Source organism: Triturus cristatus, chromosome 1_1 (genome assembly GCF_964204655.1).
Source record: "Triturus cristatus chromosome 1_1, aTriCri1.1, whole genome shotgun sequence".
In the NCBI taxonomy this organism is placed as follows: domain Eukaryota; kingdom Metazoa; phylum Chordata; class Amphibia; order Caudata; family Salamandridae; genus Triturus; species Triturus cristatus.
In genome coordinates, this window is record NC_140579.1 from 122,001,161 (window position 1) to 122,289,518 (window position 288,358).

General features: G+C 48.7%; 2 protein-coding genes across 3 annotated transcripts; both read left to right on the forward strand.

Annotated features, from left to right (window-relative positions):
- The first annotated feature begins 28,647 nt into the window (after positions 1-28,647).
- Positions 28,648-223,044, forward strand: LOC146869736 (antigen peptide transporter 1-like). Of its 2 annotated transcripts, XM_085613821.1 has the most exons (13): positions 28,648-28,728; positions 28,795-28,854; positions 36,906-37,413; positions 40,082-40,196; positions 74,484-74,614; positions 75,720-75,925; positions 76,868-77,065; positions 96,229-96,357; positions 106,960-107,148; positions 113,718-113,891; positions 134,113-134,272; positions 174,382-174,518; positions 219,994-223,044. In XM_085613821.1, the coding sequence occupies exons 3-13, from the start codon at positions 36,918-36,920 to the stop codon at positions 220,225-220,227; spliced, it is 2,169 nt and encodes a 722-aa protein (XP_085469947.1). In that variant the 5' UTR covers positions 28,648-28,728; positions 28,795-28,854; positions 36,906-36,917; the 3' UTR covers positions 220,228-223,044. The 2 variants fall into 2 exon arrangements, with proteins under 2 accessions (XP_085469947.1, XP_085469957.1); XM_085613831.1 differs by lacking the exons at positions 28,648-28,728; positions 28,795-28,854 and adding an exon at positions 29,509-29,870.
- A 41,415-nt stretch (positions 223,045-264,459) lies between these two features.
- Positions 264,460-275,595, forward strand: ZBTB12 (zinc finger and BTB domain containing 12). Its single transcript, XM_085613843.1, has 2 exons — positions 264,460-264,585; positions 271,757-275,595. The coding sequence occupies exon 2, from the start codon at positions 271,819-271,821 to the stop codon at positions 273,400-273,402; it is 1,584 nt and encodes a 527-aa protein (XP_085469969.1). The 5' UTR covers positions 264,460-264,585; positions 271,757-271,818; the 3' UTR covers positions 273,403-275,595.
- The last annotated feature ends 12,763 nt before the right edge of the window (positions 275,596-288,358 follow it).

A 288,358-nucleotide genomic window follows, 5' to 3' on the forward strand; every position in this document is an offset into this window, starting at 1 on the left:
GCCTAACGACACACTACCATAAACTCCAGGCGCAGTGGGTGCCTAACGACACACAACCATAGACTCCAGGCGCTGTGGGCACCTAACAACACACTACCATAGACTCCAGGCGCAGTGGGTGCCTAACATCACACTACCATAAACTCCAGGCGCAGTGGGTGCCTAACGACACACTACCATAGACTCCAGGCGCAGTGGGTGCCTAACGACACACTACCATAGACTCCAGGCGCTGTGGGCACCTAATGACACACTACCATAGACTCCAGGCGCAGTGGGTGCCTACCATCACACTACCATAAACTCCAGGCGCAGTGGGTGCCTAACGACACACTACCATAGACTTCAGGCGCTGTGGGTGCCTAACGACACATCACCATAGACTCTAGGCGCAGTGGGTGCCTAACGACACACTACCATAAACTCCAGGCGCAGTGGGTGCCTAACGACACACTACCATAAACTCCAGGCGCAGTGGGTGCCTAACGACACACAACCATAGACTCCAGGCGCTGTGGGCACCTAACGACACACTACCATAGACTCCAGGCGCAGTGGGTGCCTAACATCACACTACCATAAACTCCAGGCGCAGTGGGTGCCTAACGACACACTACCATAGACTCCAGGCGCAGTGGGTGCCTAACGACACACTACCATAGACTCCAGGCGCTGTGGGCACCTAACGACACACTACCATAGACTCTAGGCGCAGTGGGCACCTAACATCACACTACCATAAACTCCAGGCGCAGTGGGTGCCTAACGACACACTACCATAGACTCCAGGCACAGTGGGTGCCTAACATCACACTACCATAAACTCCAGGCGCAGTGGGTGCCTAACGACACACTACCAAAGACTCCAGGCGCTGTGGGCACCTAATGACACACTACCATAGACTCCAGTCGCAGTGGGTGCCTAACATCACACTACCATAAACTCCAGGCGCAGTGGGTGCCTAATGACACACTACCATAGACTCCAGGCGCTGTGGGCACCTAACGACACACCACCATAGACTCCAGGCGCAGTGGGTGCCTAATATCACACTACCATAAACTCCAGGCGCAGTGGGTGCCTAACGACACACTACCATAGACTCCAGGCGCTGTGGGCACCTAACGATACACCACCATAGACTCCAGGCGCAGTGGGTGCCTAACATCACACTACCATAAACTCCAGGCGCAGTGGGTGCCTAACGACACACTACCATAGACTCCAGGTGCAGTGGGTGCCTAACATCACGCTACCATAAACTCCAGGCGCAATGGGTGCCTAACATCACGCTACCATAAACTCCAGGCGCAGTGGGTGCCTAACGACACACTACCATAGACTCCAGGCGCTGTGGGCACCTAACGACACACCACCATAGACTCCAGGCGCAGTGGGCACCTAACGACACACTACCATAGACTCTAGGTGCAGTGGGTGCCTAACGACACACTACCATAGACTCCAGGTGCAGTGGGTGCCTAACATCACACTACTATAGACTCCAGGCGTAGTGGGTGCCTAACATCACACTACCATAAACTCCAGGAGCAGTGGCTGCCTAACGACACACTACCATAGACTCCAGGCGCTGTGGGCACCTAACGACACACCAACATAGACTCCAGGTGCAGTGGGTGCCTAACGACACACCAACATAGACTCTAGGTGCAGTGGGTGCCTAACGACACACTACCATAGACTCCAGGAGCAGTGGGTGCCTAACGACACACTACCATAGACTCTAGGCGCAGTGGGTGCCTAACATCACACTACCATAGACTCCAGGTGCAGTGGGTGCCTAACGACACACCACCATAGACTCCAGGCGCAGTGGGTGCCTAACGACACACCACCATAGACTCTGGGTGCAGTGTGCGCCTAACAACACACCACCATAGACTCCAGGAGCAGTGGGTGCCTAACGACACACCACCATAGACTCTGGGCGCAGTGGGTGCCTAACGACACACTACCATAGACTCCAGGCGCAGTGGGTGTCTAACGACACACTACCATAGACTCCAGGCGCAGTGGGTGCCTAACAACACACCACCATAGACTCCAGGAGCAGTGGGTGCCTAACAACACACCACCATAGACTCTGGGCGCAGTGTGCGCCTAACAACACACCACCATAGACTCTAGGCGCAGTGGGTGCCTAACATCACACTACCATAAACTCCAGGCGCAGTGGGTGCCTAACGACACACCACCATAGACTCCAGGCGCAGTGGGTGCCTAACATCACACTACCATAGGCTCCAGGCACAGTGGGTGCCTAACGACACGTTACCATAGACTCCAGGCGCAGTGGGTGCCTAACGACACACCAACATAGACTCTAGGTGCAGTGGGTGCCTAACGACACACTACCATAAACTCCAGGCGCAGTGGGTGCCTAACGACACACCACCATAGACTCCAGGCGCAGTGGGTGCCTAACATCACACCACCATAGACTCTAGGCGCAGTGGGTGCCTAACATCACACTACCATAAACTCCAGGCGCACTGGGTGCCTAACATTACGCTACCATAAACTCCAGGCGCAGTGGGTGCCTAATGACACACCACCATAGACTCTAGGCGCAGTGGGTGCCTAACATCACACTACCATAAACTCCAGGCGCAGTGGGTGCCTAATGACACACCACCATAGACTCCAGGCGCAGTGGGTGCCTAACATCACACTACCATAGACTCCAGGCACAGTGGGTGCCTAACGACACACCACCATAGACTCTAGGCGCAGTGGGGGCCTAACGACACACCACCATAGAATCTAGGCGCAGTGGGTGCCTAACATCACACTACCATAGACTCCAGGCACAGTGGGTGCCTAACGACACACTACCATAAACTCCAGGCGCAGTGGGTGCCTAACATCACACTACCATAAACTCCAGGCGCAGTGGGTGCCTAACATCACACTACCAGAGACTCCAGGCACAGTGGGTGCCTAACGACACACAACCATAGACTCCAGGCGCTGTGGGCACCTAACGACACACTACCATAGACTCCAGGCACAGTGGGTGCCTAACGACACACTACCATAGACTCTAGGCGCAGTGGGTGCCTAACATCACACTACCATAAACTCCAGGTGCAGTGGGTGCCTAACATCACACTGCCATAAACTCCAGGCGCAGTGGGTGCCTAACAACACACCACCATAGACTCTAGGCGCTGTGGGCCCCTAACGACACACTACCATAGACTCCAGGCGCAGTGGGTGCCTAACATCACACCACCATAAACTCCAGGCGCAGTGGGTGCCTAACGACACACTACCATAGACTCCAGGCGCTGTGGGCACCTAACGACACACTACCATAGACTCCAGGCACAGTGGGTGCCTAACATCACACTACCATAAACTCCAGGCGCAGTGGGCACCTAACGACACGTTACCATAGACTCCAGGCGCAGTGGGTGCCTAACGACACACCACCATAGACTCTAGACGCAGTGGGTGCCTAACGACAGATCACCATAGACTCTAGGCGCAGTGGGTACCTAACGACACACTACCATAAACTCCAGGCGCAGTGGGTGCCTAACGACACACTACCATAGACTCTAGGCGCAGTGGGTGCCTAACGACACACTACCATAGACTCCAGGCACAGTGGGTGCCTAACGACACACCACCATAGACTCTAGGCGCAGTGGGTGCCTATCGACACACCACCATAAACTCCAGGCGCAGTGGGTGCCTAACATCACACTACCATAAACTCCAGGCACAGTGGGTGCCTAACATCACACTACCATAGACTCCAGGCACAGTGGGTGCCTAACGACACACCACCATAGACTCTAGGCGCAGTGGGTGCCTAACATCACACTACCATAAACTCCAGGCGCAGTGGGTGCCTAACGACACACCACCATAGACTCTAGGCGCTGTGGGCACCTAACGACACACTACCATAGACTCCAGGCACAGTGGGTGCGTAACATCACACTACCATAAACTCCAGGCGCAGTGGGTGCCTAACGACACACTACCATAGACTCCAGGCGCTGTGGGCACCTAACGACACACCACCATAGACTCCAGGCGCAGTGGGCACCTAACGACACACTACCATAGACTCTAGGTGCAGTGGGTGCCTAACGACACACCACCATAGACTCTAGGCGCAGTGGGTGCCTAACGACACACTGCCATAGACTCCAGGTGCAGTGGGTGCCTAACATCACACTACCATAGACTCTAGGTGCAGTGAGTGCCTAACATCACACTACCATAGACTCCAGGCGCAGTGGGTGCCTAACATCACACTACCATAGACTCCAGGCGCAGTGGGTGCCTAACATCACACTACCATAAACTCCAGGAGCAGTGGGTGCCTAACGACACACTACCATAGACTCCAGGCGCTGTGGGCACCTAACGACACACTACCATAAACTCCAGGCGCAGTGGGTGCCTAACATCACACTACCATAAACTCCAGGCGCAGTGGGTGCCTAACATCACACTACCAGAGACTCCAGGCACAGTGGGTGCCTAACGACACACAACCATAGACTCCAGGCGCTGTGGGCACCTAACGACACACTACCATAGACTCCAGGCACAGTGGGTGCCTAACGACACACTACCATAGACTCTAGGCGCAGTGGGTGCCTAACATCACACTACCATAAACTCCAGGCGCAGTGGGTGCCTAACATCACACTACCATAAACTCCAGGCGCAGTGGGTGCCTAACGACACACCACCATAGACTCTAGGCGCTGTGGGCCCCTAACGACACACTACCATAGACTCCAGGCGCAGTGGGTGCCTAACATCACACCACCATAAACTCCAGGCGCAGTGGGTACCTAACGACACACTACCATAGACTCCAGGCGCTGTGGGCACCTAACGACACACTACCATAGACTCCAGGCACAGTGGGTGCCTAACATCACACTACCATAAACTCCAGGCGCAGTGGGCACCTAACGACACGTTACCATAGACTCCAGGCGCAGTGGGTGCCTAACGACACACCACCATAGACTCTAGACGCAGTGGGTGCCTAACGACAGATCACCATAGACTCTAGGCGCAGTGGGTACCTAACGACACACTACCATAAACTCCAGGCGCAGTGGGTGCCTAACGACACACTACCATAGACTCTAGGCGCAGTGGGTGCCTAACGACACACTACCATAGACTCCAGGCACAGTGGGTGCCTAACGACACACCACCATAGACTCTAGGCGCAGTGGGTGCCTATCGACACGCCACCATAAACTCCAGGCGCAGTGGGTGCCTAACGACACACTACCATAGACTCCAGGTGCAGTGGGTGCCTAACGACACACTACCATAGACTCCAGGTGCAGTGGGTGCCTAACGACACACCACCATAGACTCTAGGCGCAGTGGGTGCCTAACGACACATCACCATAGACTCTAGGCGCAGTGGGTGCCTAACGACACACTACCATAAACTCCAGGCGCAGTGGGTGCCTAACGGCACACTACCATAAACTCCAGGCGCAGTGGGTGCCTAACGACACACAACCATAGACTCCAGGCGCTGTGGGCACCTAACAACACACTACCATAGACTCCAGGCGCAGTGGGTGCCTAACATCACACTACCATAAACTCCAGGCGCAGTGGGTGCCTAACGACACACTACCATAGACTCCAGGCGCAGTGGGTGCCTAACGACACACTACCATAGACTCCAGGCGCTGTGGGCACCTAATGACACACTACCATAGACTCCAGGCGCAGTGGGTGCCTACCATCACACTACCATAAACTCCAGGCGCAGTGGGTGCCTAACGACACACTACCATAGACTTCAGGCGCTGTGGGTGCCTAACGACACATCACCATAGACTCTAGGCGCAGTGGGTGCCTAACGACACACTACCATAAACTCCAGGCGCAGTGGGTGCCTAACGACACACTACCATAAACTCCAGGCGCAGTGGGTGCCTAACGACACACAACCATAGACTCCAGGCGCTGTGGGCACCTAACGACACACTACCATAGACTCCAGGCGCAGTGGGTGCCTAACATCACACTACCATAAACTCCAGGAGCAGTGGGTGCCTAACGACACACTACCATAGACTCCAGGCGCAGTGGGTGCCTAACGACACACTACCATAGACTCCAGGCGCTGTGGGCACCTAACGACACACTACCATAGACTCTAGGCGCAGTGGGCACCTAACATCACACTACCATAAACTCCAGGCGCAGTGGGTGCCTAACGACACACTACCATAGACTCCAGGCACAGTGGGTGCCTAACATCACACTACCATAAACTCCAGGCGCAGTGGGTGCCTAACGACACACTACCAAAGACTCCAGGCGCTGTGGGCACCTAATGACACACTACCATAGACTCCAGTCGCAGTGGGTGCCTAACATCACACTACCATAAACTCCAGGCGCAGTGGGTGCCTAATGACACACTACCATAGACTCCAGGCGCTGTGGGCACCTAACGACACACCACCATAGACTCCAGGCGCAGTGGGTGCCTAATATCACACTACCATAAACTCCAGGCGCAGTGGGTGCCTAACGACACACTACCATAGACTCCAGGCGCTGTGGGCACCTAACGACACACCACCATAGACTCCAGGCGCAGTGGGTGCCTAACATCACACTACCATAAACTCCAGGCGCAGTGGGTGCCTAACGACACACTACCATAGACTCCAGGTGCAGTGGGTGCCTAACATCACGCTACCATAAACTCCAGGCGCAATGGGTGCCTAACATCACGCTACCATAAACTCCAGGCGCAGTGGGTGCCTAACGACACACTACCATAGACTCCAGGCGCTGTGGGCACCTAACGACACACCACCATAGACTCCAGGCGCAGTGGGCACCTAACGACACACTACCATAGACTCTAGGTGCAGTGGGTGCCTAACGACACACTACCATAGACTCCAGGTGCAGTGGGTGCCTAACGACACACTACCATAGACTCTAGGCGCAGTGGGTGCCTAACATCACACTACCATAGACTCCAGGTGCAGTGGGTGCCTAACGACACACCACCATAGACTCTAGGTGCAGTGGGTGCCTAACATCACACTACCATAGACTCCAGGTGCAGTGGGTGCCTAACGACACAGCACCATAGACTCTGGGTGCAGTGTGCGCCTAACAACACACCACCATAGACTCCAGGAGCAGTGGGTGCCTAACGACACACCACCATAGACTCTGGGCGCAGTGGGTGCCTAACGACACACTACCATAGACTCCAGGCGCAGTGGGTGCCTAACGACACACTACCATAGACTCCAGGCGCAGTGGGTGCCTAACGACACACTACCATAGACTCCAGGCGCAGTGGGTGCCTAACAACACACCACCATAGACTCCAGGAGCAGTGGGTGCCTAACAACACACCACCATAGACTCTGGGCGCAGTGTGCGCCTAACAACACACCACCATAGACTCTAGGCGCAGTGGGTGCCTAACATCACACTACCATAAACTCCAGGCGCAGTGGGTGCCTAACGACACACCACCATAGACTCCAGGCGCAGTGGGTGCCTAACATCACACTACCATAGGCTCCAGGCACAGTGGGTGCCTAACGACACACCACCATAGACTCTAGGCGCAGTGGGTGCCTAACATCACACTACCATAAACTCCAGGCGCACTGGGTGCCTAACATTACGCTACCATAAACTCCAGGCGCAGTGGGTGCCTAATGACACACCACCATAGACTCTAGGCGCAGTGGGTGCCTAACATCACACTACCATAAACTCCAGGCGCAGTGGGTGCCTAATGACACACCACCATAGACTCCAGGCGCAGTGGGTGCCTAACATCACACTACCATAGACTCCAGGCACAGTGGGTGCCTAACGACACACCACCATAGACTCTAGGCGCAGTGGGGGCCTAACGACACACCACCATAGAATCTAGGCGCAGTGGGTGCCTAACATCACACTACCATAGACTCCAGGCACAGTGGGTGCCTAACGACACACTACCATAAACTCCAGGCGCAGTGGGTGCCTAACATCACACTACCATAAACTCCAGGCGCAGTGGGTGCCTAACATCACACTACCAGAGACTCCAGGCACAGTGGGTGCCTAACGACACACAACCATAGACTCCAGGCGCTGTGGGCACCTAACGACACACTACCATAGACTCCAGGCACAGTGGGTGCCTAACGACACACTACCATAGACTCTAGGCGCAGTGGGTGCCTAACATCACACTACCATAAACTCCAGGTGCAGTGGGTGCCTAACATCACACTACCATAAACTCCAGGCGCAGTGGGTGCCTAACGACACACCACCATAGACTCTAGGCGCTGTGGGCCCCTAACGACACACTACCATAGACTCCAGGCGCAGTGGGTGCCTAACATCACACCACCATAAACTCCAGGCGCAGTGGGTGCCTAACGACACACTACCATAGACTCCAGGCGCTGTGGGCACCTAACGACACACCACCATAGACTCCAGGAGCAGTGGGTGCCTAACGACACACCACCATAGACTCTGGGCGCAGTGGGTGCCTAACGACACACTACCATAGACTCCAGGCGCAGTGGGTGCCTAACGACACACTACCATAGACTCCAGGCGCAGTGGGTGCCTAACGACACACTACCATAGACTCCAGGCGCAGTGGGTGCCTAACAACACACCACCATAGACTCCAGGAGCAGTGGGTGCCTAACAACACACCACCATAGACTCTGGGCGCAGTGTGCGCCTAACAACACACCACCATAGACTCTAGGCGCAGTGGGTGCCTAACATCACACTACCATAAACTCCAGGCGCAGTGGGTGCCTAACGACACACCACCATAGACTCCAGGCGCAGTGGGTGCCTAGCATCACACTACCATAGGCTCCAGGCACAGTGGGTGCCTAACGACACACCACCATAGACTCTAGGCGCAGTGGGTGCCTAACATCACACTACCATAAACTCCAGGCGCACTGGGTGCCTAACATTACGCTACCATAAACTCCAGGCGCAGTGGGTGCCTAATGACACACCACCATAGACTCTAGGCGCAGTGGGTGCCTAACATCACACTACCATAAACTCCAGGCGCAGTGGGTGCCTAATGACACACCACCATAGACTCCAGGCGCAGTGGGTGCCTAACATCACACTACCATAGACTCCAGGCACAGTGGGTGCCTAACGACACACCACCATAGACTCTAGGCGCAGTGGGGGCCTAACGACACACCACCATAGAATCTAGGCGCAGTGGGTGCCTAACATCACACTACCATAGACTCCAGGCACAGTGGGTGCCTAACGACACACTACCATAAACTCCAGGCGCAGTGGGTGCCTAACATCACACTACCATAAACTCCAGGCGCAGTGGGTGCCTAACATCACACTACCAGAGACTCCAGGCACAGTGGGTGCCTAACGACACACAACCATAGACTCCAGGCGCTGTGGGCACCTAACGACACACTACCATAGACTCCAGGCACAGTGGGTGCCTAACGACACACTACCATAGACTCTAGGCGCAGTGGGTGCCTAACATCACACTACCATAAACTCCAGGTGCAGTGGGTGCCTAACATCACACTACCATAAACTCCAGGCGCAGTGGGTGCCTAACGACACACCACCATAGACTCTAGGCGCTGTGGGCCCCTAACGACACACTACCATAGACTCCAGGCGCAGTGGGTGCCTAACATCACACCACCATAAACTCCAGGCGCAGTGGGTGCCTAACGACACACTACCATAGACTCCAGGCGCTGTGGGCACCTAACGACACACCACCATAGACTCCAGGCGCAGTGGGTGCCTAACATCACACTACCATAGGCTCCAGGCACAGTGGGTGCCTAACGACACACCACCATAGACTCTAGGCGCAGTGGGTGCCTAACATCACACTACCATAAACTCCAGGCGCACTGGGTGCCTAACATTACGCTACCATAAACTCCAGGCGCACTGGGTGCCTAATGACACACCACCATAGACTCTAGGCGCAGTGGGTGCCTAACATCGGGGAACAACCTTTACAACGCAACTTTTACAACGCACTACCATTACAACGCATTTTTTACAACGCATAATCCATTACAACGCATGACATTACAACGCATGACACTACAACGCATTTTTAAAAACTACCTTTACAACGCATTCCATTACAACGCATACTACCATTACAACGCATACCATTACAACGCATAATATTACACTATACTATCCAACACTTACCCTACTGATGCACCCCCTGGAGTTAGAATAGTAATTTTTACCCCTATACTATCCAACACTTACCCTACTGATGCACCCCCTGGAGTTAGAATAGTAATTTTTACCCCTATACTATCCAACACTTACCCTACTGATGCACCCCCTGGAGTTAGAATAGTAATTTTTACCCCTATACTATCCAACACTTACCCTACTGATGCACGCCCTGGAGTTAGAATAGTAATTTTTACCCCTATACTATCCAACACTTACCCTACTGATGCACCCCCTGGAGTTAGAATAGTAATTTTTACCCCTATACTATCCAACACTTACCCTACTGATGCACCCCCTGGAGTTAGAATAGTAATTTTTACCCCTATACTATCCAACACTTACCCTACTGATGCACCCCCTGGAGTTAGAATAGTAATTTTTACCCCTATACTATCCAACACTTACCCTACTGATGCACCCCCTGGAGTTAGAATAGTAATTTTTACCCCTATACTATCCAACACTTACCCTACTGATGCACCCCCTGGAGTTAGAATAGTAATTTTTACCCCTATACTATCCAACACTTACCCTACTGATGCACCCCCTGGAGTTAGAATAGTAATTTTTACCCCTATACTATCCAACACTTACCCTACTGTTGCACCCCCTGGAGTTAGAATAGTAATTTTTACCCCTATACTATCCAACACTTACCCTACTGTTGCACCCCCTGGAGTTAGAATAGTAATTTTTACCCCTATACTATCCAACACTTACCCTACTGTTGCACCCCCTGGAGTTAGAATAGTAATTTTTACCCCTACACTATCCAACACTTACCCTACTGTTGCACCCCCTGGAGTTAGAATAGTAATTTTTACCCCTACACTATCCAACACTTACCCTACTGTTGCACCCCCTGGAGTTAGAATAGTAATTTTTACCCCTATACTATCCAACACTTACCCTACTGTTGCACCCCCTGGAGTTAGAATAGTAATTTTTACCCCTATACTATCTAATACTTACCTTAAATGTAATTTAATATTATGCGTTGTAATGGTATGCGTTGTAAAGGTAGTATGCGTTGTAATGGTAATGCGTTGTAAAGGTATTTTTTAAAAATGCGTTGTAGTGTCATGCGTTGTAATGTCATGCGTTGTAATGGATTATGCGTTGTAAAAAATGCGTTGTAAGTGCATGCGTTGTAAAAGTGTGCGTTGTAACGTCATACATCCCCTAACATCACACTACCATAAACTCCAGGCGCAGTGGGTGCCTAATGACACACCACCATAGACTCCAGGCGCAGTGGGTGCCTAACATCACACTACCATAGACTCCAGGCACAGTGGGTGCCTAACGACACACCACCATAGACTCTAGGCGCAGTGGGGGCCTAACGACACACCACCATAGAATCTAGGCGCAGTGGGTGCCTAACATCACACTACCATAGACTCCAGGCACAGTGGGTGCCTAACGACACACTACCATAAACTCCAGGCGCAGTGGGTGCCTAACATCACACTACCATAAACTCCAGGCGCAGTGGGTGCCTAACATCACACTACCAGAGACTCCAGGCACAGTGGGTGCCTAACGACACACAACCATAGACTCCAGGCGCTGTGGGCACCTAACGACACACTACCATAGACTCCAGGCACAGTGGGTGCCTAACGACACACTACCATAGACTCTAGGCGCAGTGGGTGCCTAACATCACACTACCATAAACTCCAGGTGCAGTGGGTGCCTAACATCACACTACCATAAACTCCAGGCGCAGTGGGTGCCTAACGACACACCACCATAGACTCTAGGCGCTGTGGGCCCCTAACGACACACTACCATAGACTCCAGGCGCAGTGGGTGCCTAACATCACACCACCATAAACTCCAGGCGCAGTGGGTGCCTAACGACACACTACCATAGACTCCAGGCGCTGTGGGCACCTAACGACACACTACCATAGACTCCAGGCACAGTGGGTGCCTAACATCACACTACCATAAACTCCAGGCGCAGTGGGCACCTAACGACACGTTACCATAGACTCCAGGCGCAGTGGGTGCCTAACGACACACCACCATAGACTCTAGACGCAGTGGGTGCCTAACGACAGATCACCATAGACTCTAGGCGCAGTGGGTACCTAACGACACACTACCATAAACTCCAGGCGCAGTGGGTGCCTAACGACACACTACCATAGACTCTAGGCGCAGTGGGTGCCTAACGACACACTACCATAGACTCCAGGCACAGTGGGTGCCTAACGACACACCACCATAGACTCTAGGCGCAGTGGGTGCCTATCGACACACCACCATAAACTCCAGGCGCAGTGGGTGCCTAACATCACACTACCATAAACTCCAGGCACAGTGGGTGCCTAACATCACACTACCATAGACTCCAGGCACAGTGGGTGCCTAACGACACACCACCATAGACTCTAGGCGCAGTGGGTGCCTAACATCACACTACCATAAACTCGAGGAGCAGTGGGTGCCTAACATCACACTACCATAAACTCCAGGCGCAGTGGGTGCCTAACGACACACCACCATAGACTCTAGGCGCTGTGGGCACCTAACGACACACTACCATAGACTCCAGGCACAGTGGGTGCGTAACATCACACTACCATAAACTCCAGGCGCAGTGGGTGCCTAACGACACACTACCATAGACTCCAGGCGCTGTGGGCACCTAACGACACACCACCATAGACTCCAGGCGCAGTGGGCACCTAACGACACACTACCATAGACTCTAGGTGCAGTGGGTGCCTAACGACACACCACCATAGACTCTAGGCGCAGTGGGTGCCTAACGACACACTACCATAGACTCCAGGTGCAGTGGGTGCCTAACATCACACTACCATAGACTCTAGGTGCAGTGAGTGCCTAACATCACACTACCATAGACTCAAGGCGCAGTGGGTGCCTAACATCACACTACCATAAACTCCAGGAGCAGTGGGTGCCTAATGACACACTACCATAGACTCCAGGCGCTGTGGGCACCTAACGACACACTACCATAAACTCCAGGCGCAGTGGGTGCCTAACATCACACTACCATAAACTCCAGGCGCAGTGGGTGCCTAACATCACACTACCAGAGACTCCAGGCACAGTGGGTGCCTAACGACACACAACCATAGACTCCAGGCGCTGTGGGCACCTAACGACACACTACCATAGACTCCAGGCACAGTGGGTGCCTAACGACACACTACCATAGACTCTAGGCGCAGTGGGTGCCTAACATCACACTACCATAAACTCCAGGCGCAGTGGGTGCCTAACATCACACTACCATAAACTCCAGGCGCAGTGGGTGCCTAACGACACACCACCATAGACTCTAGGCGCTGTGGGCCCCTAACGACACACTACCATAGACTCCAGGCGCAGTGGGTGCCTAACATCACACCACCATAAACTCCAGGCGCAGTGGGTACCTAACGACACACTACCAGAGACTCCAGGCGCTGTGGGCACCTAACGACACACTACCATAGACTCCAGGCACAGTGGGTGCCTAACATCACACTACCATAAACTCCAGGCGCAGTGGGCACCTAACGACACGTTACCATAGACTCCAGGCGCAGTGGGTGTCTAACGACACACCACCATAGACTCTAGACGCAGTGGGTGCCTAACGACAGATCACCATAGACTCTAGGCGCAGTGGGTACCTAACGACACACTACCATAAACTCCAGGCGCAGTGGGTGCCTAACGACACACTACCATAGACTCTAGGCGCAGTGGGTGCCTAACGACACACTACCATAGACTCCAGGCACAGTGGGTGCCTAACGACACACCACCATAGACTCTAGGCGCAGTGGGTGCCTATCGACACGCCACCATAAACTCCAGGCGCAGTGGGTGCCTAACATCACACTACCATAAACTCCAGGCACAGTGGGTGCCTAACATCACACTACCATAGACTCCAGGCACAGTGGGTGCCTAACGACACACCACCATAGACTCTAGGCGCTGTGGGCACCTAACGACACACTACCATAGACTCCAGGCACAGTGGGTGCGTAACATCACACTACCATAAACTCCAGGCGCAGTGGGTGCCTAACGACATACTACCATAGACTCCAGGCGCTGTGGGCACCTAACGACACACTACCATAAACTCCAGGTGCAGTGGGTGGCTAACGACACACTACCATAGACTCTAGGCGCAGTGGGTGCCTAACGACACACCACCATAGACTCCAGGCACAGTGGGTGCCCTAACGACACACTACCATAGACTCCAGGCGCAGTGGGTGCCTAACGACACACCACCATAGACTCCAGGCACAGTGGGTGCCTAATGACGCACTACCATAGCCTCCAGGCGCAGTGGGTGCCTAACGACACACCACCATAGACTCCAGGCACAGTGGGTGCCTAACGACACACTACCATAGACTCCAGGCGCAATGGGTGCCTAACGACACACTACCATAGACTCCAGGCACTGTGGGCACCTAACAACACACTACCAAAGACTCCAGGCACAGTGGGTGCCTAACATCACACTACCATAAACTCCAGGCGCAGTGGGCACCTAATGACACACTACCATAGACTCCAGGCGCAGTGGGTGCCTAACGACACACTACCATAGACTCTGGGCGCAGTGGGTGCCTAACGACACACCACCATAGACTCTAGGCGCAGTGGGTGCCTAACGACAGATCACCATAGACTCTAGGCGCAGTGGGTACCTAACGACACACTACCATAGACTCCAGGCGCAGTGGGTACCTAACGACACACCACCATAGACTCTGGGCGCAGTGTGCGCCTAACAACACACCACCATAGACTCTGGGCGCAGTGCAGCTAGTAGGGGTGAAGGGCCTCTCAGCTGCCGGAGGAGCAGGGCCTCTCAGCTCCCAGATCAGCAGCAGGGCTTCTCGTCTCCATGACAAAAGGCACGGCCTCTCCTGCTGCTAGTGAGGGTGCAGGGCTTCTCAGCTGGCGGAGGAGCAGGGCCTCTCAGCTCCCAGAGGAGCAGGGCCTCTCAGCTGCCAGAGGAGCAGGGCTTCTCCACTCCATGACAAAAGACACAGCCTCTCCTGCTGCTAGTAGGGGTGTAGGGCCTCTCAGCTGCCGGAAGAGCAGGGCCTCTCAGCTGCCCAGTGCTTCGTTTATAAAAAAACGTAGTGCCGGGTCCTCGACAGGAGGACACTAGAGCTTGCACCATCTGTTGCCCCTGGCAGCACTGCCAACGACAGCACCAACACACCACTAATCATCACACTCTTAAAAGTGTGACAATTCATACTATTACAGGCCCCCAAAGCTATAAGAATGGCTTTGGAGGTAAATACTAATAATGGAAAATTTAAATTGAACTAATAAACAGAAGTCGTTGTGCTCGTACCTAAAAATTGGCAGACACCACTACCATGTGGCAGACAGTCATAAGCCCCGGTGCTGGCAATTCAGTGCCGGTGCTGAGCACCGGAAAGCACTGGCACAAATTAAGCACTGCAACAAACTGACCATCTCCAGAAAAGAGAGTCACGCAGCCACTCCTTGGCCTGAATACTAAACCCTGTTAATTGTATGGTGTTGCCTGGTATCAAGAATTCCCACCTCTCAGCGCATACCTACAACCTGTTCCAATGCATCACCCAAGTCAGCTGAACTGTACGCAAAGAAATCACCTGCCCTTCCGAGCAGACCAAGCATCCCTCGCTCCACGAGCCACCTGGACTGTCAATGATACATATCAGCTGTTAGGGTGCGGGCCACCCAACTTAAACAGGGTGAACGTGAACAAATTTTAGGTCGAAGAATAATTGTCAGGGGCATATCAGAGTCAGGCCAATTATCCCTTCGAACTGACACAAGTATTGATTAAAACAAGCACGTTCATCTATTGGCCAGATCGTCCCCATTTGTCCGGCACTAAATATACTTTAAGGAATAATTAGCATGTACCACTTGCACATGTGCCAGCTGCACGTTTGAAAGTATTTTGTCGTGCCATCCGGTGGCCTAATGATTCTGGCCCGCACACTTGAGGCGCTCTCTTTGGCATTGGATAAACACTTAATCAACACGTAACATTGCACCTACAGCAAGACAGAACTATTGACTTTGTCACTGGGTGATAGTTGCATAAAGTAAATAAGCAACAACTATGGCTTCGTTCTAGAATATTGAACATGCTTCAGTTCAGAAATGATGAGACTGTGCAAGATCCATAATGAGTCACTTTGAAGTTACATCACCGTCACAACAGTCCATAAGATGACAACTTTCTTGTAGTGTTACTCCAGTGCACGCACCCTGAACGTGGGCCACCGCCGGCACTCATAGGAATAAGCTACTGGGCAGCTACGTGTGCACTGCATACATGGTAGCTGGGAGGCATTCACAATCTTCAGTGGAAGACCAGGTGCTTTCATGGCCGGACTCGAGTGCAAGGGGTGTCCTTGAAAAACTGTTCACTGCTCACCTCGCACAGTGTGTGCAGTGTGGCACGGGTGACGCTTCACTACAATATAGTTTCAGTTCACTAAAGCTGGTGCATTTCAAAGCCTCTGTCCCCTCCACCCACCTGTTTATCAACAGCACACTCTGTAGGAAGGTGGAATCTGACTGCATGGTTGCCCCCACTTTTTTCCTGGTGTTTTGCTGGTTTTCGACTTAGTTGGACTTGGATCCTGCTAATCAGGACCCCAGTTTATCTGCTTTCTCTTTAAAATGGATTCCATGTACCTTAGGTACACTCCAGATTGGATTCTGGGGTACCCTTGTGGGTCCCTAGTAAATGGTATACTATGTACCCAGGGTATAGGTACCCAGAGGCCTACCAGGGGCTGCAGCATGTATTATGCCACCCCTGGGAAGCCATGCAAAATGACACCACAGGACTGCTACTGCAGCCTGAGTGAGGTGGTGCATGCACCCCTTACTGAGGTATAGTTTCACTATATCTCACCCTATCACTGCACATATAAACCTATCAGTCACCCCTATGGCAGGCCTTATCAATCCTGAAGGTACGGTGCTTGGTTTTATGTGAGAGGATGCCCATGCATGAGCAGAGCCCCTCTACAGCCTTCGGAATCTATTCTCCGGGGTTGTCTGTGATGCAGCCTGACAATATACTCTTAAGTGCATTATAACCTCGTGGAAAAAGCTTACTTTGGGATGGCTGCTCGGAAACATGTTGTTTTTGGTGTCAAACACCTTGGAATCATACCCCCACACCAGTAACTGATGTGGGAGTATGATCCCACCCTTCTAGAGGGAGAGACATGACAGCACCGGTATACCTGGTACCAGCTAAAAGAGCCCAGGCATCACAAAATGGATGCTGCCAGCCACAGACACGAGTCTGGCCTCCTGCTGCTGGACAAAACTCTGGCAGGGGAGGCCTGGACAATAGGTTTCCTGTCACAGGGAGGTGTGACCACCTCCCAGACAGGCAGATGTGTATTGGGGCTGGGTGGGTGCACTCCAAGAGTGCTTTGAAGTCTGCACTAGGGACACATCTGGTGTCCCCGTGCATAGTCCAGCTCAAACCGGTTGCAGGGGCTACCAGCCCCTGCTCTGGCACGAAACTGGAAAAAGGAAATGGGTGTAGCCACCCCTCTTTACAAACCCTCCCATAGGTGGGTCCCCAGAGTTAGTCCAACCCCTTCCTTGGGTATAAAGTAGTAACCCCTGACTACAGGATTTTAGATTACATCTGGACGAAACTCTGATACTGAATCCTGGAACTTCGACGATCTGCATGATGCTAGATGACTGAAGAATCTCCCTTGGAGTAAAGGAGTTACTCCCCTGCTCGGCAGGCACCAAAGACGCAATGGCCCGGTTTGCATCTCTGAAGCTCCTGAGGACTCCGAAGAATTTTGCAACACAGGAGGTGGGTTCCCGTGGTCTCTGAGGTCGATCTGTAAGCTCAGCAACTCTGAGGCCGGTATCCCTCGTGGAGACCGTGCAACCTGAACCCCTGGACACCGCGACCATTTGCACAAGCATCAGCTATGAGGCGACCTCTGAAGCTGAGCTTTGGGTTACTTGTAGCCGTGACCCCGAACAGCATTTGCACTGAAGATTGCCAGGCTACACTCCACGAGTGCTCCTTGAGCTGGCCCTTTGTGTTTTCTCTCGAGGTCCCTTCGCGATCCCTGGTCCGTCGACTAGTGGGTCCCTGTGAAGGCAGTTCTAACTTTAATTGGGATTTCCTGGTTGTTCCAGAGCTGCCATGACTCTCCATTGCTTGGGGAGACCCCTGTACCTTGCTGGTCCACACCGAAGCCTTTTTACCCTAACCGCGTGGATTGCAGTTGCCAAGGCTTGTTGGTTCCAATCCGAAAACTGACACCCCTGCACTCGACATCCTTCGTGGGACAGCTCGCCTGCAGATCCTGGTCATCGTCGACGTCTCCTGATCCCCATGGCAGTAAAGTCAAGCTTCACCTCTTCACGCCTGAAGCACCCGACATCGGTGGGCATTTATCTATCGTGCCCCTGGTCACTGGCTAGTGACCCAGACTCTGTCCCCTCTGCTTTCAGGTTCTTCACATCTTTGAACCAGGCTTGGATCACCCCGGACACTTCTCCCCTTCACGGCAGCAGCACTTTGCAGCATCTCGCCATTGTAAGCGACGAAGACGCTCGACACTATTTGAAACCTATGCACCCAGCTTCCCTGGGTTAGATAACACGAGTACTCCAGTGCTTTCGTGGGTGCTGGCCCTAGAACCAAAGGGGTTTGTTCTTAGTCCACCTCTAAGTGTCCTTAACTTCAAATTTTCCAACCGCGACTTTCCCATAGCATTGTACGGGGCTCGCGCCTGTGTTCAAACACTGCACGCGTCCCCCGTGGGTCTCCTGTGGCACTACCTTGGGTGGTTATGTGGAGTCCCAGCAATTCTGTGTGCTCTAGGCACTGTATCTAGTCAAGTCGTGGTTCCTATACCGCTTCCTTATTATATGGTTTGGTCCCCCCCCTTGGGCCTGTCGTATATTGTAGTAATTTACTGTGATATTTTACTTGTAACATATGTGCTTTGACCTCTAGCCTCTTAAAGAGACTAGCAGGGTGTGTTTAGTAATAAATACACATATTTTATATATATACCTTGTGTGGTTCTCTTTTCATTTGGTCATTCAAGAGATTATAGACTGGTAAAACAAGATGCTTTACATTCCTTCAAGACTTAGACTAAAGGCTGCTCTCCATAGCTGCCACTAGGATAGCTTTCAATAAAGGTTATCTTTAACCTACCATCAATAAGGGTAGTATGGACTAGTACAAGGTACCCACTATAAATAGTGGACAGCATATACCAGGCCAACTTCTCACATACTCTCCCTTGCACTATTTAAACCAGGTCTGGGTGGAGCATGGGCACCAATCCCCTACCTGCAAAATGACTCAACATACTATACAACGACTCAACGTACTATACAATGACTCAAAGTACTATACAACCACTCAACGTACTATACGACGACTCAACGTACTATCCAACCACTTAACGTACTATACAACCACTCAACATACTATACAACCACTCGACGTACTATACAATGACTCGTGGGTCCACTGTCAGGCTTGTTTGAAATACTATACAATGACTCGACATACTAACCAACGACTCGACATACTATGTGACTCGACATACTATACAATGACTCAACATACTATACAACGACTCGACATACTATCCAATGACTCAACATACTATACAACGAATCAATGTACTATACCATGACTCGTGGGTCCGCTGTCAGGCTTGTTTGAAATACTATACAACGACTCCACATACTATACAATGACTCAACATGCTATACTACGCTAAAGACATTTAAGGGCATATTTACTGTTAGACGGCGGCCTCAGAGGAGCCCGGAAAGGGGTCCTGACTTCCCTGAGTCCCACCCGTGTTGTATTGTAGCCGGGCACTGGCGAGAGATTCCCCAGGGGGAGGAATCTCGCAACTAGGATCGTACTTCTGGCACCACACGACACAGAGAGACCACACTGGGTATTCTCAGAAACAAGCTTTATCAAATAGGTATCACTGCAAATATGTACAAGGTGAGCACGGGCTCAAGAGTCTCGGAAAGGTAGGGGGTAGCAGGGCTGTCTCTGGTAACGGTTCAAAGCAGGGACGTATCCGGCGCACAGCTCACAATCCTCGAGCTGGGGGATACGTGGTCGGAGGCGGGGTCCGGCGGGACCGTGAGAGTCTGGGGGAGCCGCGAGTCACTCAGCAGGGCTCAGGTACAAGTTCGGAGGTCTTACGATCTTCAGGGAGCCGCGAGCCACTCAGCAGGGCTCAGGTACAAGTTCGGAGGTCTTACGATCTTCAGGGAGCCGCGAGTCACTCAGCAGGGCTCAGGTACAAGTTCGGAGGTCTTACGATCTTCAGGGAGCCGCGAGTCACTCAGCAGGGCTCAGGTACAAGTTCGGAGGTCTTACGATCTTCAGGGAGCCGCGAGTCACTCAGCAGGGCTCAGGTGGGTTCCAGTTCCAGGAGCCGCGACCACGTCAGCAGGCTCTCGTTGTTCCAGCGTCGAATCTGCCGGACAGTCTCAGAGCATCCCTTGTTATAGGTCGACCCCGCTTTGATGTCCGGAGTCTGCGCAGGCAGGGGTCTTGTCACCTGGGGGCCGCTTGTCGGGGTTTCCTGCTATTGTCTTTTGATCCTTTCAGGGCCGGGTCGGGAGGAGTCCCAGACACCCAGCAGGCACGGAGCCAGCCTGCAGGGAGGCCGGAGGGCCGATCGAAACCCATCGTCCCAGGGGAGTTCAGAGGTGCGATAGAAACTGCTCCTCCCTCTCTCATCCCCTGGAAGCGTGATGTCCTCCAGCCGGAGTGGCGCCTCGAGGCCCGGGTCGCGCTGGAGCCGGGCGGCCATCTTGTTGCAGGGAGTGGGCACGCGGGCCCGGGGTGGCCGAAAGGAGAGAGGCCATGGACGGGGATGTCCGGGGTTGGTGCAGGTGTCCTGGTGGGAAAGGTCGGCTGGGCCGCGTGCTTGGGCTGCAGGCACCAGGTTTTGGTGGTGCGGGGGCACGGAGGGCCATTCTACGAGGCCGGGTCCAACACGCGTCCCCCCCAGCTGAAAGCCGGAGAGAACTGCCCATCACCTTGGGGGGTTCTCTTCGCTGAGGCGGAAGAACCGGGAGAGGCCGTCAGCGTTGGCGTGGTCCGTGCCAGGGCGGTGTTCTACGGTGAAGTCCATTCACTGGAGGGAGATTGACCACCGCAGTAGCTTGGGGTTTTCTCCTCGCATCTGCATGAGCCATCGCAAGGGCCGATGGTCAGTTTGGACCCTGAAATGAGTGCCGAACAGGTAGGGTCGTAGTTTTTTGAGTGCCCAGACCACGGCAAAGGCTTCGCGCTCTATGGTGCTCCACTTCTGTTCTCGGGGTAGCAGCCGCCGACTGAGGAAGGCGACGGGCTGGTCTAGGCCTTGATCATTCACTTGGGACAGGACGGCCCCAATGCCATGCTCGGAGGCATCGGTCTGGACTATGAACTCCTTGGTGTAGTCGGGAGCCTGGAGGACGGGGGCCGTGCACATGGCCTTTTTTAGAGCATCGAAAGCTTCCTGGCAGGCAGCCGTCCATTGCACCTTCTTTGGCTGTTTTTTAGACGTGAGTTCCGTGAGAGGGCCGACCAGGCTGCCATACCCCTGAATGAATCGGCGGTAGTAGCCCGTGAGTCCCAGAAAGGCTCGGACTTCCGTTTGGGTGATGGGTGGGTCCCAGGCCAGGATGGCGTCGATCTTTGGCTGTAGAGGAGCGACCTGGCCACTCCCGACTTGGTGCCCCAGGTAGACTACGGATCCTTGCCCGATCTGGCACTTGCTGGCTTTTATGGTGAGGCCTGCCTGGCGCAGGGCGGTTAGCACTCTCCGGAGGTGCTGGAGGTGCTCACTCCACTCTGAACTGAAGACAGCGATGTCGTCCAGATAGGCCGCGCTGAACTGTTCTAGCCCGGCCATGACCCTATTTACCAGTCTCTGGAAAGTGGCCGGGGCATTTTTCATCCCGAAGGGCATCACGCGGAAGCGGTAGTGCCCATCGGGGGTGGAGAAAGCAGACCTCTCCTTGGCCCCTTCGGTGAGCGCAATCTGCCAGTAGCCGCAGGTGAGGTCGAAAGTGCTGAGGAACCGGGCGGCCCCTAGTCGGTCAATGAGCTCGTCGGCTCGTGGAATGGGGTGGGCATCGGCTCGGGTAACGTCATTGAGCCCCCGGTAATCCACGCAGAACCGGAGCTCGGGGGCGACACCGGGGGCTGCTGCCTTCGGAACCAGGACCACGGGGCTGGCCCAGGGACTGTCAGAGGGCTCGATCACCCCCAGGGTCAACATCTTCGAGACTTCGGCTTGAATACAGGACCGGACCCGGTCAGGAACCCGGTAGGCTCGGTGTCTCACCGGCGGGCTGTCCCCGGTGTCCACATCGTGAACGCACCAGTTGGTGACCCGGGGGGTCAGGGAGAAGAGGTCAGAAAATTGTCTGAGGAGCTGGCGGCAGTCCGCTTGTTGCTGGGCAGTGAGGGCTGGGGAGAGGTTCACTCCCTCCACGGAGCCATCCTGCTCCTTGACACACAGGAGGTCCGGGAGGGGATCCGACTCATCTTCGGCCCCGTCATCGGTGGCCAGCAGGAGGCTCAGTTCTGTCCGCACGAAGTGAGGCTTGAGGCGGTTCACGTGCAGGACCCGGAGGGGATCCCGAGGCGACTGGACGTCCACCAAGTAGGTGACTTGGCTCTTCCTCTCAACCACTTTGTAGGGCCCAGTCCATCGGTCCTGGAGAGCGCCAGGCTTCACGGGGGCCATGACCCACACCTGCTGGCCCGGCTGGAACTCGACCAGAGTAGCATTCTGGTCGTACCAGCGCTTCATTTCTTCTTGACTCGCCTCCAGGTTGGCCTCGGCCAGTTCTCGGAACCTCCTGGTCTGGTTCCGGAGGGCCAGGACATATTGGAACACATCTCGGGGGGTGGTCTGGGGTGCTGCCTCCCACCCTTCCTTAACCAAACTGAGGGGACCTCGGACGGGGTGCCCATAGAGTAATTCAAACGGGCTGAACCCTAAGGACTTCTGGGGGACCTCCCGGTAAGCGAACAAGAGGCAGGGGAGCAGGACGTCCCACTTACGCCGGAGGGGCTCTTCTAGGCCAGCGATCATCCCTTTCAAAGTCCTATTAAACCTCTCTACTAGGCCGTTCCCTTGGGGATGGTACGGGGTGGTGAACTTATAGGACACCCCACATTGTTGCCACAGGGACGTCATATACCTTGATATAAAATTCGTGCCGCGATCGCTCACGACCTCGCGGGGGAAACCCACCCTGGAAAAGATCCCCATCAGGGCCCGGCCCACCACGGGGGCCGTAATGGTGCGCAGGGGAATAGCCTCTGGATAGCGGGTGGCGTGGTCTACTAGGACCAAGATGAAACGGTGACCTTGGGAGGTGGGGGGGTCCAGAGGCCCCACGATGTCGATTCCGACTCGTTCGAAGGGGGTACTGACGACCGGGAAGGGTTGGAGGGGAGCCTTACGCTTCCCCCCACTCTTCCCACTGGCTTGGCACGTGGGGCAGGACTTGCAGTGTGCCTCTACCGCTGCTTTCATCTTAGGCCAATAAAAATGGGTCACGAGACGGCTGTAGGTCTTGTCCTGACCCAGGTGACCGGCGAGGGGGACATCGTGGGCTAAGCCCAGGAGGAAATCCCGGAAGCGGAGGGGTACCACCAGTACCCGTCCGGATCCCAGCTCCACTGATTTCTGCTCACTATACAGGATGTTATTTTCCCAATAGATTCGGTGCGTTCCGGTCTGGTCACCTGCGGCTTGGCCCTCGGCCTGGCGCCGCAGCCCGACCAGGGAAGGGCAGGTGGCTTGCTCCCGGCAAAATTCTTCCCGGGTGGGCCCGCCCTCGTGGCGCCAATGGGCCAACTCGGGTAGATCCCCCAACTCGGGGACCGGGGCGGGGTCGGATGGTGCGGGTTCGTCGCTGGCGACGGACCCTTCCGATAGGGGAACGGGAGGACCTTCGGCGGGGACGGTACGGGCTTCTTCGACCGGGGTGCTCTCGACTTCTCTCCGGGGAGTGAGTCGGGCTGTCATAGATCGGGTGGTGGCACACACCCACTCGGGGAGTCCCATCATTCCTAGGTGGGCCTTGCGCTCTACGTGCTTCCAGGGAGAACTCTCCAGGTCGTTCCCTAAGAGGCAGTCGACCGGCTGGGAGGTTCTTACGGCCACCTTGAGTTTACCTATCACCCCTCCCCACTCAAATGGCACCAGGGCTACCTGACACATACTTTCCCTATTGTCTGCAGAGATTACGGGGCAAAAGACATTGGGGAGGATCTGCTCCTCGGGAACTAGGTGCCTGAGGACACCGGTGATACTGGCCCCGGTGTCCCGCAGGGCCTCTACCTGGTGGCCATTGATCTTGACGAGCTGCCCATATTTCTGTGTGTTGGACGGTAGGAGGCTACCAGGGATCATTTCCCTATCTCCCAGGGATACTAGGGCCATAGCGGCGGGTTCCCACTCCTCGGCTTCCTCAACCTCCTCCCCCAGGGCTACGTTGGCTATCTGTCTCGCAGGGGTGACTTGGGTGGCCATGGGGCACTCTGGGTCATTGGCGTAGTGCCCGGGTTTCTGGCAACGAAAACATGTGACGGTCACCCGGTGTCCCCGTCTCCCAGGGGGCCCTGTTACTGGTGGGGGGGGCGCCGGGAAAGGTGGAGGTGGTGTCTTCGGGGGGCTAGGCTGGGACTCTCTCGGCCCTCCCTGGTTCCCTCCCCCTCTCTGGCGGGGTGGTCCCTGACTGGTTCGGGGGTACTCTCCTACCATGCCCCGGGAGACCCGGGTGTTGGTCCAGCGGTCGGCCTCCACAGCCAGCTTCCGGGGATCTGTGAGCTTGCTATCCAGCAGATGTTGACGTAGCTCTACGAAGCAGTTCGCAGCCAGATGTTCCCATAACATGAGGTCAGTGAGTTCGGCAAGGGTGGTGACCTTGCTGCCCTTGACCCACCCATCGAAGGCTCGACTAAAAAAGTTTACATACTCCACCCAGGTGGTGCCCGGGATCTTCCTGCAGTCCCGGAACCGTTGGCGGTACATTTCTGGGGTGAGGCCGTATCTTGTGAGGAGAGCCTCTTTCATGTGGCTGTAGGAGGTCTGCAGGGAGAGGGGTAGGTCGAGCAGGGTGTCCCTTCCTTCGCTCAGAAACCGCCCCCACAACCCCGCCCCCCAGTCCTTCTGTGGAATCCGATGGGAGGTCATGGCGACCTCGTAGGCCCGAAACCATTGCTGAATGTCATCGTTTTTATAATATTCTTTGACCACATCCTTGGGGATGTGGACCTTCTGTTCCGCTGGGGGGGCCGTCTCTCGGTTCCCCGAGGGCCTCCCGTCCTCATTTCGGGCCTTGAGCTCGAGTTCTTTTAAGCTGCGTTCGTGCTCTAGTTGGAGCTTTCTTCCTTCGTGCTCCTGTTGGAGCTTCTTTTCTTCCAGTTCGCCTTGTACGCGCATTTGCTCTACCGCTAGCTTTTTCTCCGCTAACTTCAATTCGCCCTCGATTTTGAGTTTGGCTAACTCGAGTTCATGACTGCGGCTTCTCTCTCTGTCCGCGAGTTCTCCCGGGGATAGGCCCCCGTCTGGTACAATGCCTTGCACCTGATTGTCGCTGCTTTCACTTGGAGGGGGTTCGGCTTCGTCGGGGCGCTCCCCCGTGCCTTCCGGGCGGGATGCCCCGGTCTCCACCCAAGTTTTCAGTGCTTTCTGCAAGTCTTCCTTAGTGTTGAGGCCAGTGGTAGCTATTTTAAGTTCTTTGCAAAATTGTTTTAGCTCTTTGTGTGTGTATTCTTCCAGATGCTCCACCTGGAACACTCTGTTGGCGTTGGTTTCTGCGGAGCTCATGGCGCTTCCTTCCGCCATCTTTGTTGGTCGTGCGTCCGTTGTTCACTGTACGATCTCTAGGTGATGGGCCCGAATCCCGTCGCTTGCCACCAATGTTAGACGGCGGCCTCAGAGGAGCCCGGAAAGGGGTCCTGACTTCCCTGAGTCCCACCCGTGTTGTATTGTAGCCGGGCACTGGCGAGAGATTCCCCAGGGGGAGGAATCTCGCAACTAGGATCGTACTTCTGGCACCACACGACACAGAGAGACCACACTGGGTATTCTCAGAAACAAGCTTTATCAAATAGGTATCACTGCAAATATGTACAAGGTGAGCACGGGCTCAAGAGTCTCGGAAAGGTAGGGGGTAGCGGGACTGTCTCTGGTAACGGTTCAAAGCAGGGACGTATCCGGCGCACAGCTCACAATCCTCGAGCTGGGGGATACGTGGTCGGAGGCGGGGTCCGGCGGGACCGTGAGAGTCTGGGGGAGCCGCGAGTCACTCAGCAGGGCTCAGGTACAAGTTCGGAGGTCTTACGATCTTCAGGGAGCCGCGAGCCACTCAGCAGGGCTCAGGTACAAGTTCGGAGGTCTTACGATCTTCAGGGAGCCGCGAGTCACTCAGCAGGGCTCAGGTACAAGTTCGGAGGTCTTACGATCTTCAGGGAGCCGCGAGTCACTCAGCAGGGCTCAGGTACAAGTTCGGAGGTCTTACGATCTTCAGGGAGCCGCGAGTCACTCAGCAGGGCTCAGGTGGGTTCCAGTTCCAGGAGCCGCGACCACGTCAGCAGGCTCTCGTTGTTCCAGCGTCGAATCTGCCGGACAGTCTCAGAGCATCCCTTGTTATAGGTCGACCCCGCTTTGATGTCCGGAGTCTGCGCAGGCAGGGGTCTTGTCACCTGGGGGCCGCTTGTCGGGGTTTCCTGCTATTGTCTTTTGATCCTTTCAGGGCCGGGTCGGGAGGAGTCCCAGACACCCAGCAGGCACGGAGCCAGCCCGCAGGGAGGCCGGAGGGCCGATCGAAACCCATCGTCCCAGGGGAGTTCAGAGGTGCGATAGAAACTGCTCCTCCCTCTCTCATCCCCTGGAAGCGTGATGTCCTCCAGCCGGAGTGGCGCCTCGAGGCCCGGGTCGCGCTGGAGCCGGGCGGCCATCTTGTTGCAGGGAGTGGGCACGCGGGCCCGGGGTGGCCGAAAGGAGAGAGGCCATGGACGGGGATGTCCGGGGTTGGTGCAGGTGTCCTGGTGGGAAAGGTCGGCTGGGCCGCGTGCTTGGGCTGCAGGCACCAGGTTTCGGTGGTGCGGGGGCACGGAGGGCCATTCTACGAGGCCGGGTCCAACATTTACAATAGAAGTGATGGAGCGCTGCATTAGCTTTCTTGCCTTAACGCCGTGCTCTGCCAATTCTGAAACGCGGGGCTGCCCTGTATTTATAACCATATAGTGCAGCCCTGCATTTCCCCCTGCGCTGGTGCTAAGTTTAGCTGCCTAGCGCCAACGCAGGCCCACTTGCACAACGGTGCAAGGGTGTCTGTGTTACAGGCTAGTGATTGTTTATGTGCAGGAAGGTGCCCCTTCCTGAACATTAACAATCTTTAAATGGCGTTTGGAAACTTCTATGTGGGCTGCCTAATGCACCACACATAAAAGTTGCAAAACTTCATTTTTTTTTAATGATTGTTTATGTGTAGGAAGAGATACTGGCATTTTACTGTTTCCATGTGTGCTGCACAAAGCAGCAGAACTGCACAATGCAGCACACATGAAAACAGCAAAAACGAGGAGAAATAAAACTTTTCTCCTTGTTGCGCCAGGGTAAAACCAGGTTTTCTGTGGTCTTAATTTTGGCACTTCCCTATATTTACTCACCCTTTTAAATAGGGGGCAGCGTCAAAATCAATGGGTGTTGCAGTGGAACGCCCACCGAAACACCCACTGCCCAGCCCTTTCACTCTAAACACAGCGTGAAAGGGCGCCTTATTCACAAGGCAGCATTAGGTCACATTAAGTGGTTAACGCTGTCTTGTATATAATGCGAAGTCCCTATGCCACCACAACGTCACTGGTGGAGGTAGGGCCTGTACACATGTCCCTCAGTGTTGTGATAACCACATGTAGTGGTATGTTGTTTATACGCTCTATTGCTGCTGTTGCGCGTATGGGCCATAGATGTGTCTTTTCTCACACGTGGTCGTTCTGTTTATCTATAAATATCCAATAAATGCGCCCCCGCCCCCAACTCCAGCTACAACGGATGAGTCAGACCTCTGGCAGTTGGCAGGGTTGGGTGACTGAAGGGGAAACCCAGGGCGGGCAGAGCCGGGGAGGGAGGAGAGACGATTCGGTTACTTTCAGTTTCATTTTCCTGTCAGCGCTGTGACCGAAGCCAGGGGGAGTCCGGGGAGGAGCGAGAGGGGTGGTGAGGAGGTGTGCGGGCAGAAGGTGTCAGAGAAGAGTAGGGAATTGACAGAGAAGGAGGGTAGGGCACAGAGAAAAGGGGAGGACAGAGGGGCTAGGACAGGGGCAAGTATACGACAGGGAGGGCAGGAAGAGAAAAGCGGACATCGAGAGAACTACCTGCCTCACAGCCCCGGGGAGCAGGAGGCGGCCTAGCAGCGCTACAGGTGAACTGGGGCCCCGGGGAGCACGAGGCGGCCTCGCAGCGCTACAGGTGAGTCGGGGACAGGAGGCGGCCTCGCAGCGCTACAGCTGAGCCGGGGCTCCGGGGAGCACGAGTTAGCCTCGCAGCGCTACAGGTGAGGCGGGGCCACTGGGAGCAGGAGGCCGCTTCGCAGCGCTACAGGTGACTCGTGGAGCACGAGGCGGCCTCTCAGCGCTACAAGTGAGCCCGGGGGCTGTGACGCCCGGCAGTGGGGCTTCTCCTCTGGGCAGCCTGTCTCTTTGTCCCTCTCTTTGACACCCCCTTCAGTGCAGTGCTCGTCTCACCCCTTTCTCTGCCTTGCGCCTCCCCCAGTCGGGTCTGCCCTCTGCCTGTCTCCCGCACTCTCTCTGTCCCCCAGTGTATGTGCGTTCCTTTCTCTCTCTACCTGCCCTTCTCCTTTGGTTCTGCCCTCTCTTTACCTGCCCCCTTCTCCTCTGCTCATGCACCCTCTGTATTTACTTCACCCCCTCTGTTCTGCCTCTCCCCCCTTGCACCCGTTCCTCTCTCCCTGCCCTTGTTTCTCTTTCTGTCTCTGACTGCCCTGTTTGTCACACCCACTGTTCTGTCTCTTTGTCTGCCTGCTGTCCTTCTGCCTCTCTTTCGCTTTCACTTCTGTCTACCCTTGCTCCGAGTCCGCTCTGTCTCTGCGACCTCCTTCCTACCAGAGACAGAAATCACTCAGTCCATCGGTCGGCCACTCTTTGTCCCTCTGCCAGTCTCAGGGATAGACCAGACCCACTGTCTGACCCTCTCTGTGCCCCCCTTTCTACCACCCGTCTCTGCTTGCCCCTCTCTCCCTCCCTCCCTGTCCCTCTGGGTGCAAACGCTGCCCTGGCACGAATGCCAATCACAGGCCTACTGTGTGCGTCAGGAGTGCAAGTAGCCCCCGCTCCAGGGTGTGGAAGCCGTCCACGGTCGACGTGGGTATTTCGGCCCCTTCGTTGATATCCGGTTCGACCTGCTGTAACTCACGAGGCACAAGAGGCCAGTGTGTGCAGTCTGTGCCCGGGCGGTAATACCGTGGGGTGAGTGTGCAATGACCCTGTGTTACTGCAGTGTGAAGTCTGTGCTGGGCGGTAATACCATGGGGTGAGTGTGCAATGACCCTGTGTTACTGCAGTGTTGTCTGTGCTGGGCGGTAATACCATGGGGTGAGTGTGCAATCACCCAGTGTTACCGCAGTGTGCAGTCTGTGCCTGGGCGGTAATACCATGGGGTGAGTGTGCAACCACCCGGTGTTACCGCAGTGTGAAGTCTGTGCTGGGCGCTAATACCATGGGGTGAGTGCAATCACCCGGTGTTACCGCAGTGTGCAATCTGTGCCTGGGCGGTAATACCAAGAAGTGAGTGTGCAGACACCCGGTGTTACCGCAGTGTGAAGTCTGTGCCCGGGTGGTAATACTGTGAGGTGAGTGTGCAACAACCCGCTGTTACCACACTGTGCAGTCTGTGCCTGGGCTGTAATACCGTGGGGTGAGTGTGCAATCACTCGGTGTTAGCGCAGAGTGCAATCTGTGCCCAAGTGGTGATACCACAGGGGCGAGTGTGCAATGACCTGGTGTGACCGCTGTGCGCAGTCTGCCTGGGCGGCAATAACACGAGGTGAGTGTGCAATGACCCGGTGTTACCGCAGTGTGAAGTCTGTGCTGGGCGGTAATACAGTGGGGTGAGTGTGCAATCACCCGGTGTTACCGCAGTGTGCAATCTCTACCTGAGCAGTAATACCTTGGGTGAGTGTGCAATCACCCGGTGTTACCGCAGTGTGCAATCTGTGCCCGTGTGGTGATGCCACCGGGGCGAGTGTGCAATGACTTGGTGGTATCACTGTTCGCAGTCTGTGCCAGGGCGGTAATACCACGGGGTGAGTGTGCAACGACCCATTGTTACCACAGTGTGCAATCTGTGCCTTGGTGGTAATACCGTGGAGTGTGCAATGACCCAGTGTTACCACTATTAATGCACTGTGCAATCCGTACCCAGCCAGTATTAGTGGGGTGAGTGGGCCTGAGCTCCTTTTGGATTTGCACTTTTACTTCTCTAGTTTTCCTTTTTAGGCCTACTTCACAACACAATAATGATTGTGAGAATATTGGTAAATTGTTGGGCACAGAGATTTCTCCATGTAAATATGTACATAATTTCATAATTACCAAATTTGTTTGATTACAGACATGCCCCTGAGGGAGGGACCGCAGAGTCCCGAAATGCATCGGGCTTCATATTAATGGGAAGACAAAAACATTTTTGTAAAGATTGTAATATTTACACACAATGACATTTTAAAATGTAGCTTTGGTCAAAAATGTTATGCCTTATTTTATATGTACAACCTGTAACTTTATTGTTATTCATTGATAAAAGAACACTGTATGGCGTGTTTAATGTCATTTGTTTAGTAATAACAATTTGATTATGATGCATAAAAACAAATGACATATTTTGCATGATTCCACAGAGCTTATTAAATTTTTAGCATATGTATGGAAATTGTTACAGGTGAACTCAGAAGAGGATAGAAATTTCAGTTTTTAGTGAACAGTGCTCGCCACATCCAGGCTGTGGTCCCTGTTAGACTTGTAGTGAGTGGGCAACGACCCACTGTTACCGCAGAGTGCAGTCTGTGCCCAGGTGATAATACCGTGGGGGGAGTGTGCAGTTACCCGGTGTTACCGCAGTTCAATCTATGCCTGGGCGGTAAAACTGTGGGGTGAGGTCTATAAACACACACACGTCGCTAGACCCCAGCACACCGACCAGTTAGACACGCAGAAGTAATTGAAAAAAATATTTTAAACAGCTAAGCTTTCCTACCAGAACAGTGTATTTGTCACAGAAAACTTTATCTTGCCTTTATTAGTTCTTCATTGATATCAAACACTTCCATTACTATTGCCATAATCCCAATTGGTCAATATTCCATTTAAGGAATACAATATCAATCACTGTTGCATATAGAACACCTGCCATACAATTGGGAATCCCATTTTTTTCAACTCTTGATTAAACTTATATATTCTGATTGAAATCTTCCCCCAAAGGTGGAGCACCTTTCTTTCAAGTAAACATCACTCATTTCCAATTTATTAATGACAAGATTATTTACTTTTCCATGTAGTATCAGTTCACGCTTCTAATACATTTAAAATAGTGTTATGCTTAAAAATAAGTTTGTCATTGCTAAGTTGCAAGATTTATATATTTGAGTGAGTGAGTATCAATTTTAGAAATCTCATGTCTGCATATTTTATAATAATAAAGAAGAGACTGAATTATTTCTATCTAGCAGTTTAAATATGTTTATTGCTTGTCGTTTCCCTTGTTTCTGTTCACCCACAAGCATTGGGATGCCAAAGAATTTATACACTATACACCGAGAATGCCAACTGACAGCAAGACTAAATGTTGTGGCAAGAGCAAAAGGCGGTTTCTTACCTCAATTTCTCTCTCAAACCAGCTCAAATCTCATCTGAGTCAAGGAGTTTTGGAAAGTCTAACAAGAGAATTTGTTGCAATGACCTTATTAGTAGTAGATAATGGTTGACGCTAGTTTCTAAGAAACTATTGCTAAACCGAGCCACAATTTCCCATGCTCATAAAGTTTAGTTAAATGAGTCATTTAAATATAATACTTTTACTCCCCCTCATAATTGATAATATCATACATATTCATAGTTCAACCTTACTGCATGATTTATTGGAATTGCCTTTAGTTTGAAAAAGTTTGGGATTTAAAATGATAATAGTTTTGCAATTAACACATTTTAATATCATTCCATTCTCTTGTTCCTACCAGTAGAATCTCAAACTGTCTCAGGAGTGTACACTCTAAAATAGTATCATTACACACTTTGTAAGTACTGTTAGATCTCACCCTTTCATTACAACACAAAGACCAATGTAAAACACCAACACTTCAAAAAGATTTTTCTCAATTTCAAAATTATGAAGTTTAAACTGCTTAGCATCCTAAATCTCCTTTGTAGCAATACCCATCATTAATTACTTTAGGACAAAATGTATTTCCAGAGTCAAGAAAATTGACAGAGATATATTCTCTCTATAAAACAACACACACGCTTTGTCCTATTTCCTAACAGTAACACTTCAATATATTGCTTAACTTTTGTCACCACTTGTCAGATTAGTTTAAATATTATTACCGGTAATCTACCATTACTTCGCGGCCACTACTAGGACTTACCATTACTCCGCATTTTTTACTTAGCAGAATCTTTTACTTCGCATGCTTTAAGTTTGCATGGTTCTACTTCGTATATACCGTTACTTAGCAAAGTCAATTACTTCGCACATACCATTACTCCAATGGCGAACTACTAACCAGACTCTACAGAAAACCTACAGAGCGTAACACCTTACTCCGTTACGAAAGTAATCACCCACGAGCACTGTGTGACTCTTTACCATACTCCCAATTCTTGCGGATAAGACGCGCCTGCTTCACCAAAGAAGATTACTTTCGCGAAGCCACAGTCTTATCCACCGAATTGAAAGCGTGTGGCTATCCCAAACGTTTGGTGCGCACGGCACACAAACGAGCCTGGTATTTCCCTAGAGAGATCTTGCTCTCCCCCAAAATCAAGTCTGATAACAATCGCATAGTTTGTGTGACCACATTCTCTCCTATATCTAACCCCATCCGCAAATCTACCATAAACACGGACGTAATGTGCAGAGGGTGCGGTATGTCTCCTGAAACCCTGGAGCATATAGTATGCCTCTGTCCATCTTTTATGTCACAACGCAGACGTAAATTGAAAATTGAGTGTAATAGGCTGGGAATCCGGACGTGTAGACAAGCAATTATTGCAGCTTTAATGCCAGAAAACACAGGTCTAAATATTGCTTTTACAACTTTTTTTACGACATGCTTACCGCACTCTTAAGCAGTAATGGGTTTGGTATATTATTATGCTTTCTTTAAGAGCTACTTTATTTCATCCTGTAATTTCTCAAATGCTGCTAATATTACTTTTACTTGATTGATGCTTTGCACAATCGGTTGTCATTTTATGAAATATTGGATTGCACCTACGGTTGTTGTCAAACATTTGAAATCAAATGTATTTTAAACGTTATGCTTGTCATTGCATTTTGCACACTAAGTCCTTTTACCATTTATATATCAGTGAAGCTTTTATTGCAATTTGAAGTTTTTAACAACCACTGCTCTCATGCTAAGGTTTTCTTTTTTAAAATGTGTATTGCTGTTGTAACTTTGAGGTGTTCTTTTAAGGATATTCTTATATCTAAATAAAGTATATATACACTGGCCCACTGTGAACGCAGGAAATCTTAGCATTGAACGACCACTCTTTCCTTTCCGCAAAAGCCGCAATCTTAAAGACCATCTTGTACGGGCAGCTCTACCTAACCCCCAGCCAGCCACCACCCTTGATGCACACTGGGGTCTTGAGCCACTAATTGGACACGCTAAATGTGGTAATTGTAGTGAAGACCCGAATTGGACAACACCGGAGTAGAGTGCGCTGCAAAACTCCTAACGTGCCTTTAGTGGATCACTTCACTGAGGCCGGCCATAAAGAGGATGACATCAAATAGACAGTCATTAACGTTGTGGAACAACCTCTAAGAGGTGGAGACATTGCGCAACTCCTGAATAAAGAGGAGCTTAGACTGATCATCCGCATGAACAGCAGTAGGAATGGACTGAACCGGAATGAGGATTGGACCACCCTGCTCTAGACCTCTCCTTGGACCCATAGTATGGTTCTAACTCTGAATATGGTTTGCTGCCAACGTGCCACGTTAATACAATCTCATTAACATGTTTATGATTTTAATTGTTCACTCACTATGTCACTTATATGCCATTACTGCAAATTCACTTGTCACATACGGTTTTTATACTAGCATAAATTGTTTTAAACACTTAAAATCTATGGCTTTCCCTGTTCTCTGCTCAATAATTCGTTTTTCCAATTGAATCTGCCCTGAGACACTTCCAACTAACACCCCACGCTTTATTATGGCTCAACCCTGAGCATCTCAAATGCAGCAAGGGCTCGATTCACTCCACGGGGATTCTGCTCCCTTTATTATGATTATCAATAGTATTTTATTAGTACCATTGATTTCGGTTAAATAACCCTCTATCAAACCATGCAACCGATCGGCTCTCTAGTCTTATCTCTGCCGTGGATAGTCTGTCCTCTATTTTCTGCATAAACCCTCACCCAACATGGCCGCCAATCGCTGAGTCAGTGTTCACTATCAATACATGCAACATTATTGGTCGGCTGGTTCCCAGCTATTGAGCATCGGATCTCACATCATTCTGGTAAATGCGCTGTCCCGTTCAGTCACCCGACCCCCTGCTACTCCTTACGATATGTGTCCTAAACCTTTTTTCCTTCCTTACCTTGCAGTGCATCGCCACATGCTAATTTATTGAATATACCTTCATGTATTGCTGAAAAACGCCCGAATATCTTCACCACCTTATCCACAGGTGAGGACTTTCGCATAGCTAATCACCATTTAACACAATATTGGACCAGCCATCACGGCACTGAACGCATGGTTCTCCATTCCCTTAGAATCATCATTACTGCGGCACCGGCCCCTCCTGAGTCCCCGTACGGCTATCCTTTTCCCACAAGCACTTTCCAGGTGAACCTTACCCGTAATCTACTATTGTTCGCCCCTATCACTAGCGCGCCACGTTCTACGCCTTCTGCCTTGGACTTATCTTCAGCCCACACGGCATACCCGTATTTGCGCAGCCTTCACACCATTAATCGCTCTCTTGTACCCTAGCGCTTCCAACACTTCCTGAAGTTCTCCTTGCCCTGCTTGGCGCAACTCTCACGCTCACAACCAAGCCCTCAGGCCATCAGCCACTCGTACCTTCTGGGCAGAAGTACCACGCGCACAATATCACCCGTCATACCCTTGCGCAGCCCACACTGCCTGTAGTTCTCCGTTTCCCGCTTGGTGTTCACTCGCTCACTACCAAGCCCTCTGTCCATCAGCTACTCGTACTTTCTTGGCAGACGTACCACGTGCTTGTTGTATATCCTTTGCTGCAAGCATTCCGGTGATTCTATCCTTTATATAGGCACTTCATTAATTGTCACCGTTCATCACATTCCTAAGTCTAACCTTTCGCCATTTCATGGTCGGAGTGCACTCAACCACGTGCATGTTGCGTCTGCTTCACACCTTGACTGTCCCACGGCTGGCACAATGTTTTACGTCTCTGTATTAGACGTTCCCTAATCTACCTTCCCTTTTCCTCATTTTCCATAGGCTATTTTCATTGATTCAGCCTTGCACCTTAACTGTCCTGATGATGATCCTATTATTGTTTTAAAGGATCGAAACGTAGTCTACTAATGTAAACAGTTTGCACGTTTATCGCACATAATAAACAAAATGCAGTTACTGTTTCTCTAAGCTTGTTAGAAATTGTGCTCAATATTCCACTAGCTACCCTGTCTTGCCTGATATGTTTTTGTTCTAAATGTATTATTTGTCATGTGTTCATGTAGGATGCAGGATTGTATCCCACGTAATTGCTACGTTTGTATTTTTGTTCTTTGACATTTTTGATTTATTAAATTGATTGTCCGGCTGGACACTCGCATTATAGTACTGATTCGAGTCTATAATTATCCTATTTACTCAATTGTTGCGTTTAAGGACCGCTGTTCTAATACTACATGACTTACACCTGGGAGGGCTCTTCGGGCAGTGCCCTTGTGCCCGTATTATCGATCCAACCATACTTTTTTTTATTATACACTTGTGCATGTCTGGTGGCCCTGGTCATGGGGAAGCAGCAGGACTTCCTTGAGATGGGTTTGTTAACCAGCTGGCTGCCTGTGGTGCTGTATTATACACTTGTATGTCTCTAGGTATCAGTGTCTCAGCACTAAAACCTTTGTGTTTCTAGGTGTCAGGATCTCAGCACTAACACTTGTGTGTCTTTAGGTATCAGGGTCTCAGCACTAAAATTTGTATGTTTCTAGGTGTCAGGGTCTCAGCACTAACTCTCCTTTTTTGTCTTTTCTGCACAGCTCACGTAGACGATGGACTTCCTGACCTTGGTGTGGTTCCTTCCAGCCTTGGATGTCCTGGTGTTGCACCTACTTCAGAAGCTCTGTCCTCTCATTGGCCTTCAGGAGCCCCTCCTTGCTGTCTGGGTTGCCTCCCTGGTCCGCTGTGGGCTCCTGACGTATGTGGTCCATGTGCTGAGTGGGTACCTACCCTCATGGCTGGGGCGGGAGCTCCTCGTATCCGCTGCCACCCTCAGCCTCCTCCTGCCATGCTATGTGACTGCAGCTGCGATGGCGGGGTCCCCCATCGGACCAGAATGTCTCCACGGCTGGGGGCGGTGGGATGTCATTGCCTTATCCTACATCATCGCTGCGCTGGTGGCCCTCCTGTGGCATCACTTCTCCCCCTTCGGGCTGAAGGAAGAGGAGGAGAACTCTTCAGCCTCGCTAGGCAGGCTCTTCTCCTGCATGAAGCCACAGCTTTGCCGCTTTCTCATCGTTGGCGTGTTCGTGGTGGTGTCCTGTTGGAGTAAGTTAAAATCACTATGGTACCATACCACATAGAGTAACAATCGAAGGTGCTATCACATGTGTATGGGGTCTGTTGCATCAGAAGGGTGTAGGGTAATTTCAATCTCTGATGGTATGCGATGGGTGTCAGGCAAGTTCAACCTCTGGTGGTCTTGGATGGATGTGGGGTAAATTCAGCCTCTGGTGGTATTGGATGGGTGTTGGGTAAGTTCAACCTCCGGTGGTATTGAATGGTTGTGAGATAAGTTCAACGTCTGCTGGTACTGGATGGGTGTTGGGGTAAGTTTAAGCTCTGATGGTATTATATGGGTGTTGGGGTAAGTTCAACCTCTGGTGGTATTGGATGGGTGTGAGGTAAATTCAACCTCTGGTGGTATTGGATGGATGTGAGGTAAGTTCAACCTCTGGTGGTATTGGATGGGTGTTGGGGTAAGTTTAACCTCTGGTGATATTGGATGGGTGTGGGGTAGGTTCAACCTCTGGTAGTATTGGATGGGTAATGGGGTAAGATCAGCCTCTGGTGGAATTGGATGTGTGTTGGGGTAAGTTCAACCTATGGTGGTATTGAATGGGGATGGGGCAAGTTCAACTTCTGGTGGTACTGGATGGGTGTGGAGTAAGGTAAACCTCTGGTGGTATTGGATGGGGTGTGGTAAGTTTAGCCTCCGGTAGTATTGGATGGGTGTGGGGTAAGTTAAACCTCTGGTTGTGTTGGATGGGTGTGGGGTACTTTCAACCTCTGGATGTATTGAATGATTGTTGGGATAAATTCAACGTCTGGAGATATTGGATGGGTGTGGGGTAAGTTCAACCGCTGGTGGTATTGGATGGGTGTTGGGGTAAATTCAACCTCTGGTGGTATTGGATGGCTGTGGGGTAAGTTCAAACTCTGGTGTTATTGGATCAGTGTGAGGTAAGTTCAACCTCCTGTGGTGTTGGATGGGTGTGAGGTAAGTTCATCCATTGGTGGTGTTAGTTGGGTGTTGGGTAAGTTCAACCTCTGGTGATATTGGATGGGTGTGGGGTAAGTTCAACCTCTGGTGGTATTGGATCGGTGTGAGGTAAGTTCAACCTCCTGTGGTGTTGGATGGGTGTGGGGTAAGTTCAACCAATGGTGGTGTTAGATGAGTGTTGGGTAAGTTCAACCTATGGTGATATTGGATGAAGGTTGGGTAATTTCAACCTCTGGTGGTATTGGATGGGTGTGGGGTAAGTTCAACCTCTGGTGGTATTAGATGGGTATTGGGGTACATTCAACCTCTGGTGGTATTGGATAGGTGTGGGGTAAGTTCAACCTCTGGTGGTATTAGATGGGTGTGGGGTAAGTTCAACCTCCTGTGGTGTTGGATGGGTGTGGGGTAAGTTCATCCATTGGTGGTGCTAGATGGGTGTTGGGTAAGTTCAACCTTTGGTGGTATTGGATGGGTGTTGGGGTAAATTCAACCTCTGGTGGTATTGGATCGGTGTGAGGTAAGTTCAACCTCCTGTGGTGTTGGATGGGTGTGGGGTAAGTTCATCCATTAATGGTGTTAGATGGGTGTTGGGTAAGTTCAACCTCTGGTGGTATTGGATGAGTGTGGGGTAAGTTAAACCTGTGGTGGTATTGGATGGGTGTAGGGTAAGTTCAACCTCTGGTGGTATTGGATTGGTGTGAGGCAAGTTCAACCTCCTGTGGTGTTGGATGGGTGTGGGGTAAGTTCAACCATCGGCGGTGTTAGATGAGTGTTGGGTAAGTTCAACCTCTGGCGGTATTGGATGGGTGTGGGGTAAATTCAACCTCTGGTGGTATTGGGTGGGTGTTGGGGTAAGTTCAACCTCTGGTGGTATTGGATGGGTGTGGGGTAAGTTCAACCTCTGGTGGTATTAGATGGGTGTTGGGGTAAATTCAACCTCTGGTGGAATTAGATGGGTGTGGGGTAAAATCAACCTCTGGTGGAATTAGATGGGTGTGGGGTAAATTCAACCTCTGGTGGTATGAGATGGATGTTGGGGTAAATTCAACCTCTGGTGGTATTGGATGGGTGTGGGGTAAATTCAACCTCTGGTGGTATTGTATGGGTGTGGGGTAAAATCAACCTCTGGTGGAATTAGATGGGTGTGGGGTAAGTTCAACCTCTGGTGGTATGAGATGGGTGTTGGGGTAAATTCAACCTCTGGTGGTATTGGATGGGTGTGGTATAAATTCAACCTCTGGTGGTATTGGATGGGTGTGGGTTCAGTTCAACCTCTGGTGGTATTGGATGGGTGTGGGGTAAATTCAACCTCTGGTGGTATTGGATGGGTGTGGGGTAAATTCAACCTCTGGTGGTATTGGATGGGTGTTGGAGTAAGTTCAACCTCTGGGGGTATTGGATGGGTGTTGGGGGAAGTTCAGTCTCTGGTGGTATTGGGTGAGTGTGGGGTAAGTTCAAGATCTGGTGGTATTCGATGGGTGTGGGGTAAAGTGAACTCCTGGTGGAATCAGATACTGTGGGGAAAGGTTAACCCCTGGAGTTATCAGACAGATGCTGGGGTAGATTGACCCCCTAGTGATATGAAATGGATGTGATGTAAGTTGAACCCCTGACAGTGCCAAATGTAGGGTAAGTTCTCCCTTGGGGGTATGGATGTGGTACTACCCCCATGAGGTGGGAGGGGCCATCTTGAACTCTGTACTTTGATTGCAGGTGAGATGGTGATGCCGTACTACACCGGCAGGATGACAGACTGGATCGGGAACAAGGAAGACCCCTCGGCCTTCGTGAATGCCATCAGAGCCATGACGATCATCACCATAGCCAGGTAACGCATCCTTGTGTTGCGATAGACTTTACCATCAGGTAAAATGTATGTGCTCTCTTGTATCTTGATAGACTTTACCATCAGGGAAGAGTTTATCATCTGTTCAACAAGTATGGTAGTGTCTTTTATGGTGGTACACTTTACCATCCAATATTCGCGTCTCCAACCTTTTCTGTAGTGAGAGCTACTTCTGACCAGTCAAAATCATCGTGAGCTACTGAAGGCCAAGCAACCCGCGCATTGTTACCAGACACCCCTACGCCCAACTCCCTTGACTTTAAGCCTAATGTCCATAGAATCAGATACTATGGTTTGAACAAAATACTTTGACTAGGGGCACTATGGCAGGACTGCCATGCGTGTCAGTGAGAGTGCGTATAAATGGGATAGATGTGTATGGGTGCCAAAGAGCCTATGTTGTATGTACTTGTGGCACTGGAATACCTTTCGTCACATGTGGCACCATTACATGTATAATGCAAATGTTGGACTTGGCCCTTCTGACAGGTTCACCCCTGGACTTTTTGGCTTTTTATTGGTGACTTGGTGTGGTAATTGTTTGGTCTCTGCGCACTTTCCCTGTGTCCCAGGGTAAAGTGCGTGCGTGCTCTGAGTGAATGTGGTGAGATAGGCCTGCCCTCCCATAGGAATGCATGGGGAATATATGTGTCCCTAGTAGTTCCTGATGCGTGGGGTGTGCAGGCCCGAGTTTGGTATGTGCGGACTCGTGGGAGTGAATGCTGCGCGATGATGTGTGCGGCGTGCATGTACCTAGTGTGGAAGTGCCACTTCTAGAAGTGGGCACTTCTGTGTGCAGTGTGTCTGTCGCGTGATTGGCTGGTCGTGTCATGTGACGGGCTAGGGATTCCCCAGAGTCAGGATGAGTCACCCAGTGGTGAATGGGGAGATCAGCAGCTAGATGGGTGGGAGGAGTACACCTGGGTCCTGAATAGGACAGGGTTTTCCACACACAATGCTGGCCCCGCCCCCTGTGGTGCGACTGACGACCCTAGCCCTGCCAGTGAATAGAGTGAGGGGCTGAGCACATCAAGGGTGCTCCCCAACCAGCTGCGACTGGTTTTCCCCCTCACCCTGAACCCAGAACAAAGGGTTTGCCTGTATAAAAATGGGGCTGTGTCCCCACAGAAACTGTTCTCTGCCAGGATCTTACCTGAGGGGGGCTGCTGCTGCTGCCGCTGGACCAGAGGACCGCCACTTGGACTACCTCCCTGCCTGGAGGCCCAGTGAGCTGGCTCTGGGTCCAGCCTTGCCCCCCATCCCTGCCCTGCTGCATGCAGGGGAGAACTTTTCTGGACTTGGTGTCTGTTGGCATCCCTAAGCGCCTGGAAGCGCTTTTTCCTTCAGCGCTCAGGAGCGCTCTGTTGCTGCAAGCCGGTGCCCACCCGGTATTTGCCCCTTTCTGGACTAATCCTGCAGTCCCCTGGCAGGTGCCCACCCTGCCAGGGACATTGCCGCCGTGTCGAGTGCCCACCTCGATTTGCGGTGTTTTGCACGAGCCGGTGCCCACCCGGCGCCTACCCCGCTTATTTGATTATTTGGCTAGCGGGTGCCCACCCCGCGTTATTGGAAATTAATATCCCTAGCGGGTGCCCACCCCGCCAGGGACTTTGACGCTCTTGTTTGGCTCATCCCCCTAGCGGGTGCCCACCCCGCATCACCGCGATTCAAAAATCACCGCTGCGGCCCTGCTCGGCCGATCCGGAAGTCAGGCACTCCTGCCCGTGACAGGGGCGGAGCCTGCAGCCGGTCAGGAAGTGGCGCCAGCATTGCAACGCGGCGCAGGGCTCCCGTGTGTCGGAGGGAAGCCCCGCGCCGGGACGAGGAACGCCGCACAAAGGAGGTACCAGCGGGAGCGGGCGGGAGCCTACCCCGCGCTCCCTCGACTTCCAGGGACTGCCCACCCAAGAGAGCCTCCGTCGGCGAGACCCGGTAAGTGGAGCTCTGGCCCGGGGGAGGGAGCAGTGCTTCTCGAGCCTAGGGAGGCTCAGGCGGCATCTTCTCTCACGTGAGCGGGGCCCATATTTCTACAGAGCCCACGAGGCTCCGTCACCCCCTCCTTGGCACCCGAGTCCAGGGGGACTCCAAAGACGGGGGCGGTGCTCCAGAGCCCCCGAGGCTCCAACGTCGGGGGCATTATTCTTTAGAGTCCAAGAGAAGGGCTCCAACGACGGGGGCATTTATTGATCAGAGCCTGCGAGGCTCAGGGGGCCACAAGTGTTTTTGCGAGCCCGGGAGGCTCCATCCATACGGGGGCATTTCTTTTGTGACTGAGTGGCCCCAGATGGCAGCGGGCCACTCCCACCTTGCCCCACAGAGTTGCGCAGAGCCCCGAAGGCTCTAGGGGGCATTTTGTGCATTTAGAGCCACGAGGCTCCAACCCCTGCCATATTTGTTTAGGAAGGCACAGTGGTGCCCCAGCATTTCACCAGTTGCCCAGCACTTAGTGGGCAACTGCTACGTGTAGGTTGTGCTTTGTGCGCCCTGGTCTGCGCAGCCTGCGCAGTCGCGCCCTGACTTTGCTGGGACATAGGGCGTCCTAGCCCCGACAAGGCCAGTTGGCCTAGGGACTGCCACAGATAGTGGCTAATGTGAGTTTTTGCGCCATTGTTCCTTTCCTGCACCTCTGAATGTGTTTATGCGTCATGTGCTTTGCTTTACACCTCTGAATGTTATGCATCATGTGTTTATGTGCTTAGACCCCTACAGGTATGGTGATACTTAGGTGGTTGTTTTCTCCCTAGTACAGGTGGTGCTAGTGAGGTCCTGATTCCCTGCGCAATATTTTCCTGAGGTGGTTAGGGTTGCGTAGGTGGTACTTACCTGAGACCAGTAGTGACTGGTTGTGTACTAGGTGTAATTTTGTGCAACAGTAATTTTATTTCCTATGTTCTAAGTGCTATGTTCTAAGAGTGCTAATTCCTGACAGTGGTCCATGTGGCCCTGTCCCCTGTATATATAATCCCTTGTAAATTCTGCCCGTGCCTGTTGGCACATTGTAGAGTGTGTGTTTTTATCTAATGTGTTGTGTATGATACAAAGGTTATTTTTATAGAATACCTTGTGTGGAGTTTCCTTTGTGGTGGGCCTTGGGTGTTGTTGCTGGGTGCGCGCGCAAACGCTTTACACATCGCCTCAGAGATAAGCCTGTCTGCTCGTGCCAAGCTACCAAGGGGGTGAGCAGGGGTTATCTTTGGCGTGTAACTCCCCAGCCCTGACTAGAGTGGTGGTTTCTGTCTGGCTTTGGCGCAAGCCCTAGCCAACCAGAAATCGCCATTTCTAACATTGGTGGCAGCGGTGGGATTTGGACTTGCGTTTGCGCTGTACCGCAGCGGCAACTGGCCGCACTACAAAACTCTGCATTTAGATAAATCACATGGTATAGGGATTATTGTTTTAAAATTGTTTTTACTTGTCATTTCTTTGGAAATGTGTTTTTGTGCACTGTGAGTTAGGTGTCCCTAGCTCGGGAGGGTAGATCATCCCCCTTAGTGCATTGTGTTTCTGGATTCACCAGAGGGTGGGATCCAGTGGTGGCAGCGTAATAGTGTCCTGTACATTTGTCCCCCGCCCTGCGCCCAGAGTTGGTACCTGTGTCACGTGGTGGTCAGGTTGAGGAATCAGGGGTGGTAGAAACTGCCTTACCAGTCCGAGGGGAGGGTTGTGTGTGTGGATGAATGGTGTGTGGCACTAGGCAAGTGAGTGTGAGTTCTCTGGGTTAGAGAGCTTGCTGAATCTTTTTGTGAATTGTGTGCTCCTGTGTTAAACGCAGACCCCTAGGTTCCCTGTGTGATCTTTTCTCTAGAACGTCTGCCAGAATGGAGCCTGCTTTTGATCTCAGTGATCTAATTTATTACAGTATGCAGGAGTTGGAAAGGTTCTGTAGAGAGAGAGGCATAGGGGTGAGAGAGTCAGACACTATGTGTGAACTTAGGGGCCACATGATCCAGTGGGTTAAGAGGCAAAGGGATCTTGAGCGCAGTACGGAAAGGGCCCAGGCCTCACACCTGGAGGGTGGTGGGTCTGTGGGGAGCCCTGAAGAGTCAGAAGAGGAGGTAGAGGATGACAATACCTGGACGCCAGTAGAGAGTGAGGACCCCATAGGTAGGGCGTCCCTTGCTGGGTCCAGCGTAGGAAGCAGCGCCTCATCCCTTTCCCTGTCCCCAGAGGAGTGGGAAGATAGGAGGAAAGAAAGGGAGCACCAGCTGGCGTTAGAGAAGCTCAGGTTAGAGCATGCTCAGGCTATGGCGCAGCTGGAGGCCAGGAAGCAACAGCGAGAGACTGAGTGGGTCTTGGCGCGGGAGAGGGTAGAGGAGGCTGAGAGGGCCTCCACCAGAGGCAAAGTAGCTCTGGAGGGTAGACTATCCCCTGCGCGCAGTTTTAATTTTCTGGGCTCCCCAGGGAGGGTTGAGTCCAGTGGTAGTAGCGATGTAGATTCCAGTGTAGGAAATCCCAATCCCAGTCCCCCCAGTCTGGTACCTGTTCCCCAGGAGGAGGAGTTAAGGTTGAAGTTCAGGGGCAGTAGGAAACTGTCTCACCAGTCTTGGGAGGAGTTTGTGGATGAATGTGAGGATGCACTGTTTGATTGGATAAGAGTTCCCGCAGAATCTGACTATGATAAACTGTGTGATCTGATTCTCAGAGAACACCTGCTCAATTGTTGTGCACCGGGGTTGCGCCAACACCTGTTGGGGTGTGGGGTGTCTGCCCCATTTGAGCTTGGAGATGAAGCAGAGCGCTGGGAAAGGGCTAGAGGTTCTCTAGAGTCATTAGGGAGTGACTCCAAAAGTAGTGGGTCAGGTATCTTCCAGCCCAGCGTGGTGGAAGAGGCTCAGTGTAGCCCAGCTAGGTCCCAGGATAGCGAGGAGGGTGTAGGGGCTCACTGCCTGGCTCAGTGGAGCAGGAGTGAGAGGGTGACCGAGGGTCCCCGGACGTACGAAACCCTGCCTCAGGACTTGGATGGTTCCATGAGGGAACACCAAGTTGGGGACCTAGGCTGTCCTGTTGGCCCATTTGAGGAAGATCTCCTGGTGAGTAGAGGACCTGGAGCACCTGTAACCAGGGCTCCTGTGGTTCTAGAGTCTGGCAGTACCGCTCCGGTAGGGAGGGTACAGGAGTCCAGTGTGAGGAGTGATTGGGGGATGAGTTTCCCAGTGGAAGAGCCTGTGGGTCAGGGACTACCCAGTTGGGCTAGGATCCCGTGTAGTGACCAGGGTGGCACCACTTCTGTTCTGGGGGATCTCCGCGCACTGTCAGGTGGACAGGGGACGGGAGATCAGCGCCAGACAGACAGTCGCTCGGCATATGTGTCCTTTGATAGCCTCAGGGGGATGGAGTGGAAATCCCCAGAAGTCCTGGAGTGCCAGGCAATTATTCCACCAAAGGTTCTAGGCCGGAGGTTGGGAGGCCAGGTTCAGGATCAGCCTGACCTGAAGGGTGGGACGTCTGTAACCAGCGTCCCGACCAGTTCTTCTTCCAGAGGTACCGCCCCAGTTGGTAGGGAGCAGGGCTCTGGAAGGGGGTGCAGAGGGTGGGAGAACCCACCTCTGCCCCCGGTACAACCTGAGGGGTTAAACCCTGGGCTGGAATGGCGTTCTAGGTGTACCCCTCGCCAGAGGAGGAGGAACCCTAGGAGAAGAGGTAGGGGGAGGAGAGCCTTCCCTGAGACTCCTGGTCCGCCTGAGGGTGTAGACCCTAGGCTGGAGAACCAGTGTCAGTCTAGTCCTGTCTTTCAGAGAGGAAGAGTGGAGAATGGCCGCTATGTGCCAGGGGTTACTACCCCCCACTCTGTGGTTAGGCAAAGACCAGTGGCACCTGGGTGGCCTAGGGCCTGGTCTTGGCCGCGGACAGCTTGGGAGTACCAGTGGGGTAGCCCAGTTGGTCCAGACAGTGGTGTTAAAAAGAATTCCATGGGTTCACCGTGGCGTAGAACCGGAGGGTGTCCATGCAGTTGCGGGCCCGCGTCCGTGTTCTATCGCCCCAAGCAGGGAAGTCCATCACGGTGGTGATTGGTCTGCCCTGCGTTTTGGCTGGAAGGGGGTTGTGTTGGACTTGGCCCTTCTGACAGGTTCACCCCTGGACTTTTTGGCTTTTTATTGGTGACTTGGTGTGGTAATTGTTTGGTCTCTGCGCACTTTCCCTGTGTCCCAGGGTAAAGTGCGTGCGTGCTCTGAGTGCATGTGGTGAGATAGGCCTGCCCTCCCATAGGAATGCATGGGGAATGTATGTGTCCCTAGTAGTTCCTGATGCGTGGGGTGTGCAGGCCCGAGTTTGGTATGTGCGGACTCGTGGGAGTGAATGCTGCGCGATGATGTGTGCGGCGTGCATGTACCTAGTGTGGAAGTGCCACTTCTAGAAGTGGGCACTTCTGTGTGCAGTGTGTCTGTCGCGTGATTGGCTGGTCGTGTCATGTGACGGGCTAGGGATTCCCCAGAGTCAGGATGAGTCACCCAGTGGTGAATGGGGAGATCAGCAGCTAGATGGGTGGGAGGAGTACACCTGGGTCCTGAATAGGACAGGGTTTTCCACACACAATGCTGGCCCCGCCCCCTGTGGTGCGACTGACGACCCTAGCCCTGCCAGTGAATAGAGTGAGGGGCTGAGCACATCAAGGGTGCTCCCCAACCAGCTGCGACTGGTTTTCCCCCTCACCCTGAACCCAGAACAAAGGGTTTGCCTGTATAAAAATGGGGCTGTGTCCCCACAGAAACTGTTCTCTGCCAGGATCTTACCTGAGGGGGGCTGCTGCTGCTGCCGCTGGACCAGAGGACCGCCACTTGGACTACCTCCCTGCCTGGAGGCCCAGTGAGCTGGCTCTGGGTCCAGCCTTGCCCCCCACCCCTGCCCTGCTGCATGCAGGGGAGAACTTTTCTGGACTTGGTGTCTGTTGGCATCCCTAAGCGCCTGGAAGCGCTTTTTCCTTCAGCGCTCAGGAGCGCTCTGTTGCTGCAAGCCGGTGCCCACCCGGTATTTGCCCCTTTCTGGACTAATCCTGCAGTCCCCTGGCAGGTGCCCACCCTGCCAGGGACATTGCCGCCGTGTCGAGTGCCCACCTCGATTTGCGGTGTTTTGCACGAGCCGGTGCCCACCCGGCGCCTACCCCGCTTATTTGATTATTTGGCTAGCGGGTGCCCACCCCGCGTTATTGGAAATTAATATCCCTAGCGGGTGCCCACCCCGCCAGGGACTTTGACGCTCTTGTTTGGCTCATCCCCCTAGCGGGTGCCCACCCCGCATCACCGCGATTCAAAAATCACCGCTGCGGCCCTGTTCGGCCGATCCGGAAGTCAGGCACTCCTGCCCGTGACAGGGGCGGAGCCTGCAGCCGGACAGGAAGTGGCGCCAGCATTGCAACGCGGCGCAGGGCTCCCGTGTGTCGGAGGGAAGCCCCGCGCCGGGACGAGGAACGCCGCACAAAGGAGGTACCAGCGGGAGCGGGCGGGAGCCTACCCCGCGCTCCCTCGACTTCCAGGGACTGCCCACCCAAGAGAGCCTCCGTCGGCGAGACCCGGTAAGTGGAGCTCTGGCCCGGGGGAGGGAGCAGTGCTTCTCGAGCCTAGGGAGGCTCAGGCGGCATCTTCTCTCACGTGAGCGGGGCCCATATTTCTACAGAGCCCACGAGGCTCCGTCACCCCCTCCTTGGCACCCGAGTTCAGGGGGACTCCAAAGACGGGGGCGGTGCTCCAGAGCCCCCGAGGCTCCAACGTCGGGGGCATTATTCTTTAGAGTCCAAGAGAAGGGCTCCAACGACGGGGGCATTTATTGATCAGAGCCTGCGAGGCTCAGGGGGCCACAAGTGTTTTTGCGAGCCCGGGAGGCTCCATCCATACGGGGGCATTTCTTTTGTGACTGAGTGGCTCCAGATGGCAGCGGGCCACTCCCACCTTGCCCCACAGAGTTGCGCAGAGCCCCGAAGGCTCTAGGGGGCATTTTGTGCATTTAGAGCCACGAGGCTCCAACCCCTGCCATATTTGTTTAGGAAGGCACAGTGGTGCCCCAGCATTTCACCAGTTGCCCAGCACTTAGTGGGCAACTGCTACGTGTAGGTTGTGCTTTGTGCGCCCTGGTCTGCGCAGCCTGCGCAGTCGCGCCCTGACTTTGCTGGGACATAGGGCGTCCTAGCCCCGACAAGGCCAGTTGGCCTAGGGACTGCCACAGATAGTGGCTAATGTGAGTTTTTGCGCCATTGTTCCTTTCCTGCACCTCTGAATGTGTTTATGCGTCATGTGCTTTGCTTTACACCTCTGAATGTTATGCATCATGTGTTTATGTGCTTAGACCCCTACAGGTATGGTGATACTTAGGTGGTTGTTTTCTCCCTAGTACAGGTGGTGCTAGTGAGGTCCTGATTCCCTGCGCAATATTTTCCTGAGGTGGTTAGGGTTGCGTAGGTGGTACTTACCTGAGACCAGTAGTGACTGGTTGTGTACTAGGTGTAATTCTGTGCAACAGTAATTTTATTTCCTATGTTCTAAGTGCTATGTTCTAAGAGTGCTAATTCCTGACAGTGGTCCATGTGGCCCTGTCCCCTGTATATATAATCCCTTGTAAATTCTGCCTGTGCCTGTTGGCACATTGTAGAGTGTGTGTTTTTATCTAATGTGTTGTGTATGATACAAAGGTTATTTTTATAGAATACCTTGTGTGGAGTTTCCTTTGTGGTGGGCCTTGGGTGTTGTTGCTGGGTGCGCGCGCAAACGCTTTACACATCGCCTCAGAGATAAGCCTGTCTGCTCGTGCCAAGCTACCAAGGGGGTGAGCAGGGGTTATCTTTGGCGTGTAACTCCCCAGCCCTGACTAGAGTGGTGGTTTCTGTCTGGCTTTGGCGCAAGCCCTAGCCAACCAGAAATCGCCATTTCTAACAGCAAACATATAACCATTTTTTTTAAATGAGAAAGATTTAAGGTGCAGAAAACGTTCTGCAAAAATGTTCATGATATAGAACATTTTTCTTCACTTTAAATTTCTCCCACTTAAAATAATGACTGTATTTTTCAGTTATAAATATGGCACCGTGTCTACCAGCCGCTGGGAGCAAGATGCCTCCTGTGTGTAAAGGCGGCACTATGCAATGGGAGAAACTTAAACTGAAGTGTTAACTTGATGTTTAAATTGATTCCATAAAACTCATCATTCAAATGTACTCCCATTTCCAAGTCTCACATTTACCAACACTAGGCATCTTGCTCCCAATGGCCTATAGACAAGGTGCCATATTCACAACAGAAAAATGCAGCCATTTGTTTAAATGAAGGAACTTACAGTGAAGAAACATGCTTCATACAACAGTAAGACATAATTGGCTTATTTTAAAGTGGAGAAAAACATTTAGACTTGATGTTTCATAGTAATATTTTTCTTTACTTCAAGTTTCTCCCATGTAAAAAAGAGGACTGTATTTTTAAGTTATAAATATGGCAGTATCTACTTTACCCGCTACTGAGAGCAAGAGACCTGCTGTTTGCACATGTGACACTTTGAAATGGGAGGAAATTAAAATAGAGTTAACTTAATCATTAAGATTACTTTTCATTTTATTTTTCTACTATTTAAAAGCATTTAGAAACATCACTTTGTTCCCACTCTTCAATATTGAGTTGAGAAGGACTTAATTTAAAGGTAAATACCTAGGTGCTTTAGTTCTTCACCTCTGTGCCCGGGGTCATACATCTGACTCCAGCACTGCTCATTATCAGGCCCTGCTATCTGCAGCCTGCAGAAAATACCATAAAATAAACACAGCCTTCCCTCAACTTTAAAAGAACAAGCATTTGCAATGCAATAGTTCTCGCAATTGCGAGATTTTGAGCTTTTGGCATTGTAAATTGCAATGGCTTTTATGTATGTGTTTTAAAAACCTGTAATAATAAAAGGCATTGTCATTTACAATACCAATTGCTTAAGTTTGTAAAATGCGAGACCTATTGCATTGCAAATGCTTGTTATATAGCCTTACTGAAGTCCAAGCAGAAGTCAATGCCCAGCATGGTCACTGTGCACAGAGTACTGAAATGCGCTTTTGCATTAAAAAATTGTTAATTTTCTACGAGGACAGATTATGAAAAGCAAAAATCCCACAAATTGGACATAAACCTGTGCCCGTATCCACCTTTGTAATGCAGTATTGTCCTTTTTCCCGATCAAAAGAGGGACTACATAACACGGTATAGTTTCGACGCTAACAAAATTCCACACATGAAAAACCCACTCGACTGTTTCGTGGAGGTACTGTTTCAGAAAGTATGTGCGCTTTGTTGAAAAGACATGTTCAGCGATAAAAATATTACCCTTTAGCTAAAAGCACAAGTTATTTAAAAAAAAAAAAGGTGCTCATATTAGTGGCTTCTAGAGGGTACACTATTATTGAAAATAAAATGGAGTATAACGGCCGTATAAATACCACAAATTGGACATAAAACTGTGCCCGTATCCACCTTTGTAATGCAGTATTGTCCTTTTTCCCGATCGAAAGAGGGACTACATAACACGGTATAGTTTTTACGCTAACGAAATTCCACACATCAAAAACCCACTAGACTGTTTCGTGGGAGTACTGTTTCAGAAAGAATGTGCGCTTTGTTGAAAAGACGTGTTCATTGATAAAAATATTACCCTTTAGCAAAAAGCACAAGTTAGTAAAAACAAAGCGGATCATTGTAACAAAAGTATTCAAATAACAAGCTGTCACCAATGCGCGAATGCCGCCGCGTGTTTATTTTTACATTGGGCTTTCACTTTAACAATAGCAGTTAAAGTGAAAGCGTGATACAAAAATAAACCCTTGGCTGCCTTGCAAAAGCAAAATAAAAAAAAGAAGCGCTTACAGATCTAATTGAAGGAGACCGTGTCACGCCTCAAGCAAAAGATCCAGTCCGGATGGGCCGTCCCAAAAGGAGACATGGCGGTAACGAAGAAGCCTCATTTTGAATCTGAGGCCAGCGTTTATCATAAACGTTGACGTCAGCCAATAGGAATGATGGGCGTGGCTTGAACTCCACTTCTGAAATCTTATCGATTACAATAAGCCTCGCAGAGCGAGGAGCGCATGCAGTCTCCAGCGCTAGGTCTGCAAGACCTAAAAATTAGACCCTTTGTTTTTTGTGTAAAGTTAAGGCTGTTAGCTACTCTGAAGATGTCTGGGAGCTACTGGTGGTCTTTAATCGACCAGTATTTTGTATAACGCTTCCTTGTATCATTATAGATTTTATCATTGGATCTTGAGTGTGGTGCTCCCTTGCATCATGATACACTTTTAACGTCTAGTATTTTGTATAAATCTTCCTTGTTTCATTATAGAATTTATCATCGGGCCTTGAGTGTGGTTCTCCCTTGTATTGTGATGCAGTTTACCATAAAGCAATTAGTATGGCGCTCCCTTGTATCACAATAGAAGTTAACACTTTGTAACATGTATGGGGCGCCCTTGTATCACAATAGACTTCAGGTAACATGTATGACACCTCCTTGTATCACAATAGACTTTAACACTATGTAACATCTATGGCACTCCCTTGTATCACAATAGACTTTAACACTTTGTAACATGTATGGGGCACCCTTGTATCACAATAGACTTCAGGTAACATGTATGACACTTCCTTGTATCACAACAGACTTCAGGTAGCATGTATGGCACTCCCTTGTATCACAATAGACTTCAGGTAACATGTATGGCGCTCACTTGTATCACGATAGACTTCAGGTAGCGTGTATGGCGCTGCTTTGTATCACGATAGACTGCAGGTAGCATGTATGGCGCTCACTAGTATCACGATAGACTTCAGGTAACATGTATGGCGCACCCTTGTATCACAATAGACTTCAGGTAACATGTATGGCGCTCCCTTGTATCACAATAGACTTCAGGTAACATGTATGGCACTCCCATGTATCACGATAGACTTCAGGTAACATGTATGGCGCTCCCTTGTATCATGATAGGCTTCAGGTAGCATGTATGGCGCGCCCTTGTATCACAATAGACTTCAGGGAGCATGTATGGCGCGCCCTTGTATCACAATAGGCTTCAGGGAGCATGTATGGTGCTCCCTTGTATCACAATAGACTTCAGGTAAGATTTATGGTGCTCCCTTGTATCACAATAGAATTCAGGTAGCATGTATGGTGCTCCTTTGTATCACAATAGACTTCAGGTAGCATCTTTGGCCCTCCCTTGTACCATGATAGACTTCAGGGAGCATGTATGGCACTCCCTTGATTCACAATAGACTTCAGGGAGCGTGTTTGGTGCTCCCTTGTATCACAATAGACTTCAGGTACCATGTATGGTGCTCCAAATCAAAATCAAATAAGGTGTTTGTTAAGCACGACTACTCACCCGTAAGGGTCTCAAGGCGCTAGGGGGTGTGGGGGGGGGGACTTCGCAGTTTCCAGTCCATCAAGGAGGGGGTCTGTCGAAGAGCCAGGTTTTAAGTTTTCTTGCGAAGATGTGGAGCGATGTCATATGTCTGAGGTGGAGCGGAAGGTCGTTCAAGGCTCTGGCCGCGCGGAAGGATAAGGAGCGGCCTCCCGATCTGGTCTTTCTGGTGCGGGGGACCACGGCGTAGGAGAGCTGGGCTGATCATAGGGTTCATTAGGGTGCGTGGAATTTGAGTCGGCTATTCAGGTATGCTGGTCTGGTGTCATGGAGGGCCTTGTGAGCGTGGGTTAGCATCTTGAAGGTGACTCTAGCTTCGATGGGGAGCCAGTGGAGTGTGCGCAGGTGCTGGGAGATGTGGCAGTGTCTTGGCAGGTTGAGGACCAGTCTTGCGGCGGCGTTTTGGATGTTCTGTAGCTTGCGGGTGAGGTTTTGTTTATTCCGGCATAGAGTGCGTTGCTGTAGTCGAGCCTGCTGGTGACCAGGGTGTTAGTGATGGTCTTTCTGTGTTCGAGGGGAATCCATTTGAAGGTCTTACGTAGGATGAGGAGGGTGTGGAAGCAGGAGGACGAGACAGAGTTGATCTGGCTGTCCATTTTGAGCTCCGAGTACAGGATGATTCCCAGGTTGCATGCGTGGTCCGTGGGGGTGGGCGGGCTTCCGAGGGCGGGGGGGGGCACTAGGTGTCGTTCCAGGCATCTGGGTTTGGGCCCATGATGAGTACTTCCGTTTTGTTGGTGTTTAGTTGTAGTGAGCTGTTTTTCATCCATTTGGCGACGGCTTCCATGCCTTCTCGAAAGTTGTGTCTGGCAGTGTTGGGTTCGTTGGATAGAGCCCGTAGGTTCTGACGACGAGGGCGAGCGGAGCCATTTAAATGTTGAAGAGCATAGGGCTGAGGGAGGACCCCTGGGGGACTCCGCAGGTGGTAAGTGTAGGGTCCGAGAGGAAAGGGGGGATTATGACCCGCTGCGTTCTGCCAGAGAGGAAGGAGCAGATCCAGTCGAGTGCCTTGTCTTGGATCCCTGCGTCATGAAGTCTGCGTATTAGGATGTGGTGAGAGACTTGTGTCGAATGCCGCTGAGAGGTCAAGGAGGATGAGGGCTGCTGTTTCTCCTTTGTCCAGTAAGGTACGGATGTCGTCTGTTGCGGCGAGGAGGGCGGTTTCCGTACTGTGGTTTTTTCTGACCCGGATTGGGAGGAGTCGAGGATGTTGTGCTCTTCGATGAATGTGGTGAGTTGGCTGTTGATGGCTTTCTCGATGACTTTCGCTGAGAACGGGAGCAGGGAGTTCGGTCTGTAGTTTTTGAGGTCGGTGGGGTCCGCCAAGGGTTTCTTCAGGAGGGGGTTGTTCTCAGCGTGTTTCCAGTCATCAGGGAATGAGGCGGTTGCCAGGGAGCGGTTGATGGTGTGGCAGAGCATGGGTGCGATGGTGTCAGCGGCTCTGTTGAAAATGTGGTGGGGGCAGGGGTCCGTGGGGGTCCCAGAGTGGATTGACTTCATAGTCTTCAGTGTGTCTTCAGTGGTGAGGGCTGTCCAGTTGTCGATCGCTGGCTTCAGGGTGTCGGGGGTGGTTAGTGAGGGTTCTGTGTGTTGGTTGTCTTCGTCGAAGTTGTCGTAGATGCTCTTGATTTTGTGGTGGAAAAAGGTGCTGAGTTTGTCGCAGAGGTCTTGTGAGGGACGGATGTTGGTGGACTCGCTGGTGGGTTGGGCGAACTCCTTGATGATGTTAAAGAGCTCTTTGCTGTTGTGTGCATGAGTGGAGATTCTGTCTTCAATCGCTTTTTTTTCTCGTTTTTCTGATGAGTTGGTGGTGGGAGTTGGTGGCGGCTCTGAAGTTGTTGTGGGCTTCTGTGGATTTGGTGTTCCTCCAGGCCTTTTCGAGGCGGCGGCAAGTGCGTCTGGACTCTCGAAGTTCGGTGGTGAACCATCTAGCTTTCTTGGCGTGGGTGCTTTTGTTTTTCTTGAGGGGGGCTATGGTGTTGGCGCTGTCGGAGATCCATCGGTGCATGGTTTGGGCTGCGGAGTCATTTTCCGCAATGGTTGGGGTGGAGTTGCTGAGTGATTCTGGTCCAGTTTCTTCGTGGGTGCAGGTGCTGGTGTCTGTGTATGGTGGGTGTTCTGAAGGTGAAGTGGACAGTCCATGGGAGTTCGGTGGTGTGGCTGAAGGTGATGGAGTTTCCTGTTGTGAAGAGGGGTTCGGTCACGATCTGGCGGAGTCCAATGTTGTGGAGGTTGTCCAGGAGGGAGGTCGTGCTGGGGTCCAGTTGGTTGTCGAGGTGGAAGTTGAGATCTCCCAGTAGGGTGTAGATGGTGGACGCGATGGCATGTGGGGAGATGATGTCCGTGATGGAGTTGGCAAAAAGTCTGCGGGGTCCAGGGGGTCGGTCGATGAGGGTTCCTCGGAGGGTAGAGGTAGGGCTGGGCAGTATCTTGAAGTGAAGGTGTTCCATCAGGTCTGTGGGCTCGTCAAGGAGTGTGCTCAGGCGGAGGGTGGATTTGTGGGTGATGGCGATTCCTCCTCCCGGGCAGGTGGGGTGCTCCCTTGTATCACAATAGACTTCAGGTACCATGTATGGTGCTCCTTGTATCACAACAGACTTTATTGTGAACCAGGGCTGACACTTTTCGTGCAGTGGGAGGAGGGCATACATGGGACTCTGCAGAGGTCACCCTGCTCTCGTGTCCTGAAAGATCTGAAGCATTGGTCTCCTATAGGCGCCATCTTGGTCTATATGCCCAGGTGGCCCTCACGTTTCTCTGGGATGCACCCACCTTGTCTAAGGTACTATTTACAGAAAACTGCTGTTGGATGAAGAGGTGGGATGCAGTCATTGTTTGCAGGAATACGATGATGATGGATTAAACCCAGATTAGTTGACTGGGGGTGAGTGCTTGCAATGTTCAACACTCCGTCCAGCATCCCCTTTGGTTTTGCTTTGTTCGCCCTAAGTTGGCAGGGTATGCCCAGATGTGGGTCCCTTGCTCACTTCGCCACTGGATTCAAGCTAGCCTGGCTGATGACAGCTGATTAGGCAGAAACCGGTCCCAGGAGGCTTCTTTCCGGTCCAGGGAAGACATGGCTTGGCAGTTCGGGCTGGACTGTTCCCATGAGGCACAGGGTCAGACTGATTTGCATATGGCCATGTCTGAACTGGGGTGGCGGAGTGAGCTAAAGAATGATGATGGATTAAACCCAGATCAGTTGACTGGGGGTGAGTGCTTGCAATGTTCAACACTCCGTCCATCATCCCCTTTGGTTTTGATTTGTTCACCTTAAGTTGGCAGGGTATGCCCAGATGTGGGTCCCTTGCTCACTTTGCCTCTGGATTCAAGCTAGCCTGGCTGATGACGACTGATTAGCCAGAAACCGGACCAGGATGCTTGTTTCTGGTCCAGGGAAGACATGGCTTGGGAGTTCGGGCTGGACTGTTCCCATGAGACACAGGGTCAGACTGATTTGCATATGGCCATGTCTGAACTGGGGTGGTGGAGTGAGCTAAAGAATGATGATGGATTAAACCCAGATCAGTTGACTGGGGGTGAGTGCTTGCAATGTTCAACACTCCGTCCATCATCCCCTTTGTTATTGCTTTGCAGGAATACCAGCCAGAAATGAAGTTTCCGCCCCCCAGTGTGCCCACAGCGAAATCCAGCCGTCTCGTAATAATAGCCAGAGTGCACAGAAAGCATGGCCGGCTTTAGGGCGGTGCGACCGGTGCCACCGCACCGGGTGCTGACTCTTCAAGGGGGCGCCGCTTGGAAGTATTTTATAGCTTTAAAAGCACCTGCTGCTGCATTGCTAACCTCCGGCAATTCTCATACAGCAATAAAAATGTCAAGATAACTACAGTGATTCATGTTCTTCCTGGAGAGAGAAGGAGTTTTGTCTAGTGAAAGTTTTAACTCATTTTATGGTAGCACAGAGGGTTTATATGCCTGCTGCCAAAAAGCAAGATATAGATTAGAGCATTATGACTTTTCCTCTGTCTTTCATTATTCTAATGTTTCAAAAAGGGTTCATTTTGGTAAGAATAAAAAATCTCTATTATTAAATGTAACCCCAAACCATGAGGATATGTTTTCAATTATGAGTCTGTGCTTCTCCAGACCAAGCACTCTTAAACTATACTGTCTACCAGTATGTATGTCATGTGACTCCTACACCTTGTAGTCTTCTGTCTGATGTAATATTTCCTATACACTGATTTACATACCTATGATTTATTGTCTCTGTGTAGTGTGTGTGTGTGATGTAAAGTGCTCTGACACCCTACACTGGTAAAGGAGGTGCCATCCAACTAATTAAATACATGTCAGAGAGAGAGAGAGTGATTATGGAGACTTGAGGGGGCACTGTGAAAGGGTGGTAGTGAGGGAGTCTGTGGGGGGCGCCAACAAACATTGTCGCACAGGGCGTCACCAGTGCTAAAGCCGGCCCTGGCAGAAAGAGTGCGGGATCTGGTGACCAATCAGCTCATTATAAAATATAATTCATGAATTAGGTTAAGTGTACGAGGTATGTATGTAGGTGGTATTGTGAGTACTTAGCCCATAGGCCGCGGGGCGCTGTGTAGGGTCACAGGTAAGATGAGTACAGTCAACAAGTGACAGGGAGTTAGGTGGGTTCTGGGAGCGAAAGTGAACTGATACTTGTAGGAAGGTGGAATCTGACTATATGGTTGCCCCCACTTTTTGCTTGGTGTTTTGCTGGTTTATGACTTAGTTGGACTGGGATCCTGCTATTCAGGGCCCCAGTCTATCTGCTTTCTCTGTTAAATGGTTTCCATGTATAATCCGTACATTTCTAATTGGATTCTGGAGTGCCTTATAAGCCCCTAGTATATGGTATAATATGTACCTAGGGCATAGGTACCTCAGAGGCCTACCAGGGGCTGAAGCATGTATTATGCCACCCCTGGGAAGCACTCCAAAATGACACCACAGGTCTGCTACTGCAACCTGGGTAAGGTGGTGCTTGCACCCCTTACCGTGGTATAGGCTACCTATATCACTACCATTGCACACACATATAAACCTATAAGTCACTCCTATGGCAGGCCTTAACAATCCTGAAGGCAGAGTGCTTGGTTTTTATGTGAGAGGGTGCCCCTGCATGAGCAGAGCCCCACTGCAACGTTCGGACCACCTCCTCTGATGCTGTTTGTTGTGCAGCCTGACCATATACTCTTAAGTGCATTATAACCTCGCGGTAAATGATAACTGTGGGATGGCTGCAATGGGAACATGTCGTGTTTGTTGTCAAACCTTTGGAATACTACCCCCTCCCACCAGTTCTGGCGGCGGGGGTAGCATTCCACCCTTCTATAGGAAGAGACATGTTCACACTGGTCTAACCCGGAAGGACTTTCTTGAGCCTTGGCATCACAAAATGAATGCCTCTGCCACAGACACAGGTCTGGCCTCCTGCTACTGACCGAAACTCCGGCAGGGGAGGCCTGGACAATAGGTATATTGTCCCAGGGAGGTGTAACCACCTCCCCAGACAGGCAGATGTGTATTAGGGCTGGGCGGGAGCACTCTCTGCTGCTTTGGGGTTCTGCACAGTGGGCACACTTGGTGTCCCTGTGCATAGTCCAGTTGAAACCGGTTGCAGGGGCTACCTGCCCCTGCTCTGGCGCAAAACTGGACAAAGAAAATGGGTGTAACCACCCCTCCCATAGGTGGGTCCCTAGAGTATGTCCAACCCCCAAACTTTGTATAAGTATGGGAACCCAGTCCTTGCGACTTTAGATTACTCTGGACGAAACTCTGCAATATATATGCTGGACCTTCGACGTTCTACTTTGCTTAGAAGACTGAAGACATCTCCCTTGGGGTCAAGGAGTGACTCCCCTGCTTGGCAGGCACCAAAGAAGCAACTGACCGGTCTGCATCGCTGAAGCTCCCGCCGGATTCCGAAGTCTTTGCATCACCAGAGGTGGATTTCCAGACTTCCCAGAGGCTACCCTGAGTCCACAGCAAAGCTGAGGCCCATGGCTATCGTGGGTGACGTGGAACCATGACCCCTGAACATCGTGAACTTTTGCAGCAACATCATCTTCCTGGTCTTCCTCGAAGTTGTGCTTTGGGGTCCGAGTAGCCCCAGCCTTGAGCACCTCCTGCACCAAAGATTTCTGGCCTCCACTCCACAAGTGACCCATGGGCCAGTTTCCAGTGCGACCGCTCGAGGCTCTTTCGCGATCACTAGCCCGTTGGCTAGTAGGTCCCCATGAAGGCAACTCCTCTTCCGATTGGGCTTCCCTGGTTGCTCCAGACGTGCCCTGACTTACCCTCGCTGGGTGAGTCCCCCAGACCTTGTTGGTCTGCACCGACGTCCTTTCTCTGATTGCAAGCGACTTGCCGCTGCCAAGGCTTGTTGGGTCCAATCTGGTCACCGACTCCGCAGCACTCGACAGACTTCGTGGGACACCTCGAATCCAGCTCCTGGTCGACATCGGCGCCTCCTGGACCTCGTGGCTGAAGAGTCAAGACACCCGTCAACTCACCTGAAGCACCCGACATCTGTGGGCATTGGACCATCCTGCCCTTGGTCACTGGTAAGTGACCCAGACTCTGTCCCCTCTGCTTTCAGGTTCCTTCCATCCTAGATCCAGGCTTGGATCGTTTCGGACACTTCTCCTCTTCACGGCAGCAGCACTTCTTCGCCAGCTTCCATTGAAATCGATGACGCGACCCGACACCAAAAGACACCTATGAACCCGGCTTCCGTGGGTGAGGTAACACGAGTACTCCGGTGCTCCCGTGGGTGCTAGCCCTAGAACTTCCTAAGTCCCAAAGGGTTTGGTCCTGACTCGATTCTAAGTGTCCCTAATCTTTAAATTTCCAACTGCGACATTGCCCATAGAAGCTAACGGGAAACCGTGGTTGTGTTTACACACTGCACACAGCCCCCGTGGGTCCCCTGCTTCACTACCTTGGGTGGTTCCTTGGGGTCCCAGCGATTATACAGGCTCTAGGCCTTGTGTCTAGATCCGTCATGGTTCTTATACCACTTTATTGGTATATGGTTTGGTACGCCCCTAGGGCCCAAACGCGTATTTGTGCTATTACTGTTGATTGCTAACTTGTAAATTAAGTACTTCGAACTCCAGTCTCATAAAGAGACTAGAGGGGTGTGTTTTATCTTAAATACATATATTTGAAATATATACCTGGTGTGATTGTCCTTTCCTTTGATCATTCAAGAGATTATAGACTGGTAAACCAAGCCACTTTACATTCCTTCAAGACTTAGCCTGAAGGCTGCTCTCCATAGCTACCACTAGGATAGCTTTCAATAAAGGTTGTCTTTAACCTATTCACCATAAGGAGTTGTTTGGACTGATACAGGGTGCCCACTATAACTAGTGGACAGTATATATCAGGCCAACTTCTCACACTGCTCTGTTGTGAAGTTGTGTTCTTTAAGGAGAAGTACATTCAGCTGCTCCCTAAATTGGAACAGAGTTGGGGCAGACCTGATGGGCACAGGTTTAATACAAAGGCACATGTGCACGGCTGTTACATGTGTCCTGAGTATCAACAGAAGAGTCACGTATCAGCAGCTCAAAACTCCCAAAAGGACAACAGATGACTTTGACATGGGCAAGTCATCATATGCAGCCCTCTAGACAAAGGAAGCAGACCTTGCCTCCCTGATAGGGAGGGACGTATGACAACTATGCACGACCAGCATGTGATACCCTACGCATCATCAGTGTGAGCCTGCTAAAGCTGAGGATTGGCTCTTACCCTCCGCATCATCAACGTGAGCCTGCTGAAACTGAGGATTGGCTCTTACCCTCTGTGTCATCAACGTGAGCCTGCTGAAGCTGAGGATTGGCTCTTACCCTCTGTGTCAACAACGTGAGCCTGCTGAAGCTGAGGGTTGGCTCTTACCCTCTGTGTCATCAACATGAGCCTGCTAAAGCTGAGGATTGGCTCTTATTCTCAGCGTCATCAATGTGAGCCTGCTAAGGCTGAGGATTGGCTCTAACCCTCAGCGTCATCAACGTGAGCCTGCTAAGGTTGAAGATTGGCTCTTACCCTCATCGTGATCAACGTGAGCCTGCTGAAGCTGAGGATTGGCTCTTACCCTCAGCGTCATCAACGTGAGCCTGCTGAAGCTGAGGATTGGCTCTTACTACCAGTGTCATCAACGTGAGCCTGCTGCAGCTGAGGATTGGCTCTTACCCTCAGCATCATCAACGTGAGCCTGCTAAGGCTGAGGATTGGCTCTAAGCCTCAGCATCATCAACGTGAGCCTGCTGAAGCTGAGGATTGGCTCTTACCCTCAGCGTCATCAATGTGAGCCAGCTGAAGCTGATTATTGACCCTTAGCCTCAGCGTCATCAATGTGAGCCTGCTGAAGCTAAGGATTGGCTCTTACCCTCAGCGTCATCAACGTGAGCCTGCTGAAGCTGAGGATTGGCTCTTACCCTCAACGTCATCAACTTGAGCCTGCTGAAGCTCTGGATTGGCTCAAGAGGACCTCCCGCGTGATGGTGTACTGGAAGAGAAAGAAGGAGAAAAGAGATTGAGGATAAAATTAAGAATTTAGATACAGTTAGATTTGTCTAGTGGAAGACAGACATGTATTACACACATTGAGTTTAAATTTGAGGCAATATGAAAAAGATGTTGAGAACTGTTACTCCTAAGGAAGAAGGATACGATTCCCATCTCAAAAAAGAAGGAGGAGGGAATTCAGTAAATCTAATTCACTTGCCAAGCAGAGTAAAATGCTTGACTTGATCACAGAGGGCGAGTTCAGCTGCAGTCGCACGTCTTGGCACAGTGGCAAGGTCGACCACACTCCCACATCTTGGCATTGCGCCGAGGTCAATCACAGTTGCCCTTTTTAGTACAGTAATGCAATCAGCAGCGGTAGAACTCCTTGCCATTGCAATTCCAGGCTGGAGCCACACTGCCAGAGACACTGGTGCCCACCGCTTCTAGGATTCTCAGATCACTCGCCTCTGTCTGCCCTTTCCTGACAGACTCCAACATCACCAGGGTCTCACTGCTTCTGGCTGTCCCTGGACAGTCACTCCTCCGGCACGGTTGGCAGGCTCGTTCCCTTTCTCAGCAGACTAGCTGGCTTCTAGGTGCTTCAGGTCAGATGAACAGATTTTTCCTACAAGATACAACTTCCCCTCGCCTTCTGCCTGCATAACCCACAACAGAGACACAAGAGGTAGGAGCTTTCTGCACCTGGCTATCATCAGTCACACTGAACGATGAACAGGGATAATCAAAAGGCTGACGTCACCCAAATGGCCTCTTTCAACTTGAGCAAAGTGACTGCAGTCCGATCCTTTACCCGAACCGTATAACAAATGGCAGCGGTCCAGGAAGAAGAATCAGCGTATGAAAGTGCCCCTTTTGACATGGTCACCCCCACTTTTTGCCTGGTATTCGATGCAGTTTTGTCAGAAAGTCCCCTGTGTCCCCTCTATCCAGGCCCCTAGTTCCAGATCTGTTTCTCTAAAACTGTACAATTGTACCCCAACCCACAATACCTTTAGCACCCCCTACATGTCCGTAGTAAATGGTACCCTGGTACCTAGGGAGAGGAGGCTAAAGAGAGTTCCTAAGGAATGTAGCATGTATTGTGCCACCCTAAGGGACCTCTCATCTAACTCTTGCAGGCAGCCATTACAGGCTGTGTGTCTTGGCGCAGACACAACTGAAAATACGACATGGCACACTTCCCATGACAGATACTGCATGAAGTATAGATAAGTCACCCCTACAGCAGGCCTTACAGCTCTAAGGCAGGGTGCCCTGTACTACGTGTGGACATATCTTCATGAGCAGATATGCCCCTGTGCTGGGCAGTCCAATTACTGCCAGTACAAGTAACCTGAGAAACCATTTCCCCAAGGAAAGAAGGTGATCAGTCAAAAGACAAAAACAAAGAGTCTTCTAAAGGCCCCCAAAAACCTGTTCAAGAGGCTGGGCCCGAGCCAACACACAGACCAAGGGTGGGTACCAGGGTAAGAACTGGGATCCCAAGAAGGAATGATGCTTTAATTGCATTGCCAATGGGCACCGAACTGACGACCCTATCTCTCCCAATCTGTCCCTAAAAGAGACCCCCTAGTGCACCTTCTGTTCCTAATGCAGTGGTACATCTCCAGATGGGATCCCAGGTATGTCCTGACCATGCCAAAGAGCTCACTGAAGCAACTCTAGTCTGAGGATGGGGTGATGTAACTGCCCTGGCTGTCTGGCCCAGTAACCTAGAGAAATACAGACAACAGCCACATATCAATCGGGTTAAAGGTGATGCACTGAGAGATACAAGTGCAAGTGTCACTATGGTAACTGAAAAACTGATATCCCCCAGGACACTATCTGATTGGTGAGACATTTACAGTCCTCATGCTGACAACTAGACTAAGGTCCAGCCCATGGCATTGGTGTCCTTAGAATGGGGAGGGGTCACTGGACAGAAGAATGTGGCGGTATCTCCTGAAATTCTTGTAGCCTGTCTGCTAGGAAATGATCTGGAGTCCTCGGCATGGGCTGAGGTCGGAAGAAAAACAGTAATAGTTTGGTCTGCCACTTATGGCATGCCTAAGTCAAGCCCATCTGCGCCTGCCCGAGCCTGGCCCGGGCCTAGGGTAAGAGGTCCGGGTCATCCCCCAAAAGAGCATGGACATATTATCAAAAAGCAGCCTAAATCAAATCAAGTGAGCTTGCCACCGGGGTCCATGAGAAGTCCTAGGCTCCGGTACTCATTCGAGCAATTAAAGGCATATTGCGCACCCTTGCCCCTTGAATGTATGAAATTGCACATTGATGGCAAAATGGAAATATATTCTAAGTGCGGCTTCTCCTTTACACCAATTTCCAAAACTATGAAAATCAAAAAATCCACCAGTATTAACCATTCAACTCTACCCAATAAACACTTTTCCTTTATTAGTACAAACTGTCGCTCCTTCCCTAAGCACAAATTCGAATTGTTTGATCTGTCAGTCAACAAACAACCCGACGCAATCTTTCTCATGGAAACTTGGCTCCATGAAAGCTCAGGTCAGGATGTCGCCACCGCTCTACCAGCTAACTACGCAATAGTTAGGAAAGACCGCACCACTAAAACCGGAGGGGGTATAGCCATCATTTTTTTAAAAGGATTACCAATGCAAATTCGAACATCTCTTGTTCCCTAACTGCGAGGCAGCCCTATTTAAGTTGGCTCTTACCCCAAAGTTGACCTTTTCCGGCACGCTCGTTTATTGACCTCCCGGTCCCTCTGCTCCCTGGGCTTCTGCTTTCCCTGGTCATGAAAACAGCTAATTGGTCATGAAATGGTCCATGGAAACAGCAAACGTGAAAACAGGACATGGCACACAGCCCTGTGTGCCATGCCCACAGACACTGCATGCTGTACAGATAAGTCACCCTTACAGCAGGCCTTACAACCCCAAGGCAAGGTTCAATACTACATGGTAGAGCATATCTGCATAAGCAGATATGCCCCTGTGCTAGCCAGTTCAATTACTGCCAGTACAAGTGACCAGGGAAGCCATTCTGAGTACATGTGCTAGGCACTGGTCAAAAACGAGTTCCACAGCTACATGATGGCGTCACTGAAACCAGAGATGTGTGGTATCAAGCATCTTGTATTAATAACTCCACACTGATTCCAGTGATGGCTTTATTAATACATGCGCTCAGAGTGCACCTTAGAGGTGCCCTCTGAAAATCAACCAACTACTAGTGTGATGGCTGATTCTGACCAGCCTGCCACCACAGACGAGTCTCTGACCCCCAGGAACAAAGCCTGCTCCGGCAGAGGGTGGTTCGAGGCATGTGGGCTGCTGAATTCATATCTGTGCATAGATCGCCGCCTAGTGTTGGGTCCGGATGTTTGCACGTTGTTGTCCTGGAAGAGTCTTCGAAGTATCCTGAGATAGGTGACTCCTCCCCTGGACCACAGTGCGCATGGGCATTCTCTCCATCCTCAGATTGTTTTTTTCCGCCATTGGGTTCGGATGTGCTTATCTTGACTCAAGTTAGGAAAACTTTTTTTCAGGCCAAAAGGCCTTTAGTTCGCGTCGGTACTGTTCCCGATCGGTATCGACAGTTACTTGTTAGTTTATTGACTTCAAAAACAACTTTTTCGCATCGTATCCGACCATCGACCCTACATCGACGATGGAATCGAGGACACCATTCAAGCGGTGTCCTGTTTGCAATGCGAAATATCCCCATGTCGACGTCCCCCCGGTGTGCAACAAATGCCTTTCACCAGATCACTACGAATCCACATGTATGGCCTGTGCCCGATTCCGATCCAAAAAGACTCTACGGAATCGACGAGCAGCGAGACTTGAAGCGCAGCAAGCGGCACCGGCCCCGACCAACATCTTCAGCGCCGAGGAGGAAGATGTGGAAGGCGTGGAGAACCTACCCTCCAGCCCCGCTTCCGAACACGATTCCGGATCGGAAGACATCGAAGAACAACTCTTTCACAGGGAAGAAGCCGACACCGATGTAGGAGACTACGATGAGGCCTTAGGGGCCGAAGAAAGTAGCTCCGGTGATGAGCAAGGCCTACCCGTACAGATGGAGGATATCCCAGTGCGTCAGTCTATGGCTCCGGTCGAGGGATCGCCTTCGGGCCTTACCCAAGACCTATCCCGCAGTTCTTCGGCCCCGCCCTCTGGCCCGGCCTCGGACATTCAGCGACAGCCATTAGTACCCAAAATGACTGGTTTCCCTTCCTCGAAACCGAAACCAAAAGTCGTATCGGTTCCACAGAAACCGAAACTGAAACTGACACTGGTCGGATCGAAGCCCACTACACCTTCGACGCCAGCCAAACCCGTCGGCACCGACCGCACCAAACGGGACTTCGGTGCCGAACTCGCAGCAGCCGACGTCGGCGCCGACACACGGATAAAGGCCATCGGTACTGCCAAGCCGCCTCGGCCCCCGGCACCGAAACAATCGACTCCGGGCACGAAGGTCAAAATGGCTGCTGCATCGCACATCGCTTCAAAAGCAGCACCGAAGGCCCAATCATCGACGCCGTCGACAGCTACTACCTCTCCTCGACTCGATGACCCCGTGGCCCCAAAGAAGTCCACGCCTGCCTCTACAGAACTGCTCGGCGCCAAAGAACCGTCGGCGTTACAGGTACGACAAGTTGCAGCGTCCTTGCAACGCATCAAAGAAAAGGCAGCCCTCCAGGACACGTCGGGCTCCGAGCCGAAAAAAGCTCAAAAAGCGCCTCTCCAGCAACACCCAACATCACTTTTGGACTGCCGCCATCCACGGCGCCCAAACTGTTTGAAATCAGGACACGTGTCACCCAGACTAGGATCACACCTGCCGAACGCTCTCCTACGGAGACGTCACCGTCCCACATCATCGATGCCGACACCGGCAGACTTATGCTCCACAAGCGGAGAATATCTTCCGAGCAGGCTTTGGACTCCTACCGGATCCCGCTAAAGAAAAAGCTGCCAGCGGATTCGGAACCAGTTCTTTACGAACGTCTCCATACCTCTTACCTAGATCCACAGCCCTTCTCTCCGACACCCTCCGAAACCGATGCTTTGGAGGACTACATGGGTGACGATGTCCCCTACCCCAGAGAGATGGACCCTGAAGGCCAACAGGACCCTGACCAAGCTTGGGATGACCCTGTAGACCCGGGTGCGCCTATGGATACACAGGACACGCAGCTATATGGTGCGAAAACGTCTCCCACAGAGGACACTGCCGCATTCAACGCCCTCATTGAACGTGCTGCGGCCAATCATGGTGTGCAACTCCACTCTGACACAATCGAGGACGATTTTCTAATGGATACTTTCGCATCCTCAGAAAGGAATATCAAAACTCTACCCATGCTGAAAGGTGTCCTCAAACCAGCAAAGGACATTTTCAAAGAATCCACTAGGGCAAGAGTAATAAACCCCAGGATCGACAAAAAATATAGGTCGGCGCCTGGGGACCCTACGTACATTAGAGGCCAGTTGCCTCTAGATTCCATCGTAGTCGCTAATGCTCGCAAACGGGCGCACTCGCAGACTACTGGGGAAGCTCCTCCCCCGGACAAGGAGTCCAAGGTGCTAGAGACCTCCGGCAAACGGGTTGCAGCCCAGGCAGCTAACATATGGCGTATTGCCAATACCCAGGCGCTCCTAGCTCGCTACGATCGCGCACACTATGACACATTAGAAACCTTACTCCAACATCTCCCTGACCAATGCAAAGAGGGAGCAGAGATCCTCATCAGGGAGGGACAACTCCTCACGAACGCATCCATTAAGTGTGCACTGGATGCCGCAGATACAGCTGCCAGAGCAATAAACACCAGCGTCATGTTACGACGACACGCCTGGTTACGAATCTCCGGATTCAAACCTGAGGTTCAAAATAACATCCTCAATCAGCCGGTCAACCCCGACTACTTGTTCGGTCCAGAGGTTGACACCACCTTAGAAAAAATAAAAAAGGACACAGACACTGCAAAGTCCATGGGGGCTCTCCAAACGCAGACCTTTCGGAGTGGCTCCTTTCGTCGCCCCGGAAATAGAGGAGCAGGTAGAGGACAGGGGTCACAGCAAACCTTCAACAAGGGCAACACACAAAGTACCTACGATAAAAACACCCGGGGTGGATATCGTGGATCCAGCACAAAGGGTAGAGGACGCGGATTCGGCAATACCAGGTCCTCCCCCAAGAACAAACAGTGACGCCCTCTCCCTTCCTCCCGACCACATAACACCTGTCGGGGGAAGGCTACAAAGGTTCCTGTCCACGTGGAACTCCATCACCACGGACAGGTGGGTCAAAGATATTATCAAACACGGTTACTGCCTAGAATTAACCTCCACTCCACCCACAATACCGCCAAAACACCGTCCTATGTCCTCAGAGCACTTAGCGCTATTACAGCAGGAAGTGCTAAGTATGCTGGAAAAAGGCGCAATAGAGGTCGTACCCGTCCGCGAGCAAGGTACGGGGGTGTACTCCCTGTACTTCTTAATACCAAAAAAGGACGGGTCACTCAGACCTATACTAGACCTGAGACCCCTCAACCGCTACATTCTCTCAGAGCATTTCCACATGCTCACCCTACAACAAGTCCTCCCGCTGCTCAAACAGGGAGACTTCCTGGCCACGCTAGACCTCAAAGATGCGTATTTCCACATACCCATTCACCCCTCACACAGAAAATATCTCAGGTTCACTATTCAAGGGCAGCACTACCAATTCAAGGTTCTTCCCTTCGGCGTGACAACAGCACCCAGAGTTTTCACAAAGTGCCTAGCTACTGTGGCTGCACATCTACGGAGGCAACACATTCACGTCTACCCTTACCTGGACGACTGGCTTGTTCAGGCAAAGTCAGCCCAGCAATGTGCCAGCCACATGTCCTGCACCATTCACCTTCTTCACAGTCTGGGGATCTCACTAAATTACCCGAAATCACATCTCCAACCCGCACACGTACAACAGTACCTAGGTGCGACCATAGATACTCTGGCAGCCACAGCTCAGCCAAATTTAGTGAGAATCAACAGCATGCAAATGCTGATTTCCAAGTTCAAACCCCAACACTCCCTTCCCGCGCGAGTGTTCATGCAGCTGATAGGCATGATGGCCTCCTGCATTTTCATAGTCCCACACGCGAGATTACATATGCGCCCGCTTCAGGAGTGCTTAGCACGTCAATGGAATCAGGCTCACGGGCAACTAAAAGACCTAGTGTTGGTGAGCGGTCGGGCATACAACTCTCTGCATTGGTGGAATCCACAAAACCTTTGCAAGGGCCGACCGTTCCAAGAGCCTGTTCCACAAATAATACTGACAGCGGACGCGTCTCTCCAGGGATGGGGAGCTCATGTACTCAATTACACAGTGCAGGGACTATGGAAAATACAGCAAAAGAAGATGCACATAAACTTTCTAGAACTGATGGCAATCTTCCTGGCAATGAAAGCATTCAAAGTACACTTGTGCAACAAAGTCGTGTTGATCCGGACGGACAACATGAGTGCCATGTACTACATACAGAAGCAGGGAGGAACACACTCCACAGTTGTCTCATCTGGCTCAGAGCATGTGGAAGTGGGCCATTCAGAGGAACATATTCCTCATGGCGGAACACCTCCCCGGCAAGGACAACCAGATGGCGGATCTGCTCAGCAGACACAGCCACCAGATGCACGAGTGGGAGCTACATCCGTCAGTACTCCAACCGTACTTCCAACAGTGGGGTCATCCAGAGATAGACCTATTCGCCACAAGCGAAAACGCAAAATGCCAAAGCTTTGCCGCCAGGTTCCCACATCCGCAGTCGCAGGGCAATGCGATATGGATGAACTGGTCCGGCAGATTTGCGTACGCTTTTCCCCCAGCACCATTGATACCGCTGGTGGCACGCAAACTCAGACAACACTCACTGACACTCGTCCTGGTTGCTCCAACATGGGCACGCCAACCATGGTACACCACCTTTCTCGAACTTTCCGTGGTGCCGCATCAAAGGCTGCGGATCAAACCCGCGCATTTGATGCAGAACCATGGAGAGATTCAGCACCCAGATCCGCAACAGCTGAACCTGGAAATCTGGCTCCTGAAGTCCTAGAGTTTGGCTACCTAAACCTGCCACCTGACTGTATGGACATCATTAAGGAAGCTAGACGGCCCACTACCAGAGCTTGCTATGCAGCCAAATGGAAAAGGTTCGTCATTTATTGCAATAACAATGACATTAACCCGCTAGACGCATCCATCAAAAACATAATTTGTTACCTCTTACACCTATACCGATGCAATCTGGCATACACCTCAATACGTGTCCATTTGACCGCAATATCAGCCTATCTCCAGAACAGGCAGCACCTTTCTTTATTCAGAGTGCCTGCCATCAAAGCATTCTTGGAAGGACTCAAACGAGTAATTCCTCCAAGCCACCCACCAGCTCCAATGTGGAACCTCAACTTGGTCCTCACATGCCTGATGGGTCCACCCTTTGAACCTCTACACTCATGCGAGATTCAATTCCTCACCTGGAAAGTAGCTTTCCTAGTAGCGATCACTTCTTTAAGGAGAGTTAGTGAACTCCAGGCACTAACCGTTCAAGAGCCATTCATACAGGTTCACGCCAACAGGGTCGTACTACGTACCAACCCCAAATTCATGCCCAAGGTTATATCGCAGTTCCACATGAAAGAAAGAGCACTCCATACACTAGATGTGAAGAGAGCCCTCATGTACTATATAGACAGGACTAAACTCTTTAGGAAAACAAAACAACTTTTCGTTGCCTTTGCCCCACACCACAAAGGTAACGCCATCTCCACAGCAGGTATAGCCAGATGGATCGTTAAATGTATTCAAATTTGCTATCAAAAAGCTAAACGCACATTAACGATTCCCCCACGAGCCCACTCAACACGTAAGTTAGGGGCCTCCATGGCTTTCCTGGGAAACATTCCTTTGCATGATATATGTAGAGCAGCCACCTGGTCCACTACACATACATTTACCAAACACTATTGTGTAGATGTGCAATCAAAACAGCAGGCATCTGTAGGACAGGCTGTTCTCAAAACTCTTTTTCAGACCGCTGCAGCTGGCACTGGTAGCCGCCGCTAATGGGAGGAACTGCTATGTATTCTATGCACAGATATGAATTCAGCAGCCCACATGCCTCGAACTGAATATGCTACTTACCAGTATGCATCTGTTCTTGGCATGTAGGGCTGCTGACATTCATATCGCCCACCCTCCTCCCCGGCGCCTGTAGCAGCTGCAGCTCTCAGAATTACTGTATAGCATGGTCATCACTTTCTGTATCTACTCCATCACTGCCACAATGGCGAAAAACAATCTGAGGATGGAGAGGATGCCCATGCGCACTGTGGTCCAGGGGAGGAGTCACCTATCTCAGGATACTTCGAAGACTCTTCCAGGACAACAACGTGCAAACATCCGGACCCAACACTAGGCGGCGATCTATGCACAGATATGAATGTCAGCAGCCCTACATGCCAAGAACAGATGCATACTGGTAAGTAGCATATTCATTTTACACCCCGTCCAGCAGGATTAGCATTCCAAGGCAGGGGGATTCAAAGAGCCCATCTCCTTTGGTAAGTGGCTCTGGCATCCCTCAGAGGTAAGTGGATGTCAACCCCCCAGGCCAGGGCCCATTTTGGCACCTGCACTGGTGGGAATATTAGTAGTCGGAGAGGGATGTTCACTCTCAGGCTAGTTCCACCCCTAGGTGGGCTGAAGAACCAGGCTGAATTAGGCCTGGCGGCGCAGAGTACGCCTTAATCTCCTGAGTTCACCTGCTTTGTTGAACAGAGACACAGGACACTCTGTTCAGCGTAGAAGATCAGGTTTATTAGCTGCAGCGAAGTACAGTTGTCCCAGAAGTACACCTGGTATGTTCTTAGGAGACTGCCACTTTACTCCATGGTGCACAATCTTTTATAGCACATAGATTCACCAAGAACACTCCCAATGCATACATGATTAGCCAATGAGAAGAGTTTGAAAACAAGGTATAACCAATGAAAAAAGTTTGAAAACAAGATATCAAGTAACCCAAATAAACCTCTTTTCCAACTGTTTTTGTCACCCCTCCCCACAAGTTAATCAGTGGTAGTATCTACAACTCAACTTGCAGGTGGCAGGACACATTTGTATGCTTTGGAGGACAGTTGTGAAATGAGAGAATACAAGTAGAGACTAGCGAAGGCCAGAAGATAAGATAAAGTCAGGAAAGAATGGTGCGAACCAACAGACAGTTGAGACAGGGATCAGGCGGACCAGACGGGAATTAGTGGACTTAGCTAGTCCCTGACATCAGTCTCGTAAACAGAGGCAGGAGGTTATTTTGACACGTTGCAGTGAGATCAGCAGAAAAACTTTGTTTATTGTGCTGCCTGAGTGAGGGCAACACAAAATGGCAGTGAAACACAAAATGGTGGCTAAATACAAGCAAGATCGAAAATCGAATTTCCTCAGGGCTAATCTGATGTGTACACCAAAATTAAAAGTATGCCATCTTGGTGATGGCAGAATTAGGAACTCTGGGACAGGGTTATGCCCACTTTCCACAGGAAGTCGTCATATAGGGGGGGATAATGACCCAAGGGCTAAGTAGCCCATTGGCTACTACACTACACTCCCCTAATACCCTTAAATCCGATCATGCCGACCTGAAAGAAGAAGACTGACCCCTGAAGAGCTGCAAAAGCAAGAACAGAAGAGCAGCTACTGACTTGGTGCCAACCATGCCTGTCTGCCTGCTGTCCTCGACAATTATGCCACAGATGACTTGACCTGCATTTGCTGCACCTCTAAAAGCCTGAGGGGACTGCCAGCCGTCACCCAAGACCCAGGAACTCTGTAGAGCAGAGGAGATGCTTTCCTGCTCCGTGCAGACACCCCAAGAGACCTGTGAGGACTCCGGACTGCCAAAAACTCGACACGGAAAGCCCCACTGCACCCGTGCCACCTAGCCTGAGTCGAAAGTGAGTCAATGGTGCCAGCGTGGTCCCCAGACCCTCCAGAGATGAAGCCCATCTTGGGTTTGCCAATAGTGGACTTCCTGATGCCGCCTGCAACCTCTTTGCCTATCTTTTCAATTGACTCCCGTTACTGTCCTTGCAAATTCATTGCTTTTCATTCGTTGAATAGGCGTAGTTGTCCCTCCTTGTTACCGCCTTGTCTGCGTTTGTAGCCTCCCATAATGAATGGACTTTTTACTTGTGTTGTTACACGGTCTGCTTTATAAGTTGGTGAGCACTATTTTCTTTAATGAATGCTTCTTTCTGCAATAGTGATTTAAACACCCTGCTGGGGTGCCGCGCACCTTGCGCGTGGCCTGTGCTGGTTTGGTCACGGCTCATTTTGCTTTGTTCAGTTATTATCATTTCATGCTATCCATATTTCTTGGCGCCCCCTGTGGCAAAAGACTGCAGTGGTTATTGATCAATAATTTATAACTACCTTGCTAGGTTTTGTATTGAGTGAGGAAGGTGAGGAAGAGTCCAGTGAGAGAGAGGCAGACAGACAGACAGACACATGCAGTGTGTTTGTTTGGCATGAGTGCATATGCTGCTCTCCTGCTGTGACCGACGTAAGCACAGTGCTGACATTTGTGCAACAGGACAATGAGTTTTTGTTTACAGGGTGGTGGAAATAGGGTGTGTGGCTCCTTGAGGCGTTTGTTCGGCCCGTACCAGTGCCTCGCGCTTTCCTTCCTGAGTGGCTTCAATTTTACGTTTTATAATGCGTTGCTCTTTCATTTGAGATACAAGGAAGACTTTATAATCTACAACCAACTAGTAATAAAAATATACCAAAAGAATATTTACAATTAACTATTATATCTCACACAATACATAAAAAAAAAGCAACATTTGTTCCCAAAAACTGAGCAAAGGGGAGAGCCAAAACAGTGTTAAATTAGTTCTTGTAGGAGAAAAGCCTGAGCCCCCCCCCCCCGGATGTTCTTTCGCTTGGTTGCTCCGGGGTCTTCCGGCACACACAGGTGGTAGGACCCTGCTCATACAAGCAGTCTTCCCTTCATTCTCGTTCTCGAGGCACGGGCTGGGCTTTAACGGACATGAACTGTGTTCATAGACCATGGTCCTTTTGCGGCAGCATTTCATAACAAGCATTTGAAATGCACTAGATCTCGCATTTGGGAGATTTTGAGCCTATTGCCATTGTAAATGGCAATGCCTTTTATTTATGTGTTTAAAAAACGTGCAATAATAAAAGGCATTGTCATTTACAATACCAATAGTTCAAAGTTTTGAAAATGTGAGACCTATTGCATTGCAAATGCTTGTTATAAATTGGTGTGGATCTCCTTATCGAGTGTGTGCATCATTTATTGACCTTGTGTGTGTGTGTTCTCTGATAAACCTAAGGCTTCTTGACCACACCACCCCCTAGAAGGGCACCTTGGGATTGCTAGAGAAAGCCCCTGTCCACTCATAAGGGATACCTGGATCTTTGCACTGTATACCTCTCTTTGGTATACTATATAAAGAGACAGCTTCCTACAGTCATCCGCTCGTCCCAGCAAGATGCCTACATGGATTTCTAAAGGAGCTCTCTGTCCTCTCTTCCCATTTCAGTGTCGATCTCCTCCCTCAAGTTTCAGGAATATCAGCAGTAAAGTACCACGGTCTGTCTGCCGTCCATCTTGTGCCGGAGACCAGGCCAGGGGTATCCAAAATAGAGCCGACAGGCCTACGTTACACTGGTTCACTCATACAATGTACACACAACATGCCCACATACACAAACACGTACACAACCTACAAGTGGGATGGATGTTAGTGCTGGTATCCTGGGTAGCGCATAAAAGCGTGCAAAGATAAAAAGGTCTGGTCACAACTATTAATTCACAAAACATGGTATACTGACACCATCTCTCTACATGCTAATCCCATGACAGGGAAAGTAGTGCAGTCAGCAAAAGGGGGGCACGCTTTCTGCACCTCCCAGGACAGGTCCAGGACCTCACACGTGTCAAGAGAATGGCCTAGACCTCTGCACACACGTTAGATACGTATGAGACTATGGTCGAAATCAGAAACCAGGATACCAGATGTATGCCGGGGACACTCAGGGCAGGGGAACAACACTGCACACCATGCAGGGGACATTCACATCCAGGACGTTTTATCACTGTTTAGTTGCCTGTATTGTGTATCTTGGTTCATTGGTGAAATGGATCGATCTTGTGTTTGACTCGATAGGCAGTCTGGGATAGAATCCACGTCGTATATGAACAGGGTTCTAGTTTAACCTAATCGATAAGGTGGTAGCGCAGAAATCATTCATCTGGATCATGGTCCTTTGCCGTGTCTTCCCTCTTTCTACAACAGCGCAGTGACAGAGTGCGTCTGTGACAACCTCTACTACTTCACCATGAATCTCGTCCACATGGGAATCCAGGGGCAGGTCTTTGAGGCTGTTCTGAAGCAGGAGATCGCCTTCTTTGACACACTATCAACTGGTGAGTATGATTCTCGTAATCCGTCCATATTCTATCTACAACGTGTTTGTGGACAGATCCTGGGAAGACACAGGAATAAATGTCATCACCCAGACAAGATTCAGGGCCTGATTATGAACTTAGCAGATGGAAGACTCCGTCACAAACATGACGGATCTTTCACCCTCCACATTACATAGAATATAATGGAATTGTAATTCGGCAGCCGGGATATCCATCACGTGTGTGATGGAGTCACCCTGTCCACCAAGATCGTAATCAGGCTATCGATGATTCCAGTGTCTTGACAATTAAACTTCAGTAGCTAAGGCACTCTTGTTCCTGGGTCCTGAAATCCCAAGATTTTTGTTTTAAAGTCCCAATCCTGGGTCTGAAAATCACAACTGCAGGGACGTAAAATTCCCTATGCTGTATCTTAAGTTTAAAACTACTGAATCACACATTCTTGTATTATGAAAGTTATTTACCTTGAATTCAGGATCTTCCAGAGCAACCCTAATGGCCTCCCAGCTGATGGATCCCGGGTCTTTAAATCAACATGTCCTTTGTTGTGCGGCGTTATTTGCCTTGACCCCAATGTCATATAATTTAAAATAAAAGAGATTTTAAATTCCCAGGCTGAAGTTCTTAAAAGTCTGAAAGTTTGCATCTTGAAACCTCCAAAACATGTGTTTGTAAATCACTGTCTGGGTTTTAAAAATTCCAAAATCCCGGATATGAAAATGTTCCATGCCCTTCACCCTGGGAAACTGTGTGGAGAAAGACCCAAGTCATACACATTTCACAATCCCTGTTCTTGGGAAAACCCTCACTTTTGAATGTATGAAATCCAAACTTTTTTTAAATACTCCAGTCCTATGTCTCGAAAATCCCCTCATATGAAAAATCCCCACCCGCTGGCTGTTCAAATCCCCAAATCTTCCATATTGTCCTGAATTCCAGATTTTCCGAACCTGTGCATAGTCCCACCCTCTTCCAGGTCTACAGTGGAGGTCATCTCTTTGGTTGAGAGGAGAGTCTTGTCTTCATGTTTATTAAGATTCCATCTTCTCACTTGAGCTCACGCCCTTGTGCGCTGTATGACGTTTTCCATCCTCGCTTACAGGCGCGATCACTTCGCGGATCACGACGGACACCAACACGATGAGCGAGTCTCTCAGCGAGAAGCTAAGCCTGCTGATGTGGTACTTCATGAGAGCCATCTTTCTTTACGCCTTCATGCTCTGGGTGTCCTGGAAGCTGGCGCTGTTCACACTCATCGGGCTACCCATCCTCTTGGTCATTCCAAAGCTCTCCGGAACCTTCTACCAGGTGAGATTTGTGCAGCAGTGGGCTGGGATTGCTGTAGCACGTGACCTTTGCTCAATCAGTGTGGTCTGTGAAGGAGGTAAGCACTAGGAGGGTGCATGATCTATGGTTGTGGTCAGTGCAGAAAGTACGGAGTGGGAAGACATGTGATCAATGAGTGTGTAGTATGTGTGAGAATTAAGCAGCAGTAAAATCTTGATCTGTGTTTGTGGTCTGTGGAGGGAGTTAGGACAAGGAAGATGTTTGACCATTGGGTGTGGTCTGTGAAGGAAGTAAGTGCAAGTAGAACTCTTGATCAATGGGTGTGGTCTGCAGAAGAAGCAAACACAAAGAGAAAAACAACTTGTGTGACACAGCATTGTGTAGTGATGGGTGTACGGTGTGGTGCCTTCTGTGCTGTTATGGCTTAGGCATAGTGTACGGTCGGTTGAGTAGGGGATATCTTTATGAAATACTTGATATCATCTCAGGTTAGGAGGCGCTGTCAAGAGGAACGCAGGAGCACCAGGAGTAGGTGTAGAAGCAATCAAAGGAGAGGTGTGACTGGAGGAAGTAAAGCCAAGTAGTACTGGAGACGGGCGAGGAGTACCAGGGCCTCAGTGGATCTGTGGTGTGGTTAAGATTGGATGACGTAGGCAGAGATAGCAGTAGATGGTAAAGAAGAATTTTTTTGCCATCTAGGACTTTGGTATGGTCTTGGTAATAGGCTGAGGCCTGCAGACGACTACTCTTCTGAGTAAGATAAAACTTCATCGAAGTGTGTGTTTAGGAAGTCACGTCTCGCGCTGGCTTACGAACTGAGGACTGATGGGTACTGGCAGTGCAGTAGTAGCCAATCACTGATAGCTACACATTGATAGCTATTCCTTATCTATCAATTGGCACCATCATGGGGGTCTAGTAGTCTCTGTGAAGTCTGACCAGTGCTGTCTCTCCCCCTCCCAGGATCTGGCTGTGCAGGTGCAAGAGTCTCTGTCAAAGGCCAATCATGTGGCTCTGGAGACGTTCTCCAACATGAAGACCGTGCGAAGCTTCGCCAATGAGGATGGAGAGGCCGCACGATATGCCGAGAAGCTGCAGGAAACGTATCAGCTCAACAAGAAGGAGGCAGCGGCGTACGCGGGCTTCATGTGGACTAGCAGTGTAAGGGGCTGTAGGATCTAAGCTATGCTCGCTTCATGTGGACCAACAGTGTAATGGGCTGTAGGATCTAAGCTATGCTCGCTTCATGTGCACCAACAGTATAAGGGCCAGTAAGATCTAAGCTATGTTTGCTTCATGTGCACCAACAGTATAAGGGCCACTAAGATCTAAGCAATGTTTGCTTCATGTGCACCAACAGTGTAAGGGGCTGTAGGATCTAGCCTATGCCTGTTTCATGTGCATCAACAGTGTAAGGAGCAGTAGGATCTAACCTATGCTGGCTTCATGTACACTACAGTGTAATGGGCTGTAGGGTCTAACCTATGCTCTCTTCATGTGCACTAACAGTGCAAGGGCCGGTAGGATCTATGCTATGCTCGCTTCATGTGTACCAACAGTATAAGGGGCTGTAGGATCCAGCCTATGCTTGTTTCATTTGCATCAACAGTGTAAGGGGCTGGAGGATCTCACCTATGCTGGCTTCATGTACAGTAACAGTGTAAGGGGCTGTAGGAACTAACCTATGCTCACTTCCTGTGCACCAACGGTGTAAGGGGCTGTAGGATCTAAGCTGTGCTCACTTCATGTGCACCTACAGTGTAAGGGGCTGTAGGATCTAGACTATGCTCGCTACATGTGCATCAACAGTGTAAGGGGCCAGTAGGATCTAAGTTATGCTCGCTTCATGTGCACCAACAGTGTAAGGGGCTGTAGGATCTAGACTATGCTCGCTACATGTGCATCAACAGTGTAAGGGGCCAGTAGGATCTAAGTTATGCTCGCTTCATGTGCACCAACAGTGTAAGGGGCTGTAGGATCTAAGCTATGCTTGCTTCATGTGCGCCAACAGTGTAAGGGGTTGTAGGATCTAAGCTGTGCTCACTTCATTTGCACCAAAATCAAAAGGGACAGTTGTATCGAAGTTATGCTCACTTCATGTGCACTGACACTGTATGGGGCCAGTAAGATCTAAGTTATGCGCACTTCATGTGCACCAACAGTGTAAGGGGCTGTAGGATCTAAACTATGCTCACTTCATGTGCACCTACAGTGTAAGGGGCTGTAGGATCTAGACTATGCTCGCTACATGTGCATCAACAGTGTAAGGGGCTGTAGGATCTAAGCTATGCTTGCTTCATGTGCACCAACAGTGTAAGGGGCTGTAGGATCTAAGCTATGCTTGCTTCATGTGTGCCAACAGTGTAAGGGGTTGTATGATCTAAGCTGTGCTCACTTCATGTGCACCAACAGTGTAAGGGGCTGTAGGATCTAAACTGTACTCGCTTCATGTGCACCAACAGTGTAAGGGGCTGTAGGATCTCACCTATGCCGGATTCATGTACACTACAGTGTAACAGACTGTAGGGTCTAAATTATGCTTGCTTCATGTGCACCAACAGTGTAAGGGGCTGTAGGATACAAGCTATGCTTGCTTCATGTGCACCAAAAGTGTAAGGGGCTGCAGGATATAAACTATGTTCGCTTCATGTGCACCAACAGTGTAAGGGGCGTAGGATCTAGACTATGCTCGCTTCATGTGCACCAACAGTGTAAGGGGCTGTATGATCTATGCGATGCTCGCATCATGTGCACCAACAGTGTAAGAGGCTGTAGGATCTAAGCTATGCTTGCTTCATGTGCACCAACACTGTAACGGCCAGTAGGATATAAGCAATGCCTGCTTCATGTGGAGCAACAGTGTAAGGGCCAGTAAGATCTAAGCTATGTTCGCTTCATGTGCACCAACAGTATAAAGGCCAGTAAGATCTAAGCTATGTTCGCTTCATGTGCACCAACAGTATAAAGGCCAGTAAGATCTAAGCTATGTTCGCTTCATGTGCACCAGCAGTATAAGGGCCACTAAGATCTAAGCAATGTTTGCTTCATGTGCACCAACAGTATAAAGGCCAGTAAGATCTAACCTATGCTCGCTTCATGTGCACCAACAGTGTAATGGGCTTTAGGATCTAGCCTATGCCTGTTTCATGTGCATCAACAGTGTAAGGAGCAGTAGGATATCACCTATGCTGGCTTTGTGTACACTACAGTTTAATGGGCTGTAGGGTCTAACCTATGCTCTCTTCATGTGCACTAACAGTGTAAGGGCAGGTAGGATCTAAGATATGCTCTCTTCATGTGCACCAACAGTGTAAGGGGCTGTAGCATCTAGCCTATGCTTGTTGCATGTGCATCAACAGTGTAAGGGGCAGGAGGATCTCACCTATACTGGCTTCATGTACAGTAACAGTGTAAGAGGCTGTAGGAACTAACCTATGCTCACTTCATGTGCACCAACAGTGTAAGGGGCTGTAGGATCTAAGCTGTGCTCACTTCATGTGCACCTACAGTGTAAGGGGCTGTAGGATCTAAACTATGCTCGCTACATGTGCATCAACAGTGTAAGGGGCCAGTAGGATCTAAGTTATGCTAGCTTCATGTGCACCAACAGTGTAAGGGGCTGTAGGATCTAAGCAATGCTCGCTTCATGTGCACCAACAGTATAAGGGGCTGTAGGATTTAAGCAATGCTCGCTTCATGTGGAGCAACAGTGTAAGGGGCTGTAGGGTCTAAGCTATGCTTGCTTCATATGCGCCAACAGTGTAAGGCGCTGTAGGATCTAAGCAATGCTCTCTTCATGTGGACCAACTGTGTAAGGGGCTGTAGGATCTAAGCAATACTCGCTTCATGTGGAGCAACAGTGTAAGTGGCAGGTAGGATCTAACCTATGCTTGTTTCATGTGCATCAACAGTGTAATGGGCAGGAGGATCCCACCTATGCTGGCTTCATGTACAGTAACAGTGTAAGGGGCTGTAGGAACTAACCTATGCTCACTTCATGTGCACCAACAGTGTAAGGGGCTGTAGGATCTATGCTGTGCTCACTTCATGTGGACCAATAGTGTAAGGGGCTGTAGGATCTAAACTATGCTCACTTCATGTGCACCTACAGTTTAAGGGGCTGTAGGATCTAAACTATGCTCACTTCATGTGCACGTACAGTGTAAGGGGCTGTAGGATCTAGACTATGCTCGCTACAGTGTAAGGGGCCAGTAGTATCTAAGTTATGCTAGCTTCATGTGCACCAGCAGTATAAGGGCCACTAAGATCTAAGCTATGCTTGCTTCATGTGCACCAACTGTGTAAGGGGCTGTAGGATTTAAGCAATGCTCACTTCATGTGGAGCAACAGTGTAAGGGGCTGTAGGGTCTAAGCTATGCTTGCTTCATGTGCGTCAACATTGTAAGGGGCTGTAGGATCTAAGCTATGCTTGCTTTATGTGCACCAACTGTGTAAGGAACTGTAGGATCTAAGCTATGCTTGCTTCATGTACACCAACAGTGTAAGGGGCTGTAGGATCTAAGCAATACTCGCTTCATGTGGAGCAACAGTGTAAGGGGCTGTAGGATCCAGCCTATGCTCGCTTCATGTGCACCATCAGTGTAAGGGGCTGTAGGATCTACGCTATGCTTGCTTCATGTGCACCAAAAGTGTAAGGGCCAGTTGTATCTAAGCTGTGCTCGCTTCATGTGCTTCAAGAGTGTGAGGGGCAGTAGTTCCTCACCTATGCTGGCTTCATCAGCATTAACAGTATTAGGGGCTGTAGGGTCAAAGCTATGCTCGCCTCATGGGAATCAACAGTGTAAGGGGCAGTAGGATCAAAGCTATGCTCGCTTCATGTGCACTGACAGTGTAACAGGCTGTAGGAACTAACCTATGCTTGCTTCATGTGTATCAACACTGTAACGGCCAGTAGGATATAAGCAATGCCTGCTTCATGTGGAGCAACAGTGTAAGGGCCAGTAGGATTTAAGTTATGTTCGCTTCATGTGCACCAACAGTATAAAGGCAGTAAGATCTAAGCTATGTTCGCTTCATGTGCACCAACAGTATAAAGGCCAGTAAGATCTAAGCTATGTTCGCTTCATGTGCACCAGCAGTATAAGGGCCACTAAGATCTAAGCTATGCTCGCTTCATGTGCACCAACAGTGTAATGGGCTTTAGGATCTAGCCTATGCCTGTTTCATGTGCATCAACAGTGTAAGGAGCAGTAGGATATCACCTATGCTGGCTTCGTGTACACTACAGTTTAATGGGCTGTAGGGTCTAACCTATGCTCTCTTCATGTGCACTAACAGTGTAAGGGCCGGTAGGATCTAAGATATGCTCTCTTCATGTGCACCAACAGTGTAAGGGGCTGTAGGATCTAGCCTATGCTTGTTGCATGTGCATCAACAGTGTAAGGGGCAGGAGGATCTCACCTATGCTGGCTTCATGTACAGTAACAGTGTAAGAGGCTGTAGGAACTAACCTATGCTCACTTCATGTGCACCAACAGTGTAAGGGGCTGTAGGATCTAAACTGTGCTCACTTCATGTGCACCTACAGTGTAAGGGGCTGTGGGATCTAAACTATGCTCGCTACATATGCATCAACAGTGTAAGGGGCCAGTAGGATCTAAGTTATGCTAGCTTCATGTGCACCAACAGTGTAAGGGGCTGTAGGATCTAAGCAATGCTCGCGTCATGTGCACCAACAGTGTAAGGGGCTGTAGGATTTAAGCAATGCTCGCTACATATGCATCAACAGTGTAAGGGGCCAGTAGGATCTAAGTTATGCTAGCTTCATGTGCACCAACAGTGTAAGGGGCTGTAGGATCTAAGCAATGCTCGCGTCATGTGCACCAACAGTGTAAGGGGCTGTAGGATCTAAGCAATACTCGCTTCATGTGGAGCAACAGTGTAAGTGGCAGTAGGATCTAACCTATGCTTGTTTCATGTGCATCAACAGTGTAAGGGGCAGGAGGATCCCACCTATGCTGGCTTCATGTACAGTAACAGTGTAAGGGGCTGTAGGAACTAACCTATGCTCACTTCATGTGCACCAACAGTGTAAGGGGCTGTAGGATCTATGCTGTGCTCACTTCATGTGGACCAATAGTGTAAGGGGCTGTAGGATCTAAACTATGCTCACTTCATGTGCACCTACAGTGTAAGGGGCTGTAGGATCTAGACTATGCTCGCTACATGTGCATCAACAGCGTAAGGGGCCAGTAGGATCTAAGTTATGCTCGCTTCATGTGCGCCAACAGTGTAAGGGGCTGTAGGATCTAAACAATGCTCGCTTCATGTGCACCAGCAGTATAAGGGCCACTAAGATCTAAGCTATGCTTGCTTCATGTGCACCAACTGTGTAAGGGGCTGTAGGATTTAAGCAATGCTCACTTCATGTGGAGCAACAGTGTAAGGGGCTGTAGGGTCTAAGCTATGCTTGCTTCATGTGCGTCAACATTGTAAGGGGCTGTAGGATCTATGCAATGCTCGCTTCATGTACAGTAACAGTGTAAGGGGCTGTAGGATCCAGCCTATGCTCGCTTCATGTGCACCATCAGTGTAAGGGGCTGTAGGATCTAGACTATGCTCGCTTCGTGTGCACCAACAGTGTAAGGGGCTGTTGGATCTAAGCTGTGTTCACTTCATGTGTACCAACAGTGTAAGGGGCTGTAGGATCTAAGCTATGCTTGCTTCATGTGCACCAAAAGTGTAAGGGCCAGTTGTATCTAAGCTGTGCTCGCTTCATGTGCTTCAAGAGTGTGAGGGGCAGTAGTACCTCACCTATGCTGGCTTCATCAGCATTAACAGTATTAGGGGCTGTAGGATCAAAGCTATGCTCGCCTCATGGAAATTAACAGTGTAAGGGGCAGTAGGATCTAAGCTATGCTCGCTTCATGTGCACTGACAGTGTAACAGGCTGTAGGAACTCGCTTCATGTGCGTCAACATTGTAAGGGGCTGTAGGATCTAAGCAATGCTCTCTTCATGTGGACCAACTGTGTAAGGAGCTGTAAGGTTCGAGGCATGTGGGCTGCTGAATTCATATCTGTGCATAGATCGCCACCTAGTGTTGGGTCCGAATGATTGCATATTGTTGTCCTGGAAGAGTCTTCGAAGTATCACGAGATAGGTGGCTCCTCCCCTGGACTACAGTGCGCATGGGCATCCCCTCCATCCTTAGATTGTTTTTTTCCGCCATTGGGTTCGGATGTCCTAATCTTAGCTCTTTGAGTATTTAGGAAGACTTTATTTTTGTCAAGCCAAAAGGCTTTTAAACTCGTCGGTATTGTTTTAGTTCGGCGCCAAGTATTTTTCTACAGTTGATTCTCTAGAAAAGCATCGAAGTTAGCCGTTTGCCCTTCGACGCCAGAGGCCCGATCGAGATCGACGATGGAAACATCAAATTACCCCTTTAAGCGTTGCCCTCTTTGCAACGCTAAGTATGCTCGCTTCGACGTGCACCCCGTGTGCACTAAATGCCTCTCTCCAACACACGACGAAGCCACCTGTATGGCGTGGTCCATGTTCCGATCGAAGAAAACTCTTCGCATTCGTCGAGCAGCTCGGCTCGAGGCGCAGAAAGCGGCGCCAAACCCGGACAACATCTTCGGGACCGAAGATGAAGAAGTCGTGGACCTTGAAGTTCTGGAGGGACTATCGGATACGGATTCGGAGCGTGAATCCAACTATGATGCCGAAGACGAGCGTATCGTAGATGTCGAGGAAGATTATGCCGTCGATAAGGTAGGAGACGACGAAGAGGCCCTTGGGGCCGAGGAAGATGGCTCGGAAGATGAGCTAGGCCCACGTGTCGGTGCAGGGCCTGAAGAGGCACTCGATAAGGCTCAGGTCGAGGGATCGCCACACGGCCTTACCCGAGATCTTTCCTCCTCTCGTTCTACAGCCCCGCTTCAAAGCCCGGCTTCGAACTATCCTACGGAGCCATCGGTCTCGAAAGCGCCATCATCCGGTCAAGGAAAACCGAAACTGAAGGCTCAGGCACCGAAATCGAAACCGAAAGAGAAAATGACTCTCAGCGGCGACAAGGCCTCGAAGCCGTCGGAGCCGAAGACACAAAAGACGGCACCTAAGACTAAGGTCAAGGTGGTCGACCCGAAAAAATCAGCGTCGATGATCATCGATACGGGAAAAAAGGGCAACCCTCAAGAGCCAAGCCCTTCCAATCCTCGTGCCGAGAAACAAACGTCTGGTACAGGGCTCGATGCCACACCAAGGACGGTCTCGAAGGACCATGTCAAGTCCACGACACCGTCCCCCTTCGTAAAGAAGACGGTGTTGGAGTCGTTATTACGCATCCAAGACCGGGCTTCGCTGCTCACCGCGACAACAGCCCCGCAGCCGAACACGGCCTGCACGGTTCAGACCGTGTCGACGCACATCAAGTTCGGATTACCACCGGCGGTGCGACCAAAGACGTTCGACGCACAGAAGGGTCCCGCACCGAAGAAAGGTGTCGACACGAAGAACGCTGTTGAAGCGCCAAAAGGGGTGTCAATGGGACAAAGGACTGCTGAAGTACCTCAAGAGGATGGGGAGCCGAGGCAGTTTATCTCTTCAGGGACTGGTAAACTTTCACTACATAAAAGAAAGATAGTGCCAGAGAAACCTATGGAACCATACAGAATTCCATTAAAGAAACAGAAAACCACATCACCAGTTCTTCTGGAACATGTTCAAGATTATAGACAGGAGCCTCAATCATTCTCACCCACACAGTCTGATGTGGATGCAGGAGATTATGGTGCTGATGACAGCACTTATCCATTGACCACTGACCCTGACGACCAAAACCAACCTTGGGTGGACACTATTGGTGCGGGGGACCCGCATACTGCTCCAGACACACAAGCATATGAGGTGAAAACATCTCCAACTGAAGATGCTGCTGCCTTCAATGCATTAATTGAGAGAGCAGCTGAGAACCATGATGTACAGCTCCACACTGATCCTATTGAGGATGATTTTCTGATGGATACCTTCTCTACCTCAGAAAGATCTGTTAAAACTCTGCCCATGCTCAAGGGTGTCCTAAAACAAGCTAATGACATTTTTAAGGAGCCCACGAGGGCAAGAGTACTGAACCCTAGGATTGAGAAAAAGTATAGGCCAGCTCCTGTGGACCCTACCTACATAAGAGGCCAGCTGCCTTTGGACTCGTTGGTGGTTTCCAATGCTCGGAAGTGGGCCAACTCACAGACAACGGGTGATGCTCCTCCCCCTGACAAGGAGTCTAAGGTCTTGGAAACATCAGGAAAGAGAGTTGCTGCACAGGCAGCTAACATTTGGAGGATTGCCAACACTCAGGCACTTCTTGCTAGGTATGACAGGGTGCATTACGATACCCTAGAGACACTGCTACAGCACCTCCCAGATCAATATAAGGAAGGAGCAGAGTCACTGATTAGAGAAGGAAAGCTCATAAGCAACGCTTCCATTAAGTGCGCTCTTGACGCAGCTGACACTGCAGCTAGGGCTATTAACACCAGCGTCATGTTACGACGACATGCTTGGTTAAGAATTTCCGGATTCAAACCAGAGATACAAACAACTATACTCAATCAACCTGTCAACCCTCACTCCCTCTTTGGCCCAGAGGTTGACACCACCCTAGAGAAAATCAAAAAAGATACAGAGACTGCAAAGTCTATGGGGGCTCTGCAATCACAGCAGTTTAGGAGTGGGTCCTTTCGTCGCTCTACCAACATGGGACCATCTAGAGGCCAGAACTCACAGCAGTCGCAGTACACTAAACAAGGTACGCAGACCAACTATAATAAAAATCACAGAGGTGGATACCGTGGCAACAACGTCAAGGGTAGAGGCCGTGGAAACAACAGCTCCAGGTCCTCCGCCACCACCAAACAGTGACGCCTTGTCACTGCCCCCCGACCACATAACACCTGTCGGGTGGAGACTCCAACAGTTCCTGCCGGTCTAGAAATCCATCACCACAGACAGGTGGGTGAGAGAAATTGTCCAGTACGGTTATTGTCTAGAGCTCACATCCACTCCACCAAACATACCACCAAGACTCCGTCCTATGTCCGCAGAGCACTTGCACTTATTGCACCAGGAAGTGCTCAGTATGCTCCACAAAGGAGCCATAGAACTAGTGCCTGTACAAGACCAAGGATCAGAGGTGTACTCACTTTATTTTCTGATCCCCAAAAAGGACGGGTCTCTCAGACCCATAATGGACCTCAGACCTCTGAACCGTTACATTCTGTCAGAGCATTTTCACATGCTCACCCTGCAGCAGGTGCTGCCGTAGCTCAGTCAGGGAGACTTTCTCGCAACCCTAGATCTAAAAGATGCGTATTTCCATATACCCATACACCCATCACACAGAAAATATCTCGGGTTCACTCTTCAAGATCAACATCACCAGTTCAAGGTCCTCCCTTTCGGAGTAACAACGGCACCAAGGGTGTTCACCAAGTGCCTAGCAACAGTGGCAGCACACTTAAGGAGACAGCATATACACGTCTATCCTTATCTGGATGACTGGCTTATCCAGGCAAAGTCCACCCGGCAGTGTGCCAGCCACGTCTCCAACACCATTCACCTTCTTCACAGCCTGGGATTCTCACTAAATTATCCAAAGTCCCACCTTCAACCCGCCCACGTACGGCAGTACCTAGGCGCGACCATAGACACTCTGGTGACCACGGCACAACCCAATTCCGTGAGGATCCACAGCATGCAGTTGCTAATAAAAAAGTTCAGACCTCAACACTCACTACCGGCCCGAGTGTTTATGCAGTTGATAGGCATGATGGCTTCCTGCATCTTCATAGTACCGCACGCGAGACTACATATGCGCCCGCTTCAGGAGTGCTTGGCACGTCAATGGAATCAGGCTCAAGGACAATTGAACGACCTAGTGTTGGTGAGCGGTCGGGCATACAACTCTCTGCATTGGTGGAATCCACAAAACCTTTGCAAGGGCCGACCGTTCCAAGAGCCTGTTCCACAAATAATACTGACAGCGGACGCGTCTCTCCAGGGATGGGGAGCTCATGTACTCAATTACACAGTGCAGGGACTATGGACAACACAGCAACAGAAGATGCACATCAACCTTCTGGAACTGATGGCTATCTTCCTGGCGATAAAGGCATTCAAAGTACACTTGTGCAACAAAGTCGTGTTGATCCGGATGGACAACATGACTGCCATGTACTACATACAGAAGCAGGGAGGAACACACTCTCCACAGTTGTCTCATCTGGCTCAGAGCATGTGGAAGTGGGCCATTCAGAGGAACATATTCCTCATGGCGGAACACCTCCCGGGCAAGGACAACCAGATGGAGGATCTGCTCAGCAGACACAGCCACCAAATGTACGAGTGGGAGCTACATCCGTCAGTACTCCAACCGTACTTCCAGCAGTGGGGTCATCCAGAGATAGACCTATTCGCCACAAGGGAGAACGCAAAATGCCAAAGCTTTGCCGCCAGGTTCCCGCATCCACAGTCGCAGGGCAATGCGATATGGATGAACTGGTCAGGCAGATTTGCGTACGCTTTTCCCCCAGCACCATTAATACCGCTAGTGGCACGCAAACTGAGGCAACACTCACTGACGCTCATCCTGGTTGCTCCCACGTGGGCACGCCAGCCATGGTACACCACGTTTCTAGAACTCTCCGTGGTACCGCATCAAAGACTGCGGCTGACGCCCAGGCTTTTAACCCAGAGCCATGGCGCAATTCAGCACCCAGATCCGCAACAGCTAAGCCTAGCGATCTGGCTCCTGAGATCTTAGAATTTGGCTACCTCAACTTGCCTCCAGAATGTATGACTATCATCAAAGAGGCAAGACGACCCACGACCAGAGCCTGCTATGCGGCTAAGTGGAAAAGATTTGTCATTTATTGTAAAAATAATGACATCAATCCGCTGGATGCATCAACTCAAAACATTATCTGTTATCTGTTACACTTATACAGATGCAATCTAGCATACAATTCCATCCGTATACATTTAACCGCGCTGGCAGCTTACCTTTAGAACAGGCAGCACCTCTCACTGTTCAGAGTGCCTGCCATCAAAGCCTTCTTGGAGGGACTCAAACGAGTGATTCCTCCTACGCACCCACCATCACCAATCTGGAACCTGAATGTGGTCCTCACCAGACTAATGGGACCACCTTTTGAACCTCTACACTCCTGTGAGATTCAATTTCTAACCTAGAAAGTGGCCTTCCTAGTTTCCATTACTTCATTGAGAAGAGTTAGTGAACTCCAGGCACAAACCATTCAAGAGCCATTTATACAGGTTCATGCAAACAGGGTCGTCCTACGCACCAACCCTACGCTCATGCCCAAGGTGATATCACAGTTCCATATGAACCAATCCATAGAACTACCCGTGTTTTATCCTAATCCTGAGAATGTAGCAGAGACAATGCTCCACACACTTGATGTCAAGAGAGCTCTCATGTACTATATAGACAGAACACAAAATTTCAGAAAGACAAAACAACTGTTTGTTGCCTTTTCTCCACAGCACAAAGGCAACCCCATTTCCAAAGCAGGAATAGCTAGGTGGATCGTTAAGTGTATACAAATTTGCTATCAAAAAGCTAAGCGCACACTAACGATTCCTCCAAGAGCCCACTCCACACGAAAGTTAGGGGCCTCCATGGCTTTCCTAGGGAATATTCCTTTACAGGAGATATGTAGAGCTGCCACATGGTCCACTATACATACATTTACAAAACACTACTGTGTAGATGTACACTCAAGACAGCAGGCAGCTGTAGGACAGGCTGTTCTCAAAACTCTTTTTCAGTCTGCTGCAGCTGGCACGGACAGCCGCCGCTAAATGGAGGGACTGCTATATAATCTATGCACAGATATGAATTCAGCAGCCCACATGCCTCGAACTGAATATGCTACTTACCAGTATGCATCTGTTCTTGGCATGTAGGGCTGCTGACATTCATATCGCCCACCCTCCTCCCCGGCGCCTGTGGCAGCTGCAGCATTCAGTTATTACTGGTTAGCATGGTCATCATTTACTGTATTACACTCCATTTCTGCCACAATGGCGAAAAACAATCTAAGGATGGAGGGGATGCCCATGCGCACTGTAGTCCAGGGGAGGAGCCACCTATCTCGTGATACTTCGAAGACTCTTCCAGGACAACAATATGCAATCATCCGGACCCAACACTAGGCGGCGATCTATGCACAGATATGAATGTCAGCAGCCCTACATGCCAAGAACAGATGCATACTGGTAAGTAGCATATTCGATCTAAGCTATGCTCGCTTCATGTACACCAACAGTGTAAGGGGCTGTAGGATCTAAGCAATACTCGCTTCATGTGGAGCAACAGTGTAAGGGGCTGTAGGATCCAGCATATGCTCACTTCATGTGCACCATCAGTGTAAGGGGCTGTAGGATCTAGACTATGCTCGCTTCATGTGCACCAACAGTGTAAGGGGCTGTAGGATCTACGCTATGCTTGCTTCATGTGCACCAAAAGTGTAAGGGCCAGTTGTATCTAAGCTGTGCTCGCTTCATGTGCTTCAAGAGTGTGAGGGGCAGTAGTACCTCACCTATGCTGGCTTCATCAGCATTAACAGTATTCGGGGCTGTAGGATCAAAGCTATGCTCGCCTCATGGGAATTAACAGTGTAAGGGGCTGTAGGATCTAAGATATGCTTGCTTCATGTGCACCAACAGTGTAAGGTGCTGTAGGATCTAAGGTATTCTCACTTCATGTGGAGCAACAGTGTAAGGGGCAGTAGGATCTCACCTATGCTGGCTTCATATGCACCATCAGTGTAAGGAGCTGTAGGATCTACGCTATGCTAGCTCCATGCGCATCAACAGTGTAAGGGGCCAGTAGGATCTAAGTTATGCTCGCTTCATGTACAATAACGGTGTAAGGGGCTGTAGGATCTAAGCAATGCTCGCTTCATGTGTACCAACAGTGTAAGAGCCAGAGGGATCTAAGCTATGCTCGCTTCATGTACAGTAACAGTGTAAGGGGCTGTAGGATCTAAGCAATGCTCGCTTCATGTGGCGCAACATTGTAAGGGGCAGTAGGACCTAAGCTATACTTGCTTCATGTGCCCCAACAGTGTATGGGGCAGTAGGATCTAAGCTATGCTCACTTCATGTGCACCAAAAGTGTAAGGGGCTGAAGATCCAGCCTAGGCTCGCTTCATGTGCACCATCAGTGTAAGGGGCTGTAGGATCTAAGCTATGCTCGCTTCATGTGCACCAACACTGTAAGGACCAGTAGGATCTAGGCAATGCTCTCTTAATGTGCACCAACAGTGTAATAGGCTGTAGGATCTAAGCTATGCTCGCTTCATGTGCACCAACAATGCAAGGGGCATTAATATCTAAGCTATGCTCGCTTCATGTGCACCAACAATGTAAGGGGCAGTAAGATCTAAGCTATGCTCGCTTCATGTGCTCCAAAAGTGTAAGGGGAAGTAGGATCTAAGCTATGCTCACTTCATGTGCACTGACACTCTATGGGGCCAATAGTATCTAAGTTATGCTTGCTTCATGTGCACCAACAGTGTAAGGGGCTGTAGGATCTAAGCTGTGCTCACTTCCTGTGAACCAACAGTGTAAGGGGCTGTAGGATACAAGCTATGATTGCTTCTTGTACACCAAAAGTGTAAGGGGCTGTGTGATCTATGCAATGCTCGCTTCATGTGCACCAACAGTGTAAGGGGCTGTATGATCTATGCAATGCTCGCTTCATGTGCACCAACAGTATAAGGGGTTGTAGGATCTAAGCTATGCTCGCTTCATGTGCACCAACACTGTAAGGACCAGTAGGATCTAGGCAATGCTCTCTTAATGTGCACCAACAGTGTAATAGGCTGTAGGATCTAAGCTATGCTCGCTTCATGTACACCAACAATGCAAGGGGCATTAATATTTAAGCTATGCTCGCTTCATGTGCACCAACAGTGTAAGGGCCAGTAGGATGTAAGCTATGCTCACTTCATGTGCACCAACAGTGTAAGGGGCTGTAGGATCTAAGATATGATCGCTTCATGTGCGCCAACAATGTAAGGGGCAGTAGGATCTAAGCTATGCTCGCTTCATGTGTGCCAACAGTGTTCAGGGGCAGTAGGATCTATGCTATGCTCACTTCATGTGCACCGACAGTGTAAGGCGCTGTAGGATCTAAACTGTGCTCGCTTCATGTGAACCAACAGTGTAAGGGACAGTAGGATGTAAGCTATGCCTGGTTCATGTGCACCAACAGTGTAAGGGGATGTAGGATCTAAGCTGCACTTACTTCTTGTGCACCAACAGTGTAAGGGCCAGTAGGATCTAAGTTATGCTCACTTCATGTGCACTTACAGTGTAAGGGGCTGTAGGATCTAAGCTGTGCTTGCTTCATGTGCACCAAAAGTGTAAGGGCCAGTAGGATGTAAGCTATGCTCGCTTCATGTGCACCAACATTGTAAGGGGGCGTAGGATCTAAGCTATGCTTGCTTCATGTGCACCAACTGTGTAAGGGGCTGCAGGATCTAAGCGGTGCTCACTTCATGTGCATCAAAAGCATAAGGGACAGTTGTATCTAAGCTATGCTCACTTCATGTGCACTGACACTCTAGGGGGCCAATAGGATCTAAGTTATGCTTGCTTCATGTGCACCAACAGTGTAAGGGGCTGTAGGATCTAAGCTGTGCTCACTTCCTGTGAAACAAAAGTGTAAGGGGCTGTAGGATACAAGCTATGCTTGCTTCTTGTGCACCAAAAGTGTAAGGGGCTGTAGGATCTAGACTATGCTCGCTTCATGTGCACCAACAGTGTAAGGGGCTGTATGATCTATGCGATGCTCGCTTCATGTGCACCAACAGTGTAAGGGGCTGTAGGATCTAAGGTATGCTCGCTTCATGTGCACCAACACTGTAACGGCCAGTAGGATGTAAGCAATGCCTGCTTCATGTGCACCAACAGTGTAAGGGCCAGTAGGATTTAAGTTATGCTTGCTTCATGTGCACCAACAGTGTAAGGGCCAGTAGGATGTAAGCTATGCTCACTTCATGTGCACCAACAGTGTAAGGGGCTGTAGGATCTAAGATATGATCGCTTCATGTGTGCCAACAATGTAAGGGGCTGTAGGATCTAAGCTATGCTCGCTTCATGTGTGCCAACAGTGTTCAGGGGCAGTAGGATCTATGCTATGCTCACTTCATGTGCACCAACAGTGTAAGGCGCTGTAGGATCTAAATTGTGCTCGCTTCATGTGAACCAACAGTGTAAGGGACAGTAGGATGTAAGCTATGCTTGCTTCATGTGCACCAACAGTGTAAGGGGCTGTAGGATCTAAGCTGTGCTCATTTCCTGTGAACCAACAGTGTAAGGGGCTGTAGGGTTCAAGCTATGCTTGCTTCATGTGCACCAAAAGTGTAAGGGGCTGCAGGATATAAACTATACTCGCTTCATGTGCACCAACAGTGTAAGGGGCTGTAGGATCCAGCCTATGCTCACTTCATGTGCACCAACAGTGTAAGGGGCTGTAGGATTTAGGCTACGCTCGCTTCATGTGCACCAACAGTGTAAGGGGCTGTACGATCTATGCAATGCTCCCTTCATGTAGACCAACAATGTAATGGGCAGCAAAATCTTAGCTATGCTCGCTTCATGTGCTCCAACAGTGTAAGGGGCAGTAGGATCTATGCCATTCTCACTTCATGTGCACTAACAGTGTAAGGGGCAGTAGGATCTATGCTATGCTCACTTCATGTGCACCAACAGTGTAAGGGGCTGTAGGATGTAAGCTGCACTTGCTTCATGTGCACCAACATTGTAAGGGGCAGTAGGACCTAAGATAGGCTTGCTTCATGTGCACCTACAGTGTAAGGGGCTGTAGGATCTAAGCTGCACTTACTTCATGTGCCCCAACAGTGTAAAGGCCAGTAGGATGTAAGCTATGCTCGCTTCATGTGCACCAACAGTGTAAGGGGGTGCAGGATCTAAGCTATGCTTTCTTCATGTGCGCCAACAGTGAAAGGGCCAGTAGGATCTAAGCTGTGCTCCCTTCATGTGCACCAGAAGCATAAGGGACAGCTGTATCTAAGCTATGCTCACTTCATGTGCACTGACACTCTATGGGGCCAGTAGGATCTAAGTTATGCTCGCTTCATGTGCACCAACAGTGTAAGGGGCTGGAGGATCTAAGCTATGCTTGCTTCAAGTCTCCCAACAGTGTAAGGGGCTGGAGGATCTAAACTGTGCTTACTTCATGTGCACCAAAAGCATAAGGGACAGTTGTATCTAAGCTATGCTCACTTCATGTGCACTGACAGTGTATGGGGCCAGTAGGATCTAAGTTGTGCTCGCTTTATTTCCACCAACAGTGTAAGGGGCTGTAGGATCTAAGCTGCACTTGCTTCATGTGCACCAACAGTGTAAGGGCCATTAGGATGCAAGCTATGCTCGCTTCATGTGCACCAACAGTGTAAGGGGTGCAGGATCTAAGCTATGCTTTCTTCATTTGTGCCAACAGTGTAAGGGCCAGTAGGATCTAAGTTATGCTCACTTCATGTGCACTAACAGTGTAAGGGGCTATAGGATCTAAGCTGTGCTTGCTTCATGTGCACCAACAGTGTAAGGGCCGGTAGGATGTAAGCTATGCTCACTTCATGTGCACCAACATTGTAAGTGGGCGTAGGATCTAAGCTATGCTTGCTTCATGTGCACCAACATTGTAAGGGGCTGTAGGGGATCTAAGCTGTGCTCACTTCATGTGCACCAAAAGCATAAGGGACAGTTGTATCTAAGCTATGCTCACTTCATGTGCACTGACACTCTATGGGGCCAATAGGATCTAAGTTATGCTTGCTTCATGTGCACCAACAGTGTAAGGGGCTGTAGGATCTAAGCTGTGCTCACTTCCTGTGAACCAACAGTGTAAGGGGCTGTAGGATACAAGCTATGCTTGCTTCTTGTGCACCAAAAGTGTAAGGGGCTGTAGGATCTAGACTATGCTCGCTTCATGTGCACCAACAGTGTAAGGGGCTGTATGATCTATGCGATGCTCGCTTCATGTGCACCAACAGTGTAAGGAGCTGTAGGGTCTAAGGTATGCTTGCTTCATGTGCATCAACACTGTAACGGCCAATAGGATGTAAACAATGCCTGCTTCATGTGCACCAACAGTGTAAGGGCCAGTAGGATTTAAGTTATGCTTGCTTCATCTGCACCAACAGTGTAAGGGCCAGTAGGATGTAAGCTATGCTCACTTCATGTGCACCAACAGTGTAAGGGGCTGTAGGATCTAAGATATGATCGCTTCATGTGCGCCAACAATGTAAGGGGCTGTAGGATCTAAGCTATGCTCGTTTCATGTGTGCCAACAGTGTTCAGGGGCAGTAGGATCTATGCTATGCTCACTTCATTTGCACCGACCGTGTAAGGCGCTGTAGGATCTAAACTGTGCTCGCTTCATGTGAACCAACAGTGTAAGGGACAGTAGGATGTAAGCTATGCTTGCTTCATGTGCACCATCAGTGTAAGGGGCTGTAGTATCTAAGCTGTGCTCACTTCCTGTGAACCAACAGTGTAAGGGGCTGTAGGATCCAGCCTATGAACACTTCATGTGCACCAACAGTGTGAGGGGCTGTAGGATTTAGGCTATGCTCGCTTTATGTGCACCAACAGTGTAAGGGGCTGTAGGATTTAGGCTATGCTCGCTTCATGTGCACCAACAGTGTAAGGGGCTGTATGATCTATGCAATGCTCACTTCATGTGCACCAACAATATAAGGGGCTGTAGGATCTAAGCTATGCTCGCTTCATGTGCACCAACACTGTAAGGGCCAGTAGGATCTAGGCAATGCTCTCTTAATGTGCACCAACAGTGTAAGAGGCTGTAGGATCTAAGCTATGCTCCCTTCATGTAGACCAGCAATGTAAGGGGCAGTAAAATCTTAGCTATGCTCGCTTTATGTGCTCCAACAGTGTAAGGGGCAGTAGGATCTATGCCATTCTCACTTCACGTGCACTAACAGTGTAAGGGGCAGTAGGATCTATGCTATGCTCACTTCATGTGCACCAACAGTGTAAGGGGCTGTAGGATGTAAGCTGCACTCGCTTCATGTGCACCAACATTGTAAGGGGCAGTAGGATCTAAGCTGCACTTACTTCATGTGCCCCAACAGTGTAAAGGCCAGTAGGATGTAAGCTATGCTCGCTTCATGTGCACCAACAGTGTAAGGGGGTGCAGGATCTAAGCTATGCTTTCTTCATGTGCGCCAACAGTGTAAGGGCCAGTAGGATCTAAGCTGTGCTCCCTTCATGTGCACCAGAAGCATAAGGGACAGTTGTATCTAAGCTATGCTCACTTCATGTGCACTGACAGTGTATGGGGCCAGTAGGATCTAAGTTTTGCTCGCTTCATTTGCACCAACAGTGTAAGGGGCTGTAGGATTTAAGCTGCACTTGCATCATGTGCACCAACAGTGTAAGGGACATTAGGATGAAAGCTATGCTCGCTTCATGTGCACCAACAGTGTAAGGGGTGCGGGATCTAAGCTATGCTTTCTTCATTTGCGCCAACAGTGTAATGGCCAGTAGGATCTAAGTTATGCTCACTTCATGTGCACTAACAGTGTAAGTGGCTATAGGATGTAAGCTATGCTCACTTCATGTGCACCAACATTGTAAGTGGGCGTAGGATCTAAGCTATGCTTGCTTCATGTGCGCCAGCTGTGTAAGGGGCTGTAGGAACTAAGCTGTGCTCACTTCATGTGCACCAAAAGTATAAGGGACAGTAGGATCCAAGTTATGCTTGTTTCATGTGCACCAACAGTGTAAGGGGCTGTAGGATCTAAGCTGTGCTCACTTCATGTGCACCAAAAGTATAAGAGCCAGTAGGATCCAAGTTATGCTTGTTTCATGTGCACCAACAGTGTAAGGGGCTGTAGGATCTAAGCTATATTCGCTTCATGTGCATCAACTGTGTAAGGAACATTAGTATCTTGCCTATAATGGCTTCATGTGAACCAACTGTGTAAGGTACAGTAGTATTGTGCTTATGCTGGCTTCATCAGCACTAACAGTTTATAGGGTGTAGGATCTAACCTAGCTGGCTTCATCAGCACCAGCAGCGTAAGGGGCAGTAGTGGATCAACAGTGTAACTCTTTGTCACTTCCCTGGTTCAATTTGACTCCCAGTTTGTGTGTTCATTATCTTTAACCCCCATGTTTTAGTGACTGACCCCCCTCTATGCGTGGACATTTTCACCTTCCTCCCCAGGTGTGCATATGAGACCATTGTCTCTTTCTGCTGTGACCCTCCCTCTTCTCTGCCCTCAGTTCTCAGGTCTGGCCCTCAAAGTGTGCATCTTGTACTACGGGGGGCGCCTAGTGACGTCTGGAGCCGTCAGCGGTGGGGACCTGGTGGCCTTCGTCCTCTATGAGATGCAGTTCACCACAGCGGTGGAGGTGAGTGCCAAGGAAGTCAACTAACTCCATGTTTAACAAGTTACAGTTTCTAACTCTGGTAGGGGTTGATTTTATTTATTTGACATTAGCAGAATTACACTTCTGGCAGAGATGCCGTACAAAAGAACGTAGGCGCTACATAGCATGGAGGCAGATAGGGTGATTAACACAAACATGAGTGAGTTATTGAGTGACCGTCCAGATATTCTGGTGTGTGATGAGTAGATGCAAAAATAAAGAACACTGAGGCCTTCTTCACCAGTCAGGGTTGGAATATTTATCGCACACGATAAAGTCTGGCACAAGGTACTTGGAACCCCTTGTGTGCAATTGTTAATATCGGTGAATGCGATGTCAATGTAGATTATGATATGAATGTCAATACCTGTAAATATGATGTCGTAGTATGCCATGACAAATATATGCATAATTATGAGAATGACGGTAAATGCAATATGAATGACGGCCATGTTGCATGTACACGTAATAACAAACTTGTATCATTGTTGTTGAATCCACTCCAGATAACCTCCCAATCAACCCCGATAGATACGTGGTCAGGCAGGCCCTGCAACCCAAGCCTACCGATTGATAGGTCACAGGTGGGTTTACACTTAGCCCGAAGATAGACGGGCAAACAGGGAAAACCCAGATCGATCCCGCAGATAGGCAGCCACACCACAAAAGGGGATTGGCCCAATAAAACATTTTCGGCCAAAGGTGCGCGTTCCCAAAATACCACAAAGTCAGATGCCACATGTAGTTAGGATCGCTCAGCCAACCAGAACACAGCATGCACATGACACGCAGTGATCACGCACTCCCCAGCCGGACATCTGGACACATACACACTGGCCCGCATTGGGTCTCCACAAAGTCAAGAGTCGCCTGTGCCCCCTTAACAGATGGTTGAAGTTATGGTTCATAACTAGGCCCTGATCTACTTGCGCTACAAGAATGTGTAATTGGTTTATTGTACTTAAAGAACTGTATATAATGCTGCCAAAATCTCTGCACATTGGGACTATCTTCAGACACGACTCTCAATGAATCAGGGAATTTTGAGCACACTACTCACCCGAGAGGGTCTCAAGGTGAAGGGGGGAGGGGAGGGGTTAGCAGTGCTGTTCAGCTGAAGAGCCAGGTCTTAAGAGTCTTCCTGAAGGTGTTAAGGGAGGGGGTGCGTCTGATGTCTGTTGGGAGCTTGTTCCAGGTCTTGGACGCGATGTAGGAGAAGGATCTTCCTCCTGCTTTGGCTCTGTGGATTCGGGGGGTTTCTGCAAAGACGAGGTTGGCTGATCAGAGGTTTCTTTTGGGTACGTGGAGGGTGACTGTCATTGAGGTATTTGAGTCCGATGTTGTGTTGGTATTCGTAGGCGTGGGTGAGGATCTTGAAGGTGACTCTCTTCTCCACGGGGTGCCAGTGGATCTTCCGTAGGTGTTTACTGATGTGTTTGTGTCGAGGTAAGCCAAGGACGAGTCTGGTGGCGGTGTTCTGTGTCGTCTGGGGTTTGTGGAGTAGGGACTTGTTTATGCCAGCGTAGAGTGCGTTTCCATAGTCCAGCCTGCTGGTGATGAGTGCGTGGGTGACTGTCTTCCTTGACTTGGGGGGGATCCCTTTGAATATCTTACAGAGGATGCGGAGGGTGTTGAAGCAGCTGGAGGTGACGGCGTTGACCTGTCGGTTCATGGAGAGGGATGAGTCGAGTACGATGCTGAGGTTTCTGGCATGGTCCGTGGGGGTCGGTGAGCTGCCGAGGGCAGTGGGTCACCAGGTGTTGTCCCATGCTGAGGGGTTGGTTCTGAGGACGAGGACTTCTGTCTTCTCGGAGTTGAGCATTAGGTAGCGAGTCTGGTCATCCAGGCTGCGATGTCCTGCATTCCGTTCTGGAAGTTGAGTCTGGCGGTGGTGGGGTCTTCGGTGGGGGAGAGGATGAGCTGGGTGTCGTCGGCATAGGATACAATGCTGAGGCTGTGTTGTCAGACGATGGTGGCGAGGGGGGCCATGTAGATGTTGAAGAGGGTCAGGCTGAGAGATGGCCCCTGTGGGACTCCGCAGGTAATTTCCGTGGGATCAGAGTGGGAAGGCGGCAATCTGATCCTTTGTCTTCTACCGGTGAGGAATGACCGTATCCAGTCGAAGGCGGTTCCTTGTTTGCCGGCGTCATGTAGTCTGGCTACGAGTGTACGGTGGGAGACGGTGTTGAAAGCTGCTGATAGGTCGAGTAGAATCAGGGCTGCGGTGTGACCTTGGTCGAGGAGGGTGCGGATGTAGTCTGTGGCGGTGAGTAGGGTGGTCTCGGTGCTGTGGTTGCTTCGGAATCCAGATTGAGATGGGTCCAGGACAGCGTTGTCTTCGATAAATGTTGTCAGTTCTGCGTTGACTGTTTTCTCTGCGACTGTAGCGGCAAAGGGGAGAAGCGAGATTGTCCGGTACTACTTAAGGTGTGGGATCTTGAGCAGGGGCCTGACTTCTGCACATTTCCAGTCGTCTGGGAAAGTGCTGGTTTCAAAGGTGATGTTAATGGTGCGTTGGAGTTCAGGGGGATGGCGGTGGCGGCTCTGTGGTAGATGTGTGGTGAGCAGGGGTTGGTGGGGGCCCCTGAGTGGATGCTTTTCAAGGTTGAGGCGGATTCTTCCGCCGTGATTGGAGTCCAGGAGGAGATGGTGGGCTGGCTGGCGTGACTCCTTTCTTGCTCTCCCGACCACTGCTTTTGATTAAACCATCTTGTTCCTGGTTTACCAAACACCTCTTGTCTTATCATGTTTTCAAGGTAAATTCATAACCGAGTGACACAATAATAGGCACTTACTGTGGTTACTGCACATATCACAATTATAAAGACCGCTCGTAATGAAGGTGCTGCTATAGTCTCACAATAACCCGTCTACAGTGCATCCTCAGTTCTTTTGCCTCAGTTGCATGAGATGGCTCCTCAAACCAGTTTTTAACTCTTTGAGGGAGGGGCAAGCTTGTATCTCAGAAGGCAGCGAATTCCAGTGACAGCGGGCCTGAAAGGCGTGCTGCACAAGTTGGTAAGGTGTGACTGCAGAGATAAATCTCAGAGATAGATGGCACCTCATGTGCTGCTCAGAAATAGAAGAGACCACCACCCTCCTGTCTCGCTCAGAGGTGGAAGACACCAGAGCACTCCTGTGCCACTCACTGATAGATGGTAGCACAGCACTTCTGGAAAGCGGAGAGATAACAGGGGGACAGTGCTCCTGTGCCACCCAAAGATAGCACCACAGCACTCCTATGCTTCTCAAGAGACAGAAGGGGCCTCAGGACTTCTGTCTCGCTCAGAGGTAGATGACACCAGAGCGCTCCTATACATCTCAGAGATAGATGGTACCACAGCACTCCTGAGCAGCTGAGAGATAATCGGGCACCAGTGTTCCTGTGCCACTCAGAGATAGAAGAGACCACAGCACGCTTGTGCTGCTCAGACATTGAAGAGACCACATACTCCTGTGTCGCTCAGAGGCAGAAGACACCAGAGCACTCCTGTGCCACAAAGTGATAGATATACCACAGCACCCCTGAGCAGCTGAGAGATATAGAGGGTCTCAGACCTCCTGTGCTGGTCTGAGATAGATGGCACATCAGGGCTTCGGAGCAGCTCATTGAGAGAGGTAGGGCCACAGTGCTCCTGCGCCGCTGAAGAGATAGATGGTACCATAGCCCTCCTGAGCAGCTGATGTAAAATAGGGCCACAGTGCTCCTGTGCTAACCAGAGATAGATGGCACCACAGCCTGAGACAGACATAACCACAGTGCTTCTGTGCACTCAGAGATGGATGACACCACAGCGCTCCTGGGATAGATACAACCGCAGTGCTCCGGTGCGGCTCAGAGATAGAAACCACAGTGCTCCTGAGGTAGACACAACCGCAGTGCTCCTGTGATAACCAGAGATAGATGACACCACAGCGCTCCTGGGATAGACACAACCACAGTGCTCCGGTGCGGCTCAGAGATAGAAACCACAGTGCTCCTGAGGTAGACACAACCGCAGTGCACCTGTGATAACCAGAGATGGATGACACCACAGTGCTCCTGGGATAGACACAACCACAGTGCTCCTGTGATAACCAGAGATTGATGATACCACAGTGCTCCTGAGATAGACACAACCACAGTGCTTCTGTGCACTCAGAGATAGATGACACCACAGCGCTCCTGAGATAGACACAACCACAGTGCTTCTGTGCACTCAGAGATAGATGACACCACAGCGCACCTGGGATAGACACAACCACAGTGCTCCTGTGATAACCAGAAGATGACACCACAGAGCTCCTGGGATAGACACAACCACAGTGCTCCTGTGATAACCAGAGATGGATGACACCACAGCGCACCTGGGATAGACACAACCACAGTGCTCCTGTGATAACCAGAGATGGATGACACCACAGCGCACCTGGGATAGACACAACCACAGTGCTCCTGTGCTAACCAGAGATAGATGACACCACAGAGCTCCTGGGATAGACACAACCACAGTGCTTCTGCTCCGTTCAGAGATAGATGACACCACAGAGCTCCTGGAATAGACACAACCACAGTGCTCCTGTGATAACCAGAGATGGATGACACCACAGCGCTCCTGAGATAGACACAACCACAGTGCTCCTGTGATAACCAGAGATAGATGACACCACAGCGCTCCTGGGATAGACACAACCACAGTGCTCCGGTGCGGCTCAGAGATAGAAACCATAGTGCTCCTGAGGTAGACACAACCACAGTGCTTCTGCACCGTTCAGAGATAGATGACACCACAGAGCTCCTGGGATAGACACAACCACAGTGCTCCTGTGATAACCAGAGATGGATGACACCACAGCGCTCCTGGGATAGACACAACCACAGTGATCAGGTGTGGCTCAGAGATAGAAACCAGTGCTCCGGAGGTAGACACAACCGCAGTGCTCCTGTGATAACCAGAGATGGATGACACCACAGCGCTTCTGAGATAGACACAACCACAGTGCTCCTGTGATAACCAGAGATAGATGACACCACAGCGCTCCTGGGATAGACACAACCACAGTGCTCCTGTGCACTCAGAGATAGATGGCACCACAGCGCTCCTGGGATAGACACAACCACAGTGCTTCTGTGCACTCAGAGATAGATGACACCACAGTGCTCCTGAGGTAGTCACAACCGCAGTGCTCCTGTGATAACCAGAGACGGATGACACCACAGCGCTCCTGGGATAGACACAACCACAGTGCTCCTGTGATAACCAGAGATGGATGACACCACAGCGCTCCTGAGATAGACACAACCACAGTGCTCCTGTGCTAACCAGAGATAGATGACACCACAGCGCTCCTGGGATAGACACAACCGCAGTGCTTCTGCACCGTTCAGAGATAGATGACACCACAGCGCTCCTGAGATAGACACAACCACAGTGATTCTGTGCACTCAGAGATAGATGACACCACAGCGCTCCTGGGATAGACACAACCACAGTGCTCCTGTGATAACCAGAAGATGACACCACAGAGCTCCTGGGATAGACACAACCACAGTGCTCCTGTGATAACCAGAGATGGATGACACCACAGCGCTCCTGGGATAGACACAACCACAGTGCTCCTGTGATAACCAGAGATGGATGACACCACAGCGCACCTGGATAGACACAACCACAGTGCTCCTGTGCTAACCAGAGATAGATGACACCACAGCGCTCCTGGGATAGACACAACCACAGTGCTTCTGCTCCGTTCAGAGATAGATGACACCACAGAGCTCCTGGAATAGACACAACCACAGTGCTCCTGTGATAACCAGAGATGGATGACACCACAGCGCTCCTGAGATAGACACAACCACAGTGCTCCTGTGATAACCAGAGATAGATGACACCACAGCGCTCCTGGGATAGACACAACCACAGTGCTCCGGTGCGGCTCAGAGATAGAAACCATAGTGCTCCTGAGGTAGACACAACCACAGTGCTTCTGCACCGTTCAGAGATAGATGACACCACAGAGCTCCTGGGATAGACACAACCACAGTGCTCCTGTGATAACCAGAGATGGATGACACCACAGCGCTCCTGGGATAGACACAACCACAGTGATCAGGTGCGGCTCAGAGATAGAAACCAGTGCTCCGGAGGTAGACACAACCGCAGTGCTCCTGTGATAACCAGAGATGGATGACACCACAGCGCTTCTGAGATAGACACAACCACAGTGCCCCTGTGATAACCAGAGATAGATGACACCACAGCGCTCCTGGGATAGACACAACCACAGTGCTCCTGTGCACTCAGAGATAGATGGCACCACAGCGCTCCTGGGATAGACACAACCACAGTGCTCCTGTGCACTCAGAGATAGATGGCACCACAGCGCTCCTGGGATAGACACAACCACAGTGCTCCTGTGATAACCAGAGATGGATGACACCACAGCGCTCCTGAGATAGACACAACCACAGTGCTCCTGTGCTAACCAGAGATAGATGACACCACAGCGCTCCTGGGATAGACACAACCGCAGTGCTTCTGCACCGTTCAGAGATAGATGACACCACAGCGCTCCTGAGATAGAGACAACCACAGTGCTCCTGTGCTAACCAGAGATAGATGACACCACAGCGCTCATGGGATAGACACGACCACAGTGCTCCGGTGCGGCTCAGCGATAGAAACCACAGTGCTCCTGAGGTAGACACAACCACAGTGCTTCTGCGCCGTTCAGAGATAGATGACACCACAGAGCTCCTGGGATAGACACAACCACAGTGCTCCTGTGATAACCAGAGATGGATGACACCACAGCGCTCCTGGGATAGACACAACCACAGTGCTCCGGTGCGGCTCAGAGATAGAAACCACAGTGCTCCTGAGGTAGACACAACCGCAGTGCTCCTGTGATAACCAGAGATGGATGACACCACAGCGCTCCTGGGATAGACACAACCACAGTGCTTCTGCTCCGTTCAGAGATAGATGACACCACAGAGCTCCTGGAATAGACACAACCACAGTGCTCCTGTGATAACCAGAGATGGATGACACCACAGCGCTCCTGGGATAGACACAACCACAGTGCTCCGGTGCGGCTCAGAGATAGATGACACCACAGCCTGAGACAGACATAACCACAGTGCTTCTGTGCACTCAGAGATAGATGACACCACAGCGCTCCTGAGATAGACACAACCACAGTGCTTCTGTGCACTCAGAGATAGATGACACCAGAGCGCTCCTGAGATAGACACAACCACAGTGCTTCTGTACATTCAGAGATAGATGACACCACAGCGCTCCTGGGATAGACACAACCACAGTGCTCCTGTGATAACCAGAAGATGACACCACAGAGCTCCTGGGATAGACACAACCACAGTGCTCCTGTGATAACCAGAGATGGATGACACCACAGCGCTCCTGGGATAGACACAACCACAGTGCTCCTGTGATAACCAGAGATGGATGACACCACAGCGCACCTGGGATAGACACAACCACAGTGCTCCTGTGCTAACCAGAGATAGATTACACCACAGCGCTCCTGGGATAGACACAACCACAGTGCTTCTGCTCCGTTCAGAGATAGATGATACCTCAGAGCTCCTGGAATAGACACAACCACAGTGCTCCTGTGATAACCAGAGATGGATGACACCACAGCGCTCCTGAGATAGACACAACCACAGTGCTCCTGTGATAACCAGAGATAGATGACACCACAGCGCTCCTGGGATAGACACAACCACAGTGCTCCGGTGCGGCTCAGAGATAGAAACCATAGTGCTCCTGAGGTAGACACAACCACAGTGCTTCTGCGCCGTTCAGAGATAGATGACACCACAGAGCTCCTGCGATAGACACAACCACAGTGCTCCTGTGATAACCAGAGATGGATGACACCACAGCGCTCCTGGGATAGACACAACCACAGTGCTCAGGTGCGGCTCAGAGATAGAAACCAGTGCTCCGGAGGTAGACACAACCGCAGTGCTCCTGTGATAACCAGAGACGGATGACACCACAGCGCTCCTGGGATAGACACAACCACAGTGCTCCTGTGATAACCAGAGATGGATGACACCACAGCGCTCCTGAGATAGACACAACCACAGTGCTCCTGTGCTAACCAGAGATAGATGACACCACAGCGCTCCTGGGATAGACACAACCGCAGTGCTTCTGCACCGTTCAGAGATAGATGACACCACAGCGCTCCTGAGATAGACACAACCACAGTGCTCCTGTGCTAACCAGCGATAGATGACACCACAGCGCTCCTGGGATAGACACAACCACAGTGCTCCGGTGCGGCTCAGCGATAGAAACCACAGTGCTCCTGAGGTAGACACAACCACAGTGCTTCTGCGCCGTTCAGAGATATATGACACCACAGAGCTCCTAGGATAGACACAACCACAGTGCTCCTGTGATAACCAGAGATGGATGACACCACAGCGCTCCTGGGATAGACACAACCACAGTGCTCCGGTGCGGCTCAGAGATAGAAACCACAGTGCTCCTGAGGTAGACACAACCGCAGTGCTCCTGTGATAACCAGAGATGGATGACACCACAGCGCTCCTGGGATAGACACAACCACAGTGCTCCGGTGCGGCTCAGAGTTAGAAACCACAGTGCTCCTGAGGTAGACACAACCGCAGTGCTCCTGTGATAACCAGAGATGGATGACGCCACAACGCTCCTGGGATAGACACAACCACAGTGCTCGGGTGCGGCTCAGAGATAGAAACCACAGTGCTCCTGAGGTAAACACAACCACAGTGCTCCTGTGATAACCAGAGATAGATGACACCACAGCGCTCCTGGGATAGACACAACCACAGTGCTCATGTGATAACCAGAGATAGATGACACCACAGCGCTCCTGAATAGACACAACCACAGTGCTTCTGTGCACTCAGAGATAGATGACACCACAGCGCTCCTGAGATAGACACAACCACAGTGCTTCTGTGCACTCAGAGATAGATGACACCACAGCGCTCCTGGGATAGACACAACCACAGTGCTTCTGTGCACTCAGAGATAGATGACACCACAGCGCTCCTGGGATAGACACAACCACAGTGCTTCTGTGCACTCAGAGATAGATGACACCACAGCGCTCCTGAGATAGACACAACCACAGTGCTTCTGTGCACTCAGAGATAGATGACACCACAGCGCTCCTGAGATAGACACAACCGTGCTTCTGTGCACTCAGAGATAGATGACACCACAGCGCTCCTGGGATAGTCACAACCACAGTGCTCCTGTGCACTTAGAGATAGATGACACCACAGCCTGAGAGAGACATAACCACAGTGCTTCTGTGCACTCAGAGATAGATGACACCACAGCGCTCCTGGGATAGACACAACCACAGTGCTCCTGTGATAACTAGAGATGGATGACACCACAGCGCTCCTGAGATAGACACAACCGCAGTGCTCTGGTGCGGCTCAGAGATAGAAACCACAGCACTCCTGAGATAGACACAACCACAGTGCTTCTGCGCACTCAGAGATAGATGAAACCACAGCGCTCCTGGGATAGACACAACCACAGTGCTTCTGTGCACTCAGAGATAGATGACACCACAGTGCTCCTGAGGTAGACACAACCGCAGTGCTCCTGTGATAACCAGAGATGGATGACACCACAGCGCTCCTGAGATAGACACAACCTCAGTGCTCCTGTGATAACCAGAGATAGATGACACCACAGCGCTCCTGTGCACTCAGAGATAGATGACACCACAGCGCTCCTGAATAGATACAACCACAGTGCTCCTGTGATAACCAGAAGATGACACCACAGAGCTCCTGGGATAGACACAACCACAGTGCTCCTGTGATAACCAGAGATGAATGACACCACAGCGCTCCTGGGATAGACACAACCACAGTGCTTCTGTGCACTCAGAGATAGATGACACCACAGTGCTCCTGAGGTAGACACAACCGCAGTGCTCCTGTGCTAACCAGAGATAGATGACACCACAGCACTCCTGAGATAGACACAACCACAGTGCTTCTGTGCAGCTCATAAATAGATGACATCACAGTGCTCCTATGCCAATCTGAAATTGATGACTCCACAGTGCTCCTGTCTTGCTCCGAGGTTGAAGACCCCAGAGCATCCCTGTGCTGCTCAGAGATAGATGGTACTGTAGCCCTCCTGAGCAGCATAGAAAAAGATGACACCACAGTGCTCCTATGCCATTCTGAGATAGAAGACACTGCAGCACTGCTGAGATAGACACAACGACAGTGCTTCTGTGCAGCTCAGAGATAGATGACAGCACAGTACACCTGAGATGGAGGCAACTACAGTGCTTCTGTGCCACTCAGAGATAGATACAGCTACAGCTACAGCAGTCCTGTGGTACACTTAGTTAGGTGTAGATAGACACTGCTTGCCTCCCTATCTGTGTGAGTACAGTAGATCTCCCAAGTCCAGTGCCTCTCACAGGTACCTAGGCCACAATCTGGGGCAGTAAGCCTGTATCCCATTGAAGCACGCGTGTTGAGTACAAGACCTCTGATGACTGACTTCCATTCTCTTTTGCCTCCTCTCGCACACCATGGGGCAGGTGCTGCTCAGGATGTACCCTGATGTGAAAGGAGCCGTTGGAGCCTCTGAGAAGATCTTCGAGTACATGGACCGCAAGCCGCAGATGCCATCACCAGGCACTCATGCTCCACAGACCATCCAGGGCCGTGTGACCTTCGACAACGTGACATTCTCCTACCCCAGCCAGCCGGACACACCGGTACTCAAGGTAAGAGATGGACTCCAGTGTCAGAGGCCAAATGCACCTGGGCGCGGAGGGGAGGGAGTGGATTTCACAACTTCATGGCTCCTTTCATTTTCTTCATGCTTCTGTCCTTCATAATGTTGGAATCCGCCAGTCGCCTCAAGTGTCTTCATTCCCCACAGCCCCATAGTCGGATCCTTTAACAGCACAATTGGGGACCTGCCCACCTTGGAACATGAGGCCTGTGCAGTACACTACATCCATCACCCCCTGCCTACAACAAAAACTCATGAATGATTTATCCAACCTCATGCCCTTTACCTACTTCTCCAGAAAAGATAACCTCTACCTTGGTGACTTCAACCACCTGGATACTCCAAACACCAAAACCTTGAGAGGCTCCCTCCTGGACCAGCCCCTCTCCCCCCCCCGTGCCAAGCTCACCCCCAGAGGTCTGCGCTCATTCACAAAGTCGGCTAAACCTGGACCTCATCCACTATGTCTCTCCTACCAACCACTCCTCCCCTTTGACAGGACTGAACATCACACACCAACGTTCCTTGCCCTACGCCTCCACTCAAACGACAAACCAGACACCCAACGTTTATTGCCAGATCCTTATAAATGTGTTGTGCAAACCCCAAACCAGGCCCTAAGCCCCTGCACCCCAAACCGACATATGGCATTGATTCTCTCCTTGACAACTGTTAGAAATTGTGGTTCTGATTTGCAGAGGTATGCACCCTGTCCAAGTAGGAACCACAATCCTAGTCAGTGTAAGTCAAGCACACCCTAAATTAACCTGTGCTCACCCTCTGGTAGCTTGGCACAGACTCCGGCTTAACCTAAGAGGCATTGTGCAAAGTATTTGTGCAACACTTCAAACAGTACCACAGTGAAAACGCCATAAAAAGACTACACACCAGGTTAGAAAAATGGAACTCAATTTTATTAACAAAACAAGACCAAAACTTAAAAGTAAGCAGTAAGTCAAAGTCGAGATATGAACCTTCAAAGATGAAATGGAAAATAGCACTAAGAAGCAATCGGGATTTGTAAAGTGCAGCAAATCACCCGTGAGCGTCTCAAGGCACCGGAGTTGCTAACTGCTTCGTAGCGATCTGTTCATTCAGTTGCAATGAGGGAAAAACGACGAGAAAGCAGGGAAAACAAGGGGAAAGCAAGGAGAAGGAGAAGTCACACAGGTGCAAAGGCAGAAGAACGTAGTGAAACATGAGGGAAAAGCAAAGAGAAGGCACTCAAAAAAACAGGTGAATAAGCAGGAAAAAAGTGTGAAAACGATGGAAGAGCAAAGAGAAGGCACTCACACAATAGGGAAAAGCAAGGAGAAGACAGTAGAGAATGAGGGAAAATCGAGAATGCTCCTAAAAAAAGGGGGGGAAGCAGTGAAAACGAGGGAAGAGGAGGAGAAGGCACTCAAAAAACAGAGAAATAGCAAGGAGAAAGCAGGGAATATGAAGGAAAAGCAAGTCTTTAAAAAAACGGGGGGAAAGCAGGAGAAAGCAATGAAAAAATAGGGAAAAGCAAGGAGAAGGTGCTAAGAAAATGGGGGAAAAGCAAGGAGAACACAGTAAAAAATGTGGGAAAAGCAAGAAAAAGCAGTGAAAAACGAAGGTAAAGCAAGGAGAAGATACTCCAAATATGGTGGAAAAAGCAAGTAGAGCGATGCAGCTGCACGGCGAGAGCTGGGCTCGGAGCCTGCTCAGTTTGGTCATGCTGCACCTACATTGGGTAGGCCCTGGAAGGAGGACGGAGTTCTGGGAGGTGGTAGCTAAGGCTAGGAGGGAAAAAGCAGGTAGGGGGGAAGTGAGGGAAAAGACCAGGAGAAAACAGTGAAATCTAGAGAAAAGCAAGAAGAACGCACTCAAGATGGCAAAAAACAAGGAGACAGCAGTGAAAACAAGAGAAAAGCAATGAGAAGGCTCCCAAAATATATCTGAACAAGCATTTACAATGCAACGGTCTCGGCATTGTTAAAGTTAGAGCTATTGGCATTGCTCATGACAATGCCGTTTCTTTAAATGTTGTAAAAACAAAAACATAAACAAAAATAATGTCAAGAGCAATGCCAATAGCTCTAACTTTCACAATGCCGAGACCGTTGCATTGTAAATGCTTGTTCTTTACTCTTCCTGGCAAGAGCTCGTATTTTCAATTGAAAGAAGATGTCATTGTGTATGTCCTCTCCGAAGCAGTAGGGGGAGGATGGACTTTGCGGATCTGTGTCTTATAGCTGGTGGTAGAGAAGAAGCGCGGGAGAAGCCTTTTTGTGGGTGGGACGTTGTCGCTTAAGTTATTAACACCCAGATAAGCTACAGGGAACTGGCGAGGGGCTTGAGCAGCCTTCTGGTGTGGCGATGTAGGTAGTTCAGTTGTGTTTTTCATCTCGCACCCCCATTTGCATGGGAAACGTCATCTCCCCACCCTCTCCAAAGCACCCAACATTTCAGCTTAGATCGGGGCTGGGGAATGCTAAATGAAGGTCCAACAACTGTAGCCTGGTGTGCTCCTTGTTGTTTTAAACCAGAATGGGAAAATAAAACCTTTATTGCAAACAAAGGAAGTCCAAACTCCTGCAGGACGGCGTGCACATATTGTTCCCAAAAAGTAATACAAAGTGTACGATTCTTTTTGTTTGCTCTCATCAGCCTGTTTACCATTTCATTGGCATTCCTACAGTTGAAATAAGCTGCAGAGGATGTTCCGCACTTCACAGAGTGCTCGTAGGCTGGCGCCCATGCAGCTCGACCGAGCGCCTCCTTTACAGAGGGGCTCGAGGAAGTGATGTCTAGTGTTTCTCACTCGGCGCCTCTTGTAAACACCCCCCACCCCCTCCGAGAACTTTGTCTGATGTTGGGTTCACGTGCCATCGCCTGTAACCTACCCCTAACGTTTTAAGTTCACCCCCCTCTGTGTGACGTCACATGCCTCGACGCCTCCTGTAAGCGGCCCCTGATGGTCCAGACGGACACCCTCTCTATGCTGTCTGATTTAATCGCTCACAAGGTAATGTGTACATGGCCACTGAAGCTTATCCACTGTCATAAGTATGTCTAATGTCACGTATTCACGCCACTCCTTTTAAATGGTACCCGACGTCTTATGCTTACCCTACATTTAATAAGCTGTGCCAAATGCCCATACGATGACTACAGCTTGTATGAACTTTTCGCACAGTTCAGAGAAACTGAGCAGAGTCACGCCCTTACACAGCATCGGTGAGTGCTTGTGAGACGCTGCTTAGACACCACTCTGCTCCAGTCAGCAATCGACAGCGCTCTGAAGCCCCCCGCCTGCGGGCCGCTGCAGTCAGACCCCCTGGGTCGCTATTGTTGGCCGGCTGCCATCCATACACCATGTTTGGGCTTCACCCTGATCGAAGCGCTCTCCCGTAGCACCAGTGCGCATGGGTGATCTCACACAATCGCGGTCAATCTCAGCCGAGGGGTTTCACTAGGTAGATTTACACAAATAACCCACTCATGCTGCTGTCCCAGGTCTGACCATCGCCCCGCAAGCAAGCGTATCAGCCACCAGTCTTCCATCAGAAAGAAGTCATAGAAAGCCAGGGAAGTGTGGCAAATAGAGAAAGAAGAGATGAAAAAGAGCTACGAGAGTGGAAGAAAGGGAAATGAGGTGCAATGAAAACTAGACAACCTTGGTAACCTCGCCATTGAGCAGCACGCGGAGGTGGAGCGTGGGGGCCTTAGAAAACTTTCCATATTCGTTTGTAGTAAAAAACAGAACATCCCTAAACCACGTCTATTCCTTAAAACGGGGTTTAAAATGCATAGGGACGGAGTGGCGTACTTGCTTGATCGGAAAGCACGTCCTCAACTTGAAGCCATGTGTGCTGTGCAGTTTTTTTACGAACATTTCTCTCCAAGATTAAGTGGCGTAATGTACAATGAGTTAGATGGCTGCAAGTCCCGTCAATCAATTTAAGGTGAGGGAGCAACGCCGGGACACCACCGCCTTTCTCCGAGGCAGAGAAGAACTGCCTCGGAGAAACGCAGCCTCGGTTTCGGATTCGGGGGCGTGTTTCTTTTTCTCTCCTCTTGCCATTGGCTGGAGGAGAGAAAAACACGCCCTGCGAAAAGCAACGAAAAAACACGCCCCCCGATCCGAAAAGGACGGGGCCTCAACGGAGTGACTGGACCTCCTTCTCCAGTGGCTGGCCAGCATTTAAGAGGCCAGCCAATGGAGAATAGGAGAGAAGAGGGGCGGGTGCAAGCCCCTCTTCTCAAAGTCACTCAAAGTCATTAAATCTCGGAGCGAGACTGCGCAAGCGCAGCCTTCGCAGCCGAGACCTAAAAAGCAGGAGAAAGCAGTGAAAACAAGGGTAAAGCAAGGAGAAGGCACTCAAAAACATTGCTTTGCCCTCGTTTTTACTGCTTTCTCCTTGTTTTTCCCCCCTTATATAAGTACCTTCTCCTTGCTTTTCCCTCGTTTTTCACAGCTTTCTCCTTGTTTTTCTCTCATTACGACTGAATGAACACATGACCATGAAGCAGTCAGCAACTCTAGCGCCTTGCGACCCTCATGGGCAATTTGCCACGCTTTAATAATTGTGATTGTTTGATTGAAAGCCAGGAATGGCACCTGTGACTCCTACTGCTATCATTAATGGGCCCACTCAGGAAAGCTGTAGGTTCCTGTAGAGGAGGGACTGTCGGTGAGAGTGCAAAGGCAGAACCACCACTTTGTCTTACCTGTCTCCCTCATCAATGCCCTACTAACAAACCAAGATTAACACAAAAAAGAAGACCAAACCATCAGATCCTTCGAAGACTTCCTTCGGCACCCGGTACTCTAAAGACCTTGCTGACAGTAAACAAACCATCTTCAGATAGGAAAGAAAATGGAAGAGAAACAGAACTCTTCAGGTCCTCTCGATTCTGAAGTCCCTCCACTCAACACAGACAGCTCATCACATTAGTAAAAGCAAAGTACTGAACCAGCTCCATCAATGACACCCCCAACAGAAGCAGAACACTGTCCAAGACAATCAAGCACTGTGTCAACCCCCTGCCAAACCCACCTATTCCTCACTGCACAGAAAAGTGCAACGCATCAACCTCTTCCTCTCTGAAAAAAATACAGAAAATCCAACAGCACATCAACGACTCAAGCTGCTTTATCTCTTATGCCCTACCCTTCGCATGGAATCCCGCAATGTTTATCCTACAAAGCCCGTTCACTTGCAGATCTCACCGACATAGTCATCTCCCTCAAAGCCACTTCTTATGAAGATGATGATGTCTTACACTCGTCCTTCATCACAGCTCTCTCTGGGGCCCTCTACTCACTATTATCAACGCCACCCTCTCTCAAGTTCTCAAGACAGACCACATCCTCCCAGAATTACTCTTCTTGTGTTGATAAGCGTAATCTTGCAGAATTCTTGGTTGATTCCACATGGTTACACTACACTGAATTACGCAAGGCAGACCCACATATAGTTACAATTTCCTGGCTGTATACAAAATTACGATCACTACAGAAAGCAAAAAGTAATTAGTAAATTATTCAGTTAATCCAATCTAAATAGTCAGTCATATTCTGCAAGAGGACTAACATATGGCCAGACTCTGAACAAAATTCAGAGCAAGAACTAATCAATAGACAGGCTAGCACAGTCTGCTCAGATAAAAGGCAAAGAAAGTTCTAAGTGTAAGGCAAATAAACAGACTGACTTAGAGTCTGCTTCCAAATAGCTCAAAGACTAGCCGATCTTCACAATGAACCAATTTGTAAAACGTTTGAGTGTAGAGGCCACACGCAAGTCATTGTTTGGTAAGGTCTGACAGGATTGAACTAGTAATGTTGCAAACTTGCTGACCAATACGTGTTTCAATAAATAGGAAACTACCAGAGACGCCTACTTCCTATTGCGTCTCATTGGTTAGGTTATGCACAACTCATTAAGGAAACTAATCATCATTTTCATGTAACAAAATAGTGTGTTCAGCTTATGAATGGCTTAGACAAAACCATTGGTAGGAAACCATGAAAAGATACAGATTAAAGGAACATCCTGTACATAATTTACTTGACAGTGCACAAATATTACATCACAGACACCATTGTTGAGCCTTCATTTTTTGATGATTTTACTGAAATGGAAAAACATACAAACATAGAAAGAGAAAGAAAAAGGCTTGCTCACATAAAATAAATGTGCACTATCATTCTGCAAAGGTGAACAACTGTAAGTATATGCAACTGGGGCCTAATCACACTAACCATACCATGTCTAAGTAAGGCATTCTTTCTAATTACTAATAGCTCACCTACACATGCACATGTAGCTGGCGTATCTTGGCACATATATCTGAGAATTTTATAAAGTGCTCCACTGCTCTCCAGGGCAAGGTATGAATTAGATAAATACCCCTGTAATATAAGAAATTCACACAATATATAGTGTAAGCAACATGTTTTCTTATCCGTACAGCAGTGATATTTTACCCTGCAGCAGAGACACTAATGACTGTGCTAAACTGAAATGTCTGTAAGTGTCCATGCTGGTTTGGTCACTCACTCAACATCTGCCACTTTTGGTAACCCAGGGTGTATCATTTGAGCTGAAGCCTGGGGAGGTCACAGCCCTTGTAGGACCCTCGTCGTCCGGGAAGTCTTCGTGTGTGGCTCTGCTGGAGGCCTTCTACGAGCCACAAGCGGGCAGGATACTGATAGACGGGAGGCCACTTCAGGACTACGATCGCCGATACCTTCACAGTAAGGTAGGATGGTGAGGTGGTGACCTTTCACTACGGCACGCTGTTATTTTTCTATATTTCTATGATTGCAGCCACCGAAGCGTAGCAGAGGAATGGGAAGACTGCAGCGTCCAACGATTAGACCAGTACTGGTGCCTCCATTCACAGTCTGTGAGTTCAAGTCTATGGACACAAAGGAAGGGGAATACGGAGCCAGAATTAACAATTAAGGATTGCTGCCAACCATCCTCTCCACCTCTGAATCCAGACATTAGGAGTGAAAGTTCCAGGAATAGGCAATAAAGTGCAGACTGAGGGACTCTGGGACCATACCATTGATCATTTCCACTTTCTCTGAGCAGGTGTGTAAGAAACTGGGTAATTAGTTGAGGGGGGTAAGTACCCACCTCAAGCAATAACCACATTCCTTATCAAGGTGAACCGCTACTGTGACTAAATAAACCTGAGCTCAACCACCTCCCAGCTATGGTTTAGAGGAAACAGGCTTAACTTAGAAGCAGTGTGTACAGTGTTTATGCAGTACTAAAACAGTAATGAAGTTGAAATGTCTGTCATGAGCTAGTGGGTGGAAATGACCCTTGGGGAGGCTCTTACTAATGGGGTGAAAATTCCTGGGGTCACCCTCACTCTCTGTGGGAATTTTCAAGATGAAATAAGTCTTCAGCCACACTAAACTTTGGCTCTGAGGGCCGGGAGTGTGTGTGTAGGAAGTGTACTATGATCTAGTGTCCTCTCACATCTAACACCAACTTCCAGATTGTTGCAGCCCCTATACCCACAACATCCTCAGCGATAGTTGTCTGGTATGACTAATCTGAGCTTCCAGCAACCAGACAGTTGAAACACACATATTGTTTTGGAATTATTTTTCCCTTCTATGCTCCCCAAATGTTACATGTAAACCTAGCAGACCTGTCAAAGATGCTGTGACACTGCCATGTCAAAGAGTCCCACTGAGATTGGGGCTTTACTGGCTAGGAAGACAACAGAAGGGTCTTGCCAAAGTGTCAGCTAACATTTTCCTGTGACAAGGGAGGCCTCTTTGAAGTGCGCCCCAAGACTTGTCAAGCAGGATGTAACATTCAAGCAGGACATGACACTTTAATGTCAAAAGGGTCCTCCAGGCACCATTTGCATTTTCTGTCAGGTTCAGTGGGGTCATCTCTACCCATTCAGGTCAGCCTATTGGTTTGCTCCTGGGAGTAAGCAAACACCTCATTTACACCTATATAAGTACTAATTACTTTCAGGCCGAAGTGGGAGAACAAAATACAGATCAGACTTCCAGGGGCTTCAGACAGGGCAAAGGTAACGTTTTACCAGTTACCTTTCTGTAACATTTAGCACACATTTGCATCCCAGTGCTTTCCTATGGTTCAGTCAAACCTTCTACAGTGAAAATAGTTATGACGGCATTTTGACTGTAATGGCATGTTTATCATTAAACGTTTACATGTTCTACATTTATGTACCATGCACCCTGCCTTCATATGCAACAAGGCGTACTTAGGAGTGACCTATAAATATTTAAAAGTTTAAGCATGTCAAGAGGGGTTGTTTTGACAGGCCAAGGTTGTATTTATACCATGCACAGCCAGGCTACTGGTGGCCGGCCTGCAGTCATGTTTACGTTGTCACTGTAGAAGAAAGCACACTATATGCTGCAGTCCACTAGTGACATTTAACTTCAGGGCCCTAAGTACACCTTGCTACCCTATACTAGGGTCTTACAGGTAAAATAAATGTGCCGTTTAGGAGTGTTCGAGGCATGTGGGCTGCTCTGAATTCATATCTGTGCATAGATCGCCGCCTAGTGTTGGGTCCGGATGTTTGCACGTTGTTGTCCTGGAAGAGTCTTCGAAGTATCCTTGGATAGGTGACTCCTCCCCTGGACTACAGTGCGCATGGGCATCCTCTCCATCCTCAGATTGTTTTTTTCCGCCATTGGGTTCGGATGTGCTTATCTTGACTCAAGTTAGGAAAACCTTTTTACAGGCCAAAAGGCCTTTAGTTCGCGTCGGTACTGTTCCCGATCGGTATCGATAGTATATTGTTAGTTTACTAACTTCCAGAACCAACTTTTTCGCATTTTCCCCGACCATCGACCCTTCATCGATGATGGAATCGAGGACACCATTCAAGCGGTGTCCGGTATGCAATGCGAAATATCCCCATATCGACGTCCATCCGGTGTGCAACAAATGCCTTTCACCGGATCACGACGAATCTACATGTATGGCCTGTGCCCGATTCCGATCCAAGAAGACTCTTCGGAATCGACGAGCAGCAAGACTCGAAGCGCAGCAAGCGGCACCGGCCCCAGCCAACGTCTTCAGCGCCGAAGACGAAGATGTCGAAGACGTGGAGAACCTACCCTCCAGCCCCGCTTCCGAACACGACTCCGTATCGGAAGACGTCGAGGAACAACTCTTTTCCAGAGATGAAGCCGACACCGAGGTAGGAGACTACAATGAGGCCTTAGGGGCCGAAGAGAGTAGCTCCGGTGACGAGCCAGGCCTACCCGTACAGACTGAGGATATCCCAGTGATCCAGTCTATGGATCCGGTCGAGGGATCGCCTTCGGGCCTTACCCAAGACCTATCCCGCAGTTCTTCGGCCCCGCCTTCTGGCCCGGCCTCGGACATTCAGCGGCATCCATTACTACCCAAAAAGGCTGGTTTCCCTTCTTCGAAACCGAAAGCCGCATTGGTTCACCAGAAACCGAAACCGAAAGTAACGCTGGTCGGATCGAGGCCCACCACACCTTCGACGCCAGCAAACCCGTCGGCGCCGACCGCACCAAACGAGATTTCGGTGCCGAGCTTGCAGCAGCCGACGTGGGCGCCGACACACGGAAAAAGAGCTTCGGTGCCACCAAACCTCCTCGGCTACCGGCACCGACACAAAGGTCAAACTGCCTGCTGCGTCGCACCCGGCTTCGACAGCACCACCAAAGGCACACTCATCAAAGACGTCGACGGCCGTTGCCGCCCCTCGACTGGATGACTCGGCGGCACCGAAGAAGTCCACGCCCGCCTCTACGGAAACGGCCGGCACAAAGGACTCGATGGCACTCCAGGTGCGGACCGTTGCTGCGCAACGCACCAAACACAAAGCAGTCCTCCAGGACACGTCAGGCTCCGAGCCGATAAAAGCTCCACCGACCTCTTCGGCACCGACCAATATCACTTTTGGCCTGCCGCCATCCACGGCCCCAAAACTGTTCCAGATCAGAACACGGGTCACCCACACCACGTTCACGCCTGCCGAACGCTCTCCTGCGGAGTCGTCTCCGTCACATGTCATCGACGCCGACACCGGCAGGATGGTGCTCCACAAAAGGAGAATAACTTCAGAGTCAGCTTTGGACTCCTACCGGATCCCGCTTAAGAAAAAGCTGCCGGTGACTTCGGAACCAGTTCTTTCCGAACCTCTCCACTCCTTTTACCAGGATCCACAGTCCTTCTCTCCCACACACTCCGACACTGACGTTTTGGAGGACTACATGGGTGACCACGTCCCCTACCCCGGAGAGATGGACCCTGAAGGCCAACAGGACCCTGACCAAGCTTGGGATGACCCTGTAGACTCGGGTGCACCTATGGATACACAGGACCCGCAACTTTATGGAGCAAAAACATCTCCCACAGAGGACACTGCCGCATTCAACGCCCTAATTGAACGTGCTGCGGCCAATCATGGGGTGCAACTCCACTCTGACACCGTGGAGGACGACTTTCTCATGGACACTTTCGCATCCTCAGAAAGGAATATAAAAACTCTACCCATGTTAAAGGGTGTCCTCAAACCAGCAAAGGACATCTTCAAAGAACCCACCAGGGCAAGAGTAATAAACCCCAGAATCGACAAGAAATACAGGTCGGCGCCTGGGGACCCTACCTACATTAGAGGCCAGTTACCTCTAGATTCCATTGTAGTTGCGAATGCTCGCAAACGGGCACACTCGCAAACAACAGGTGATGCTCCTCCCCCGGACAAAGAGTCCAAGGTGCTAGAGACCTCCGGCAAACGGGTTGCGGCCCAGGCAGCTAATATATGGCGCATTGCCAATACTCAGGCGCTCCTCGCCCGCTACGATCGAGCACACTACGACACACTAGAACAATTACTCCAACATCTCCCTGACCAATTCAAAGAAGGTGCAGAGATCCTCATCAGGGAGGGACAACTCCTCACAAACGCATCCATCAAGTGTGCACTGGATGCCGCAGATACAGCTGCCAGAGCCATAAACACTAGCGTCATGTTGCGACGACACGCCTGGTTGCGAATCTCCGGATTCAAACCTGAGGTACAAAATAACATCCTCAACCAGCCTGTCAACCCCGACTACTTATTCGGGCCGGAGGTTGACACCACCCTAGAGAAAATAAAAAAGGACACGGACACTGCAAAGTCCATGGGGGCTCTTCAAACGCAGTCCTTTCGGAGCGGCTCCTTTCGTCGCCCCGGAAATAGAGGAGCAGGTAGAGGACAGAGGTCACAGCAAACCTACAACAAAGGCAACACACAAAGCACCTACGATAAAAACACCCGGGGTGGTTATCGTGGCTCAAGCACAAAGGGCAGAGGACGCGGTTACGGCAACACCAGGTCCTCCCCCAAGAACAAACAGTGACGCCCTCTCCCTTCCTCCCGACCACCTAACACCTGTCGGGGGAAGGCTACAAAGGTTCCTGTCCACGTGGAACTCCATCACCACGGACAGGTGGGTCAAAGACATTATCAAATACGGTTACTGCCTAGAATTAACCTCAACTCCACCCACAATACCTCCAAAACACCGTCCTATGTCCTCAGAGCACTTAACGCTCTTACAGCAGGAGGTGCTAAGCATGCTACTAAAAGGCGCAATAGAGGTCGTACCCGTCCACGAGCAAGGTACGGGGGTGTACTCCCTGTACATTTTAATACTGTAGGAGAGTAGGGTCTGCTATCCTATGGTCACCCCAAATTTTTGCTTTTTGCTTCACTGGTTTTTGACATATTGAGGCTGTGGGCCTGCCAATCAGACCCCCAGCCTGCTGTTCTCTCTACTAAATTAAAACTATGCACCCTAGGTGCATAACCAATTGGAAGTGGATCACCCTGTCAGCCCCTGTACCAGTGTACACTAGGTACCCAGGGCATTGGTGTACCCAAGGCCTGCCAAGGGCTGCAGCATGTATTATGCCACCCCAGGCTTGGCCTAACAATCTGACACAACTGGCTGATCACTCAGCTGGGGTAAGTTGGTGTAATCACCTCTTACTTAGGTGTAGTATACCTATACCTAACCTTAAATGGGACACCTGGTAACCTCTAAGTCACTCCTATGGCAGGCCTTAACAATCCTGAAGGCAGAGTGCTTGGTTCCATGTGAGATGGTGCTCTGGCATGAGCTGAGCCTGTCTGCAGTGGTCGGAACAACTTCCTTCTGCTGTTTCCAGATATCGTCATACCATATACTCTTAAGTGCATTATGAACCTCGCGGTTAAATGCTATCTTTGGTTTGGCTTTATCAAAACATGTCGAGTAAGGTGTCATACGAATTGGAATACTAACCCCTCGCCAATTCTGGCGACGGGGTTAGCATTCCACCCTTCTAGAGGGACACGACATGTACAGTACCTGAAACCCGGGTAAAATCAGACATAGCCTCAGCTCCACAAAATGGATGCTGCCACCACAGACACAAGTCTGCCCTCCTGCTGCTGGGAGTCCTTCCAGCTTGGGAGGTGTGGACAAAGGGTTTCCTGCCAGGGGAGGTGCGTGCACCACCCCAGACAGGATTTTGTGTATTGGTCAGGTAGGGCTTGAAAGAAACCAGACATGCCTGTGGCTCACAAGGAGCCTCGGTGCATATGCCAGTTCAAACCGGTCCTGGGGCACACCAGTCCCGGGCCTGGGGCGAGCTGGACAAAGGATTGGGGGTGTAACCACCCCCCTTCCTGGTCCCACCCTTAGGGAGGGACCTAGCAGGTAGTCCGGCCCCTAGAATCCGCTTAAAGGTAGGAGCTGTGTCCTAAGACTTCAGACATCCTGGAATCAACTTGAAACTAAGAAGAAGACGGGAACTTCGACATTCTGCTGCACAGAAGACTGAAGAAAATCTCCCCTGTGGTCAGGGAGTGACCACCTTGCTAACGCAAGCACCATCCAGCGAATCAACGTCTGCTTTGCCGCCGCCTCCCGCCGGAGCCCGAGCCCAGAGACTGACGAGACCTGGACCTCCAGACCTCTCACCGCCCGATCCACAGTCCCTGCAAAGAGGAGACCCGTGGAGGCACCGAGACACGTGGAGCCAGCCATCTTGAAACGACTACGACAAGCTGACCAGTGCAACAACCGAGGCTCCCTCCAAGTTGTGCTTTGGGTCCTGAGAAGCCCAACCCTCGAGCAGCATCTGCACCAAAGGTGAGCCCTCCAGCATCTCCACGATCTGCGTGGGGCCCTTCTGCATTTTGCCACTCGACGCGCCTAACCGGTTGCTGGCCCGCTGGCTAGTGGCCATCTTGGCGACGAAATCTACGACAAACACCGCTGGTCTGGTTGCTCCAGACTGGCCCTTGCTCCCCTCCAAAGGAGCAATCCCTCTGACCTTGCTGGTCAGAACCAACAGCTGATTTCCGAATCCTCCTACAATTGCTTTTGCCAAGGCTTGTTTGCTTCGATCAAGTCGCCGACACCGCCGACAGCGAGAGCCTGCGTGGGACAGCTCGTGAGCCGACTCCTGGACGTCGTCGACCTTCAGGGACCACGTGGCTGCGGAGACAAGCTACCCCTCATCACCTGTTTGCACCCGACATCGCCTGGTACCCACCTGGTGCCACGCTGGTCACTGGCTAGTGACTGTGAACACTGTCCCCTCTGCTTACAGGTCTTCAACATCTCCGATCCACTCTTGGATCCACTGCATCTCTTCCCGACCGACCGCCTGCAGCACTTTTGTCTACAGGCCCCACGGAACAGATAGAAGAAACCCGACGCACTTTGAGGCCTATGCACCCGCTTCCTGTGGGTGAGGTAAAGCTGGTACTCCGGTGCCCATGTGTAGTAATACATCTCTAGTGCCTGTGTTCCAAATCTTAAGTTCCTAGTCCATCCGGAAGATCCTCTTTGCAGTAACTTTGTACTTTTTACGCACCCATTGAAACCTATGGGAGCACGCGTGTGACTATTTGCTCTGCACACGCCACCCGTGGACCTCCTGGTCACTAACTGACGTTAGCTCCTTGTAGGCCCAGCGATTCTAGAGGCCCTAGGCCTTTTCCCTTTTCTGTTCGTGGTACTTATACCACTATTTTAGTATATGGTTTGAGTGGCCACCAGGGCCTATCCATATAAAGTGCAACTTCTGTGTATTCTACTGTAATCTTGTTTGACGATTTGTGCTCCTGTGCTCATAAAGAGACTAGGGGTTACTTTGAGGAATAAATACATATATATTTTGAATATATATCTGTGTGGTGTCCTTTCATTGGTATAAAAGGGGGTTACATTTGGTAAAACAGCTGGCTTAACACGCTTCACGAGTTTAGCCTCAAAGACTGCTTAGCCTACGCTACCACTAGGGCAGCTAGTCCGAAAAGGTTGACTTACAACCACACCATAAGGGTTGCTTGGCATGGTACAAGGTGGTCACTAGAACTAGTGAACAGCATATACCAGGCCAACTTCTCACATTGGTGAGCAGCGGTTGGATTTGAGCTTGCTGTGTTTTACCATTGTAATCTCTTGGTTACCAATTGAAAGATCACATAGGTACCTGTAGGTACATATAAAACAAGATTAGATATACATAAGTTCTACTGAACTTAGTTGTTGTAGAGCAAAGGGAGTAGCACACCCTGACTACAACTACTAGATAGGTTTAGTAGGTAAACCCAAGTGTAGGTAGATTGCAACACATCCACCCACACTTAAGAGCAATGGCCGGGGCAGAGGGGTCCACTGTACCCATCTCTGTTGAGAGTGACCCCCAGAGGGCACCATCCAGCTTTGCTACCCTTAATCAGAATGAGCTCAGGCATTTGGCAACTCTTAGGGGCCTTAAACAGCCCAAGAACCCAAACTCTGCTGAGCTCAGAGAGCTCTTACAGAATGATGAGAATCAGAGAGCACTCAAGAAAGCTTCCCAGTTAGCCCCCTTAGGGACAGGAACAGGAGGCCCCCCTTCTAAAGATGCCACTGAAGTACCCCTTCCCAATAGTCACCCCTTAGATGGGATGCCTACCACAGAGGATGAGAGTGAAAAGGATACTGACAGTAGTGAGGATGAAGGGAGAACTAGCCCAGTGCCAAGTATTATACTTGGCCCAGCTAAACCAAGGCTATTGGGGACTGACAGTGGGTTCAACCCACTGGATCTCCCCAGTGGACTTAACACAGGGCTTGGAAGGCAAAGGAATCGCTCAGGTGACTCCAATGCTTCCCATGGCTCTAGAGGCTCTCAAGGTCACTCCAGGAGAAGGATGACCACCCCTCAGAGGAGGGAACATGAGGCCAAGATGCAAGAGGCCCAGCTGAGGATCAGGAAGCAGGAGCTAGAAGTAGCCCTGATGGAAGAGAAACTTAGCAAGGCTAGACAGCATAAAGAGAGTGGGTCCATACCCACTGGTGGCAGCATTGTCCCTAAGGACAAAGATAGGGTTTTCGACAATAGAAACCTGTCTAAGGTTGTGCCCCCCTACAAAAGTGGGGATGACATCCACAAGTGGATAACTGCTCTTGAGAGAGCCTGCAAAGTGCAGCAGGTTCCTGAAGATCAGTGGGCAGCAATCCTCTGGCTCTCCTTTGAAGGAAGAGGCAGAGACAGACTCCTCACTGTTAGAGAAGAGGATGTCAGAAACTACAGAGTCCTGAAGAGTGTTCTAGTTGATGGGTTAGGCTTAACCACTGAGCAGTACAGGTTAATGTTCAGAGACACCCAAAAGACACAGACTCAGGACTGGTCTGAATACATTGAATGTGCCACTAAGGCTTTGGAGGGTTGGTTGCTGGGAAGTAAGGTATCTGATTTTACAGGATTGTATAATTTGATGATGAGAGAACAGATTTTAAATAACTGTCAAAACCAGCAACTGCATCAACACTTGGTTGACTCTGATCTGACCTCTCCCCAAGAATTGGGAAAGAAGGCAGACAAATGGGTCAGAACCAGGGTTAAGCAAAAGAACCAGAACCAGGGCCAAGGGGGTGATCAGAAGAAAACAGACCAAAAGGGTGGAGATCAGAAATCTAAAGACCAGAAGTCTTCAACAGGGCCCCAAACTACTGCTAAGGAGGGTGGGTCCCAACAACAGTCCAAAAAGAAGAAAGAAGGTCAAAAGAAACCCTGGTGCAATCATTGTAAAAATACAACTCACTGGACTAGTGATTGCAAAAAGGGTGGAGCCCCCAACACTGTTGCCCCTAAGGCACCTGCTCCCAGTACTACTGTTAGCAGTGTTGGTCCCCAGACAAAGGGTGTAGTGGGAATCACTATGGGAACTGAAGGAGATTCTGACTTAGACAGAACCCTTACACAGGCAGTCTTGATCTGTGATGGGGACATTGATTTGTCCCTGACTGTGAGCCCCAGTAACCTGGGCAAGTACAGACAGACTCCTTTAATTAATGACAAAGTGGCTCAAGCCTACAGGGACACATGTGCCAGTGTCACTATGGTGACACCAGGCTTTGTGGACCCTGGACAGTACATACCAGGTGAGAACTACCTGGTGACCAATGCCAGCAATGCCACTACTTCACACAGTGTGGCAGTTGTTAACTTCTCATGGGGAGGGGTAACTGGCCTCAAAAGGGTTGTGGTTAGTGCAGACCTCCCAGTAGAATGTTTGTTGGGCAATGACCTAGAGAGTTCTCTATGGTCAGAAGTGGAGTACAGGACTCATGCAGAGATGTTAGGTATATCATCACATGTCCTTACTGTGACCAGGTCACAGGCCAAAAAGTGCCTCACTGAACCACAGGTCTTGGATCCTGGAACAATGGACCAAGCACCTACCAAGAAGAAGAACAGGAGGGTCAAGGCTGTGCCTTCCCCCCTGCCTCAGAGTGATGATCAGCCTTCCCAGGAAGCTGATCTAGAGGACCCTGAAGGAACTGTCCCTGAAGAGCTTGAACCTGATCAGGTTGAGTTTCTAGGGACAGGGGGACCTTCAAGGGCTGACTTGAGGCAGGCTCAGTTATCCTGTCCCTCTCTTGAACCCCTCAGACAGCTGGCTGCTGCTGAGGCTGCTGGGAATGCTCAAGGTACCCATAAAGTGTATTGGGATGAAGGGCTCCTTTATTCAGAGGCTAGAGACCCCAAGCCTGGTGCAACCAGGAGGTTGGTCATACCTCTGCAATTTAGGGGCTTCCTTCTTACCTTGGCCCATGACATTCCTTTAGCAGGACACTTAGGCCAGAACAAGACTTGGGACAGGCTTGTCCCTCACTTTCACTGGCCTCATATGAATGAAGATACAAAGGAGTTTTTTCGCTCCTGTGTTACCTGCCAAGCCAGTGGCAAATCAGGTGGCACAACAAAGGCCCCCCTAATACCACTACCTGTGGTGGGGGTCCCCTTTGAAAGAGTGGGAATAGACATAGTGGGTCCCATGGATCCTCCCACTGCATCTGGGCACAGATTTATACTGGTGGTAGTGGATCATGCCACCAGGTATCCAGAGGCAATTCCCCTTAGGACCACTACAGCTCCTGTTGTGGCCAGGGCCCTGCTGGGAGTATTCTCCAGAGTGGGGTTTCCTAAGGAGGTAGTATCTGACAGAGGTACCAACTTTATGTCAGGATACTTGACAGCTATGTGGAAGGAATGTGGTGTCAACTACAAGTTCACCACCCCTTATCACCCACAATGCAATGGGCTTGTTGAGAGATTCAACAAGACCCTAAAGGGTATGATCAAAGGATTACCTGAAAAGCTCAGGCGAAGATGGGATATCCTTCTACCCTGCCTTCTGTTTGCTTACAGAGAGGTCCCACAAAAAGGAGTTGGCTACAGCCCCTTTGAATTGTTGTTTGGGCACCCTGTGAGAGGCCCACTGTGTTTGGTGAAGGAAGGATGGGAGTTACCTCTCAAAAAGCCTAAACTAGACATAGTGGACTATGTACTTGGTCTCCGCTCCAGGATGGCTGAGTATATGGAGAAGGCATCTAAAAACCTTGAGGCAAGCCAGGCCTTACAGAAAGCTTGGCATGACCAAAAGGCTGTCTTGGTTGAGTATCAGCCAGGACAGAAGGTATGGGTGTTGGAGCCAGTGGCCCCAGCAGCACTCCAAGACAAATGGTCTGGACCCCATACAATCCTGGAAAAGAAGGGAGAGGTCACCTACTTGGTGGACCTAGGAACTCCCAGGAGTCCCCACAGGGTACTCCATGTTAACAGGCTTAAAGCATATGTTGACAGGGCAGACATGGGCTTGCTCATGGCTACAGATGAGGGACAGGAGGAAGAGAGTGACCCTCTCCCAGACCTGTTGTCTCAGAACCCTGAAGATGGCTCAGTTGAAGGAGTGACCCTTGGAGGCAACCTCACTGCCCATCAGCAGACTGAATGTAGACAGGTTCTACAATCATTTTCACATATGTTTTCCTTGATACCTAGTCAAACTGACTGGTGTACCCATGTTGTGGACACTGGTGACAGTCTGCCTGTAAAGAACAAACTTTACAGACAACCTGACCACGTCAGGGACTGTATAAAGGCTGAGGTACATAAAATGCTGGAATTAGGTGTCATTGAACCCTCAGAGAGCCCCTGGGCTAGCCCAGTGGTTCTGGTCCCCAAACCTCACACCAAAGATGGCAAGAGAGAGATGAGGTTCTGTGTGGACTACAGAGGACTCAATGCTGTCACCAGGACAGATGCACACCCTATTCCAAGGGCAGATGAGCTCATAGACAAACTAGCTTCTGCAAAGTTTTTGAGCACATTTGACTTGACAGCTGGCTATTGGCAAATCAGGTTAGCTGAGGAGTCTAAGGCCAAAACAGCATTCTCAACCCCAGGTGGGCATTATCAGTTTGTGGTGATGCCCTTTGGTCTGAAGAATGCACCTGCCACCTTCCAAAGGCTGGTGAACCAAGTCCTTACTGGGTTGGATGACTTTTGCGCAGCATATCTTGATGACATTGCTGTCTTTAGTTCCACCTGGGAGGATCACCTGATCCACCTGAAGAAGGCTCTTGAGGCTCTGCAAAGGGCAGGCCTCACTATCAAGGCTACTAAGTGCCAGATAGGGCAGAGTAAGGTTGTGTATTTGGGCCACCTTGTAGGTGGGGGCCAAGTTCAACCACTGGAGAGTAAGATACAGTCCATCAAGGACTGGTCCCCTCCAACCACCCAGACTCAAGTTCGAGCTTTCTTGGGCTTGACTGGGTATTACAGGAAGTTTGTTAAGAACTATGGGTCCATTGTGACTCCTCTTAATGATCTGACATCCAAGAAGATGCCCAAAAAGGTTCAGTGGACAGTAAGCTGTCAAAAGGCATTTGATGACCTGAAGGAGGCCATGTGCTCTGCACCTATCCTGAAAAGTCCTGACTACTCCAAAGAGTTTATTGTCCAAACAGATGCTTCTGAGTTGGGTGTGGGAGCTGTGCTGTCACAACTTAATGTAGATGGTCAAGACCAACCCATTGCTTTTATTAGCAGAAGGTTGACCCCCAGAGAGAAGAATTGGTCAGCTATTGAGAGGGAGGCCTTTGCTGTGGTGTGGGCCCTGAAGAAGCTGAGGCCATACTTGTTTGGCACTCACTTCAAGATTCAGACCGACCATAAGCCCCTCTTGTGGCTAAATCAGATGAAGGGTGAAAACCCCAAACTGCTTAGGTGGTCCATTTCCCTACAGGGGATGGACTTTACAGTGGAGCACCGGCCAGGTACTGACCATGGGAATGCAGATGGTCTCTCCAGGTACTTCCACTTAGGACATGAAGACGAGACTGGTCAAGGCTAGTTTAATGTCCCAGCGTTTGGGGGGGGGTTGTGTAGGAGAGTAGGGTCTGCTATCCTATGGTCACCCCAAATTTTTGCTTTTTGCTTCACTGGTTTTTGACATATTGAGGCTGTGGGCCTGCCAATCAGACCCCCAGCCTGCTGTTCTCTCTACTAAATTAAAACTATGCACCCTAGGTGCATAACCAATTGGAAGTGGATCACCCTGTCAGCCCCTGTACCAGTGTACACTAGGTACCCAGGGCATTGGTGTACCCAAGGCCTGCCAAGGGCTGCAGCATGTATTATGCCACCCCAGGCTTGGCCTAACAATCTGACACAACTGGCTGATCACTCAGCTGGGGTAAGTTGGTGTAATCACCTCTTACTTAGGTGTAGTATACCTATACCTAACCTTAAATGGGACACCTGGTAACCTCTAAGTCACTCCTATGGCAGGCCTTAACAATCCTGAAGGCAGAGTGCTTGGTTCCATGTGAGATGGTGCTCTGGCATGAGCTGAGCCTGTCTGCAGTGGTCGGAACAACTTCCTTCTGCTGTTTCCAGATATCGTCATACCATATACTCTTAAGTGCATTATGAACCTCGCGGTTAAATGCTATCTTTGGTTTGGCTTTATCAAAACATGTCGAGTAAGGTGTCATACGAATTGGAATACTAACCCCTCGCCAATTCTGGCGACGGGGTTAGCATTCCACCCTTCTAGAGGGACACGACATGTACAGTACCTGAAACCCGGGTAAAATCAGACATAGCCTCAGCTCCACAAAATGGATGCTGCCACCACAGACACAAGTCTGCCCTCCTGCTGCTGGGAGTCCTTCCAGCTTGGGAGGTGTGGACAAAGGGTTTCCTGCCAGGGGAGGTGCGTGCACCACCCCAGACAGGATTTTGTGTATTGGTCAGGTAGGGCTTGAAAGAAACCAGACATGCCTGTGGCTCACAAGGAGCCTCGGTGCATATGCCAGTTCAAACCGGTCCTGGGGCACACCAGTCCCGGGCCTGGGGCGAGCTGGACAAAGGATTGGGGGTGTAACCACCCCCCTTCCTGGTCCCACCCTTAGGGAGGGACCTAGCAGGTAGTCCGGCCCCTAGAATCCGCTTAAAGGTAGGAGCTGTGTCCTAAGACTTCAGACATCCTGGAATCAACTTGAAACTAAGAAGAAGACGGGAACTTCGACATTCTGCTGCACAGAAGACTGAAGAAAATCTCCCCTGTGGTCAGGGAGTGACCACCTTGCTAACGCAAGCACCATCCAGCGAATCAACGTCTGCTTTGCCGCCGCCTCCCGCCGGAGCCCGAGCCCAGAGACTGACGAGACCTGGACCTCCAGACCTCTCACCGCCCGATCCACAGTCCCTGCAAAGAGGAGACCCGTGGAGGCACCGAGACACGTGGAGCCAGCCATCTTGAAACGACTACGACAAGCTGACCAGTGCAACAACCGAGGCTCCCTCCAAGTTGTGCTTTGGGTCCTGAGAAGCCCAACCCTCGAGCAGCATCTGCACCAAAGGTGAGCCCTCCAGCATCTCCACGATCTGCGTGGGGCCCTTCTGCATTTTGCCACTCGACGCGCCTAACCGGTTGCTGGCCCGCTGGCTAGTGGCCATCTTGGCGACGAAATCTACGACAAACACCGCTGGTCTGGTTGCTCCAGACTGGCCCTTGCTCCCCTCCAAAGGAGCAATCCCTCTGACCTTGCTGGTCAGAACCAACAGCTGATTTCCGAATCCTCCTACAATTGCTTTTGCCAAGGCTTGTTTGCTTCGATCAAGTCGCCGACACCGCCGACAGCGAGAGCCTGCGTGGGACAGCTCGTGAGCCGACTCCTGGACGTCGTCGACCTTCAGGGACCACGTGGCTGCGGAGACAAGCTACCCCTCATCACCTGTTTGCACCCGACATCGCCTGGTACCCACCTGGTGCCACGCTGGTCACTGGCTAGTGACTGTGAACACTGTCCCCTCTGCTTACAGGTCTTCAACATCTCCGATCCACTCTTGGATCCACTGCATCTCTTCCCGACCGACCGCCTGCAGCACTTTTGTCTACAGGCCCCACGGAACAGATAGAAGAAACCCGACGCACTTTGAGGCCTATGCACCCGCTTCCTGTGGGTGAGGTAAAGCTGGTACTCCGGTGCCCATGTGTAGTAATACATCTCTAGTGCCTGTGTTCCAAATCTTAAGTTCCTAGTCCATCCGGAAGATCCTCTTTGCAGTAACTTTGTACTTTTTACGCACCCATTGAAACCTATGGGAGCACGCGTGTGACTATTTGCTCTGCACACGCCACCCGTGGACCTCCTGGTCACTAACTGACGTTAGCTCCTTGTAGGCCCAGCGATTCTAGAGGCCCTAGGCCTTTTCCCTTTTCTGTTCGTGGTACTTATACCACTATTTTAGTATATGGTTTGAGTGGCCACCAGGGCCTATCCATATAAAGTGCAACTTCTGTGTATTCTACTGTAATCTTGTTTGACGATTTGTGCTCCTGTGCTCATAAAGAGACTAGGGGTTACTTTGAGGAATAAATACATATATATTTTGAATATATATCTGTGTGGTGTCCTTTCATTGGTATAAAAGGGGGTTACATTTGGTAAAACAGCTGGCTTAACACGCTTCACGAGTTTAGCCTCAAAGACTGCTTAGCCTACGCTACCACTAGGGCAGCTAGTCCGAAAAGGTTGACTTACAACCACACCATAAGGGTTGCTTGGCATGGTACAAGGTGGTCACTAGAACTAGTGAACAGCATATACCAGGCCAACTTCTCACAAATACCAAAAAAGGACGGGTCACTCAGACCTATATTAGACCTGAGACCCCTGAACCGCTACATTCTCTCTTTACAGCAAGTCCTCCCGCTGCTCAAACAGGGAGACTTCCTGGCCACACTGGACCTCAAGGATGCGTATTTCCACATACCCATTCACCCCTCACACAAAAAATACCTCAGGTTCACTGTTCAGGGGCAGCACTACCAATTGAAAGTCCTTCCCTTCGGCGTGACAACAGCACCCAGGGTTTTCACAAAGTGCCTAGCTACTGTGGCGGCACATCTACGGAGGCAGCACATACACTTCTACCCTTACCTGGACGACTGGCTTGTTCAAGCAAAGTCAGCCCAGCAATGTGCCAGCCACATGTCCCGCACCATTCACCTCCTTCACAGTCTGGGATTCTCACTAAATTACCAAAAATCCCATCTCCAGCCCGCACACGTACAACAGTACCTAGGTGCGACTATAGACACTCTGGCGGCCACAGCTCAGCCAAATTTAGTGAGGATCAACAGCATGCAAATGCTGATTTCCAAGTTCAAACCCCAACACTCCCTTCCTGCGCGAGTGTTCATGCAGTTGATAGGCATGATGGCCTCCTGCATTTTCATAGTCCCACACGCGAGACTACATATGCGCCCGCTTCAGGAGTGCTTAGCACGTCAGTGGAATCAGGCTCAAGGACAGCTGAAAGACCTAGTGTTGGTGAGCGGTCGGGCATACAACTCTCTGCATTGGTGGAATCCACAAAACCTTTGCAAGGGCCGACCGTTCCAAGAGCCTGTTCCACAAATAATACTGACAGCGGACGCGTCTCTCCAGGGATGGGGAGCTCATGTACTCCACTACACAGTGCAGGGACTATGGACAACACAACAAAAGAAGATGCACATCAACCTTCTAGAACTGATGGCAATCTTCCTGGCTATGAAAGCATTCAAAGTACACTTGTGCAACAAAGTCGTGTTGATCCGGACGGACAACATGACCGCCATGTACTACATACAGAAGCAGGGAGGAACACACTCTCCACAGTTGTCTCATCTGGCTCAGAGCATGTGGAAGTGGGCCATTCAGAGGAACATGTTCCTCATGGCAGAACACCTCCCCGGCAAGGACAACCAGATGGCGGATCTGCTCAGCAGACACAGCCACCAGATGCACGAGTGGGAGTTACACCCATCAGTACTCCAACCGTACTTCCAGCAGTGGGGTCATCCAGAGATAGACCTATTCGCCACAAGCGAAAACGCAAAATGCCAAAGCTTTGCCGCCAGGTTCCCACATCCGCAGTCGCAGGGCAATGCGATATGGATGAACTGGTCCAGCAGATTTGCGTACGCTTTTCCCCCAGCACCACTGATACCGCTGGTGGCACGCAAACTCAGACAACACTCACTGACACTCGTCCTGGTTGCTCCAACGTGGGCACGCCAGCCGTGGTACACCACCTTTCTCGAACTTTCCGTGGTGCCGCATCAAAGGCTGCGGATCAAACCCGCGCATTTGACGCAGAACCATGGAGAGATTCAGCACCCAGATCCGCAACAGCTGAACCTGGCGATCTGGCTCCTGAAGTCCTAGAGTTTGGCTACCTAAACCTGCCACCTGACTGTATGGACATCATTAAGGAGGCCAGGAGACCCACTACCAGAGCTTGCTATGCAGCCAAATGGAAAAGGTTCGTCATTTATTGTACTAATAATGACATTAACCCGCTAGACGCATCCATACAAAACATAATTTGTTACCTCTTACACCTATACCGATGCAATCTGGCGTACACCTCTATACGTGTCCATTTGACCGCAATATCAGCCTATCTGCAGACTAGACAGCACCTCTCTCTATTCAGAGTGCCTGCCATCAAAGCATTCTTGGAGGGACTCAAACGAGTCATTCCACCAAGCCACCCACCGGCTCCAATGTGGAACCTCAACTTGGTCCTCACACGCCTGATGGGTCCACCCTTTGAACCTCTACACTCATGCGAGCTTCAATTTCTTACCTGGAAAGTAGCATTCCTAGTAGCGATCACCTCTTTAAGAAGAGTTAGTGAACTCCAGGCACTAACTGTTCAAGAGCCATTTATACAGGTTCACGCCAACAGGGTCGTACTACGTACCAACCCCAAATTCATGCTCAAGGTGGTATCGCAGTTCCACATGAATCAGACTATTGAACTGCCTGTTTTCTTTCAAAACCCACAAACTATCGCAGAAAGAGCACTCCATACACTAGATGTGAAGAGAGCCCTCATGTATTATATCGACAGGACTAAGATCTTTAGGAAGACAAAACAACTTTTCGTTGCCTTTGCGCAACACCACAAAGGTAACGCTATCTCCAAAGCAGGTATAGCCAGATGGATCGTTAAATGTATTCAAATTTGCTATCAAAAGGCTAAACGCACATTAACGATTCCCCCACGAGCCCACTCAACACGTAAGTTAGGGGCCTCCATGGCTTTCCTAGGAAACATTCCCCTGCATGATATATGTAGAGCAGCCACCTGGCCCACTACACATACATTTACCAAACACTATTGTGTAGATGTGCAATCAAAACAGCAGGCAGCTGTAGGACAGGCTGTTCTCAAAACTCTTTTTCAGACCACTGCAGCTGGCACTGGTAGCCGCCGCTAATAGAGGGCACTGCTATGTATTCTATGCACAGATATGAATTCAGCAGCCCACATGCCTCGAACTGAATATGCTACTTACCAGTATGCATCTGTTCTTGGCATGTAGGGCTGCTGACATTCATATCGCCCTCCCTCCTCCCCGGCGCCTGTAGCAGCTGCAGCTCTCAGAATTACTGTAAGCATGGTCATCACTTTCTGTATCTACTCCATCACTGCCACAATGGCGAAAAACAATCTGAGGATGGAGAGGATGCCCATGCGCAATGTAGTCCAGGGGAGGAGTCACCTATCCAAGGATACTTCGAAGACTCTTCCAGGACAACAACGTGCAAACATCCGGACCCAACACTAGGCGGCGATCTATGCACAGATATGAATGTCAGCAGCCCTACATGCCAAGAACAGATGCATACTGGTAAGTAGCATATTCAATACCATATGTATTGTTAAAAGGAGGAGCAAAGGCACTTTACCTTTGATTATCAGCATCTGACAGGCTGTTATAAGTTCCAGTGTTGGCCCTTAAGTGCAGTGCGGAGCACCGGAAACAACTGGCTCAAATTAAGCACTGGAATAGAGCCAGTATTATTTTTTCATTTGTCACCCTGTCCCTTTACTGTAGCCGGTGATATAAAGCTGGGATTATGTACCCTTATTACCCAGTCTCTTACTGTAGAAGGTGATTTAGAGCCAGTATTGTGCATCCGTGTGGCACCCTGTCCTTTGCTGTAGCAGGTAGTACAGAGTTGGTATTATGTGCCCCTGTCTCACCCTGTCCCTTACTGCAGCATGCGGTACAAAGTCGGTATTATGTGCCCGTGTGTCACCCAGTGCTATACTGTGGCAAGTGATATAGAGCCTGGATTATGTGCCTGTGTGTCACCCTGTCCCTTACTATAGCAAGTGGTATAGAGTCGGGATTATATGGCCATGTGTCACCCTGCCCTTTACTGTAGCAGGTGGTATAGGGTCGGGATTATATGCCCCTATATCACCCTGTCCTTTTTTGTAGCAGGTGGTATAGGGTCGGAATTATGTGCCCGTCTGTTACCCTGCCCCTTACTGTAGCAGGTAGTGTACAGCCGGCATTAGGTGCCCATGTGTCACCCTGTCCCCTTACTGTTAAAGGTGGTATAGAGCCAGGATTATGTGCCTGTGTCTCCTCCTGTCCCTTAATGTAGCAGGTGTCACAGAGCCGGGATTACATGCCCATGTCTGACTCTGTCCCTTACTGTAGCAGGTGGCCTAGAGCCAGGTTTATGTGCCCATGTGCCACCCTGTCCCTTATTGGAGCGGATCTTGCAGAGTTAGGTTTGCATCCCCATAAGTGCTCAGTCCCTTCCTGCAGGTGGCACTGTTGAGTCATTATAGTGTGTCCTTGTCTCTTCTGCAGGTGGCAATGGTACGCCGTTATAGTGTGTCCATGTGTCTGTGTCTCTTCTGCAGGTAGCGCTAGAGAGTTAGCACTTTGTGCCCATGTGTCACCTTGTCTCTGCTGCAGGTGACTCTAGAGAGTTAGCACTATGTGCCTATGTGTTACCTTTTTCTTCTGCAGGTGGCGCCAGAGACTTAGCACTGTGTGTCCATGTGTTTCCTTGTCTCTTCTGCAGGTGGCGCTGGTTGAGTTAGCGCTGTGTGTTCATGTTTTACCTTGTCTCTTCAGCAGATGGCGCTAGAGAGTTAGCACTGTGTACATGTGTCACCTTGTCTCTTCTGCAGGTGGCGCTAGAGAGTTAGCACTGGTCGTCCATGTGTTACCTTGTCTCTTCGGCAGGTAATGCTAGAGAGTTAGCACTATATGCCCATGTGCTACCTTGTCTGTTCTGCAGGTGGCGCTGGTGAGCCAGGAGCCGGTGCTCTTTGCCCGCTCTCTGCAGGAGAACATCTGTTACGGGTTAGGGCTCCAGCCCATGGATGCTGTCGAGAAGGTGGCCAGAGACGCCAACGCTCATGAGTTCATCACGTCTTTCAAGGACCAGTATAAGACAGGTAAGACCCCTCACCCTCCATGAACTGGCAACAAAGTGGTCAGTATCACCACAGTGACCTCATGTGGCCAGTGATGTGGAGCTGAACCCCATCTCTATCCTCTCTGGTCCTCAAAGAAGTCACCGAGGAACAAGTTTATAAGAACATGCACCTGTTTCCAAATTCAAAAAACATGATAAAAATTATGTATTTCACATACAAAGTCCTCGATGTTGGTTCCATGCGAAGAGTATGTGCCTGGGTCCATTTGTAAATACCTGCCTGGTTCCATGTGTACAATTTATGACAGTTTTCTTACATACATCAACTGTCTGGTTTCCTGGGGACTGTATTGTGCTGGTCCCATCAGTACCTTTTCTGGCCTGTTCCCTGGACATTTATAAAAGATGCTGTGATCACAAACAATGTGACGGGTCACCCCGCATCTGCCAAGCAGAGGTGCTCCCAGAGTAAAGGCAGTACAGACATGTAGACCCAACTTTAGAAACTTCTAGAATTAGTGACATGTCCCTAGGAATTTGTGCTCTAGCAAGGTGGATGCAAGTAGTAAGTACCTAGACAGGCGCCTCCAGCTACCCGACATGACCCCTGACCTCAGCTGCGAGGCGGAGGCTCCGTTATTTAGAAAACTCCATTAACTCTCGCAGGTTAAGGGTTTATTTATTTATAAAGTTTTATATAGCGCGAGCATGACCCTGTAGGGTATCAGAGCGGTTACATTATTTAAGCATTACAAGAGGCATTAACAGGGGTTCCCATTTCTGCCTCATAACGCTGCCCCAAGGACAGCCCAAAGCATCTTTACCATAGTTCAATACTCTTCAAATGAAACACTTCCTGACAGTTTCCTTCCTCGCGGTCTTGCAAGACTTCCATATCATCATCATCCTCACAGAGCATGGACAGTGGAAGCATACAGGAGACCTTCCTTTTCTGGGTAAAAACCTTTATCAAGGCCTTGACAGCTTGAAAGAGAAAGCAAAGGAGAAGGAAGACAACACAGGTCAGTGTCACTCCCCAGACTTTTCAACCCTGGCCAAGTGTCCCAGACTTTTAGAGTCTGAAATAGGATGTTCGAGGCATATGAGCTGCAGATTACACACCGTGCATAGATCGCCATCTGGTGTTGGGCCTGGATGTTGCAGTTGATTTTCTCTTGGAAAGTCTTTGGAAGTCACGAGGTATGTGACTCCTCCTTTGGATCATATTGCGAATGGGCTTCAGCTCCATCCTCAGATTGTTTTTTTCCGCCATCGGGCTCGGATGTGTTCTTCACGCTCCAGTTCGGAACCGTTTCAGTTTTCCTGTTCGGCGCGCAATCCTCCCCCCTTCGACAGTATTGTCTCGATCGCGTTCTCCACACTCAACGCGACTCTCAACAATCTAAGTCTTCGATTCCGGTCATCGACGAAGGCCTTCAGGCCTACCTGGGCTCAGGTCCTGGCTGATGGAAAGGACGCCATATAAGAAGTGTTCTCGATGTGGGTCGAAGTTTCCCCACACCGATCTCCATGAGTTGTGCAACCTCTGCCTCTCCCCAGAACACGAGGCAAGGGACTGTCCAGCTTGCACCTCCTTCAGATCGAAGAAGACGATACGGGACCAACGAGCAAGGAGAGCAATGGCTCACTCATCGACTTCGATCCCCGACAACATCTTTGAAGAAGTCGTCGATGTTCCGGAACAACAGCACACCGAAGAAGGCCTCGTCAGCGCCTCCGAAGCTGACGACTCCGACGTCGAGGACATCACTCTTGCACAGAGGGACGTGAGTGCAGACGTCGACCCCAACCCTAAACCCCCCTCCACGCCATTGAAAAAGGCTTCGGTCACGCCTTCGGGCCTAGGTATGCACCAAAAGACTGCTTCCCATACCTCGCTTCCGGTCCCGGTTAAGAAGCCCATCAAGCCTTCAAGCAGCTCGGGCTCGAGCCAGCCTACCCTCGGTGCCGAAAAAGTTCGAGGCATGTGGGCTGCTGAATTCATATCTGTGCATAGATCGCCGCCTAGTGTTGGGTCCGGATGTTTGCACGTTGTTGTCCTGGAAGAGTCTTCGAAGTATCACGAGATAGGTGACTCCTCCCCTGGACCACAGTGCGCATGGGCATCCTCTCCATCCTTAGATTGTTTTTTTCCGCCATTGGGTTCGGATGTGCTTATCTTAGCTCAAGTTAGGAAAATTCAGTCTAAGGCCAAAAGGCCTTTACTTTTCGTCGGTACTGTTCCCGTTCGGTATCGACTAGTTTCTTTACTACTTTAGAGCCTTTCGGATCCATTTGGTCCGACCATCGAACTTCCATCGACGATGGAATCGAGGACTCCATTCAAACGGTGTCCTTTATGCCACGCAAAATACCCACACATCGACGTCCACCCGGTATGCAACAAATGTCTCTCACCGGATCACGATGAGTTGAAATGTATGGCCTGTGCCTGATTCCGATCGAAGAAGACTCTCCGGAATCGACGGGCGGCGAGATTAGAAGCGCAGCAATCGGCGCCTGCCCCAGCCAACATCTTCAGCACCGAAGACGAGGAAGCCGAGAGCGTGGAAGAAGTAGACTCCAGCCCCGCTTCCGAACACGATTCCCGATCGGAAGACGACGATGAGGTGCTTTTTCAAAGGGAAGAAGTCATCGACAAGGTAGGAGACTACGATGAGGCCTTTGGGGCCGAAGAAGATAACTCTGGCGAAGAGCCAGGCCCACCCGTCGATACGGAGGCCGACAAAGTGCGTCATCATAAGGCTCAGGTCGAGGGATCGCCTCCAGGCCTTACCCGAGATCCGTCTCAAAGTTCTTCGGCCCCGCCTTCCGGCCCGGCCTCGAACATCCCGCACGAGCCATTGTTAACAAAAACGACTGAGTTCCCTTCCACGAAACCGAAACCAATCGTCGCACCAGTTCCACCGAAACCAAAAGTGAAACTGACTGTAATCGGCTCGAAGGCCTCGAAGCCCTCCACGCCTTCGACGCCAGCCAAGGCCGTCGGCCCCGAACGCAGTAAAAGGGATTTCGGCGCCAAACTCACTGCAGCGGATATCGGTGCCGACCCGAAGAAAAAGGCCCTCGGACCCCCCAAAGCGCCTCGGCCTCTGGCACCGAAACCGTCGGCCCCGACCACCAAAGTCAAAATGGCCGACCCATCTGCGTCGACGTCGAAGACAGCGGCACACGCCAAGTCGTCGACTCCAACGACCGTCGATACCTCTCTTCGGATCGATGACACTATGGCTCCAAAGCAGTCGACGCCTACCTCCAAGGTGCCGACCGGTTCCAAAGAGCCTTCCGTGTTCTCCATCCAACAAGTCGTGGCGTCTTTGCAACGCATCAGGGAACGGGCAGCCCTCCGATCCATGTCGGGCCCCGACACGCACAAGGCTCCAAAGGCACCCTCGGCGCCAACCAACATCACTTTTGGCTTGCCGCCGTCCACGGCGCCGAAGATGTTCGAGATCCGAACACGTGTCCGCCAGACACAGTCCCCGTCTACTGGACACACAGATTCTGAGCCTTCACAGCCACAATTCATCGACGCCAACACTGGTAAACTGATGCTCCACAAGCGGAAGATCACGCCAGAGAGGGGCTTGGACTCCTACAGAATACCTCTCAAGCACAAATTGCCAGCGGGGTCGGAACCAGTTCTTCATGAACGCTTACAACCCTCCTATCAAGATCCCCAGTCCTTTTCTCCTACGCCTTCAGAGACAGACGCAGTAGAGGACTATATGGGAGATGATACCACCTACCCTGGGGATGTCGATCCTGATGAGCATCTGCAAGACCCAGATCAGGCATGGGATGACCCTACAGACCAGGGTACCGCGCCAGACACCCATGACACGCAGCTTTACAGCACAAAGACGTCTCCCACAGAGGACACTGCTGCCTTCAATGCCCTCATAGAACGGGCTGCTGCCAATCATGGAGTAGAACTCCATTCTGACACTATTGAAGAAGACATCTTGGTGGACACTTTCGCTTCTTCCGAAAGAACTGTCAAAACTCCGCCCATGTTGAAAGGAGTTCTCAAACCTGCAAAGGACATTTTTAAGGAAACAACCAGGGCACGGGTGCTAAACCCCAGGATTGAAAAAAAATACAAGCCTGCACCCGGAGACCCTATGTACATTAGGGGTCAGTTACCTTTGGACTCCATGGTAGTTGCTAACGCTCGCAAACGAGCCCATTCGCAAACAACAGGTGATGCTCCTCCCCAGACAAGGAGTCCAAAGTGCTGGAGACATCAGGCAAAAGGATTGCAGCTCAAGCAGCAAACATCTGGCGCATTGCCAACACACAGGCACTCCAGGCCCGTTATGATCGTTCCCACTACGACACACTAGAAACACTACTCAAACATTTGCCAGATGAATACAAAGAGGCAGCGGAGCTCCTCATCAGAGAGGGACAACTCCTAACCAATGCATCCATCAAGTGCGCCCTGGATGCTGCCGACACAGCGGCAAGGGCAATCAATACAAGCGTCATGTTGAGACGACACGCATGGTTGAAAATCTCAGGCTTCAAGCCGGAGATTCAGAACAACATCTTAAATCAACCAGTCAACCCCGACTACTTATTCGGCCCTGACGTTGACACTACCCTGGAGAAAATTAAAAAAGACACTGACACTGCAAAATCAATGGGGGCTCTGCAGACGCAGCAGTTTCGTAGTGGCTCCTTTCGTCGCCCCGGGAATAGAGGAGCAGCTAGAGGCCAGGGGTCACAGCAGCAATACACTAAAGGAGGCACACAGAGTACCTACGATAAAACCAGCAGAGGTGGATATCGTGGCTCCAGCACCAAGGGCAGAGGACGTGGTTACGGAAACACCAGGTCCTCACCCAAAAACAAACAGTGACGCCCTCTCCCTGCCCCCCGACCACATAACACCTGTCGGGGGGAGACTCCAGCGGTTCCTGTCCACGTGGAAAACCATCCCCACAGACAGGTGGGTCAGGGACATTATCCAACACGGTTACTGTCTCGAATTAACGTCCACTCCACCCCACATACCGCCAAAGCACCGTCCTATGTCCGTAGAGCACTTGACATTATTGCAGCAGGAAGTGCTAAGTATGCTGCAAAAAGGTGCAATAGAGGTCGTGCCCGTCAACCAGCAGGGGACAGGGGTGTACGCTCTGTACTTCTTAATCCCAAAAAATGACGGGTCGCTGAGACCCATACTAGACCTGAGACCCCTCAACCAATACATTCTCTCAGAGCATTTCCATATGCTCACCCTACAGCAGGTTCTCCCGCTGCTCAGTCAGGGAGACTTCCTGGCCACACTGGACCTAAAAAAAGCGTATTTCCACATACCCATACACCCTTCACACAGAAAATATCTCAGGTTCACTATTCAAGGCCATCACTATCAGTTCAAGGTTCTCCCCTTCGGAGTCACAACAGCACCCAGAGTCTTTACCAAGTGCCTAGCGACTGTGGCGGCACATCTACGGAGACAACACATTCACGTCTTCCCTTACCTGGACGACTGGCTTGTTCAGGCAAAGTCAGCCCAGCAATGTGCCAGCCACATGTCCCTCACCATTCACCTTCTTCACAGTCTGGGATTCTCACTAAATTACCCAAAATCACATCTCCAACCCGCACACGTATGACAGTACCTGGGCGCGACCATAGACACTCTGGCAGCCACAGCTCAGCCAAATTTAGTGAGGATCAACAGCATGCAACTGCTGATCGCAAAGTTCAAACCTCAACACTCCCTTCCAGCGCGAGTGTTCATGCAGCTGATAGGCATGATGGCCTCCTACATTTTCATAGTCCCGCACGCGAGACTACATATGCACCCGCTTCAGGAGTGCTTGGCACGTCAATGGAATCAGGCTCACGGGCAATTAAAAGACCTAGTGTTGGTGAGCGGTCGGGCATACAACTCTCTGCATTGGTGGAATCCACAAAACCTTTGCAAGGGCCGACCGTTCCAAGAGCCTGTTCCACAGGACACCTCTCTCTAGGGCTGGGGAGCTCATGTACTCACTTACGCAGTGCAGGGACTATGGACGACACAACAAAGGAAGATGCACATCAACGTTCTGGAACTGATGGCAATCTTCCTAGCCATGAAGGCATTCAAAGTACACTTGTGCAACAAAGTCGTGTTGATCCGGACGGACAACATGACTGCCATGTACTACATTCAGAAGCAGGGAGGAACACACTCTCCACAGTTGTCTCATCTGGCTCAGAGCATGTGGAAGTGGGCCATTCAGAGGAACATATTCCTCATGGCGGAACACCTCCCCGGCAAGGACAACCAGATGGCGGATCTGCTCAGCAGACACAGCCACCAGATGCACGAGTGGGAGCTACATCCGTCAGTACTCCAACCGTACTTCCAACAGTGGGGTCATCCAGAGATAGACCTATTCGCCACAAACGAAAACGCAAAATGCCAAAACTTTGCCTCCAGGTTCCCACATCCGCAGTCACAGGGCAATGCGATATGGATGAACTGGTCCGGCAGATTTGCGTACGCTTTTCCCCCAGCGCCATTGATACCGCTAGTGGCACGCAAACTGCAACAACACTCACTGACACTCATCCTAGTTGCTCCCACATGGGCGCGCCAACCATGGTACACCACCTTTCTAGAACTTTCCGTGGTGCCGCATCAAAGGCTGCAGATCAAACCCGCACTTTTAACGCAGAACCATGGCGAAATTCAGCACCCAGATCCGCAACAGCTGAACCTGGCAATCTGGCTCCTGAAGTCTTAGAGTTTGGCTACCTAAACCTGCCACCTGACTGTATGGATATCATCAAGGAGGCCAGAAGACCCACTACCAGAGCTTGCTATGCGGCTAAATGGAAGAGGTTTATCATTTACTGCAACAACAATGACATTAACCCACTAGATGCATCCATTCAAAACATCATCTGTTACCTCTTACACTTATACCGATGCAATCTGGCATACAATTCAATACGTATCCATTTAACCGCGATAGCAGCCTATCTTCAGAACAGGCAGCACCTCTCTTTATTCAGAGTGCCTGCCATCAAAGCCTTCCTGGAGGGACTCAAACGAGTAATTCCCCCAAGACACCCACCGGCACCGGTGTGGAACCTCAATGTGGTCCTCACCAGATTAATGGGTCCACCCTTTGAACCTCTCCATTCATGTGAGATTCAATTCCTCACCTGGAAAGTAGCTTTCTTAGTGGCAATCACTTAGTTAAGAAGAGTTAGTGAACTCCAGGCACTAACCATTCAAGAGCCATTCATACAGGTTCACGCAAACAGAGTTGTACTACGTACCAACCCCAAATTCATGCCCAAAGTGGTATCGCAGTTCCACATGAATCAAACTATTGAACTGCCTGTTTTATTTCCAAGTCCACAAAATGTCGCAGAGAGAATGCTCCATACACTAGATGTAAAGAGGGCCCTCATGTACTATATAGACAGGACACAGGACTTTAGGAAAACAAAACAACTTTTCGTTGCCTTTTCTCCACAACACAAGGGCAACGCCATTTCCAAAGCAGGGATAGCCAGATAGATCGTTAAATGTATTCAAATTTGCTATCAAAAAGCTAAACGCACATTAACGATTCCCCCACGAGCCCACTCAACACGAAAGTTAGGGGCGTCCATGGCTTTCCTAGGAAACATTCCTTTACAGGAAATCTGTAGAGCAGCCACATGGTCCACTATACATACATTTACCAAACACTGCTGCGTAGATGTACACTCAAAACAGCAGGCAGCTGTAGGACAGGCTGTTCTCAAAACTCTTTTTCAGACTGCTGCAGCTGGCACGGGTAGCCGCCGCTAATAGGAGGTACTGCTATGTATTCTATGCACAGATATGAATTCAGCAGCCCACATGCCTCGAACTGAATATGCTACTTACCAGTATGCATCTGTTCTTGGCATGTAGGGCTGCTGACATTCATATCGCCCACCCTCCTCCCCGGCGCCTGTAGCGGCTGCAGCTCTCAGAATTACTGTATAGCATGGTCATCACTTACTGTATCTACTCCATCACTGCCACAATGGTGAAAAACAATCTAAGGATGGAGAGGATGCCCATGCGCACTGTGGTCCAGGGGAGGAGTCACCTATCTCGTGATACTTCGAAGACTCTTCCAGGACAACAACGTGCAAACATCCGGACCCAACACTAGGCGGCGATCTATGCACAGATATGAATGTCAGCAGCCCTACATGCCGAGAACAGATGCATACTGGTAAGTAGCATATTCAATCTCATCGGCACCGGCACCGAAAAAGAAAACGCCTCTTTCCTCGTCCGCGCCGAGCTTGACACCGAAGCTCTCGGCGCCGAAGACTGGCACTGGCTCCTTGGCACCGATAACATCCTCGGAGCCGAGCAAGAAGCCAAAAAGCCTCGACTCCCAAACCTCGAAGCCGAAAACCACCTCAGAACCGAGGAAGTCAAAATACACTTCTAAACCCCACGGTTCGAAACCAAGAATCTGAAAGAAACACGTTAGTTAGATTCCTCACCTTAGAATATCCCCAGGCGTCAGACTGGATCCGGAAGATTTTTCGTCAGCAATACCCCTTGCGCGTCGCTAGGCGTCGTCTGCGGCTCCGCGTCCGTCGTCGGCGTCGTGCGCCGGGATGACGTCGTCGGAGTACTTAGACGCCGCCCTCGCGCGCTGACGTCAGTTCTTCTTTTTTCCGCGCCAGTAAGCGCAGATCCGGGAGAGCTACCCCTTTTAGTCTTTTTTGACTAAATCTTTTTGATCATTTTTGATCCTTGTCTGTCGACATCTGGTGCCGGTAGGATGCCTGGGTTCAAGGCTTGTGAAGATTGTCATCGCCTGATGTCGGTGACCGATCACCACCGCCGGTGCCTCTACTGCTTAGGCCTCGACCACGACGCGGAGTCGTGCAACGACTGTCAGGCCCTGACTTCGAAGGCTAGGCGGGAGCGGTCCCGCAAGCTTCTGGAGCTTCGCCACTCGGCTCCGCGTCGTGCGCGATCCCGGTCCAGGAGGAGGTCCAAGGATCGCTCGCGGAGCCCTAGCCGACGCCACCATCGCTCGTCGGGCTCCAAGTCGTCGGGTAAGTCTAAACACTCTAAGAAGTCGAAGCGGCGACATCGCTCTTCGGACTCCCCTCACCGGTCGCGCGACTCGGTCGAGGGTCCAAGTGGTTCCACCCCCGCGGCTCCTGCGGAGCCGCAGGTGCCGCGTCCGCCCCCATACCTTCCGGTCCCTGGGGCTGACGCGGCGCCGGCGGAGATCAGTGCCTTCCTCTCGGCCATGAGGAGCCTGGCCCCGCCGTCGACGCCCGCTGGCGCGCCTTCGGGCCCCGCGGACTCGACTGGGCGACCTCGCGTGCCGGCGGCTCCGGCCCCGGCGCCGTCGACGACTCCGGTCTCGACGCCGCAGGTCCCCGCGGGGCCCTTGCCTGGGCCCCAGTCGACGCCGGTTGACCTTGTCACTCCTCCACCGGCGCCGACGCCTGAACCACCGACGCCGTCACCGGCGCCACCGACGCCGACGCCTGTGACGCCGACGCCCCGGTTTAGCCCTCATCCGGACCCGACGCCGGCACGTAAAGTCAGATGGGGTGGCAGAGCCTTTTCTTTCCGGGCTGCTAGTCTTTGGAACAGGCTTCCTCATTCTATGAAATCATTAGACAATCATTTGGCCTTCAGGAAACAGTTAAAAACATGGCTTTTTGACGAGACTCGCAGATGAAGACATCCTTTCTCTCTCTCTCTCTACCAGCGCGAAGACGCTCCGGCATACGTATGCGCTCTATAAATGATCATCCTATCCTATCCTATCCTATCCTATCTCCTCCTCCACCTCCTCCTCCTCCTTCTCCTCCCCCACCCCATCATTCTCTCACACCATCTCCAGATGAGGATGATGATATTATCTACGACACAGGGGTCAGGGCAGACAACCAACCAACAGGGGACCCTACTCCTACAGGCTCCCCAGACCCATGGGACGACTACAACATCTCAGACGTCCCTAACGTCCCACAGGACGATCTTTACCCTTCTAGACCCTCCTCCCCCCCCCCCCCCCCCGAGGACACCATGGGCTTTAACCAGCTACTCCATAGGGCTGCCCACTACCATGGGGTTGATCTCCACACAGACCCCGTAGAGGAGGACTTCCTCTTAGATACATTTGACACTGCACAGAGGTCCACCTCAATTCTGCTGATGCTTAAGGGGGTTATTAAGCACGCACCAGAGGTTTTTAAAGACCCTGTTAGGGCCAGGGTCATTAACCCATGCATTGAGAAAAAATATAAAGCCGCCCCAACAGATCCACCCTATATTAAAGGCCCCGCACCACTAGACTCCCTGGTAGTCTCCAATGCGAGGAAACGTGCCAATTCCCTAGCATCAGCTGAGGCTCCACTACCAGATAAGGAATCTAAACTCCTAGACGCCTCTGGCAAACGGATGGCGTCCCAACTGGCGTATCGCTAACACCCAAGCTCTCCTAGCCAGGTATGACAGGGCACATTATGATGAGCTGGAGTCAATAATGCAACACCTCCCTGACAAATATAAACACAGGGCAAACATCATAGGCTACTTACTACACCTACAAAGATGCAACCTAGCCTACACGTCTATTAGACTACACCTTGCTGCCATAGCAGCGTATCTGCAAAATAGACAGCATCTATCACTCTTCAGAGTACCGGCCATTAAAGCCTTCATGGAAGGCCTTAAGAGAATAATTCCCCCTAGAGTTCCACCCTCACCGGTGTGGAACCTAAACATTATTCTCACAAGACTCATGGGGCCTCCATTTGAACCTCTACATAAATGTGAGCTTCAATTTTTAACATGGAAAACAGCTCTCCTTGTAGCCATTACTTCCCTCAGAAGGGTCAGTGAGATACAAGCACTCACCATTCAAGAACCTTTTCTGCAAATGCATCATAATAAGGTTGTTCTCCGCACTAATCCAAAATTACTTCCTAAAGTCATTTCTCCCTTTCACCTCAATCAATCTGTGGAACTGCCCGTATTCTTCTCACAGCCACAAACCATTGCAGAAAGAGCTCTACACACCCTAGACGTCAAAAGAGCTTTACTCTACTACATCGAGAGAACAGAACCTTTTCGCAACACCAAACAACTATTCGTGTCTTTCTCACCACCACACAAAGGAAACCCCATCTCCAAATCTGGGATAGCTAGGTGGATTGTTAACTGCATACAAATTTGCTACCACAAAGCAAAACAAACGCTATCTGTTCCCCTTAAAGCCCACTCTACACGTAAGATAGGAGATTCCATGGCATTTTTAGGAAACATCCCCTTAGATGATATCTGCAAAGCAGCTACATGGTCTACACCGCACACTTTCACTAAACAGTATTGTGTAGATGTGCAAATTAAGCAACAGGCTAGTGTGGGCCAGGCTGTCCTCAAAACACTGTTTCAAACAACTGCAACAGATACTGGTGGTCGCCGCTAAGAGGCGGTACTGCTACACAATCTATGCACAGTGTGTAATCTGCAGCTCATATGCCTCGAACGGAATATGCTACTTACCAGTATGCATCTGTTCTTGGCATGTAGAGCTGCAGATCTACACACGCCCACCCGCCTCCCCGGCTACCTTTATCTGTTCCAGTTTTATCTTATTTAGATACAATACACATGGGCATCTTTCCTGTTTCTTACAAAGCTCCATCATTTTCCCGCTGGCGAAAAACAATCTGAGGATGGAGCCGAAGCCCATGCGCAGTATGATCCAAAGGAAGAGTCACATACCTCGTGACTTCCAAAGACTTTATAAGAGAAAAACAACTGCAACATCTGGGTCCAACACCAGATGGCGATCTATGCATAGTGTGTAGATCTGCAGCTCTACATACCAAGAACAGATGCATACTGGTAAGTAGCATATTCCTTATTAAAACCAAGTCTGTGAATCACAGAATAAAGAGGGTTCACTGACAAAATATCGACCCTCAAAATATCCCCATACCCAAATATCATGTCAAAAATATTGTCATCCTATACGTCTAATGGTAAGTACTTCCCACTGTGCACCCCTATAACCCCACAACCCGCATCTAAAACAATTACGCAATTAACATAATCAGTTAACAACTAATTTATAAATGACTTCCCACCCTTTACCCCTATAAACCCCACACATAAAATGTACCCCAAAAAAATAAAAAGCGCAATTAAATATCAATTAAATAAATCATTTAAATACAAAATAATCCTTAATTTATTATAATTAAATTACTTCTAGCCTATACCCCTATAAACCCACAACCTGCTGCAGAACTAAAAAACACGAAATGTAATTATATTAAACTTAATAACTACTAAAAATGTAACACGTATATTTAAAAACATAATCGTATACAAAACAATTACATCACATACTTTAAAATATATACTAAAATACATAACACTAATTAAAAACAATATTTTAAACAACTATATTTTTGCAAACAATATTAATGACTTTTATATTTTGAAATCAAATATTACTTACCTTCAAATCGATATTCTTTACATTGATACGCTTGACATTGATACTCTTGACATTGATACTCTTGACATTGATATTCTTGGCATTGATATATTGACATTGATATTCTTGACATTGATACTCTTGACACTGATACTCTTGACATTAATATTCTTGAGATTGATATTCTTGACATCGATACTCTAGATTAATATTCTTGACATTGATATTCTTGACATTGATATTCTTGACATTGATATTCTTGACATCGATACTCTTGACATTGATATTCTTGACATTGATACTCTTGACATTCTTGACATTGATATTCTTGACATTGATACTCTTAAGATTGATACTCTTGAAATTGAATCTCTTGACATTGATACTCTTGACATTGATATTTGATATTCTTGACATTGATACTCTTGACATTGATACTCTTGACATTGATATTCTTGGCATTGATATATTGACATTGATATTCTTGACATTGATACTCTTGACACTGATACTCTTGACATTAATATTCTTGAGATTGATATTCTTGAGATTGATATTCTTGACATCGATACTCTAGATTAATATTCTTGACATTGATATTCTTGACATTGATATTCTTGACATTGATATTCTTGACATCGATACTCTTGACATCGATACTCTTGACATTGATATTCTTGACATTGATACTCTTGACATTCTTGACATTGATATTCTTGACATTGATACTCTTAAGATTGATACTCTTGAAATTGAATCTCTTGACATTGATACTCTTGACATTGATATTTGATATTCTTGACATTGATACTCTTGACATTGATACTCTTGACATTGATATTCTTGACATTCTTGACATTGATACTCTTGACATTGATACTCTTGACATTGATATTCTTGCTGACGATATTTCCATATCACAATATTTTAGACTAGATATTTTGGTGTGATGATATTTTTTCCCGTTATTCTGTCTAAATACCAATAAAGAGCAAGATTAGTCCCCAGTGTGAGGAGATGAGGTATATTGATTGATGTGGTTGTGTAACATCACCATAATAATTGCACAAACCTGTATCAGGTCCCGTCAGGTTTGTTTGAAAAGCTTTGAACCAGGGCTACCCAGGACTGAGCTGTCAGACTTTATCAAAGGAACAAGTGTAAAGCATAAAAAAGTTCCATAACAATTCAATAAGAAGAAAGCACAACTCAATAAAAATCTGAAACTAACTTATGATATAATAGGTTGTATTTTTATCTTTAAATAGACACCTCAACGATAAAAATCCACCAGAGGGTTTCGGAGATATGAATTTCAAGGAAACAATAAATCACTGCTGTTAATTAAATATAATAAACGTGCTGCGGCCAATCATGGGGTGCAACTTCACTCGGACACCGTCGAGGACGACTTCCTTATGGATACTTTTGCATCCTCAGAAAGGAATATAAAAACTCTACCCATGATGAAGGGTGTCCTCAAACCAGCAAAGGACATCTTCAAGGAACCCACCAGGGCAAGAGTGATAAACCCCAGGATCGACAAGAAATACAGATCAGCGCCTGGGGACCCTACTTACATCAGAGGCCAATTACCTCTGGATTCCATTGTCGTTGCGAATGCTCGCAAGAGGGCACACTCACAAACAACAGGTGATGCTCCTCCCCCGGACAAAGAGTCCAAGGTGTTAGAGACCTCTGGCAAACGGGTTGCCGCCCAGGCAGCCAACATATGGCGCATTGCCAATACTCAAGCACTCCTCGCTCGCTACGATAGAGCGCACTACGACACATTAGAGCAACTAATCCAACATCTCCCTGACCAATACAGAGAAGGTGCAGAGATCCTCATCAGGGAGGGACAGCTCCTCACAAACGCATCCATCAAGTGCGCGCTGGATGCCGCAGACACAGCTGCCAGGGCCATAAACACTAGCGTCATGCTGCGACGACATGCCTGGTTACGAATCTCCGGATTCAAACCTGAGGTGCAAAACAACATACTCAACCAGCCTGTCAACCCCGATTATTTATTCGGCCCGGAGGTTGACACCACCCTAGAGAAAATAAAGAAGGACACGGACACTGCAAAGTCCATGGGGGCTCTCCAGACTCAGTCCTTTCGGAGCGGCTCCTTTCGTCGCCCCGGAAATAGAGGAGCAGGTAGAGGACAGGGGTCACAGCAAACATACAACAAGGGCAATACACAAACCACCTACGATAAAAACACCCGGGGTGGATATCGTGGCTCCAGTACAAAGGGCAGAGGACGCGGCTACGGCAACACCAGGTCCTCCCCCAAGAACAAGCAGTGACGCCCTCTCCCTTCCTCCCGACCACATAACACCTGTCGGGGGAAGGCTACAAAGGTTCCTGTCCACGTGGAACTCCATCACCACGGACAGGTGGGTCAAAGATATTGTCAAATACGGTTACTGTCTAGAACTAACCTCCACTCCACCCACAATACCTCCAAAAAACCGTCCTATGTCCTCAGAGCACTTAACGCTCTTACAGCAGGAGGTGCAAAGTATGCTTCTAAAAGGCGCAATAGAGGTCGTACCCGTCCACGAGCAAGGTACGGGGGTGTACTCCCTGTACTTTTTAATACCGAAAAAGGACGGGTCACTCAGACCTATATTAGACCTGAGACCCCTAAACAGATACATTCTTTCCGAGCATTTTCACATGCTCACTCTACAGCAAGTCCTCCCGCTGCTCAAGCAGGGAGACTTTCTAGCCACACTGGACCTCAAGGATGCGTATTTCCACATACCCATTCACCCATCACACAAAAAATACCTCAGGTTCACTGTTCAAGGGCAGCACTACCAATTCAAAGTCCTTCCCTTCGGCATGACAACAGCACGAAGGGTATTTACAAAGTGCCTAGCTACGGTGGCGGCACATCTACGGAGGCAGCACATACACGTCTACCCTTACCTGGACGACTGGCTCGTTCAAGCGAAGTCAGCCTAGCAATGTGCCAGCCACATGTCCCGCACCATTCACCTCCTTCACAATCTGGGGTTCTCACTAAATTACCCAAAATCCCATCTACAGCCCGCACACGTACAACAGTACCTAGGTGCGACTATAGACACTCTGGCGGCCACAGCTCAGCCAAATTTGGTGAGAATCAACAGCATGCAAATGCTGATTTCAAAGTTCAAACCACAACACTCCCTTCCCGCGCGAGTGTTCATGCAGTTGATAGGCATGATGGCCTCCTGCATCTTCATAGTCCTGTGGTAAATATTTCATTACCGGTACTATTTTTTATGCGGTAAAATCTAGTAAGAATAACTCAGTAAATATAAGAGGCAGAATCCGTGGTATTAGAGGTTCTAAAAGGCTTTATTCCTTAACAAAGGAAATACAATTCGAATTGCAGGCTTCAAATTCCATCACCACGAGAGTTCAGGAAGGAAGGGCATACATTATTGACAGGTAATGATATTTATATGGAAAGCATTACGTTAAGACAGATGCAAGAGGCGTAACAGCTGATAATACAGATAAAATAGGCATACATAACTAAAAAAGGCGGACATATAGGCGTAACTTATAAAACGTCATTATACATGATGTCACAAGTGGGTGGATCCATAAGAGAATCCTGCAATGTCAGCAGAAATATTTGGCAGAGATGCGCGCGCAGCCGCATGACGTGTGATTGACGTGCAACTAGAGGGTGAAGGGGACTTGACATTTAGCTCTACATGTGGAGACAGAAGTCTGGGGTCATGTCAACCTAATCCCAAATCATATCTAATATCCTATGTTTAAAGAACTGTGTTATCCAAAAGGAAAGGTCTCTAGGATAGAATCTATTCTATACTGACTGTTAGTGCGTGTACAAGCGTCTAAGTGTCTACATGAGATGCGAGGGGGCAGGAATCTTCCATGGTGACAGGGGCTATGAATTATTTGCACGAGGACAGCGAGGCCTGGCCCTTTGCATGGTAGCTGGAAGAATGTTTACCTAAACTACTAGACAGGAATGCATCGGATGAGGAGCAGAGCAGATAATCTTGAAGGTGAAATACAGTTTTTGGCAGGCAACAGGCTGGATCAGGCACCGTTAGCCGCGCAGGGAGTAGGACAAAGTTCATGGATACAGATGCAGGCTCGGACTGGAGTTTTCAGAGGCAGAAGGCAGGAAAAGGTTTGATGGCAGAATTCAGGGCCTACTCGCCTGAATCTGTAAAATGTGGAAAGTGAACCACATAAAGTCGGTGGCCTTTCATACTTAGGAATGGAATATCTGACCCATTCATGGCGGATCTGAAAGAGGACATGTTGACGGTGGACGCACATGTATTTGCGTCTTCAGAGCTGGAACTGGAGGGAACATACATGTACTTATAGCATGCACATGGAGCCGTTGGGGTCTACGATAGGGGACATAACTGATCACAAAATTCATATTTCCTCATTCCCTCCTTGTCCCCTACGGACCCTCAGGAGATATCGATCTTCATCAATCCATCGATCTGTTCATATAGCATCATTTGTTCTTCTTTCTTCTTCCGGGATTGTGAACGAAAACTTGGAGGTGGGATACACGATGTGGCACACAGGCCGCAAATCGCTGGCCCACATTGTAGACATAAGCAGCAACTGAATAGTATGAGGAAGCCAATACCTAGGAAGGATAGGATCCTCCATCCCCAGGCGGACAACACGCCCCAGAACCAGCCGGACCAAGTCCAGGTGCCTGGGCTCTGGTGTATCTGGCTTATAATCTTATGAAGGCGGGTTATGGCCTTATATACTGACGGCGAATTTTCTGGTATGAAAATGCAGCAACTTGATCCGATGACCCTACAAGCTCCGCCCCTATCGGCCAAGATGACGTCAAGGACAAGACGATTTTGAAGCACAACAATCCGCATAGCAGACTGCTCTTCTGTTAAATTGCCTAAGGCGGAAGTAGTCTCGTTCACTACTGCTTCAAGGGTTCTAGTTAATCTACGTATCAGTTTACTATTAGTGACTGTACCTATATAGGGAAAGAAACCTTTATTGAAATCTGTGTATTGCTCCCATGCCGTTTCAGTGTAATCGACAATCGGGAGATCTCTCTGCTGTCTATTGTGTACTAAATGGGTATTTCTATGATAATCAGGAGGAGCTAGGAAGACAGGTGGCAGAAGGAATGCTATGTAACAGGTACCATCCCAATCTAGGGGTAGACGTATATATGCGGTCTGGCCACATATGAAGTAGGAATGACGGGAAGCTTTAAATGTAGACTTGCCTTGATCACTGAATTTTATTACAGTGGTGCATTTACTATGGCCCATGTGTATGGAACCATTCTTTCTTACACATAATTCCCCTTTTACTGGGAATACTGACATGGCGGGCAAGATTGGTGTAGCTTCAGATTCAACGTTCAGGATCATGAGGTTAAGTGTAAAATTACCTAATCCATATACTTCATTTTCTAGATCAGTTCCTGTTCTTTTGGGAAGTCCCTCCTTGTTAGGGTAGCAGACTTTGAGCAAAACTAGGTTCAGGTTTCCCCATACCCAGTTGTCTTGATAAACTGCGGAATTTGAATCTAGGGAATTAATCAAACTAAACCATGCTCCACAGGAGCCATTGTGTGTGAACGGATATGGAAAGAGGGGCAAAACTCCCTTATAGTTCTGATAGGGAGGGAGTCGGCCACATATCCAACAATTTGTGGCATTGCTGGTCTGGTGAGAATGATGTAACATACTAATGAATGTGTTGTTGCGCAGCGCAAATCTATAGGACAACTCATGCGGAGGTAATTCGCTAAAAGAGTGTTCTGCAGTTACATTGTAGGCACGCTTAAAAATAGGGTAATACATGTGCAGTAGTATACTGGAAATGATGATCAGAATACTTAGAAAAAACAAAATTAATAAGGTTACTGTGCAGTGACTACGAAGTGATTTACAATACGCATGCTTTTTAAGCTGCATCTGTTGATTTCTTTCTCTATTCCGGTCTAGAGGATACATGTCAGAGACAAATTCAACCGATTCACCTTGGAGAGGACTTAAACAATCAAATTGTCTGACTTACTAGACCTTAATTTCAGTTTATAAAGTTCCGTTTCTGTGGGTTCAACCAAGGGGAGCTTTGAGTCTGTTTGTGAGGGACAGGGCTGAGTGTTCACACTGGATGGTAGTCCATAAAATTTCTTGATATGACTCGAGTGCAACCACCCTTTACGTCCCTCGATCTTCACGGCTGTCCTTGTTGTCAGTAGAACAAGCTTTGGCGATTTCCACCTAGGCTCCAGTTGGGTCTTCCGGTCGAAATTCCGGACCAGAACCAGGTCGCCCGGAACCACGTCATGGGGCTTCACCTCAGTATTATCGGGAAAAGCTGCAGCTACCTGTGAACGACAAGATTGTAGTGCAGACATCAAGGAAGCCAGGTAATCTGTCAGCATATTACAGTCAACATCAGTGATTTTGCGAGGTATAGGCGTCCCCCACATATTTGGTGGTCTACCGAAGATCACCTCGTACGGGGATAGCCCTGTTCGAGAATGTGCTACCATTCTCATGTAAAAGAGCGCAACTGGTAAGGCTACTATCCAATCAACACCTTTTTCCCTACATATTTTGGACAATCTAATTTTCAGAGTTTGATTATGGCGTTCCACGAGACCTGCTGCCTCGGGATGTCGGACACAGTGGAATTTCCATTGGTAGCCTAACAAAAGGGAAACATGTTTCATTAGTTTGGATGAGAATGGCTGGCCGTTATCTGAGTAGACAACACGTGGTAAACCGTACCGTGGGAAGAATTCTCGAACTAACTGTTTGGCAGTAGTCGGGGCAGTGTAATCTGAAACCGGGTAGGCTTCTGTCCAACGAGAAAGAGCACAGACAACTACGAGAACATATTTGAATCCTCGACATCGTTCCATCTGGATATAATCCATCTGGAGGACTTCAAAAGCATGATCGGGAGAATGAAATCCACCCTGCTCTACGGGGATGCTTTTACCTGGATTAAACTGACAACATATCATACAGGTACGAACTTTCTGTTTGGCTGCTGCTCGCAAGTGTTTGTTGAACCAAATGTGTTGAATACTGTCTAGCATAGCTTTTTCTCCTAGGTGCGCTGGACTATGTATTGTGTTAATGATGACTTGAACCATGGAGTCGGGAAGAAACCATATAGATTTTTCCTTCGTCATCCATCCTTGATCCGTTTGGATCCCTCCTAATTCAGTCCATTTCTTTATTTCTTCTGGTGTAGCATGTGTCTGTATGTCAATTACATCAAGGGCGGGATCCTTAACTGTCATGCAATGTGTTGGTGTCGGAACTATTGTCTTTGTCGCGTCAGTTGTATGAGTCTGGTTCTGAGCAGTCTGTTTAGCTGTTCTGTCAGCTAGGTCATTTCCCTGAGAAATGATGTCGGTAACTTTTGTATGAGCTTTGCATTTCATAATCGATATTGCAGTAGGTAGATGAATCGCGTCTAATAGAGCTTGAATGAGGGGTCCGTGTTGGATGTGGGCACCGTGAGAAGTTAAATAACCTCTCTCTCGCCACAGTACGCCGAAGTCATGGACGACTCCGAATGCATAACGTGAATCTGTGTATATGTTGACTTTCTTATCTTTGGCTTGAATACAGGCTTGTGTCAGAGCGATGAGCTCTGCTGCTTGAGCTGACAAAGTGTTAATATAATTTGTTTCAATGACTTCAGTGTCTGTTGTGACTGCGTAAGCGGCCACTAACTCTCCTGTACTTGTTCTCATACATGAACCATCTACATATAATGTCAGGTCTGGATCTGATAAAGGGATATCTGTCAAGTCTTGTCGGGGTTTCGTCGTGATAGTAATGACTTCAACACAATCATGTGCCAATGGATCTGTTCCGCCTACTGGTAACAGTGTGGCAGGATTTAACGTATTACAACGTCTGATTTCTATGTGTGGTTGAAACAATGTCAATTCGTAACCGGTGAGTCTCGCTATAGTCAAGTGTTGTGTTTGTGTGCGGTTCAAAAGAACCTCTACTGCGTGTGGTACTTGTACTGTCAATTGATGTCCTAACACTATGGCATCGCGTTGTCTGATTGCTAAAGCTGTTGCTGCCACCGATTTCAGGCACGCAGGAAGAGCCTGAGCTACTGGATCTAATGTACTAGAGAAATAAGCACAGGGTTTGTGTGATCCTGCTTGTTCCTGAGTGAGTACTGACAAGGCAGTACCTTCGCGTTCTGTAACAAAGAGTGTAAACTGTTTACTGTAACATGGTGTTGCTAAAACAGGTGCTTGGCATAAAGCTTTCTTTAAGCTTTCAAAGGCATGTGTGTGTTCTTGAGTCCAAGGGAGGACAGTCGATGTGGCTGCCTCCTGTGTTGTCAACTGGATGAGGGGTTTAGCTAGAAATGCATATTGAGGGATCCACTGCCTACAGTATGAAGTGAGACCTATAAAAGCCCGCACCTCCTTTTGTGTCTTGGGTGGTGACATGTTAGCGATTAACTGGATGCGGTCGGGTGTAAGCTGTCTTCCCTCCTTGGACAGCGAGTGCCCAAGGTAAACAACTCGCTGGACACAGAATTGCAGCTTAGAAGGGGACACCTTGTGTCCCTTGTCAGCCAAAAATTTTAAAACCGTCAGTGACGCTGTTTCACATTCAGGTTCGCTTCGGGCGGTGATCAGTAGATCATCGACATATTGAAGCAAGGCAGTGTTAACTGGCATGTGGATACTGTCAAGTTCTCGTTTCAGTGCTTGGCTATAGATGCTGGGGCTTTCTGTAAATCCTTGAGGTGCGCGTGTGAATTTAAAACTTCGTCCATTTAAACTGAATCCGAACAGATATTGACTTTCCGGATCTATTGGGACGCTAAAGAAAGCATTCTTAAGATCAATTACAGTGAAGAACGTTGCTTCTGAGTCAATAGCAGTTAGTAATGAAGAGATATCTGGGACCACAGGGTATTGTGGTACAATACATTTATTTAGATCGCGCAGATCAATAACCAATCGATATACTGGTGGTGCTTTTGGGTCCGTTCTTTTAAGAATCGGAATTATTGGGGAATTGCATACATTGGAGTCGGTTTCTACAACCACTCCTTGTGTAATGAGCTCGTCAATGATTTGCAGCAAAGCCACAACAGCATCTGGTGGTAACTTGTATTGTCGCATTCGTGGTAGTACTACTCCTGTTTTCAGTGTGACTCGATATGGTGTAATGTTCATGCAACCAACATCAGTGGGGCCTTGTGCCCTAAATGTGTAGGTAAATTCTGCAGTCGGTGATCCATGTTTCTGGACACGTAGTGACCTTTAAAGTCACGTAAAAATAGTCGTACTCCTTCCGGAGAACAACATATTATAGCTCCTAGAGCTTTCAATGTTTTTATACCTAACAAGTTTTCTGGACATGATTTAGTAAGCAATAAATCTGTAGTACGTGTCAATGGACCAACCGTGAGTGGAAGAGGTTGTGTTACGTCATTAATTATAGGTTTTCCTGAGAATCCAAGGGAAATATTCTGTGAGCCTGAGAGGGGTGCCCCTGGAACTTCACTGCGTCGTATAGTTGTTCTGCTTGCCCCTGTATCAAGTAAAAACTTTCTGTCTTCCCCTAATAGTTCACTATGTACATAAGGTCCCTCCTGGTCTACAGGAACCTCAATAAGGGGTAAGCCAACTTCCCTCTCTAGGCTATTTCATGTGTATCGCTGATAATCGGGATAATCTGTTTGTGCATACTGATACATATGTTGCGTTGTCGCTTGTGTGGCAGCAATAGGCTGCGCTTGTGGTGGTGCTACGGTCTGTTGTGGAGCTGCCTGTTGCGGAGCTAGTTGTTGCGGAGCTGACCTAGGTTGTACATGCTGAGGAATTGGTTGTTTATTCTGATCCTGTCTAGGTGGACGTGGTCTTTCCTGGGTTCTACCTGTGGCAATATTATGTTTCAGAACTGGACAATCGTGTATATAATGACCTTGTTGTTTACAATAGTTGCATGTCCCTTTCATTGGACCTGCGGAATCACCCTTTTGATGACCATCAGCTGGAACTGACTGAGCAACAAGCATTTTCATTTTTGTATCTTTCATACGTCTCTGTTCGTGTTCTTGTTCTTCTCTAATTCTATTGTGGTGATATTGTAACATCTGTAACATCTGTGACGGGGTATTACCTTGCCAGGTGCTCTCGAATTTCAATACTCTATTCTTAACTTGCGGCAGAGAATTTTCAACTAATTTTGTCACAAACAGATGTGGATATGACTCGCTACTTGCTTTTATGCCACTATTGATACCAAAACATTTTTCAAATCGGGAATAGAAATCACTAGTGTCTTCATCTTGCTTTTGTTTACAGGCTGAGATTGCACCCCAGTCCTCCTTTTTCGTAGTTAATAAACGTGGCAGTACCTGCACTAGTAATCCTGGTAGTGCTGTAGTCTTTTCCCCAAGCCCTGCTCCTGCAGCTCGGGCCTCATCTCATCCAGAGATAGACCTATTCGCGACAAGCGAAAACGCAAAATGCCAAAGCTTTGCCGCCAGGTTCCCACATCCGCAGTCGCAGGGCAATGCGATATGGATGAACTGGTCCGGCAGATTTGCGTACGCTTTTCCCCCAGCACCACTGATACCGCTGGTGGCACGCAAACTGCGTCAACACTCACTGACGCTCGTCCTGGTTGCTCCAACGTGGGCACGCCAGCCGTGGTACACCACCTTTCTCGAACTTTCCTTGGTGCCGCATCAAAGGCTGCGGGTCAAACCCGAGCATTTGACGCAGAACCATGGAGAGATTCAGCACCCAGATCCGCAACAGCTGAACCTGGCAATCTGGCTCCTGAAGTCCTAGAGTTTGGCTACCTAAACCTGCCACCTGACTGTATGGACATCATTAAGGAGGCCAGGAGACCCACTACCAGAGCTTGCTACGCAGCAAAATGGAAGAGGTTCATCATTTATTGCAATAATAATGACATTAACCCGCTAGATGCATCCATCCAAAACATTATTTGTTACCTATTACACCTATACCGATGCAATCTGGCGTACACCTCTATACGTGTCCATTTGACCGCAATATCAGCCTATCTGCAGACCAGGCAGCACCTCTCTCTATTCAGAGTGCCTGCCATCAAAGCATTCTTGGAAGGACTCAAACGAGTCATTCCACCAAGCCACCCACCGGCTCCGATGTGGAACCTCAACTTGGTCCTCACACGCCTGATGGGTCCACCCTTTGAACCTCTACACTCATGCGAGATTCAATTCCTTACCTGGAAAGTAGCTTTCCTAGTAGCGATCACTTCTTTGAGAAGAGTTAGTGAACTCCAGGCACTAACCGTTCAAGAGCCGTTTCTACAGGTTCACGCCAACAGGGTCGTACTACGTACCAACCCCAAATTCATGCCAAAGGTGGTATCGCAGTTCCACATGAATCAAACCATTGAACTGCCCGTTTTCTTCCAAAATCCACAAACTGTCGCAGAAAGGGCACTCCATACACTAGATGTCAAAAGGGCCCTCATGTATTATATCGACAGGACCAAACCCTTTAGGAAAACACAACAACTTTTCGTTGCCTTTGCCCCACACCACAAAGGTAACGCTATCTCCAAAGCAGGAATAGCCAGATGGATCGTTAAATGTATTCAAATTTGCTATCAAAAGGCTAAACGCACTTTAACGATTCCCCCACGAGCCCACTCAACACGTAAGTTAGGGGCCTCAATGGCTTTCCTAGGAAACATTCCTTTGCATGACATATGTAGAGCAGCCACCTGGTCCACTACACATACATTTACCAAACACTATTGTGTAGATGTGCAATCAAAACAGCAGGCAGCTGTAGGACAGGCTGTTCTCAAAACTCTTTTTCAGACCGCTGCAGCTGGCACTGGTAGCCGCCGCTAATAAGAGGGCACTGCTATATATTCTATGCACAGATATGAATTCAGCAGCCCACATGCCTCGAACTGAATATGCTACTTACCAGTATGCATCTGTTCTTGGCATGTAGGGCTGCTGACATTCATATCGCCCTCCCTCCTCCCCGGCGCCTGTAGCAGCTGCAGCTCTCAGAATTACTGTAAGCATGGTCATCACTTTCTATATCTACTCCATCACTGCCAGAATGGCGAAAAACAATCTGAGGATGGAGAGGATGCCCATGCGCACTGTAGTCCAGGGGAGGAGTCACCTATCCCAGGATACTTCGAAGACTCTTCCAGGACAACAACGTGCAAACATCCGGACCCAACACTAGGCGGCGATCTATGCACAGATATGAATGTCAGCAGCCCTACATGCCAAGAACAGATGCATACTGGTAAGTAGCATATTCATTCTGAATGTTCAAACTGCACTCAGACAGCTCTCCGGCGTCCTGCAGACTCAGGTGCAGCATTGGAGGAACAGGACGCTGTCTCCCAGGCTGTACCTCGGTAGCCAGCGACGGTTAGGTTTCTAGGCCCTGGGCTCTTAATACGGTAGACTTCTCTGCTTGTATGGCCCTGTGGCGGTGACAGGGAGTCTAAGAACTGACTCTTGCAGTTACGTTCTCGGTTCGTGTGCAACGTTTCCACGAGTGTGGCACCACAGGCAGTGGCGTAACGAAACTGGAGGGGGCCCCCCTGCACAGGACAGGGAGGGCCCCCCTCTGGACTTGTTCAGGAGCTATCAAGCCAGGGTAAAGTGTTGAGGGGGCCCCCTGGAGCTCGGGGGCCCCCAGCACCGCGGGGGCTGCAGGGACCTTTGTTACACCCCTGACCACAGGCACAGTCCTTTCTTTGCTAGTCCAAGGTACAGCCTCTATTTGCTGGGTCTAGGGAACAGTAGTGCAGTTCTTCTTCAGTCCTCTCTCCAGTGAAGACATGATCTGAGGTGTGGGTGCCAGGTTTGCCACTTTTATGTCTGCTTCTACCCTAGGGTGACATGGCAACCAACTGACCAATGGGCTACTAGGTCCCTTCCCGCCTGATGATGACTAGTTAGCCCAAAATGCATTAAGCCCACTGCCAGTGCGGCAATTTCCTTCTCTTACTGTGTGGAAGTCCCTAGCCTAACCCAGAGATTAGATTCCAAACAGAAGAAAATATACATCAGTCCAGATACTGGACATATTCTGGCTAAGCCACCAGCCAAACGGAAACTTCCTTCAGAGGACCCTGCTTATAAGATTCCTCTTAAAAAGACGGACATGGCTACACGCCCTATTCATCCTGACCCACAATCCCCTCCACCTCGACCACCTCCACCACAAGATCCTCTGCACATAACACCTCGGGGGCCCCCTCTCAGGGGATGATGATGATATTAGTCATTTCCTGTAGATCCACGGAATGACCACACTATCGATCCTCCCATGAATAAAGATCTAGATCTGTACCCTGCAAAGCCTTCACCACCAGATGATAATCTGGCTTATCCAGAGCTTATCGCTAGAGCAACCGAGTGTCACGGGGTAGAAGATTATTTATTTGACACACTGGGCTCTACACATAAATCAGGTCAGAGCCTTCCTATGTTAAAGTGCATGATGAGGCATGCTGAGGAAATATGTAAGGACCCTGTGCGTGCCCGTATTTTAACTCCAAGGGTTAATAAAAAATATAAACCCCCACCATCTGAACCCGTTTCTATTAAGGAACAATTCCCTCTGTACTTACAGTGGTATTTAATGCTCGTAAGAGAGCAAACTCACAGACCTCTGCCGATGCACCTTCCCCAGACAAGGAGTCTAAATTAATCTATGCCTCCATTAAAAGGGTGGCTGCTCAAGCCGCTAACCACTGGTGCATTGCCAACACTCAGGGCCTACTAGATAGGTATGACAGGGCGCAGTGGGACGAGATGGAACAACTACTTCAATATCTCCCAGATGAACACAAAATTAAAGCACAACAGTTGGTGCAGGAGGGTAAACTCATTTCTAACTCCTCCATTAGAAGCGCTTTAGACGCTGCGGACACAGCAGCGAAGGGAATTAATACCAGTGTTCTCCTAAGAAGACATGCCTGCCTCAGGATTTCAGGGTTTAAACCTGAAGTTCAGCAGTCCATTTTAAACAGTCCTTTTGACAAACAACACCTGTTTGGCCCTCAAGTGGATGAGGCTTTAGAAAAAATTAAGAAAGATACCGAAGTGGAGAAGTCCATCGGAGCGCTCAAATCCCCATCAAATGGAGGGTCCTTTCGCCGCTCATTTTACAGAGTAGGGTCCAAAACCACATCATCAGACCCAAATGCTTCCTCTTTTAAAACCATCACACAACCCTCTCCATCTAGAAGTTTTTGTAGAGGAGGGTACAGAGGAAACAACTCCAAGGGTAGGGGTAAAGGCGCCAGAGCACTTAACTCCCCTTCCCCCAACAAACAGTGACTTGCCCACAATTCCCCCCGTTCACCTGTCGGGGGGAGACTTCAAGAGTTTCTCCCCATTTGGCAAAGCACCAGACAAATGTGTAATCAACATTATGCAACATGGATATTGCCTGGAGTTTACCACCAATCTTTCAAATATTCCACCTCGCACTCACAAACTCTCGTTAGAGCACCCACAGCTACTCAAACAAGAGGTGCAATCTCTCTTGACAAAGGAAACCCTAGAACCAGTTCCGTTACAGTACCAGGGTTCAGGGGTTTACTCTCTGTACTTTCTAATCCCCAAAACAGAATGGTTCTATTTTGGATCTGAGAGAGTTAAACTGATACATACTATCAGAACATTTCCATATGGTAACACTTCTGCAACTACTTTCACGGCTGCAACATGGTGATTTTATGTCCATGCTAGACTTTAAAGACAACATTTTCTCATTCCGGTCTACCCAGATCATCGCAATATCTCATATTTGTGATAGCAGGCAAACACTATCAGCTCAATGTACTCCGAGTAACTACTTCCCCCAGAGTGTTCACAAAATGTCTAGCAGTAGTGGCAGCTCATCTCAGAAGGCAACAAAGTCACGTCTTCCCATACCTAGACGATTGGCTCGTCAAAGCCAGCACACACCAAAAGTGTTTGCAACACACTCAGACTACATTAGACCTACTCCACCAATTGGGTTTCACAGTCAATACACAAAAGCCTCATCTTCAGCCTTCACAAATACAGTCCTATCTGAGAGCGACTCTTAACACTCACACAGCTCTAGCCTCTCCCAATGCAGCCAGAATTCGAAATTTTCAAACTCAGTTATTACAGTTTCAGTCCAACCAATAGCTACCAGCCAGGATCTTCATGCAACTGCTAGGAATGATGGCATCATGCATTGCAATTGTGCCTCATGTCAGGGTACACATGCGTCCTCTACAAGAATGCTAGCACATCAGTGGAATCAGTCACAGGGTCAATTAACATATCAAGTGTTGGTAGACAGCCGCACCCTTCACTCTCTGCAGTGGTGGAACACACAAAATCTATCAAAAGGGCGGCCTATTCCACAAGTTGTAATAAGAGCGGACTCATCTCTCACAGGTTGGGGTGCCCATCTCCACAACTACACAATTCAAGGGCTCTGGGATAACAAACACAAACGTCTTCACATCAACTAGCTAGAACTTTGAGCTCTATTTCTAGCGCTGAAAGCGTTTTAGTCCCACCTCACAGGCAAAGTTGTCTTAGTCCACACAGACAACATGACAGCTATGTACAAAAACGGGTGGGGGGGGGGGGGAACACTCTACAACTGTCATGCCTCTCTCAGACCATTTGGCGTTGGGCAATCCATCACAGGATTTATCTTCTGGCAGAACACCTACCAGTGGTAAACAACCTGATTGCCGACCTCCTCAGCAGAAGGAGGAAGCAAATACATGAGTGGGAACTTCATTCCCAAGTTCTCCTTTCATACTTTCAGAAATGGGGATTCCCATAAATAGATCTGTTCGCCACAGTGAACAACGCAAAATGCCCAAACTTTGCCTTCAGGTTCCCACACCCTCTATCCAAAGGCAAAATGCCCTATGGATGAACTGGTCAGGGATATTTGCCTAAGCTTTTCCACCACTCCCTCACCTTCCTGTTTCTGGTTCGGAAGCTCAGGTAAACCTCGCTCACACTCATTTTGATAGCTCCCACATGGGCCCGTCAACCGTGACTCACCACACTCTTGGAACTATCAATGGTTCCACATCAAAAGCTGCATCTCACCTCCAGCCTTCTCACTCAGAACCATGGAGAAATTAGGCACCCAAACCCCAAGGAGCTCAACTGAGCGATTTGTCTCCTGAAGTCATAGAGTTTGGATACTTAAATTTATCACCAGATTGACTATTCTTAAAGAAGCAAGAAAGCTTATCACCAGAGCTTGTTATACAGCTAAATAGAAACGATTTGTTGTCTATTGTAACAAAAACAAAATAAATCCTCTTGATGCTTCTCTACAAAACATCATTTGTTACTATTTGCAACTATAGCAAAATGGTTTAGCCTACACATCTATTCGATTGCACCTTGCAGCAGTAGCCGCATATTTGCAAAACAGACAGCATTTAACTTTGTTCAAATATCCTGTAAATAAAGCCTTTATGGAAGGCCTAAAAAGAGTAATACCACCCAGAATACCTCCTGCACCAATGTGGAATCTCACCATTGTGCTTACAAGGCTGATCGGTCCACCGTTTGAACCATTATACAATTGTCCTTTACAGTTCCTTTCTTGGAAGGTTGCCTTCCTCATTGCTATCGCTTCATTAAGGAGAGTTGGTGAGCTACAGGCATTAGCCTTAGCGGAACCCTTCTTCCAGCTCCACAAAGATAGGGTAGTTCTTCGCACCAATCCAAAATTCCATCCTAAATTAGTTTCTGCTTTTCATGTTAACCATTCAGTTGAGTTACCTGTGTTCTTCCCTCAACCTGATTCTGTAGCCCAAAGAGCTCTTCACACACTTGATGTCAGAAGAGCGCTATTGTACTATATTGCAAGGACAAAAGATTTTCGCCAAACAAAGCAACTGTTTCTTGCACTTTCTCCACCTCACAAGGGCAATACTATCTCTAAATCTTGTATTTCGAGATGGATTATTAAATGCATTCAGACTTGCTATGCTTAAGCTAAAAGAACTTTATCTAATCCTCCTAGAGCGCATTCCGCTTGCGAAATAGGAGCAACTATGGCCTTTATATGTAACATTCCTATAGCTGACATATGTAAGGCAGCAACATGGTCCACACCACACACATTTACCAAGCACTATTGTGTGGATGTGTTAACACATCAACAAGCCAATGTAGGCGAAGCAGTGCTAAAGACATTTGTCCGAGGCATATGAGCTGCAGATTATACACTGTGCATAGATCGCCATCTGGTGTTGGGCCCGGATGTTTGCAGTTTGTTTTTGTTCTTGGACAGTCTTTGGAAGTCACGAGTTCGGAGTTCGGTGACTCCTCCTTCGGTCCGTACTGCGCACGGGCTTCGGCTCCATCCTCAGATTGTTTTTTTCCGCCATCGGGCTCGGATGTGATACTTCGTGCTCCGGCTTCGAACCTTTCCAGTTCGACCTTCGATGAAAAATCCTCGTCCATCGAGATTCTTCAGACGAAATCGGTTTCTTCATCTCTCTCTTCGGCACTTCCTCGATTCCAGGCATCGGCAGTGGCCTTCGGGCCTATCTCGACTCCGGTCTCGGACGATGGAAAGGACTCCCTTCAAGAAGTGCCCAAAATGTGGGTCTAAATTTCCCCACACCGATCTCCATCAGGTGTGCAACCTCTGCCTCTCTCCCGAACACGAGGCCCGAGACTGCCCCGCCTGCAAGTCTTTTCGATCGAAAAAGACTATTCGGGATCGACGAGCTCGACGCACCATGGCGCACTCATCGACCTCGGCTCCACCTGACATCTTCGGAGAAGACACCGGAGCTTCGGGACAGCAGCACACCGAACAGGAGGACGATGTCGTCAGCGCTTACGAGGCCGACGACTCCGACGTGGAGGAGATCACACCGGCGCAGAGGGTCGTGAGTACTCTACCCCCTCCCACTCCCGCGCCCATACCGAAAGAGACTCCGGTTACACCTTCGCCTCCGGGCCTAGGGAAAACCAAGCATACCGCTTCCATCACCCCACCTTCGGGCCCGGTGAAAAAGCATCACAAGTCTCCTAGCGGCTCGGGCTCGAGCCAGCCTCCTAGCGGCGCCGAAAAACACCCTTCGGCACCGAAGAAAACCACACCAAGCTCCGTTCCGAAGCCATCGGTGTCGAAAACTGGCCTCTCGGTGCTGACCAAACATAAATCCCTCGGCACCGACGTTTCCGTGTCGAAGCCTGCCTCGGCGCCGAACAAAAAATCGAAGGCCCCGAGAAAGCATGGCGCGGATAAACCAACAAAGCCGTCGGTTCCAAAAACATCGGCACCGATAGAGGAATCGGTGCCGGAGGAGCTTTTCACGCCAGATGCTCTTCAAAAGACTTTAACAAAGGATCCAAAGACTGGACATTTAACTTTGTCTTCCAAGAAAAGACATTTAGACAAGCCAACTCCTCTTCCACCGCCAAAACGGAAGGACTCTGCCACATCGCCATTCAGAGTACCCTCACCTCCACCTCCTCCACTCCCTCCATCTCCGCCCCCACCTTCTCCACCCTTGCCTCATCGCTCTCCAACCCCGTCTCCAGACCCTGATGACCAAGGGGATCCATACTATGATCCAACAGATGCCCCGCAGGACCCCACTCCTCCGGGAACACCAGACCCATGGGAGGATTATCACAATCCAGATGTCCCAGATGTGCCTCAGGATGATCTTTATCCATCCAGGCCATCTCCACCGGAGGACTCCCTGGGGTTCCACCACCTCTTACAACGGGCGGCACATTATCATGGGGTGGAGTTACACAGTGATCCAGTTGAGGAAGACATCCTACTTGACACGTTTGACATAGCAGATAAATCCACCGCTATATTACCCATGCTTAAAGGGGTGACTAAACATGCGACAGAGGTTTTCAAAGACCCCGTCAGGGCTAGGGTCTTAAACCCCAGAATAGAAAAGAAATACAAGGCAGCCCCCACCGATCCTGCCTATATTAAAGGACCTGCGCCCCTAGACTCATTAATGGTATCCACAGCTAGGAAACGCTCCAATTCTCAGTCATCTGGTGAGGCTCCACCACCCTTTAAGGAGTCCAAGCTCTTAGATGCATCAGGCAAACTCACTGCCTCGCAAGCTGCCAATATATGGCGCATCGCCAACACGCAGGTGCTGCTGGCGCGGCACGACAGAGTGCACTATGATGAGCTGGAGGCTCTCATGCAACATCTCCCAGAGAAATATAAAAATAAGGCTCATGAACTCATACAAGAGGGAAAGATTATTACTAACACCTCTATTAAATGTGCACTTGACGCAGCAGACACAGCTTCCAGGGCTATAAACACCAGTGTTCTGCTTCGCCGCCATGCTTGGCTCAGGATCTCAGGCTTTAAACCAGAGGTCCAAGCATCTATATTGAACCACCCTTTTGACCAACAACACTTATTTGGCCCAAAAGTAGACAAAGCCCTGGAAAAAATGAAGAAGGATACAGATACGGCGAAGTCTATGGGAGCCCTACAATCACACACCCCTAGACGCTCCTATCGCCATTCCTCCTTTCGAGGCTCTGGCAGAGGTTACTCTTCCGATAACGCCTCCACATCCTATAAGTCCCCTCCTCAGAATACCTTCACAAAGGGCTACCAAAGAGGTGGATATCGAGGAAACCATAATAAAGGCAGGGGCAAAACAACACTGCCCGTTCTGCCACACTGCCCACACAATGACTTTCCCCCGCTCCCCCCAGGCCATTCCACTCCGGTCGGGGGCAGACTACAAGACTTCCTTCAAACCTGGGAGACCATAACATCAGACAAATGGGTGACCCAAATTATTCGGTCAGGCTACTGTCTCGAACTAACTTCTACCCCCCCAAATATTCCACCCAGACAACGTGCGATGTCACAAGAACATACCACACTCCTGAAACAAGAGGTTCTCTCTCTCCTGCACAAACAAGCTATAGAGCAGGTCCCCGTCAATCAGCAAAATTTAGGGGTCTACTCTCTGTACTTTCTGATACCAAAGAAAGACGAGACCCTACGGCCCATTATAGACCTCCGGCTTCTAAATGCATATATCCATTCAGACCATTTTTACATGGTAACTCTCCAACAGGTTCTCCCACTCCTCTGTCAGGACGACTTTCTCACTACACTGGATTTGAAAGACGCATACTTTCATATTCCAATACACCCTGCTCACAGAAAGTACCTCTGATTTGTGGTGGACGGCCAACATTATCAGTTCAAGGATCTCCCCTTCGGGGTCACAACCGCACCACGGGTGTTTACCAAATGCCTGGCAGTAGTGGCGGCACACCTCAGAAGACAAAACATTCACGTCTTCCCCTACCTGTACGACTGGCTCATAAAAGCCGCGTCCTACCACCAGTGTGTGCAGCATACAAACACTACCATCCAACTACTCCACCAGCTAGGCTTCACGGTGAACCACCAAAAGTCCCACTTGATACCGTCTCACACAAAGCAATACGGTGCCACTATAGACACCTCAAGAGCCATAGCCTATCCCAACTCAGCAAGAATCGCAAGTATACAAGCCTTGCGCCAAAGATTCCTCCTTCAGCACTCTCTCCCAGCAAGAGTGTTCATGAAACTAATAGGGATGATGGCATCTTGCATCTTGCATCTTCATAGTGCCTCATGCAAGACTTCACATGCGTCCACTCCAAGTGTGCCTAGCACGCCAGTGGAACCAGGCCCAGGGACAGCTGACGGATCTCGTGTTGGTGGACGGTCGCACCCATCGCTCTCTGCAGTGGTGGAACACCACAAACCTTTCCAAAGAGCGACCGTTCCTGGACCCGGTTCCTCAGGTGATTCGAACAACAGACGCATCGCTCTCCGGCTGGGGAGCGCACCTATTACACCTCACAGTACAAGGTGTATGGACACCACAACAGAGGTTACGCCACATCAACCATCTGGAGTTATTGGCGATCTTTCTAGCCCTGAAATCGTTTCAGAAACCAATCTGAGCCAAGGCAGTCTTCATTCGCACAGACAATATGACTGCAAGGTATTATATTCAAAAACAGGGGGGGGGCACACTCTCCCCAGCTCTCTCGCTTAGCACAGAACTTTATCTAATCCTCCTAGAGCGCATTCCGCTTGCGAAATAGGAGCAACTATGGCCTTTATATGTAACATTCCTATAGCTGACATATGTAAGGCAGCAACATGGTCCACACCACACACATTTACCAAGCACTATTGTGTGGATGTGTTAACACATCAACAAGCCAATGTAGGCGAAGCAGTGCAATCCCACAAAAAATCTTTCTCCTGGCACAACACGTGGGAAACATCCTTTACCACGCAACCATTACAACGCGGTATGGTTACATCGTGGTTTTAACAACGCAAGTCGTTACACCGACTTGCACTGGAGGGCGCTGTAGGCTAAGGAATAGTGTGAATTACTATTCCAACACCTTCCCTACTGTACGTAGACTGGAGTTGGAATAGTAATTCACACTATTCCTATGTCAAGCGCCCTCCAACGCAAGTCGATGTAACGACTTGCGTTGTTAAAACCGCGATGTAACATACCGTGTTGTAATGGTACGCGTTGTTACATCATACATCCCAACACGTCCCAGGTATACAAAACACCATGGCAGATCTGCTCAGCAGACAAACGCAGCAAATGCACGAATGTGAACTGCATCCACAAGTTCTTCACCCATTCTTTCACAAGTGGGGGCATCCTCAGATAGACCTCTACGCCACCCACGAAAACAAAAAATGCCCAAGCTTCGCCGCCAGATACCCACACCCATTGTCCAAAGGCAATGCGATATGGATGAACTGGTCAGGCAAATTTGCATACGCCTTTCCACCTCTCCCGCTAATTCCATTAGTGGTAAGGAAGCTACAACAGCACTCCCTCACACTCATTCTGGTAGCTCCAACATGGGCCAGGCAGCCGTGGTACACAACACTACTACAGCTCTCGGTGGTGCCACATCAAAAACTGCACCTGTCCCCATGCCTCCTAACCCAGAACCATGGAGAAATCAGGCACCCGGACCCAGCTCAGCTCAACCTTGCGATCTGGCTCCTGAAATCTTAGAATTTGGATACCTTAACCTTCCCCCTGATTGCATGAACATTATCAAGGAAGCCAGACGTCCGACCACTCGAGCATGCTATGCCGCAAAGTGGAAGAGATTTGTTGTTTACTGCCGTAACAATACAATCAACCCTTTAGATGTATCCATACAGCACATCATATGCTATCTGCTCCATCTTCAAAGGTGTAACCTGGCGTATTCATCCATCCGTCTACACCTAGCAGCAATTGCTGCTTACCTGCATTTATCACTTTTCAGAGTGCCTGCTATTAAAGCCTTCATGGAAGGCCTTAAAAGAGTAATTCCGCCCAGGGCACCACCCTCACCTGTGTGGAATCTAAACGTAGTTCTTACAAGGCTAATGGGTCCGCCTTTCGAACCAATGCATAAATGTGAGCTACAGTTCCTGACTTGGAAAACAGCTTTCCTCGTAGCTATCACTTCCCTTAGAAGGGTTAGCGAGATACAAGCGTTCACTATACAAAACCCCTTTTTACAAATACATCACAGCAAGGTGATACTTCGCACAAATCCAAAATTTCTGCCCAAGGTCATTTCCCCCTTCCATCTTAATCAATCGGTGGAATTACCGTTTTTTTTCTCGCAACCTCAATCTGTTGCGGAAAGGGCTCTACATACACTTGATGTTAAAAGGGCCTTACTGTACTACATACAAAGAACGCAACCTTTCAGAAGGACTAAACAGTTGTTCGTCTCCTTCTCTCCACCGCATAAAGGCAACCCCATCTCGAAATCAGGGATAGCTAGGTGGATTGTAAAGTGTATACAAATTTGCTATCACAAAGCAAAAAGAACATTATCTGTTCCACCTAAAGCCCACTCTACAAGAAAGATAGGGGCTTCTATGGCTTTTCTAGGGAACATACCCTTAGATGACATCTGCAAAGCAGCCACATGGTCAACACCGCACACCTTCACAAAACATTACTGTGTAGACGTGCACTCTAAACAACAAGCTAGTGTGGGCCAGGCTGTACTAAAGACACTGTTTCAAACCACTGCAACGGATACCGGTGGTCGCCGCTAGGGTTGGGTACTGCTATATAATCTATGCACAGTGTATAATCTGCAGCTCATATGCCTCGAACGGAATATGCTACTTACCAGTATGCATCTGTTCTTGGCATGTAGAGCTGCAGATCTATACACGCCCACCCGCCTCCCCGGCTACCTGTATCCGTTCCAGTCTATCTTATTTAGATACAACACACATGGGTTTCTTTACTATTATCACTACGCTCCATCTTTCCCTGCTGGCGAAAAACAATCTGAGGATGGAGCCGAAGCCCATGCGCAGTACGGACCGAAGGAGGAGTCACCAAAGACTGTCCAAGAACATAAACAAACTGCAAACATCCGGGCCCAACACCAGATGGCGATCTATGCACAGTGTATAGATCTGCAGCTCTACATGCCAAGAACAGATGCATACTGGTAAGTAGCATATTCCTTTCAGACAACTGCAACATCTACCGGTTAGCCACCGCTTTGGGAGAAAACTTCTATACAGTCTATGTAAAGCATGTGTATCAAGAGCACACATGCCTCAAACAGATTGTTACTTACCCAGTAAACATCTGCTCTTGGCATGTAGAGTTGTAGATTCACATGCACCCTCCCACTTTCCTGGGCACCTGTATTTGTTGCAGTTCTCATTATTTACATTATCTATGCATGGACATCTCTATACAACACTCACTTACTCCATTCACACCCTCTTGCGGGAAAACAAACTAACAATGGAGTCGATGCCCATGCGCACTATCACCGAAAGGAGGAGTCACCTTCCCTTGGGACTGGAAAGACTTCTTCGAAGAAAAACAACTTACAAACATCCGGACCCAGCACTAGATGTAAGGAGTATGCAAAGCATGTGAATCTACAGCTCTACATGCCAAGAGATGATGCTTACTGGGTAATAACATAATACATTCTGCCCTGGGTACTATAGGTAAATTAAGTAATAAAATGTTAACATTGATATGCGTGAATATTTTAGAATACTTGTTCTTCCCACACACACAATACAATTAGAGTCATGTGTGGCTGTTGAGGACCCTCGCCATTTACAGTTGGATCTCTACTGTAAGCGTCATCTCCGACCTCTGCGTGTGCCATGGCACTCCCTATCTCGGCAGTGTCAGTGCGTAGATCCACTATCTGGATTTGGTGTTGGCTATCTCCAGGCTCCCTTGTGCTCTGCTAGAAGTGTTGGACTCCATGTCATCCGCTCGAGGCAGCAGCACGATGGCTGATGTGTCCCAGGACTCTTGAGAAAGGTGGGGCCCGAGAGGTGCTTACTGACTGCCCCCAGACAGAGCAGGAGTGTTGAGATTTAAAGGGCTGTATAGGTGCAGGGCACTGGGTTTGTACACACAGAGAGGGTGGAGGCTGTACACACAGGAGTTCTAGAGGCTACTGATACTAGAGGTGTGAGTGCTGCTCTCCAGAACAAGGGCAGGAGCTGCCTCGCAGCCATGGTGCACACACTCTCAAGAACATGCAACACCAGAATTACAAAGGGCTGCTATTGGCGCAGAAAAGAAACCTTTGAAGAAAACAAAGTCTCGATAACCAGTTCACAAAGACATGTAAAAGGTCTTTTAAAACCCTGTGAAATACTCCAGTGAGGCTGAGCTAAGAAGCCAGACATCGCCCAGCAGAAGTCAAAGTCTTTCATGAAGCAGCACGGGACAAAGGCATCTGGCCTCTTGATTATTTATTATGCTGGGGGAGGACAACACGGCAATGCGAGGAAGGGGCAACACAGAGGAAAGAAGCAGGCCTGGGCGGAGCATAGCGGAGGTTCACTCAAAGGAATTCCGCGGAGGGATCGAAAAACTCCCTGGAATTCTACGGAGTTACGCAGGCAGGCGGAGTTCCCTAGATCACCGTCATTTAGGTCCATCCCTGTCGTTTTGTCAATGAGGGGGAACATTCAAGTCACTTGGCCTCTTAGTGATATGGTGCAGAGCTTGTGTATGTTTGAGGATTTGCCATGGGACAAGGGCTCTCCGCGGCGATTCCTCGTAACCGTGCCGTGGTACAGTGAATACCGTAGTGTGAATGCCTGGAGGTTTTCCTGCACCATGAATAGTATAGTGTGAATAAGTGTAGTGAATGCCTGCAGTATTTTCCTGGGATGGGGTCTTGCTTGGCAAATCTTTCGTCCGACAGCTCGCCTGGTCAGTAAACGACCGCATCAGAAAGAGTAACTGTTATTTTTCGTATAGGGTTTTATTACTTTGTCTTTTACTTATTATACTCAAACTGTTTCTTCACGTGTACTCTTTTTATGCAGCACCTCACAGATTTACAGTTTATGTGATGAATTGCTTTTGTTTGTACATTTTTATTTTTATTTAACCGCGTAACCTCCTGCATTACAAGCAACACTAAACAGGAGTGTTGTCAGGAGTCCTATTACGAAATAAAACACAGTTTCAATTAAAACAGTGGCAAGAATAAAAATATACTTACAATTAAAGATTCAAAATTGTTCTTGAATTAGGGGTGAGAATGATACACCAAGCTTCCTTTTTCAGATAATTCTTTTCTTAATAAGACTAAAATTCCAGAATATAACAACCCAAGACACATGCATAGTTAGTATTCGCATATTGCCTTGAGCATCTGAAACTACATACCCCAGAATGCCGTATGCTTAAAACAAGATAGGAATGGCTGAAGGTGTAGCAAACTAAATGGGGTCTTGTGCAAACAGGCAATGGGTACGACATCAACATCCCACACCCAAAATAAATCAGTTAATATTGTTGTGCAAATTAGGGTTATGGACAGCAGAGAAGACTTTCTTTGAAAGTCTAACCAGAGCTGTTCAGGGTCTCTATGTCAAGCATGAAACCATCCATCAATTCTGGCTTGTTTTCTCAATAGGACTCCGCTTGATGATATTTTTCATTCAAACACAAAACTAAAGCAAACTACAAGTACTGCGATGCAAGATGCTGCTTGCTCTAAACAAAGGACTGTTTGTTTCCGACATGACATGGCACTTAACAGCTATGGGTATTGAAAGGACTACTTAAGTATTTTAAGAAATGCACTGCAGCTCACACTTTGTTTCTGAAGTTAATGGAATCAAAAGGCCTGTTTTTGTACTCACAGAGAAGAATAGGTTTAACCACGATAATTAGGGTGATGTGCTCTGATCGCATTCTTATTCCAAGCAGGTAATCTTGCGCTTTAGTTAGCCGGCGGCTCCTTTGTGTGCAGCTCTCTTAAGCTGAAAAGAGCAGATTGCCCCCTTCCTCTTGCTTTAATGTGGTTGGGCTAACTACGCATCCCTGATGTTGGCATGTAATTGCAGCCGTTAAGTAACATAACCAAAACTGTTTGAACATAGGCCATGGAGAAGTTAAATTAGCAGCCGTAGTGTACTGTTAATTTTGTTTCAGATAGGCTGGCTGTCTGATTTTCCTCTCTCCTTTTGTTAGTTCGTTATTTTCAGTGTTCTATAACGAGAACTAGACATGGGTGTCAGGTGAGTGTGTGCCGTCAGTAAACTCCGCTCCGCCAGTGGTCAGCGGAGTATTTTTTTTAAACTCTGTGCACTAAGTGGAGGGCGGAGTTCCAAAACTCTGTGAACTCTGCCGGTGGAGCAGAGTTCACCGCCCACCCTTAGAAAGAAGCAAACAGATGGCCTGACGGAGCAAATGACAGAGCCAGCTACAAAACATGCTCTCTGTAGAGTGACTACAAAAAGAAATAAAATAGTGCCCAAAAACCAACATAATGGCACAAACGCGTAAGGGTACAAGTAATTGGGCTATGCTCCGTGTGAGGGAACAGCCATGAAAAGGAGGGGCATAAAGGGAAGATTAACCACATGCAAGCAAGGCTTTTTATAGCACACACGAAGAAACAAATGAAAAGCAATGGGCAGGCAGTAAGCCCACAAAGAATATACAACATGTTTCAAAGAGAAAGCGTAAGCGCTGTCTAGCCGAGACCTAAAAATACTGAGTGAAACACGCTGAACTGGGATGCAAGGAAGTAATTGAACTGAGAGGCTCTAGGAAGCCATGAACAATCAGGGAACACGAAGAGTATGGCTGGTGTGGACCATTCCACAAGCAAGGAACCTCAAGCAAGGAACTAGTGAGCTCACAGTGGTTGGACACCAACCATATTAATACATATGTGTTGCATTCTGCCACAGTGAGTATTGTGGGTATGCATGAAAGAGCCTGGGTACCAAAGGTGCAACATCAGGTGAGCTGTGAGTTTTATTTCAACAGTAGGGGGAAGGGTTTGTAAACAGAGGGCTCTTCCTAACACAGGGAGGTGCAAGGCTTGTGTGTGCCCATGTTAGGACCCCCATGTGGACACAGCCTTCATATTTGCACAGAGTATCACACGCTTGGAAACATTGTGCCCCATGTGTCCCCCAATTACCCCTACATTTCTAGATATTTAATTCCTTCCTGTCCTCCTTCCACAGACGCTGGTGAGAGGGGTGGGAAGCTGTCGGGGGGCCAGAGGCAACGAGTAGCCATCGCCAGGGCCCTGATGCGAGACCCCCAGATTCTCATCCTGGATGACGCCACCAGCTCGTTGGACTCAGAGACCGAGAACCAGGTGAGTTGGTCGAACACTGGCAGCCCCCAGGGGGAGTTAATTGTCCAAAGCGAGGGGTGAACCTGGGAGTAATGGGGAGCTGTGAAAGCTATAGGGAGCAGTTGAAGCTATGGGTATCTGTGGACACTATGGGAGGAGCTGTGGAAGCTATGGGGTCTGTGGAAGCATTGGAGAGCTGTGGACCATTGGAGCGCTGTGAAAGCGATGGAAATCTGTGGAAGCTATGGGAGGAGCTGTGGAAGCTATGGGGAGCAGTTGTAGCTATTGGTATCTGTGGACACTATGGGAGGAGTTACGTAAGCTATAGGAGGAGCTGTGGATACGATAGGGAGCTGTGGAAGCGATAGGGAGCTGTGGAAGCTATGGGGAGGTGTGGAAGCGATGGGGAGCTGTGGAAGCTATGGGGAGCAGTTGTAGCTATTGGTATCTGTGGACACTATGGGAGGAGTTGCGTAAGCTATGGGAGGAGCTGTGGAAGCGATAGGGAGCTGTGGAAGCGATGGGGAGCTGTGGAAGCGATGGGGAGCTGTGGAAGGGATGGGGAGCTGTGGAAGGGATGGGAGGAGCTGCGGAAGCTATGGGAGGAGCTGTGCAAGCTATGGGAGGAGCTGTAGAAGCTTTGGGAGGAGCTGTGCTGAGTCTACTGTAGATTCAAGAACATTGCAGGCAGACGTGGCCTCCTCTGCCAGTTAGGGACTGATTCTTAGCCAATCAGATTTTAGTACTTGACCAATGCACACAAGCTGGCGCCCGGTGTGACAATCTTTATTTGGAGACCCTCCCCAATCCATGACCTGCTCCTCGGATTCCCTCACTACCACTCTGCAAAAGTGCACCTCATCTCTCCATAGCCTCTCTATAACAAGCATTTCATTTGTTTTAAAGTGTGGGTAAAGGCTGGCTTCACTAATCAACATAAAATACAGATCTGTTCTATGCAGCAGGCTTAAGTAGTCAAACTGCCCCTGGACTAAACTCAGATCTGTCTCTCTAGCAGGAACATTAATCCCAAGAGTTATCTGGACATTTTTATTGCTGCCTGAACGTTAAATGCACAAGGAACTTCAACAAGTGTTTTAACATTTTACGTTATTGCTAAACATAACATCCCCGACACTGCCCCCCTCCAGGTCAGTGCCAATGCGGCTGCACTGGTCTTACTGCCCTAAAGCCGGCCCTGCACACCAGTGCATTCCAGTCAAAGGGACGTCTCCCTTGCAGGACTCTGGCCTCCCCGGCCCCCGCCTTGTGATGCACCGCAGTGAAACTATATGTGGTGCCGTTCACAGGGCACAACACACTCTACGTAAGGTTACAACTAAGCTCTGAGTTTCTACTGATTTGTGGCAGTTCACAACTCTCTCTAAATAAAATCTGAACCAAACTTCAGCTCACTCAAAATGAAGTTGCCACCTTGTCACTCTCCATCAAGGTGAAGAAGAGCGGAGGCGTGGTCTCGACAGAGCTGGTTCCTATTCACACCCTCCACATGCCTTGTTTGGAATCACACATGCACAAAAGCATAGATAAAGCCAAAAGAATTGTCTTGAGTACGGTGCCCTCAACATTTGTGTGCACTTTACCATAGATCACACACACGCAGGGGCGGTGGGTGAGATTTGAAAGTGGTGGGGCGCAAACGAATTAGCATACAGCACCGTAGCGAGCGAGCGCAGCGAGCGTGCCCGAACCCCAAAAGGGAGGTTTGGGGGGGTTACCCCCCCCATGAAATTTTTTTAAAAAAAGAAGAAAAATCGTGCATTTTCAAGCAAATTTGAGAAAGCAGGAAGGTTAATAAAGCAATTGTGAAAGTGCAGTTATTACATTAATAGATGGCATAACATAGGTAGCTGCTTATTCAGTATTACCACAGAGCTTCATACATTCTGTCCTATTATGCTCAGGTGCTGAATTCAGACTATAAGACTCATGGAAATCTCAGCTCTAAGAGTAGAAGAAGTTGCACAGCAGTGTAATGGTTGCCAGGCTCGTTCCGTCAGGAACTTGAAGAAAAGTCCACAGTCTTCCCCTACGGCCTTCCGACTCTATTAGAATAGACTCTAGAGTAACGAATGGCACGCAAGGGGAGAACAGGGAAACAAAACAAGGAAAGGCGGGGGAAGAAAAACAGTCTTACAACATACTGAATATTAGACTCTAGAGTAACGAATGGCAAGCAAGGGGAAAACAGGGAAACAAAACAAGGAAAGGCGGGGGAAGAAAAACAGTCTTACAATATACTGAATATAAAAGAGGCAGCGCAATGCGCTGTTACCGTGATTCTGGTTGAGCTGAACTTTGTACACACACTTCACATAGGTCCACGCAAGTACCCCAAATATAAATGGTATAAAGCAGTGTTTCCCAAACTGTGGTCCGCGGACCCCCAGGGGTCCGCGACACATTCCCAGGGGGTCCTCAGGCAGTAATTTTAAAAGCACAAAAAAGTTCCTTGTAGAATCAGCAGTTTTCCAGCAACAATAAAAGTGTCAAGATTACGTCGGTGATTAATGTACCTGCTGGAGAGAGATGAGAGTTGTGTCAAGTGGCAGCTTTGACTTATCTAATGTAGCACAGAGGGTTAATATGCCTACTGCAAAGAACGTGTACCATGCATTTTGAAAAACATTTTTTATGTGCCTAGGTTAGTGGGTTACTGCTTTAGTCACAGATTCTTTTGTTACTGTGCAGTTCATAAGTGACAATAGTAATCTAGCACAGTGACCTATAAACTGTCATCAAAGAGCTGCTTGCAAGCTGCATGATACAAGTTAGAAACATATGTTTGTTTCAAGTCTTTCATTATCCTAATCCTGCTAAAAAGGTTTATTTGGGTGGCAATACATTTTTATTGTTAAAGTCAATGCTAACCACTGTTATGTTCTGAATCCTGAGTTTGTGCTTCTCCAGACCAGCACTCTTTAAAAATGCCTACCAGTATGAATAACATGTGAATCCTACACCCTGTAGTCGCATTTGCCTTATGTAACATTTTCTATACACTGATTTACACGTATGAATCATTGTCTCCATGGGGCAGATTTGCAAGAAAATTGACTGTGTGTGTCGCAAGCCATTTGGCTGCGCCGCACTGAGTCACTTTCGAAGCACAGGGATGCGACATATTTACAACAATATGTTGCATCTCTGTGCTTCCCCCTGTGCTGGCGCACAAACTGCTGCCATACGCCTGCACAGGCACATTTGCACCATGGTGCAAGGATGCCTGTGTCGTGGGGAGATTGTTTATGTGCAGGAAGTAACCCTTCCTGCATGTAAACAATCAGAAATGGCGTTTTTCAACTTCTAAGTGTGCTGCATTAGCACACATAGAACTTGCAAAACGTCATTGTTTTACTGATTGTTTATGTGCAGGAAGGGACACCTTCCTGTACATAAACAATCACCAGAGGTAATATCCTGTTTCTATGCGTGCTGCAGAATGCAACATGCATAGAAAGAGGAGAAATTAATAAATTTCTCCAAGTTGCCCCTCCCTACGCCTCCCCTGGGGTGGCGTAGCATTCAGACACATTTCCAGATTTACGATTCCTCGTAAATCTGGAAATGTGTCTGGTTCCATGGGTTATGCGTGGGAACACCCACAGCAACACTCATGGAACGTCCCTTTCACGTAAAGTGCTGTGTGCAATTGGGCCATATTTACAAGACCAGTAAAAGTCACGCAGGGTTGCTTTTCCTGCCTTGGAAATATGGGGCACTAAAATGCGTCACCGGTGCATCACTTTTTGTGACGCACCTGTGGCGCAAGGGGCTTGTAAATCAGCCCCTATATGTGTGTGATTTAAGGTGCTCTGACATCCTTCAATGGTATGAGAGATGTTATAAAACAAATTAAATACATGTGACAGAGGGGCTATGGAGAGATGAGAGGCACTGTTGGAGGAGGATAATATGGGAATCATTGAAGAACCCCAACAAAGATTGTCATATCCTGGTGCATAGTAAGGTCATCATTTACTACTCTTTAAAAGCTGATACAATTCAATATATAATGATACATTTGTTGTAGACTGCACCATTGTTTCCTAAATTGTCTTGGGGGGAGAGCCTCCCAAAGCCCCCTTTGTAGTGGTCAGGCGCACTCACTGCACTAGGTGTGCACTGTATGGGGACTGGTCTGAAAACATTTGCCTGGGCTGCTTTGGGTTTCCAGTCTGGCCCTGGCAGGAGTCTCATACTGCGAAATAAAACCAACCATTTAAAAGTTAGTCATGGAGATGCAGTGCTAACCCTCCTGTTTTTTGCAAATTCTTTCAATATAAAATACTAAAATCCTTAGTAATTCGAGTATCCGTTTTGTGTGCACACGTGTGTTTATTGTTTTCGAATTACTGTTTTAATGTTTGAAATTTAAGTCATACAAATTGCTTGGGGGTCCCCGGCTTCCAGTGGTGACTCAATTGGGGTCCTCAGGAGTAAACAGTTTGGGAACCACTGGTATAAAGGTTTTCGCAATTTGCCAAGGGGAAAGGTTTGATAGGCAACACAAGCAACGAATCGTTCACCCTGCGGGAGACAGGTCCGGCCAGTGAACAAAGGTGAGCAAATCTGTGTAGTCTCCAAATAAAACAAACACTACAAAACTTTTAAAAACAGAGATAATGCATTTCTTACCTCAATCAGAATTTTTTGTATTCAAACAAGTAGCAGCATTCACTTTTTGTAGATGAAATCCGCACGTCTCTCTTTCAGTGTAGCAAACTTGTCAATTACTTTCATGTTGAAGTCCGGTATCTTTTGGACTAGCTTGCTCTCTACAGATAGCATCGCCAAAGCATTTAGTCTTTCCTCTAGCATGGTGTTCCTGAGGAATGTCTTTATGCGCTTTAAGGCTGAAAAACATCGTTCAGCTTCTACTGTTGTCATTGGAGTCGTAATCACAATTTTTAGTAAAGTCACTGTCTCTGTAAGTGAGTTTTCCATATGCAGTTTATGAATTAAACTCAGCAAAGTCAAGGCGTTTGTGGCCTTCCGGTACACAGGCATTCCGTAGAGTACAGTTAACTCAGTTCTCAGCTGCTCTTTTTTGAGCATAGGATACGCTTCCACAGCCTGATTCAGAGCACACTCAGGGAAGGATTCATCATATTGTGCAAACTCTTTACCTTGCAATAAAGTCGCACTCACCAAATGTTTTGTGAACGAAAAGCGTTCTTTCGCCTGCACAATTACAATGTCACATATCTCCTTTCCAATTCGAACCAGAGAGGTGATGTTTTGTCTGCGGTTTGCAAAAACAGAATGCTGCGGCAGTTTGCTCTCTAAATCTTCAACCCCATCTCTCACTTTCATAATCTGTTGTACAAATGCAGATGTATTGGCTTTCACAGAGACAGTATCTAGGTCTTTTCTTTGCAACTGATCGTATAACACATCAACAGGAATCATTATGTCATGAAATAAAAACAGTAAGAACTGAAACTCTTTGTCTTGTAGTGTTCTAATAAAGCCATGGGCTTCATTCTGACTTGTGTGATCAAAGTCTGCTCTGGATGCTATGGCGACAAAACATTTCTCAAGGCCCTCCCTCTGTTCAAAGATTAAGTTGACTGTACGAATGTGAAAGTTCCAACGAGTTGAGGATCCCCTTGGTACGCTTTTGTCCACAATCTCATGAAGGGCTTCTGTTCTTTTGGGGGAACGTGTGAAAAATGCTGCTATGCCTCCGATATCCTGAAAGAAGACTCGTGTCTCTCTGATCTTTGATACCGCCTGTTGCATAATAAGATTGAGTTGGTGGGCGTAACAGTGCACAAAATGAGCATTAGGGTACACATCTCGAATTCTCTTCTGAACTCCACTAAGGCTCCCACTCATTACGGATGCACCGTCATAGCTTTGTGCGATAAGCTTTTGATTTTGAGGCAGGTCCGGGAAAATTAAGTCCAGTTGACACAGTATTGCTTCAGTGATGGTTGCTGCACTAGAGTCACTTAAATGCGTGAAGCCATAAAATCTTTCCACAATGTTTCTGTCACTGTCAAGGTACCGAAACACTAACACGGACTGTGTTTGAGTGGACACATCAGTGGTGTCATCAGCCTGAATAGCCACAAAGTCTGTGTTTCGCAACTCTTGCACAATATGGCTTCTTATAATTTCGAGCATACAGTCAAGGAGTTCATTTTGTATTGTATTAGAGGTGCCCTTAAAGACTGTAGCATGTGCTAAATGTCTTTCCAAATCCTGGTCTATGGTTGACATTAAATCCACTAGGCCTCGGAAGATCCCAGGTTTTGAGGAAGTTTCCGATTCATCATGGCCTCGCAATGCCAGTTCGAAAGCACCACAGAAACGAATGCAATCAATGATCTTGGATAGATTTTGTCTGTTCTTATCCACAGCTTCATTGTGTTTTTGAATGGATTTGCGATACGCATCATTTATCTGCTGCTCAATTGGTGCGTCTTCCCCCAACATTCCCAGTCTTGTCAGGTTTTCCAGATGATTTCTTGTGAGCGCATGCTTCTTTATTTTTTCAGCGATGTGCTTCAGGTCGACCATTCCTTGCCGTGTCCAAGAAAAGTCACCGCCAAACAGCAAGCAGGGGAAGCAGAACAGAGAATTGCGTATAGGGCAGCCTGTAAGCCAATCAGCTTTTGTGTACCAGGCATTTGAGAATGTACGTTTTGACATTTTTCCTCTGTCCTGGGTAGTTTGCTGTAGGTTTATTTCAGGCTGATGAGGTCCCAATTCTTTTAACTTCAGTTTTTGTTCAAGTGGCCGTGACTGGAATGACTTTGTAATCAGCTCTTGTACTGTATTCATGATGGGGTGTCGGGTGTTGCTGGCCTTACCAATATATATATATATATATATATATATATATTCAAGAAACCTGTCAATAATCAAAGTACAACGTATAAGGTGCAGTGCAATAATATCAAATTTCAGTATAAATACATTATACATATATATTGTGCATTATCCTAATACATCTCAAATGACTGCTAAAAATAGAGCCGTACTGCCTCCTGCCTCTCTGTGCCATAGTGTTGCTGGAGGCACTGAAAGACACTGCTTGAGGGCCTTGAGAGTGACCACATGACATACATGCTCTAACTACGATGTAAAAAAATATATAGCATCAGTTGCCTTACCTTTAACACTGGTGTTTGCTGGGTTGTAGCCGGGGTCGGGTGAGAGAGCAGCAAAGGAGGTTGGGGTCCTCTTGTTGTTTGCTGGAAAATTGCCCCAAAATGCGGTAATGTTTCAGGTTGTCAGGTGCTGAAAATGAAAAGATAACAATTTATTTTTGAAACAGTAGGGTAATGAAACAAAGACTGTGGGGAAAAAACATAACGCTCCAATTTTTTCCTAGACATCAGATGAATCTATTGGAGGCTTTGAAAATAAGGAGAAAGTGACTGCCAGGGAAAGAGGTCCCATCACTGCCCTAGAAACAGTTACCAGATTAGAAGGAATGAATTGAGTGCAAAAACCTGCATCCTCTGAGGTCCAGACATCATTCTCATTGTAAGGTCCCTGAAGAGGCAAGTCTGAGTCTGACCCCTAGGTACCAAATATTTAACCTTTGCAGCGGGTGTCATAACTCTGCAGGACGGTCTGTTCTGTGACCTCATCACTACTCTGAAAAAGTGGCTAGTGATAATGGTGGGGAGATACCCAATCTAGTTAGTGGAGCAAACAAACTGTGGAACGGGTGTGTTACGACCTACGAAGACGCAGGAGCACTGAATAGTAGATACTGTGTGACACGTAGGAGTGCGAGTAAAACAAATTTTCATACAGTATTTGTAAAGCGCACAGCTACTCGTAGGCATCCCGGCGCTGGGGGCCGTCAGGAAGATTAAGCGAGCTACTGCCCAGAGGCACATGGTGCTGGGCTGACCTGCCGCTGGTGCCGGGGAACGAACCGTGATCCCTAGCGTCAGTCGCCCTGGCCGCTGCGCCACACCTCTTCCCTTGTTAGGGTCAGATGTGAATTAGTGAAGTAGAATAATTAAAAATCTAACAGTGAAAATATTTAGTATGCATATCGCATTTCAACATGCACATGATACTGTACCCTATTAGGTATGATTCTCATTTTAAGTATCTTTTGTACCCATATAGTGCCCCATTAGCTTGTTCACGGGAGGGGAGGAGCACCTGTAGTCAAACAATGATCAAGGTCACTCTCTCGCCTGGATACTACCTCCGCGCGGCGCCGTATTTGCACAGCCACCACTTGCTCTAACTCACTCAGTACACATTGTCAATAGCATCCTTCTCCTACTTCAGCATCACGCGAGCAAATGTAACATCAAACTACAAAATATCATTTGGAGAGTAAAACTAGCATCCATCTTGCGAGAGTAACCGCCTACCAGTGAACTATAAAACAAACTGACAATGGATAGAAATACAAAACCAAATGGCAAACCCACAAAACAGGTGAAGGACTGCTGAATACCATATTGATAAGGATGCCTACACAGAACTTGTTCATGAGAATAATAAACGAAATTAGCACAGGAATCTACATTTGTCTCTAAAATCTTAGTAAACAAGGACCCGCTTTAAATTCAGTTAAGCATATGTAGGCTTGGATACAAGTCATGAGATTTTATTTTGGTATGATCTGAAATTCCAGGTTTTATTGCAAACGAAAAACAATACCGCTTCAGGGTTAACGACTGGAGAAAGACCAGGAGCCTAGTGTGGCTAATGGGACGAGAGCACCAGGTTTTTCAATTCTAGTGCATTTCTAGGAATCACTCTTGCACTGCTCTTTGGTCCAACTGGTTTACCCAAGACTTCCACTCCCAGAATGTTTTGGTTTGTTTTATTGGGATCCAAGACTGGGAACAGTGCTCTGAAATGCAAAGCTGCATGGTCACCTTAGAGAAGGTAACGTCAAGAATTTGTCGATGTTCTCCAGTTTTCCCCAATTGTACCTCCTCTGCTGCACAAGTAATAGTACTTAAGGCCTCAGGTGAGAAGCAGGGCTACAACACAGGAGTGAGTTAGGGCCTGAAAGCTCCAGGCCAGCCTTAGTGTGCAAAATCCTGCACAAAGTTGAGAAGAGAGGAGGTTAGACTCGCAACGGCTGTAGATTGTTTTTGGAAGCAACATCCACTCCCCCCGGTATATGACCACTCACAAATGGAATTAAAAACAGTCATGATGACTTCTTTTTTTAGCCTGACTGTCTCATAAACCTGGGAACAGTTTCACCTTGTGCTGAGGTTTAGATGATCCTTTTGTCGCAGGTGTCAGCTTTTTTGGGATGCTATCTACTACTGCAGTATCCTCAGAGCACCGTGAAGAGATGTTATTCCTCCTTAAGTTGGGGAGGCACAATCAAACACTCTCTGATGGTGATGTGGTCATGGGATGAGTCATCCATTTCAAATGTAGTCATTCAAGTTAATCAATGAAAGGCTGAATGGAAACACTTGTAGAATGCAGCTTTGGAATTGATTGGCCTCACAGAGTAGCTACAGTGACTCTGTTAACAGTTGAGAATTCATTGTTGAGGGCGCCAGAGACTGTGCCATGATTCGGCTCTGGGTCACAGGGAGCAGGTGCGGGCCATGGTTTGCTTCTTGCTCAATGAATGTGCATTCGTATTATTTTTTGGATCTGTGCAAACCGCATCCAGCAGTGAGAATGTGAATATTATCAAACAACATACATGGCAACGTTTTAAATCAGGAAAGTGTGAGATTTCGGAAAATATCGGGGGAATGCGTTTTCCCCTATTGACTTCTATGGAAGCAGAGGCAAATTCAGACGGGAGACCGGTCCAACCACGGGCGGGCCTGCGAACATAAGTGCAGCCCTTTCCCTGTCTGATTGTACCCGCCCCTTCCTGCAAGAAGGGACTCCGTCTCCGAACCCGGTATTCTTTGTCCCCTGGTGATTTGAGGCGGCTGCTATGAGCCTGGCTCAGCCGGCATTAAAGCGTGTTACTACGTGGGCACTTTTTAAGCTGCAGTCAGCATCCAGCGCCGCATTAAAGACTCTATCAGAGAAGTCTCCGATGCAATTACAGGTGTCTTGTGTACCGAAGGGGGGCTCGGTGGCGCTCTGAGCGGGGCAGGCCACCCCGCCGCCCTTTATAGACTCCCATCAAAGCGGAACTTGGAGGACATCCACTCGAGAGGCAGCGCGTCCCCCAGCCCCCCGTGCTCCCCTGGTCTGGCCGGGCCGCCTCGTGCTGACTGGATGACGCGCGGCCCGGCCAGGCCCGAGCATGGGCGGAACATCCCAGAGTCAACAGACGCGGCGGCGGCCGGGGCGAGCGGCAAATGAGCTGCCGTGACCCGTGCCGAAGCGAAGCAATAGAGCGCCGCGAGATGGAATTTTTAATGCAGCGCCCCCTTTGACCTCCCCGTAGTATATATACTACACCCCCTCCTCAGCGGCCTAGCGTGCAAGCCGCAGACACCTGCGGCCTCGGAGAGGCTCTGTCCTCAGGGCACGTGTTGTTGCGATCTGTAAAAGTGGAGTGAGAAACTCTCCGAAGTATTATCACTTGATAACTGCTATCACTAATGAAGACACCACACACGACTCTCACCCAGCCCTCGCGGCCGGAGCCCACCCTGCTTTCACCCCCCGTTAGGCCTCTCATCCCGGCTTCACCCCCTTGGCAGACCTCTCACCCATGCCACCGTCCCTTCACTTACCTCTACTTGTATCTTACCTATAGGGGAACTAATGAAGGTCCTGCGCAAGCAGTAGCCACACACACACCGTCCCTCACGACCACGAGGCTGGGCTCAGGCGACGCGCACGAGTCAGTCGAGACAGAGTGAAGACAGTGAACCCGACCGTTACCTTACGTCACGGTCACGCGCTCGGCATCCAATATGGATTGCCCGCCCCTGCGATGACCGGCCAATCCTGGCGCAGTGGCGCTGCATGCAGCACCAGGATTGGCTTGGAGGGCACAGTGACTCCTCGCCCTGTCGCCCTTTTGCTGCCAGCGCTGCCGCCAGCAGGTTCCCCCCCCCCCCCCCCCCCCCCTGCCCGAAGCATACATGCGGGGAAAAAAACGTTTTTTTAAACACACCAGCAAGCCCGGCCCGCCCCCCCCCCCCCCCCCCCCCCTGCACACTCCCGATAAAGTCGGGTGCTGCCCGGCGCCGTGTAAATGGTAAGTAATTAAATGGTATTATTTCGAGTTTAAAACATTTATTTTAATTCTTTACCGCGGGTCCAGGGCTGGTGGGGCTACGCCCCTACGCCCCAATGGACGCACCGCGGCTGCACACACGCATGAACCTCAGCGGTGAGGGAGGCACGTCACCTAGGCAGCCTTCCAAGCAGACCGCAGACCCGTATGCACCTATGCTCGCAGACCCCAGCCATACTAGAGGCAGTCAGTCGTGCTGCGGACAGGCTGCTGCTGAGTTCACATACATTTTAGCTGCTGTCCAGAGGAAATGGCATTGGAGGTGAAGACTGGTGGGGTGTTAATACTCATTCGTTCCTTGGCCTCTCCATGGAGAAATCACATGTTCTGTGTGATAGCAAACTTCAGCCTCTGCCCCAGTCCAGTCCTCACGGGTTTGAAGTAATTGTCTGTGGTTATCACTGCCCTGCTTACTGCACAGCATTACTAGTCTTTGGTTCCTTGGTATAAATATATGTTCGAGGCATGTGAGCTGTAGATCACATGATCTGGAAGGTGGGCTAGGGCACAGGAGGAACCATGCCCTGCTTGTGGGGCAAAAACAGAAACAACTGCCCACTTTTTGTTTGCCTGTCCGGCATTTACTATCCCAAGGCGCCTTTGGCTCTCTCCCATGTGTAAGACCCTTGGTACCAGGAGCAGCGCTGTGGCATTACGAATTCTGCGCACTAGCTCCCTAACAATCATTTCTGTGGCCTTAGCTAAATATCTGGGATGGGCGTGGTCTCTACGGAGAAAAGCGATCAAGCACACCTTAGAAGTCCCCTAATTAAATTGGGGCTTGGGTCTCTTCTGTGCCTCAATACCTGCTTTATAATCTAGTGATTAAGATCTCACAGTAGCTTGTGAGTCTTTTTAACCTTGTACATCTTTTCGTCAGTATTTTGACTTGTTTAATGTCTTTTTAACATACTTTTTAATGTATTTATTGATGTCTTGTATTTTTGTGGGCACAAAATATTGTGCTCTTTGTCTTATGTTTGTGTCTTTTATGATTCATTTTAAATCGAATAAAGACTGATGATGAAGATGCTTTGCTTAGATCGCCATCTAGTGTTGGGTCAGGATGTTTTGGACTTTGTTTTTCTTCGAGGAAGTCTTTCCAGTCATGAGGTAGATGACTCCTCCTTTCGGTGATAGAGCGCATGGGCATCGACTCCTTAGTTAGACAGTTTTTTTCCGCCATTGATTTCGGATGTGAATTGTTGCGCTCCATTTCGGGACCATTTTTCGGGCTCCCTTCGACGTGCAATCCACTACCCTTAACAGTATTGTTTATCAATTGCATTTCCCATTCTCCACATATCGTTTACACTCAAAATCCTTCGATCGGAAGATTCGTGGAGGGCCGTTGGACTTACCTGTGCCGAGATCAATAGTTCTGACCTGGGTGTCGCACTAAGTTTCTGCGCACCAACTTGCACGAAGTGTGCAACCTTCGCCTATCCCCGGAACACAACGAGAAGACGCTCCGTGACGAAATGCACCAACAAAGTGGCTCCGCATTGGCTCTCGTCGGAGACGACTCCAATGCCAAAGACCTCATACAGGGCCAACAGATCGTGAGGTACAGAGACTTCCTTCCCCTACCATCTCCTACACAAAAAGGCTCCAGTCCATCCTCTGCCTTCGGGCCAAGGTCAAGACACAAAGAAAAGCCTTCCGGCTCAGTCTCTACTAGTCCCCACACCAGTGCCAACCCGAAACCTTCGACGTCAAAATCGAAACATGTGCTGGTAACCATTCCACCGTTATTGAAGAGTAAATCTTTGGAGCCGAAAACTTCGGAGCCAAAACTTTCGACGCCAAAACCGACATCTAAAGAATCCAGTTCAACCAAAGAGCCTCAGTCCTACGTTCCACTTTCGGATCTAAAACAAAAAGAACTGGTGATTAATCCAGAAACTGGACATATTCATGCCAAATTGACTGAAATAAAGGAAAATGGGCATACAAGAGGATTACCACATTCCTCTAAAGAAGAAAAATGTGGGTACTAACCCTTCTCCACCTTATATTCCGCCTCCTTTACCCACTGATCCAAACTTGCTCATCACACCCACACATTCACCACCACCACGGTCACCTGACCCACAGTATACAGGGCATGGGATGACGATGAGTATAGACCACAGGATACTGACCTATGGGATCATTACAGCCCTGACCCTCAGCCGGATAATGACCCTGACTTATATCCGTCCAGACCTTCTCCTCCAGATGACAATATTGGATATACTGAGCTACTTAACAGAGCTGCACAGTATCATGGGGTAGAGCTACATACAGAGGCTTTAGAGAGGTTTTTTTTGTTTGAAACCCTGAGTTCCTCTCAAAGGGCTACCCAAACACTACCACTGCTGAAAGGTATGCTCAAGCATACGGATGATATCTTTAAAGATCCTGTAAGGGCAAGAATCATCACTCCCAAGGTGGAGAAAAAGTATAAACCTGCAGCTACTGACCCCGTCTAAATTAAATGTCAGTTCCCTTGGACTCTCTTGTGGTTTCCAAAGCTCGTAAGAGAGCTAACTCACAGACCACAGGTGAAGCCCCTCCTCCTGAAAAAGAGTCAAAATTAATTGATGCCTCGGGCAAAAGAGTAGCGTCACAAGCAGCCAATCATTGGCGCATTGCCAATGCGCAAGCTATATTAGCTCGATATAATAGAGCTCATTATGATGAGCCAGAAAAGCTCATGCAATTTCTACCTGATGAGCATAAATCAAGAGCTAATGACCTTATTCAAGAGGGCAAATCGGAGTTCTCCACTGTGAAGGCGAAAGAGTGTCTGATAGCTGTTTTTCAATGGCTCTGTGCTGCTCAGCTCAAATGCAATGATAAGTCAGAAATCCTTCTCTATGGAAAGTCCCCCCGGTTCAGAGAATCTCTCTGGCCGTCTGACTATACTATGCCATCCTCCTCTGGCCTACCAGTAAAAAATCTGGGTGTTTGGTTCGACGAGCAGCTGTCCTTCTCGACCCAAATTACAAAGTTGTCTGGGAGCTGCTTTGGGGTATTAAAGTCCCTTAAGAAATTCCTTCCACTGCTTCCGAGGACAGCGAAGGAAACAGGGACCCGGGCACTGATCATTTCTCGCGTCAACTATGCCAATGGATTGTATATGGGCCTTCCTGATTATACACTCCGAAAACTGCAGATGGTCCAGAATGTGGCAGCTAGGCTTGTGTTCAACATTCCCATTGGAAAGAGCGTCAAGCAACATCTGCGAATGCTGCACTGGCTGCCTGTCACGAAACTTGCTAAGTTCAAGGCCCTGGTCATAGTGCACCCAGATTGACTCCTGAGGCGGAAGCCGGGAGTTTGCTTTTTTAATATATTGCCTTGCGAGAATAGTGTGTAATACTTTCTTTTAAAACTTGTACTTGCACTCACCTTGGGCTCCTCACGCAGCGCTCACTGTCCTGCCTCCTTGTCGGATCTTGCATCGCTCGTCGCGGTGTGCTTGAGACGGGGGCAGACGCCTAGGCTGGCTTTGGCAGCCATATTGGGTGAGGGACCCGGACAGCGTGTAGACGCACTCGCGCCGGGGGGATAAATTGCGGATGCATTTGCGCACGCGCAGCGGACGCGCGCAGCGGACGCGCTCAGCGGGCGCGCCGACAGCGCGCCGAAGGCGCGCTAAAGGCTAGCCCGTCTGCGCCCGTCCGCGCCCTTCCAGACCAAGGGACCAGCCACTCCGGTCGGACCATAACTTATTCACCTGAGACACTGAAGGCTATGCAGAACATGTATGGCCACATGCTAGTAAGGTCTCTTCTATTCTAATTGCCAACAAGTTATTCACTACACGCAATAGTTTTCCGGAGCTCCGGCCTACCGTGGCTCATAATTTGCGTCCCCTTATTCAGACTACGCATAGAGCAGTCCCTTTATCATTTTATTATCTTAACACCCGTTCCTTGGTGAGACATCAGCTGGACATCTTATCTGAAAGAAACACGTTAGTTAGATTCCTCACCTTAGAATATCCCCAGGCGTCAGACTGGATCCGGAAGATTTTTCGTCAGCAATACCCCTTGCGCGTCGATAGGCGTCGTCTGCGGCTCCGCGTCCGTCGTCGGCGTCGTGCGCCGGAATGACGTCGTCGGAGTACTTAGACGCCGCCCTCGCGCGCTGACGTCAGTTCTTCTTTTTTCCGCGCCAGTAAGCGCAGATCCGGGAGAGCTACCCCTTTAGTCATTTTTTGACTGACTTTTTCGATCATTTTTGATCTTGTCTCGACTCCGGTGCCGGTAGGATGCCTGGTTTTAAAGCCTGTGCTGACTGTAGCCGCTTAATGTCGGTTACGGACCATCACCGCCGGTGCCTTTACTGCTTGGGCCTCGACCACGACGCGGAGTCGTGTTCGGACTGCAAGGCCCTGACCTCGAAGGCTAGACGGGAGCGGTCCCGTAAGCTTCTCGAGATTCGCCACTCGATCCCGGTCCAGGAGGAGGTCCAAGGATCGGTCGCGGAGCCGCAGCCGACGTCATCATCGGTCGTCGGGATCCAAGTCTTCGGGTAAGTCGAAGCACTCCAAGAAGTCCAAAAGGCGACACCGCTCTTCAGACTCCCCTCGCCGGTCGCGCGACTCGGCCGAGGGTCAGGGTGGTTCCACCCCCGCGGCTCCGGCGGAGCCGCAGGCGCCGTGCAAGTCCCCATACCCACCGGTCCCTGGGACTGACGCGACGCCGGCGGAAGTCAGTGCCTTCCTCTCGGCCATGAGGAGCCTGGCTCCGCCGTCGATGCCCGCTGGCGCGCCTTCAGGCCCCGCGGACCCGACTGGCAACCTTGCCTGCCGGCGGCTCCGGCCCCGGCGCCGTTGACGGCTCCGGCCTCGACGCCGCCAGCGCCCGAGGGACCCGTTCCCGAGTCCCCGCCGACGCCGGTCGACCTCGTCACGCCTCCTCCGCCGGCGTCGACACCGGTACCACCTCCGACGCCGACTCCGCTTGGCGTCGAGCCCCGGTTCAGTCCGGGCCCGGCGCCAATACGGCGTCGATGGACGCCGCGTTCGGCGCCGCTGGAGACACATTTTGTCTATCGCCCAGCTCCAATCCTTCCTCCTGCATACCAGGAATCGGATGATGGGGACAACTGGGAGGGATCCGAGGATCCTATGGCCGTTCAGGCTCAACTGTCCCAGGACTGGGCAGATGAACTGGGGGAGGCCAGTGGCCTGGATACCTCTCCAGACACTGGATTCATCTCTCCTCCGACTGTGGCTTCGGAGGAGGGTGCTGCTTTCTCTGTGGTGCTGCGCAAGGCGGCCGCAGCCCTTGGGCTCGAGCTACCTGCCGTGGCTGTGAGGATGAACGTCCTCACTGAGGTGCTTCAGTCTGCAGCAAGCTCCACTGAGCCTCTGCTGCCATTCAATGAGGCCCTCACTGACGTTCTGCAGGGCACCTGGTCCAAGCCCTCCACAGTTCCTCCTGTGGACAGGAACATCGCCAGGCGCCACCGCCCTGCTCCGGGCGACCCCAGTTTTCTGTCCCAACACCCTACCCCTGAGAGTCTGGTTATCCAGGCCTCTACCTCCCAATCCTCCTTCCCGACCGCTCCGCTGGACCGGGATTCCAAGAGGCTGGAACAGTTTGGCAAAAAGCTGTTCTCCTCCCTTAGTTTGGGCCTGCGGTCTTTGAACACCGCCTGCCTCTTGGACCGTTATTCCCATTCTCTGTGGGATGCGGTGGAGGACGTGCTGCCCCTGTGTCCGGAGGAGGTCCAGACACGACTTACCCAGGCTCTGGCCGATGGGATGGATGCAGCACGACATGCTATCCGATGTGGGCTTGACACTACGGACTCGCTGGGTAGGGCGATTTCTACCTCAGTGGCGCTTAGACGTCACGCCTGGATGCGGTCCACGTCCTTTTCGGGCGATGTCCAGAGCACCCTCATGGACATGCCCTTTGATGGCACTCGCCTTTTCGGCGAGAAAGCGGACAGTGCGCTGAATCGCTTTAAGGACTCCCGGGCTACGGCCAAGTCCTTGGGCCTCTCGGCCCGCGGTCACAAACTTCCGCTTTTCGCCCCTTTCGTGGCCAAGGAAGGGGTGCCTCCTCACGTACGCCTAGCCACCAGCCGCAGAACCAACCTGCGCGCGGTCGCGGACATGGTTTCCGCCGAGGCGGTTCTGGAGGACGACTAGGTCAGCCCACATCCACCCCGGCAGCATCCGCCTCAAAGCCTTCCTAGTCCGAGCTTTCAGGCCCATTCCTGGAGAAGTGTGGCTCACTGGTTAGAGTATGCAGACCTGGAAGCAGAGATCAGCCCAGGGCCAGGGTTCAATTCCCGGCTCGCCTGGGTCTTGAGTCCATAATTTGTCCATGGACTTGATAATTCTCGCTCCAGTGCATACTTGATTCATGGGTTCACACTCTGCAACTCTGGGCAATAGCTTGCTTAATCTCCACAATGGCCCCTCGTGGCGGGATGCCTGGCTTTCACCTTGTGGATGCCCTGCTGGGTTATATCACAGGGGAATACCAGGACGGGTTCCCTAAGCAAGCGCTTAGAGACCGGTTGGTGATTTGCGCTATATAAATATCTGCACATTTACATTTACATTACATTTACATTCCACGCCAGTGGGCGGCAGAGTTCGCCATCACCTGCTCCACTGGCGGTCCATCACATCGGACAGGTGGGTGCTGCAAATCGTCCGAAGGGGCTACTCCCTCCCCTTCGAGACGACCCCTCCAGCCATGCCACCGCAGCACCACCGTATCTCGAGGGATCATTTGAATCTTCTCCACGAGGAAGTTTCGGCCCTCTTGGCCAAGGGGGCGGTCGAGCGCGTTCCGAGCCCAGAAGTAGGTCGTGGTTGTTATTCCCACTACTTTCTGGTTCCCAAGAAGGGCAAAGGGGGCTTACGCCCTATCTTGGACCTCCGGAACGTCAATGCCTTCCTCCGGAAGGAAAGGTTCAAGATGTTAACTTTGGCTCAGGTTCTGGCTGCCCTAGACCCTGGAGACTGGATGGTAGCGTTGGACTTGCAGGACGCATATTTCCACATCCCCGTCCTGCCGGCCCACCGGCGTTACCTGCGGTTCACGGTGGGCCAAGAGCACTTTCAGTTTACCGTGCTCCCCTTCGGCCTCACCAGTGCCCCTCGGGTGTTCACGAAAGTGATGGCGGTGGTCGCAGCTCATCTGCGCAGATCAGGGGTTCCAGTCTTCCCCTATCTCGACGACTGGTTGTTGAAGGCGGGCTCGCCCCAGACAGTCGTCTCCCACCTCCAGAGTACGGCGGATCTCCTGCATTTGCTGGGATTTTCCATCAACGTGCCGAAGTCACACTTGAGTCCCTCTCAGAAGCTCCTCTTCATCGGAGCGGTTCTCGATTCGGCGCAGTTCCGGGTCTATCCGCCGGAACAGCGGGTCCGGGATATACAGGCCCTGATTCCCATCTTTCGGCCTCTATCCTGGGTTTCGGTCAGGCTAGTGTTGCGGCTTCTGGGGCTGATGGCCTCCTGCATCCTACTAGTGCATCACGCCAGGCGGCGCATGCGGGCTCTGCAGTGGGACCTGAAGTTTCAGTGGGCCCAGCATCACGGCAACCTGTCCGACCAAGTCTTGATCTCAGAGGGCACTGCACAGCAGTTGTAGTGGTGGCTCACGGACCGCGATTGGGTCAAGGGCAAGAGCCTCTCCCTTCCCCAACCGGAGCATGTTGTAGTGACGGATGCGTCCCTCCTGGGATGGGGTGGCCATATGGGAGAGGCGGAGATCAGAGGCCTCTGGTCTCTGGCGGAGTCTCGTCTCCACATCAACCTGTTGGAGTTGAGAGCGATCCGACTTGCACTGAAAGCCTTCCTTCCCTCTGTCAGGGGAAGTGTCGTGCAGGTGTTCACGGACAACACCACCGCCATGTGGTATTGCAACAAACAGGGCGGGGTGGGGTCGTGGACCCGTTGTCAGGAGGCTCTGCGCCTCTGGGCGTGGCTGGAACACCAGGGCGTCACCCTAGTGGTTCAACATCTGGCGGGCTCTCTGAACGCCAGAGCAGACGAACTCAGCCGCCGGTGCATGATGGATCACGAATGGCGTCTGAACTCCGAAGTGGCGCAAGGTCTCTTTCAGCACTGGGGAGAGCCTTGGTTAGATCTATTCGCCACCGAAGAGAACGCGCAATGTCAGCAGTTCTGCGCGTTGGAATTTCCAAGGCGGCACTCGCTCGGCGACGCTTTTCGTCACGAGTGGAGTTGCGGTCTGTTGTACGCCTTTCCGCCTATACCACTTCTGCCCAGAGTGCTGAAGAAGATCAGGCACGACCGGGCCCAAGTCATCTTAGTGGCTCCGGATTGGGCACGAAGGTACTGGTATCCCGAGCTACTCAGTATGCTGACCGATCCTCCGATACGTCTGCCCCTTCGGGAGGATCTTCTGTCGCAGCAGCAGGGGACGGTCCTCCACCCGAACCTGTCCAGCCTCCACCTCCATACGTGGAGATTGAGCGGCGGCAGTTGATGCCATTTGACTTGCCTCCTGAAGTCTGTGATATCATTCTGGCAGCCAGGCGTCCCTCCACAAAAACGGTATACGCCTGCCGGTGGAACAAATTTGTGGCATGGTGCACAGCAAAGGCTGTGGATCCCCTTTCCGCCCCTCTTTCTGAGGTTCTCCTCTTTCTTCTTTCTTTGGCCCGGCAGGGCTCTGCCCTGGGCACCCTGAAAGGTTATCTTGCTGCCATCTCTGCCTTCTTGCGGCTTCCTGATCAGCCTTCTCTTTTCAAGTCCCCTGTAGTTACACGCTTTCTAAAAGGCATTACTCACACGTTCCCTCCTGTCCCTTTTGTAATGCCTCAGTGGGACTTGAATCTTGTCTTGACATTCCTGATGTGCGCTCCCTTTGAGCCTCTTCACAATTGTCCTCTTCGTCTTCTGACTCTTAAGACTGCTTTTCTGGTAGCCATCACCTCGGCTAGACGGGTGAGTGAGCTCCAGGCTTTATCTTCAAAGCCTCCTTTTCTCTCTATTCATCCGGACAAGGTTGTCCTTCGGCCTCGTCCCTCCTTTCTTCCGAAAGTGGTGACTCCATTTCATCTTGGGCAGTCTGTCACCTTGCCCACCTTTCCGCCTCCGCATCCTTCCAAAGAGGAAGAGAGGCTCCACCGTCTGGACCCAAAACGTGCGCTCTCCTTTTATTTGGACCGCACAAAGCAGTTCCGGGTGGACGACCAACTTTTCGTTGGATACGTGGGTGCTAAGAAGGGGAAAGCTGTGCACAAACGGACCATCTCTCGGTGGGTCGTTTTGTGCATCAAAATTTGTTACTCCTTGGCAAAAAAGGACCCTCCTGTTGGGCTGCGCGCCCATTCTACTCGGGCCACAGCGGCTACTACTGCTTTGGGACGGGGAGTCCCGTTGCAGGACATCTGTCAGGCGGCTACGTGGGCTTCGCTACACACGTTTGCCAGACATTATTGCCTTGACAGCCAAGTCCGGAGGGATGGCTTCTTTGGCCGTTCTGTCCTCCAGGACTTTCTGGTGTGATCTTGGTTCGCAGACCCACCACCGGGGATGGTATTGCTTGGGTATCTATTCTAAGGTGAGGAATCTAACTAACGTGTTTCTTTCAGATGAACAAGTTACTTACCTTCGGTAACGATGTATCTGTAAGAAACATTAGGTTCGAGGCATATGAGCTGCAGATTGTACACTTAGCATAGATCGCCATCTGGTGTTGGGCCCGGATGTTTGCAGTTTGTTTTTCTTCTTGGACAGTCTTTGGAAGTCACGAGTTTGGTGACTCCTCCTTCGGTCCGTACTGCGCATGGGCTTCGGCTCCATCCTCAGATTGTTTTTTTCCGCCATCGGGCTCGGATGTGATACTTCGTGCTCCGGCTTCGAACTTCTACGGTTCCAGCCTCGACGGAAAATCCTCGTATCTTCGAGTTTCTTCATCATCATCTTCATCTCTCGAAGCGGCACTTTTCTCCATCCCGTACATCGGCCTTCGGGCCCTCCTCGACTCCGGTCCCGGCCGATGGAAAGGACTCCGTTCAAAAAGTGCCCAAAATGTGGGTCTAAATTTCCCCACACCGACCTCCATCAGGTGTGTAATCTTTGCCTCTCTCCAGAACACGAGGCCAGAGACTGCCCCGCCTGTAAGTCTTTTCGATCGAAGAAAACCATCCGGGATCGAAAAGCTCGACGCACCATGGCGCACTCATCGTCTGCAGCTCCACCGGACATCTTCGGAGACGGCGCCGAAGCTTCGGGGCAAACACACACCGAACAGGAAGAAGACGTCGTCAGCGCTTCCGAAGCCGACGACTCCGACGTGGAGGACATCACACCGGCGCAGCGGGCCGTGAGTACTGTGCCCCCTCCCACCCCCGCGCCCAAAACCAAAGAGACTCAGGTTACTCCCTCGCCTGCCGGCCTGGGCAAAACCAAGACCAAAGCTTCGATCACCCCACCTTCGGGCTCGGTGTCGAAGCATCCAAAGTCTCACGGCAGCTCGGGATCGAGCCAGCCGACGCCCGGTGCCGAAAAACAGCATCCGGCACCGAAGAAAGCAATATCCAGCTCGACTCCGAAGCCACCGGTGCCGAAGCCTGGACTCTCGGTGCCGACCAAACACAAACATAAATCTGTCGGCACCGACGCTCCGACGCCGAAAACTCCTTCGACGCCGAAAAAACAGGAGGCCCCAAAAAAGCATGGCGCACACAAACCATCGAAGTCCTCGGCTCCGAAATCACCGGTGCCGACGGACGATTCGGCGCCACTGGCTCTGTTTACACCAGACCCTCTACAAAAGACTCTGTCCAAAGATCCAAAGACTGGACTATTGACTTTAATTATCAAGAAAAGACGCCTTGATACTCCGGCTCCTCCTCCACCACCCAAAAGGAAGGACTCTGCTACTTCTCCCCTCAGAGTGCCCTCCCCACTACCGCCTCCCCTACCTCCTCCACCACCTCCACCCCCTCCCCCTCCCAGGTCTCCGCCACCTCCACCTCACTACGATCCGGCCCCATCCCCAGATCCGGATGATGGGGACCCGGACAATTACCCGGCGGACGTCCCAATGGATCCCACTCCACCAGGGACCCCAGACCCATGGGAGGATTACAATAACCCTGATATACCAGATATACCTCAGGACGACCTATACCCATCCAGGCCGTCTCCTCCAGAGGACTCCTAAGGGTTTCATCATTTAGTGCAGAGAGCAGCACACTACCATGGGGTGGACATGCACAGTGAACCAGTGGAAGAAGACTTCCTACTGGATACATTTGACATACAAGACAAATCCACTTCTATTCTACCCATGCTTAAGGGTGTCACCAAGCACGCTACAGAGGTGTTCAAAGACCCTGTCAGGGCCAGAGTACTGAACCCTAGAATAGAGAAGAAGTACAAAGCGGCACCCACAGACCCTGCATACATTAAGGGCCCTGCTCCCCTAGATTCCCTAGTTGTCTCCACAGCTAGAAAGCGGGCTAACTCCCAATCCTCAGGAGAAGCCCCACCGCCAGACAAGGAATCTAAACTTCTGGACGCGTCTGGTAAACGCACCGCCTCCCAAGCTGCAAACATATGGCGCATTGCAAACACACAAGCACTGCTTGCGCGATATGACAGAGCACACTATGACGAACTAGAGGCTCTCATGCAGCACCTTCCAGAAAAACACAAGCGCAAGGCTCATGACCTGATACAGGAGGGTAAACTAATTACAAACACCTCCATTAAGTGTGCCCTCGATGCAGCCGACACTGCTTCTAGAGCCATAAATACAAGTGCCCTGCTTCGTCGCCATGCCTGGCTCAGGATCTCAGGGTTCAAGCCTGAAGTCCAGGCGTCAATACTCAATCACCCCTTTGACCAGCAAACTCTCTTTGGGCCAAAGGTAGACGAAGCGCTGGAAAAGATGAAAATGGACACAGACACAGCAAAGTCTATGGGGGCACTCCAAACACAAGCCTCTAAACGTTCCTTTCGACGCTCGTCCTTTCGTAGCACAGGCAGAGGCTCCTCCACCGATAACGCCTCTACCTCCTACAAGTCCCCTCCTCAAAATACCTTTTCAAAGGGCAATCAAAGGGGTGGTTACAGAGGCAACAACAATAAGGGCAGGGGCAAAACCAACAACACCCGTTCTGCCACCCCACCCGCACAATGACTCCCCTCCGCTCCCCCCAGACCATCCCACTCCGGTCGGGGGCAGACTACAAGACTTTATCCACACATGGGAGTCCATAACATCGGACAAATGGGTGACCCAAATCATTCGGTCAGGGTACTGTCTCGAACTAACATCTACCCCACCCAATATCCCACCAAAGGCACCGTCCAATGTCTCAAGAACATTCCACACTGCTCAAACAAGAGGTACTCTCACTCCTCCAAAAACACGCTATAGAGCAGGTCCCCGTCAATCAACAAAATCTAGGGGTCTACTCCCTATATTTCTTAATACCAAAGAAAGACGGGACCCTCAGACCCATTCTCGACCTCCGGCCTCTAAATGCCTACATACATTCAGACCATTTTCACATGGTCACCCTACAACAAGTCCTCCCACTCCTCTGCCAGGGAGACTTTCTCACAACCTTGGATCTGAAAGACGCATACTTTCACATCCCAATACACCCCTCTCACAGGAAATACCTCAGGTTCGTGGTGGACGGGCAACATTACCAATTCACGGTTCTCCCCTTCGGGGTCACCACCGCACCACGGGTGTTTACCAAATGCCTAGCGGTAGTAGCAGCACACCTCAGATGTCAACATATTCACGTCTTCCCTTACTTAGATGACTGGCTGATAAAAGCCGCGTCCTACCACCAATGTGTGCAACATACAAACAGCACCATCCAACTGCTCCACCAGCTAGGCTTCACGGTGAACTACCAAAAGTCCCACCTCATACCATCTCACACAAAGCAATATCTCGGGGCCACTATAGACACCTCCAAGGGTATTGCCTATCCAAACTCAGCCAGAATCACAAGCATTCAAGCCTTACGCAAAACATTCCTTCCTCAACACTCTCTTCCAGCAAGAGTGTTTATGAAGCTCATAGGAATGATGGCGTCTTGCATCTTCATAGTGCCCCATGCAAGACTCCACATGCGTCCACTTCAAGAGTGCCTAGCACAACAGTGGAACCAGGCCCAGGGTCAGCTGACGGATCTGGTGTTGGTGGACGGCCGCACACATCACTCTCTGCAGTGGTGGAACACCACAAACCTTTCCAAAGGGCGGCCGTTCCTGGACCCGGTTCCTCAGGTGATTCTAACAGCGGACGCATCGCTCTCCGGCTGGGGAGCGCACCTCCTACACCTCACCATGCAAGGTCTATGGACGCCACAGCAAAAATCGCTCCACATCAACCATCTGGAGCTCTTGGCGATCTTTCTAGCCCTAAAATCTTTCCAAAAACAGATTTTGGGCAAAGCAGTCCTCATTCGCACAGACAATATGACTGCAATGTATTATATACAAAAACAGGGGGGGACACACTCTCCCCAGCTCTCCCGCTTAGCCCAGAGCATATGGAGATGGGCAATTCCCCAAAACATCTTTCTCCTGGCACAGCACGTTCCAGGCGTACAAAACACCATGGCAGATCTGCTCAGCAGACAAACGCAACAACTACACGAATGGGAACTGCATCCACAAGTTCTTCACCCATTCTTCCAACAGTGGGGGCATACTCAGATAGACCTCTTCGCCACCCACGAAAACAAAAAATGCCCAAGCTTCGCCGCCAGATACCCACACCCATTGTCCAAGGGCAATGCGATATGGATGAACTGGTCAGGCAGATTTGCATACGCCTTTCCACCTCTCCCACTAATTCCATTAGTGGTCAGGAAGCTACAACAGCACTCCCTCACACTCATTCTGGTAGCTCCCACGTGGGCCAGGCAGCCGTGGTACACCACGCTACTACAACTATCAGTGGTGCCACATCAAAAACTGCACCTATCCCCATGCCTCCTAACCCAGAACCATGGAGAAATCAGGCACCCGGACCCAGCTCAGCTCAACCTGGCGATCTGGCTCCTGAGATCTTAGAATTCGGATACCTTAACCTTCCCCCTGATTGCATGAACATCATCATGGAAGCCAGACGTCCTACCACTAGGGCATGCTATGCCGCAAAGTGGAAAAGATTTGTAATTTACTGCCGTAATAATACAATCAACCCTCTAGATGCATCCATACAGCACATCATATGCTATCTGCTCCATCTTCACAGGTGTAACCTGGCATATTCATCCATACGCCTACACCTAGCAGCGATCGCTGCTTATCTACAAAACAGACAGCATTTATCACTCTTCAGAGTGCCCGCTATTAAAGCCTTCATGGAAGGCCTTAAACGAGTAATTCCTCCCAGGGCACCACCTTCCCCTGTATGGAATCTAAATTTAGTTCTCACACGACTAATGGGTCCGCCCTTCGAACCAATGCACAAATGTGAGCTACAGTTTCTCACCTGGAAAACAGCTTTCCTTGTAGCTATCACTTCCCTTAGAAGGGTTGGTGAAATACAAGCGTTCACCATACAGGAACCCTACATACAAATGCATCACAGCAAGGTCATACTTCGCACAAATCCGAAGTTTCTGCCCAAAGTCATTTCCCCCTTCCATCTCAATCAATCAGTGGAATTACCTGTCTTCTTTTCGCAACCCCAATCTGTTGCGGAAAGGGCCTTACACACACTTGATGTGAAAAGGGCGTTGCTATACTACATACAAAGAACGCAACCCTTCAGGAAGACTAAACAATTGTTCGTTTCCTTCTCTCCACCACATAAAGGCAACCCCATTTCGAAATCAGGGATAGCTAGGTGGATTGTAAAATGCATACAAATTTGCTATCAAAAGGCAAAGAGAACATTATCTGTTCCTCCTAAAGCCCACTCTACAAGAAAGTTAGGGGCTTCTATGGCTTTTCTAGGGAATATACCCTTAGATGACATCTGCAAAGCAGCCACATGGTCTACACCGCACACCTTCACAAAACACTACTGTGTAGATGTGCATTCCAAGCAGCAAGCTAGGGTGGGCCAGGCTGTACTAAAGACACTTTTTCAAACAGCTGCAACGGATACCGGTGGTCGCCGCTAAGGTTGGGTACTGCTATATAATCTATGCTAAGTGTACAATCTGCAGCTCATATGCCTCGAACGGAATATGCTACTTACCAGTATGCATCTGTTCTTGGCATGTAGAGCTGCAGAGTTGTACACGCCCACCCGCCTCCCCGGCTACCTGTATCCGTTCCAGTACATCTTATTTAGATACAACACATGGGTTTCTCACTGTTATTACTACGCTCCATCATTTCCCTGTTGGCGAAAAACAATCTGAGGATGGAGCCGAAACCCATGCGCAGTACGGACCGAAGGAGGAGTCACCAAACTCGTGACTTCCAAAGACTGTCCAAGAAGAAAAACAAACTGCAAACATCCGGGCCCAACACTAGATGGCGATCTATGCTAAGTGTACAACTCTGCAGCTCTACATGCCAAGAACAGATGCATACTGGTAAGTAGCATATTCCTTAGTTAGATTCCTCACCGACCCACCCATCCTCCCCGTTCTGCGAACTGACATCTAGGGTTAAGGTTATCCTTTTCAGGCCCCTAGATTTTAATTTTGGCACCAGTGTCGGTCTTTGCATGGCTCTGCATTCCTGGCGCGGAAAGCTATGTACAAGAACTGACGTCAGCGCGCGAGGGTGGCGTCTAAGTACTCCGACGTCATTCCGGCGCACGACGCCGACGACGGACGCGGAGCCGCAGACGACGCCTAGCGACGCGCAAGGGGTATTGCTGACGAAAAATCTTCCGGATCCAGTCTGACGCCTGGGGATATTCTAAGGTGAGGAATCTAACTAACTAATGTTTCTTACAGATACATCGTTACCGAAGGTAAGTAACTTGTTCTTCACTCCTGATTATGGATAAACCTGATGTCCTGCTTTTAACTGAGACATGGCTCACCGATGATTCTGCCCCGGATATACTCGCTGCACTCCCCCCTGACTATTACATCATGTCGGCCAACAGAGGTCCGGGCAAGTCATGTGGCGGTGTGGCAGCCATCATCCACACTGACCTCACTTTCTGCTCTCTGTCGTGCCTATCTCTTGCAGACACGGATAACATAGTGATTAAGTTAGAGTCAGCCAATGATTCCATGGCCTGTGTCCTACTGTATAGACCACCTAAACCGATGCCTTCCTTCCCATTGGCTCTCAGTGAACAGCTAGCCACGTTAGTGACTGAACATGCTAGGGTTCTCCTGGTGGGAGACTTTAATTATTGGTATGGCGACCCTAATGAAGGTACGCATTCTGCAGAGATGTCTGACCTACTTAAAAACCTCAATTTATCTCAGTTTGTTCCATCTCCAACCCATGTCAAGGGCCGAATCTTGGACCAAATCTGGGCTAGTAACCTGAATATTACCATCCCTTCTGTGTTACCTTGTATTTGGTCCGATCACCATCTATTGAAATTCCAAATCAAGCGATCTGCCCCTCCGATAATTAAAGCACGGGGAGGTGGCATGGTTAGGAAATGGAACCTTATTAATAAAGAAGAATTCCTTAATACATTAGCAGACTCCATCCCAGCCCTTCTTCATTCTGATGTTAACACTATGGAAAAGAAGGTATCTAGCTGGCTTATTGAGGCCAGTGATAAACACGCCCCCTCCAAAAGTCACATTACTGCGTCGGTCTGAAACCAATAGATGGTTTTCGGACGATCTCAAAGCTGAGAAACGAACCGTACGTCAATTGGAGAGACAATGGCACCGACAATACTCTCCTGGAAAAAGATCCCAGTACATCACGGCGTACAAAGGCTACAGGAAAAACATCTTGACAGCCAAAACTGCCTTTTTTTCTGACCGCATCCTAAAGTCAAATCATAGTTCAAAAATGATATTTTCTGTTATAGACGAACTCTCTAACCCCGAACGCATACTTAGAAACGCTGCTCCTTCCCAGGAAATATGCGATTCCCTGAATGACTATTTTATTGATAAGATTATCCTAATCAAAAGTAGTATACCTTCTCACCCCCCCAGCAGAATGCCCTGGTCCACCAGTGTAACAACAGCACCCTTAACAGTTTCCCTTCGATCAGTGAAGAGACTTTTCAGTCCCTCTTAACGAATACTAAGTCAGGTTCACCCGCGGACTGCTGCCCGCCCCATATTTTGAAAGAGTGCCTTGCGATCCATCCTGGCCCGGCGCTTGCCCTATTGAACAAATCTATTACATCTGGTATAGTTCCTCTAGATTTAAAAAAAGCTACAGTGGTCCCCCTCCTGAAAAAGTTGGGAGCGGATCCGGCTATCCTCGCCAATTATCGTCCTATATCTTTGTTACCTTTCTTGGCCAAGGTCTTGGAGAGTAATGTAGCCAAATGCCTCTCCAACTTTTTGGAGATGTACAAACATCTGGACTCCCATCAGGCAGGTTTTCGTCCCGCACACTCTACCGAAGCCGTGATCCTGTCAGCTATGGATAGCCTACGGGAATTCGCTGATATGGGGTGTCCCCGTGCTTTGGTCCTGTTGGACCTGTCTGCGGCCTTTGACACGGTCGACCATGACATCCTGGTCGACCGTGTCAGGGGGATTGGAATCTCTGGTACAGCGGCTCACTGGATTTCCTCCTTTTTGAGGGACCGCTTTCAAGCAGTGCGCCTTGGCCAATTCTCATCTGACTCTCCCAAAACTACTTGTGGGGTGCCTCAGGGCTCGGCCCTCTCCTCACACTTATTTAACATCTATATGTCCCCTCTGATTAAGTCATTGAAAGAAAGAAAGGTACTGGTTCTCAACTATGCTGACGATCTGCAGCTTCTCCTCAGGGTTGACGGATCTAATGACTCCGTCTCGGAGTTCCAGAAGACTATGTTGTTCATCCAAACTTGGATGGATATGAACCACCTGAAACTTAATCCGGGAAAAACGGAAGTGGTTCTCACTGGGAACAGCCTTAAGCACTGGGGCCCCCATTATTGGCCTCCGGCACTCGGCCCACCTCCTATCCCCTCTAGCTCCGCTAAGACTCTGGGGGTACTTCTGGATAGTGGTCTATCCTTAAAAGCCCAGGTTGGAGCAGTGGTGTCCAAGTGCTTTTACCAACTGCGTAAAATTAGAAAAATCCATCGCTTTCTCACTCATGAAGCTCTGGTCCAAGCCATGATTTCTACTGTGCTATCCCACCTAGACTATTCCAACTCGGTCTACCTGGGAATGCCCCATTACTTGTTTAAACGTCTCCAGTTGGTACAAAACCAGGCTGCCCGCCTGATCTACCACCAACCTAAATGGCAACCCGCCTCTCCTCTACTGAGGAAACTACACTGGCTCCCGGTACAACGCCGCTGTGTCTTCAAAACCGGTTGCCTTATTTTTAAGGCTTTACATGGTACCAGTCCGGAATTCATTAACAAAATTATACGTAGGTACTCCCCCACTCGTTACCTAAGATCTACCCACCTTTCATTTCTTTCTAGTCCGAACTTCAAGAGAGCTTGTCTTGGAGGACGCAGGTTTGCCATTCTTGCTCCCAAGCTGTGGAATTCCCTCCCTCTTGAGCTTCGTATATGTACTGATCTCCTCACATTTAGGACACACCTGAAAACCTGGCTGTTTACTCAGAGTTAGTTTCCGCTGCCTTTGTCAAGATGTCTGCTAGCGCCATGAAGCCAACCCGGCGTACGTGCGCTCTATAAATCCTCACTAACATTAACATAACATCGTGCTCTGCATGCTGGAGGGCCAGAATACCTTAGGAAGCGCTTTGCTTTTTACACACCTGCCAGACACTTGAGGTCGGCATCTCAGCTGCTTGCACAGATACCCCATGTGCGCCTACAAAGAATGGGGGGCTGGTCCCTGGCTGTTAGGGCAGCCACGGCTCTATCCTCAACCAACCATTTGACAAGGAACATCTCTTTGGTCTAGCCGTTGACACCTCGCTGGAAAAAATGAAGAAGGATACTGAGGCTGCAAAGTCCATGGGGGCTTTACAGTCGGCTTCTAACAAGGGATCCTTTTGTCGTTCATTGTACAGAGTTGGCTCCAAAAATACATCCACAGAGAATCCCTCTACCTCTTAAAAGGGCAACAATCAATCACCCTCTTCAAGAGGTTACTTTAGAGGTGGATATAGAGGAAACAACGGAAAGGGAAGAGGCAGAGGTAACTCAACACGCACTTCCCTTGAAAATACCAAACAGTGACTTCCTTTTCGATACCAACCCCCCCCCCCACCCCCCGATCATCCCACACCTGTCGGGGGACGTCTTTCCCAATTTCTACCCATTTGGTATACAATTACATCAGACAAATGGGTTCTACAAATTATCCAATCTGGTCACTGCCTTTTGCTTACAAACACTCCAAACATTCCTCCAAAATCACACCTCATGTCACAAGAACATATCACCCTTCTAAAGCAAGACGTTCTCTCTCTGTTACAGAAAGGGGCTATAGAACCAGTCCCTCTACAATACCAAGGGGCAGTTGTGTACTGCCTCTACTTCCTAATTCCCAAAAAGGACGTCTCTCTCAGGCCTATATTGGACCTCAGAGAACTAAATCTATACATTCAGTCTGACCCCTTTCATATGGTAACACTCCAACAAGTGCTTCAGATCCTTCAGCCAGGCGACTTTCTCTACACTCTGGATTTAAAGGACGACTACTTTCATATCCCAAGACAACCTGCGCCCCGCAAATACCTCAGGTTCCTGGTAGCAAGCAGGCATTATCAATTCAAGTGCTTCCGCTACCTCAGCAAGGCGACTTTCTCTCCACTCTGGATTTAAACGACGTCTACTTTCATATCCCAAGCCACCCTGCGCCACGCAAATACCTCAGGTTCGTGGTAGCAGGCCAGCATTATCAACTCAAGGTGCTCCCATTCGGAGTAGCCGGACCCAGGGTTTCCCCCAAATGCTTGGCAGTAGTCGCAGCCCACCTACGAAGACCACACATTCACGTCTTCCCATACTTGGACGACTAACTCATAAAAGCCAGCTCGCAGGACAGCCATCTACGCCACACGCAGAAAACAGTGTAGTTGCTCCACGATCTAGTATTTATAGTAAATCTGCCCAAATTCCATCTCCAACCATCCAACACTCAAGCATATTTAGGAGCTACTATAAACACACACAAGGCTCTAGCATACCCCACTCTAGCCAGAGTCCGCAATATACATGTCCTGCTCTCTCAGTTTCAGCCTCAACACTCATTACCAGCTCGAGTGTTCATGCAGTTACTGGGAATGATGGCGTCTTGCTTTCTAATAGTCCCTTACGCAAGACTTCAAATACGACCCCTACAGGAATGCTTAGCACGTCAGAGGAACCAAGCTCAGGGTCAGTTATCAGATCTATTGTTGGTAGACGGCCGCACCCACGCTCTCTGCAGTGGTGGAACACACAAAACCTTTTAAAAGGACGGCCCTTCAGCGACCTGGTTCCACAGATAGAACTCACAGCAGACGCATCACTGACAGGTTGGGGAGCTCATCTCCAAACCCACACAATTCAGGGCATGTGGAGCTTGCAGCAGAAGCAGCTTCACATAAATCATCTACAGCTGCTAGCAATTGTCTAGCGCTGAAAGCGTTTCAAGTTCATCTAGTAGGCTAAACTGTCTTGATTCGTACAGAGAACATGAGAGCAATGTACTACATATAAAAATAGGGGAGACACACTCTCCATTTGTCACAGCTAGCACAGACCATCTGGAAATGGGCCATACATCACAAAATGTATCTACTTGCAGAACACCTTCCAGGAGTAAACAATCAGATGGCAGATCTGCTCAGTCGTCAAACACAACAAATCCACGAATGGTAAATGCACCCTCAAGTTCTCCTCCCATTCTTTCAAATGTACGGCTTCCCAGACGTAGATCTGTTCGCCTCACACGAAAACGCAAAATGCCCAAGCTTCGCATCCAGGTTTTCACACCCATTGTCCAAAGGCAATGCACGATGGAGGAATTGGTCAGGGATATTTGCTTACGCTTTTCCGCCTCTCCCACTCATTCCATTAGTGGATCGCAAACTCAAACAATCGTCCCTGACAGTAATCCTAGTTGCTCCCATGTGGGCACATCAACCCTGGTTCACAACCCTGTTTGAGCTCTCAGTAGTTTCTAATCAAAAACTCCATCTTACACCCAATCTCCTCACGCAGAGCCATGGAGCCATAAGACATCCAGACCCCAGTCAACTAAACCTGGCGATCTGGCACTTGAAGTCCTAGAGTTTGGCTACCTTAATCTACCACCAGACTGTATAAATATTATCAAAAAGGCTAGACGTCCTACCACAAGAGCCTGCTATGCAGCGAAGTAGAAGCAGTTTGTAGTATACTGTACTAACAATCACATTAACCCGCTTAATGCTTCTGTTCAAAACATTATATGTTATTTGTTACATCTGCAGCGTACAAATTTAGCGTACGCATCCATACGCTTTCATCTGGCTGCAATAGCTGCATACCTCCAGAATAGACAACATCTATCTCACTTCAGAGTGCCTGTCATCAAACGTTTATGGAGGGACTTAAGAGTCACTCCCCTGAGACATCCACCTGCTCCAGTGTGGAATCTCAACATTGTTCTCACCAGGCTAATGGGTCCACCCTTTGAGCCATTGCACAGATGTGAACTGCAATTTCTCATATGGATGGTAGCTTTCCTCATAGCTATCATATCACTGAGGAGAGTATGTGAACTTCAGGCACTAAATATAGAAGAACCTTTTTTACATATACATCAAAATAGGGTGGTTCTTTGGACCAACCCTAAATTCCTACCCAAAGGCATTTCTGCCTTTCATATCAATCAATCTGTTGAGCTGCCTGTGTTCTTCCCTCAACCAGATTCTTTGGCAGAACGTGCCCTACACACATTAGATGTGAACAGAGAATTACTCTACCACATAGAAAGGACAAAACCTTTCCATAAGAAAAATCTACTTTTTGTCGCTTTTAGTCTACCACATAAAGGCAATCCCATATCAAAATCAGGTCTTGCAAGGTGTATAGTCAAGTGCATTCAAATATGCTATGCAAAAGCAAAACAAACGTTAACAGTTCCCCCTAGAGCACACTCTACACGCAAACTGGGGGCCTCAATGGCATTCTTAAAAAACATACCCATCGATGACATATGCAAAGCTGCAACATTGTCTACACCTCACACATTCACAAAACACTATTGTGTAGATGTGTTAGCAAGACAGCAAGCTAGTGTGGGCCAAGCAGTTTTACGTACACTATTTCAGACGACTGCAACAGCTACAGGCTAACCACCGCTTTGGGAGATAACTGCTCTGTAGTCTATGCAAAGCATGTGATCTACAGCTCACATGCCTGGAACAAAAAATGCAACTTACCCGGAATGCATCTGTTCTTGGCATGTAGACCTGTAGAGTCACATGCGCCTACCTGCCTCCCCGGGTACCTATACCTATTTCAGTGACATCTTACTTAGATACATGCATTCATAGACAACTCTTTTCACTACTTTTACTAACTCCATTTTCACCCTCTGCGGGAAAACAATTTAACTATGGAGTCGATGCCCATGCGCATTATCACCAAAAGGAGGAGTCCCCTACCTCGTGACTGGAAATACTTCTTTGAAGAAAAACAAAGTGCAAACATTTGGACCCAACACTAGATGGCGATCTATGCAAAGCATGTGACTCTACAGCTCTACATGCCAAGAACATATGCAAACTGGGTAAGTAGCATTTTCCATATATATAGTACTGCTGGTCTGTACCTGTTCCTCTCTAGGGCCAGCATACGTCAGATTTAGGGTTTCCAGATAACTCCATTTACACTGAACAGCACGCGTTATCCAGTCCTGAGCTTTTCTACCGCCAATCATTGTCAAGTGTCTTAATCCAAATGGAGCAAACTGAGCAAAGACTACACATCCCAAAATGCATTGATTTGTTCCCTGAAAGCTACCAAGTTGGTATTGGCTATTACATGTGAGTAAAACCCTGGAGTCCTGCTGAGCACAAGACTTCCAAGAGGTCAGGAGTAGCAAAGGGCGATACCTACACACATGTGGTGGGTTGTAAAGATTGTGCTGTCCAATGAACGCCGAGGTTACATTTCTGTAATGTTTCCTCTATACTTATTCTGTTTACATGTAATATTATTATCTAACACAAAGGTGAAAACCTCCTACGTCATGGAATTCACCAGTTCAGAGGCTGAAGCAATCCCCCCTCTCCAACCCCCAAACAGAGAATCCCCCCTCACCTGCTGTGGTTCAGACACACAGCTGCAGCTACACCTAGGTCCATAACAGCAGGCTTCACACTTGTGAAGATATCGCAGGTTGTAATCTTTTGTTAATTGTCGTATAAACTGAACCTCTCCAATGGTGATGGACGTATCCCCCTATCAGTGTCGCGTGATAAACTGAGCGAATGAGCACGCAGCTCGCGGCATGGCTGGAAGTGACTGGACAGTGACTAAGTGCACTTACTGCAGCTAGGAGCACATGTGTGTAAGTGCAAGCATGCACCTGCTGGATATCCTACCCTAGCTGAGAATGTCATGTGGTACCTGGTGCGTTATGTCTACCACCGTGTTTGGGACCGGGTCCCAGGGCTGTCAATCTGGTAGCGCGCAAAAGCGCTACCAATGATGATGGGCCTGGCAAAAATTATTTTCCAGCCCCTTCTGCAGTAAAAAAAAACTGCTGACAGTGTGGCCTCAGAGTCAGAGTTGAGTCAGACTCAGGCCTGCTGCATGAGTGTTGGGTGTTTCTAGTCTCTAGAGTGACTGACGTCAACGCAAGTTCGGGAACAGACTCCCAGTCCTGGCTGGGCCATGAGTGACTTGGTTCACTCAATTGTCATTCTCTGATTGAGCCAGACCACGGGCGAGCTGCGGGGCAGGTTGCAGGCGAGTGAGACTGACTTATTTATTTATTTATTGATAACGTTTATATAGCGCAAACATGACCATTGCGGGTATCAGAGCTCTTTACAATGTTCAAAGCGACATGTATAAAAGTAACACTCATGACTCTGACTCCCATTGTGGTGGTGCTGATCATTATGACTCCTGTGAGCTGCGGACCCTGGGCAAACCTCTCACAGAAGCCACATATAAAGTAAGATTAGATTAACTGTTTTTGGAGTTGACACAAGATTTTCAAATGCCCTGCTGCAAAACTTCAGAAATTATTGTTAAAGAGCACACATTTCAGGTTCAACCCTTCTGGCGGTCTAACCATCATTTAGATAATGTGAATAACACATTAGTTGCCATTGTTTTATGTCGAACACTGCATCCATATAGACACAGCATGCACACGCCGGTCAGTGCTGGTGGACTGGCCAAGACATTATCTGTTTTGAACACAACAAAGGCCGGAATGGCCGTACTGGGCATCAGGCGATGGGCGAGCATTTACCAAGGAGGCTGGAAGGGTGGGGGGCATGTTTTTTTAGTGGGGCCGGTTTTGTAGCATTGCAGTAGTTTTAAAAGCCGTACAAAGTACCTTGTATAGTCAGCAGTTTATGGGCAACAATAAAAGTGCGAAGTAGCACTTGCTGTCCACCTATTTGTTCTGTCATCAAGACTGGCAATTATCAGTACAGCAGCTATTGTACCAAGATCTGTAGACCGTATCTGTGGCACTGTCAGCCTATTCTGGATTTCATATTAGCTGAGCATCAACTTACCCTCAAGTCCGTGTCTACAAAGGAGGATGCCCCAGTCATCACTAGAACCAGTTGCTGCTCACACCAGCAGATAGAACTCTAGATGGGCACATATGACCGTTGGCCTCTTTCTATCTGCCTAGTCATCTCCAGACCCAGCTGCTGCTCGTATCAGCAGATACAGGTCTAGATGAGGACATGTGAACTGCTGGCCTCGTCCTATCCGCCCAGTCTGTGCCTCCTTTCCAAGGAAGCTGAGCAGCATGGTCTCTTCTTATCAGTAATGCAGAATCAACATGACAGACAGTACCTTCATACATGTGAGTAAAATCTGCCCACATGTTCTCATCACTCTCTAAACATGCTAATGCAGAACAGGAATATTATTGATCAACACAAGTACTGTACCAGTGATGTGCATGTTTACTGTAAAAGAAATAGAATGATGGTAACCCTGAAAAGGTTTAATGACTCCAGAGGTATAGACATATGTACACCATGTCATGGAAAGGAAGGTTGCTGGGGGAACTTGGCCTGCATTAAACAGCACAGTTATCTACGTTCCAAGACTGAGATTTAATTACATGGTACTCTTGGGGGGAGATTTACTTAGATTTTTCACTGTTTTTGCAAAAGTGACGCAAAACGGTGCAAAATCCTTTTTCCTATTTACATTCCAGCACTAAACCTGGTTAGCGCTGGAAATAACATGAAAGTAACGAAAAACAGTACATAGTGCTGCTTTGCATTACTTTGCGCCATGGGGGCGTACCATGGGTGGAGCATGGGCGTTCCCATGCAACCACCCAAGGTTTCTCACGCTAAACCCAATTTACTGAAAACAGTAGATTGGGTTTAGCGTGAGAAAACGGCGTCTTTTAAAACCAGGTGCAAGGAAGGAGAAATGCTTTCCGATTGTGCATGTGCCCTGCACTGTGCAGCATGCATACAAGGTGTGAAATGCTTTCCCTTGTGTCTAGCATAGCATTTTGTACAGGAAGTGTACTCTTCCTGTACAAAACCTATGCTAGTCTCACACACACACCCTAGCGCGATGGCGCTAAGGTGTGTCCGTGGTGCATGGCAGCTGTAATCGGCGCAAGGGAAAGGGGAGGAGAGAGCCATATCTTTGACGATATGGTGCTCTCCTGCTCCCTCCCTGTTGCACAACGCAGTGAAGCCTCGCGGGGGGCTGCGTTGATAAATCTCCCCCTTAGTTTCTAAAACAAATGATAAAGTGAACTTGTTTTGAACATTATACACCCATCAACTTTCCCATTTTATAAGGTTCGAGGCATGTGGGCTGCTGAATTCATATCTGTGCATAGATCGCCGCCTAGTGTTGGGTCCGGATGTTTGCACGTTGTTGTCCTGGAAGAGTCTTCGAAGTATCCTTGGATAGGTGACTCCTCCCCTGGACTACAGTGCGCATGGGCATCCTCTCCATCCTCAGATTGTTTTTTTCCGCCATTGGGTTCGGATGTGCTATCTTAGCTCAAGTTAGGAAAATATTTTTTCGAGGCCAAAAGGCCTTTAGTTTGCGTCTGTACTGTTTATCGATCGGGTTTCGATCCAATCCTGTTAGTTTACTAACTTTCAGCACCGACTTTTTTCGCATTTACCTGTCCATCGACTACTTCGACGATGGAATCGAGGACGCCATTCAAAAGGTGTCCGGTATGCAATGCGAAGTACCCACACATCGACGTCCACCCGGTGTGCAACAAATGCCTTTCGCCGGACCACGACGAATCGACATGCATGGCCTGTGCCCGGTTCCGTTCCAAGAAGACTTTGCGGAATCGACGAGCGGCGAGACTCGAGGCGCAGCACGCGGCACCGGCCCCAACAGACATCTTCGACGAGGCCGAAGACGTCGAGGAATTAGAAGTCTTGCCCTCCAGTCCCGTTTCCGAACACGAACCCGGATCGGACGAGGTAGACGAGTCACTCTTCCGAAGAGGTGAAGACGACACCGAGGTAGGAGACGACGAGGAGGCCTTAGGGGCCGAAGAGAGTAGCTCCAATGATGAACAAGGCCTACCTGTTCAAACCGTTGAAACACCAGTGCCACAGCCTATGGCTCCGGTCGAGGGATCGCCTTCGGGCCTTACCCGAGACCCATCCCGCAGTTCTTCGGCTCCGCCCTCGGGCCCGGCCTCGGACGTTCAGCGGCAGCCATTACTACATAAACAGGCTGGTTTCCCTACCACAAAACCGAAACCGAAAGCTACTCCGGTTCCACCGAAACTGAAAGTGGCGCTGGTCGGATCGAGGCCTTCGACGCCAGCGCACCGCGTCGGCACCAGCCGCACCAAGAGGGACTTCGGTGCCGAACTTGAAGCGGGCGACGTTGGAGTCGACAAACGGAAAAAAGCCATCGGCACCGACAAACCTGCTCGGCCACCGGCACCGACGACACCAAGGGCCGTACCGCCTGCTGTGTCTCGCATCACTCCCTCGATGACACCTAAGCCTCAGGTATCGAAGACTTCGACGGTGATCTCTGCACCTCGACTCGATGAACCGCCGGCGCCGAAAAAAGCCACGGCCGCCTCTACAAGCCTAGCCGGTGCCAAAGCCTCGAAGGCGCCCCAAGTACGACCTGGTGCGACGCAAGGCAGCAAAACCACAGCTGTCCTCCAGGACACGTCGGGTTCCGGTTCGATCGGAGCTCCAGCAGCCTCTTCGGTGCCGGCCAATATTACCTTCGGCTTGCCTCCGTCGACAATCCCAAAAATGTTCCAACTCAGGACACAGGTCACCCAACCTACGGTCACACCTGCTGAGACGTCTCCGGCACGTATCATCGACGCCGACACTGGCAGGATGATTCTCCACGACCGAAGGATAACTTCGGAGCCGCCATTGGACCCTTTCAGGATCCCACTAAAAAGGAAGTTGCCTGCAGAATCGGAACCACTCCTTTATGAACCCTTCCATTCATCCTACCAGGATCTACACCGGTTCTCCCCCACACGCTCCGATACGGATGCATTAGAGGACTACATGGGTGACCAAGTCCCCTACCATGTAGACACGGACCCTGATGACCAGCAGGACCCTGATCAAACTTGGGGTGACCCTGCAGACCCCAATGCACCGCTCGATGCACAGGACCAACAACTCTATGGGGCGAAAACATCTCCTACGGAGGACACTGCGGCGTTCAACGCTCTTATCGAACGTGCTGCAAATAACCATGGGGTACAGCTTCACTCTGATACCATCGAAGATGACTTTCTAATGGACACCTTTGCATCCTCAGAAAGACATGTAAAGACTCTGCCAATGTTGAAGGGGGTCCTCAAACCAGCCAAGGACATTTTCAAAGAACCCACGAGGGCACGAGTGATAAACCCCAGGATTGATAAAAAATACAGATCAGCACCTGGGGATCCTACTTACATCAGAGGACAATTACCACTCGACTCCATCGTCGTAGCGAATGCACGCAAGAGGGCACACTCGCAAACGACAGGTGACGCTCCTCCCCCGGACAAAGAGTCCAAGGTGTTAGAAACCTCTGGCAAGCGAGTTGCCGCCCAAGCTGCCAACATATGGCGCATAGCCAACACTCAAGCGCTCCTTGCTCGCTATGATAGAGCGCACTACGATACACTGGAGCAAATATTCCAACATCTCCCTGACCAGTTCAAGGAAGGCGCAGAAATGCTCATCAGGGAAGGACAGCTACTAACGAACGCTTCCATCAAATGCGCACTAGATGCTGCAGACACGGCTGCCAGAGCCATAAACACAAGCGTCATGCTGCGACGACATGCCTGGCTACGGATCTCAGGATTCAAGCCTGAGGTACAAAACAATATACTGAACCAGCCCGTCAACCCCGACTACTTATTCGGGCCAGAGGTTGACACCACCCTCGAAAAGATAAAAAAGGACACGGACACTGCAAAGTCCATGGGCGCCCTACAAACTCAGTCCTTTCGGAGCGGCTCCTTTCGTCGCCCCGGAAACAAGGGAGCAGGTAGAGGACAGGGGTCACAACAAACATATAACAAAGGCAATACACAGACCACCTATGATAAAAACACCCGAGGTGGATATCGTGGCTCCAGCACAAAGGGCAGAGGACGCGGCTACGGCAACACCAGGTCCTCCCCCAAGAACAAGCAGTGACGCCCTCTCCCTTCCTCCCGACCACATAACACCTGTCGGGGGAAGGCTACAAAGGTTCCTGTCCACGTGGAATTCCATCACCACGGACAGGTGGGTCAAAGATATTATAAAATACGGTTACTGTCTGGAGTTAACCTCCACTCCACCCACAATACCACCAAGAAGCCGTCCTATGTCCTCAGAGCACTTAACGCTCTTACAGCAAGAAGTGCAAAGTATGCTTCTAAAAGGCGCTATAGAGGTCGTACCCATCCACGAGCAGGGTGCGGGAGTGTACTCCCTCTACTTCTTAATTCCAAAAAAGGACGGGTCGCTCAGACCTATATTAGACCTGAGACCCCTAAACCAGTACATTCTTTCAGAGCACTTTCACATGCTCACTCTACAGCAAGTTCTCCGCTTCTCAAGCAGGGAGACTTCCTAGCCACACTGGACCTCAAAGATGCGTACTTTCACATACCCATCCACCCCTCACACAAAAAATACCTCGGGTTCACTGTTCAGGGGCAGCACTATCAGTTCAAAGTCCTTCCCTTCGGCGTGACAACAGCGCCCAGGGTTTTCACGAAGTGCCTAGCTACGGTGGCAGCACATCTACGGAGGCAGCATATACACGTCTACCCCTACCTAGACGACTGGCTCGTTCAAGCGAAGTCAGCCCAGCAATGTGCAAGCCACATGTCCCGCACCATTCACCTTCTTCACAGTCTGGGATTCTCACTAAATTATCCAAAGTCCCATCTCCAGCCCGCACACGTACAACAGTACCTAGGTGCGACTATAGACACTCTGGCGGCCACAGCTCAGCCAAACTTAGTGAGGATCAACAGCATACAACTGCTGATCTCCAAGTTCAAACCCAATCACTCACTTCCAGCGCGAGTGTTTATGCAGTTGATAGGCATGATGGCCTCCTGCATCTTCATAGTCCCGCACGCGAGATTACATATGCGCCCACTTCAGGAGTGCCTAGCACGTCAGTGGAATCAGGCTCAAGGACAGTTAAAGGACCTAGTGTTGGTGAGCGGTCGGGCATACAACTCTCTGCATTGGTGGAATCCACAAAACCTTTGCAAGGGCCGACCATTCCAAGAGCCTGTCCCACAGATAGTACTGACAGCGGACGCGTCTCTCCAGGGATGGGGAGCTCATGTACTCCACTACACAGTGCAGGGACTATGGACAACACAACAAAAGAAGTTGAACATCAACCTTCTGGAACTGATGGCAATCTTCCTAGCCATGAAGGCATTCAAAGTACATCTATGCAACAAGGTCGTGTTGATCCGGACGGACAACATGACCGCAATGTACTACATACAGAAACAGGGAGGAACACACTCTCCACAGTTGTCTCATCTGGCTCAGAGCATGTGGAAGTGGGCCATTCAAAGGAACATGTTCCTCATGGCGGAACACCTCCCTGGCAAGGACAACCAGATGGCGGATCTGCTCAGCAGACACAGCCACCAGATGCACGAGTGGGAGTTACACCCATCAGTACTCCAACCGTACTTCCAGCAGTGGGGTCATCCGGAGATAGACCTATTCGCGACAAGCGAAAACGCAAAATGCCAAAGCTTCGCCGCCAGATTCCCACATCCGCAGTCGCAGGGCAATGCGATATGGATGAACTGGTCCGGCAGATTTGCGTACGCTTTTCCCCCAGCGCCATTGATACCGCTAGTAGCCCGCAAACTCCGACAACACTCCCTGACACTCGTCCTAGTTGCTCCCACGTGGGCACGCCAGCCGTGGTACACCACCTTCCTCGAACTTTCCGTGGTGCCGCATCAAAGGCTGCGGATCAAACCCGCGCATTTGACGCAGAACCATGGAGAGGTTCAGCACCCAGATCCGCAACAGCTGAATCTGGCGATCTGGCTCCTGAAGTCCTAGAGTTTGGCTATCTCAACCTGCCACCTGACTGTATGGACATCATCAAGGAGGCCAGGAGACCCACTACCAGAGCTTGCTATGCAGCCAAATGGAAAAGGTTCGTCATTTATTGCGGTAATAATGACATCAACCCGCTGGACGCATCCATCCAAAACATCATCTGTTATCTCTTACACCTATATCGATGCAATCTGGCGTACACCTCTATACGTGTCCATTTGACCGCAATCTCGGCCTATCTGCAAACCAGGCAGCACCTCTCTCTATTCAGAGTGCCTGCCATCAAAGCATTCTTGGAAGGACTCAAACGAGTCATTCCACCAAGCCACCCACCGGCTCCAATGTGGAACCTCAACTTGGTCCTCACACGCCTGATGGGTCCACCCTTTGAACCTCTACACTCATGCGAGATTCAATTCCTTACCTGGAAAGTGGCCTTCCTTGTAGCGATCACTTCCCTGAGAAGAGTTAGTGAACTCCAGGCACTAATCGTTCAAGAGCCATTTATACAGGTTCACACCAACAGGGTCGTACTACGTACCAACCCCAAATTCATGCCCAAAGTAATATCGCAGTTCCACATGAATCAGACTATTGAACTGCCAGTTTTCTTCCAAAACCCACAAACTGTTGCGGAAAGGGCACTACATACACTAGATGTACGGAGGGCCCTCATGTACTACATCGATAGGACTAAACCCTTCAGGAAGACAAAACAACTGTTCGTTGCCTTTGCCCCACACCACAAAGGTAACGCCATCTCCAAAGCAGGGATAGCCAGATGGATAGTTAAGTGTATTCAAATCTGTTATCAAAAAGCAAAACGCACATTAACTATTCCACCACGAGCCCACTCAACACGTAAGTTGGGGGCTTCCATGGCCTTCCTAGGAAATATTCCCCTGCATGATATATGCAGAGCAGCCACATGGTCCACTACACACACATTTACAAAACACTATTGCGTAGATGTGCAGTCAAAACAGCAGGCAGCTGTAGGACAGGCTGTTCTCAAAATACTTTTTCAGACCGCTGCAGCTGGCACGGGTAGCCGCCGCCAATAGAGGGCACTGCTATGTATTCTATGCACAGATATGAATTCAGCAGCCCACATGCCTCGAACTGAATATGCTACTTACCAGTATGCATCTGTTCTTGGCATGTAGGGCTGCTGACATTCATATCGCCCTCCCTCCTCCCCGGCGCCTGTCGCAGCTGCAGCTCTCAGAATTACTGCAAGCATGGTCATCACTTTCTGTATCTACTCCATCACTGCCACAATGGCGAAAAACAATCTGAGGATGGAGAGGATGCCCATGCGCACTGTAGTCCAGGGGAGGAGTCACCTATCCAAGGATACTTCGAAGACTCTTCCAGGACAACAACGTGCAAACATCCGGACCCAACACTAGGCGGCGATCTATGCACAGATATGAATGTCAGCAGCCCTACATGCCAAGAACAGATGCATACTGGTAAGTAGCATATTCATTCTTTGTTATTGATAATGGCTGATTTCATCATGACTAGCACATTTTCCATTGTTGTACACTATTTGATAAGTTCTTAATCAATGCTACCTTATCTTAATTGTACATATGAAGATACCACCTGAAACAATCTATTCACCTGCATTTCTAGTAGGATTTGAAGTATGGCTGTTTATAGGGTACTTCTCTTGTATCTGTACAGATTTTCCAGCCTCTGTGTGTGGTGTAAGTAACCAAATGTCAGATGCAGCACTCCCTGTTATAGCACCAAGCCAAAGGTCATGCAATGTCGCTTCCTTTTGTTTCATGGGGTCCAAAGGTCATGTGATGTCACTTCCTGTCATGTCCTCAGGTCAAATGCCTTGCGATGTAACTTCCTGTGACATAATCAACGTGGGCCAAAGGGTAGCTGATGTCACTTCCTGTGATGTCACCAGATCAAAGTTTGTTTGATGTCACTACCCGTGACATCAGGCATGGGCCACATAGCATGTTATGTCACTTTTGCTACCCCTGGCATTTTGATAATCGATGTTCATGGATAACACTGTAGGTAATTTGTGTCTTGCTAATTTTACATAATGTAAATGACTTATGCAGTAATTAATATGTAGCTGCTACGGTGGTCCCTGCAGCACACCGGCCTCTGGAGGTCCTGTGAGACCCTCGGGTTGTTGCTTATTTTACATAATGTAAATGACTGATGCAGTAATTAATATGCAGCTGCTACGGTGGTCCCTGCAGCACACCGGCCTCTGGAGGTCCCGTGAGACCCCCGGGTTGTTGCTTATTTTACATAATGTAAATGACTGATGCAGTAACTAATATGCAGCTGCTACGGTGGTCCCTGCAGCACACAGGCCTCTGACGGGGTCCCGTGAGACCCCTCGGGTTGTTGCTTATTTTACATAATGTAAATGACTGATGCAGTAATTAATATGCAGCTGCTACGGTGGGTCCCAGCAGCACACCGGCCTCTGACGGGGTCCCGTGAGACCCTCGGGTTGTTGCTTATTTTACATAATGTTTGACTGATGCAGTAATTAATATGTAGCTGCTACGGTGGTCCCTGCAGCACACCGGCCTCTGGAGGTCCCGTGAGACCCCCGGGTTGTTGCTTATTTTACATAATGTAAATGACTGATGCAGTAATGAATATGCAGCTGCTACGGTGGTCCCTGCAGCACACAGGCCTCTGACGGGGTCCCGTGAGACCCTCGGGTTGTTGCTTATTTTACATAATGTAAATGACTGATGCAGTAATTAATATGCAGCTGCTACGGTGGGTCCCAGCAGCACACCGGCCTCTGACGGGGTCCCGTGAGACCCTCGGGTTGTTGCTTATTTTACATAATGTTTGACTGATGCAGTAATTAATATGCAGCTGCTACGGTGGTCCCTGCAGCACACCGGCCTCTGGAGGTCCTGTGAGACCCTCGGGTTGTTGCTTATTTTACATAATGTAAATGACTGATGCAGTAATTAATATGCAGCTGCTACGGTGGGTCCCTGCAGCACACCGGACTCTGAAGGGTCCCGTGAGACCCTCGGGTTGTTGCTTATTTTACATAATGTAAATGACTTATGCAGTAATTAATATGCAGCTGCTACGGTGGTCCCTGCAGCACACCGGCCTCTGAAGGTCCATTGAGACCCCCGGGTTGTTGCTTATTTTACATAATGTAAATGACTGATGCAGTAATTAATATGCAGCTGCTACGGTGGTCCCTGCAGCACACCGGCCTCTGACGGGGTCCCGTGAGACCCTCGGGTTGTTGCTTATTTTACATAATGTAAATGACTGATGCAGTAATTAATATGCAGCTGCTACGGTGGGTCCCAGCAGCACACCGGCCTCTGACGGGGTCCCGTGAGACCCTCGGGTTGTTGCTTATTTTACATAATGTTTGACTGATGCAGTAATTAATATGCAGCTGCTACGGTGGGTCTCTGCCTCACACCGGCCTCTGGAGGTCCCGTGAGACCCTCGGGTTGTTGACAGGGTGAATGGATTTGAACCCCTGTATAACATTTTGCGTCTTGTACTCTCAGGTGCAGAACACCATCTACAGTCGTGAGCGGAAGAGGACAGTGCTGGTCATCACACACCGGCTCAGCACGGTGGAGCGAGCCAACAACATCCTGGTGATGGTGGGGGGTGAGATCAGGGAGCAGGGGACACACGAGGAGCTTCTGGCCAGGAAGGGCTTGTACGAAGATCTGCTCCGAAAACAGCTTCACGGCTCCAACCAGGCCTCAGCAGATGGACAAGACACGAGCACCTAGTGCAGCATTGCGCCTTGGAAACTGACTCTAGGCACTGCAATCACTGCACTATCTACTGGTTACAATGACAGTGGTGATGTTTCACTACAGAGCAGGTGAACCGCTGAAGAAGGCTCAGACTGTTTTTTATTTTTAATGTTAAGAAAAAAGACCCCTTTTCCCCCTAAAAAAGTAAATTGAAAAATGTTGATGCTCATTATTTTGATATTTAGTGCCAATGAGGGACTGTTATTTAGATCGGTTGCCTTGAATGTTTTCAATTTCTCTACAATAAACATATGTTTGCCACAAGAAAGTACTGACCTGTAGACCCCCCCTGGAAGGGCTCAGCCCTGGCACTTGGAATGGGCAGCTGGTGTCCAGGGAGAGAAGCAGGTTGCCTCGTGCCCAGCCCGGCACAATCGACAGAGCGGGAACAGGGCTGCCACCTGGCCATTTTTTTTACAAGCCTGGCCTCTGTTTTTATGTCGATGCAAGGTAACAAATTAGAAAAAACTGTGAAATCTGGTATCTTTTCTATTTTGAAATTTAATTCCAACCAGTAATCACATGAAGAAAAAATCGCTTAAAAGTGTTGATAGCAAAGAGAGGTAAATGATGTTCACAAAACAATATTGAAAATTTTAGACAAATTAGTTTTCACCTCCCAGCTTTTGGCCTCTGCAGAATTTTTAAACGTAAAGGAATGAATGGCCTGTATTTTTTCTGAGGTGGGGGGCGCCCTATGCAGGAGTCAGAGCAGAGAAAGAGGTTACCACTCACCTAGGACTATATTTTTCTTGCAACTTTTTTACTTGTGTAGAACTTGTTGTTCCGAGACTATGAATCCGTGAATTAAACTCGCATCACACACTGGCACCTGGACGTCTGGCAGGAGTGCAGCAGAGCTGAGTCTGTGGTCTTATAGCCCTTAAAGGTACAGGAAGCGTTTGTTATACCTTAGGGGTAGTAGTAGTAGTAGTAGTATAAGTATTTATTTATTTGTTGATTACTTAAAATCATTACAATCAGCTGAGTACACATACAAGATAAAATTAGATTAAGAATATAACATTCAAACAGAAAATAAAAAGATTAATCTTCCCTTCATAATTGTTTTGCGGCTACAGTGTACAATTACATCCAAGCAAGATCTACAACTAAGCCTCAACATAGTTTGTTTGGCTGCAAATGATCGGCAAGCAAAAATAAAGTGCTTTGTGCTAGCAGCTATAGTTTACAGTATACAATACATTTCTCTAAGAAAAACTTTAAAACAATAGGAGCCGCAAAAATAAAAATGCCCGTAATAAAATTACATTTAGAGCAACATTAGCAATAATGCGCAATTGTGCTAGTAAACTTTTAGCAGCGGAAACTAAAGTGCCTTGTGCTAGCAACTAAAGTTGTCAATATACCATTTATTACTCTTAAAAAGTTTAATGCAGTGAGAGATGCATAAGAAAGAACCATCCGTAGTAAAATTGCATTAGGATTGACATTAGCAATAAAGTGCATTTGTGCTAATAGACTTTAGCAACAAAAATAAAGTGCTTTGTGCTGGCAACTTTAGTTTACAATATACTGTACATCGTTCTAGAGAGCGCTTTATAACAATGTAAACGGGAACAAAAGAGAAGAAGTCGTAGTAAAATACAATTGTTCAAACCTTGGAGATGATGTGCGTTTCCGCTAAGCAGACTTTAACTGTTTTAATGTAAAAGATGCCAGCACTAACCCTAAGAACATTTAATAGCGATATAACAAACAGCAACAGTACACTTGGGCTAGCAATCGAAATAAAGTACCATTCTACTAGCAAACCTTAGCAACTTTGGTTTAAAGGAAACCGTGCATAACCCTAAAAATACATTGCAGCATTATAAATAATTTTCATATCGTAAATATCTTCACTTCAATTGTCAATATTACAAAGTTTCTTTTCAACTATAAAAATAAACTTAACAAATCAGGAAATAAGGCGGGCGGTGGCACCATTTAGACATAAGATGATGGCGTTTCTACAAGATCTTACCCCCAATTCATTAAAAATACTTTAGGAGTTAGTACCATATAGGAAGGGTAACCTTTCACCTACTTCTGTCCTATTCTCTCCATATAATGAGGTCAGTGATGACCTTTTACCGACTTTCTTACGAGAACAGATACAGGGTGTTTTTTTCTATGAAATCCCCTTATTTGTTATGCAGGAGGATTCTCGGTATCATATCCTAATCCTCTCGCATAATTAGTATGTACAAAGGTCACCATCGCTGTCATCCTCCATGCAGCCAAGAATACCGAGCACATCCGCCACACTGGCCCGAAGCTTGTTTACATATTTGTAACCACAAACTATTGATCGGGCTAGGACCCCTGTGGATACCTACCGTATAAAATACACGCACTGTCACCATGTGTGTTAAAGGATAGAAACTGACACGCTGACTGGGGTTCTGCATGCAGATTCATCACGCAGTGGTCTGGCGTCACTCGCAGGGAGTCTCTACCAAGTCCCTATTCTCTCATCAGGTAATGGGGTTGGTTTTCTCTTGGTTGTCTTAGGCATTCCTATACATGCTTTCACACCCACATACACTCTAGGTCCATGGGTAGCATTAGTTAGGGCTGTGTTCCGTAGGAGTATATTTCTACATTACTGTGCATTCTATATCGTGCATATATGTATTATTTCTAGACCAATGGTAGAAATCTCCCTTCTGTTCTTTTTACTGCCAATAGCTGTTGTATATCTTCTTCTTTGACTGCTGATTGCTACAGGACATGCATTTTACACAAGGATGATGCTGGTTCAATAAATACTTACTGAAAACGCTCCATCATTTATTCTGTGTACATATCTGAGCACGAGCGACTGAGCGAAAGGAGTCTGTACCGTTTTCCACAATCCCTGAGGGATCAGGGTTGTCATGTTCTTAAGGTTGCCATAAACTATCAGAGCCTTGTAAGTAATCGGGGAGTTGGTAGTGGCGCTGCTTGCTAGCTGGTCTCTAGGCCAACGAATCCCCTGGGGGTGTCTGGTGTTAGTACAACACCAATCCCAGAGTTTACGTTGTCCAAAAAGCGCAGATCCTGAGTATTCTTAGGAACTACACTACAGCTTCCTGGGCTGAATCTAAATGTTTTACTTGTGGAGCAAAACAAGTGTTGCCTGGCTTTTCCTTTGGTTTTAATTGATAATGTTGTACTTATTTTGAAGGCTTTAATATACTATTAAATTGTTTTCTTTAAAAAAGAGTTGTTTGTATACAACTGTGGTGGTCTTCCAAGCCCCTAGATGACAGCTAAGATACAGAGAAAAATATGGGCTCAGAGTGGGCCAAGATCACACAGCGAGCCAAGTGATGACCAGCGGACTTGTGACAGAAGCAGGTGCACACCATTCCTTGTGCTAAGTTGCACTTGTGGAAGCAGAATTTATCAGCACCAAAGTCTGTGCAAAACCCCCGTGTGTTGTGCTCCTTCCTGTGGTGTCATTTGGTTGCTGCATTGAGCAGACGTGTGTTTTTAAGTGTCTAATCGTGACTGGTCCTTGCTATTCTACAGTGAAGTCTGAAACTTGTGACACAGGCCGGTGTGTGGTGATCCTCTGCTACGGCTGCTCGTGTCTCCTCTCTGTCATGTCGTAGACGGCCGAGCAAGGCCATGCCACTTGACCCAGTAGGGGTGACTGCTGTTGTATCACCTTTGGTTCCCCCGCCCCTATGTGTAAGCATAATGGGCTGGACTGGCGTAAGGCAAGATAATAAAGATCCTGCACGGTGTACGCGCGGCCTGTCCTCGGTCCGGCGCGCTGCTGGCCTCCCACTGCTCTGCCCCCTGCTGGAGCAGACGCGCCACTGGCGTCCCACCACTACGCCCCCTGCTTGACTAAGCAAGTACCGCACGCCGCGGTCGGAGCCTCCCCTCCTGGGGCCTCCCCGCATGTCCCTCGCAGCTTACACCACACGGCCAAGGCCCCAGCAGCCTACCAACGTTATCTGCCGCAACACGGCCAAGGCCCCACGTTCCCTGCCACATTCTGGGCCCAAGGTGGACTCTTGCTGCCCAACCTCCTGGCTCAGTCACCACGCCGCCACGCAGGCTTTGATTGTGGTCTGCCATCCAGCTGACGCTGCCAACAGTGAACTCACGGACCCCCAGCCTATACCATCTCCACTCCCAGCAAGGACCCCCACCAGCGGCTGCACACCCTGATAGGGGCATCAATTCCCTGCCTCAAGCGCTTTGCGCACGAAGTCGTCGTGTACCACTCGGCCCGCCACTTGTCTCCCTCACCTCGCAGAATGGCCTCAGTACCGCCGCTGGAACCTTTCACAGTTACTGGACCTCCCCGGTCCCAAGCTGCGCGCTGGAAAGCATGGGTGGAGCACCTAGAAACCTACTTCGATGCAGCAGACATCCCGGCGCTGTGGAGACAGCCATTTTCCTTCATCTGGGAGGGGCAGACATACACAAGATCTCCAAAAGGGTGCACGAAGCTGGGCCCCCAAGAAACGTTGCTTCTTTGCGCACTTCAAACCTTATGCTAACCCTGACTACGAGCGGTTCCTCCTTCACCAAGCCTGTCAGCAACCAGACGAATCAGTCGACATCGTCTATGCGTGGCTCAAAGAACTGGCAAGCACTTGTACCCTCCCATATGAGGACAACAAGGTCCGGGCACAGTTCATTCAGGGGTGCACCTCCTCCAAGCTTCTCGAGCGCAACCTGCAGGAGCACAACATGCCCATGAAGGACATCCTGACTCTGGGACGCTCCAAAGAAGTATCCAAGACACGAGCTGCCCACATGGACCCTACTTCGTCGACGACGGTGAACGCACTGCGCACGCACACGTGGGACACCCGACCCAAGCCCCCCAAGTCCGCGCCTCCTCTAACCAAGCACTGCCCGCAAGGTCGCCCATGTGGATGGTGTAGCGGTCCGTACCCGCACACTGGAGTTTGTCTCGCTTACAGCAAAACCTGCAGCGCATGTGGGAAACTGAATCATTTTTCCGCCATCTGCCTCTCATCACAAAGGCGCTGGCCAGAGGCTCGGAGAAGCAGGTGCGTGCGGTGGAGCCACACCCGGGTGATGCCACTGACAGTTACATGGATGAGTGAGGACGAAGCAGTTCATGTGGTACAGATGCTGAATACGCTCGCAGCTGCCGTCAGTCAGCGCCTACCTGCAACATAGCTGTGCAAGACCACGCCGTGGCTGTGCTTATCGACACTGGGACCACCATCAACTTCATGGTCGAACACGTCTACCATGGCCTGTCAAATCCCTGAGGCTATGTGACACCAGCGTTCAAGTGTACGCTTTTGGCAACCGTTCCCCGCTCAAGCTGTGTGGCGTCTTCCAAGCAGAAATTTCTCATGACAGTACCAGGCAACGCGCGAAAGTATGTATCACGAGAAGGGTCAAGGTTCCTCCTCAGCTGCAGAACAGCTCAAGACCTCATCTTGATCCACTTTGCATTCGACGTGCATGCCCAAGGCCTCAATCATCTGCTCCATGACTTCTCACCACTGACCAAAGGAATTGGGTGCTTAAAAGGACCTGCCATCAAATTGCATATGGACAAGTCAGTATCTCCAATCGCCCTTAGGCACAGGAGAGTGGCATTTCATTTACAGCCAGGTTTTTAAATTGCGGCAAAATAAGCATTCCGATTCTGTCAAACGGAGGGACAGTGGCAGGTTGTTCCAGGATCGAGCCGTGATAACTGCGAATTGTCTTCCCCTCCCTTTCTCGAGCGGTGAAATCGGGTAGTACGTAAGAGGAAAAGATGGTTCGAGGCATGTGGGCTGCTGAATTCATATCTGTGCATAGATCGCCGCCTAGTGTTGGGTCCGGATGTTTGCACGTTGTTGTCATGCGCACTGTAGTCCAGGGGAGGAGTCACCTATCCCAGGATACTTCGAAGACTCTTCCAAGACAACAACGTGCAAACATCCGGACCCAACACTAGGCGGCGATCTATGCACAGATATGAATGTCAGCAGCCCTACATGCCAAGAACAGATGCTTACTGGTAAGTAGCATATTCAATTTGATCTGAGAGAACAGTTGGACTGAGCATGCTTCAGTCTGGCTCTAAGATAGGCCGGCCCCTGACCCTGCATTTCTCTATATGCCAGGACCACAGATTTAAACTGAATGCGGACTGTCACGGGCCCCAGTGTAACTTTTTTAAGTGAGGATAGATGGAGTGATGATATGGGATGTTACAGATCATCCTTGCCGCCACATTCTGCACAATCTGCAGACGTTTGACCAGATAGGGTGGTGCTCCGGCATATAGGCTGTTTGCGTAATCCAGGTGTGATGTTCTAAGGGCGTGAATAATAGTTTGGCTAGCATCCAAAGGAAGGAAAGGGAGAATTTTCCTAATCATGCGGAGTTTACCCAAACAAGCAGATGTGACCCTATTTATTTGAGCCTTGCAAGATAACTCATTATCAAATAAGAATCCCAAATTCCTGGTAGAAACCACCGGTGCTGGAGGGGGATTCAATTCAGGTGGCCACCAAAGAACGGATTAGAGGGGGATTTTTTTTTATAAAAAAACAACACCTCGGTTTTATCGGTTAAGCCTGAGAGTGTTGAGTGACATCCAGGTAGAGATTTTGCTGGGACAGCGTCTGAAGTTCAAAAAACTGGCATCCGAGTGATCTCTAAATGAAAACACTAATTGTGTGTCATCAGCGTATGCGATCACTCTGACCCCACAAGATTCTGCCACTGTAGCCAGCGGCGATACATAGACATTAAAAAACAGTGGGCTCAGGGCAGAGCCCTGAGGGACACCACAACTAAGTGGTTTTGTTTCCGAGACAAAAGGTTGAAGGTAGACCTGTTGGGTACTATCTAAATCCAAGCCAGAGGGGTGCCCTGAATCCCAAGACTATACAGTCTCTCAATCAATATAGCATGAGAGACCGTATCGAATGCCGCGGACAGGTCGAGGAGCACTAACATTGCTGCCTTGCCTGTGTCCACACATTCGCGAATAGTCTCTGACACCTCCAGAAGTGCAGTCTCGGTACTATAGCCGGATCTAAAACCGGACTGCGAATTGTGGAGAAGTTGTCCGGACTCAATGTAGTTAGAGAGTTGTTCTTGCACAATTTTCTCCAAGATTTTGGCTGGTTTAGGTAAAAGGGAAATGGGCGTGTAGTTGCTAAACACCGATGGGTCGGCTTTAGGTTTTTTTAGGATGGGAATTAGCATGGCCTGTTTCCAAGACAAGGGGAAATGACTAGTTTGTAAAGAGGTATTCCAAAGCAAGTTCAGCGGAGAAATGATAAGAGGGGCCAGTGTGCTGAATAATTGTGCCGGACAAGGGTCTAGTGGGGAGCCTGATTTGCATGCCAAACATTTTTGAGAAAAGGTATCAATAGAGATAGCCTTAAAGGAAGTGAAAGCCTCCTCCTTGGTTACCCTGGAGTCGAGAGCTGGGGAGTCCACGGGCTGGTTGAACGTAGAAAACATTTCTAGGATTTTATCATGATGGTTGTTTCAACCATTAACTCTCCACGTTCACTGACGCCAAGTTCTTCCCCCTAGGCCTCACTATCAGCAGTCTAATACACACAAGCCTTTCTGTAACTGACGAGAATCATGATAATACACCTGCAATGAAAGAGAGAATATGCCGGCAGGCAAAATGCATTTCAATTGAGGCCTGGGGTCAGGCTAAGTTAAATTAGCAGTTAATATGACCTTGAATACATGAATGTCCATACACACGTGCAATGTCAAGAATAAATGTAAAACGTGAATAAACGTACATGATTATGTTTCAACTAAACATTAGTGTATACGTGTATAAATCTCTAATCCTTACAATGATTACCTCTCATGACTACGTTTGAATGCTTCACACATGTTAATGAAGTTAAGGCACGCTGTGCATATAATGTCATTTATGACTCAATAATGGGATAATTGTGGCGTATAAGGGTGGAGCCTAAATTGCGCTGCTCCATCAGTAAAGAGTGCAGGGGTCAGGGATGACCAGCTAGGAACAGTTTTCATAAAGAGTAGACCCACCGTCTGTGCTCTCTAAAGACCTCACAACAGTGAAGAAAGCTCACTAGGATACAGTGCTGCGTGGTGTCGAAGGACACCGAGAAATCTAAAAGCACTAACAAGGAGGTTGTCACCCCAGAAACCCAGCAGAGTGCTCTCCATCCCATGGGGCGGTCTCAATCCTGACTGAACTGGCAATAATGCCCGATGGACGTCCACGAAGAATTGTACTTGACAGATTATATTTGTAACATTGTAGGTGAAAGAGGAAGGTTGGTGATGGGACGAAAGTTGGGTGACTGGAAGAGGCGAAGGTGGGCCTTCTTAAGAACAGGAGTCACCAGACGTTCCTACCCACCACCCGCCCTTCTCGTCCCAGTCATGACAACATGAGACAGACCATGATTAAGGGTAATGGCTCTGGACCCTTTAAATTTTTACAATGAAAAAGTTTAAATTGTCAGAAGCGCTTTAGAGAGAAGGACACAGAGGGCAGTGTGACATGTTTAGGGCAGGTTCAGCCCAAACTTTGCCAGTTTCTCACTAGGTGTTTTTGTCAGATAAGGAGTCTTTTTTTAATTATCTTCCAGAAGGGATTAGTATTCTGATTTAACAAATTGACAAATATTTTGTTAGACATTTGTTTCCAACCTCTAGTTTCATGAGCTTGAGTTTGGGGGTTCACAAGGTTCTGTTTGAGGGTAAATCCTCATTTCACTCATTTCTACAAAGATTGACATCACATGTAGGTGTGCGTGGAGACTATACCTCGTTATCACTCAGTCTTTTATCCCGCAGGGAATTACAATGCGGTCGTTACAACGACCGTGTGTGTAATTCCGCATACCATTACCCCGCAAGTCGTAACAACTTGCTGGATGTTGGAATAGTATAATTTACTATTCCAACTCCGGTCTGTGCAGACATTAGAGAAGGTGTTGGATTTTAAATCCAACACCTTCTCCCCCCTCTGCAAGTCGTTGTTCCGACTTGTGGAGTAATGGTATGTGGAATTAAAACGCGGTCGTTGTAATGACCGCGTTGTGATTCCCTGCGGGGAAAAAGTTTTGTGGTAAACGTTGTTTACTGTGCATGGAGGTTTTTCACTCGCCTGCGTGTCGAGAAGTACGGCTAGAAGAGGGAGACTGCAACTCCCATCAAGAGGACTCAGCCTTCTTTATAGTTTCAGGGTGGAGCCCTCACAGGGCACTGTGGCTGAAGACAGAAAAAATACAAAAAATATTAAATTGTATTCAATATGAGATGGTTTATTATAGCACTGGGACATTGGTACAAAGCGAGCATCAGGAAAGTGTCATGTCATATGAGGGGAAACAGACTAAACTACGCAGTCTGAACAACACGTGGCTTAAGAACGCAGGCGTAACTACAGACATCTAAACCACGTATATGTCTTTACCAAGCATATGCGTGGTTTAGGCGTCCGTGGTAGTTAGCGCTCTAGACTCAAGCGGAGGAGATCTAGGCAGAGGGTCAGTAGTGAGTTCCTGCCCGGTCAAGGAACTTGGTGAGTATAATTTTTTGTATTACTTTATTTTGGCCGGGAGGCCGTTTTTAGGGCTCAGGGTGGGGGGCTGGATATTTGGGACATGGGACAGGGTACTTTTTACAGCTAGTGGTGGTTTTAGGACTTAGGGTGGGGTAAGGGGTGTTTTTTAGTTATGGGGCGAAGGTTTTAGGGCTCAGGGCAGACGGGTGGGTCATGGTCGAGTTATATGGTGTAGGACTAAGGGCTTAGGGTGGGTGGGTCACAGCTTGGGGCGGTTTTAGGGCTTAGGGTGAGGGTTATTTTTTAGCTATAGGATGAAGGTGTTTAGTTATAGGGTGAAGGTTTTAGGATTCAGGGCAGAGAGGGGGTTCAGTGTTGCGTTGTGGGGTGAAGGACCAAGGGCTTAGGATAGGGGGGTCACGTCTGGAGTGTGATTTTAGGGCTTAGGGCGGGGGGCTAGGGTGTTATTTAGTTATAGGGTGAAGGTTTTAGGGCTCAGGGCAGAGAGGGGGGTGTGGGTCGAGTTCTGGGGTGAAGGATTTAGGGTTTAGGGGCGGTGGGGCTGAATTGAATTAATGTATGAGGGCTGGGTTTTAGGGCTCAGGGCATGGTGGGGTTGGGGTTTTTTAAGGGCTGGGGTAGCCTTCATGTTTAGGCCTGGGGTCTGCTTTAAGGATTCCGGGCGGGGGGGGCTAGGGTGTTTTTAGGGCTAGAATCGTAAGTCAGGACAGGTGGCTGGGTTTTAGGGCATAGATCAGGTCTAGGGCAGAACATTAACCACGCATATGCCTTTACCAAATATGTCATTACAACTAAATTTGTTGTAACGGCATGGGCGGTAAAGGCATGCGCGGTAAAGACGCAGTTGTTGTTAAGACCACATTGTTCAGCAAAGCGTGGTTGGCGATTGCGTGCTTGGAACATACAACTGTCATATGAGGGTTACCACAGGCCTTAGCAGAAAGCTGAGGTGTGATATACCCTGTGTGACAGTCTCTGTCACACAGCAGGTGTCTAGTCAAGCAACGCTCCCCTTAGCTGGTGATACAGTGGAAGTCTGAAGACAAAAGTGTCAGAACATTCAACAAGGCCTGAACCAGTGATTTATCATGAACAAGAGTGTGGGGGCGGATCAAGTCTCCCTGATGGTATGTGGGGCACTGAGGCACTTATCCCCACGGTGACCACCAAGGAGGGGTGGTTGTTGCGGGATGCTGAGACTGGTGGCAGCTCTGCAGGTCCCTTTATTGTGTTACATTTTTCATTTTATGTTCTCAGTCTGATGTCCTTTGCTGCAGTGGCAGGAGGTCGTCTACTGTTGGGTCTTGTGAAGCCGGGGAAGGGAACAGATGTTGTTAAAGAGTGAGGGAATCCTAAGTCTGCCCGGATAGACTGCGTCACAGCCCTCCTTCATGTGATCCCCACTATGAGACTTCAAGTCAGGAAATTTTCAAGACACTCTCCGTTATATTCATCTTTAACCATGACATTATAAGATGGTGGTCCCCAGAGTACTTCAATATTCTGGTCCTGCAGGGTGGACTATATTACAGTCTCCGGTGACCTGCGATGTATCCCAGATCTCTCTGGTCTTTGTAAGCCTGTCTGTTAGTTAGATGCACCAGTATTGTCTGTATCTGGGCCCTTCAGTTGCCAACAAAGTTCCTCAGGTCCTGTCTGCAAGTAAATGCCTCAACTTGTCTGGTCATCCCTAAAGGTTTGGCCTGATGCTGCTGGTTTTTCGACTCTGAGAATGCACTGCTAACCAGACCTCAGTGCCAGTGCTCTAACCCACTACAGAGATGCATAATTGGCTTATTTCCAATTGGCGTAGGTTAACTCAGTTCCTAGTTTATGGTACCAGAGGTACACTGGACCTGTAAGTTAAGGTGTCCAGCACTTGTGACAAAGTAAAGCATGTCTCCCAGCCTGCCACCGCAGACTGGTAAATCAGTTTTAAACTGCTAACTCAACTTTGCCATTTAACCAATGCCATTATTCAGACCTCCCCTTTTAGTATATATAGCTCACTCCTAAGGTAGGCAGTTCAAGTTCTAAGGCAAGGGGCTCTATTTTAAGAAGTAGAATACATATTTTTATATGTCTTAACAATAAAAACCCCAAATAGTTGTTTTTACTGTGGTAGGGCTAGTAGCCACATTGGCAAGTACATGTTTATGTGCTGACAACTCAGCTGTGCTAACTCCTAATATTGGTACTTAAAGGTATCAAAAGAATCATTACATGAAACCCAACTTGATGACCAAGTAAATTTAATGTACCTTTTGAGTAAAGGCAACTTATAGAAAGTTCAGACTCTGTTGCCCAAGTTTTCCAGACACCAGCAAACAGTCTGGGAACCTACATACCCCATGGTAGGTAAGACACCAGCAAACAGTCTAGGAACCTACATGTCCCATGGTAGGTAAGACACCAGCAAACAGTCTAGGAAACTACATGCCCCATGGTAGGTGAGACACCAGCAAACAGTCAAGGAAACTACATGCCCCATAGAACCAGGGGCCTCCCATGAGGTTTACAAGTGTTGGCAGCTGTTTTGAAGTCACAGAGTATAAGTTCATCACTGTCCAGAAAGTACTATTTAGACAATCGAGATACAGGACCATGTGGTCTGAGTAAAGAAAAATCTTGCAAAACTTTTTTGTGATCATCGTTTGGAACCAAAGGATATCTGAACTGACTACAGGGAGGTATTCTTAGGAATCCATTCATGGTGATAGAGACAAACTCTTATCATTTTAGTACTTTTTCCTTGGTAAACCATCAGTGGATTTATAAGGGTTTTGTACCAGTGGATTGTGGGAACTAAAGTCCTCAACTTTCAAGGACCATCTTGGAGCTTACAGACCCTTGGAGTGAGTTTCAGACACTTTGGGACTGCTTGAGGAACTTCAGGAAGAAGTTCAAGAAGTTTGGAGAACTTTGGAGCAACTTTGAAAAAAAGCTTCATAAAGAGACCGACTCAACCTGGCCAGCCAGGCCACCTGCCTTCAACCGCGACGTCCAAGCCAACCATGTTCATCCCGCTAAAATCTCCATCGGTCCAACTTCCAGAGTTTGACCGGGACTAGAAGAAATCTGAAGCCGGCGAACCCTCACCGGATATGGCTACATGAGGAGCATCGAGAGACCCCGTGAGAAAAAGCTTCAGAAAAGTTTCTAAGTCCGCTCGTAGAAAAGGTGAACGGAAGTAACCGCGAGAGCCTAGCCGCCTGCCTTCCATCGCGTCACAGAATCCGGACTGGCTCGGAGCGTTGAGGAGCCTCGAGGAGAAAAGCTCCAGAAAAGTTTCTAAGTGTGAAGGTAGAAACTGAGACCGGGACCTGCCTCAAGCTGTAGCCGCCTAGAGCTCCATCGCGGTCGGCCTAAAACTTTGACTTTGCCCCGGTCTATCGCGAGCAGGTATCTCAGTATGGTGCTATAAACTTCTAAGTGCTATATTTTATTAAATCTTTGGAAATTCATATCTCCGGTTCCCTACATTGGATTTTTGTCATTTTGATGTCATTTTACAATAGTTCCTATTTTTATAAATTGGTGTTGGATTTTTATTATGTGTTGTGTCTTAATTATTTACTGAAGTGGTGTTTTTGAAGTCTTTACATACCTGTCTTTGAAGTTAAGCCTGTCAGCTCGCAGCTACGTTACCAAGGGTTGAGCATAGGAATAAGTTTCTAAGACCTATACTGAGCCTTTACTGTGTTAGTGGCCTTATTGCCAGTGGCAGACCTACATTTGCCCCTACCAATAAACCACTTTCCAACATTTGGTGCTCGGCGGTGTGGATGAGGACTTGTGTTTAAAAAGTACACCTTTCAGTGAATGATTTACGATTATAAAAATCCTCTAAATTGCCTTAGAACAAAACTTTTGAGTTTGAATTTTGGAATTTGGACTAAACTGTTTTTAATCCATTGTTTTGATTTTTCCAAATTGTTCTAAGTCTGTTGTGCCTAGTGTTTGTGACCCAAAACTAGGGAACTGTGGAGCTGGACCTGGCTAAACGGTCCCAGTTTAAGATAGCTGATCTTAGGGCACAGTGTAGGCTTAGGGGGCTGCCTGCTGCCAATAAGATGAGGAAGGCAGGGTTGCTTGAGTCCCTACAGGCCTGGGCCAGGGCAGCTGAGGAGAACCCAGGGGGATGGGAGGATGTTCCCCCCCATCCTCACCCAAGAGGGGGGTGAGGATGAGACCTCTTCCATTGTGACTAATGTTAGCCAGGTGAATCCAGGTGGGAGTGGGGAAGGGTCCCTTACTCAGGCACCACTACCGTCTCTTGCGGAGAGACATCTTCAGGCTTAGAGTTGATTGCCTTGGAGAGGGAGAAATTGGAGCTGGCTAGAAGAAAATGGGAGAGGGAGGAGGAGAAGAGGAATGGTGGCAGCAAAAGTGAAGAAGATGTTGAGATGTCCAGGGGTGGTAGATGTGAACCGAAACTTCCCAAGGGCACAGTGCCCAAGTAACACAGAGGGGGATAGCATTTACAGGTGGCTAGCAGCTTTTGAGAAGGCCCTTAAAATGAGTAGGGTCCACTCTAGGTATTGGGGTGCACTCCTGTGGGAGTTGATTCCAGTAGCTGGGAGGGATAGGCTCCTGACCCTGAAGGAAGAGGATGCAGAATTATACCAGCAGATGAAGGCATGCTTAGTCAAGAGATATGGTCTGACTTCAAAACAATACAGGGTGAAGTTTAGAGGCACCCAGAATTTGAGTTCAAAGTCTTGGGTAGACTTTGTGGACGTTTCAGTGAAGGCACTGGAAGGCTGGATTGTTGGTTAAAAAGTTGACACATATGAGGGATTATATCATTTGTTTCTGAAAGAACATATTTTGACGCATTGTGCAGAAGAGAAGTTATGCCAGTATCTCGTGGACTCTAAGCTGACAGACCCCAGAGAGCTGGGAGAATCAGCTGATGAGTGGGTGAGAACCCGGGTTTACATTCAGCACCAGGGGGGTGACCAGAAGAAAGGAGGACAGGTCCCTTCCCAAGGGAAAGCCCTGGGAAATGGTGGTCAAAAACCTATGGAGTCCTCCAAAGACCCACAAAAACCTGCAGAAGGAGGGGGGCCCGAGCCAACCCAAATTTAAAGAGAGGGGGTTTCAGGAAAAGCCTGGTAGGTTCTTTGACCCCTCAAAGGTGGCTTAGTGCTTTGGCTGTAACCAGCCAGGGCAAAGGCAGGGAGATGCTGTCTGCGCCAAGAAGCTCCCCCCTAAGGGGCCATCCACAGGGATTGCCGGTGTCAGTGTAGGGGTGGAGAGTGGTGCCCCAGAGAGGGGTAGTCAGGTGGTGGAAGCAACCTTAGTGTCCCTGGGTGGGGTGAATATTGCAACCCTTGCTGCCTTACCTCCAAACATGGACTAGTACAGGCAGAGGCCTAAAGTGAATGGGACTGAGGTTGAGGCTATCAGAGACACTGGGGCTAGTGTAACTATGGTCCTGGATGAGCTGGTGCCTCCTTAGAGGTTGTTACCTGGTGAGTTTCACCAGGTGACTTATGCAGACAGCACTACCAAACTCCATCCTATGGCTTTGGTGGATTTGGAATGGGAAGGTGTGTCAGGCCCTATGAAGGTAGCTGTGTCAAAGGTGCTCCCAGTCCAGTGTTTACTGGGCAATGATCTTGAAGCCTCTGTGTGGTCAGAGGTGGAGAGAGGACTCCATATGAAAATATTGGAGCTCCCTGAGTGGGTATGTGCTGTGACTAGGTCACAGACTAGCCAGAAGGGAGGGGCTGGACACTTAGACCCTGGAACAATGGGCCAAGCATCCAAGGACAAGGGCACTGGGCCTGGTGAGCCAGCCCAGGGAACTCCAGAGGTACAGGAATAATGTAACCCTGATGGGGAGGATCTGGCCACTGAAGGAGGGACTCCGTCCCTGCCATAGCTGTCAGATGACAGGAGCAGGTGGACCCTCCAGGGAGGAGTTCAGTAAGGGGCAGCGTGACTGTCCCACCCTTGAGGGCTTGAGGCGGATTGCTTCCAAGCAGGAGGAGCGGGATGACAGTGGGTTTCACAAACTCTACTGGGAAGATGGACTGCTGTATACTGAGGCCAGAAACCTCAAGGAGGGGGCCACCAGGAGGTTGGTGGTGCCCCAGAAATACAGAGAGTTTATCCTGACTTTGAGTCATGATATCCCCTTGGCATGACATTTGGGACAGACCAAGACATGGAACCGGTTGGCGACCCATTTCTACTGGCCCCATATATTTGAAAAGGTAAAGGAGTTTTGCAGCTTCTCTGTCACTTGTCAGGCCAGTGGCAAGGCAGGGGGCAAGACAAAGGCTCCCCTAATACCACTGCCCATGGTTGGGGTTCCTTTTGAGAGGGTGGGGATGGACATTGTTGGTCCCCTGGACCCACCTATTGCACCAGGGAATAGGTATATCTTAGTGGTAGTTGACCATGCCACTAGGTACCCTGAAGCCACACCTCTTAGAACCATTGATGCTCCTGCGGTGGCTAGAGCCCTGCTTGGTGTGTTCACCAGAGTGGGTTTTCCAAAAGAGGTAGGGTCAGATATGGGCACGAACTTCCTGTCCAGCTATCTGACTGCTATGTGGGATCACCCACAAGCAAATGGTCTTGTTGAGAGATTCAATAAAACCCTGAAGGGCATGATAAATGTGTTGTCAGAGAAACTCAGAAGGAGATGGGATGTTCTCCTCCCATGCTTACAGTTTGCCTACAGGGAGGTGCCACAGAAAGGGGTTGGTTTCAGTCCCTTTGAGTTGTTGTTTGGACACCCTGTGAGGGGGTCATTGAGCCTGCTAAGAGAGTCTTTAGAGAAGCCTCTTAAGGAAGCTAAGGACAATGTGCTTTACTATGTGCTAGGCCTGAGATCTAGAATGGCAGAGTACATGTCCAAGGCAAATAGAAAACTGGAGGCCAGCCAGGAGCAAATGAAGCACTGGTACGATCAAAAGGCTACTATGCCTGAGTATACTCCAGAACAATTGGTGTGGGTGTTGGAGCCTTTGGCTCCTAGGGCCCTCCATGACAAGTGGAGTGGGCCCTATCCAATCTTAGAAAATAAGGGTGAGGTAACCTATTTGGTTGACCTTGGCACCCCCAGGAACCCTCACAGGGTTCTGCATGTGAATAGATTGACATTCCACAATGACAAGGCAGATATGACCATGTTACTGGTCACTGATGAGGGTGTGGAGGAGGAAACCGAGCCTGTGCCCGACAACCTTTCCACTAATGTGGAAGATGGGTTAGTGGAGGGAGTAGTGCTCTCTCCCAAATTGACAGACCAGCAGCATAGAGACTGCAAGCAAGTGCTGAAGCAGTTTGCTGGCCTGTTCTCTTCGACCCCAGGTATCACTGAGTGATGTGTGCACCACATTGACACTGGTGACAGCCTACCTGTCAAAAGTAAACTGTACAGGTTGTCTAACCATGTCAGAGCCAGCATTGCAGCTAAGGTTGCTAAGATGCTGAAACTGGGGCTAATTGAACCGTCTGAGAGTCCATGGGCTAGTCCAGTGTGGTAAATATTTCATTACCGGTACTATTTTTTATGCGGTAAAGTCTAGTAAGAATAACTCAGTAAATATAAGAGGCAGAATCCGTGGTATTAGAGGTTCTAAAAGGCTTTATTCCTCTACAAAGGAAATACAATTCGAATTGCAGGCTTCACACTCCATCACCATGAGGGTTCAGGAAGGAAGGCAATACATTATTGACAAGTAATGGTATTTATATGGAAAGCATTACATTAAGACAGATGCAAGAGGCGTAACAGCTGATAATACAGATATAATACACATACGTAACGAAAAAAGGCGTAAACATGGGTGTAACTAAAATACGTCATTAAACATGATGTCACAAGTGGGTGGATCCATAAGAGAATCCTGCAATGTCAGCAGAAATACTTGGCAGAGATGCGCGCGCAGCCGCATGACGTGTGATTGACGTGCAACTAGAGGGTGAAGGGGACTTGACATTTAGCTCTACATGTGGAGACAGAAGTCTGGGGGGTCATGTCAACCTAATCCCAAATCATATCTAATATCTTATGTTTAAAGAACTGTATTATCCAAAAGGAAAGGTCTCTAGGATGAAATCTATTCTATACTGACTGTTAGTGCGTGTACAAGCGTCTAAGTGTCTACATGAGATGCGAGGGGGCAGGAATCTTCCATGGTAACAGGGGCTATGAATTACTTGCATGAGGACAGTGAGGCCTGGCCCTTTGCACGGTAGCTGGAAGAATGTTTACCTAAACTACTAGACAGGAATGCATCGGATGAGGAGCGGAGTAGATAATCTTGAAGGTGAAATACAGTTTTTGGCCGGCAACAGGCTGGATCAGGCACCGTTAGCCGCGCAGGGAGTAGGACAAAGTTCATGGATACAGATGCATGCTCGGACTGGAGCTTTCAGAGGCAGAAGGCAGGAAAAGGCTTGATGGCAGAATTCAGGGCCTACTCGCCTGAATCTGTAAAATGTGGAAAGTGAACCACATAAAGTCGGTGGCCTTTCATACTTAGGAATGAAATATCTGACCCATTCATGGTGGATCTGAAAGAGGACATGTTGACGGTGGACGCACATGTATTTGCGTCTTCATAACTAGAACTGGAGGGAACATACATGTACTTATAGCATGCACATGGAGCCGTTGGGGTCTACGATAGGGGACATAACTGATCACAAAATTCATATTTCCTCATTCCCTCCTTGTCCCCTACGGACCCTCAGGAGATATCGATCTTCATCAATCCATCGATCTGTTCATATAGCATCATTTGTTCTTCTTTCTTCTTCCGGGATTTTGAACGAAAACTTGGAGGTGGGATACACGATGTGGCACACAGGCCACAAATCGCTGGCCCACATTGTAGACATAAGCAGCAACTGAATAGTATGAGAAAGCCAATACCTAGGAAGGATAGGATCCTCCATCCCCAGGCTGACAACACGCTCCAGAACCAACCGGACCAAGTCCAGGTGCCTGGACTCTGGTGTATCTGGCTTATAATCTTATGAAGGCGAGTTATGGCTTTATATACTGACGGCGAGTTTTCTGGTATGAAAACACAGCAACTTGATCCGATGACCCTACAAGCTCCGCCCCTATCAGCCAGGATGACGTCAAGGACAAGACGATTTTGAAGCACAACAATCCGCATAGCAGACTGCTCTTCTGTTAAATTGCCTAAGGCGGAAGTAGTCTTGTTTACTACTGCTTCAAGGGTTCTAGTTAATCTACGTATCAGCTTACTATTAGTGACTGTACCTATATAGGGAAAGAAACCTTTATTGAAATCTGTATATTGTTCCCATGCCGTTTCAGTGTAGTCGACAATCGGGAGATCTCTCTGCTGTCTATTGTGTACTAAATGGGTATTTCTGTGATAATCAGGAGGCGCTAGGAAAACAGGTGGCAGAAGGAATGCTATGTAACAGGTACCATCCCAATCTAGAGGTAGACATATATATGCGGTCTGGCCACATATGAAGTAAGAATGACGGTAAGCTCTAAATGTAGATTTGCCTTGATCACTGAATTTTATTACAGTGGTGCATTTACTATGGCCCATGTGTATGGAACCATTCTTTCTTACACATAATTCCCCTTTAACTGGGAATACTGACATAGCGGGCAAGATTGGTGTAGCTTCGGATTCGACATTCAGAATCAGGAGGTTAAGTGTAAAATTACCTAATCCATATACTTCATTTTCTAGATCAGTTCCTGTTCTTTTGGGAAGTCCCTCCTTGTTAGGGTAGCAGACTCTAAGCAAAACCAAGTTCAGGTTTCCCCATACCCAGTTGTCTTGATAAACTGCGGAATTTGAATCTAGGGAATTAATCAAACTAAACCATGCTCCACAGGAGCCATTGTGTGTGAACGGATATGGAAAGAGGGGCAAAACTCCCTTATAGTTCTGATAAGGAGGGAGTCGGCCACATATCCAACAATTTGTAGCATTGCTGGTCTGATGGGAATGATGTAACATACTAATGAATGTGTTGTTGCGCAGCGCAAATCTATAGGACAACTCATGCAGAGGTAATTCACTAAAAGAATGTTCAGCAGTAACATTATAAGCACGTTTAGAAATAGGGTAATACATACGAAGTAATATACTAGTTATAATGATCAGAGAACTTAGAAAGAACAAAATTAATAGTGTTACTGTGCAATGACTACGAAGCGATTTACAATACGCATGCTTTTTAAGCTGCATCTGTTGATTTCTTTCTCTATTCTGGTCTAGAGGATACATGTCAGAGACAAATTCAACCGATTCACCTTGGAGAGGACTTAAACAATCAAATTGTCTGACTTGCTAGACCTTAATTTCAGTTTATAAAGTTCCGTTTTCGTGGGTTCAACCAAGGGGAGCTTTGAGTCTGTCTGTGAGGAAATGCAGGGTTGAGTGTTCACACTGGACGGTAGTCCATAAAATTTCTTGATATGACTCGAGTGCAACCACCCTTTACGTCCCTCGATCTTCACGGCTGTCCTTGTTGCTAGTAGAACAAGTTTTGGCGAGTTCCACCTAGGCTCCAGTTGGGTCTTCCGGTCGAAATTCCGTACTAGGACCAGATCACCTGGAACCACGTCATGGGGCTTCACCTCAGTGTTATCGGGAAAAGCTGCAGCTACCTGTGAACGACAAGATTGTAGTGCAGACATCAAGGAAGCCAGGTAATCTGTCAGCATATTACAGTCAACATCAGTGATTTTGCGAGGTATAGGCGTCCCCCACATATTTGGTGGTCTACCGAAGATCACCTCGTACGGGGATAGCCCTGTTCGAGAATGTGCTACCATTCTCATGTAAAAGAGTGCAACTGGTAAGGCTACTATCCAATCGACACCTTTTTCTCTACATATTTTGGACAATCTAATTTTCAGAGTTTGATTATGGCGTTCCACGAGACCTGCTGCCTCAGGATGTCGGACACAGTGGAATTTCCATTGGTAGCCTAACAAAAGTGAAACGTGTTTCATTAATTCGGATGAGAATGGCTGGCCGTTATCTGAGTATACAACACGTGGCAAACCATATCGTGGGAAGAATTCTCGCACTAGCTGTTTGGCAGTAGTCGGGGCAGTGTAATCTGAAACCGGGTATGCTTCTGTCCAATGGGAAAGAGCACAGACAACTACGAGAACATATTTGAATCCTCGACATCATTCCATCTGGATATAATCCATCTGGAGGACTTCAAAAGCATGATCGGGAGGTTGAAATCCACCCTGCTCTACGGGGATGCTTTTACCTGGATTAAACTGACAACATATCATACAGGTACGTACTTTCTGTTTGGCTGCTGCTCGCAAGTGTTTGTTGAACCAAATGTGTTGAATACTGTCTAGCATAGCTTTTTCTCCTAGGTGCGCTGGACTGTGTATTGTGTTAATGATGACTTGAACCATGGAATCGGGAAGAAACCATATAGATTTTTCCTTCGTCATCCATCCTTGATCCGTTTGGATCCCTCCTAATTCAGTCCATTTCTTTATTTCTTCTGGTGTAGCGTGTGTCTGTATGTCAATTATATCAAGGGCGGGATCCTTAACTGTCATGCAATGTGTTGGTGTCGGAACTATTGTCTTTGTCGCGTCAGTTGTATGAGTCTGGTTCTGAGCAGTCTATTTAGCTGTTCTGTCAGCTAGGTCATTACCCTGAGAAATGATATCGGTAACTTTTGTATGAGCTTTGCATTTCATAATCGATATTGCAGTAGGTAAATGAATCGCATCTAATAGTGCTTGAATGAGGGGTCCGTGTTGGATGTGGGCACCGTGAGAAGTTAAATAACCTCTCTCTTGCCACAGTACGCCGAAGTCATGGACGACTCCGAATGCATAACGTGAATCTGTGTATATGTTTACTTTCTTATTTTTGGCTTGAATACAGGCTTGTGTCAGAGCGATGAGCTCTGCTGCTTGAGCTGACAAAATGTTAATACAATTTGTTTCAATGACTTCAGTGTCTGTTGTGACTGCGTAAGCGGCCACTAACTCTCCTGTACTTGTTCTCATACATGAACCATCTACATACAATGTCAAGTCTGGGTCTAATAAAGGGATATCTGTCAAGTCTTGTCTGGGTTTTGTCGTGATAGTAATGACTTCAATACAATCATGTGCTAATGGATCTGTTCCATTTACTGGCAAAAGTGTGGCAGGATTTAACGTATTACAACGTCTGATTTCTATGTGTGGCTGAAACAATGTCAATTCGTAACCGGTGAGTCTCGCTATAGTCAAGTGTTGTGTTTGTGTGCGGTTCAAGAGAACCTCTATGGCGTGTGGTACTTGTACTGTCAATTGATGTCCTAACACTATGGCATCGCTTTGTCTGATTGCTAAAGCTGTTGCTGCCACTGATTTCAGGCACGCAGGAAGAGCCTGAGCTACTGGATCTAATGTACTAGAGAAATAAGCACATGGTTTGTGTGATCCTGCTTGTTCCTGAGTGAGTACTGACAAGGCAGTACCTTCGCGTTCTGTAACAAATAGTGTAAACAGTTTATTGTAACATGGTGTTGCTAAAACAGGTGCTTGGCATAAAGCTTTCTTTAAGTTTTCAAAAGCATGTGTATGTTCTTGAGTCCAAGGGAGGACAGTCGGTGTGGCGGCCTCCTGTGTTGTCAACTGGATGAGTGGTTTTGCTAGAAATGCATATTGAGGGATCCACTGCCTACAGTATGAAGTGAGGCCTATAAAAGCCCGCACCCCCTTTTGTGTCTTGGGTGGTGGCATGTTAGCAATTAACTGGATGCGGTCGGGTGTAAGCTGTCTTCCCTCCTTGGACAGCGAGTGCCCAAGGTAGACAACTCGCGGGACACAGAATTGCAGCTTAGAAGGGGACACCTTGTGCCCCTTGTCGACCAGAAATTTTAAAACCGTCAGTGACGCTGTTTCACATTCAGGTTCGCTTCGGGCGGTGATCAGCAGATCATCGACATATTGAAGCAAGGCAGTGTTAACTGGCATGTGGATACTGTCAAGTTCTCGTTTTAGTGCTTGGCTATAGATGCTGGGGCTTTCTGTAAATCTTTGAGGTGCGCGTGTGAATTTAAAACTTCGTCCATTTAAACTGAATCCGAACAGATATTGACTTTCCGGATCTATTGGGACGCTAAAGAAAGCATTCTTGAGATCAATTACAGTGAAGAACGTTGCTTCTGAGTCAATAGCTGTGAGTAATGAAGAGATATCTGGGACCACAGGGTATTGTGGCACAATACATTTATTTAATTTGTGCAGGTCAATAACTAATCGATATACTGGTGATGCTTTTGGATCCGTTCTCTTAAGAATCGGAATTATCGGGGAATTGCATACATTGGAGTCGGTTTCGACAACCACTCCTTGTGCAATGAGTTCGTCAATGATTTGCAGTAAGGCCGCAACAGCATCTGGTGGTAACCTATATTGTCGCATTCGTGGTAGTACTACTCCTGTTTTTAGTGTGACTCGATATGGTGTAATGTTCATGCAACCAACATCAGTGGGGCCTTGTGCCCATAAATGCGTAGGTAAGCTCTGCAGCCGGTGATCCATGTCTCTGGACACGTAGTGACCTTTAAAATCACGTAAAAATAATCGTACTCCTTCCGGAGAACAACATATTATAGCTCCTAGAGCTTTCAATGTTTTTATACCTAACAAGTTTTCTGGACATGATTTAGTAAGCAATAAATCTGTAGTTCGTGTCAATGGACCAACCGTAAGTGGAAGGGGCTGTGTTACGTCATTAATTATAGGTTTTCCTGAGAATCCAAGGGAAATATTTTGTGAGCCTGAGAGGGGTGCCCCTGGAACTTCACTGCGTCGTATAGTTGTTCTGCTTGCCCCTGTATCAAGTAAAAACTTTCTGTCTTCCCCTAATAGTTCACTATGTACATAAGGTCCCTCTTGATCTACAGGAACCTCAATAAGGGGTAAGCCAACTTCCCTCTCTAGGCTATTTCATGTGTATCGCTGATAATCAGGATAATCTGCTTGTGCATACTGGTACATCTGTTGCGTTGTCGCTTGTGTGGCAGCAATAGGCTGCGCTGGTGGTGGTGCTACGGTCTGTTGTGGAGCTGCCTGTTGCGGAGCTAGTTGTTGCGGAGCTGACCTATGTTGTGCATGCTGAGGAATTTGTTGTTGATTCTGATCCTGTCTAGGTGGACGTGGTCTTTCCTGAGTTCTACCCGTGGCGATATTATGTTTCAAAACTGGACAATCGTGTATATAATGACCTTGTTGTTTGCAATAGTTACATGTCCCTTTAACTGGACCTGTTGAATCACCCTTTTGGTGACCATCAGCTGGAACTGACTGAGCAACAAGCATTTTCATTTTTGTATCTTTCATACGTCTTTGTTCGTGTTCTTGTTCTTCTCTAATTCTATTGTGGTGATATTGTAACATCTGTAACATCTGTGACGGGGTGTTACCCTGCCAGGTACTCTCAAATTTCAATACTCTATTCTTAACTTGCGGTAGGGAATTTTCAACTAATTTTGTCACAAACAAATGTGGATATGACTCGCTACTTGCTTTTATGCCACTATTTATACCAAAACATTTTTCAAATCGGGAATAGAAATCACTAGTGTCTTCATCTTGCTTTTGTTTACAGGCTGAGATTGCACCCCAGTCCTCCTTTTTCGTAGTTAATAAACATGGCAGTACCTGTACTAGTAATCCTGGTAGTGCTGTAGTCTTTTCCCCAAGCCCTGCTCCTGCAGCTCGGGCCTTTTCTTCGTTTTCTAATGCTGTCCAATCTATCTTTTGGTCTCCCACCTCCCATTCCTTTTCTTTGAGTTTCTCGTAAACACCGGCAGGCATTAACACTTTCAGTATTTTCATAATGTCGGGGTAGGTATACTCTCCCATGAGTAGCATGTCTTTTATCTCACGGTGGAAACCTGCTGGATCCTTGTCATGGCTGGGTACTACTTTCTTCATTTCTAGTAATTCAATTTTAGTTATAGGCGTGTACACAAACACGCGTTTAAAGGTATTATCTTCACCTCTGATTGGGTGTACTTCGCGTAACGGATTCAGTCTATCTATGTGATACATTTTTCTTCCCATAGTGGGAACTGGAACGTGTTCTGGGCACACGAAAGTTATATACTGGTTTCGAAATTCTAGAATTTCTTTAATCAAATCAGTACCTGACCCTCTCCATTTATTCGTGAGTAATTCGGTCAATATGTCAGGTAAGGGTCCAGGATCGGAGTGTTGACTTTTATATAATATAAGGAGGTGTTGAATCATGTATATACTAGCTAAACGCTGTTCGTCTGGGGCGAGATTCAGAAACGTGTGTGCTAGTGCATCTTCACTGTATTTGTCGGGACTGTCGGCCCATTGTACTGCTGACCTGGCTAATTCTTGTTCATCCATGGAATTGAGCATATGGTACCCCCTTCGGTCTCGGAGTAGGTTATCAGCGGCTTGGAATAGGTGTTCAGGGGACCTTGTATTTAACATAGGGGTTTGAAAATGTCTATTACATTCTGGACGTATCGGACATATCGGATCATTGAAGCCTCTAGTATTATTATGGGGTCTTCCTCTACCTACGTAAGCTATCGTTTCTATTTGTTCTGATTCTTGCTCCTCCTCTCCCTCTGATTCAATTCTGTCTGCTTCTCGTCTTTCTTTATGTATTCGTTCTACTTCTTTGCGGATCTTTCGGCACATAACTACTATGCATGACTGTTTATCATGTTTCTCTTCTGATATGTTCTGACCCCATTTGGCAAGTTTTTGCATGGTATCATGATCTGCCCCAGGCCTGTCTTGGTTCCTGATCACGCAGTTTATGAAAAAACGTAGTAGTTGTCTTTGTACATCCACTTTCTGGTACTCCATAGCTTCGTTAATACTTTCTGGGCCTCGCCCTGTTTGGACAAAGTGATATATATTGTCTAGGTGCTCAACCATTCCTGGTATCGTCATTAAATACAATGTAGCCCGTCTTATACGTAGTGATGATATTAGCATTCTGTCCTGTTTACCTGGCACTGGATCGTATCTACAATCCACAAGATGTTCTCTAAACATGTCGGATGTCACTAGATGGGGTGTACGTTGAAGTGCTAAATCTCTAAGGGTCTGTTTATTTCGTGGTGGTGTGGCAAACATGTCTGTCGTACCTCCTGCAGCACCGTCTGAGGTGCTGGGCAAGAAAGGATTTGTTGGACGTAAGATGGAAATTGTAGATGCGGGAAAAACAGTAGAAACGGACGGACCTGTTGGAACTAGTGCAGGAGTTTGCTGCTGCGGAGATACAGACGGATGCTCTTGGTGTTGAACACCATCGGCAAGCGGTGTGTGTGGTATGGTATTAGCATACTCGGGAGCTACGTCATCTAAATAGGAGGAAAGGAAAACGTCCTTTGCTGTTATAGGATGTGCTTTTGTCGGGAGCAATGGAGGAGTCAAGTCTTTTGGTATTTCCGGGGTAGCCTTAGGTAATCCTTCGGCCAGAAGAGGATACATACCATTCATAAGAGTGTTTCTTTGTCTATCTACTTGTTCCGATTTAACTCGGGTACCTTCCTCTATTAATAAATTTTCTCGGGTTTTATTCGAATTCTCCCTACCTTTCTCTTCCTGTCTGAGCGCCTTTTCTGTACGTCTATATGATTCTTTACGCCATAATTCAATGGCATCTTTCTGTGACTGTCTGGCTTTCTTTTTCCATAATTCTTCTTCTACTCTCATGATGCAATCTGCATCCCAGGTCCCCGCTGCGGGCCATCTTTGACTCTCTGGTAAATCCTTGGTGTAGTCCACCCATAAATCAAGAAATAACACGGCATCTAGGCCATGCTTATGATACATAAAGTACCCTGGAGTGTCCCTAGGTGGGATGGGAACAGCTTCTTCGAGTACCCCTTTTCTAGTTTTGATCTGTCTTAATTTCGAAAAGAACGGCATTTTTAGATCTGGTTACTTAATCTTAAACAACCTTAATACAAATAAACACAATAATGAACAGTCATTCATACCACAATGTATAGAACGTATAAAAACATTTAATATTTGACATTTAACGAATAATGATGACTAATAAGAAACTAGTTACTGACATAATACTAACACTAAATAATACTTAATTATATGCAAGACATACTAGATATACTGCTAAACAGTACAGATACACTGCTGAAACAGTGCAGACCGGATTTGTGTACCCAAACCCGTCTTGACCGGCACAGACTATGTGCACGTTTAAATGCCTCCCCGGCAATGGTACTCACCGGGTAGCTCGGAACGGAAGGCCTCGGAACTGAACTGAAACTGGACCGGACTGGACTCGACTCGACTGGACTCGGAACTTCGGAACCTGGTGGGCCTCTGTATACCTCGGATCTTGCTCTCTCAGCTAGGCTCTGGTCGGGATACTTCGCACTTCTCACCGCCTCGTCTGGGTGTTGATCGCAGCCTCAGTCACCTCCGCTTGGCCGGAGGGAGATACAGGAAATCCTGCAGGTACGCGTTTTTGTCCGTTCAGCTGTGGCAGGAGACCGGGCCTGCAACTCACCTCCGGCGCGTGAGATGAGAAAGTGTCCCTATTCGGGCGCCAATTTCTGTGGTAAATATTTCATTACCGGTACTATTTTTTATGCGGTAAAGTCTAGTAAGAATAACTCAGTAAATATAAGAGGCAGAATCCGTGGTATTAGAGGTTCTAAAAGGCTTTATTCCTCTACAAAGGAAATACAATTCGAATTGCAGGCTTCACACTCCATCACCATGAGGGTTCAGGAAGGAAGGCAATACATTATTGACAAGTAATGGTATTTATATGGAAAGCATTACATTAAGACAGATGCAAGAGGCGTAACAGCTGATAATACAGATATAATACACATACGTAACGAAAAAAGGCGTAAACATGGGTGTAACTAAAATACGTCATTAAACATGATGTCACAAGTGGGTGGATCCATAAGAGAATCCTGCAATGTCAGCAGAAATACTTGGCAGAGATGCGCGCGCAGCCGCATGACGTGTGATTGACGTGCAACTAGAGGGTGAAGGGGACTTGACATTTAGCTCTACATGTGGAGACAGAAGTCTGGGGGGTCATGTCAACCTAATCCCAAATCATATCTAATATCTTATGTTTAAAGAACTGTATTATCCAAAAGGAAAGGTCTCTAGGATGAAATCTATTCTATACTGACTGTTAGTGCGTGTACAAGCGTCTAAGTGTCTACATGAGATGCGAGGGGGCAGGAATCTTCCATGGTAACAGGGGCTATGAATTACTTGCATGAGGACAGTGAGGCCTGGCCCTTTGCACGGTAGCTGGAAGAATGTTTACCTAAACTACTAGACAGGAATGCATCGGATGAGGAGCGGAGTAGATAATCTTGAAGGTGAAATACAGTTTTTGGCAGGCAACAGGCTGGATCAGGCACCGTTAGCCGCGCAGGGAGTAGGACAAAGTTCATGGATACAGATGCATGCTCGGACTGGAGCTTTCAGAGGCAGAAGGCAGGAAAAGGCTTGATGGCAGAATTCAGGGCCTACTCGCCTGAATCTGTAAAATGTGGAAAGTGAACCACATAAAGTCGGTGGCCTTTCATACTTAGGAAGGAAATATCTGACCCATTCATGGTGGATCTGAAAGAGGACATGTTGACGGTGGACGCACATGTATTTGCGTCTTCATAACTAGAACTGGAGGGAACATACATGTACTTATAGCATGCACATGGAGCCGTTGGGGTCTACGATAGGGGACATAACTGATCACAAAATTCATATTTCCTCACCAGTAGTGCTGGTACCTAAACTTAATCCTCAGGGGGAACCCAAGGAGTTAAGGTTCTGTGTGGACTACAGAGGATTGAATGCAGTCACAAAGACTGATGCTCGACCTATACCTAGAGCTGATGAGCTCATTGATAGGTTAGGGGCTGCTAAGTACCTGAGTACATTTGATTTGACTTCAGGTTACTGGCAGATTGCCCTCACTGATTGAGCAAAGGAGAGGTCATTATCAGTTCAAGGTAATGCCCTTTGGCTTTAAGAATGCAGCGGCCACATTCCAAAGGTTGGTAAACAGGGTCTTGTCTGGGTTGGAACAGTTCAGTGCAGCTTACCTGGATGATATAGCTGTATACAGTTCTACCTGGGGGGATCACTTAAGCCACCTAAGGGAAGTGCTTCAAGCCATGCAGCAGGCAGGCCTGACTATTAAGGCAAACAAGTGCCATATAGGGCAAAGTTCTGTGGTGTACATGGGCCACCTGGTAGGTGGGAGCCATGTACAGCCTCTCCAAGCTAAAATACAAACTATTTTGGATTGGACAGCTCCTGTTACCCAGACTCAGGTCAGGGCATTCCTTGGACTGACAGGGTACTATAGAAGGTTTGTTCAAAATTATGGGACCATTGTGGGGCCCCTAACAGAACTGACTTCTAAGAAAAGGCCAAAAGGTATATTGGACCCCAGAGTGTCAGAAGGCTTTTTACACTCTGAAACCTGCCGTGTGTTCAGCACCAGTACTGCTGGCCCCTGACTACGCAAAGGAATTTGTGGTTCAGACAGATGCTTCAGAGCAAGGTATTGGGGCAGTGTTGTCACAGCTAAATGAAGGGGGGCCTTGATCAGCCAGTTGCCTTTATTAGCTTCATCCCAGAGAGCAGAGGTGGAGTGCCATTGAGAGAGAGGCTTTTGCTGTGGTGTGGTCCCTGAAAAAGTTGAGACCATATTTGTTTGGGACTCACTTTCGTGTTCAAACTAACCACAGACCTCTCAGGTGGCTCATGCAGATGAGAGGGGAGAATCCCAAGCTGTAAAGGTGGTCCATTTCCCTACAGGGAATGGACTTTACAGTGGAACACAGACCTGGGATTGCCCATGCAAATGCAGATGGTCTTTCCAGGTTTTTCCACTTAGCTGATGAGGACTACCAGGGTGTAGGTTAGTAACCCATCACCTATCACTTGGGGGGAAGCTATGTTATATAGTCATCCTGGGCACCCCCCAACTTTTTGCTGAATGGTACTGGTGGTAACTGATTTTGACTGACCCTGGGCTCTGCCTAACCAGGCCCAGGGCCAGTGCTATGCTGAATGAGACACTTTAGAATACAGTTAAAACACCTACATACACTAGGTACACAATGGTATGGTGGGGTACCCCTGTGATTGGCACGACCTCCCCTATAGGCCGCTAGTATATAATAGGGCAGGGGGGTTTAGACTACCTAGAAGTCCCCAGTACCCTGGGATATGGCAGTTTAGAGGCCAGCAGCCTCTTTCTGTACTTACATGTGTGCACTGCTAAAGCCTGAGGTCAGTTTAAAAACAGCCCTGGGTGCCAGGACTGCTTTTAAAAAGTAAATTGTGCCCAAACTCGACTTTGGTGTTTGGGGCACTAAAAATGGATAACCTACAATGTTTTGGCATATTAGGAACCCCAGGGTCGGGGGTCAGGTGTTTATAAGATACACCCTTATAAAATGAGTTTTTATATGCCTGGGTAAAGTGAAATTTCACATTTCACTCCCCACATTGTGGGCATGTGCTGCTCAAATTCTACTTTGATGCTAGGAGCACTGTGGTGGTAGAATCTGCAGTATTTGTACAGATTCAGAACCCCAAAAGTCTCCCCTAGTTGCACATGGGGTGGGGGGTCCTGTAGAAATTAGGGAAATACTTATAAACTATGTTTTTATAAGTCCTAGTGCTAGAAAATGGCCCAAGTCATTTTCTCCATTGCAAATCCCATGCCACATAGGTTAACATTGCAGGAAGTTATTAACTAATAAATCGTGATGGGACCAGGCTAGAAATACCCTTCAAAGACCTCCCAGAATGGTATTGATAAATCGAACAATATCATATTGTTGAATTTCTCCTAAAGTGTACATAAAAGAAGTTATAAGACTTTCTTGTTAATTCAGCCTTCCAGTGGTCTGCCCTGATTGGTCAGAGTTAAGTGGATTAGCCAGTCTGCCTTGTAGAGGTGATAAAGAGGCCCTGGGGTTAACCAGCTCTGCAGGCAGGGCAGTGTGCTGTTCCATAGGAATGCCAGGCCAGGCGGAGGAGTCGTTGTAGGAAGGTGGATATCTGACTATGTTTACCCCCAACTTTTTGCCTAGTGTCTAGCTGGTTTTTCGACTTAGTTGGCCTGAGACCCTGCCATTCAGGGTCTCAGGCTGTCTGCTCTCTCTTCAAAATGGACTCCATGTACCCTAGGTACATACCCAATTAGTAAGGATCACCTTATTGGACCCTGTACAGTGTACCCTAGGTACCCAGGGCATAGGTGTACCCTAGGCCTCCCAGGGGCTGCAGCATGTATTATGCCACCCCTGGTCTGGCCTTCCAATCAGACACAACTGGCTGATCACTCAGCTGGGGCAAGGTCGTGTAATCACCCCTTGCTTAGATATAGTATACCTATATCTACCCTTAAAATAGACACATGTGTACCTATCAGCCACTCCTATGGCAGGCCTTAACAATCCTGGAGGCAGAGTGCTTGGTAACATGTGAGATGGTGCTCTAGCATGAGCTGAGCCTGTCTGCAGCTTTCGGAACCATGTCCTTATAGCTGTTCTATGATATAGCCTACCATATACTCTTAAAGTGCCTTATAATCTTAAACGGTTATGGTAACTATGGTTTGGCTTTATCAAAACATGTCGTGTAAGGTGTCTAACACTTTGGAATAATACCCCCATACCATTTCTGGTGATGAGGATATTATTCCCCCCTTCTAGAGGGAGAGACATGTTAAAATCCTACTTTGCTGTTTAACTCTGACCAAAGCCTCAGCATCACAAAATGGATGCTGCTGCCACAGACACGAGTCTGACCTCCTGCAGCTGGGATCCCTCCCAGCCAGGGAGGCCTGGACAATAGGTTTCCTGCTTGGGGAGGTGCTAGCACCTCCCCAGACAGACTTTAGTGTATTGGGGCAGGGAGGGCTGAAAGGAATGAGACATGCCTGGGGCACACAAGGTGTCCCATGCATAGTTCAGTTCAAAACGGTGCTGGGGCACTCCAGCCCCAGCTCTGGCGCGAAACTGGACAAAGGAAAGGGGGTGTAGCCACTCCCCTTCCTGGTCCCACCCATAGGAGGGACCCTGCAGGTAGCCCAGCCCTCTAGCCCACTATATTAGTAGCTAGTTGGGCCCTGCTAAATTAGATTATCCTGAACCTGCAACTTGAACAGAAACTCTGGACCTTCGACATTCGACGAAAGAAGAAGACTGAAGAATCTCCCTTGTGGCCAAGGAGTGGTCACCCTGTGCAAACAGGCACCATCAAGAGACTTACCCTTTGCTTTACTGAAGTTCTACGAGGGACCGACTGCAGAGCCTGACCAGAGCCTTGACTTCCAGACTTCTCCGACCCTGATCCACATCCACAGCCGAGCTGAGATCCGTGGAGGCGACGAGAGACGTGGGACCGGCTACCTGGGAAAAGTGGCGAGTATCTTCCAGCGCAGCTTCTGAGGCACCCTCGAAGTTGTGCACCGGGGATTGAGAAGCCCCAACCCCAAGCACCATCTGCACCGAAGATCAGCCCCCCACACTCCACGAGTCCTGCGTGGGGCCCTTCTGCATTTTCCTGCTTGCCGCGTCTGTCCGGTTACTTGCCCGTTGGCTAGTGACCTCTGTGACGACACACCTTTGATTTTCCACTGCTTGTTTGGCTCCTCCAGACTGGCTCCTGCTCTTCTGAAAAAGAGAAGCACCCCAGACCTTCCTGGTCTGCACCAGAAGCAAGTCCTCCATTCTTCGTGGGTTCCGCTTGCCAAGGCTTGGTGAGTCCTAGTTCGACTTCGACGCCACTGACAGCAAGAGCCTTCGTTGGACAGCTCGCCTCCTGGTCCTGGTCGTCCTCGATGCCTCCTGGTACCCGTGGCTGCTGCGACAAGCTTCACCTCTTCACCTGCAATCTCCCGACATCGCCTGGTTCCTTCCTGGTTCCACGTGGTCACTGGCTAGTGACCTAGACTCTGTCCCTTCTGCTTGCAGGTATCCTTCCTTCCTGATCCCAGCCCTGGGATCCACCGGACACTCTTCACTGACTGCCTGTCAGCATCTTTCCTTCAGGCATCCATAGGAGTCGACGACGAAACCCGACGCAAGTTCACACCTATGCACCCGCAGCCCGTGGGCTAGGTAACTTGGGTACTCCGGTGCTCAGTAGGGTATTGACTATCCTAGTGTCTAGTTTTCAAGTCTCGACTTCCTAGTTACTCCAGAAGTGTCCTAAATCTTATTATTTCCAAACTGTACTATTTCTATCGATTATACGCATTACGCGTGAGTGTTTCCACTCTGCACCTGAATCCCGTGGGCCTCCCACTTCCTAACCCTTGGTAGTATAGTGTAGCCCCAGCTATTCCCTAGGCCTATGCCTATCCTATTTCCGTGACAGTGGTCCTTATACCACTTACTTAGTATATGGTTTGCGTGGCCCCTAGGGCCTAACTGTATTACTTACCTGTGTGACTTAATGTATGCTTAAATAAGACTGTGTTGTACTTACCTCGAATCTCATGAAGAGTGCTGAGGGTTTGACTAGAATAAATACACTTTATTTTATATATATATCTGTTGTGGTGTCCTTTCATTTGGTATTCAAGGGGTTACAAATGGTATAACAGCTGGCTTAACATGCCATTCAGAGTTTAGCCTAAGACTGCTCTTGTCCATGCTACTACTAGGATAGCTGGTCTATAAGGTTGACTTTACAACCAATCACCATAAGGGTTGTTTGGACTGATATAAGGTGTACACTAGAACTAGTGACATCATACATCAGGCCAACTTCTCACAGTCGTAAACTATGTTCTTCAAAGAAGAGAGCAGAGGCCAGTGTCATTTACAACTCTGAACTTCCCACCTTAGGCAGATGGTAGGATTAAGGAGGGTATGAGCAGATGCAGATGGGAGAGTCTAAGTAAATTAGCTATCCTAGGGGTGTGTTGAGCCAGCTCTTACCTCCTTGCTGGAAAATCAGCCATTATGGAATTGGAAGATTTGATGCACTCTGGGACAAAATAATGCCACACTCTACAGTGTGTGGTCATATCTTTGAGGATTTACCCTTCTCCCATTGGTCAGAAGTTACCTCCTACCTGACCTAGACACTTTGGTATAAGTATCTGAGAGGGGCAGAGCCGCCTCTCAGATCTGCTGCTTGAATCATACTGAAGCAAGAAGTGCCCTGCTGAGAAGTTTTGCTGTGCAAAGATTTCTAAGGCCTGACCTCTGAAGACTCCACCATCTGAAACTACAGCCCTGTGGATTATTTTGCTGAAAAAGAACTAAAGAGTGGACTCACTGCAAGCTACAGGTTAAAAGAGCTCATCTGGAACATCACCAACTAAATCTACACCTTGGAGAACCATCAGTGGATTTATAAGGGTTTTGTACCAGTGGATTGTGGGAACTGAAGTCCTCAACTTTCAAGGACCATCTTGGAGCTTCCAGGCCTTTGGAGTGAGTTTGAGAAACTTTGGGACCCCTTGAGGAACTTCAGGAAGAAGTTCAAGAAATTTGGAGAACTTTGGAGCAACTTTGAAAAAAAGCTCCATAAAGAGATCGACTCATCCTGGCCAGGCAGGCTGCCTGCCTTCCACCGCGAGCCGTCCAAGCCAACCAGGTTTGTCCCGATAAAAGCTCCATCGGTCCAACTTCCAGAGTTTGACCGGGACTAGAAGAAATCTCAAGCCGGCGAACCCTCACCGGATCCGTCTACATGAGGAGCATCGAGAGACCCCGCGAAAAAAAGCTCCAGAAATGTTTCTAAGTCCGCTCGTAGAAAAGGTGACCGGGAACAACCGCGAGAGCCAAGCCGCCTGCCTTCTATCATGTGCCAGCCTGGATTCCTGAGTTGTCCCGCTGAAGCAATCTTGAAATATTTTCTAAGTCCGCTCCAGGGAAGTTGACCGGGACCTCGTCACAAGTCAATCCGGCGAACCCTCACCGAATGCGGACTGGCTGGGAGCGTCGAGGGGCCTCGAGGAGAAAAGCTCCAGAAAAGTTTCTAAGTGTGAAGATAGAAACTGAGACCGGGACCTGCCGCAAGCTGTAGCCGCCCAGGGCTCCATCGCAGATGGCCTGAAACTTTGACTTTGCCCCGGTCTATCGCAAGCAGGTATCACACTATGGTGCTATAAACTTCTAATTGCTATATTTTATTAAATCTTTGAAAATTCATATCTCCAGTTCCCTACATTGAGTTTTTGTCATTTTTGTGTCATTTTAAAGATAAAAATATTTCCTATTTTTATAAATTGGAGTTGGATTTTTATTATGTGTTGTGTCCTAATTATTTACTGAAGTGATGTTTTTGAATGCTTAACATACCTGTCTTTGAAGTTAAGCCTGTCTGCTCGCAAATATGTTACCAAGGGTTGAGCATAGGAATAATTTTCTAAGACCTATGCTGAGTCCTATAATGTGTTAGTGGTCTTATTGCCAGTGGCAGACCTACATTTGCCCCTACCAATAACCCACTTTCCAACAATCTCTCACAAATCCATGCTGCAATTGAGTTCCTCCACCTCTGCATCCCCTTAATTCCTCGCACTGGTTGCCAGTGAAGAGAGAATTTTATTTAAAGTAGTGTGCTTGATGCACAAGACGGTCTCCCAGCAGGTGCCTTGCACCCTGGCAGATAGGATTTCTCCATACCTACCAGGCAGATTACTTCGCTAAGCTTCTGTGCCTTTACTCCAGATTCCTAGGTACAAGCAAGCAAGAGTCAGAGGTAGACCCTATTCAGTTCAGGGACCCAAACTATGGAACAGTATACCAGCACATATTCGACTGACTCAGGACCATTTATTATTCAGGAAACTCTTGAACATATGGATCTACAGGCAGTAGGTGCCAGGATACCCGTGGGGTTGCAGTTGCGCTTAACAAAAGTTTATAATAACTCTGGAGTTGATGCTGAAGTTAGTGAAAGTTTCTCACAATTGCTCTCAGTGGGTCATAAAGATGTTTTGAAACTATGATACAAAAGGACGAGGTTTGGGGCAAGACAAAATTGCACCTATCCTTAGTAAAATTATTTTTATTAGCTAAACAAGCAAGGTGCTACGGACCGGAGATCCAAAACCCCTAAATCTCCTAAGACAAAAACTGTCTCAATTAACTATAAACACAACACAATGGTCCAGCACTCAAATTTCAGTCACGGTACATAGGAAGTATTTAAATTCAAGTATGCATTTGTGAATCCCATTTCATAAGAGCAAATAGCAGTTTTCATCAAATTCTTTATTCAAAACTTCTTTCCAGCAAGATAAAAAGACCGTAGCCAACGCGTTTCATCCTCGCGGACTTATTCAGGGCTACAAATAACATATATATATTTACAAAATTATTACACAATATATACATCCTTTACAATACAAAACATAACAAAATTGCAAATTAATCCATATTACTTTAAAGTGCTAAATTCTCACAAGATCGTGACATTTTGATTTTTCACAGGCTTAGTTTACATAAAGCCACTTTTCCTCCGGTAAGGATTTATACATTTTTTTTGTTATACATTTTTTTAACATTCTGTTGATTACAGTTTTCTTTTTATCTTGCTGGAAAGAAGTTTTGAATACAAAATTTGATGAAAACAGTTCTGCTGAACTGCTATTTGCTCTTATGAAATGTGATTCACAAATGCATACTTGAATTTAAATACTTCATAAAGTTGTTTTGATTACATACTCATCCAATCTGAAGCATCCCTGCAGAGTTCGTAGACTGATTGTCACACATATGATAATTGTAATTACCACTTCATGTGAAGGAGTGTGAAGGCGGTCTACAGCTGTGAAAATACTACCGTATTTAGAGATGAGGAGAGGAGTGAGAGAATGAGCATGGCGAAGGGCGTGACACAAGAAAGTAATGCAGAAAGGCAAAGTGAAAAGGCAGTGGCGAAGAGGAAGGACATGATGTCAGACATGCAGATGGAGGATTTTTTAAAGATGTGAGGAGGAAAGGGGCATAAGTGGTTGAGACACTCTGAAAAACTCTTCTACAGGCAAGCAATTTTCAATTTAGTCTTAAGTTGTCAGAATTGAAACATGTTTAATTCTAATTAGACCTCAGAATGTCACTCATAAGTACTGTTGCCACCTGGCCGGATTTATACCGACATGACCAGTATTTTAATGTCCCTATTCCTGAAAAATCATCCAAACTGTTTTTATTTCCCTCTTATCAGTACCTACTTTATACAATAAATGTTAGAAGACAACGCTTTAAAATGTGTTCTACATGCAGGTGCCCTATGTACCACTGACTGATAATTAAAGACAGAAAAGGCATTTTAAAATGACTTCATATAAGGTTCTATTTAAGGCTCATGTCTAGGCCTTGAAGAATCTTAAATGGTAAACAGTCGGGCAGTATTTTTATGTAGGAAAGGTGGCAGTTCTACTAACACTGAAACTGTAGAAATGTCAGTCACACATAAGAAATCTGAAAACTTACCAGGTACGCATATGTCCCTTAGTTCCGAATATGGTTGCCACCTGTGCGGTTTTATACCGGCGTGACCGGTATTTTAGTGTCCCTGCCTGTACATAAAGCTGATATTTTTGCCCCATTATCCATACATGCCAATAGAACCTATTCAGACGGGAGACTCCCGATTTTCAAAGCAAAAAATTGCTTTTTGTGGCTGTCTCCCACTTGTAAATATATTTCCTTCAATAGAATCCAATGGGAGAAATACACTTCCTGATTATTTATTTTAAATCTCCCTCTTTTCCTTCTAAAATGTTGGCATGTATGCATTATCAGTACCTAGTTTAAACAGTAAAAGTAGGAAGAAAATACTTTAACGTGTTCTAAAGCTGCCGTGATCACTCCAGACTCGTAATTATAGTAGACAAAAACAAAAAGGCCATGTTAAAGATGAATACTACAACTTCATATAAAGTTCTACCTAAGAATCATGTCCAGGCCTTTTCAGAATTAAAACATGAACAAAATTGCCAGTATTTTTTCTGGAAATAGTGTCAACCCTAGTTACAAGGGAGGCAGCTCTCTCCGTAGGACCACATTTCCTCCCTGGCTAGTGGTTTATTCATGGGCCAATAAGACTATTAACTGGGGTCATCGTCTTCCTACTGCTTCCCATTTTTAGGTCTCGCGCCTAGCGTTGCAGTGCGGAGCACTGCTTGCGCAGCGAGAGACCTCTTGTAGGGGGTTTTAAAACAGACCTAGGAATTGCACACGCTCGTGCGTGTGCTTTTCCTTTTGGCCCACGCTATTGGCCTTTGCGTGCATCTTTTTATAAAAGACAGCACGCAATTGGCCAAAGGCGGGTGCATTGCTCCGCCCATGGCCTATTGGTGTCTATTACGCGCACTGCTGCCATGTGGTTTCAATTATCGTGCCCAGTCACGGGTGCGATAATTGAAACCACATGGCTCGCTGTGGCGCGCGCACGCACCACTTGCGGGCTCACCGCCTACTCCCCCTCTCGTTTAATGTTACACTGTTTACACGGCAGTGACTGGTGACTAAAAGAATCGTTTAAAGTTGTTACAATACTGCCCTAAGCAACTCGAAGCTATCGGAAGGTAATGAAACGCCGGATATGTGCCGCGTAATGTTGCAATTTAGAGCCAAGGCAGTCCTCAAACCCATGTTTACATGAGACGGAGAAATTACTGTACATTAATTCGCAGTACAGCGCTTGTTGGAGTAGGATAACAGTAATAGTCTCTGACCCTCTCGTTTCCGTTCATATCCGAACTCTGCTGAATTACCTCTAAATACCTTCTGATGGCCTGGACTGTGATTTCTGCTCCTCTCAAATGTAAAGTGCCTGGAGGCACGGCCGGATTGTTCACAGCACACCGCCCAGAATGCCCCCGATGTATTTCACATGCTGACACTTATCCTACGTGCTGTTACACTACAGTTAACACGTCGGCCGTGCTGGCCTGGAGGTCCTGCCAATACAGGTACAGACATGCCCGAGCCCACAGCGCCCTCCTCGGGGGCCGCACACCAGCTGAGCCCACGCAGGCCGGCCTCAGGGCGCTAGTGCAAAGGATGAGCTGAAAGGCTTGCTGTTACGCCCCAGTACCCCCTCCCCTCGGCAACAGCCTAATGTGGGGGCCTGCCCTTGGACAGCACAGCTATCCCACATGATTGTACAGTCTCCCTACAGACATCAGGACTGTCACTTCCGGTCACACAGGCTCTCCACTGGGAAACCTCTCCGGGTCGTACAAAGTCTCAAAGATAACACTGCTATCCCTCCACATCAACAGGCTCTGATCACATATAGCAGCCTCATAACTGCAGATCTTATAAGCTCTCTCCATGAACAGCAGTGATATCCCTCCAGATCCTAGATAGCACTTTATCTCTCTAGATCTCATGGGCTCTCGCAGTTAATCGCATTGGTGTGCCCCAGAGTTCACAGGGTCTGATCACAGCCGGCAACCTCACCCCATCGGGGCTTACAGGTTTTTAACAACTTTTCTGCTCTTACAGGCTATAACTAAATACAACCGTGCTATACCTCCCGATCTTACAGGCTCTTGAAATAACAGTAAAATACCTCCAGTCCTTACAGGATCTCACCACAGACAGCAGACCTACAGTTTCTGCTCTTACAGGTTCGCTTGCTGTAGAGAACAGAGGTATTCCTCCGGAAGTCACAGTCTCTCGACATACCTAGCAGAGCTATCAATCAATCAATCAATCAATCAAGAAATTTGTAAAGCGCACTACTTACCCGTGAGGGTCTCAAGGTGCTGGGGGGGGGGGGGGGGGCGCTACTGCTCGAAGAGCCAGGTCTTGAGGAGTCTTCAGAAGGTGAGCAGGTCCTGGGTCTACCGTAGGTGGGTGGGGAGGATGTTCCAGGTCTTGGCGGCGAGGTAGGAGAAAGATCTGCCGCCGGTGGTCTTTCGTTGGATGCGGGGGATAGCAGCGAGGGCGAGGTTTGCTGAGCGGAGCTGGCGGGTGGGGGTGTAGAAGTGGAGTCTGTCGTTCAGGTAGGCTGGTCCGGCGTTGTGGAGTGCTTTGTGTGCGTGGGTGAGGAGTTTGAAGGTGATCCTCTTGTTGATGGGGAGCCAGTGCAGGTCTTTCAGGTGGGGGGTGATGTGGCTGCGGCGGGGTAGGTCAAGGATCAGTCGTGCTGAGGCATTTTGGATGTGCTGAAGTCGATGCAGGTGCTTGGCTGGGATTCCTCCGTAGATCTGCTTCGACATGGAGAGGGAGGAGTCGAGGACGAATCCGAGGTTGCGTGGGGGTGGGTGCCGGTCCAAGCGTTGTCGGCCACCACGAGTCGTCCCAGGCCGAGGGGGTGGGTCCGAGGATGAGGACCTCCGTCTTGTCCGAATTCAGTTTCAGATGGCTGCTCTGCATCCAGTCGGCGACCGCCTTCATTCCCTCGTGGAGGTTCATTTTGGCGGTGTGTGGGTCCTTGGTGAGGGAGAGGATGAGCTGGGTGTCGTCGGCGTAGGAGATGATGTTGAAGTTGTGCAGACGGGCCACTTGTGCGAGGGGGGTCATGTAGATGTTGAATAGCGTCGGGCTGAGTGACGATACCTGGGGGACGCCGCAGATGATGTCAGTGGCTTTGGATAGGAAGGGTGGGAGTCGAACTCTATGGGTTCTGCCGGAGAGGAAGGATGTGGTCCAGCTGAGGGCTTTCCCGTGGATCCCGGCTTCTTGAAAGCGTGTTTTTAGGGTGCGATGACAGACCGTGTCGAAGGCGGCCGAAAGGTCCAGGAGGATGAGGGCTGAGGTTTCGCCGTTATCGAGTTGGCGCCTGATGTCATCTGTGGCAGCGATGAGGGCTGTTTCAGTGCTGTGGTTCCGTCTGAACCCGGACTGGGATGGGTCCAGGATGTTGTTGTCTTCAAGGTGGCGGGTTAGTTGTGCGTTGACGATTTTCTCGATGACCTTCGTCGGGAACGGGAGCAGGGAGATGGGTCGGAAGTTCTTTAGGTCGTTGGGGTCCGTCTTAGGCTTCTTGAGGAGGGCGTTGATTTCGGAGTGCTTCCTGCTGTCCGGGAATGTGGCTGTCTCGAAGGAGGCGTTGATGACCTTCTGTAGTTGGGGTGCGATGGTTGTGTCGGCTTTGTTGAACACGGGGTGAGGGCATGGGTCTGATGGTGATCCAGAGTGGATGGAGTTCATGACCGTGCGTGTTTCTTCGTAATTGACGTTGGTCCAGGAGGTCAGGTGGTTGGTCCAGGTGGTGTTAGCGGTGGTGGAGTCTGGCGCGATTGGGTCGATCAGGGGGTTGAAGCTGTTGTGGATGTCTGCGATCTTCTTGTGGAAGAAGGTTGCCAGAGCGTTGCACAGTTCTTGTGAGGGCGGGATGTCGTTGGCGTTGGCGTTGGGGTTGGAGAGTTCCTTCACGATGCTGAAGAGCTCTTTGCTGTCGTGTGCATTGTTGTCCAGTCGGTTTTTGAAGGAGGATCTTTTGGCCATTCTGATGAGGTGGTGGTGTCTACGAGTGGCGTCCTTGTGGGCTGCGTGACTGTCTGGTGTGCGTTCGCTGAGCCATTTCTTCTCCAGTTTCCGGCAGGCACGTTTGGAGGTCTCTAGCTCGTCGGTGAACCAGGTGGCTTTCTTGCTGGCATGGTTGATGGGGGGTTTCCTGAGTGGAGCGAGGGTGTTGGCACAGTCTTCAATCCACTGTCTGAGGTTGCGGGCTGCTGTGTTTGGGTTTGTGGAGGCCTCAGGTGGGATCTGGGCGAGAGTGGAGGTCAGTTGGTGTTCGGTGACTTTGCTCCAGCAGCGACGGGGGAGTTGTTGGGTGCGGTGGTGCGTGGTTGGTTTCTTGAAGGTGAAGTGGATGCAGCGGTGGTCGGTCCAGTGGAGTTCGGTGATGTGGTCGAAGGCGACGTGGGTGCATGTGGAGAAGATGGGGTCCAGCGTGTGGCCGGCGGCGTAGGTGGGTGCGGTGACGAGCTGTCTGAGGCCGAGGATTGCGAGGTTGTCAATCAGGGTGGCGGAGTTGGCATCACTGTTGTTCTCGAGGTGGAAGTTCAGGTCCCCGAGGAGGAGGTAGTCCGTGGATGCGAGTGCGTGGGTGCTGGCGAGGTCGGCGATGGATTCGCTGAACGGCGCCCTGGGTCCCGGGGGTCTGTAGATGAGCGTTCCTCTGAGGGTAGTGTTGGGGTCGGTGTGGTTTTGGAAGTGCAGGTGTTTGGCGGTCTTGAGGGTGTTGTCTGCGTGGGTGGAGACCTTGAGGGTGGACTTGTGGACGATGGCTATTCCTCCTCCGATACCGTTGGCGCGGTCTCTGCGGATGAACTTGTAGCCGTCTGGGATGGCTATGGCGATGTCGGGTGCCGAGGAGCCGTTCCACCAGGTCTCAGTCAGGAAGGCCACGTCAGGGACGGTGGTGTTGAGCAGGTCTCAGAGCTCGCCGGCGTGTCTGCGTGCGGAGCGGGTGTTGAGGAGTATGCAGCAGAGGTGGTTGGGTCTGGTCGTTGGAGGTTTGGTGGCTCTGTCGCAGGTAAGGCTGCAGCCGCGGCAGGAGAATGGTCTGTGGGTGCGTTTCGGTGCGGCCTGGAAGCAGCTGTGTTTTCGGCCGGTGTTGAGAGCGTGGAGGGCCGTGGCGTCGTAGCGGAGTCTGGCGTAGTGGCGTTCGCGGGGTCCAGAGGTTCTGGCGCTGGGCACGGGCCCGACGCAGACGGGCGCCGACGGGCTTGCCTCTGCGCGGCGGCGCTGCCGTGCAGCGGCCTGCATTATGAGGGGGGGACGAGGAAGAGAGGAGCAGCTGGGAGGCGGGAGCGCGACGAATCGGGACACAGGGGGGGTGGGCCACAGGGGAGACAGCGGCGGGAAACGCGGGGCAGCGGGAGGGGGGAAACAAGGAACCAGCGGATGGGGCACGGAGGAGAGCAGGCAATAAAGCAAAAAGAGGGGGCACATAGGGGGTACAGTCAACAGCAACAGGCAAAAAGAGGAAATAAACTAAACCTAAATAAATACAGAAAACGCACGCAATAGAGCAAAAAGGGGGGGGGCACAAGGGGGTACAGTCAAGAGCAGAGACCGAACAAAAGGAAGTAAACGAAACCTAAATAAACAAGAACGCACGCAACAGAGTTAAACAACAGTCAGGGGCAGACAGTACTTATGAGCCCACCACTGGGCCACCAGGGATGAGGCGCAGGCAGGAGCCTGCGGGTGGAGGAGGGCCTCGAACTCTCGGCAGTAGCGTCAGGGACACGACGCTTAGCAGGGTGAGCTAGCGCAGTGGGGGAGCAGCCTGACCTGAAATCAGGGTCTAGGGTTGCTCCTTCACCGCGCAGCGGCCTGCATTATGAGGGGGGGGGACGAGGGAGGGAGGAGCAGCTGGGAGGGCGGAGCGCGACGAATCCGGACACAGGGGGCGCTGGGCCGCAGGGGGGACAGCGGCGGGAAACGCGGGGCGGCGGGAGGGGGGAAACAAGGAACCAGCGGACGGGGCACGGAGGAGAGCAGGCAATAAAGCAAAAAGGGGGGGCGAAGAGGGGGTACAGTCAACAGCAACAGGCAAAAAGAGGAAATAGGAGCTATCCTTTCTCTGCTTAATCTTTTACCACAGATAACAGAGCTATCGCTCCGGATGTTACACACTCTCACCACAACTAGCGGAGTTATCCTTTCTCTTTTTACAGACTTTCACCACCGTTAACAGATATCCATCAAGATGTTACACGCTCTCAGCCTACCTAACAGAGCTACCCATTCTGCTGTCACAAGCACCCACCGTGGTTAACAAAGCTATCCCTACAGGTGTTACAGGCTCTCGACATAGACAGCAGTGAAATCCATTCAGGGTATACTGGCACTTTAATAAACAGAAGTACTATCTCTCCAGATACCGGTCCCGCGTCCTCACCCCCAACCCCCCAAAGTACCCTCAGCCGGAGGGGTCGGTAACAGGGTGGGGTCTGGCCTGTGGCGGCTTGACTTGTTACACTGGTAAACAGTCCATTGTGCAGTTATCAACAACCACATGCACGGTAGCATTATTAACCTGCAGTGCCGCCAATTTCATTGAGCTATTACTTGCCTGCTAAACATGTCTGTTGTCTGATTGCAAATTAACATATACTATATATATTTATATTTTTAAAACTTCATGTCCTGATGGTAATGAGAAGATGGGACTGACGAATGGAGGCTTTGGCATAACAGACTCAGTTGCTTTCATTGTACTGTCGTAAAAGTAGGACTACTACTTACTGGGTATTTCAGCAGGCTGCTTATGTTGGAATGCAAAAACAACAAGCATTTGCAATGCAATAGGTCTCGCATTTACGCGAATTTGAGCTATTGGCATTGTAAATGAGAATGCCTTTTATTTATGCTGTGGTTTTTTAAATATAAATAAAAGGCATTGTTATTTACAATTACAAATGCTTAAAATCTCACAAATGCGAGACCTATTGCATTGTAAATGCTTGTTACATTCACTTCTGGCCCTATAATTTGGAACTGGGCCAATAAAGTGCGTTTTCTATGTTCATTACACTTTCTACATGTAGCTTCTATGCCAGTAGGCAGGAGAAGCTGGTGCGCTTTTCGTGTAAGTGGTAAAATACTTCCAATATGGACGCCATTCTACGTGACAGCATATCCTTAGCAGGATGGTAATGTGGGATCGCTATGTATATCGCTCACAGACAGAGAAGTAAGACAACGGGTATGCATCCTCTCCCGGTCGCCATCTTGGGAGTGGCGCAAGACTTGTGATGAAACAAAGGACGGACTAAATCCCCCTTTGAGAGCCTAGAAAGCTGCTGTTGTTGTGGCCCAGAAAACCGAATAGCGAGGTACGGGGGTTCTGGGGACTGTGGGACTTTACCCCCCTCTAATAAATGGGAAAGGGGGCATCCGGGGAACAGTGTTGTCATGATGGAGCACTTAGCAAGGGGCGAAATAAAAGCAAGAGCACCTGCTCCGGCTTTCACCCTTCCCCCACCTTCTATGGCTCCTGTCCAGCCACCGTTTAATGTGGCTCATCGTCAGACCCATCCTTGTGGCATCCACCTCGGCCTGGTTTCAGACCCCTTCTCCTCCTCCTAGCCCCCATCCCCTCTCTGCAGCCCCCCATCTCCCCCACACCCGGGAGCCTTTGGTGCCCCTGATGCCCAACCGGTGCCCTTCCCCATCCTATTATATTGCACCTAGGCTCCCCTTCTGCGTCTACCTACAGGCTCCCCATCTGCCTCCCGCGAGGCTCCTTTTTGCTGCCCCCACTTCCATCCTCTTCTGCCCCATGTACTTGTCCACCCTCTCTTTGAAGTTCTGCGCCTTCATCACCTCTCCTGGTTCTTAGCATTTCTTTTCTCGCTATCTTTAGCTAAGTTCTCCTGCTACCATCCAATATCTGCCACTTTCCTACCCCCCTGCATTCCTTCAGGTACCTCACCCATTTTAAGGTCTGGTATTTGATTGCACAGATATCAAACAGGCACGCTTCTAACAATGTACATCTAATGGTCACTATCATCTTTTTACCACACAAACCAACATTCCACTGTGTACAGCACATGCATGTAGACAATGAGTGCCAAGCAGGCATTCAGTAAGAAGGGGCATATCATTACTGGTTTAGTCTGATGGAACATGGTAATGAGGGCCCAGCTCAGCTGTATGGATTCTGACGGTTCCAGAACCGCCCTGTTCGGGTCAGCACAATGAAACTAGGACTAACTAAGTGTTTCAGTTCAGGTTCTGATAAAAAATAAATCGTGACTCAAATCTGAATAGGTTAATAACACCACGAGAGCCTGCAAGGAATGACCAAGCCATGCCACTTAGCTTTTTCTTGATAACATGCCAGGGAACCACTCTGGTTTCAAATAGATGGATTTGCCCAATGGCTTGGTGGTCAGCTGTGTTTCGCCTTAAAATTATGCACAGAGACCTTCTGTTGGTGGGACTTCTGGGATTTGTGAGGCAGGGACCACTATGCCACTTAGAGTAGCACATTCCCATTCAGCTGACGACTACTAATGTGGCAGGGAATACTAGAAATTCCAATGCTACAGTACTTATGCCCGCTGAACCCACATATAGTTCACCAAGCAGTTGCTAATATCACACCTATAAATTTAAACTGGCTGTATTGTTTACATGTGCTTAAGCAATCGGGTTTCCCGAATATTCAACTGAAAAAAATCCATCCTCCTATCCATGTAAGAAACCAGTGGAGCAATGATAGTTGCCTTCTGACAATTCCACAACTCAAACCCTCCTCCAAAGTCACCCGAGTCCTGGGAGACTTTATCTTTTGGCTGGACGTTACCTTTGATACACTTACAAGAAGCTGTTACCTAAGACCTTTTAGTTTACTACAGACCCATCCATATTAAAGGTTACTATTGATGCTCTGTTTACAAAAGATGCTCCTGTAAATCATTACACTTCCATGCCATCCATCTGGTCTCACCGGTCACTCATTTCTTTCTCGCTAGAACATCCAGGTATAATATTAGGACACCCCCACTGGAGTATCCTAATTGAAGAAGTACAGCTGAAAGAACCACTCTGCCCTTCTTGTCAGGTTCCCTAATGCTACCTGATTGTTATTGCCACATTGAAGAGGCATTCAGACTCTGCTCTTTCAATGTGAAATAATTAATTGTAGCATTAAGGACCACATGAAAAACCTGTGTACAAGCACACGAAGCTAAAAACCCAGAAATTCGAGCCTTAATAACATAGGAAAATGTGTCCCACTCTTAAGCATAATATCAAGCCAACACAAAAGCAGACAAAGCACTAAGAAGGTTGGTCATGATCAGTTTTGAATAACACAAGCAATCAATCCCCCATTCTTTTCAAACTCGTTTCTATCACTTTTAATAGTGCCCAAAACAATTTTCACACCACTCACTATATTGAACTTTGCAAGCAACTTAATGACTTTATTTTAAATAAGATTATGAAGATCTGCAGTAAACTAGCCACAACTGATAAACGGCGACAGTTTTTCTCAAACTGTCCTTCAATTTTATTTTGAAAACTCCTTCCTTCTTGAAGAGGCCTCCAACAATGAAATGTGCATCACCTCTTCAAACAGAAGCCCACAAATGTAGACAGCAACCCAGTTCTAGATGGCTCCTAAAGCAAAAACATTGCTCCTTACCCCTTTTATTTGCCATTTGATCAATCTCACCATCCGGGAATCTAGCATACCAGCTGAAAAAAAGGTCAAGTTACCCCTTTTTAAAGAAAACTGGTCTTTCTACTTCTAAGCTTTCCAACTTGAGACCCATTACTAACCTTCCAGTACTAGCCAATATATTAGAACATTTTATTGTCTACCAGCTACAGCTTATTCTAGACCTTCACCATTTTCTCTTTCCTATTTTGACCAGGCCATGGCCCATTCTGGAAATTTGGGATGATCCCAGCAGTTTCATGATGTGACACTCTCCAGGGGTGCGCGTCTGGATCTCGCTGGGATCTTTTACATGACTGACCACTGCATTTCAGTAGAGAATTTCTTTGCCACTCTCAGGCCTTAAAAGGCACAGCAAGGAGGTTTGGTTCCTTTTTTGATAAGTTTGGAACAGTTTAATTAGGCCCTCGATACCGTTATTTGATTATGGTTTTTCACTGAAGCCTTCACTGCCTGGGTCCCATTTAAATTTTACTGTCAGCCACATGGCTTGGTGGGCAAAAGAAGATGTCTGGAATACTACCTTGAGCAAGTACAAGTGGTTAGACTTATTGCAAGCGTTCCTCTTATCACCTTTTGTGTGTTTTATGACCAGACCCAAGTAAACAAATTATTTTCATGCCTAAAACCCGTCAAGAACTTCAAGTGCTCTATTCGAGCTCCAATTGGATTCCAGATCATGTTCTCCAGTTACGTGGCTGCAACATGGAGTTGATTATTTCCGGGTGTAAGGGGACACTATAGTTCACCTCCATTCCACCCAAAGACTTTTCATATGTCTCTCAAACTTTCAAAACAATAATGTCAAAAACATTGATATGTGCAGACTTTACTTCCTCATCAGAAAGAACAAACATACACTTCTAGTGTTGTCCGTTAAATATTGAGCCCCAATAGTTGTAGCGGCTATTAATTACCCGCTTAACTGTTGTAATGCTCTCTACTCCTATCCCTGCTGTGTAGACTCCAGCGCGCACAAAATGCTCCTAATGTTTGTCTAAAGATGAGAAATATCATTTCTACAGTTTGCAGGAATTTATAAAAGTTGCATTTCTATGACTGGATCTGCTTGAAAAACGTCTTTTCAGTAAATTCCCCCAGGAGTACGACCCACACTCCACTCACTTCCAAATTACAATCATAGCTACCACTTTGTAACCGGCAGACCAACGAAAAGTCTATGCTAGTTACTCCATGGGTCATCCTTGTTTTTTGGGGCAATCTGGCTTTGTCAGTAGGAGCCTCCTACGTCTCAAACTCACTTCCCTTGTACATCTGCTTTTTTCCATGACTCGCTCGCAGTGGTCAAAAGCTGAAGACTGGCCCATTTAGTTGGCATGAGTTACAAGACATGTTGAATTGGGTGAAGGTGGCGGGTTGAGTCCAATGAATATATGCTCAAGGTATCAAGTAGCGGGAGCCAGAATTAATCCAAGCATGGTCAGGGACGAGTAAAGCGTCTCTCGAGTACAAGGCAGGATCGTACCCGGAAATAACCGTCAGCAATTTAGTTGTAATTCTGTGCTTCTATATGCAAATAACAATCTTTTCACCTTCCTTTGGTCTCCCTTGTTTTCTTCTCTGTGCTATGTGATTGATACACTGTCTAATCAGTCCCCTCGCTTGGTTTACCTGTTGAAACATTGTTTTTACTGTTATAATAAATTACCCGGTCTCAGCTGGGTTAATGGGTTTACTCCTGTACCTTTTTGCTCTTGAGTTACAAGACCAGCACCTAGAAACCGAGCCAGGTAGTGTACACCATGTAAATGCTGTTGTTTTCCAGAAGGTTAGGACTTTCTCCTTTCAAAGTTTTCAACTTTATTAATTCATATAAATTATATTTTTTATTTATTAATTGCACAAATTAATAATTAATGTATTTTATTATTCAGAATGCGTTGCCAGTTGTATTATGCTGCTCTTAGAGCTTTGCATTTTTCAAAAAGACCCTGAAACCATCCCCTTTATCGGCCATAGTAGTTTATTAGACCAAAGCCCTTATAACTCATCTCGAGGCTGTGTGTGCATTAGAAGTGCTGCCTAGTCAATACGTGTGAATTGATAGCCCCCACCCGATTAAATGACGAAAAATAAAGCTTACTCTCAAGCAAATTGATTTAATTCACCAGTGTAATCACCCTTGTAAACAGAGCCCTAAATGTAGAGATGTGGCTCAATAGATTGTGCTAGAGAAGCAGACACAGGTGAAATGCTCCAAACAGACTCGGTGGAACCAAGTGCACCAAATCTTGACCGCCCCATTGAACACGTGAGGAGGTAGCTGAAGAGAATTTGGACATGTATTGAACTAGGTTTGCAAAACATTGCCAAGCAGTTGTGGGCGAGAGCAGAAAGCATGCTAGCAGAGCAGGAGATGTGGAGCATTTTGGAACCTTGTTATAGGCTCTGTAGTCCAATAGCAAAGCTGTGGAGAATGAATAAACTGCAGAAGGTAGCAAATGCGAAAGAGCTTCGAGCCCAAATAGACCTGGGGATGTACATGCGTGCCTTGCTGTTCCAAGCGCTAGATCCAGATGGTATTGGCACAGAGAGGACGTCAGCATGAAAGTTGTAAGACCGGTTCAGAGAAGTAGGAAATAAAGGAAATCCCATGAGGGGGATGGGCCTTGTAACTTTGGCAGACCCTGTAATGAGAAGGCTTTCCTGCATCCCACAGACCCGCAGGAGGACATGAGGCTGCAGTGGAGGTCATTCTGATATTTTCTAACCTATTCCTCGATAATATTAGTAGGAGAAATGCAATGCTAGCTCTACAAGATAAGTTAGCCATGTAAGGATTCAAGACATTGTTTCAGCATCCAGCCACGCATTGTTTCCAGCTTGAAATCAGGATACAAATTTGCTTTAAAAAATAAATTAAGGAATGTGTTGCTAGTTTAGAAGCTGAGGACAGTCTCAGTAGATAAGGCGGCTGAAGAGCTGAGTTTACTTGGTTGCAATCAGACTTTATGGATATGCTTGTTTTCTTCATATGAGTGACTCGATTGAGATATATACTGTATGTGTTCCCTGTCCGCGGTCCCGCACTGAGTAAAATTGAGGCCTTTTACGCAAAACATGTCCCACTTTATATATGAAGGAATGAAACAGTCATTAATATGTGGCCCTAGTGGTTATTGACTTGTATGCAAGGAAATGAGGTCACCTGGGGGCTCTGACCCCAGCATCAATTTCATGATGAGTTCTTATATTAGGTACAACATTGTATAGGTTTCCATAAAATCTAATAAAAGGATCATTTTAATACTGTTTTAGTTCAAATATTTTGATTGAAAGTGGCAGCCCTTCCTGCCGAAATGTAAGTGCAGTTGGCTGGAAGAGGTTTCAGGCAGTTTCTGTTTCAAGGTTTTGGTTGTAACACCGAAGAACTACCAAGGGCTTGTGTAAAGATATGTGAGTGTAGTAGCAGAGACGTAGAGCAGCAGTTTGACTCACAGACGAGCATTACAAGCATTTGCAATGCAATAGGTCTCACAATTCCGAGATTTTTAGCTATTCGCATTGTAAAAAAAATCCTGCAAGAATAAAAGGCATTGTCATTTACAATACCAATAGGTCAAAGTTTAAAAAATGCAAGACCTATTGCATTGCCAAGCTCTCCATGCTGCGATTTCACAAGAGGCCACGCCCCTTTCTTTAGATGAGCCGTGTCTAAAGAAAGGTTCGCAGCCGCTATTAAAGTGAAAGCGCGTTATGGGGCGCTTTTACCAAAAAAGCATTTGTTTGTCAAGTTGACAAATGCTTTTTTTTTGTAAAAGCGCCCCATGAAAGCACCCATGGCGCGCTGAATGTAGCAGGAAAACATGTAGTACCTGCAGTTGGAGAAACCATTAAAGAAAATAGTGCTTACCGAGTAAATCAGACATACTGTGTAACAACCGAAGTAAAAGAGCCAGTCCTAACGTGAGGATACAAATGAAGATAAGGCGGTACTAAGGAGGGACTAACAAGCCTATTAACAAATCAGAAGCCATCATTTACTAAGGACAATGAATCAAGCCAATGACCAATATAGGTGGAGAGGGGCCGGACTTCAAGTCCATACTCCAGTACAGTATGGCTCGTAGAGTAGAACTAAGCTCTGGCTTAGGATCTTGAGATGAACATTTTGATTATTCCAGTCTCTACCCCCAGGTCTTGAACTCTGTCATCCAGCCACAGTCTGACTCAAAATATTAATGTATTACAGCGACCCCTTAATTTAAGCAGAACGTCTCAACTGCTTTTCATGTGTTCTCAGATTCATGTACCTTACATGCTGAAATATCCTGTGTAGAGAGATTTGGTCTAAACTCAAAGTTGATATTTGGTGTGATAACATATTTATGATTTCAGTTTAGTGGCCTAATGTTGTCCACTGGGTATGTAGCAGGCATTGGAAACACACTTTCCAAGCATGCCATGGCTCATTTCACAAACTTTGTGTGATTTGGGGAAAATAATGTTATTTCCTTCTCGCCTCCCCTCCCCACTAGCCTCAAGTTTCCGGACCTTCAAAGATTGGCAATACTTAGATATAGGATAATCCAGTACCCAGCACGATTGAAAAGAAGTGTCATTGAAGTTGGTGCATTCACTAGCTTCCATATATCTTTCTTGTTCTTACATCTTTCTTCTATCTTACATATTTCATTCATATACCGTCCTCACACTTTAATATTCTTTGCCATGTTTCCTATTTCTCCATTGTTTTGTGTCTCCTCTGCTTCCTCTGGCTTGTTGTTCTTACTCCTTTGTTTTTCAAAATCTCTATTTTCATGATCTGCCCTCCTTCTGCTCCACCTGTTTAGGTTATTGAAGGTGCTGGCATCCTGACCTGATCTGGAACGAATCGACTGTGGCTGCAGAAAACATGGCTTTTGGTGTGGAAGTCCTGCGTTTCCAGCTTCCAGGCCATGAGGCGGCCACCTTGCGCAACATGAACCGACTGCGATCTGAGGAGAGGTTCTGTGATGTCACTGTTGTGTCAGATACTCTCAAGTTCCGTGGCCACAAGGTCATCTTGGCAGCTTGCTCGCCCTTCCTGCGAGACCAGTTCCTACTTAACCCGACCTCAGAGCTCCAGGTTTCTCTCATGCACAGCACCAAGATTGTTGCAGACCTTCTGCTTTCCTGCTACACAGGCACCCTGGAGTTTGCAGTGCGGGACATTGTGAACTACTTGACAGCTGCCAGCTACTTGCAGATGGAGCATGTGGTAGTGAAATGCCGGAATGCTCTGCACCAGTACATTGAGCCCAAAATGTACATAAAGGATGAGGGCATTGGGGGACGCACCAAGAGGGGACGGTCTAAATCCTTTGGTGGTGGAACATCAAAGTCCAGGGGTGGAATACACAGCAGATCTTCCCAGGCTAGCACCAAAGCAGATCTGCCCCCACAGGAGATCTTGGAGATGAAGGTGGAAGCCAGTGAGGAGGAAGAAGAGGATGACAATGATGAAGAGCCAGAGGAGGACTCTGCCTCTGACTACTGTCTTGTGAAGGTAGAGTCAGCCATGGAACAGGCTCACCGACGGAAGAGGAAGCAGAAACCACAACCCAGATGGGCTAAAGAGGATTCCAGGGAACAGGAAGATTCACAGGTCAACTCCACAGTGGAGGGTCTCAACCTGGAATTGGAGAGCAGCCAGCAAGGTTTGATGAAGGCCTGTTACAATTTCTCGGAGGACATGGAGGGTGATGGGCTAATGATTATCCCCAGTGGCTACTATGAGGAGCGGGAGGCAGCCACCAGTAGTGGGGAGTGTGAGAGCAGCATGGCTGGGCTCATGGGGTATGGAGGGCAGGCTTTCAGCTCCAGCACCATGAAGGATATCCTTAGGATGGGAAATCCATTGAGGAACATCAAGTGCGCCAAGTGTGAAGAGGTCTTCCAAGGTGTGGAGAAGCTAGTCTTCCATATGAGAGCACAACATTTTATCTTCATGTGTCCCCGCTGCGGCAAGCAGTTCAACCACAGCAGCAACCTGAACCGGCACATGAATGTGCACAGAGGTGTCAAATCACACACATGTCTGATTTGCGGCAAGTGTTTCACCCAAAAATCCACGTTGCATGACCACATGAACCTGCACAGTGGTGCAAGGCCATACCATTGCTCCTACTGTAACGTTCGCTTCGCCCACAAGCCCGCGATACGCCGGCACCTGAAGGAGCAGCATGGTAAAACAACCGCCGAGAACGTTATGGAGGCCAGCGTGACTGAGATCAACCTGCTAGGTGGTTACAATGAGCGGGAAGAGGGAGGGGATCTTGGCTATGGTGAACGAGACGATGGGCCTGATATTGGCTATGCCAAGCGAGAGGAAGTACCACTTCCTGGCTATCCTGAACTCGAAGAAGGGCCTGTTTCTAGCTACTCAAAGCAGGATGAAGAGTCCGAGCTTGCACCCCAAGAGCTCAGTCAGGATGAAGAGACGGGTACAATGGATTGAATTTACTTTGCTGCTGAGACACTGCATTGAAAGACAACCTTTTGTTATTGTATTAGACATTTTTTGTGTGCGTTGTTTTTAAGACTTTTTTTGTGGGGGGTAAATCCTCTTTTATTTTATACCTCCAAACCAAGAATAACCCCAGCCTGTTGCCATTTTTTAACCCACTTTTGCCCAACCGGTAACTGTGATGTCACCTCTACTGACGCAAAGATGCTTTAGCCATACAGTGCCTTTGTAAGGGGGGGAACTAGTCTAGCTGTTGGGTTCTCTTCCTTTCGGCTCTCTCTATTCCAAGCTCGTTTACACAGTAAAGACACGGGTTTACGCTTGTGCCTGCAGTATGTCTAAATCTTCATATATGTATTTGCTTTTAGCTTCACTTCTATGCTAAGTGAGAAAATTGGCTTTGACTTGCATTTGAGTCTAAAAAGAATATTCTGTTGTTAAAGATCCATTGATGCCTGGTTTTGCGATAACAGTTGGTGAGTACCATAATTGATAGTTTTTCTTTTCTGGTGCTCTACTTTTTTCCCTGTACATCATGGAGTCTTTTTGTTTATTTTAATGGAATTTGTTTCCCCGCCCATAGAGTAATGTCACAACAACTGTAGCTTCCACTAAGGTATCTCTATTTGCCCATAACGGTTCAGCGCAGGTTGAGCTGCATCTTTAGTGCCCCTGGGAGCAAATGAGGTCCTGAAATTAAGGTAATTTTGAGATGATTTCTGCAGGTCTCTTCATCTGTACATAAATTAGTGACCTTAAATGCTTCAGTGGTGGTGAAGACAAGGTGCAGATTTAGAGTAACTAATTTTAAAATAAGTGTAATGTTCCTGTATTTTTCCCAAAAATATATATGTGTACGTTCTAGAGAACTGAGTAAACTAGTCGTTCTAACTTTCCTGGTTTGTAGTTAGAATTTTTAGCCCTTTGTATATTCTCAAGACAAAGGATTTTTGTGTATGACGGACCCCTATTCTGGAGTGATTTTTAATACCAGCAGCAATTTTATAGATCATTTGATGGTAGAAATTGGAGAAACGCTGTGATTTCAGAAACCTGTTTATGCTGCTTCTTACGTTGGCACTAAAAAGGGTTCATTTGTTCCTGCATCTGGACACCAGTTGGCACACCTGGACATCTGTGGTCCTCTTGCACTGAAAAGTGAAATAATTGTTAGGGCTGCAGTTTCAAATTTTGTTTTATTATAGAACCACAAATCTGACATACATTTTTAAGTTGACCCGGATGGGTCTTGGACTGTATAGTCTCTGCTGCTGATCTGCTTGGATTCTCCTTATATGGTTGTAGTCCGGGGCAACTAGTCGTAGGTTGTTAGGTTGGTCCCAGGACAAAGTTCTGGTTTTCTTCCCCGGTACATCTGGGCACCTGTTTTGATTAGCTTGTATTAAATATCACTGTTGGAAATAATGGACTTGGCCATTGTGACATAGACACAATTTCTTGGCTAGTTTCTCTTCTGCAGATATGTTAGACCAGCTATCTGTTCAGGTTAATTCATCTTCAATACCTACCAGGTTTCAGGTGTCCTAGCGTGTGCACCTTTTTCGACCTCAACATTACTCCGCATAGTGTGCATCTCAATTTCTGCATTTTTCCACTCACCCTCCTGCTGCGGTGTTTCATGTGGCAAAGTTGATGATGGCTGTACTGCACAGTCCTACCCTTCATCTTAAATTGAGGATGGAAGTTTTATGGGAACAGTTGACGAGCTGCAAAGTGAACCCTGCAAGCTAGACACTGTAGACCCAGCAATAACCGAACATGCTGCTAGATACCCAGAGATTGACACCCAGAAAGGTTGGTGTGTCTTTGGTAGCCAGCAGGGGTACCTTCTGTCATACAAGGATTTAGGCACTGTGCAAAAATACATTATTGCCTGGACAATTCTCCCCAAATTAGGACATGAAGTAAGGCAAAAATACAATTTTTTTTACTCTGACTTTCTGGGCTGTTTTCTAACAAATACTGTTTTGTTCTGTGCACCATGTCAACAGCAGATGTAATTAGCTGCTTTCTCTTCTGTTTCCGTGAATTCTCAGCATTTAGAATCTTCCTTTTTTCTCAGGAAATCTTCTTTCGAAGAATGTAGACAAATATGTGCATGAAATCTCACGCTTTACAAAAGTGAGTAAAAACATGAAATTATAAAAGGCAAAAAAAGAAAAAGTGTTTAACTGTAAGCTTATAGTTGGCTTAAAGTGAAATCTGACATCAGTAGCTCATTCTAGGATTTTGTGAGGCATACAGCGATTTACATATCTGTCCCTTTTCTGCAAGTTGATGCTGTTAGGATTTCCTTTTCAAATAATGTAAGTTTACTTGATTACAGTGCTAGTGTGAAGATGGTGGTTTTGACTTTTACTCCCTTGCTGCACATCTCGTACATTTATTGGCCATGCAGGGCTATGTTTCCTCAGCATGCCTGATCTGTTGCATACACTGAATGGCTGTACCATCCCAGAACGCCAACCGTGCAAAGTCCAATTCAATATTTTTTATTTGTGGATAAAGAAGTGTTTCTACCTCTTGACTTTCTAACACTTATCAGACGAACTGTGTCATTGACACTATTGAAGCCTCACTCTCCTCAGGGGATGGGTGCTGCATGAATTCTGTGTCACAGTGTGCGTTGGTGCTACTTTCTAAGGGGAACCTGAGTCAGTCAGTGGTCATTGGGCAGTGCGCTTCCAGGGCCACAGTAGTGCTACACTCCAATTGAATGGCTAAGTCATTCCATTTAGACCTTCACTCTCAGGGTAGCGAGGACTAGCTGTCTCTGATCACTCCTGGAGGCAGAGGTTAGAAATGTAAATCCATTACAACACTCAGTAATCTTAATGTTCAGACAGTACTTCACTTCAGTAAAAGTATTTGACTTATTTAGGAGATTAGTAGATAGCGCAGGGGGCCAAGGTAAAACCCTAAACTTTGTCATAGAAGTAGGTGTTGGACTTCTGAAAACAAACTATGGTTAGTTTCCAATTATGGAATTTGGTTCGAGTTGATTTGAGGATCTTTGCAAGAGCTTGCCTCTTCATTTTTAAGACCCACCATTTAGTAAAGTCTGTGGTGCTCTCCCAGTATTTCTGGTAGTGAAGTCCTGGTTGCCCAGTTTTGGTCACTACTGTTAAGATAGGGACAATTAAAGTCCAGACTGATAGTCCATATGCATGTTAGGACTAGATGGACTACTAAGCCAGTATTCATTACAATTATTCCTTTCATTTTAGGGTCCTGTATTTCAAATCAACATTTGCTTTCAAGTTTTTCTGGTGGTAGTGGTGCATACGAGTCGCTGGTTCAACCATGGCCAATGATTCTTAGAGTCAGGTACTGACAATGGCAGTATTGCGTGAACTGTATGAGTTGAGAAGATGATTCTAATAATCGGAAATTGAGTCAACCTCCTACAGTTAGAAGGATAATGGTAGGATTGCAGAGGCAGATACATTTATTGTCATTCGAAGGCGATGCAAAGAGGGCGGAGTAGCCATGTACACTTAGCGGATCGGTGCTGGCTCACAATGAGTGACGTTGCAACTCCTACAATGACGTGTTTGGAAAGGGCGATTTAATTTGAGGGTGCTCTTTCCTGTCACTGAAGACCACCTATTTAAGATTTCGATTTACAAACCTATGGATTTGAAGACTAACTTATTTGTGTATGTGTGTAACTGTTGGTAAAACAGCGTGTTCATGTCCATTTCTGTACAGCAGTGCAACTTTAAATGGGTCTAGCAGATAACGGTGACAATGTCGCTGTTGTAGCCAGCGCATTTGGCGAACTCTTGAGATTATGTTTTACCAGTTGCTCTATCGCTCCTGGTGGCATGTTTCTCCAGTCATACAGCCCCTTTCAACCCCGAGTCCTGTCCTGGAGAAAAGCAGTCAGTTTACCTTTTGAACAGTTGGCCAACATTTGGCGAGTTCAATACCCGAAAAAGTCCCTCTCGTCTGTGGGCTGCTCCTAAAAATATGAGCCAAAGGCATGAGTAGGGTGGATGGATTAAATGCTGCCTCCTCCCATAGAGTCGATGCTCTGGGTCTGTATATGTAAATAGTAGAAAAAATGAGTTTTCTGTGATGCCAGTAAATCTACCTGCGCGACATTTAAAGTAGAAAAACCAAATATAAATAATGTCTTGTTTGATAGTATTTCAAAATCCTGGGCAGCCGATATCTGCAATGCTGCTTCACCTCCGCCCTCTTTTCCTGAAGCAGGCTGTTTAAGTACCAAACATGGGGTTTGCACATCTACATCTCATTTTCCCATACCTTTCATTTATCCCCTTTAAAAAGAAATATAGTTTTATAGTGTCTTAGGTTTTTGTTTCAAGAGTGCTTTAAAAATATATATATATTATTAATGCAAACGTGACAGCTGGTCATTCCCTCTGTGCTGTCTGGTGGTGTTCATAAACGGTCACAAAGATAGGTCCAGGTAGTGGAAACACTGAACTCTCTGAAATACGGCACAGGAATTGGATGGGTTTGATGAAGTGCGTTTTAACTTTTTTGTCTTTGGAGAATTGAGGGTGATTTGTTTACCTGTATTAACACTGATTTTACCATTGCACTGTTAATGTCAATGCTGATTTGACCGTTGCACTGTTTTACTGGGGTGGCTCATATTATTTCCCAGTTTTTTTTTCTAGAGTATCCCATATGCTCAGAGGGAAGAGGTGTGGCGCCGTGGCCAGGGCGACTGACTCCGGAATCTGGGGATCACAGTTCGATCCCCCGCGCCGGCGGCAGATTAGCCCAGCACCATGTGACTCTGGGCAATAGCTTGCATAATCTTCTCGACAGCCCCCAGCGCCTAGAGACCCTTACGGGTGATTGTTTGCGCTTTATAAATGTGGATTATTATTATTATATGGTCCATTAGAAACTTTATCTGGGGTACCATGTGGCAAGTCTTTATTGGTCTTGCCTAAGACATGTTTCTGTCTGCATGAGCAGACATGGATTGAGTCACACTACAATCAAATTTAAAACAAACACTGCAAAGGAAGAAACAAGGCAGCCCATCACGTACCATTGGTTGGCTTCATTGTCACTCCTAATGCCAGGTCTGGTGGCTTAGTTGACTAATGCACCCACTGTAAGGGCCTGTGTTCGACCTCATGGTCACAGGTTTAAATCTGGGCAGGTCCACTCCGCCTTTCATCCTTCTGAAGTCATTTAAATGAGTACTATTGAGTTGGATAACAATAAACATCTGTTATGTGGTGCCAAGTTACCTGTGGGTGAATGTGCTCTTTACAAATACACATGTTACGTTATGATATGTAATTGCTTCCGTCCCTTCCCTGGAGCATGGGCGCATTACTTGTGTACTACCACTGCACGTTTTTTCAGGCACTCGTTTTTTGTTATTTTTGTTTAAGCACTCTATGAGTATGTGTTTTTTTCCTCCAGCTGTCTTCCTCAAGTATTTCTCCCTCATCAGTGTTCCTCCCTGAGACCCTCCTGCCCTTCCATTGTTTCTCTACTTGTATTCACCCCATTTCTCCCACCCTCTGTTTTCCGTCTGCTTCCTGCCAGCTCCTCCCAACCACCCTCTGTTGTCCCTCTACTTGCTCCAAGGCCCTCGCCAATGCTTAATTTGAGCTGGTGGTTTCCGGTGCTCAGCACCGGCACTTAATTGTCAACACTGGGACTTATGACAGTCTGCCACATGGTGGCACTGTTTGTTTAATTTAGAGATGACCTCAAAAGTTATTTATTAATTCAGTAAACATTAAACAAAATGACTAATACGTGCCACCCAAGCCATTCTTATAGCTTTAGGAGTGTGGAATAGTCTGAAATGTCACACTTGCAGGAGTGTGATGGTTAGTAGCTGTGATGGTGCAGTTATTAGCAGCACCGGCAGGAGGAATGGCGTGGTGGAAGTTGCAGTCGCCTCTTGACAAGAGCCCTGGCACTTAAATTAAGCAATGGCCCTCACGACCACCTCCATTGTCTTTGTCCGGAGCCCCTCCTGACTACCATCCATTGTCTGTCTGCTGGGCCACACCCCCTCCCTCCCACCCTCTGTTGTTCGTATGCTTTCCCCAGCCCCATCCTCGCACCTCAGTTGTCTGTGGGCTCCCCTACCTTTGTCTTTGCCTCTCACTCTCTGTTGCCCCCTCTTTTGTGTTGCCCCCACCCCCATGTTGCCTCCGGGATGCAATTAAACAAGCGTTATGATGAGGTCAGCACTGGCCACACTATAGCGCTCTTTTAGAATTACTCTTAGCCATGCTGCACAGAAGACGCTCTGCTGTACAACATGGTTGCAAAGCATTGACAAACCCAATAGCTCTCGTTGGTGAGACTTGTTGGCTGTGCCCGTGCTTGTTTCTGTGTCTCTCTACAGTTCCTGCAGGCCAGACCTGTGACATGACGTTGCTCCTCCGGGCAGTCGATTGAGTTTCTACTGCGTCAAAAATCACACTTTTCAAAATATAAGGGGACTGCTGGAAAGATTTACAGGACACAGCAAGGCATCAGTTAAAGAGTAGCTTTCCAGTTTGACTGGAATTCTTTTGTATGCATTGTATTGGGAGACTGTTGGTACACTTGGAACTTTTTAAAAGACAATAAGATCATGACTTGTGCTCAAGAAAGTGTTTGCGAGGAATATAAAATGTTCTAAGTGTTGGGCGTTGTTTCTTAAAAATTGCAGTGTTTATTTTAAATTTGGTTAGAATATCACCTAATCCATTTCGGCCATGTTGACGGAAGCATTTCTAATTGGTGAAAAGTATCTGCAAAGTTTCCCTTTGTATTGCTTCCATTAAAGTAAAAGGCTTTTTGTGAGGATTATTTGGATACTGGACCAAATGTACGAATGTTTTATGTGGTTGCAAACGGAAAATGTGCCTGTTTGCACCTGCAAAATAGGTCTGTGCAATGTACAAACCCTATTTTGCGAGTCGGTAATCTATTACCAACTCGCAAAATAGGGTTTGCGACTCGCTGTTAGGAAGGGGCGTGCCAAGGAGTCCCTTCCGAATAGCGAGCCGCACTTCTCTGTATGATTGTTGTGCGACAGCAATTGCGGTGGCATAACACTCGCAGTTTACCACCTATTTCAAAAAGGTGGTAAGCCACTTGCAAACCGGAAGGGGTCCCCAGGGGAATGGCAGCGAAAATATTTTTGAAGACTCGTCAGTGGTCCCACGGACCACTGCCGACTCTTAAAAAATGAAACAGAAACTTTTAATTTTTCTTTTTTAAATGCATCCCGTTTTCCTTTAAGAAAAACAGGTTGAATAAAAAAAAAAACTTTTTTATTTAAAAAGTAGTCACAGACATGGCGGTCTGCGGACCCCAGCCAACCACCATCCATGTGAGTGCTGGCCATTCCCAAAGCAAATTGCGACCTGCCTCATGAATATTACTGGGGTAGGTCATTTGCGACCCTATTGGGAATCGCAAACAGCGTCTGAGAAACTGTTGAAAGTTCCATTTTGAGAGCCGCAAAACAACACAATTTGCGACTTGCAAAATAGAAAGGTCGTACATCTGCCTCACTGTTATTTGAAAAATTGTATTTGGAGCCTGGTTTACTAAGCTCTTTTTGCAAGCCACTCTGTGTAAGTTACACATCGACTGGTCCGTGAACAGGGTCTTTCCTCAATAATGTGTAATGAGGAGTAGACATTTTGTGAATTCCTCTGCCTCAAAAAAGTGGCTATGAACTGAAAAACTAAGGCCTATGAGGAACAGCAGACCTTCATCCATGCATTTTCCTATACATGTCTACTCTTTTGTCTTCAAGCAGCCCAGGTCCATAAAGGGATAGATACTACTTTCTTCTCCCTTCAGGCTTTGTTTTGTGATTCTCAAAGGGAATGCTGTCCTTCAGGGAGAGTTTCCCCATAGCAAATTAGTTTTACCACTTCTTTTTTGGTATCAGTATATCAGTCGCTGATCTGTGGCTGCATTTGTAGGTCTGAACAGTTCATACATTTCATTCGAGGTGTCAGGTGGATGTCCTGGTAGCTTTGTAGCTATTCGATCTTGAGAGTTCTTCAAGGTATGAAGCTGTATTTGAAGGCTTCTGATCTGTGTTTCAGATGCCAAGCAAGTAGCCAGATCTCCTGTGCATGACCGTAACATGCACAGCTTGGCACTGAAGAGCTTGCTATTCTCCTTTAAAAAAAGGTACTCAACAGCCTATGTGATCTTTTTATTTCGAGGCAGGAATGAAAATTAAAATGACTGTTTGGTGGTTGCATGATCATAGTGCACTGGATAGGTGCACATCTTGTCTGCACTCTGCTGGAATGGAGTTCAGAGATTGGAGCGTTTTCTTTGATTTTGCACAATGACTGGAGAGATTTAGGAAGTGAGGGCCACTGTGTTGCTCTGTTCGTGGGGGGATTTCAGCCTAGGCAATTCTCACGTGTCTCTACTACTGATTTTCTTGAATTTCCTTCATCCGGACACCCCAGCCTCTTCTTCCTCTCATCCAATGTATGTGACGTCCATCCACAATGCTCATTGCATTAGGAAGTTCCACAGAGGTGCTTTTGGTGCTCATAAATCATGCTCCGTTTCCCATATTCTCCTTTATAGGTTGGTGTATACTAAATGTGTGTGCTTAGAAGCCGCAGACGGCACTAAGTGTATAAAATGAAGACATAAAATAGATGAACACTTTCTAGTTCAAAAGGATGACGGAACCGGTCAGGATTAATTGATCAGATATTCTGCAGTAACTGAATTTAATTCTAGAAAGTGTTTTTTGTTTCTTAAAATAGAACAAATGTACTAATTTTGTATTACTGCTGATAATAAATTCTTTACTAAAAACAACCCTTGTGTGCCAGTTTGTTGTTTTCCTTTTGTTAAAATGCTTTTGTATCCAATGCACCAGATTCTGTGGCACTGAAACAAATTTCAGAGTGGGGGCGGCCTCCATCAGTGTTGATTCACTGAAGTTATAGGGAATGTGCAAAATTCAAGTATCACACAAAGATCAAGTGTTGCAAGTGAGCCACACCCATTAAGTAGGAGAGTGGTTTGGGGGCGGCATGTAGACTGTTGCAAATATATTACCAAAGCATTGTGCAGTAGCGCACTGTCATTTACAGACAGCACATTTAACACTGAAACTGCACCTAAATTTGCACAGACGTGTAGTTTTACTAATTAAAATAATACAGCGTACAAATGGTAATGTGTGGATATTGGGTTTCTGTGAATATTTATAATTTGCGCATTGCCACATATCGTGAATATTTATAATTTGCGCATTGCCACATATAGTGAATATTTATAATTTGCGCATTGCCACATATGAATATTTATAATTTGCACATTACCACATATCGTGAATATTTATAAATTTGCCCATTGCCACGTAAAGTGTCTTAATTTGTTTTGAGCCTTTTAGAATATTTGTATCACCACACTTCACAATTACAAAATAAAGCGCTTCTCTGATCCTTTCTGAGCTGCTAATATATTTTGAAATATTTATACAGTTCAAGTTTTGTTGTGTGTTAGAAAATTAACTTCCTACAGACTTTCCTTTTACACTCAGCAAGATTGTTTGATGGTTCACAAAACAAAATCCTCTCACTTTGCAGTCAGAGAAAGAAAAGTAAACGCCAGTTTCCATGTTAAAAGAATAAGCAGCAATTCGTCAGAAGACAGAGCCTAACATTTGACCTCTGTGATGAGATAAAAACCCAAATTTACATGTACCTTTATTGCTTAGTCACCTTCTGAACTCCATGGTTATTTTGGGGGTGCTACAGCACCTTCCGCATCCCTGTTCGAGTGACTATAACCAGATGTAGCATTTATATAGGGTTGCACACTCCCTCAAAGGGTGCTGAAGTGCATTTTCGGACAGATAGCATGCTACACTGTGAGAGCGCATGGTTGGAAGATGGCAGAGCGTTGTATTTGGTGTCATTCTTTGTGGGAAGTATTTTGATGTTGTGCTTGAGTGGCCAGAGCAGTGCTCTTGTCTTGGGGCAAAGCGTCTAGAAGTGTGATAGTAGAGGAGGAGTGGGAGATAGGCGTCAAATTTATAATTCTAGATAAGGCTAAACCCTGTAGACTACAGCAGTCTAGCCGGAGCGGAGCTTTGTAGCTGTGCGCCCAAAAATGTATGTATATGATGAAAACCTAGCCAAAAGACAGTGGAGGGCTGAGCATGGTCAATGACAGGTATGAAGTCAACAAGTTATAGGAGAGGAATCGCGGTTGTGGATTGGAAATGGAGTGTGATGTAGTGTTCTCCAAAGAGGTGAGTCTTCAACTCTTTCCTAAATTGGAGCAGTGTTGAAGCGGTCCTGATGGATACAGGTATGTTTTTCCAGATCCTGTGTGCATACCTGGAAATTACCTGGTGTCTTGTATTTTTATTTTTACACCGTGTAGTCTGCAGGCTCATGGTGTCCTGGCTGCAGGTGTTTAGAGAACCTCCAAAGCTGGAAAACTTGTCTGCAAGGTAAGCCTGGTTGCTGATCGTGATGGCTTTGTAAATGAAGAAGCTGGTATTGAAGATCGGGGTGATGTGATCATAAATCTCCTGACCCTGAATGAGACATGCTGTGGCATTTAGTGAACCCAAAAGGGGTGTCAGTGGGGCATCTGGGATGCCAGGAAGTAGGATATGACTACCAACCAGACAAAAGGGTACAAGGGCTTTAACACCATTTCAGAAGTCGCTTTCTGGAGGAAAAAGTTTCACTTTCTTTGTCTTTGTCTTGTCTTTGTGTTTTTGGCAATGTGTCCCTTCAGGGTGAGGTTGGTGTCCAGGGTGAATCAAAGTGACTTGGCATTCTGTAAAAGTTGGGGTTTAAAGCAGTCAAGGTTTATGTCATTAATCCAGGTTTGTACCATATCTTGTGTGTTGCTCTTGACAGGAGTTTTGTCTTAGTTGGGTTGAGCTTCAGAAATGCTCTGGACGTTCAGGTCTGGATGATGTATCAGCAGCGTTTGAGGCATTGGATATGTCTGAAGCGCAGGAGACTTTCAAACATAGTTGTGTACTTTTGGTATATTGGTGAATTGTGATGCAGTTATCTGCAAGTAGAGCACCTATAGGCTTCATTTAAAGGTTGAAGATGACTGGAGACAGCATGGTTTGCAAACATGATGGGGATCTCTTGATAAATGGGTCATAGAAGGCCCAGTAATTCATGGCTCATACCCAAGCCAGACATGCAATGGTGGGAAATTAATTGCTTGATAGATTTTTGCCCCATCAGCACAATAATAGTCCTCTAGCCCTTCGATACCCTTCTCTCTTCACCCCAACACTTTTTCTTAGCCCACATAGTCCTTTGCTCTTTCTGGTTTAAATGAGATGTGCTCCTGCCCTTCTATAATTTCTGCCTATACAACACTCGTATACGGCTGGGGTTTGGGCTGGTGAATATGGATGTTGAATGCAAAAAGGCCTAAATAAAATACAACCACCAAGTCATTGAAGCAGAAGAAGGTTCCATGAGAGGTGCTTTGCAGGTGATCTTCTATGATGCAAAGAGCCCATGTGTAAGGTATTTCTATACTACTTCTACTACATTAAATGTTGTCACAGATAATCTAAAAAAAATCCAGCTTTGACACTGCCCCATTTGAAGAGCATTCCAAAGGAATTCAGAGGGCATTGGAAAATAAAACGCCAGGACAACGGCAGTGTAGACTGTGTCCATATACCCAGGAATCTGTGGTTCATTTAGGATGTTGTTCAGCAATGCTGCCTCAAAGGCGCCTCTCTTTAAGGCCAATATACTTGCAGAGCAGCATTAGAACTTGCAAAGCGGCAGTGTCGTACGTCTACACGTGTGATGTTCCTATGAAGTTAGCACAAATTTCTAAGTTCTTTGCTATAGTAGGAGGGTTATTGAGAGAATATAGGCTATATCCCTGGATTCACCTATGAGCACTGTGCATTCTTATGGTGGACTGCAATTATCTCACCCTGAATTCAACCATGAAATCACGAGGTTGGTCGTATGTTAATGGTGTCTGAAACAAGTTTGCAACCATGGTTGTGACCACAAAATGTGCTTAGATTTGTAGCCACGGGTGAATCCCAATTTCCTTTGGGGCACTCCGCCTATGGAATAGGATGGTAGCCCAGCTTGTTGCACTTTGTGAATTTACTCTGATCTCAATATTCAACTCAATACTCAACATGAAATCATAAGTGCTCAGAGTCTAGGGATGTGATGTGTAGTATAGCACGCTGAACCAACCGCAAATTTGCATTGGTTTTAAGGTTGGTCACAAATGCATTCTGATTGGTGATCTGAAGATCGGTCTTAACCTCTGGTAGACTTTTTCGTTGTTTTAATGACTTGAGATTTCTTTTTTTTTTTTATCTTTGTCGTTGAAGAAAAGTAGTGCAGGTGTAATACGATGCATATGGTTCAGGGTACGTCTAGCAATAAGGTATTGGGATATCCCCAAACATGCATATAGGTAAGTAAACTCTAACCCCAGGTTCCACCATTGCCAATCTCTATGACCCTCTGCCCAGCACAAGTGTATTCCAGTTCCACCCCATCTTGGCGGAAAGAGCACCATCTGCCCCAGAACCTTCTCCCATTTTTTAACACAACTCCTGCCCTGGTATACCACTTTTCCAGCCCACTGGCACCAATCCATGTCTCTCTCCCAGTCATGAATCCTGGGAAGGCGTTGACGTGCCCCATGATTTCGCTATATTCCTCTTTGCCACTCCGGCCCGACCTCTAGCCATAGTTTTGCATATTTTGGCCAAGCCCCCTCCCCTTGTACATTCAGAAAAAGCCATTTGGTGTCCATCAGGACATCTGTAGCCACTACACTGGACATTAGTCTTGTTACACTCTCCTAAAAGGATTGGATAAGTGGACAGAATACGAATATGAATATATATATACAAGGGGAGAGAGGAGGCAACACTGATTGCCTGATAAGGGGATACAAAAAGGCCAAACCCTTCCAGGTACCTGCGGCGGTGTGGGGGACCTACAGCCAACTCGTTGGGACATCACATGGTGTTAGAAAATGCCCTATTACTGAATGGGCTTTCCCTGAGGACTCCCAGTACCAGCATGCATCTGTCTGGATGGGCGAGGGCAAGGCACCTGGACATCGTTAAGGCTGAGGAGGGGCGAGAGATCATCTGACTGGGAGTGGTCAAGCTATTCAAATCACAGCAGTTGGCCCCCCTGTGAGATCAAGGAGCCATTGAAACCGGCACTGAAGAAGCCAATTGAAGGTGAAACGCGTCTGCCAAAGCGTTTCTTTGACTTCACTGACCTGCGCAAAGAACAGCAATAAAGCCTTTGAAATCCCCGGAGCTGTGTTGTGCCTTTTTCCCTAACTGGGAGAGAGTCCTGGTGTGTATGTGCCGGGTTTCAATGGCTCATTGATCTCACAGGGGGGCCAACTGCTGTGATTTAGAAAAAATATATATATATATATAATATATATATTTTTTTACAACAGCCCCCACAAAGAAGAGCAAATGCAGGCAAATGTAAGCAGCATATTCTTTATTGATCAAGTCATGGCACGATGTCCGTCCTGAAGCGTTTTGTCAAAGTAATTTTTTTGTTAGATTTTTTTTTTATTTAAAGCAACAGTACAATAGACATAGAAAACAGCATAACCATTCTCATTACGTTTTTCTAATAATGTAATCTGTTTCCTCACCTTACACACTTTGTATTTCAATGCAATTTCTGTATTTTTATATTTCTTTCAAAAGATACATTTTACACTTTTTAGCAAATTTTTATATATATAAAACCAAACCTCTTTGGCACCATCATAACAATCCAACATACCCTGGACCGGGAATGACGATTCTCCAATTATCATACAGAGAGAATCTTGATTTCATTAAAGGCAACGGAGGCTGACATTATGCAATAACTTTTATTGCTGCCCAAGATATGCAGCCCTTCAAAGTGTAACCATTACATCACAAATAAAACATTCCAATCAACATAACAATGTGCCATAGCAAACAAATATCTTCCTCTTAGAGCTGCGAAAGAATAGGACAACATCTTCCGTTAGACGTCGTTCTGAATTTACAAAGAAGATGTCTGAAAAAGAAAAGAATATTGGTAGACAAAAAATATATTGAAGGAAAAGAATTAAAATATATATGCATTCACCAGGGATTGGTGGGAGGAAGAATGTCAGCCTCCGTTGTCTTTAATGAAATCAAGATTCTCTCTGTATGATAATTGGAGAATCGTAATTTCATTACAAGACCGGAGGCTACATTATGCAAGTTTAAAGCTTTGCAATACTACATTGCTTACATGTTCTACAGGTTTAAGATATAATTTTACACAAGTGGAAGCATTTGACCAGTCTGCTGCTTTAAGGATATCTGAAAGTGAGCCTCCCCCCCCCCCCCCCCCCCCCCAGAAAACCTTGCTGGCCTTAGCCCCTCGTGAGGAATGTGCACCAAATTTAGATGGGTCTATACCTGCTTCCAACATAACTGTTCCAACCCATCTAGAGATAGTAGCAGAAGAGACTGCCTTGTAGGGTTTAACAAAGGAAATCAGTAACTGGTTTTCATTTATAGGTCTAAATACATTCATTTTTTCTTCATATACTTTCATGCAACTTACCACACAAAGTTTGGGACAGTTAAAAAAGAAAGGGTAGAAAATATTCTCAGACATTGTTTTGGTTCTTTTCCAAATTTCAAATAATACACCATCAGGAGAGTAAAACCTATTAGATATTTCTAACGCTTTAACATCTGACACTCATCTAAAAGATATAAGGCAAAGTAGAGTAGCTAACTTAATGGAGAGTTGTTTTCTCGTAAGGGAAGAATTATCAGGCCAAGACGAAAAAAGCTCAAATACGAGATTTACGTTCCATAATGAATCATATTTGGCCTTAGGTGGACGTTTGAGTCTTATACCTTTCATCACTCTACGAATTAGGGGGT

Bases quoted from the DNA above. Each gene is read 5' to 3' on its own strand.
- LOC146869736 (XM_085613821.1), top strand. From the start codon at position 36,918: ATGGACTTCCTGACCTTGGTGTGGTTCCTTCCAGCCTTGGATGTCCTG. The intron at 40,197-74,483 runs GTAACGCATCCT...TTTCTACAACAG, and splicing joins ACGATCATCACCATAGCCAG to CGCAGTGACAGAGTGCGTCT. The intron at 174,519-219,993 runs GTGAGTTGGTCG...TTGTACTCTCAG, and splicing joins ACTCAGAGACCGAGAACCAG to GTGCAGAACACCATCTACAG.
- ZBTB12 (XM_085613843.1), top strand. From the start codon at position 271,819: ATGGCTTTTGGTGTGGAAGTCCTGCGTTTCCAGCTTCCAGGCCATGAG.